The 243793-nt window shown below is 46.5% G+C and overlaps 1 protein-coding gene across 6 annotated transcripts; it reads left to right on the forward strand.

Annotated features, from left to right (window-relative positions):
• The first annotated feature begins 5604 nt into the window (after window positions 1-5604).
• On the forward strand, window positions 5605-225789 carry CAB39 (calcium binding protein 39). Of its 6 annotated transcripts, none has more exons than XM_085635001.1 (11): window positions 5633-5821; window positions 7937-8151; window positions 48556-48710; window positions 111126-111329; window positions 118306-118470; window positions 119377-119495; window positions 132711-132879; window positions 135191-135250; window positions 170138-170203; window positions 203482-203625; window positions 222800-225789. In XM_085635001.1, exons 3-11 carry the CDS (start codon window positions 48597-48599, stop codon window positions 222986-222988), a joined length of 1230 nt encoding a protein of 409 aa, XP_085491127.1. In that variant the 5' UTR covers window positions 5633-5821; window positions 7937-8151; window positions 48556-48596; the 3' UTR covers window positions 222989-225789. The 6 variants fall into 6 exon arrangements, with proteins under 6 accessions (XP_085491130.1, XP_085491127.1, XP_085491129.1 ...); XM_085635002.1 differs by lacking the exon at window positions 5633-5821 and adding an exon at window positions 5943-6211; XM_085635004.1 differs by lacking the exon at window positions 111126-111329 and having other exon boundaries at window positions 5605-5821.
• The last annotated feature ends 18004 nt before the right edge of the window (window positions 225790-243793 follow it).

The raw sequence follows: 243793 nt of genomic DNA on the forward strand, positions 1-243793 counted from the left end.
TTCTTTTAGATCAGAACCCGCTGGTTCACTGAAAGAGGACCTCGTGGAGGCCTTGAGATGCTGGGGTGAAACACTCAGTCAATTCATCGTTAGTGCGAGCGATTGCTCCTCTCATGCTTCATTTAAATAGCTACGCGCTTCCGCAAGGGTGGATCCCGGCCACAAGTGCCCGATGACAACCCAGTGCAAAGAAAAGTTCCAACCCTCATACAGAGGATTTCGCTCGGCTTTCCAGGGCATTGGCCAACGACCACGCGTACATTGTGCCGGTCGAGCCTACGGAGCCAACCCAAAGAGAGAATGTGGACTCCTCGTCCGACAAGGATTCATAGCAGGAGGAAGCTGCCAGACCGATGAAGAAATCCAGGAAGGAACACCACATTGAGCCCCCACCACAGCCTAAACTGCTCACATTTGAAACAGCGGACATAATCCACCCTAACTCTACAGTATGGCTCCCGCTGCAGGAGGTTGCGGATTATGTGCAATCGCACCTCTGACGCCCTTTTGATAAGGACGTCAGGGCACGACTTCGGTCGGAATGCCCGAGGGCAGACCTAGCGGCACGAGTTGCGGAGACCCCCGAAGTGGACCCCACGATGTTAACTTACTTGAAGAAATATTCGAAAGACCCCAAGGGCATAGATTGCGCCTGGCTATCATGCCAAGATAAGTTACTTGACCTATCAGGACCATTGACCAAGATTTTAGAGATGGGGTTTCATGCCAAAGAATCTGGGACTCCAGTTGACCCAGGTGATCTCATTGGATGGGCGCAACGAGCAGTATGCCAGCTGAGCAATGCCAACTGCACCATGTCCAGTGAGAGGAGACGATCCATCCTCCTCAAACTGGACTCCAAATTAGCAGAGTTGTCCTCCTCGGAGGCAGAACCCGTGGCCCAGGGTCTTCTCTTCGGCCAGCCATTCTTGAAGGAACTGACCAAGTTCGTGGCCACCTTCAGTGGACTGGATAAGGCGCAGGAGTCCCTAAAGTGTGCCTTCCGACCGGTTTTCATCAGGGCTGGACAAAATCGAGGGCGGTCGATCAGCCGAGGATATAATCAAGGCGTCCCACGTGGCCAACAGCATCAGAGAGGAGGGTACCATGACCCCAACTCCGGTAACGCCTTTTTCTATCCCTCCCGAAGGTCAAGGAATCGGTTTTGAAAAGCCAGGTTCGGTGGCAACCAGGGCAACCACCAGGACACAGAAAATACAGGTGAGTCTCATCTTGTGCTCAGAGGTGGTGCTGGGGGGACGGACTCACTCTTTCCTATCAGTCTGGCAAACGATCTCACAAGATGCTCGGATCTTGGAGACGGTTCAGGGGTACAAACTACAACTGTACGATACTCTCATCCAGAACTACCCCCCCATATATTTTTCCTGTCACAAACAGAGTTTTATTACGGAAAAGATCCAATCCCTCCTGAAGAAGGGAGCTATCATTGTCATGCAGGCCCACCCGCAAGGGTTCATCAGCAATATTTTCCTAGTGCAGAAAAAAGGGGGCGGGTCCACACTACTTCTGAATCTAAAAGAGTTCAACGGGTGGATTATTTACCGCCACTTCAAAATGGAAGGCATCCATTTATTACGAGACCTTCTGCAAGAGGGGGATTTGATGGTCCGCCCGGACCTGAAAGATGCGTATCTTTCCGTGCCAATCTATGCCCCTCATCGGCGATTTCTTCAGTTTCTCTGGCAGGGCGTTTACTACGAATTCAAAGTCCTTCCCTTCGGACTTTCGTCAGCACCATGGTGCTTCACGAAACTCCTTCGTCTGGTGGTGGAATCCTTGAGAGCTAAATCGTCGGTTAATCGTCTACCTGGACGACATCATTATCATGGCTCGCTGCCCCCAACTGGTGATCACACACCTAGAGTGGTCCATCAAGTTACTTCAGCGCCTGGGTTTTGTGGTAAATCCACAGAAATCCATTCTGTCACCCACACAATCTATCAAGTTTCTGGGCTTCCAAGTCGATTCTCGGAGCTGCCAGCTTCTCCTTCCAACACAAAAGATCAGGGCGATCGAGAAGGAATTGAGATTGATTGTGAACAAGCAGATTGCATCCTTGAGGCCAATAGCCCGAGTGGTGTGTCTGTTGACCTCTTCAATCCAAGCCATTTTCCCGGGACCCCTTCACTACCGTGCACTCCGATGCTTAAAGATTCAACATCTCCGCAAAGGCCTCGGATATGCCGAACGGATTGCTCTTTCCGAGTACGCGAGGTTGGAAATGTTGTGGTGGTTAGACCACATGGAGTCGTGGAATGGCAGAGCCATATTCGGATCCAAGCCCGAGGTAGTGATCAAATCGGACGCCAGCCGCTGGGGCTGGGGAGCCCGCTGTGGTCCGCTTTTGACGGAGGGTCAGTGGTCTCAGGTGGAGCTCTCCCTACACATCAACTGCCTGGAGTTGCTGGAAGGCTCATTCGCGATTCGCAGTCCCTCCCCTCAGAAGACGGACTGTTGCATCCTCTTACGGATGGACAATGTATCGGCGGTCCGATACGTGAACAAACTGGGGGGAACAAGGTCCCGAATTCTTGCAGAATTCGCCAAGAACTTTTAGCATTATTGTCTACACCACAGAATATCTGTGGTGGCGCAACAACGAAGTAGCAGATTGGCACTCTCGTTATTTGCGGGACTACAGCGATTGGAGGCTTCACCCCCGAGTTTTCCGTATTCTGAATCAATTAAAGGGCCCTTGCCAATCGGATTTGTTTGCATCAAGTCTGAACAAACAACTGCCGGAATTTTACAGTTGGCAGCCGGGTCCAGAGACAAAGGCCTCGGACGCATTCCTTTAGACGTGGCCTCCAGCCCTTTGCTATGCCTTCCCTCCTTTTGAAATGGCTCAAACCAAGCATTAGCGAGCAGAACTGATTCAAGTCACACCGTTGTGGAGAGCACAAGCTTGGTTCCCGATCATCCTGGAAATGGCGTGTGCTGCGCCAATTCTCCTTCCACAGAGGTGGAACCTCTTGCTGGACCGTCAGAAGGCCCGTCATCCCTTAGTAGAAGCAGGGCAACTCCCTCTGATAGCATGGTGAGTTTCAGGGATAGATGGGAGATCCCAGGGCTTTCGAGAGACGCTCATGACTTCATCAAACAGGCATGGTCAGCTAACACCCACAAGCGGTATTCATCAGCATGGAACAAATGGTGTAGCTGGTGTGGTCAACGGGACGTCGATCCCACTACAGCAAATGTCTCCATGGTCATGAATTACCTAGCCTCCCTGGCGTCCTCTGGCCTCGCGTATAGGACGGTCAATAACTTTCGGTCTGCTATCTCAGCGGGCATGTCCAGCTGGATGTTAAACCAGTGGGAGAACATCCCTTGGTTTGTAAACTGCTTAGGGGCATTAGGATGGTCAGGCCTCTGTGTCCAAAATACTCGTTCCTATGGGACGTCACGGTTGTGCTACGATTCCTAGAAAACTGGCCCGCTAACAAGTACCTGTCACGGAAACAGCGTTCCGCCAAGCTGGCTATGTTGTTATGCTTGGTCTCTTGCAAAAGAGTATCTGATATTCGGGCCTTGGATTTGGCAGGATGTCGTTTCTCCCTGAAGGGGTTTCTTTTATTATCTCCAGACGTACCAAGTGCAATACCAAATCAGTGTCTTATCCAACTTTTCCAGATAATCCGAAATTATGTGTGGTTAAGTGTGTTAAAGCGTACGAGGTAAGTACAGCTGAATTTCGTACAAATATGCATGGACAATTGTTTATTGCTTTACAAAACCTTTTCACCCGGTGACCCCAGCCACCTTATCTCGATGGATGCGCTGGCTCATGAACGAAGCAGGCATTGATGTCTCTAGATTTGGTGCTCATTCTGTTCGAAGGGCGATGGCGTCTATGTCCTTTTCTATGGGAGCAAGTCTAACCGATATAATGAATGCGGCTGATTGTTCGACAGAGTCCACCTTTAAGTCTTTCTATTATAAACCTATATTAGATGTGGCATCAGTAGTGGTGGCTAAGCTTTGAAGAAGCATAATCGGAGCCTTCGGCCCTGACATAGAATAAAACATTTGCGAACATTCGTGACAAGAATTTTCAATTCTATTAAGGACACGGAGGCGAGGATTATCTCACCCAGAGTTAAGTATTGTTATCCTGAATCATATGTGATGCATTTACAGTTATGTTGATAATATCGCATCTTCATTGTATTCTTTGATGATTTTTCCCCCGTTTGACAAATTTAATGTTTAAAATATTTTTCGGGGGTGACCGTTATTACGGATTGTTTCTCTTTGTTACAGATACAAACGGAAAGTAAGGAGTTTTTCCTTCTGCAATGGGTTTTTATGGAGTGTCCTCCCGAAGTTCTGCGATCATTTCCCAGTTTTTCGAGACGGCGGTGTTCCACCCCGAGACCGGAAGTTCCCTGTTGGACTTCAGATGTGGCTTATCGTGAAGAACTGTTTCATTACGGACGTTGTTCAGGATTGAGGTATTTTTTTGTCTCGGGGAAGCTGGACTTAATGGTTTACAGATCACACAAAGAAAGAGGAAGTGGTTACCTCAGTAAGACCTTATATAGGGATGCTCTCTATGGTTATGGAGAACCTGGTGATAATGGGATTTGTAGTTTTTACAAAGAAAAGTGTTTTATTGGCTGCTGTATAATAAATGCAAAGAAACGAGAAGCATAATTCCCGCCTCCGTGTCCTTAATAGAATTGAAAATTCTTGTCATGAATGCTCGCAGATTTTTAAATGTCCACGATGTTTTGTAACATAGCTCAGTCTTCTCTTTTCACAACTATTTGCTGAGAACATCAACATCCTGTACCACTTATTTAGTGGGCAGAGCTCCAATGTGAGTGCACCGACGAATTAGTCAGTGATCGGCTCCTGTTCAATTCAAACAGTTGCCAAAATCGCACTTGACTTCTTCAGTGCTCATTTCACTTACAATTTTTCAGACTCACATTTTACAGTTCTTTTTTTTACTTCTTTGTTCAGGGATTCCTTTAAGTCCTTACTCGCTTTTATGCATTTGAGTGACAGTATCTTCTGAGCGTGAGCTCCAACCACCAATAGGAATCGGACTTGGAAGATCTCAGCCAATCATCGGCATAGCATATGTGGAGCTTGAGAGCAACTGTCCAACATGGTGAAAGAGCTCAGCTTCCGCTGGTAACAGAATGACTAAAACAAAAAAGGGACAACACTTTAATGTGGCGGCCATCTTAGATTGGAGGTATTCCCGTTCACAAGAAAAAAGATCCCAGATTAAAATGCTAATATAATGTTTTTATTCCATGCGCTTTTTTAGAGCGCATGAAATAAGGGGCTGGGACTGTAACACATACTAACATTAAATTATCGTCAATACAGTAAAAGAAAAATGCAGAGATAAAGAAGCAAATTGGAAGTAGTCATTTCCTAGTTTACCCAACTTGAACTGCGCTTTGTGCAATTTGAGTTTTTTCTTCGTACACCACCGTGTTATATTTGCAAATAATAACGAGCATTTCATGCATTTACAAATACGTTTCTTTTGAAACTTTAATGCGAATACTTCTATTGTATGTTCCTTTCCAGTGATGTTTAGGAGCGTGGCTTGTTTCTGGCTTTTTTTTTATATTTCTGGTGCTTGTTTGAGCTTGTTTTCAACGGAGGCTCTGCTTGTTTTAGATTTGAGACCTGGCAACACTGACCGCAGGCCGCAGCTATCTGCGGCCAGGATAGGCTGTCCACCGGAGTGTGCCAGCGCCCAGGCCAGAGGCACCAGGACACATCAGTGACTCCAGCGGCTACCGTTAACGCTTTTAAGTAAACTTGCACCAAGGTAGGCTGAGCGTTACAGTCCCCTTCCGAATGATCCAGCAGCAACTAATGTGGCGCGAACTGGTAGTCGCAAGCCACCCGGGCTGTACCTTCGCAAGGGCGCGTCACCTCCTGCCCACCGACTTCGGCTACTCCCCGCCCGGTCCCAGGCTCTCTCCCTGCCCTAACCCCGTGCGGCCGCAGCAGCGACTGCTTGAACGCGTTACGGCACTGTCCACTCCCTCCTCTCCTAGGTTATCTTCTCAAAACCCCATATTGGATAGGATTTTTTGTGAGTGTCCCTGTGTGCGCGCGTGCGCGCAGGGTTCAGGCTGACCGCCTGGGATTCCTGTCTGTCCGGGCTCTCACTTCAGGCCTGCGCCTCCGCCCGGTCGGTCCCACTATGAGTTCGGTGAGTGTGACCAACTACTCTCTTCCAGGGAGAGAGAGGGAGACCAGGTCCTTTAGTGTCTCACAGTGCCCCCGTAGGGCTACGGTCCCTTTTCATTTTGGAGATGGTTACTGGGGAGACTTAGCTGTATGTACGTTAACCCTGTAAAGGCGTTCACAATCTAAGTTCGGGAAGTTTTGTCTTCTCGTGTAAAATGAGATGCGTTCGTCCATGGCACACTCTAATTTTGAGTTGTTTTGAATATTTTTATAATTATGGAACTTACTCTACTCCCACTCGACATTTACTTAGCGCAGTCGCCGAAGGATTTCGATCTCAAATGCTGTATATAAGACCGTACGCGTGGTACACTGGACTTGTGCACAGATAGACCAGTAACAAAAATAAACAGGTGAACAGTAGTGTTCATCAACGTAGGTGCTGTTTTATGTAAGTGGGTGGCGAAGACAATCTGGAAGTATACATATTTGCACTAAACGGTCTTAAGGAACGACTAAAGACCGAGATGTTGTTGATCACATTTGGGGGAGGGGAGTTAGATGATGCTTAAGAGCTGTTTTTAAGTCTTGGAGTAATGTGTATATCAGCATTACTGGTGAAATGATTTACTCTAAGATGAAATGACCTAGATTTAGCGCATATAGGTTTTGGTGCCATTAGAAGATGTTGATTTGTGGATCTCAGGTTGCGAGCAATTAAGTTGCAAAGGGGCATTGATAACAGGTAGTGAATAGCATTGGATACCAGTATCAGAAACGTAGTAGTCTTCCTTCTCTGAGAATGGTTCCCTATTTATAATTGAAATGGTTATTTCTATGTCTTAGAGGAATTGTGTCTTTAAGCCGTTCTCAAAATACTTCACTCTTTTGTTTTAGTAATTGGAGCAAGTGTATTATTGTATTGCTATCCACGCCATAGCGAACCACCCTTCTGATTTAGTGAGTTCATATCAATGTTAGTACCACTAGCACGCTCCGCTGCCTCAGCGGCCTCCGTTTGAGCAGCAAATAGGGGTGTCTTAAGTTGCCTGCAGATGAAGGGAACTGGTGATAGTGGGGATTTAGTGCTTGTAGTGAAATGTTTAAGGGCAAGGAGTGTTCCCCGTGCAACAGTTAAACCTATCTGGAAACCTTTGGGTTTGCCTTCTCCCAAACTAATGGTAAAACAGTACTGTTTGCATTTAATAGTGGCAGGCATTGCTTGAAACCATACCATTCTCATTCATTCACTTGGACTTTAAGATGACATTGCATCATATTAACGTAAACACATCATTTTAAGTCCATTTGTATATTCTCTTCTCATCACTTTCTCGGTCTCTGAAGCTCTGGTAGAACATGGATGCACTCCATTTGTTTTAGGATTTTCGTTGACTATAGTCAAACTGGTCTGCAAATATTGTATTTGATCGTGGTTTGTATTATTTTTAAGCAAACTATAGTGTACTGTTGCTGCCAGGGAAGGTCATTGCTGTTGTCACTGATAAAATATATATATATATATATATATGTATGTATATGTAACTCTTTGCTTTTCATATTCATGCCGTTCATGCACTTGTTTTAAATGAAAGGGCAAGTTGGGCCAGCATATCAAATGAATGGGACCCTAATGCCATTTAAAATTACATCAGTCTGTAAAATAATGCCTCCGATATGGACAGTGGACGGATCAACCCATATATTTTGGCCTAATCAGTATCAATGCTTTCTTATTTCCTGGCAGGTGTAGGCTGTGTGGTCCAGGCAGTAGAGCACTCGCACAACAGCACTGTTGACTTCCTGTCCGGCAACCTTACCTGAGAAATTAACGGCACCCTTGTTGGCCAGTAGTGGAAAATAAACAACAGCACTTTAACCAACAGACAGCAACTGCAAATTGGATCTTCTTTCTTTCCTGATAAAGGTCATACTTCATACCATCTGAAGCAGCTATTTCTGGTAGGTACGGCAGCAGGTTGACTGGGCAGTTTGGGTGGCAGGAGGCTTACTGAGATTTGTCCCTTGACCACCTGCTAGAATAATCTGACCCCCGGTGTATCTTAGGAGGAACACATTTTGTGTACTAGTCCCTTTAGACTGTCAAGGCTACAGGTGTCTGAACCTTTGTCAGGTTTCTGTGAAGCAGTTGGGTTCTAAAGAGACTCACGCAAAAGGTGATGGAGGCTGCTTGCAATAAGTCTAACACTGCAATAGCTCTGGGTAGCGCTCCAACCTATCATTCTTTTGCTCACCTTGCCACCTCAGTTTGTAACCAGCTATATATAAATCAGTCTTGACACTACTCCAGTGGGAGAAGTCCAGCCCAAACTGCCAAGCCAAGTCCACCCTGAACTAGAACACAAGGAACCAAAAACTGGTTTAGCCCTAGTTAGGGGCTCATCAACTGGGTACAGCTTAGTTCCAGTGACACAGAGTATGGGGCCCATGTTGAGCATACCCAAGCCACTTGGGGTGGTACATGAAACACACACAAGGAGATGGGAGGCTGCTTGCAATATATCTACCCACTGGCAAAAGCCGGTCCTGGGTTGCTTGTGTTCAAATTCAGGAGTTTTTGGCTTGGCAGTTCGGGCTGGACTGTTCCCATGAGGAACAGGGTCAAGACTGATTTAAATATGACTGTGTCCAAACTGAGGTGGCATGGTGAGCAAAAGAACAATGGGTTGGAGTGCTACCCTTAGCGATTGCCAGTGGTTAGACTTATTGCAAGTAGTCTCCCATCACCTTTTGTGTGTTTTGGGTTCTAAAGAGAGGAAGTATTGAAAGTTTTGGCCTGCTTTGCCTTTGTCAGCTGGAGTTAGGAAATGTCGGTCCCACTTTCACTCTGCGTTTTTTTTTTTTTTTTTTTTTTTTTACTATATACCAATGTAAGTTTGTAGTTTGAAACTTGTACATCAGAAATCTCCATTAACTCTCCAGTATAAGTCCCTTTAAGGCAACCTCAGTTTTTAATCCTTCTGATGAAGAGAACCACACGGTTAGGAATCTAAAAGGCGTGTTGTTACATTCACAGTAGTGGTTTGTTGCATGATATTTATGTGGTCCGTTGAAATACGTTTTTGCATTAGTTCCCTTTATCATAATGTGATTTTTGATTGAATCGAGTCATCCTTGTACCTGGATCTTTAATTAGATACTTGTTGATGTCAGTATTGGCTAAAGTAGAAACAGTTGAATGTTTGCGTATTTTGTATCTGTAGGATATTAATGAACTTTCAAAAATATGATGTGCTGTTGAATCAATCGGGTCCTGTGCTTCATAAGTGAAATCTGCCCATCATATTGACTTTTAAGTTTGATTTGCCCCCTTTTCAAAATCTATCCCTTAATCACTATGTGAACAGCACCCTTTAAATAGACTAGGAGTATTTATATTTTCCTTAATCACTGACTGGATTAGTTCTGCCTATGCGCCAATAAAGTAACCACATTAAAGCTTTACATACCACACAGCTAGAATCAAAACGCAATCTTAAGATAAGCCTCGTTGTGGTTTCTTGCATCCTTTGCTTATTCAATTTTTCTGATTGTCACACTATATTCTGCTTGAACTTTTGGTGAAAAGTCTACAGTGACAACTACAGCTGTAAAAACCTTTTGTAATATCTTTGCTCACTGCTGCACGATTTAGTTGTGATGTACCATTTTGGATCGTTGTTGCATAGTCTTGAGAGTGGATCCTGATGTTGGTGGTAGGTTGCCCCAACCCCTCCTTTCTTCTATAGGCTAACCGCTAACCAATGAGGGTGCACATAGATAAATAACAAATACTTCAAATTTCAGTGTCTCGTATGTTGATTGATCTTAGAAAATCTGATTTATGTACCTAGTATTATATGTATAGGTGCATGTTTGAAAGATTATTTCTAAAAATAAATTTGCACGTGTTTGAGTCCAAGTTAAGTAGTGTCTGATAGTAATATTACAAATTCTAACCTAAACTTTGCAAAAAAATATGAAGCTGATATCTGTTGCACAAGCTTCATAGACCGCTGGTCCCTAAGATGTTGCTGTCTTTTTTTTACTTGCATATTTTTAATTTAAATTGTTCTGAGTTGGTGCACAGTTGAAGACTTGGCTTTCTAGATGCTGCTCCATTTTGGCAGGTCCAACAGAGTCGCCCTGAATGTTAGTTATGAAGCCTTCTGCACTGTCAAATCAATTGAGTACAATATTAAAAACCAAATTCCAAGTTGCAATATGTGATAATTTGGAAGCCATTTTCAGAACGAAAACAATGTCAATCTGTGTTAAGAGAAGGTAGAGACACAGATGTCTGGTGGGGGATTTATTCTAGGGCATCTATAAACACTGCCCCCTCCGCTCTCCACCGCACCCCATCTTTAACTTGTTTTACAGATATCGGGCCTGTTAACTGGTGTACCCACTCCCCGAAGGTGACATTTATTTAGGGTTTTCTGTTAGTGTATGTATGCCGTTTACTGCAGCTGGTGATATATTTTAATCTTAAATTGGTAGGTGGCAATTTTTTCATATTTTAATTTGACCTGCTGACACAGCACTCGGAGGACACCAACGTAACTTTTCCCAGTGGGCTGTTTTCAAGATGTGCAAAATAAATTACAATGCCAACCAAACATATTTAGACCGGCAATAAAAAATGTTTACCAGTTTGTGACATTGTTTGCCTTGGTTACTTCAGAGGAGAACTTTCATTATTTTATTTTTTTTAGCCTTGAAAATTGAAAATACCTTATCAGAGAATTGGCTGAAGTGCTGGTCTCCTTTGTACTCCAATTTTAAACAATGTTTAGAGTATGATCAAGCTTAAAAAGGATATGTTGAATGTCGTCCGTCCTTTCTGAAAATAATTATAGGAACCACCATATCAAACATGTCTGTTGCTATAGATCTGATCTAATTTTAACAAAGGCAGTAGGCCAAACCTTTTGTTTATTTATTTTTAGCACGTTAACGATTACAGATCTTTAAGGATTGATCGATATTGTATGTTAATACCAGTAAACATGTATTTTGTCACCAGTAATCTTGGACATTACTGCAATATTGTGTAGCCCCCTCCCCCCCCCCCCATAAAAACCTTAGAGCTAGATTTTCACTGTGATAATCCTGGTTAGACCCTTTTAGGAGTTGTATATTTTTTGCCAACTGTCATCTTATACATATTTGTATGTTTATGCCAGCATGTATCATTGTTACTGTGTAGAAAAGCTTAGGTTCTATAGAGTGGGATTGGATTTTTTCAGCGGACAACCGAAATCAAGGCCATAGGTTAGTTGGAAAATGATAAATCAAATGCCACTGTTTTAAGTACGATTTTCATTATTTTTGGAAAAGCTATGACAAAGGCAGGGTCTTATTTATTGTGAGAATCAGATGTTAAAGTCAATAGGTCTTTAAGAGTGGATTATTATTAAACTGTTTAAATGCCTGTAGATAGGTATTTTATTACATGGAATCAAGCAGGTTACTGTAGTAGACAAAGACAATCAAGACAAAGGCAGTAACCCTGTCTTATAGTGAAAGCCTATTTTATTTGAGAAGTTTTATATAGCGCGAACAAGACCGTTTCTGGTAGTTCTGTACAGTGAATATTAATGGAGAAGGTGTTCGAAGTAATATGTTAAAACCTATGATTTGACCTCCCTTCTCCCTTTTTTGACAACATATGTTAGTCTATCATCCTTTTAAGGTGGGTTGTGTTTCCGTGGTAAAACCTGTACCCAAGTTTGTTACATGTATTCTGATAGCATGTGTTTTCTGTCTCTCTCTTCCCCACATGCTTCCCCCAAATGCCCTCCACTGTCCTCCATGTTTCTTTTTCATGTATTGTTTCCCCGCTTCCTAGGGTTCTCTGTTTTCTTGTGTTCTTCTTCCACTCACCACCACGCTCTATGTTCTTCTCTTTCCCTACCCTCTCTCTGTGTGATTTTTCCCTTGCCATAGTGTTGATCTCTCCCTCATGTAATTCTTTGCCACCTCCTTGTCTCCATTTGTCCCCTCATTTGCTCTTCCATTGCCCCCCCACCCCAAGATGGCTTTTTAAAATTTGTGCTTTTGCTCTAGAGTTTAAAAAATAAATACATTTTATTTACTGATCCATGTGGGGCCTGACACCTTGGATCAGTAAATAAAAACAATTGAAGCGAATGGCACCAGCTTCATTCCACATGCCTGCTTATTTGACATCAGGCATGCACAGTCTAGTAGAATAGTGTCACTGCTAGCAGTGATTGCGTTATCATGCTTTTTTTTTTTTTAATGAATTGTTTTAAAGCTGATACACTTCTCGAGGGGAAAAAGACAGGCGCTATAAACCATCACCAAGAGAAATTGGCAAAGCCAGTTAGTCCCGAAGGCCGATTTGTTGGCTTTGTCAGTGCTTGCTGTGAGTGTCATTTTCATTCTGTTTCTGCTCATGACCGTGTATTACATGGGGCAGTGTGTCATTCCACTTCAACCATTGGCTTTATTGCCCTTTGAGGGACATTATTTTGCCTTCTCACCTGTAAACTGTTGTACATTGATTCTTCATGTAATATGTCTGACACTGATCATTAGCCCTTCTTTAGTGTTCTTACCTCCTTAGCTTCCCAGAATACCTGTGAGTGTTCTAACTTGTACCAGAGTGTTCTACCCTTGTCAGTTGATGGTCTGGTCAGCTGGCGAGGTGTGCGCTCAGCTGTGCCTTGAATAAAACTACATGTAACTTAACTAGAAGTATCTTGCCTTTCTTACTTACAACATAAACATTTGCCTAAAATTTGGTGTGCTTTATTCAGTGCCTGGTCTTGTGCGCTGGTCACTTCAGTTTTACAATTTGTCTCATAGGATACATTTGTAAATAAGCAATATATATTGGCTGGAGAATAGCTTCCCTAATTCAGTACCTTCTTTATAGCATAGTAATTAACATATTTAACTTATAGTGTCCCTATCTTCCGACTGTGGTGGTTTTATCATCTTCAGGTTCAAGGAATCTCTTCATCATTTGAATGTCCCCACTTCTGTAGGCTCTTCTCTAGTTAATCATATGCAAGAACCGATGACGACCTTTTTTTTCACCCAGTGCCGATTCACATATATCTTCGGTCCATAGTTCAAAACTTGGCAGTTTTGGTGCATTCGGTGTTTCGAAGTCTGCCTTTTCACCAATATTAAGCCCAAGGGAACACATTTATATTGGTGTACTTTTCTTAGGAGTAGGGAGAACTCCAGAAGTACAGTGCGCTTTTGAATTTCCTTCAACCGTCTGTTAACCATTTAATTCTTGAAGGTAAATATAGGTGTCCAACTCCATACAACGTTTATTAAGCCTGCCATAAGGGCATTAGATCTCGGGCAGGTGTCTGGGTAGAATGAGTAAAACTTATTTATTATCAATGGACCGGAATACCTTCTGAGAACATTTTAATCTTAGCCTGCAGTTCTGTGTGTTGGATCACTCACAAACATTTTTCCAGGGGTCGCATTGTGCGGTCTGTGGTGTGTCAGAGGGCTGCTTTGATGCCAGTATGGTGGGAGCGGGGCTTGGTAAAGGGAGGGGGCTAAAGTGGGCGCTATCGCTAGCTTGGGAGATTAAAGCGTAAAATGGAAGTAAATAGATAGTATTGCATTGGGATGAAATAGATTTGCCAATGTGAAACCGGAAAACCTGGGATCAATCCTGGCTTCTCTACTTGACTAAATAGTGTGATCCTAGACTATTGTCTGATTTCATTTTGCCTCTTTTTTCTGCATTATGATATGAGAGCACTTTGAAATACACGAGTTCAGGAAATTCACCGTACACAACCTTCACTTGTGTTTGATTTAATAAATTATCATGGTTGTCCGTGCATAATAACCCAAACCACCCAGAAGATTCTGTTTGACAACTGACTTGCCTCTTGGTTCACTGTTGGCATTGTTGTTAGGGTGGGAAGAGGCATGAATGTGTCTACGTTCATGTTTTTTAAAGCTATCAGTTTTAAAAAATACTTAGGAATGGAGTGAAATACTCTGACCTACTAAGCTGAAACACATCTGCATATTAATGAAATTCTTTTCAAAATAAAAAAATAGAGACTTTATCATATTTTTACACTTTTGTTGCAAAATGTCTTAAAAAAACTGCTTTCCTAAAGTAATTTGGTGCAAGACACCTTATTTGCTTCTTCAGTTAGTGTAAATAAACGCTTACCTTTATTTAACATCTTACTGAATTTTATTGCTCAATCGAATAAACGACAGCACAGTGCAGTCTTTCTCCTGGAAGCCACATGTGAATGTCAGGAGGGCTACATGTGGCCCCGCATCGTACTTTGAGTATCGCTGTGTTAGATCTAGTGCTGTGCTTTTATGTTGGCCACTGTGTTATTTATGTACTTTGGCTACTGTGCTGTCAATAGTGTCTCTGTGTATTGGATGCATAGATGCCCTAGGGACACTAGTGCTGTGTTAAATTTGCCTCCTGTGTTCTCTTTGTCACTGCTGCAGTTCTGTCTTCTGTTTATTTCAGGGATGTCTGTCTTTTGTCTCTGATTTGGCATTTGTAATGTTTCTGTAGGTTCATTACAGAGCTTCTTGTTGGTGTGGTCTGTATACAGGTTGTTAGTTACAGCATAGACCTAGGTAGATGCAACTTAGCGTGTGTAGGGCCATCCTCACATAATACAATATGCAGTCTGTGTTTACAGGCTGAAGGGAGGGAGGATGGAGATTATTTCGGTGAGTGGAAGTTTTTGTGTACAGTTTTGAGATGCAGTGTTCTATGAAAAGGTGTAGGATATGGGTGGTTCAGATGGACACTTGGAATGCTACAGATTATGGGTGCATGTATTGGGAATCCAGTTTGCTGGGGTTTTCTTTTGTATATGACATCCAGTCCTGACTGGCAGTTCCTTGGGTGCAGTGCGTCATGAGCTGCTGGAGACAATTGGCTTTTCGGCCAGATAGAAAGGGGTACTGTTTGTGATGACATTTTAGATAATGGAGTTGGTCTTGAAGCTGGTGCGGTCCGGTAAGTGAGTCTGTCAAGGATATATAGAAGGCCTTTGGGTCAGCTCTGTTCTGCCATTATTCTGTCTGAGTGTCATTTACATTCTTCTTCCATTCACGACAGCGAACTGCATGAGGTAATGGTTCAGTCCACATCAGTCACTTGCTCTCCTATCTCATATCTCTTGCCCAGTGGATGACAGCATTTTCTGATGTGTTCATCCACCTGAAAAAGTGTGCGCTTCAGAGTCAGGACTTGTTGGCTAGTCTTTGTTTTTAATATTTTCCTCCTTTTTATTTTTATTTTAATGTTTCTTAAGGGAGTAGTACATCTCTCCAAGCAGTGCTAACAGTAGCTTGGTTGCCGCTTATTTCATCTACAGTATGTGGCCACATCCTCTAAATCAGAAGTCCATTACCCAATGTTGTTGTCCATAGTGTATCATGGTTTGCCCATTCCAAGAGATGACCAGCATGTTGGTTCTAACTGTGGCAGCCATGCTTGAACTGTTAACAATACCTCTGCAAGAGAAGCAGCCACTGCTTTTTGTTATCGGAAGCATATGACTGCTGTGTTTAGATGGGAGCCTCTTTTCTCTTTTTTTTATCCCACTTGTATTCTTTTAATTTATCTCACATATGTTGTTGAGTTTGTGTGTGTTTTATTGCAGTTGTGCCAGAGGGTTAGTGCAAGAATGAAACATTGGATTGGCATTGCCAATTCTTACTTTAACCTTTCAATAACTGAGCGGCCTTGCCTGCACAATAGTGATGTAAAATTTGTGTATGTATCAGTGGCTCCATGTAATGCCCATGCAAGTCAATAGTCTCCATACCTGGCACGCCACCCCAAAAGAAAGATTAAATCTTTGTCTTATGTCTGTTTTTAAGGAAAGTTGAACTAATCGAGTGAAGATTTTTAATAACTACTCTCTTTACGTGTTCGGTCTCCCACGTGCCAATACCGCCCATTTTATTTCGGACCCAGTCTGTGATTTTTTTTATTTGCAAAATGCATTTCTATAACCCTTATTTTAGGTCTCGCGCCTAGCGTTGCAGTGCGTAGCTCTTCTTACGCAGCGCGAGACCTCATGTAGGGGCTTCGGAAAGCTGACCACACGCTTGTGGTTTTGTTTTCGAAGCTGCTATTGGCTTTTGGTTGCGTTTAAAAAAAAAAAAAAAAAAAAAAATCACGCCATTGGTGAACGGCGTGTGCATGTCCCAGCTTCTTTAGGAATGTAACCGCTCACGTCCCATTGGTGTCTGTTACGCGCAGCAGCGGAATCTGGTTGTAATTATAAACATGTGTTTATAATTAGTGCGCGTTAGCTTTGCTGCCTTGCTCCCTCGCCCCTCTAAGGTGCGCGCGCACCACTGGTTTCGATTCTGTGCATTTTTGTTTTCTGTCCGCCGCTCCTCACCCCTCGTGGTTACACGGGGCGGCCTCCAGACACAGTCCCTTAAACTCCCCTCCGGGCATGGCTGCTCGTCGTTTTTTTTACTTTCTTAGTGAGCTCCTACGGTTACTATTCGCTTTAAACTATGTATTTAGCTGGTGTTTTCTGGAATTTATGAAAGCGGCAGCTTGGTGGTGTACGGAAACATATCACTGGATTACAGCGCGCTCCCACTGCCCTCCTCTTCATTTAATTAGGGTCATTTGTACCCGTCTGCCCACCGAGCGCGCTACTGTCTTGACCGAGTGTCTCTCCTCTGCATCAACGGACCCGAGCTGTTTTCCAAGGGTGGGCGCTACTCACAGGATGTTAACAGATGCGTTTCATCACTGTAGTACAGCAGTGATTGTTGCAGGGAATAGTTGCAAGGCTGCTGAATTGGGTAGGACGGTGGTTTATGTGAGGTCATGCTGACTGTGGTTAGTATTTTCAGCAGTCGCCATAACTTGTTTAGATGGACCGCTCAGAGTCCCTCGAAGCTCTGCCCACCACGCAGTATTTCATGCTCATGGGGAATCTGGCGTTCAGCCAAAGGAATGCCTTAATGGGCCTGGCGAGACACCTCCTTCACAGACTCATTTTTCATAATCTGCATTTGCATGACCATGCTAAAGGTTAGCCACCTAGCTCCCTGACTACCTTTAACTGTGAACATCCCTGTTGGAGAAAATGGCGTGACGCAAAGTGATGTCCTTCTGATTAAGAGCTAAACATGGCCTTGGGCTAGTGACTGGACTCCTATAGCGGTGGGGTCCCTCCGCGCTACACCTCTATTTGGAAGCGTAACGTTCCTTGTGGCAGCACTACGCCTAGTTTGGGGCAGTAAGCGCTATAAATTATAAGAAGTGACACCCCCCTCCTTGCAGCAATGCAACATGAGATGGTGGGGATCTGGAGGACGATAAGTGACCTACTATCAACATTTTCATGCGTTGTGTCTATTCGAGACATTTCCCCTTTGTAGAAATAACCAACCATTAATTTACAGGACTGTTTCCTGGTATCTCGGACTGCAACGTGGGGCTCTTGTGCCACCCTGTATTATATTAATCTCAATCTGTGATCACTTTTTACCCCCAGTACTACCCACCCCTCGTTTTCTACTGGTTTGATTTTTCTTGGGTATGTTTTTATTTTAATGCAGCCACAAACAGTTCACATTCACTGGAGAACAGTAGGTGCATGACGGTAAACTGCACACTTCGCTCCAAAATGGATATCTTGAAAGCTCCCAGACCTTACTATGTGTATATCGACGTTGCCATCAATTGGTTCACACTGATTTAGTTGCCCAATCCTGTAATTTGAATTTGCCCGTATCCCTCCTTTCATGCCCTAAAAAGAAGGTAGCCATTATGGTATGTTACAGACAGATGAGTGCAAGTGCTTTGAGATTTAGGGGCAGTTAGTTGAATCTGAGCCCAGTGCACCTCTCACCTTAGCAGCCTCTGTTTGTCGCAGCAGCAGTACGTGGATGAACACCTCCGGCTACGTGAACCAGAACAAACAAACACCCAGTGCATATTTAACTTGCTTGCCCATAAGCCCTGTGTGACTTAATCTCACAAGTCCATGTGTTGCAGTCGTGAGCTTGTTTACCACCCACTGCCATCCCGGTCAGCGTTTCTTGTCTCTTCCCCTTCTTGCACCTAAGAAAGGTGGGGATTTCTAGCAGTTGAAGCTCTAGCCGACTGTCAACACCTGACTAGATGTGGCTGCTGTTTGTTCTAGGCCACCAGTAAATTGTGGAAAGAATTATGATGGATTACTCTGTGCGATAAATAGCCCATCTCTTTCACCTAGTGTCAAAGCAATTTAGTTGTTTCGCAAACCTGCAATCAAGTGAAACAAGCAAATGCCTTTTATTTATGTTTTGGTTGTTTAATCACATATAAAAAACATTGTCATGTACAATGCCCATAGCTTAAAGTCTCACAAATGCGAGACCTATTGTGTTGCAAATGCTTGTTTAATACATGTTATACAATTTATTGGCCTGTATTGCCTAACCTCACGCTAGACACTACCATTTTAACTTATTTAAATATTTTTTATTTTTGCACCTATTTCTCATTAGTAAAGCGTTACTTGTATTAGATTTAGGGACATTCATAAAATATTTGTGGTGCTTTTAATGAGTAATGACAAGCCTTCCATGTTAGATTTAATGTACATTTTTCCAAACAATGAAAAGAGTTTTAGTAAAACACATTGTAAGCTGCATTGCTTATGAACTTTAAAGTGTAGGTAATTATTTGCCCTACAGTATTTAATTAGAGTCCCCATTGAAATACACTCTTTATTTATTAACATTCCTGGACATATTGATAATGTGTCGTTTAAAATGAGTGCACACCATTATAAACATACTTTTTCAATAAGAAAAAAAATCATGTGCCCTGAAGTGCATATTTGCGAGGATGCCCCAGCTGTAAAGTTTTCTTGTGAAACATTGTGAAGAGAATTATTATTTAGCAATGTCGTGATTAACTTTAGACAGCAACAGTGGAAATCCATTTTTCATGGCCCTCTGGCAACATTAAAACTGTCATTGTTTGTTTATCTTAAAGCTCTTATTTTATTTTCAGTCTTCTCTGTTAGGTTTTGATACAGCATTCCCTTTCTGAGTTTAAGATCAATGTTTTAAACATTGGCCTTCTCATTTAATTTAAAGCAGAATGCTTGGAGTCTGCTCACTTAGGGGCATATTAACAAGCCAGGCGATACAATTATCGCCGCTTTAGCGGCAGAAAACTGCCGCTAAAACGGCGATAATGGGCTTGATAATATGCTCTATGGAATTCCAATTGAAGCCCATGTTAGACGTCCTTCACATTTAACACGGGCTTCAATTGGAATTCCATAGAGCATATTATCAAACCCATTATCGCCGTTTTAGCATCAGTTTTCTGCTGCTAAAGCGGCGATATTTTATCGTCTGGCTTGTTAATATGCCCCTTACTGAGTTAGCATTGCCCCGCACCTTCTAATCAGTTGATTGTTAGCACATGTCGAACAGTTGCATACATAGAGGGATTTCTTATAATCTTGAGATCCACGTTATCTTAATATTATGTAGTTAATTAGTTATTCTATAGCCAAACATTTTATGGAGGAATGAAAACGCACCAAATGATGGCAGAGAGATTGGGTAGTAGAATGAGTTTAATCAAGAACTGGTATATTTAATTATATAAGTCCACTTGTGTATTTACTATTAGGCACAATGGTCCAATCAGTCATTGGTCTCTTCTTGGAGAAATTTCTTCAACTGGGTGATGGATGTATTCATGTCAGAGCCCATTTTGTTATTGCCATCTTTGTAGCTATCACCTGTCATTAACAATCCATTGATCTTTGCAGTCCCATTTATTTACCCTGTATCACTGCCATTAGAACCTTCATTTCTTTTAATAGTATTGTATAACCAGCTTAGTGTTTTGCTGTAGATGGAGCAAACTGGCAAATCTGTTTGCCCAGTCCAAGACTTTTAAGTTACAAACGCATTGCACTGATCCATTGCATTGTTATTTAAGTAAAATAATAGACTTTGGCTCCCAGAATGTACTGGTTTCTTAAATAAAGGCCAGAATGGTGGCCATGGTACAGGAATCAAGCTAGCTAAATATTTAGATAATTTTGCTAGTCCCACTTTTAAACAAATTTAAGTGTACACACACCACACAACACCTCCCCCACCTCCATCCACCAAATGGAAACCGCAAAACCCGCATTAGTTTCTGAAAAAGATCATATTTAGGGGCCAGCTTGCTTGTAGATATAAAAAATTGAAATAAGATCCATCAGTAAATATTTAACACGTTATCCACTATCTCTATTTGACTTTTGATAATCGAGTGACTGAAACAGTGGCTAATTTTCTGAATTTTGTTGGCGATGTATGACATTATGACTTTCAACTGGCATAGCAATATCACGTTATTCTGAATACCATTTAAAATTACATTTTAGTGACTGCTGATCGAAGGATGAAAGTTCATGATCAACAGTTTAGTTTATTTTGTCTACTGCACTACTCACTAATATTGCACATAAAGTGGTCAGCTATATAAACTACAGACTGCTTCAGTCACAAATTATAAACTTAGTGGAAAGAATCATCTTATTTGTAATATTCCAGTCGGAACAGCGAGCAGTATACACAAGGACGTTACTATGATGGATTATAAAGTAAAAACTGTTTTCTAAAGAAGCTTTAGATGCTCTGAAGCATAATGTTTCCAAATACCAGCCAGGGCTTCTTAAGAGGGTCTTTTTGGTTGTTTCTACTCTAGTAGGAGGTGGCTCAAGCTTTGAGTTATGTTGACTCGGATAGTTTGTACTTGCGTCTTCGGAGTGAGTGGTTATCAGGGACTGACATATGGTAAAATAAGGACCTCATAGATAAGCTCCTCCTGGTCATTTTCTTTTATTATGCGTAATTACGTTCAGTTAATGTGCTGTCTAAATGCGCTATCCTTACTGAACTGTCAAAGAATTTTGGTTGTTTTGATCGTATAGTTACAAAATAATATATATCTGCATTGTTATTTAATTTCATGATTTGGAGGACCAGACTTTAGTTTTTCGTTGCCGATTAAAAGTATCATTTTCACAAGAGAGTTTGTTAGTAAGTGCATGTTCAAATAAGGAGCTCTTTGAGTATTGGAGGAAAATGTGACATTTCTTCTTTCATAGTTTATTTCCTCAGTGTTCCTTTTGGTCTTAAACACATTGCAGCCTTTTCTGAATGATGCAAGAGAGTGAAGGGACAGTGTTTGCTGCCCCAGATTCTATTGTTGTGGGGCTGCTGAAGACATTTAATGTGCAAAAGTGAGCGTTAATTGTTGCGGTCTCAAATTTCAGTGCTGAACTATCTAGCCACTTTTCTCAGTCTAAAACCTAGATCTGACAGTTCGATATGTTTACTCATACATTGAGTTTTACGTGCATCATATACAGAATATGTTTACATTGTTTATACATTGTATAACCTTTATTCCTGTTAAATCTTTTTGAGGCTTTCATCCAGACAGCTAAGCCTCTATTAGAATCGCCCATCTTACACCACATACACAAAAGGGATTTTACTATTGATTACCAAACCTTGGTTCTCCCACAATTCTCCATTGTCATTTAACATTCTAGTTTTGTGTGTTTCCACTCTCCTTCACAAGGGTGTAGGCGACGAGAGACGTGGGACCGGCTACCTGGGAAAAGTGGCTAGTATCTTCCAGCGCAGCTTCTGAGGCACCCTCGAAGTTGTGCACCGGGGATTGAGAAGCCCCAACCCCAAGCACCATCTGCACCGAGGATCAGCCCCCCCACACTCCACGAGTCCTGTGTGGGGCCCTTCTGCATTTTCCTGCTTGCCGCGTCTGTCCGGTTGCTTGCCCGTTGGCTAGTGGCCTTTGTGACGACGCATCCAGAAATCTTCACTGCTGGTTTGGCTCCTCCAGACTGGCTCCCGCTTCCTTGCAAAAGAGAAGCACCCCAGACCTTCCTGGTCTGCACCAGAAGCAAGTCCTCCGTTCTTCGTGGGTTCCGCTTGCCAAGGCTTGGTGAGTCCTAGTTCGACTTCGACGCCGCCGACAGCAAGAGCCTTCGTGGGACAGCTCGCCTCCTGGTCCTGGTCGTCCTCAACGTTTCCTGGTCCCCGTGGCTGCAGCGACAAGCTTCACCTTCACCTGCAATCTTCACGACATCGCCTGGTTCCACGTGGTCACTGGCTAGTGACCTTGACTCTGTCCCTTCTGCTTGCAGGTCCCCTCGCTCGACCCTCGCTCGACCCTCGCTCGACCCTCGCTCGACCCTCGCTCGACCCTCGCTCGACCCTCGCTCGACCCTCGCTCGACCCTCGCTCGACCCTCGCTCGACCCTCGCTCGACCCTCGCTCGACCCTCGCTCGACCCTCGCTCGACCCTCGCTCGACCCCTCTTTCGCTCGCTCGACCCTCGCTCGACCCTCGCTCGACCCTCGCTCGACCCTCGCTCGACCCTCGCTCGACCCTCGCTCGACCCTCGCTCGACCCTCGCTCGACCCCTCTTTCGCTCGCTCGACCCCTCTTTCGCTCGCTCGACCCCTCTTTCGCTCGCTCGACCCCTCTTTCGCTCGCTCGACCCCTCTTTCGCTCGCTCGACCCCTCTTTCGCTCGCTCGACCCCTCTTTCGCTCGCTCGACCCCTCTTTCGCTCGCTCGACCCCTCTTTCGCTCGCTCGACCCCTCTTTCGCTCGCTCGACCCCTCTTTCGCTCGCTCGACCCCTCTTTCGCTCGCTCGACCCCTCTTTCGCTCGCTCGACCCCTCTTTCGCTCGCTCGACCCCTCTTTCGCTCGCTCGACCCCTCTTTCTCTCGCTCGCTTGACCCTCTTTCTCTCGCTCGCTTGACCCTCTTTCGCTCGCTCGCTTGACCCTCTTTCGCTCGACCCTCTTTCGCTCGACCCTTGTTGGACAGGCCACACGAAGGGCTTGCTCCCTCCCCGCACGATAGGGCCCAAGCTCCGGCCCGCCAGGCGTGACCCACGAAAAGCACCTGCACCCCGTCTCCCGACGGAACTTCTGCCCTCGGACCTCCATGCATCACGGGCCCCAACCCCACCGGCTTCCCCGGCCGGGTCAAGCCGCCATCTTGGGCCCTGCACCACGAGGCCGCGTGGCCTCCCCCCGACCCTAACCCTGGGCCTGGCCGGCCCCGACATCCCGGCACCACCATCCACCCAGGAGGTGAGCGGACCACTTGGCAGGTCAATGGGGGAACGAAGCGTCAAGAGCTCTTCCCCCGCCAGGTGCCGATCGCCTCCAGCTCCCCCAGGCGCTGGCTCCACCCCCTGCTGGGTGTCTGGACACCTTCATCCCGGACCCTCCGACCTCCAAGTGCGAGGACCCGGACATCAAAGGGCGCCTGCCCTATAACTGGAGCAGCTCCGGAGCAGGATGGGAGTTGTATCCTGGAGTCGAGAGACACCGAGAGAACTCAGCCTTGACGGACTACTGGCGCTGCCGTAGCCCTATCTTGCGAACTATCGTCCTGCCTGCTGGCGCTGCCGCGGCCTTCTGCAACATCCATCCTCGTCGGGACCTGCTGGCGCTGCCGCGGCCCGTACCTCGACCATCTTCACCGGGACCTGCTGGCGCTGCCGCGGACCGTACCTCGACCATCTTCACTGGGACCTGCTGGCGCTGCCGCGGACCGTGTATCGACCATCTCTACCGGGACCTGCTGGCGCTGCCGCGGCCCGTACCAGCTACACCACCAAGCTCGAGGATTGTGGGCTAACCATCATCTCATCCGAACTACCTGACTGGTAAACAGACTGTCCCGCTTCCCCTTCCCTATCCTAAGAGACCTAAATCGAGGGGACCCCTGAGTCCAGACCTCCTTGTACTATTTCATCGTACCTTAAGAAGTGCATATAAAGAACACTAAATCTTATCCTTGTGTGGTGTCTGTCTGTGGGGGGGAAGTCACTTGTCTGTACGATCGCTGTAGACGGCTCTCCCCCTGACCTCGGCCGACCCTCCCGGTCCGTCTAACAACCCTCTTTCGCTCGACCCTCTTTCGCTCGACCCTCTTTCGCTCGACCCTCTTTCGCTCGACCCTCTTTCGCTCGACCCTCTTGCTCGCTCGACCCTCTTGCTCGCTCGACCCTCTTGCTCGCTCGACCCTCTTTCGCTCGACCGCTTGACCCTCTTGCTCGCTCGACCCTCTTTCGCTCGACCGCTTGACCCTCTTGCTCGCTCGACCCTCTTTCGCTCGACCCTCTTTCGCTCGACCCTCTTTCGCTCGACCCTCTTTCGCTCGACCGCTTGACCCTCTTGCTCGCTCGACCCTCTTTCGCTCGACCGCTTGACCCTCTTGCTCGCTCGACCCTCTTTCGCTCGACCGCTTGACCCTCTTGCTCGCTCGACCCTCTTTCGCTCGACCGCTTGACCCTCTTGCTCGCTCGACCCTCTTTCGCTCGCTCGACCCTCTTTCGCTCGCTCGCTTGACCCTCTTTCGCTCGCTCGCTTGACCCTCTTTCGCTCGACCCTCTTTCGCTCGACCCTCTTTCGCTCGACCCTCTTTCGCTCGACCCTCTTTCGCTCGACCCTCTTTCGCTCGCCCCCTCTCGCTTGCCCCCTCTCGCTCGCCCCCTCTCGCTCGCCCCCTCTCGCTCGCCCCCTCTCGCTCGCCCCCTCTCGCTCGCCCCCTCTCGCTCGCCCCCTCTCGCTCGCCCCCTCTCGCTCGCCCCCTCTCGCTCGCCCCCTCTCGCTCGCCCCCTCTCGCTCGCCCCCCTCTCGCTCGCCCCCTCTCGCTCGCCCCCCTCTCGCTCGCCCCCTCTCGCTCGCCCCCCTCTCGCTCGCCCCCCTCTCGCTCGCCCCCCTCTCGCTCGCCCCCCTCTCGCTCGCCCCCCTCTCGCTCGCCCCCCTCTCGCTCGCCCCCCTCTCGCTCGCCCCCCTCTCGCTCGCCCCCCTCTCGCTCGCCCCCCTCTCGCTCGCCCCCCTCTCGCGCCTCTCTCTCGCGCCCCTCTTTCTCTCTTGCACCTCTCTCGCGCCCCTCTTTCTCTCTTGCGCCTCTCTCGCGCCCCTCTTTCTCTCTTGCGCCTCTCTCGCGCCCCTCTTTCTCTCTTGCGCCTCTCTCGCGCCCCTCTTTCTCTCTTGCGCCTCTCTCTCGCGCCCCTCTTTCTCTCTTGCGCCTCTCTCTCGCGCCCCTCTTTCTCTCTTGCGCCTCTCTCTCGCGCCCCTCTTTCTCTCTCGCGCCTCTCTCTCGCGCCCCTCTTTCTCTCTCGCGCCTCTCTCTCGCGCCCCTCTTTCTCTCTCGCGCCTCTCTCTCGCGCCCCTCTTTCTCTCTCGCGCCTCTCTCTCGCGCCCCTCTTTCTCTCTCGCGCCTCTCTCTCGCGCCCCTCTTTCTCTCTCGCGCCTCTCTCTCGCGCCCCTCTTTCTCTCTCGCGCCCCTCTCTCGCGCCCCTCTTTCTCTCTCGCGCCCCTCTTTCTCTCTCGCGCCCCTCTTTCTCTCTCGCGCCCCTCTTTCTCTCTCGCGCCCCTCTTTCTCTCTCGCGCCCCTCTTTCTCTCTCGCGCCCCTCTTTCTCTCTCGCGCCCCTCTTTCTCTCTCGCGCCCCTCTTTCTCTCTCGCGCCCCTCTTTCTCTCTCGCGCCCCTCTTTCTCTCTCGCGCCCCTCTTTCCGCCCCTCTTTCCGCCCCTCTTTCCGCCCCTCTTTCCGCCCCTCTTTCCGCCCCTCTTTCCGCCCCTCTTTCCGCCCCTCTCTCCGCCCCTCTCTCCGCCCCTCTCTCCGCCCCTCTCTCCGCCCCTCTCTCCGCCCCTCTCTTTCTCTCGCGCGCCCCTCTCTCTTTCTCTCGCGCGCCCCTCTCTCTTTCTCTCGCGCGCCCCTCTCTCTTTCTCTCGCGCGCCCCTCTCTCTTTCTCTCGCGCGCCCCTCTCTCTTTCTCTCGCGCGCCCCTCTCTCTTTCTCTCGCGCGCCCCTCTCTCTTTCTCTCGCGCGCCCCCCTCTCTTTCTCTCGCGCGCCCCTCTCTCTTTCTCTCGCGCGCCCCTCTCTTTCTCTCGCGCGCCCCTCTCTCTTTCTCTCGCGCGCCCCTCTCTCTTTCTCTCGCGCGCCCCTCTCTCTTTCTCTCTCGCGCCCCTCTCTCTTTCTCTCCCTGATTCACTGAGAGTGACCGCATTCTGCTCTTTCGCAAGGATCATATTGGCATGCAAAAGTTTTGTTCCGTGCCAGGTCCTACTGTGGGTGGCAATGTGTGGTTTTTTGAGACCAAAAATATTATTTGCTTATGCCAATGTTTTTAGGTCTGACATCAGCGCGCTTGCGCTTTCTACAAAACCTGCTGTTATTGATACTATGTCTCTATTCCCACCTGCTGCTTACCATAGGATCAGTGCAGTGCCTGTCTTCTATCCTACGTCCTAATTTGTTCCTTCAGCTGATACCTTCCTTCCGTTTAAGTTTGAGGAGCATCAGCCAATTACAGTTCCCATATGGCACCATTCTTCATGTGCTGTTTGCAATAGCGGTAATGTGCTTTGGGAACAGTGCTGATAAGCGTTGGGGAAATTTTACCCGTGATATTTTTGAACTTATGGTATTTTACATTGTTATATTGTGTGCGTTTTTAAACTTGCAAGCCTCACCTTAACTGCTGGCATTCCGCTGACTGCGGTGCCCTCCTGTTAGAGCGGACCCTCAATGAGGTCCGCGCTACAGCTTGCCGTCCGGCCCCCTTCCCCTCACCTCCTGTAAATCACTGGATGCTGCGACCGTGCAGCGGGCTTGCGCAGTGGGTGGGCCACTGCGCGCCAAAGTCAAGACCGTCTGCTCCTGGAGCGCGACCAGCGCCAGAACTCCTTCCCTTTTTACGAGGTACCTCTATTCGCAAAGCAAACTTATTAGCCTTGATCTCAGTGAGTGCCCTCATCCTAAACTAGAGCTGGACAAAATAAACTACAACCCTAGGCGATGTAACATATGTGGCCTGGTGGCCCTGAATCTATGTACAAAACATACAATTAGTGATCGGGAAGGAATTATGCCTTCTAACAATAAGGACAGCAATGCCCCCAGGATAGTAGGGGCTCCCAATCTTTTATTTCAACACAAGACACCTCTTCTAAGAACCCCAAATCTATTAGTTGCATCCTACTTAACACTAGGTCAATGATCAAACACAAGTACGATTTGAGTGTTTGATTCAAGTAGAAAACTCAGACCTGGTTTTTCTTACGGAAACTTGGGCAAACTAAACAAATGAGTCGACCTGGAATGTTGCAGCACCGGTAGGCTACTTTGTTGCTAACACTGATAGCGTAGGGGCAAAGTGGGGGGAATAGCATTAATTTACCGATCCCATTATACAATGAGAATCGTGCCAGAACCAACACTGGATGCCGAGGCAATGTCATTTAGTGTTAAAAAGGATAACCGTTAACTTTTCCCGGGGTTACTTATTTATAGACCTCCAGAGCCGAGATCCTCCTTTATCACTTCCCTACAGACCTATCTGGAATCGTACTTAGACACTGACTCCTTTACGGTGTTAGGCGATTTTAACTTTCACTTAGAAGCTAATAATAATTCTGACATATCATGCCTGACAGATAGTTTAGCAGTTTTGGGCTGAGCCTTGGAGCCAACACACCAAGCAGGCCACACACTGGATGGTATTTTTACCAACAATGAACTTATTGAAGTGAAGAGAGCACGACCATTACCCTGGTCAGACCACTCTGCAGTTCACTTCATTGTTAAGATATCGGACACCAACAGTTGTCGCAGGAATAGACCCCCCCCCCCTCCCTTGGTGAAATCACGCTTTTAGAAATAAATCCAACAAAATGAATTGATCACAGCACTGGTGAAGAAGCCCCCAATCTTGACAGATTCAGCCAGGCAGCAAATAAGCTGGCACCAGAAGTGACGAAGCACTCTAGCAGAAGGCAAGTTTAGTCTCCCTGGTATTCGGCCGAGCTCAAACAATTTAAAATCAAATGCAGACATAAGGAACGCACTTGGAGATCCGAATACAGTATGGTACATAGGAAAGACTACTGCTTAGCCTTACAGAAATATAAGATTGCTATAAAACAACATAAAACAGCTTATTTTACCTCCAAAATCCAGGAGGCCACAAATTCCATGAAGGGATGATTTAACCCCTTCAGTGCCCATGACGAGCTGGACTCGTCATGGGCTGCGGTGGCGCTGTGCCCATGACGAGTCCAGCTCGTCATGAACTCCGCCCGCTAATGGAAGGCGCGGCACTGGGCGGGGAAAGGGGCGGGCATGCAAGGGGTTAAAACTGTAACTGCTTTGTCGAGGTGTCCGCAAGATACTGTATTTGTACCAGACCAAAATTTTGTGGACAAATTGGCTGTTTTCTTCCAAAACAAAGTCCAGACCGTCTACAATGAACTCTTGAACATAGCAGAAGTGCGTGGGAGGAACCACCTGGAGGGACAGGAAGATAAGGTATCCTAATGTAGTCTAACTCAGTTCTCCGCATTAGGAGAAGAAAGTGGTAGACATACTGCTGCAAACCAAATCTGGGTCTCCACTTGATCCCTGCCCCCACACATCTTACATCTGGCACCGGAGGAGATCAGCGTATCCCTGACCCTGTTATTAAATCAAATCACGAGCTCGGGGGTCTCTCCATTGAGCTGTAAAAAGGCTTGTATCTGACCTATACTAAAAACTGGGCTTTTCCTTAGACTAAAAACTACCACCCGATTTCCTGCCTACCTTCACCCCTCCAAAATTTTGGAGACAGCTATGAACTCTGATCTGATGGCATATCTGGATCTAAATAACATGCTTGATTCCACTCAGCATGGTTTCAGATCTCGGCACTCTACGGAGTCAGCCCTGATCATGGCGACAGAAGAGATCCACAAGGTGATGGATGTGAGAAGTTGGCCTGATGTATGATGTCACTAGTTCTAGTGTACACCTTATATCAGTCCAAACAACCCTTATGGTGATTGGTTGTAAAGTCAACCTTATAGACCAGCTATCCTAGTGGTAGCATGGACAAGAGCAGTCTTAGGCTAAACTCTGAATGGCATGTGAAGCCAGCTGTGATACCATATATAATCCCTTGAATACCAAATGAAAGGACACCACAACAGATATATATATATATATATAAAATAAAGTGTATTTATTCTAGACAAACCCTCAGCACTCTTTATGAGATTAGAGGTAAGTACAACACAGTCTTATTTAAGCATACATTAAGTCACACAGGTAAGTAATACAGTTAGGCCCTAGGGGCCACGCAAACCATATACTAAAGAAGTGGTATAAGGACCACTGTCACGGAAATAGGATAGGCCTAGGCCTAGGGAATCGCTGGGGCTACACTACACTAGCAACAGGTAGGAAGTGGGAGGCCCACGGTATTCAGGTGCAGAGTGGAAACACTCATGCGTAAAAGTCGATCGAATTACTAGCAGTTAGAAATTAACAGTTTAAGGACACTTCTGAAGCAGCTAGAGAGTCGAGACTCGGAAACTAGACCCTAGGATAGTCACTACCCTTGTGAGCACCGAAGTACCCAAGTTACCTAGCCCACGGGCTGCGGGTGCATAGGTGTGGACTTGCGTCGGGTTTCGTCGTGGACTTCTATGGATGCCTGAAGGAAAGTTGCTGACAGGCAGTCAGTGAAGAGTGTCCGGTGGATCCCAAGGCTGGGATCAAGAAGAGAGGAGACCTGCAAGCAGAAGGGACAGAGTCAAGGTCACTAGCCAGTGACCACGTGGAACCAGGAAGGAACCAGGCGATGTCGTGAAGATTGCAGGTGAAGGTGAAGCTTGTCGCTGCAGCCACGGGGACCAGGAGACGTCGAGGACGACCAGGACCAGGAGGCGAGCTGTCCCACGAAGGCTCTTGCTGTCGGCGGTGTCGAAGTTGAACTAGGACTCACCAAGCCTTGGCAAGCGGAACCCACGAAGAACGGAGGACTTGCTTCTGGTGCAGACCAGGAAGGTCTGGGGTGCTTCTCTTTTGCAAGGAAGCGGGAGCCAGTCTGGAGGAGCCAAACCAGCAGTGAAGATTTCAGGATGCGTCGTCACAGAGGCCACTAGCCAACGGGCAAGCAACCGGACAGACGCGGCAAGCAGGAAAATGCAGAAGGGCCCCACACAGGACTCGTGGAGTGTGGGGGGGCTGATCCTCGGTGCAGATGGTGCTTGGGGTTGGGGCTTCTCAATCCCCGGTGCACAACTTCGAGGGTGCCTCAGAAGCTGCGCTGGAAGATACTAGCCACTTTTCCCAGGTAGCCGGTCCCACGTCTCTCGTCGCCTCCACGGATCTCAGCTCGGCTGTGGATGTGGATCAGGGTCGGAGAAGTCTGGAAGTCAAGGCTCTGGTCGGGCTCTGCAGTCGGTCCCTCGTAGAACTTCAGCAAAGCAAAGGGTAGTCTCTTGATGGTGCCTGTTTGCACAGGGTAGCCACTCCTTGGCCACAAGGGAGATTCTTCAGTCTTCTTCTTTCGTCGAATGTCGAAGGTTCAGAGTTTCTGTTCAAGTTGCAGGTTCGGGATAATCTAATCTCTTGGGGCCCAGCTACCACTCTTATACTAATCTGGGGGGCTGGGTTACCTGCTAGGTCACGCCTTATGGGTGGGACCTGGGAGGGGGGTGATTACACCCCCTTCCCTTTGTCCAGTTTCGCGCCGGGACTGGGGCTGGAGTGCCCCAGCACCGGTTTGAACTGGACTATGCATGGGACACCTTGTGTGCCCCAGGCATGTCTCATTCCTTTCAACCCTCCCTGCCCCAATACACTAAAGTCTGTCTGGGGAGGTGCTAGCACCTCCCCAAGCAGGAAACCTATTGTCCAAGCCTCCCTTGCCGGGATCACTCCCAGCAGCAGGAGGTCAGACTTGTGTCTGTGGCAGCAGCATCCATTTTGTGATGCTGAGGCTTTGGTTAGAGTTAAACAGCAAAGTAGGATTTTAATATGTCTCTCCCTCTAGAAGGGGGGAATAATATCCTCATCACCAGAAATGGTATGGGGGTATTATTCCAAAGTGTTAGACACCTTACACGACATGTTTTGATACAGCCAAACCATAGTTACCATAACCGTTTAAGATTATAAGGTACTTTAAGAGTATATGGTAGGCTATATCATAGAACAGCTATAAGGACATGGTTCCGAAAGCTGCAGACAGGCTCAGCTCATGCTAGAGCACCATCTCACATGTTACCAAGCACTCTGCCTCCAGGATAGTTAAGGCCTGCCATAGGAGTGGCTGATAGGTACACATGTGTCTATTTTAAGGGTAGATATAGGTATACTATATCTAAGCAAGGGGTGATTACATGACCTTGCCCCAGCTGAGTGATCAGCCAGTTGTGTCTGATTGGAAGGCCAGACCAGGGGTGGCATAATACATGCTGCAGACCCTGGGAGGCCTAGGGTACACCTATGCCCTGGGTACCTAGGGTACACTGTACAGGGTCCAATAAGGTGATCCTTACCAATTGGGAATGTACCTAGGGTACATGGAGTCCATTTTAAAGAGAGAGCAGACAGCCTGAGACCCTGAATGGCAGGATCTCAGGCCAACTAAGTCGAAAAACCAGCTAGACACTAGGCAAAAAGTTGGGGGTAACCATAGTCAGATATCCACCTTCCTACAATGGACAGGTGAGGGCCACCCTTATTTTGCTTGACCTTACCACAGCCTTCGACACCGTAAATCATGCGGTATTAGTACGAAGGATGTAGGCTGTCGGTATTCGTGGTAAAGCTTTAGCCTTACTAACATAATTCTTGTCATCCAGGGAACAATTAATTCACTGGGATGGATTTCAGTCAGAAACGTTCACTCTCCCAGGTGGAGTTCCCCAGGTTACGGCCTTGTCCCCGACTATGTTTAATATATACGTTGCCCCTTTAGCCAGATTAATAAAAAGCCATGGTCTTATGCTTGTGTCAAATGCAGATGACACCCAGCTAGTGGTGTCCGTAACACAAAGTGTGGACAGGACAGCTGAACGGTTTCGCAACTGCCTCACAGCACTGATGTCCTGAATTAACACCAACTTCTTAAAACTGAATACAGAAAAAAAAACAAGGTTGTAGAGTTCGGTCAGAAACCATCGGTTTGGAGCCAATTATGGTGGCCCTCTGAAGACAGAACATGCCCTGCTCTGGTGTCCAGCTAGGAACCTAGGCTTCCTGATCGTAAGAAAGTAAGTAATAGTTTATTAGCATAGTTAATTAAAACCATTGCAATTCATCCATAGACAAATAAAACACTAATGTGTACACAATACATTATTCATCACTTAAGTAAAATTACATTCACATAAAATTTATATTTATAATTCCTTTCAAAAATTCATAAGATTTAATATGTTGATAGGATTAAAATAATAAACATATTGTTCTGAATGTCCTCTTTAATTTAGGGCAAGGGGACAAGTTCCAGTATTCACTCTTCTTCCACCTTCCATAATTGATACTTTATAGGTAGGATTCTGCTTAATTTCAGAGCCTCTAAAAACATGACGATAGGTCAATCTTCTGCATCTTTGTTTCTACCTCCTTCAAGAACTTCACCAGGCTACAGTTCAACTGCGGGTCACTAGGTGTAAAGCAGGCAAGAACCGCCTGTCTTCTCGAGTGTATTCCATGCTGGTTGAAGTGGTATTTCAGTAACCGTTTCCTTTCCGCCAACAGCTTCTCGCAGGAGCACAGCAAATGTTCCATGTCTTCAGACACCTTGCCACATAGGCGACAGAGGGGACCCCCATTAACCCTCATCCACTGCGGAAAATGGCGTGTGCATGGTAACACGCCCAGTCTATATCTGAGAAACTTCAATTTTATATAGCGTGAGTACCCGAGGTCAAGATAACTCTGGTGGCCTTGTTTGGAGTAGGAGTTTAGGATGATCCTCCCATGTGACCTCTTTGCAACACACGCTTTATCATCAATCCACGAGAGGTGTTTTATTGTTGTTTTTACTATTCTTTTGATCGTAGTTTGATTGGTAGGGGTATTCCACAGCTCCTGTAACCCTAGATTCACTAGGCTGTTTTTCCAAGTATTTGGCGGCTGGCGATGCCGGATACCGTTCTAGTTCTGACCATAAGTAGCTGTTTAGGGTTCCTTTATTTGCCTTTCGGAACATGCCCTGCTCCGGTGTCCAAGGCAAGGAACCAAGGCTTCCTGATCGACAAAGATCTAACGCTTACCCCTCAGATAAACCAAGTGGCCTCAGCCTGTTTTGTTACGCTGAAAGTCCTATGTAAGATCTTTCCTTTCACCTCTTTCTCTCTGAGAAAAACGGTGGTTGGAGCTTTAGTCCTATTGAGAGTAGACTACTGTAATGCTCTTTACCTGGGAGCAGGCGTAAGTCAGTTCTCTAAACTCCAATCACTCCAAAATGCGGCAGCACGAGTATTGCTTGAATAACACAAACAACATCCTACATCTGCTAGCATAAAGCAACTTTACTGGCTTCCAGTAAGACGGCGGGTGGATTTCAAGGCTCTTTGCTTAGTGCACAAAGTCCTATATTGAGGAGGGGCGAAGGATTTACAATCTTTATTTCCTCGTTATGCGCCATCAGATCTCCTGATACTGGACTGGTACACCTCCCCAAGATACAAAGAGTAAGATGGGGTGGAAAACGCTACTCATTCCATGCAGCTAAGTTATGGAACTCCCTTCCCGTACAACTAAGACATCAGTCCAGCAGGACGGTCTTCAGGAAAGATATAAAAACATGGCTTTTTACCCAACTCGAAATCTGTTAGCTGTTCCGATTTGCACACACCTCAGCCCCAAGACGCCTCGACAATAGTGCGCAGATATTCAGTCAGTCAGTCATAACTTTTTTATAAATGTTACTTTCCGCCACGCACTGCTTGCTTACCCCTTCCGCATTGTGTTATAAGCCCCCCCCCCCCATCGACCGCATACTCCAGCAGCTAGTCTACAACAAACCCCTGTCCTTTCGCTGCTACAGCCGTACCGTTTAAGTTTTTTTTTTTTACTTTAAAGCTGAGCGCGAAGCACGCTCTCAAATAGAATTCGCCCAATTTTCACCTGGTATTATTCAACCCTCCTCTTTGATGTGTCTTTTAATAGACCTTTTTTTCCTTCAACTGAAATTCAATTGTAGCACCAAGGGGCCTTTTCTATGCCAATGGAAATTAAATAAGGGCTACAATTAAAATTCTAGTGACGTCCCTCTTCTATATATATATATCTATCAGTTTTGTCCTGTTCTATTTCTATGTCTACTTAATTTCCTCTCTTCTAGTCCTTCCTCTTTGTTGTTGATTTTGGATGCGTTTTAGGCTATGGCGGTGGAGGAGTTGTTGCAGCCAACACCACTGGAACCTGTGCCTTCTCCTGCGCCCCTTCCGTTACCAGATGTCGCGGAGGGAACAGCTACATAGGAAACTCCGCAACTTTGCAGACTCCTGCGAACGGGCGCGGTCAGGTGTAATGGCTGCGTTAAGATTGCGTCTGAAAGCCACCAGACGGCAGGTACTGCAGCATCTCTGACCTGAGGCATGCTAATAACAGCAGCACCATAATCTTGATGACTTCAGCAGTCTCTGCCCTACAAGAAACTCGCCTTTGGCTCACCTGATGCCTGCTTTCACTCCCTTTTTTGACCGTGGCGTCCTTTTATCTTTTCGGGTCCCTGATGCCCTCCTTCCTGTGATGTTCCTGGCAGTTGGAGAGGAGTAGGGAGGTGTTGGTGTATTTCCCTCGACAAGGGCACAGTGGTGTAACAGGAGTGGGTGTGCAGAGATCACGTGGGTAGCAACAGTGTTTGGTGTGTTAGAGTTGTCCATTTCTAATATTCTCTTCAAGCTCAGACATGCAGTCACTCACTTTGCTTAGTTTGCTTAAATATTCAGGGTGTACTGCAGAAAGTGTACAAGGGGACAACGCTGTGGCAGTGAGAACCAAATGGAGGAGACCATGTCACTCTTCAGGTGCTACTGCCTCTCTTCTAAGTCAGGGCAACTGTAAAGCTTTAAAATACCTATGGGTTGAGTTAGTGCTATTTAAAACTGCAAAAATAAAACGCCTTTTTCTGTCGCCCTCTTTCTCCCTTCACTTCCACAAGTTCTTGTGTAGTTATCCAACTTTTTTTTTTTTTGCAGTTCTATATAGTGCAAACTCAACCCCAAGTTATTTGAACACTTTGCACCTCCCCACTTCTTTCCTCTCTAATGTGCTTTCGCTTTCCACCACATCTTCTATCGTCCTATCTCCTTACTCCTCTACTACCGCTCTCACGTTTTCCACTGCTGCATTCCAAATAGTATAGCAGCAATATATATCCACCACTCCAGTATCACTATGGTTCGCTTTATTCAACATTAACGTGTTTTTGCCCTTCGTGTCTAATTATTGAGGTTTTCCTTAAAATTTCTCCCTGTGACAATTCCCCTGGAACTCCAGGAGGGGACAGAACAAATTCCACCTCTATGGGTGTTCACCCACCCCACACCTGCTCCCAGTTTCTTGGGCAACCCTGCTTTCGTATAAGATGAAATGAAAAGAGGATTTATTGAGCGCCATAGCTACCCTGAGGCGTCCTAGCGCTAATGGACAGGCGTGTGGATGAGAATTTAGACACTGGTCTGATTTATTAAAAAGCAGGGTTTTTAGCTGTCTGCGGAAGGAGAGCAGGTTGGGCTCTGATCGAAGATGGAGGGGGAGGGCATTCCAGAGCTTGGCCGAGTTATAGGATAATGAGCGCCCCCCCACATCTGACTCTTTTAATCCTGGGGACAGTGATAAGAAAGGAGGAAGTTGATCTGAGCTGTCTGTTCGGTAGGTAGGGGGTAATCAGTGATTGGTTAATGATGGCGCCCGTTTTCCAGAAGGCTCGGTGAGCGATGCACAGGCTCTTAAATTCAATTATTTCCCTCTCTCGAAGCCAATGTAGATTCTAAAGTCCGGATTTGATAGAGAGTCGACAAGGGATCTGGAGGAGGGTTCGTGCTGCGCAATTTTGGATGACCTGGAGCTTGCGTAGAGTGACCTGAGGGGCCCCCAGGTAAAGGGCATTCCCGAAGTCCAGGCGCGACAGAATGTGAGACCTTGGATCATAATCTGCCTTGCCTGTAAGGGTAATAAAGGAAGGATTTTCCGAATAAGCCTGAGCAGACCAAAGCACGTCGCTGAAAGTTTGGCCGCTTGGCAGTTAAAGTTAAGGGATTTATCCAGCCAGATGCCTAGGCTCTTAATTGTATCCTTGGTTGTGGAGGCGGGTCCAAGGCAGGTAGGCCACAGGGGATCGATGGTAGGATTAGGGGAGTTACCTAGGAGCATCAGCTCGTTCTTGTCTCCATTCAGCTTGAGACAAGACGCTGTCATCCATGAGGACACTGCTTCCAAACAGTCCCTCAGGTGGTTGGGCGCGGTGTGTAGTTGTTTGAGAGCCACCACTAGCTGAGTATCGTCCGCATAGGTGATGATTTTTATTTCAAAAGGACGGACAATCTCAGCTAGGGGGCTCGTATATATATTGAAGAGCGTAAGGCTCAAAGAAGAGCCCTGCGGCACTCCGCAGCCGAGAGGCTTACTAGGGGAGATGGTTTCTCCCTCAAAGACCCGAAAGGAACGGTCTGACAGAAAAGACTCAAACCAAGCCATAGCTTTCCTTGAGACTCCGAGGTTCGCGAGTCGTTGCAGTAAGATGTTATGGTTTACAGTGTCGAAGGCGGCACTTAGGTCGAGGAGGATGATGGCTGCAGAGCCTCCTTGATCCATGATCTTCCTTGCATCTTCTGTAACTGCAACGAGGGCGGTTTCGGTCCCATGCATGGGACGGGATCCCGTCTGGGAAGGGTCGAGCAGGTGGTTGGTCTCTAGGAATTCAGCCAGTACGTTGTTAACGTGTTTTTCAAGGATATTGCTTAGCCATGGTAGTAGGGAAATTGGTCGGTAATTCTCTGGGTTGTCTGGATCTAGGTTGGATTTTTTAAGAAGGGCTTTTACCATGGCCTGCTTCCAAGGGGGCTGGACAGTCCCGGTGGACAGCGAGGCATTAAGCAAGTTGAGGATGGTGGGTAGGGTGTGGTTAGTGACTGTCAGCAAATTGCGCTGGGGTGCCGCATCATTGGGAGAGCCGGATTTCACCTGACGCATGATGGTTTCTAGCAAGGTGGAATCAAGATGTGGAAGGTTTCAGAGTGTTACTGGAGTGTGAAGTCCCAGCTCATGCAACTTGGTGGGTGGAGTGGGGGGCTGAATGTGGGAAAAGGAGGTATAAATGTTTTGTATGTTTTTGGAATAAAAATTCTGCCAGATTATTACAACGGGTTTGCGCATTAAGGGGGTTTTGGGGTTTTTCTGGGAGCTTAAGGAGGGTTTTCGCGATTTGATATTTCCTTGGGCCTGGAGGCAGCTGTGTTGATTTTATTTTCGAAAAAGGTTGCTTGCGCGATTTGAATTTCGTTTTTTATATGTACTTAACGCGGCTCTATATGCTGTTTTTCTGGAGGGTGAGTAATCCAGTCGCCATTTCCTCAAGTTTTTTACAGAGGCGTTTCTTCTCCCGTAAGCCAGGGGAATACCAGGGAGCAGTTTGGGTGCTATGCTTGGATTCAGTGCGTATTATGGGGAGTACGGAGTCAAGTGAATTCAAAATCTATCTATTATAGTTTTCATTAGCTAGAGTGGGGTCAGAGGTACTGGGTGGTATGGAGGTCTCGAGGCTCGTTGCCCATTCAGCCTGGGGATGTTTTGACCAGTTGCGTTTCGTGTGGATAGCTGTAGTGGCGGAAGGGTGTGAGTTCAACCAGGAGAGGGGTATGAGGAAGTGGTCTGTCCATGGAAGGGGGGATGGAGTTCCTACTGAGAGCTCTATACAGTTACTGAAGATGGGATCAAGAAGATGCCCTTTGTTGTGGGTGGGATTTAGCACTAGTTGTTTAAACTGAAGTGCAGAGAGGCTGGTAGACAATTCTAGGGCAGTGTGGTCCACGGCATCATCAAAATGGATGTTGAGATCTCCTAGGAGAGTGAAGTTAGATGTGCTACAAGCTAGATTGGCTATAGTGGAAGGCAGGGAGTGGAGAAATTGACCCATGGTCCCAGGTGGGCGATATATAAGCATCCCTGAGAACGTGCTTGTGGGCGAAAAGTCTATGGAAAAGGAGAGGCTTTCACAGTCCAGTATAGGGTTAGGAGAGCTACGGCACCCAAAGCAGTCTTTGTAGATGACTGCTAGGCCACCACCTCTTCCTGTTATGCGGTCTTCACGTGAAATTTGGTATCCTTGAGGTAGGGCCTGAATAAGATCCGGTTCTGATTCAGAATGAAGCCAGGTCTCGGTTAGGAATAAGATGTCTGGTTTTAGCTCATCTAAGAGCATGGATATCTCAGTAGTGTGTTTAGCGAGTGACCTGCAGTTCAGGAGAAACATGTTCCGCTGTGAGGTTTTGATTGGAGGGTCAGGAAGAGGCTGAAATCCACAGTGTGGGCAGACTGTGCATTCAAATGCTGGGTTCCAGGTATAGAGGCATGGAGCAGATGCCTTTCCTCTTAATTTAAGTAAGGAGTTGGGGCTGTAGCTTCTAATATGAGTAGAAAAACGAGCACAGCTCATGGCCCCAGGCGGACGTGCGCAGACGGGCGTGTCTTTGGCGCGCCGCCGGCGCGCCCGCTGCGCGCAGCGTGTGGCATGAAGCTTTTATGCAGCTGACTAGCAGAGTGCCGAATGACGTAGCACCCTCCTCCCCTCTAGCCCGGAAGTTGTTACTGTAACCGCGCCTCCCTCCACATCAATCAGGAAGAATTCCCGTGGTGGACCGGGGAGAATGCGGGTGTCGGGTGTCCAAGGGTGCAGAAGTGCGTGTAAGTTTTCAAATATTTTTGAACATCCGTTTCTTTACAATTATTTAAAAGCAATTCAGCGATTTAAAAAAATAAATAAAAGAAAAGCACATTGGGTGTACAAAAGGGAAGGTACCGTGAAGGAGCAGAGTGAGTATTCTGCCACAGCGCTCGTCCCTCAGTTTCTCTCAGCAATCATGACCCAGCCCATGTCTTTCTCCCACTCTCCGAGGGTTGGTGTGATGTGTGCCCCCCAGTGTCGAGCTACATTTAGTTAAGCTATCATTACACCCAGCGTTACCCAAATTTGACCTTTTCGACTGAGATCCGTTGCCTCCTGTATGTTTAGGAGACACCGTTTTGGCTCGGGCAACAGGTTTGTCCCACTTACTTGTGTTATTGTGCACATGACCGTTTCCTAGTATGTTCTAATCTTTGGACATTCCCATAGAATATGATAGGACGTACCTATTCATCCACACAGTTTTGACATGCCGAGGTATCTTCTTTACCCATTTTGACCAATGTGTCTCAGGCAAGGTTGGATCTGTGGAGTATTTTAAGTTGGGTTGTGTTGGGTTAGTCGTACTTTTGAGGATATGGCCATGTCTTTAGGGGGATTTTCGGTATGTCGGGGAAATTGCCAGATGATACATGAAATCTGTGAGTAGTCTGTCCTTCACTGGGTAAGCCTCGGGGAAGGTACTCCCTGCCTGTATGACCGCCATCAGTGCATGTCTGACCTGGAGATATCTAAAAGTTTCTGTTGTGGTGAGACTGTACTCATGTTGCAGATCTGCAAATTAACCCCCCGGTCCATAGGTTGTCCACCTTCAGGATGCCTAATAGATCCCACTTATCGAATCCAGGGCATTTAGACAACCGGCCCAGTCTCTCCATTTCCCAAAGAGGAGTGGCTTGTGTTAGTTTATTATGTCATCCCAGCCTTTTATGAACTAGATTCCGGAGTTTAACTGTTTGCGCTGTTGTCCTTGTGAGTGTATTGCCTCTGGGTGTCTTGTATAGTGCCCGTAGGTAGCCCCCCGTGCCCAGGAGGAGCCCGTCCATTCGATAGGCCAGCTCATCTTGTGCCCGGTGTACCCATTAATTGACAACCACTAGCTGGGCAGCCCAGTAATATGCCTGTAGTTCCGAAGTGCAATTCCCCCCTCGTACCATCCCCTCACAAATTTCTGCATCGCTATTCGTGGAGGTTTTCTTTTGCAGAGCAGAATCCACACCTCCGAGTCGATAGTCTGGAAGTAGGATTGCAATATTGCGTATGGTGTGTTCTGTAGAGCGTAAATGAAGCGCCATCATTTTGAAAAGTGCTGCGCACCCTAGTGGGACAACAATAGGAACCACCAATGATGGACATTGCTCTGTATGCGCGTCCGAGGAGCCTCAAGGTTACAGACATAGAATCGTTCTGGATCTGGCATGACGAATATACCAAGATATCGTAAGCTTTTCTCCACCACAGCCGCTTCACACTACGCTGGCAAAACCAGGAGGGCCATGTGGATCCTAGATCATGTATTTGGGCAAATGTATCGAATAGCTGGAGTATTTCCTGAAATTGGTGAAGATGTTCATTATTCCGGGCATTGAGCGGCGTGGGGTTGCAACATATAATAATGTCATCCGCATATGATAGTCGGTCTTCCCATCCCTCTGTCCAACAGTGTCCCTGTATCAGCGAGTCCCCTCTGAACCACGCACCCATTGCCTCGAGACCCAGGGCAAAAAGCAGCAGCGACAGGGGAAAGGTGGGTGAGCATCGCCTGTTCACCACGGCTTGTGCCATGGGTCTTGTGTATAGGAGGCGAACCCAAGCCTGTAAATTGGGGCCAAACCCCATTCATTCTAGGACTGCAATGAGTATGGCCATTTGTTTGTTTCGAAGGCCATACGAGTATCTTAGGAGAGCTTCACCGCATCTTCCTGTATGGTATGTTTCCTACCTATCACCCCATGGAGTCAACGCAAATTAAGGGTAGTGCTCCTCCCTGGCATGGAGCCAGGTCGGTCAGGGTGCCCTAATTTAAAGCCCTTGTGAAGCAGCCTGGAGTCTAATAGCTTAGCTAGTATTTTGGTCTCTGCATTAAGTTGAGGATGGGACAGTCCGAGGCGCAGTCCTCCGCCAGTTTGACGGGTTTATGGATAACCATGAAAGAGGCCTGTCATTGATCTTCTGGGAGCACCCCTTGTCTTCCTACTCTCCAGGCACGTCTTAAGTAGATGGGGTGCCCCTCGAGGGCTGTGAGTTTACAAAGTTCTATCAGGAGGCCGTTTGGCCACATCGCCTTTCTCGACTTAATACTGCGGCTAGCCAAGATTAGTTCCTCGGCAGTAGGATCGCTGTCCATCAATGCCGAGTCTTTGGGGGAAAGTGTGTGGAGATGGATATCTTTTAGAAGGTCTTCTGAATCCGCAGCTTTGGCCGTGGGAGTGTATATGTGGGCATAATGTTATGTGAAAGCTTCTGCAACGTCTTGCGGATTGCTCAGGGTCTCGCCCTTCTCCGTGTGGAATGCGCGGACCCATCTGTCGGCCCGTTCTCGCCTGGCCAGCCAGGCTAGTATTTTCCCTGCTTGGTTTCCTATTTCATATATTCTATGCCGTGTCGCGGACTGCTTGGCTCTAGCTGCTTCCCATGCCTGATCACTATAGTTTTGTTTTTTGATGTCTAGCGCGTGTTTGGTCTTGTCTCTGGGATCGCTTGGTAGCCTAGCTTCCAGTTCTAATATATCTTTTTCAAGTATCTACATTGCCTACCTTTTGTCTTTTTTGTGGCCTACCATAAGGGAGAGTCCATGACCCCTTATTACGGTTATAAAGACCTCCCACAAGACCAGTGAGGACGTCACTGAATTTTCATTAAAATTGGGTTCCATGGTCTCCACTAATTCTGTCCGTATTTGGGGATCCTTCAGGCACCATGGGTGTAGAAATATGGTTCGACGTGCACCTTAAGTCTCCACCGTGTAGCAGGCCCACAGAGGGGAGTGGTCTGAGATTCCCCGTGCCAGGTGAGGCACATCTCCGAAACTAGAAAACTATCTGCAAGGGTAGAAATGAAGTCACTGCGTGAGGGACTGTTATGTGCCCCTGAATGGAATGCGTAGTGTTGTCTGTGGATTTCAGGTGTGCCAAACATGTACATTCCAGAGAGCCCTAAAAAGAAATCTGCCAGTTGCGAGTGACTTCGCGGCAGCTTTCTACGGGGGTGACGTTATTGAAGATCGCACAGTGTCATGTAGAAATCTCATCCTATTTGGAGCTCACCCTCCGGCATGTTCAGTAGGAATTTACTTAGGTCAGGCATGACTATGTTATGTAATGCTGGTGGCATGTAGACCGAGACAATGTTGCCAGGCGTCCCCTCCCAATTCCCCGCAATTGCAGTAAATCTACCCTGTTCCTCAGTCCAGGCCTGTTCTACTATAAAGGTAAATCGTTTCAACAGAAGAATTCCCACTCCCCTTTGTCCAGAGGTAAAGCCCAAGTGCATCACTAGTTTATAGCTTACCTGTCAAGGGCCCTGCAGGAGTTGCCCGCTAGAAGTGTTTCCTACAGGTGGACCACGTCTGGCAGACGTTGTTTAAAGTATTGCAGTACAAGCCCTCTCAAATTTAACTCCCAGGCTATTGACCTTCCATGAGAGCAGCTGCAGCCTGGGGTTAAGTGTCGTCTCTTGCGTGCCTCAGTACTAGAGAGAATTCTTCTCCCATACTTGGTATGTTTCGTGTTTGCGGGGTGGCCTTGGAGGCAATTACTGAATGATGGTATGTGACCGTGTATCTTATAGTATCAAAATACATGCATCCCCAAAACTGCAGAGTGATTGTTGTCCTTGCCCCACGGCAACTCAGGAGATGGTATCCCGGCTGCCCCGCCCTGTACAGCATAATAAACCTTGCACTGTACCAATTAAGTATAGATTTTCCCAGCTGCTTTCGCAGCCTCAGTAGGCCCCTCATGGGCACCACTGTAAGCGAAATCTGTCTGGATGTGTATTTCTGCCCCCCCCCTTTCCCCCCATAGTGCAGTGCCTGCACAGAGATGAGCGGACTGAGTTCAAGGAAGTGTTAGTATATCCGGCGTGCCGTCAGTTGGGTCTCCTTTTATTGAGGTCCGAGTCGCCATTGGTACTTTTCACGCCTTTGCTGGAGCCGCTCACCTGTTGCCAGCCATTCCCAAGTTTCCTCTGGACTAGGGAAGAACCACGCCTTTCCCTCTGCATCCACTTGTAGCTTCGCTAGGAAGAGCATTTCGTCTCTGTTTCCTAGGGCTCTTTTAACTTCCAGAAAGCTTTGCCTCTGCTTCTGAACTTGGATCGTGAAATCCGGGAAGAAGGTGATGGTACTATTTTCATAGTTCATTGGAGGCGCACTGCAGGCCCCCTGTAGTATTACATCATGGTCTCGAAAGTTGAAAATTCAAGCCAAGATTGTCCTTTGAGGCGCCCAAGGCCTGAGTCGTCCGCCCGGCACTCGGTGTGCTTGTTCGACTGAGAAATATTTTGATAGGCCCCGGTGTTAGAGGTGCTTCAAAACTAGGTCTTCAACTTGTATATCTGCTGATGGCCCTTCCAGTCGTTCAGGAACCCCAATAATTCTCTCACATTGTTGGGGTCTAGATCCCCCCCCCCCCCCCTCACATTCGAGTTTGGCTTCAAGCGTCTTGCTGGTGTCTTGGAGATCTTGAACTTAAAGCTCAAATGTTTTGGTGTCTGTACATAGATTTGTTGCTTTCGTCTCTTCCACTTCCGTGACTCTTGTGTTAATCTTTCCGAGATCTGATCTGACAAGTGATATCTCTATGGTCATGGATTCTATTCACATTTCAAGCGATGTGTGCACTCTTTTGAGGGCCATCATAATATCTTGGAGGCTTAATTTGCCTTTAGCAGGGGATGCACGATTGTCAGACTGTGTGGAGGCTCAAGGGCCTTCTGGCACATTTTGGTTTTTGTTCCAGGCAAATTTATCTAGGTTGGTTTGGTGGACATTTTGTGCCTCTTTCCTGCCTGTCATTGTTGGTTGAAGAGTGAGGCTGCTGAATTGTATACCAGTCACAAGTGCCGCACTAGGAGACTCACCGCCGCCTGCCTGTGGGAAGATAGTAGTCCATGCAGCCTCTTGTTTTTTTTCCCTGTGTGGCTATTGGTCACCTGAGTTCACCCCAGGAGGATTGTACACCATCCACTTCTGGCAACTCAGAATATGCACGGCGTTGCCTCAGCAGCCCCACCAGCATATTGCTGCCTCCTGTCCACTGCGTGGGATCCTGGACCCCCATTGGAAGCAACTGTCCTGTTACGATCTAACTGCCACACTTGCAATACTGCGGGCAGGCCTGCAGTATGGCGGTGGTTGGACCGCCACCGTGAGTATGGCGGTCCTATGGACCGCCGTACTCGTAATGCGTCCCTAAATCCAGCTATTGTCAGAAACCAGGTTTTTAAAATGATGAGCTGAATGATTCAACAGGTTGCATCTTTGTAGACTGTCATTTCAGGCACACCTACTAAATGTAGGCTAATGTTGGTGGGTAGCATGAGCTCAAAAATGCTTTGTGTTTGGAGGTGAACATTTTACTGTGCAGTGGAGATATGGCCTTTAGAGTGCACAAAATATCATAATATAACCTAAAAAGTCCTGGTTGGCTGCAAATAATGGGACTTTGCAGCCATACAAGAAATTGCTCTTGTTCTCCTTATACTTCCCTCTGAAGCACACAAACCTTGTCACCATTTCCTTAGTTTACATTATTCTTTCCTTGTCTTTTACATCTTGTGTTAAATGTATTCTCCTAGTTTACCCTTCCTTTTGACATTACGTAACGGTAGTCTGTGTGTCACTATATATAATGTATATATATTACACAATTTCCATCTCTTCTCCTTCCCCACCCTCTTCCATGAGTGTTTTAACCCCTCCTAAATTGACGGGCTCCGTCAGATATGTTTTTTTTTATTGAATGTCTTTCTGCTGTGCTCCAAAAGATAGCTAACTTGAGATTTCAAGAACAAAACTTCCTGCCGTTATTCCAGCTTTGTTATCCATTTTTCATGTTTTCCTTCTCCGTAGTCGTTGCAGCACAATGCTTGTTTTATGTTGTGGGTCCTCCAGAGTATTTTGGGTCACATGCCCTCTTTTCCTACTAGAAATATAATGACCCTGATCCCGGTTTACTGCTTTTACAGCCTACCAGCTAACTGATATTAAATTGCCTCCTTTATATTAAGGATTACTCCACTAAGGATATGTAGGTTCAAATGCAGGGTGCCAAATGATGATCCATTGGAGCATAGCAATAACATGCCTGTATTTGAAGGGGCCATTACATTTTCCAGTTTTTGAGGGTTTTAAGCTTATTTTTCTGGAAGAAAATCCTGCCTTTTACATGGAAAGCACAAGAAATATACAAAGAATAAACTCATTTAAAACGTGTTCAAAAGGACGAAGCTAGAAGGACATGGAGCTATCGCGACCCTCTGTCAAACCATTTAGCCAGCAAAACAGTCATTTTGGCACGTTCAGATCCTGCTGGCTCTGGCTTTGTTTCTAAAGGCCACTTGTTACAATGGCTTATCTGGTTCAAGTTTTAGATATATAATTTTGTTGATGTGTATTGAGAGCACATTCTGTGGTCATATTTTTCTACTGTGACTAGAAAAAAGAAGGGAAGGAGGATTATGCTGTACACTATGCAAATGTTTTGATTGTCGGTGACCTGAACATTGGCAATGACAATTGTCCCTTAGCCAAAGGCTTAGTGGAGGATCTTGGTCTGTTACAGCTCAATCAACTGGTACGGATGCCCACACATCTGCATGGTCACATTTTGGACCCTATTTTTATGAATTTGAACTTGGTACTGACTCCGATGGGCTGGTAGCATCATTATATGGTAGCTTTTGGTATCTCTGAACCTCCCCTGCCAGCAGCACAAACCCATAAATGGAGTGTGCACAAATGGTCCCTTATCACATCAAAATCCTTCACGGCAGCACTAAAACAGGAAACCCCAGTACTGAACACTTGTCTTCATATTGCTAATAGGCAAATAATGGGGTGTATTAATTGGGCCCTAGAGGCTTTAACTCTTAGGAAAGCTATCGCCAGCATGCGCTCCAACCATGGGCTGCGTGGTTTACAGAGTCATTGCTGGCAAAGAAGAAATCCATGTAAGCGCCTGGAACACATATGGCGTAAAGATTACGAAGACCACCATAAAACTACTTACTTTGCTGACCTGAGAGAATATCATAGGGATCGAAGGCAGGCACACATGAATGTCTACGCTAAAAAAAAACGAGCAGTCAAACATTTCCTCGATGTAACTCTTCAGATAATCAAATCCCTGACCCCTCTGGAACGTACGGCTGTGTCCATTCCACCCACCACTGCCCTCTGCAATCAGATCACACAATCATTTCTGGATAAGATAAACCCTATCTATACTACTTTTCCTGAGAGTGCTAGGAATTTTCAGTTTGCTAAATCTGCCCTGAAAACTACGGCTGTCCCGGGAAGTTTTTCAAATTTAAAAACCATCTCTGAGACTATTAGCCTGATACCTAAAGTGATTTCTGGATCTCCTCTAGACCCCGCGTCGCCGGCCATACTAGAGCGAGGCAGTGAAGCTATTGTCCCTGTACTCTTGCTCAAGCTATCCTATGTTTCTGGGCAGGTTCCTCAGGAGTGGAAGCATGCTACAGTGATTCCACTCTTGAAGAAACCAACTTTAGATCCTTCAGTACCTGAGAACTTAAGACCTATGCCTTTCTTTGCTAAAATTGCTGAAAAATTTGTCAACCAACAGCTAATTATTTTTGTGGAAGAAAAAGCACTTCATGAGTCTCTATCTGGGTTCAGGCCACTTTTAAGTACACAATCGGCCCTCTTATTTGAATCCGAATCTCTCCGCCATGCGGCGGATGAAGTCAAGATGGCTGCACTAGTCCTGATTGACCTTAGTGCTGCTTTTGATACGGTCTCCCAATGACTGCTACTAGAAAGGCCACAGAACTCAGGGGTGAGGGGCACTGTGCTGGGCCGACTAGGGTACTTTCTGCAGGGTCGCACCTTTCAGGTCATCCAACAACCGCATAACTCCAAAATTCAGTTGCTGCAGCAGGGAGTGCGTTAGGGTTCCGCCCTGAGTCCGACCCTGTTTAACTTGTACATGCGACCTCTGGCTGAACTTATTGAGGGTCATGGGGTTCAAACCGTATCCTACGCTGATGATTCCCAACTGATCATAACACTGGCTCAGGACAACAACCAAGCGGCTGACGATTTCTAACTGTCTGGTAGACCTGGCCAACTGGATGAAGGACAGTTGCCTGAGCCTTAATGCTAGCAAAACATAATCTTGGTGGCAGGGAAACAACCGTCCATCTGGTCTACTCTATGGTGGCTAAATCAGTTGGGCTCTCTGCCTATCCCTAACTCGAAGGTGAAAAACCTATAAGTTTGGTCTGATTCCACCCTATCTTTTGCAGCTCAAATCTCCACTCTTGTAGGTACTTGTTTTGGTACTTTGAAAATGATCCAGAAGTTTTTTGGCTTATTCCTGTCTCTGCAAAAAGAACAGTAGTGTGTGCTCTTGTGGTATCTTAGATAGATTACTGTAAGATTCTCTATCTTGGGGCGTCTAGGAGGAGCCTTCAAATGCTCGGGGGGGGGGGGGGGGTACAAAAGGCAGCAGCTTGTCTGCTGCTGAATATTCCCAGATGTGCCCCAACGGGGTCAGCTCTGGCTAAACTCTGCTGGCTTCCCATTGAGGAGAGGATTTCTTTCAAAGCAATGTGCTTTGTTCACAGGATCCTGCACGGAAAAAGGCCCAGGCTATCTCCTTCAATTGATTCAACTTTATTTACCTAGCCGGTGCCTGAGATCAGCTGAAACCTGAAATTTCGCAGAGCGTGTCTTGGTCACAGCACTTTTAGGTTCCTGACTGGTAAACAATGGAACCGACTGTTGCTCCATCTTGGATTAGAGGCTTCTGAAGTTCTCTTTCGGAAGCAATTAAAAACTTGGCTTTTTAGAAAGGGCCTCACCCATTAACATAGGAGCGATGTCAGTTATTAGTTCTGTCAATTAGAATTCAGCGCAGAGACACTCCAAATTGGAGTAACCAGGTGCTTTAAAAACTGCTAACATAACATAATTGGTTTTCAGTATTCATTGTATTCTGGTTTAAGCTCTTTATCAACCCTGTTCTTGTGGCCCTTTCATTTTCAGGAATTTCACTTACTGTTGATGCCTTGACTATGCTTTGCTTTGCTAAACTTGACATTTTTTGGGAAGGGGGAGTGGGCAAGGTACATGGTTTTTGATCTGTTTGCACCTTATGTGAGAGGTTGAAACACATTTTCTAATAATTTTATGGCTAAGTGAGGCACTCTACTCCTGAATAAGCAACTGCCCTCTTTGAGCAATGACTGTTTTGATTTAGAATTATACTTGGGTTGTGATGCTGATCAATAAATAATTGCATAATGTTATAAATTAAAGATAATTTAGAAACTGTGTCCTGTTAATACTGAACATGCACATATCAAGAATGCTTGTTTTTTATTTTCTTGTTATGTAGGCGAAGCGGGTGTTTAGAGTGTGGAACTCAAGCTTGCGGTCATGCCGTTCCCATTTGGAAAGTCCCATAAATCTCCTGCGGATATTGTGAAGAATCTGAAAGAAAGCATGGCAGTGCTAGAAAAGCAAGATATTTCTGATAAAAAGGCTGAAAAGGTACTTGTCATGAACATCTGCATGTATAACCAATGTTTTTATTTAAGCATGAATGAGTGGCCGCTACTTTTTACCTGTATGCTTTTAACGATAAATGACCTAGCTAGTTTTTCAAGTTGCAGCCACGCTGTCTGGTTTGCCTAAGACATCTTGGAGACTTTGAGAAAGTTGACCTAGGAATGCATTCCGCCCATTGATAACCATGGCTTTGTGGTTTGTAACTTACATTTTCTGGCTTTCTATTTGCTGACCTTATTAGCTTTAGGCTCTCTAAGTTGGTTTGTATTTCTCATTGCCTAAACTGTGTTTAAGAAAGCAATTTAGTGGCAGAATACAGTAAACAGGCCTTTAAGTCTTGATCTTATCCTATCACATTTGTTGTGAATTCAAAGACCGGTCAAATGTCAAGCTGAATCTTGCTGGGAGCTTGCTGTTTATTTTCCTTTCTCTGACTTACAACTGGAAGGATTTTTGTGACAATCATGCTGGCTCTAGAGAAGTACCTGAGGAAGGCTTTCTAGCACACAACAACATTTAAACATCTGTAAATGAACTGTGCTGACTATCAAGTCCATTCACAAGGTGATGACATTTCCACACATTGTTTATGCGATGTATCCATTTTCTCAGTAAAACTGTATGCAAGTTCAAATGTAATGGTCATTTCAATTGAAGATGTGTTGTCTGTGATGGCATTATCTTACCATACCATCCATGCTCCACGTTACCATCTTCCATGGCACTCTACTCTTCACCACCATTCCAAATTGCGTCACTGCACTCTTTTCTGCACAACTCCACTCTATGCCACTTCACCCTGTCACTCTACTCTGCAACAGTTCCCGCCACCAAACTCTATGCTACTCTACTCTGCATTGCTCCACTCTACGCCAGTGTACTCTACTCCAAACCACTGTAAGCCACTCCAATCTACTCTATACTAGGACACTCTTAAGTCACCTCATTATACTCTGAAACAATCCACTCTATGCCACTGCAGTGTATACCACTCTGTTCCACTCTACACCACTCCACACCACTCTATTCTATACCGCTACTCTCTATGCCACTGCACTCCACCAATACTCTCCACACCACTTTTCTCATAACCAATACACTACACCACTGCAGATTATGCCAATCTGCTCTGCAGCACTGCATTATATACTAAAATATACTCTACTGTATGCCATTGCACGCTATACCCACACCATTGCATCTTAATCTGCACCACTTAACGCCACTGCACTCTACACCAGTGCACTCTACTCTATACCACTGCAGTCTACGACACACTGTGCAGCACTACATTCTCTGCCACTGAACTCTCTACCACTGAACTCTCTACCACTCTACTCTATTCCGCTTTACTCCATGCCACTGCACTCTACTTTACACTACTCTATGCCACTACTGCACTCTATGCTAGTGCACTGCCCCGCTCTACTATGCACCATTGCACTCCTCTGCTCTGCCTCGCCCCCACCCGCTCTGCACCACTCCACTCTACAACAATCCACTCCACGCAATTGCACTCTATGCCACTTCACAATACTCCACTCTGCCACTATGTTCAGCCCTGCACCAAAATACTCCTCTGCGCCGCCACTCCGCTCGTCCCTGCGCCGCCACTCCGCTCGTCCCTGCGCCGCCACTCCGGTCTGCACTCTATGCCACTACAATCTACGCTACTCTGCGTTACTGAATTCTATGCCACTCTGCGTTCTCCAGTATTGGATCTATTATAGATTCACATGCTTCAATCGTCCCCGTGGTCATAGTCGGAGTCCCACGGTATCCTTCTAAAAGAAGTAGATAATACTATCGTAGGCTATAATAAATGAACAGTCACCGCAATAAATAATAATACATTAAAATTACTAAAATTAATAATAAATAATAAATAATTAATCCGTATTAGTAAATTAATCCGTATTTGTAAAGCGCAAACTGCTCACCCTTCGGGTCTCAAGGCGCTGGGGGCCGTCGTGGAAATTAAGTGAGCTATTGCTCAGAGTCACGCTGAGCTGAGCTACCGCCAGAGCCAGGGTTCGAACCGTGAACCCTGTGCTCCGAAGTCAGCTGCCCTGGCCGCTGCACCACACCTCTCCAATAGCCTATCTACTTTCTTTTATAAAAAATAACCAAACTTAATTGAAAGTAAATAGGTAATCAGGCGACGGCACACTGCAGAACACTCCCAAGAGAGGCTAAGTTCCTTAGATTTTCTACCACACGTCGTGTGACGGGGAGTCTTCCTGACCTCTGTTCATTTATTTTCCCCCCAAAATTACCAGATATCTTCTTGGGAATGTCAGATTCTTCACAGTAAGGTCCCTTCAGTTCATGTGGAACATGCGGTAAGAAGAGGCTGCATGCTGAAGATCCCCCATACAAACTGTATTTACTGTCTCTACTCCCAGCATAAAGTAAGGACTGCAAGATTTGTACAACTTTCTCAACCAGAACCCTTAAAGACCGAGAGGGTAGGTTGTGGATTGCAGAGGCTGAAAAATAAATCTGATGTCATCTCTGATGATGAGGCAAGCTCTGCCTCACATACCTCTCTGGAAAGATCTAAAAGGGGTGAGGGGTCTCAAGAATCTCCTGAGGGTTCTTGAAAAAAGGCTTCCAAAATTCCCGTCATGAAGCAGCAGGACCCTCACAAAAAGGAAAGCATTCATTTCCCACTGAGGAGAAAAGCCATCTGATCTCTAAGCACGAGAAATCCTCTTCAGAGACCTCTATGAAGATTACAGTCTATAAAAAACCTGTATCGTTGATGGCACCATCCTCTGGGTGTCTGTTGACGCAGAAATCGAATCTGGGCATGTTTCCCCTGTATCGTCGACTGTCTAGTCGGCGAGAAATCCATCCTAGACGAAGGTCTTTGCTGTGCCGTCGATGGTGGCTCCACCGACGACTAAGGTATCATCACCACCAACTACTTCCTAGCCGAGGATGTCTTCTCAGTCAAGGATGACTTCCACATCGACATCCTTTTCGTCGACTACAACGTCAACAGTTCCTGCATCGTCTGTGATGGTGACGATAATTTCATCATCAGTTCCTATTATGTCCTCCTTGTCGATGACACAGACCCCACTACTGTCGACGAAGCTGTATGCTATTTCTGGCCTCAAACGACCGTCAACGTTACAACTTACACTATTATATCCGTCGACGACGTTCACATGGACACCATCGAGGTAATTTCTTCACTCCACTCTACAACAATCTATACCACACGATTGCACTCTATGCTACTGCATTACCTCCAACATTTTTGAAGGAGTCTGATAAGGATGACATGTTTGGCCCTGCTCACAGTCCCTCTCAGCTTCACGTCAAATATCAGGACGATGATGAAAAGGACTACGAGGGTTATCAGCAGGACATTCACACTCTACATGCAAAAATACAATACTTGGAACCTGTTTGTGAACCCTTGGTCCACCTTCCTGTGGCATTATCCTTCATCGACAAGAGCAGCTCTACCTCCTCTTCCACCTCCACTGACATTTCCGCCACGCATTTCTGAGCCTTCGCCTAGAAAGTCACCTGTGACAGTGTTTTACCTTTCCAACAGCATGATACCCCTTGATGACGGGGAGATAGAGGAAAGTGAACCTCTAGGTAGAAGACCAACTGGCAATGGGTGGCAACATTTCGTAATCTCAACTCCTGCTTCCCCGTCTCCTCACACAGCGGATTCTCTGCCAGAGGAAAAGGCAGCTTCTCGCTTTTAGCTATCAATGACTGCCATCTAGTCTGACTGCTTTCTTTAGGATTTTAAAGTCTTATCTCGGAAGACTGTGAGAGCAATACCTATTATAGACCATATTCGGAAGGAAGGTGTGAAGGTTATGAAGACACCTTCTACACAGTTATTGCAGTTCGCCTAGAATAGATAAAAAAATATGAGGCTCCTAATGATGCGCCAGCTTGTCTGGTAGGAAACCCAAAACCAGTCTCAGTGATAACTCAAGCTCCACAACAGAGGTCAAGGAATTCTTCAGCGCCTTAGATCGTTTAACCGGTCAAAGAAAGAAGGCGCCTTGATAATATTTGCAAAAGGTTTACCACCCCCTCAGACACTACAGTGTGCTCGGCTAACGTGCTAGCGATTTTAGTAAGATACAACCACCAAATGTCCGATATCGCTCCATACATGGACCTCCTTCCAGAGGAATAGAGGCAAGAAAGATACTTCTTGATGGAGAAAGGTCTCCCTCAGAGATCATTTATGCATCCATGGATGTGGCTTCTCTGTCCTTTCGTCAGCTCGCTGGAGCAACTGTCCTTGGGCGGGAAGGTTGGTTGAGAGAACCAACATTTGGCCCTGAGGTGCAAAGCACAATCCTAGATTTGCCTGTTGGTGGCGATGCACTTTTCAGTAAGCATATTGATGATGCCTTGCAGACCATTAAGGCAGACGCTGAGGCGGCTAAGGCTTTGGGCACGCTCCAATATAGGAAGACCCCCTTTCATGGAGTCCGTGGTAGAGGAACATATTCTTTTCATGGAGGTTACCAAAAAGTACCAACATAAGGCCTATAACTTAATCAGCCCTTCCTACCCACATCAACAGACCTATCGTGCACCACCACAGGCTGCATACTCCAGGCAACCCAGACTTAAACAACTGGTGCAGTCTAACAAGGTCTCTGTGCTTGTTGCTCCCCCCCACCCCCCATCATTTCAACCAGAGGAACTCTCATCTCACGCTATTTCAGTCAATGGCAAAAAATAACAGTCAGATTGGACCTCCATATGATAAAATATGGCCATACCCTAGAGTTTGTCACAGTACCACCTCCTCACCCACCACAAATATCTCTACCAACCCATCTTGAGTTACTAAAGAAATAAGTATTCACCATTCTACACAAAGGAGCCATTGGATCTGTTCCATGCTTTCAAAAGGGAATGGCTTCTACTCTGGCTTTTTCCCTGTGAAGAAGAAATCGAGAGAATGGCGTCCCATTCTGGACCTCAGAAAGCTAAAAAAATATCTACAGGAAAAAATCCTTCCGCATTTTAACTCTCCAGGATATATTACAACTCCTGAACCATTTGGATTTTCTGTTCAACCTCGATTTACAGGAATGTGTATTTACATATTCCTATCCATCCCAAACATCAAAGGCTTCTCTGTTTCACCATGGCAGGCCCGCACGTTCAGTTCAAGGTCCTTCCCTTCAGCCTCTGCTCAGCTCCTCTGGTTTTTACCAAATGTCGCGCTCACATGGCATAATACCTACAATTAGGAGGCCTGCAGATTTTCCTGTGTCTCGACGATTTGCTAGTGATTTCTCCCTCTCTTTACCAGGCCTCGGAGGCCATTTCCTTCTGCCTACATCTGTTTCGCTCTGTAGGGCTTGTAGTCCGTTATCAAAAATCTGTTCTTACACCTTCTCAACGGACAACTTTTATCGGAGCGACGATGGATACTCTCCAAAACAAGGCATTCTTATCCACAGAAAGGCAAAACACCATCCACCACTTAAAATTTACTTGCATGGTTCACTATACTAATTCAACACTAATCCTCTATGGGTCCCGGAGTAGCGTGCTCCTTGCTGAAAAAGCGCTTTGACGCCTAGTCAGAGGTAGTAAGCGCTATACAAATTCAATTACAATACAATACTATTTCTTCTGTCCATCTCCTCAAGTCCTTTCTTGGCATGATGTTGTCTGCCATCCTCATGTTGCCTCACGCACATCTCAAGATGAGACCTTTCCAAGAGCAGTTGGGCAAGCAATGGCTTCAGGTGACCAGATCACTCGAGGACATTATTCAGATCACTCCGATCTTGGAAAAAGGCACTTCCTTGGTGGCAGTCCGCCAGCAAGCATTCTGTGGGCCTGACTTTTTTCTCTCCACTAACAGAGTTCATTCTGACCACTGATGCTTCATTGGAAGGCGGGGGGGGGGGGGCACCTTCAAGTAAGTGGCAAATTAAGTCTCTTTTTCTCCAAGATGCACATCAACTTCTGGAATTTAGGGCAATTTTCCTTGCTTTTCAGTCGTTTCTTCCGAAAATACGAGCATCCTATGTCCTCATTCGTACAGACAATACCACCTGCATTCACTATCTCACCAAATAGGGAGGAACGAGGTCTCCAATTCTATCTTTGGAGGCTCAAAAGATCAGGGACTGCATCACATCATCAAGGCGGAATATCTTCCAGGAGTGAGAAACAACCTAGCAGAGACCCCTTGAGCAGGATGGGACAAACCTATCACGAGTGGGAGCTCGATCAGTTAATTCTCAACTCCATCTTCTGGAAATGTCCAACGCCCAACTTAGACCTCTTTGCATCTCAAGAGAACTAAAAATGCAGGTTCTTCACCAGCAGGGAACCTCAGAGTGGGTCATTGGGCAATGCGTTTTCTTTACGCTTTTCCCCCATGCCCTCTCCTCTCCAGATTGCTAATGAAGATAAAAAGGGAACCGTGCTGGCTGATCCTCATTGCTCCACGTTGGCTCCACCAGCATTGGTTCACGGAGCTACTCCTACTCTGGGCTCTAAAAATCCGTTCGCAATTGCGAGCCAGATTTAATTAGGGCAAGCTATTTTTGGGTCCTACTCGTCTTTTCTGGCGAGTAGAAAAATAAACTGACTTTTGACCTCTTTCTCTGAATGCAGAGGACATGTGACAAGATAGCAAGATTTAAAGGCATCTTTATTGCTCACAAAGTAAATGAGCAATAAAAATGTCTTTAAATCTTGTTAACTTGTCACATTTGCTTGCTTTCACAGACAGAGGTTAATTGCATTTCAGTTAGGTCGAGGAGATTTTGTAGGTTACTAGACCTGCAGGTCTAGTAAAATTTAACTGATTCTTTGAGCCCTGCTACTCGCGTCCAAGCCTTATCACCTTCCAGTAATAACAACTTTATTGACCCTCAGCAAAGGACAAATCCTGCACCCACATCCAGCTTCTGTTCAGTTGCATACTTGGCACCTGATTTCAGTTAATTCCAAGATTTAGACATTCCCCATGACTGCAGGGATGTTGTTGTCCAGGGCTGGAGCTGAGTCCACCAATAAAACATACACGTTAAAACCACCCTCTTCTCTCCTCTCCGAAACAAGTCTTGCCTTATCTACTCTCATTTGCAAAATCAGGACTGGCGTATGCATCAGTGAGGGTCCCCTGCAGCCATCTCCCGATACAGACACACTTCCGATGCTTCTTCTCTTTGTTCCTCTTACATCATCAAACCGTTCATGAAAGTATTATTCGGGACTTTTCCTCCCATTCGGCCTCCTCTGCCCAAATGGCATCTCAATTTAGTGCTAGCTCAACTAATGAAACTACTGTTTGAACCAATTCCCAAAATTGAGCTTAAGTTTCTCACTTGGTGTTGGAAACAGCCCACTCCCACTCCGCAGGGTGGTGGTGGACTCCCCGAACACACTGTGGTAGCTTGGCTCGAGTGGTCAGGAAACAGGCACAGTGCTAAGCATACAATATACCCATACAATAACCATGCGTGCATCCGTTCCAAAAACGACTCTACACCGTAAAAATTATGAAAATATTCTTCTTTATCTTTTTCTCTTAGTTGCTGATTGGAAAAATAAATAAGACAATCACAATATACAAATTTAAATAGTGCAGGTCAAATAAATACTGGCTGTTTGATGAAATAAATAGGGGTGATCATAAATAACAGGGCATAAATACAAGTGCAATATATACAGACAATTAAATACTTTGAGGCAATAAATACTGTACCAATAAATATTGTACACCATCAAGTCCTGTGGACCTATAAATATAGTGCAGCAATAAATAGGTAAAAATTCAATAAATACAGTACCCCCAATAAATAATTAAAAGTATACAGCAACACTCATGTAATCAGATGACACTTCAATTCTTAAGGGCAGATTTGGCCCAGGCACAGCTTGTAGGGTTGTGGAAGGCTTGAGGGGGGCTACTCCCTGGCTGGGACAAGGCTGAGGCCTAAGCTGAGGTAGATCAAAGGGGGGAATACCAGTGCCCTGTCTTTCTCTCTCCACACAACCTCTCTAGGTTAGTCCCAGTTCACCCCTTGCACAGTCAGGTTGGTTTCAGCACCTCCCTAGCCCCTTAGAGCAGTCTCTCAGGTCTCCACAGGGCCTTAGGCGCCCTCTACTCCACTTACTGCCCTTTTTCTGATGTTCCGACGCCGCTGGAGTCGTGTCGACGCCGTGAGGCAGTTCCGGTTCGGTCTCGGCGGCCTCGGCACAATGTCAGTTCTTTGACGACGCCGGTAGGTGGTTCCGGTCCGATGTCGGTGGCCTCGGTTCGATCTCGACCTCCGGTTCGACGGCGTCGGGCAGTCTCTCCACGATGTCGACTTCGGGCGGCTCCGGTCCGATGGCGCTCTCGGCTCCGATGACGTCAGCCGGCCTGGCCTCGATGTCGACTTCCGGCGACTCCGGGGTGCGATCCTCACCCCCGACCTCCGGTGCTCCTCTACCTCGGTCTCCGACGACTCCGGAGGGCGGACTTCACTCCTCCGATGACGCCGCTCGCTCGACCTCGGTTCACTTCCTCCTCGACCTCTGGTATTCCTCACGACCTCCGTCGGCGCCCTCTCACGACCTCAGGCGGCTCCGGGTACGACGTCTGCTACTTCAGTCAGCGCCGCTTCTCCACCTCGGGCTCCAGGTCTTCAGGCTACTCGACGCCCGACTCCAGGGAAACCAGTTCTCAGGTCAGAATCTTGCTGTTTTCTTGGTTCTAAGGCCTGTTCCTGCTGTCCAGGTCCTTAGGATAAGTTTCTTCTGTCTTCTTCCCACACAGGGCTATAGGCTGGGATCCATCAGTAGGGACAAGTATCAAGGGTGGGTTTATGGACCCCACTCCAGGCACAAGTTTCCACCCCTGCTGCTTCACTCCTTCCTCCTTCACTGTTGTGCTCCTCTCTCTTCACCAGTCAGGTGCCAACTGCCAGCTCCAACTGCCAACACTCTGTCTTAACCTCCCAACATTCTAAACCGCCTCCAACTGTCACAGAGTTCTGGAATGTTCTGGAAGGTGCTGGTAGGTTCCAGTGGATGCTGGTGATATCACAGGTGGCCACCATTTTGTGCTCCAGGCCCTCAGACAGAAGTTTCAGGGGTAGCTAAAATGGCTCCCTGAATCTGCAGCAACACGAAAAAGTCTGGTGGTTCCCAAAAAGGAAAAATTCAAACAGGGTTTGAGGCAAAAGTGGGACAAAATAAATAATGATGAGGAGGGACCACCCAAAGGGCTGACAGGTCTAACACGCGTCCCCCCCAGCTGAAAGTGGGGAGAGCTACCCAACCCCTTGGGAGTTCTCATCACTAAGGCGGAAATACCTTGAGAGACCGTCTGCATTGGCGTGGTCCATTCCAGGCCGATGTTCCACCTGAAAGTCTATCCCCTGTAGGGAAATAGACCACCTCAACAACTTGGGATTCTCCCCCTTCATTTGCATCAGCCAACGAAGGGGTCTGTGGTCGGTCTGAACTAGGAAGTGCGAGCCAAACAGGTATGGCCGCAACTTCTTCAGAGCCCATACCACTGCAAAGGCTTCACGCTCTATTGCACTCCACTTCTGTTCCCTGGGAAGTAGTCTCCGGGATAGGAAGACCACGGGTTGATCCAGACCCTCTTCGTTGAGCTGCGATAACACTGCCCCAATGCCATGTTCTGATGCATCTGTCTGGACAATGAACTCCTTGGAAAAGTCTGGGGCCCGTAAGACCGGGGCCTCGCACATGGCTTTCTTCAATCTCTCAAAGGCTTGCTGACAAGCCTCCGTCCAGACTACCCGTCGAGGTTGTTTCTTGGACGTGAGCTCCGTGAGGGGGGCTACGATGGTACCGTACCCCTTCACGAAGCGGCTGTAGTATCCCGTGAGGCCCAAAAATGCTCGGACCTCAGTCTGTGTCTTGGGGGGTTCCCAGGCCATGATGGCCTCGATCTTCGCCTGGAGGGGTTGCACCGCTCCCCTACCCACCAAGTGTCCAAGGTACACTACCGACCCCTGCCCGATCTGGCACTTGCTGGCCTTGATCGTCAATCCAGCTTGTCTCAGGGCCTGGAGAACAGCTTGCAGGTGACGCAAGTGATCCTCCCAGCTGTTACTGAAGACGGCTATGTCATCCAGATAAGCAGCAGAGAAACTCTCCATTCCGGTGAGGATCTGGTTTACCAGGCGCTGAAACGTGGCAGGTGCGTTCTTGAGCCCAAAGGGCATCACACAGAACTGGTAGTGGCCATTGGGCGTGGAGAAGGCTGACCTTTCCCTTGCTCCATCAGTCAAAGAGATCTGCCAGTACCCTGAAGTAAGGTCAAAGGTACTTAAATATTGGGCAGCTCCCAGCCGGTCAATCAATTCATCCGCCCTAGGGATCGGATGAGCATCAGTTTTGGTCACTGAATTCAGTCCCCGATAGTCCACACAGAACCTCAGTTCTGGTTGGGCACCCGGTGGTGCAGCTTTTGGTACTAACACCACCGGACTGGACCAGGGGCTGCTAGAAGGTTCGATCACTCCTAGCTCCAGCATCTTAGTGACTTCACTGTGAATGCTGGCCTTCACCTTGTCTGACATCCGGTAGATCTTGGACTTCACAGGTGGGCTGTCTCCTGTGTCCACGTCATGGACGCACAGGTGAGTCCTACCCGGAACAAGGGAGAACAACGAAGAGTACTGCCCCAGGACCTGGCGACAGTCCTCCTGCTGTTCAGGAGTTAGAGATGGGGAGAGAATCACTCCCTCCACCGACCCATCCTTCTCTTGAGACGCAAACAGGTCAGGGAGAGGCTCGCTTTCCACGTCCTCTCCTCCGTCAGTCACCATCATCAAGATGACTTCGGGCCTCTCGTGGTGGGGTTTGAGGCGGTTGGCATGCAGCACCCGCAGGGGCTGACGAGGGGTCTTCAGGTCCACCAAGTAGGTAGCCTTACCCTTCTTCTCCAACACCTCAAAGGGTCCTGACCAGCGATCCTGGAGGGCACTAAGCTCTCCTGGTTCGATCACCCACACCTTCTGGCCAGGCTCCAACTCCACCGGGTGAGCGTTGTGGTCATACCACGCCTTCATCACTGCTTGGCTGGCTTCCAAGTTGTCAGAGGCTTGCTTCCACAACTTAGCCATTTGGCTCCGGAAGGCCAGCATGTAGCTCACCACATCCTGGGGAAGCTTTCTGGGAGTTCTTTCCCATCCGTCTCTCACCAGGTTAAGAGGTCCACGTACAGGGTGCCCATACAGAAGCTCGAAGGGGCTGAAGCCCACTCCCTTCTGTGGCACTTCCCTGTAGGAAAAAAGTAAACAGGGTAGGAGGACGTCCCATTTCCTCCGCAGGCTTTCAGGCAGACTTCTGATCATGCCCTTCAAGGTTTTGTTAAACCTTTCCACCAGACCATTTGTCTGGGGGTGGTAAGGAGTGGTGAACCGGTAGGTCACTCCACACTCCTTCCACATTGCCCGCATATATGCTGACATGAAGTTGGTCCCCCTGTCGGACACAACTTCCTTGGGAAAACCCACTCGGGTAAAGATTCCCATCAGGGCCCTAGCCACAACAGGTGCTGTTATGGTCCTCAGAGGTATTGCCTCTGGGTACCGTGTGGCATGATCCACCAGAACCAGGATAAACCTGTGACCAGCTGTAGTTGGTGGATCTAATGGACCCACAATGTCGATGCCCACCCTTTCAAAGGGGGTGCTAACGACAGGAAGTGGTTCCAGGGGAGCTTTCAGCTTCACCCCTGTTTTCCCACTGGCTTGGCAAGACACACATGTCCGGCAGTAGGTATCGGACGACACTTTCATCTGAGGCCAATAAAAGTGTGGGACAAGACGGGCGAAGGTCTTGTCTTGCCCCAGGTGTCCTGCCAATGGTATCTCGTGAGCCAACTCCAGAAGGAAGGCTCGATAACGTTGAGGAACTACCGAGGCTCGTGACGATCCATGTAGGGGTGCCTTGGGTTCACTGTAGAGGAGGCCATCCTCCCAGTAAACACTGTAGTTCCCTTCAACGTTCCCTGCTGCCTGGGCTTCGGCCTGTCGCCTCAGCCCCTCAAGGGTAGGGCACTCCCTCTGGCCCTGGCAGAATTCCTCCCTGAACGGGCCTCCCTCCACGTGCCACTCGGCCGGGATGGGTAGGTCCTCCAGGTTGGTAACGTCCCCCTCCGCAGACTCCTGGTCCACCACCTCCGGTGGCCTATCCGTCCTACGGGGTGGAGACGCCGAGGCAGGCTCCTCCTGTCCTCGGTTCTTCCCTTGACTGGCAGCTGGCTGGGCCTTTGTTCCAGACTCCAGCCGGAATGAACTCCCTCTTCGGGTAGTCGCGGACCTTGTGCTAACACAGGCCCAGTCAGGTGTACCCAGCATCTCGGTGTGAGTCCGGTATTCCACCTCCTTCCAAGCGTTGTGCTCCATGTCATTTCCCAGCAGACAATCGACTGGCACGGCAGGGCTTACGGCAACTCGAAGTGAGCCTGCAACCCCCCCCCATTCAAAGGGAACCTCGGCCACGGGATAGTGGCCTGTTCTGCCGTCAGCCATCGCGGCTGGGTGGAGTACATCGGGAATTACCTGCTCTGGAGACACCAGCTGGCTACGCACCATAGTCATACTGGCTCCTGTGTCTCTCAGAGCCTCCCCTCTTTGGCCGTTGATGGTGATCCACTGCCCATACTTTGCGGTATTTGCGGGCACCTGGATCTTGGGAACCATCTCCCGTTCTCCCAGGGACACTAAAGTGACACCCGCCCACTCCCTTCCCTTAGTTAAGGGCATCTCCTCCCCGAGCACTACACTAGCTACTCCGGGGGTCTTTCCTCCAGTGGGAGGGGGTGCTCGTTTCTGACACTTCGGGTCTCCTTTATAGTGTCCAACGCCACCGCACTCGTAGCAATGGACAACCCTTGGCTGCTGACTCTGGCCAGGATTAGGGTTTCTGGGTGGGTTAGCCTTAGAGGTGAATCCTGTTCCCTTCCCTTGGAAGTTATTTTGGGGGCCTTTGGAGAACTCCTTTTTCTTTTCCCCTCCCTCTTTCTTCTGGGGGGCGCCCTGTCCGGCCTTTTGAGTATCCCCTCCAGTCCCCCTTGTGGACACCCGGGTACTGGCCCAAATGTCCGCCTCCTCAGCAAGCTTCCGGGGGCTGGTCAGCTTGCTATCCACCAGGTGTTGCCGCAGTTCAGGGAAACATTTCTCGAGTAGGTGTTCCTTCAGTACTAGGTCAAACAGCTCCTCGTAGTTCCTTACTTCACTGCCCTGAATCCAACCTTCCAGTGCCTTCTTTGCATAGTCCAGGAAGTCCACCCAATTCTGTGTGCCCAGTTTGTGACTACCCCTGAACTTCTGTCTGTACTTTTCAGGTGTTAGTCCAAACTTTCTGAGGAGCGCCAGTTTCATGGCGGGGTAGTGGGTCTGCTCATCCTCTTCGAGGGCCAATAAAGCATCCCTACCAGCTGGAGGCATGTACTTATACAATCCCCCTCCCCAGTACTTCACTGGAACCCCATGGGCCCTCAACGAGACCTCATAGGCTGCTAGCCACTTGGCGATGTCATCACCCACCCCATAGCTAGCTACTATGTCCTTTGGCAGGTAAGGTTTGGGTTCCCTGGTGGACTCTTGGATTTGGCTGCCACCATTAGGAACAGTTGGTGCCCCAATTCTTAGGATCTGAAGCTCTATCTCTTTCAGTCTTATCTCATGAGCCATCCTCTCTTTCTCCGTCTCATGAGCCAACCTCTGTTCCTCCTTCTCCTTCTCCTTCTCCAGCTTTGCTAAATCCCATGTGAGCTGTCTTTTCTCTCTCCGATCTGCTAACTCCACGCTGGATAAGCCCCCGCTAGAGACAGTGCTGCCCTTCCTAGAAAGTGTCCTGGGCCCTGCTGACAGGTTCCCCACCTCAGGTTGGTACATCTCAGCCCCCTCGGGGTCAGGCTCTCCATCCCTGTCTTCCTCCTCAGCCTTGCTTTCTCGGCGTGCCTCCCCCCAAGCCCTTAAGCTGGTTTGGAGTGCACCCTTCTTTGCTCCTGGGGGACAGTACACCCCCTCCCGCTGGCAAAACTCCCTGAGTTGGGCCACAGTGTACGTTTCTAAATCTTCTAGTACAAACTCCATCTTGCCCACTCAGGTTAGAGGACAGGTTTTTGTGCAGTAACTATGCAGGGGGGTACCTTTAATAATACCTCCTCCCACCACCAGAGTAAATTTGGAAAAAACAAAAACCCACAATTAGGAAGGCCGCTCTTGAGAAAACTCCCGGTGTAGGCCTATGGACTACCCACAGTTATTGTTGAGTATGCGTAGGCACAGCTCTATCCCACCACTGAACACCAATTTATGTTGGAAACAGCCCACTCCCACTCCGCAGGGTGGTGGTGGACTCCCCGAACACACTGTGGTAGCTTGGCTCGAGTGGTCAGGAAACAGGCACAGTGCTAAGCATACAATATACCCATACAATAACCATGCGTGCATCCGTTCCAAAAACGACTCTACACCGTAAAAATTATGAAAATATTCTTCTTTATCTTTTTCTCTTAGTTGCTGATTGGAAAAATAAATAAGACAATCACAATATACAAATTTAAATAGTGCAGGTCAAATAAATACTGGCTGTTTGATGAAATAAATAGGGGTGATCATAAATAACAGGGCATAAATACAAGTGCAATATATACAGACAATTAAATACTTTGAGGCAATAAATACTGTACCAATAAATATTGTACACCATCAAGTCCTGTGGACCTATAAATATAGTGCAGCAATAAATAGGTAAAAATTCAATAAATACAGTACCCCCAATAAATAATTAAAAGTATACAGCAACACTCATGTAATCAGATGACACTTCAATTCTTAAGGGCAGATTTGGCCCAGGCACAGCTTGTAGGGTTGTGGAAGGCTTGAGGGGGGCTACTCCCTGGCTGGGACAAGGCTGAGGCCTAAGCTGAGGTAGATCAAAGGGGGGAATACCAGTGCCCTGGCTTTCTCTCTCCACACAACCTCTCTAGGTTAGTCCCAGTTCACCCCTTGCACAGTCAGGTTGGTTTCAGCACCTCCCTAGCCCCTTAGAGCAGTCTCTCAGGTCTCCACAGGGCCTTAGGCGCCCTCTACTCCACTTACTGCCCTTTTTCTGATGTTCCGACGCCGCTGGAGTCGTGTCGACGCCGTGAGGCAGTTCCGGTTCGGTCTCGGCGGCCTCGGCACAATGTCAGTTCTTTGACGACGCCGGTAGGCGGTTCCGGTCCGATGTCGGTGGCCTCGGTTCGATCTCGACCTCCGGTTCGACGGCGTCGGGCAGTCTCTCCACGATGTCGACTTCGGGCGGCTCCGGTCCGATGGCGCTCTCGGCTCCGATGACGTCAGCCGGCCTGGCCTCGATGTCGACTTCCGGCGACTCTGGGGTGCGATCCTCACCCCCGACCTCCGGTGCTCCTCCACACAGGTTCCGGGCGTCTCCGGAGTGCGATCCTCACTCCCGACCTCCGGTGCTCCTCTACCTCGGTCTCCGACGACTCCGGAGGGCGGACTTCACTCCTCCGATGACGCCGCTCGCTCGACCTCGGTTCACTTCCTCCTCGACCTCTGGTATTCCTCACGACCTCCGTCGGCGCCCTCTCACGACCTCAGGCGGCTCCGGGTACGACGTCTGCTACTTCAGTCAGCGCCGCTTCTCCACCTCGGGCTCCAGGTCTTCAGGCTACTCGACGCCCGACTCCAGGGAAACCAGTTCTCAGGTCAGAATCTTGCTGTTTTCTTGGTTCTAAGGCCTGTTCCTGCTGTCCAGGTCCTTAGGATAAGTTTCTTCTGTCTTCTTCCCACACAGGGCTATAGGCTGGGATCCATCAGTAGGGACAAGTATCAAGGGTGGGTTTATGGACCCCACTCCAGGCACAAGTTTCCACCCCTGCTGCTTCACTCCTTCCTCCTTCACTGTTGTGCTCCTCTCTCTTCACCAGTCAGGTGCCAACTGCCAGCTCCAACTGCCAACACTCTGTCTTAACCTCCCAACATTCTAAACCGCCTCCAACTGTCACAGAGTTCTGGAATGTTCTGGAAGGTGCTGGTAGGTTCCAGTGGATGCTGGTGATGTCGCAGGTGGCCACCATTTTGTGCTCCAGGCCCTCAGACAGAAGTTTCAGGGGTAGCTAAAATGGCTCCCTGAATCTGCAGCAACACGAAAAAGTCTGGTGGTTCCCAAAAAGGAAAAATTCAAACAGGGTTTGAGGCAAAAGTGGGACAAAATAAATAATGATGAGGAGGGACCACCCAAAGGGCTGACAGGTCTAACACTTGGAAAGTAGCTTTTCTTCTTGCGCTTACCTCCGCAAGGAGAGTAAGTGAAATCCAAGCTTTCACTATAAGAGAACCCTATCTATGGTTTACAGAGGACTAGGTTTTACTGAGAACAAATCCTAAATTAACCCTGAAGGTTCCAACTCAATTCCACATTAAAGAACATGTTGTCCTCCGCACATTTCTTTTGAATCCCTCCTCTCCAGCAGAAAAATATCTTTACTCTTTAGATGTTAAACGATCCCTTAAGTTTTATTTGCAAAGGACTAAGCAGACACGCAGAACGGATCAATTGCTGGTCTCATATGGGCCTCAAAAACTTGGTGCTGCTGTCACGAAGAGTACTATTGCAAGATGGATTGCTGCAGCTATTCAGCTCTGTCATACTAAGGCCTGTAAACCTCTCGCGATCAAGGCCAGGGTACATTCTACAGGGGCAGTATCCTCTGCTGCTGCTCTTTTTGCTGGCGTCCCAGTGGACAAGATTTGCTGTGCCGCTACATGGAAGAGTGCATATCATTTCACGCAGCATTGTTTGGATCTAGAAGTTTACAGCGAGGCAGCTGTAGCACAGACTGTCTCAGATCATCTGTTTCTATAAGGTAAGCCTCTACTCACGAAGGTATTTCTGTCTGTCTGTCTGGTTTCCATAGGAAAAGCGTTTTTTGATTTGCCAATATCTTTAGCACCGTTTAACAAATCTTCGCAAAATTTTCACAACTTATGGCCCGTTCCGGTCAGCTCCTGTCTTTGAAAGTTTCTGGGTGATTAAAAAAGGGGGGGCCCAAAACGCGCTTTTTTTCCATATTTCTATCCATAGGAACTTTTGTTGCGGCTACAGCTCGAACTGCTGAACAGAATTATACCAAATTTGGCAGAGCGGTAGCTCTTGGTCCAGAGTGCACTCTTTGCTTTAAATGGTATAAATCGTTCATTAGTTCCTGAGAAATTTAAAAATAAAAAATATCTATCTGGTGACCGCGGTGGATCCGCAAACTCTTCTAAGCACGAGCTTGACTCTGATTGGCTACCAACACTCCAAAACAGGAAGTGTTGGCAGCTGTCTTGTTAGTTACAAGAAGATAGGGAACAACATAAAAAAAGACTAGGGGGCAGGGTAAAAACTCTCTGACCACCCATGCCTGGTCCCAAAAAAGCATTAAAAAAATAAATAAATAATATGCGGGATCTGCGTATCCGGCCGGAAAAAACGAAGCGCGGAATCCCGCGCTTGGTTTTAATGAGCCCCTGGGTGGGCCAGGTCCAGGGGCATTGCGCATATATATGCAGGGAAGGTGTGTTCACCCACACCCCAGGGGACCGCCACCTGCCCAGGGCTTTATTAATAATGTGCGGGGGCACATGGACCCCCGCAGCCCCGGGGACCACCACCTCCCCGGGACTTTGCAATAAAATGTGGGGTGGGCTCCTGCCCTCCCACCACGCTGCACCATGGACAGCCACCTCCCCGGGGCATTAGTTTAATTATGTGGGGGTGCCTCACAGGCAAGCCCCGGGAACCGCCACCCCCCTGGGGATTCAATTTAAATTGTGTGCCACTGCCCCAGGGACCAACACCTCCCGGGGGCACACTTTATTTGAATGCGGGTCCCGTTGCGGGGCCCCGGGGACCACCACCTCCCCAGGGCTTTTTTCACGTTTGGAGGGGCGGCCACGCGGCTGGGAGAAAGTGCCATCTTTCTTGCATGGTATGCCCCCACTTTTTGCTGAATTGCTGAATGTACTTTGACTGAGTGTGCCCTGGACTCCTGCCAATCAGGTGCCCAGAGCCTATGTTCCTTCCCTAAAACACAAAACACAAATTGGCACACCCTGGCCGCATGTCAGCCCCTGATACCCAGGGCCTTGTGACCAGGGAAGGCCTCCAAGGGCTGCAGCACTCATTGTGCCAGCCTTAGAGACCCTGTACCCTTACACACACACACACACACACACACACACACACACACACACACTACCCTTGCAGGCTGAGTGTCTGGGTACAAGACAAAACAGAGTCTACATGGCACACATCCCTGTGTGCCATGCCCACCACCTACACTGCCATGGCATACATCAGCCACCCCTCTAGCTGGGTGCCCTATGCCAATAGTGTGGGCGCAGGAGCCCTGTGCCCCTACAGTACCCAGGTCCATTCCTGGGCACTGTAAGTGCAGTGCTGCCATTAAAGAGTATATGGTGCTGGGAGCTCGTCAAACACGAACTCCACAACACCATAATGGCAACACTGAAGACTGAGAAGTTTGGTATCAAACTTCTCAGCACATTAAACTCACACTGATGCCAGTGTGGGATTTAATGTACCAAGCACCCCAGAGGGCATCTTAGAGATGCCCCCTGAAACCTAACCTACAATCCACGTCTGTGCTGAGGCTGCCTAGGCTGCCACACAGCAGACATGTTCCTGGACCCCTGGGTAGGAGAGCCCCTGCTCTCCTGGGTCTGCAACAATGCACATCCTGGGTGAGGTGCTAAATCTCCTCCCCCAGGATGGGCAGGGGGAAGCTTCAACGGTATGCCGCCTCTGTGAGCTTCCCCAGGCCACTGCAACCCCCCACTCTGGCAGGAAGCTTGGCCGGAAACCCCAAATAAGGACAGGGGATGTGCCAGCCTGCCAACCCCACCCCTCAGGTGGGGGAGGTGAAGCACATCTCCGGGCTCTCGCCATCTGGAAGATGGGAAGCCCTGCCCAATCAGGACTAGGCTACTGCCCCCCTCCCAAAGGAGAGAGGCAGGATAGGAGGGTGCCCCTGCCCTTCACCTACCTGTAACGCCCCTAAATCTAGTATTTAGGGGCACCCTGAACCTTCCTTCCCCAGATTCCAAAATCCGAAGAGCTAGAAGAAAGAAGACTTGCCCTGCAGCTGCTAAGAAGAGGAAGACACCAACTGCTTTGGCCCCAGCCCTACCGGCCTGTCGACCCTCGAACCTGCTCCTGCTCCAACTTGGCGTCTCTTGTGGCCAGCAACCTCACAAACCCCGGAGGACCTGGCTACCTTTGGACTCTAAGCCCCCTGGGACTCCCATAAGTAGAGGCTCTACTCAAAACCTACTTTTAATCCCTGGCAGCAGCCCGGAACCCCGAACCCAGCATACTCTGCACGCGCCAAGCCTGGCCTGTGCTGGAGTGAACAAAGACCACGAGGGCGACCCCACGGCGACTGTGACCCAGAGTCCAGCACCCAAGCACCTCCCTCGACACTCCTGAAGAAGCCTGCAGCCTCAGAACCAGGTGCCCCCCAACTGCGATCAACAGAGGGTAAGATTTCCCGACACCAAAAGGAACCCGGCGCCCGCGGCTCCCTGTGCCCAATCCCGGGGTACCTGCCTATCCTCCAACTACCCAACTTACCTCTCGAAGTGGTGGTGGCACCTGAAGAATCTTCGTCCCCGAGCTTGCAGTCTTTTTCTAAACCGGAGATTTCCCATTGAAATCAATTGAGCGCCCGAAGGCTCAAAAGCACCCTGCACCCAGCCGCACGAGTGGCCCTGGCAGTGCAACCTCTACACCTATCTACTTCCCCACTTACCCTGAGTAAGTGACCAGGAGCCCAGCTCCCACAGCCGCGTGGCCTGCTAGTCAGCAGCCACCAACCAAGGCCCCCCTACCTCTCATCGGTTAACATTGGGCCTAACTCTCTCTGCACCCGGCTGCCCTTGTGCCGCTGAGGGTGAACCAACTGTACCTACCTGACCCTGGGAGACCCCTGAGTCTATACCCAGAACCTTAACTCTGCCAGTTGAGTACTTACCTTTAAACCGATAACTCAATTTTCTCCATAGGGTAACATTGACTGGCTTTTCCTGAAATTTCTTCTAAGTGTGGACTTTTCAAAACTTAAAATATTCACCAAAAATCAGCCGAGTAACACAAACGAAAATACTGACCTGCTCTTAGGTGAGCTCACAGTGCTGGATCTTGGTGCCCAGCACTGACTCTGAAAAATACTTACAACTGTACTTACCAGTAACCCAATGTTCGAGGCATATGAGCTGCAGATTACACACTTTTGCATAGAACGCCATCTGGTGTTGGGCCCGGATGTTTGCAGTTTGTTTTCCCTCTTGGAAAGTCTTTGGAAGTCACGAGGTCAGTGACTCCTCCTTTGGATCGTATTGCGCATGGGCTTCAGCTCCATCCTCAGATTGTTTTTTTCCGCCATCGGGCTCGGATGTGATCTTCGCGCTCCAGTTCCGAACAGCTTCCAGTTCGACGATCGATGCAAAATCCTCACCCAATCGCTGTATTGTTTCGATCACGGTCTCATCAATCAACGCGCCTTCTCATCGACACAAACCTTCGGTTCCAGTCGTCGACGGCGTCCTTCCGGCCTACCCAGGCTCCGGTCCCGGCTCATGGAAAGAACTCCATTTTAAAAGTGCCCTCTATGTGGGTCCAAATTTCCCCACACCGATCTTCATGAGGTATGCAACCTTTTCCTCTCCCCGGAACACGAGGCTCGAGACTGTCCGGCCTGTAAGTCTTTCCGATCCAAAAAGACTATTCGGGACCGAAGAGCCAGAAGGAACATGGCACACTCCTCGACGTCCATTCCAGTCGACATCTTCGGAGACGACATCGACGATCAAGAACATCATCATACCGAAGAGGATCTCGTCAGCGCTTCCGAGGCCGACGAGTCAGATGTGGAGGACATCACCCCGGCGCAGAGGGTCGGGAGTACCAATCTACCCCCTCCCACACCCGCACCGACACCCAAAAAGGCTTCGGTCACGCCTTCGCCTCCGGGTCTAGGCAAGACCAGAAACACTGCTTCACACACCCCACCTTCGGGCCCGGTGAAGAAGCCAAGTAAGCCTTCCGGCGGCTCGGGCTCGAGCCAGCCTGCCAGCGGTGCCGAGAAACACACTTCGGCACCGAAAAAGAAGACGGCCTCCACCTTGACACCGAGCTCCACACTGAAACCCTCGGGGTTGAAACACAGCCCTTCGGCACCGACGCCATCTTCGGTGCCGACCAAACCACACAAGGCCACCGGCACCGACACTTCCAAGCCAAAGCACATCTCGGCGCCGACCAAGTGACCGGAGGGTCCCAAGCCGGGTTCTAAACATCAAACCAATACGGAAAAACCTAAAAAAATCATCGGCCCGACGCCTTCGGCGCCGACGAACCAAATTACCTCACCAGAGTTATTTACACCGGATCCCTTGCAAAAAACTCTTACCAAGGATCCAAAAACTGGCCATTTGACGCTCTACTAAGAAGAGACATTTGGAGAAGCCTGCTCCGCCTCCACCTCCAAAGAGGAAGGACTCTGCTACCTCTCCATTCAGAATACCTTCCCCTCCTCCTCCTTCCCCACCTCCACCCCCACCTTATCGTTCTCCTACTCCGTCTCCAGACGATGATGATCATGGGGACCCATATCATGATACAGGGGATGTGCCACAAGACCCCAACCCTACAGGATCTCCAGATCCATGGGACGATTACCATATACCAGATATCCCCAACGTCCCACTAGACGATATTTACCCTTTTAAACCATCTCCACCTGAAGATTCACTAGGGTTTCACCATCTTCTGCAAAGCTGCTAGATGCTTCAGGCAAACACACAGCATCCCAGGCCGCCAACATATGGCGTATAGCAAACACTCAGGCACTGCTGGCCCGATATGACAGGGCTCATTATGACGAATTAGAGAGCATAATGCAACATCTCCCTGAAAAATATAAAAGTAAAGCCAACGAGTTGATTCAAGAGGGTAAAACAATCCCAAACACCTCTATACGTTGTGCCCTAGCCCCAGCAGACACAGCCTCCAGGGCCATTAACACCAGCGTCCTTCTCCTTCGTCATGCTTGGTTAAGGGTATCTAGGTTTAAACCAGAAGTACAAGCCTCTATCCTTAACCATCCCTTTGACCAGGAACATCTATTCGGGCCAAAGGTGGATGAGGCCTTAGAAAAGATGAAAAAGGACACGGATACAGCAAAATCCATGGGTGTCTTACAGTCTCACCCGCCCAGACGCTCCTTTCGCCGCTCATCCTTTCGGAGTGCATCCAGAGGCTACACCTCAGACACAGCGTCCACATCGTACAAGTCCCCTACTCAGACCACCTTTACAAAACGTTACCAAAGAGGCGGCTACAGGGGTAACAACAACAAGGGTAGAGGCAAAACGAACCACGCCCGTTCTGCCACACCTACTACCCAATGACGACCCCCGCTCCCCCCAGACCATTCCACTCCAGTCGGGCAGACTCACAAATTTCCTTCATGTCTGGGAGACCATCACCTCAGACAAATGGGTGACCCAAATAATTTGGTCAGGATACTGCCTTTAACATCTACCCCCCCAAACATTCCACCCAGGCAACGCCCAATGTCACAAGAACATTCCACATTGCTAAAGCAGGAGGTAGTCTCCCTCCTACAAAAACAGGCAATAGAACACGTTCCTGTCAATCAACAAAATTTGGGGGTTTACTCCCTATATTTTCTAATACCAAAAAGGGACGAGACTCTACGACCTATTCTAGATCTCCGGCCCCTAAACACATATCTACACTCAGACCATTTTCACACGGTAACGCTTCAGCAGGTACTTTCGCTCCTCTCCCAGAACGACTTTCTCACCACACTGGACTTGAAAGACACATACTTCCACATTCCAGTACACCATGCTCACAGAAAGTACCTCAGATTTGTAGTGGACGGACAACACTACCAATTCAAAGGGCTCCCGTTCGGAGTCACAACAGCACCACGGGTATTCACCAAGTGCCTAGCGGTGGTAGCGGCACACCTCAGAAGACAGCACATTCACGTCTTCCCATACTTGGACGATTGGTTGTATGAAGTGGCTTCTATCAGCCAATGTGTACACCACACCGCCACCACAATCCAACTACTTCACCAATAGGCTTCACGGTGAACCACCAAAAGTCCCAGCTAACACCATCCCACATAAAACAATACCTCGGTGCCACCATAGACACCTCAAAAGCGATGGCCTACCCCAATCCGGCCAGGATTGCAAGCATTCAGGCTTTGTGACAAAAATTTGTACTTCAACACTCCCTTCCAGCACGAGTGTTTATGCAACTGATAGGGATGATGGCCTCTTGCATTTTCATTGTGCCTCACGCAAGACTCCAGATGCGTCCACTCCAAGAGTGCTTAGCGCGCCAATGGAACCAGGCCCAGGGGCAACTGACAGATCTGGTGTTGGTAGATGGTTGCACCCATCGCTCTCTGCAGTGGTGGAACACCACAAACCTTTCCAAAGGTCGACCGTTCCTGGACCCGGTTCCCCAAATAATACTAACAAAGGATGCATCGCTCTCCGGCTGGGGAGCTCATCTATTACCCCTCACAGTGCAGGGCACATGGACGCCGCAACAAAAGTTACTCCTTATCAACCATCTGGAGTTACTAGCAATCTTTCTAGCCCTGAGATCCTTTCAACCACGGATTTCAGGCAAGGCAGTCCTCATTCGCACAGACAACATGACGGCCATGTATTATATTCAAAAACAAGGCGGCACACACTCTCCACAGCTCTCTCAATTAGCACAGAGCATATGGAGATGGGCAATTCCCCACAAAATCTTTCTCCTAGCTCAACATGTCCCAGGAGTCCAAAACACCGTGGCAGATCTGCTCAGCAGACAGACACAACAGATCCACGAGTGGGAACTTCACCCGCAGGTTCTTCATCTGTTCTTTCAAATGTGGGGGCATCCACAGATGGACCTCTTCGCTACCCACGAAAACACAAAATGCCCAAGCTTCGCTGCCAGATACCCACACCCATTGTCCAAAGGAAATGCGATCTAGATGAACTGGTCAGGCAAATTTGCGTACGCTTTTCCGCCTCTCCCACTCATTCCATTAGTGGTGCGAAAGCTACAACAGCACTCCCTCGCACTGATCCTAGTAGCTCCAACGTGGGCCAGACAACTGTGGTACACCACGCTGCTGGAACTCTCGGTAGTACCACACCAAAAGCTACACCTCTCACCATGCCTCCTAACCCAGAACCATGGAGAGATCAGGCACCCGGACCCAGCGCAGCTCAACCTTGCGATCTGGCTCCTGAAATCCTAGAATTCGGGTACCTAAACCTTCCCCCTGACTATATGAACGTCATCAGAGAAGCTAGATGCCCTACCACTAGAGCCTGCTACGCTGCCAAGTGGAAAAGATTTGTTGTTTATTGCCATAACAACACAATCAATCCTCTAGACGTGTCTATACAACACATCATATGCTACTTACTCCACCTACAAAGGTGTAATCTAGCCTATACCTCCATTCGGCTACACCTCACAGCAATTGCAGCTTACTTACAAAACAGACAGCACCTATCACTTTTCAGAGTACCTGCCATTAAAGCCTTCATGGAAGGCTTCAAAAGAATAATTCCCCCCAGAGTACCACCCTCACCTGTGTGGAACTTAAATATCGTTCTCACAAGGCTGATGGGGCCTCCCTTCGAACCTTTGCATAAATGCGAACTGCAATTCCTCACATGGAAAACAGCTTTCCTTGTAGCCATCACTTCCCTTAGAAGGGTCAGTGAGATACAAGCACTTACCATACAAGCACATATTCTTTAAATGCACCAGAACAAGGTTGTTCTCCGTACCAACCCAAAATTCCTACCTAAAGTCATTTCCCCTTTTCACCTAAACCAATCTGTAGAATTACCAGTATTTTTCTCGCAACCTCAGACCGTTGCAGAAAGGGCTCTGCACACACTAGATGTCAAACGAGCCTTACTTTACTATATCCAAAGAACACAACGTTTCAGAAAGACCAAACAACTGTTTGTCTCTTTCTCTCCACCACACAAGGGCAACCCCATCTCAAAATCAGGGATAGCTAGGTGGATTGTAAAATGCATCCAGATTTGCTACCACAAAGCAAAACAAACGCTTTCCGTTCCCCCCTAAAGCCCATTCTACACGGAAGATAAGGGCTTCCATGGCATTTCTAGGGAACATCCCACTAGATGATATCTGCAAAGCAGCTACATGGTCAACACCGCACACTTTCACTAAAAACTATTGTGTAGATGTGCAAACCAAGCAACAAGCTTGTGTGGGCCAGGCTGTACTAAAAACACTATTTCAAACCACTGCAACAGATACCGGTGGTCGCCGCTAAGGTTGGGAACTGCTATATAGTCTATGCAAAAGTGTGTAATCTGCAGCTCATATGCCTCGAACGGAATATGCTACTTACCAGTATGCATCTGTTCTTGGCATGTAGAGCTGCAGATCTACACACGCCCACCCGCCTCACCGGCTACCTGTATCTGTTCCAGTCTATCTTATTTAGATACAACACACATGGGTTTCTTTACTGTTGTTACTACGCTCCATATTTCCTTGCTGGCGAAAAACAATCCGAGGATGGAGCCAAAGCCCATGCACAATACGATCCAAAGGAGGAGTCACCGACCTCGTGACTTCCAAAGACTTTCCGAGAGGAAAAACAAACTGCAAACATCCGGGCCTAACACCAGATGGCGATCTATGCAAAAGTGTGTAGATCTGCAGCTCTACATACCAAGAACAGATGCATACTGGTAAGTAGCATATTCCTTTCTCCCATAGGAAATCATTGACTGTTTTTCTGCAATCTTTAAATATTCTTTAAAAATCGTATAATATCTGAAAACGTAATTACTTGCCTGTTTTGGATAAAGGTCCCAGTACTGAGTCTACAACTTGAATTTTCTGCCATAGGGAATCATTGACTGTTTCTATGAAATATTTTCGAAGTGTCAACTTTTAAAATAGCAAAATATTGTCTAAAAATCATAACAGTAATTAAGTCGACTTTTATCATTTGATTCCAAGTACTGACCCAGGACTGAATCTAGGCTCCAGTCCTGGAATTCCAAAAGTAATCTGTGGCAAATAACTTGAAACTTCCATGGGGACTGTGGACTCTGTACACCCTGTACCTATTTGGGAACAGTATATACAGAGCCACTTTCTCACAGCGGCTCCCTCCTAGAGCCCTAGATGGCCCTGGGGACCACCACTCTGGAAACGCGCCTCCTGCCACAGTACTGGTTGTGGGATGAAGTCCACTTTACTCATGAGGGACTTTGGCGGCCAAGTAGCTCTCCTGGTACCTCCTGTAAGTCCTACGCAGCGGAGTTCCTGAGTGCTGGTTGGAGGCCCAGACCCCTTTATCCACCACTCTGCAAACGCGACTACCAGTTAAAGAAGCATTTGTAAAGTAATAGGTCTCGCATTTGCAAGAGTTAGAGCTATTGGCGTTGTAAATGCAAAAGTTTTTTACTAACTTTTTTGGGTGTTGAGTGGATGTACCTTGTGTGTAGTGGAATTATGTGGTATGTGCAGTGAAATTATGTGGATAAAAGGTATGTGTTATTTATTGTATAGGAATTATGTAGAGTGGGATTATGTGTTATGGAGAGTAATTATGTGGTATGGTAGTCGTTGTTGTGGTATCCTTGGGTTTAGTATTCCTCGTTTCCATAGAAGCTAAACTATGAACTCAATCAGACAAAAAAAGAAGGAATCACTGAGGAGCACTTCTGGACCTAGTCAGAGGGATGAGCAGGGCCACTGGAATTATGCGACTTTTTGACTGCACCGACTTTCTGCACCTCGTTTGCCTCTTTCTGCACCCCTCTTCCCACATCCCTCTTTCTGCACCCCTCTTGCCTCACCTCTGTTGCCGCTTTCTGCACCTCTTTTCTTTCTCCATCCCTCTTCCCTCTTTCTGCATCTGTTTATTTCTGCACCTCTGTTGCTTCTTTCTGCACCCCTTGTGCCTCTTTCACACCCCTCTTCCCGCACCCCTCTTGCTTCACCTTTGTTCCTTCTTTCTGCACTTTTTGTTTCTTTCTGCACCTGTCACTTCTTTCTGCACCCCTTTTCCCTGTTTCTGCTCCCCTCTTCCCTCTTTCTGCTCCCCTCTTCCTGCTCCCCTCTTCCCTCTTTCTGCTCCCCTCTTCCCTCGTTCTGCTCTCCTCTTCCCTCACCCCACTTCACCTGCTCTCCTCTTCCCTCACTCCTCTTTCTGCACCCCTTTTGCCTCTTTCTGCACTTCTGTTTTGTTTCTGCACTTCTTTTGATTTTCTGCAGCTATCTTGCTTCTTCCTGCACCCCCTTGTCTCTTTCTCCACCCATCCACCCTCTTTCTGCACCCCTATTGCCTCGTTCTGTACCTCTGTTGCCTCGTTCTGTACCTCTGTTGCCTCGTTCTGTACCTCTGTTGCCTCGTTCTGTACCTCTGTTGCCTCGTTCTGTACCTCTGTTGCCTCGTTCTGTACCTCTGTTGCCTCGTTCTGTACCTCTGTTGCCTCGTTCTGTACCTCTGTTATTTCTTTCTACACTTCTTTTGTTTCATTCTGCACAGCTCTTGCTTTTTTCTGCACCCCACGTGCCTCTTTCTGCACCCCTCTTGCTGCACCTCTTTTGCTTCTTTCTGCACTCCTCTTACCTCTAGCACACCCTTCTTCCCTCTTTGTGCACCCCTCTTGCTGCACCTCTGTTCCTTCTTTCTGCACTTTTCCTTCTTTCTGCACCTCTCGCTTCTTTCTGCATCCCCTTAGCCTCTTTCTGCACCCCTTTCTACACCTCCGTTCCATTTTTCTGCACTTGTTTCTTGCTGCACATTTCTTGCTTCTTTCTGCACCCCTCGTGCCTCTTTCTGCACCTCTCACCTCTTTTTGCACCCCTCTTGCCTTTCTGCACATCTGCTGCTTCATTCTGCGCCACTCGTGCTTCATTCTGCGCCACTCGTGCTTCTTTCTGCATCCTTCTTGCCTCTTTCTGCACCCTTCTTGCTTCTTTCTGCACTCCTCTTGCTTCTTTCTGCACCTAGTTGCTACTTTCTGCACCCCTCTAGCCTCTTTCTCTACCCCTCTTCCCCCTTTTTGCATCTGTTGCTTCTGCCTGCACTTTGCTTGCCTCTTTCTCCATCCTTAGTCTTTCTGCGCCTCTTTTTACCTTTCTGCACCCCTCTTCCCCCTTCTGCACCCCTCTTCCCCCTTCTGCACCCCTCTTCCCCCTTCTGCACCCCTCTTCCCCCTTCTGCACCCCTCTTCCCCCTTCTGCACCCCTCTTCCCCCTTCTGCACCCCTCTTCCCCCTTCTGCACCCCTCTTCCCCCTTCTGCACCCCTCTTCCCCCTTCTGCACCCCTCTTCCCCCTTTCTGCACCCCTCTTCCCCCTTTCTGCACCCCTCTTCCCCCTTTCTGCACCCCTCTACCCCCTTTCTGCACCCCTCTACCCCCTTTCTGCACCCCTCTACCCCCTTTCTGCACCCCTCCTACCCCCTTTCTGCACCCCTCTTTCTGCACCCCTCCTACCCCCTTTCTGCACCCCTCCTACCCCCTTTCTGCACCCCTCTTCCTGCACCCCCTTTCCCTTTCTGTACCCCTTTCTTCACCCTTCTTTCTGTACCCCTCTTTCTGTACCCCTCTTTCTGTACCCCTCTTTCTGTACCCCTCTTTCTGTACCCCCTTTCTGCACCCCTCTTTCTGTACCCCCTTTCTGCACCCCTCTTCCTGCACCCCTCTTCCCCTTTCTGCATCCCCCTTTCTGCACCCCTCGTCCTGCACCCCTCGTCCCCTTTCTTCACCCTTCTTTCTGTACCCCTCTTCCCATTTCTGCACCCCTCTTCCCCTTTCTGCACCCCCCTGTCTGCATCCCCCTTTCTGCACCCCTCGTCCCTCTTTCTGCACCCCTTTTTTCACCCCTCTTTCTGTACCCCTCTTTCCGCACCCCTCTTCCCCTTTCTGCACCATTCTTCCGCATTCTGCACCCCTCTTCCCCTACCCCCCTTTCTGCACCCCCCTTTCTGCACCCCCTTCCCTCTTTCTACACTCCTCTTGCTTCTTTCTGCGCCTTTCTTAATCTTTCTGCACATGTCCTACCTATGTAGGCATATTTACAAATTAGCATTTAAAAAACCTTTGAAATTCACTGAAAAAAACCAGAGGTATCTGAAAGAAACACGTTAGTTAGATTCCTCACCTTAGAATATCCCCAGGCGTCAGACTGGATCCGGAAGATTTTTCGTCAGCAATACCCCTTGCGCGTCGCTAGGCCTCGTCTGCGGCTCCGCGTCCGTCGTCGGCGTCGTGCGCCTGAATGACGTCGTCGGAGTACTTAGACGCCGCCCTCGCGCGCTGACGTCTGTTCTTCTTTTTTCCGCGCCAGTAAGCGCAGATCCGGGAGAGCTACCCCTTTAGTCACTTTTTGACTAACTTTTTCGATCCTTTTTGATCTTGTCAATCGACTCCGGTGCCGGTAGGATGCCTGGTTTTAAAGCCTGTGCTGACTGTAGCCGCCTGATGTCGGTTACGGACCATCACCGCCGGTGCCTTTACTGCTTGGGCCTCGACCACGACGCGGAGTCGTGTTCCGACTGCAAGGCCCTGACCTCGAAGGCTAGACAGGAGCGGTCCCGTAAGCTTCTCGAGATTCGCCACTCGGCTCCGCGCGCCTCTCGATCCCGGTCCAGGAGGAGGTCCAAGGATCGGTCGCGGAGCCGCAGCCGACGTCACCATCGGTCGTCGGGATCCAAGTCTTCGGGTAAGTCGAAGCATTCCAAGAAGTGACACCGCTCTTCGGACTCCCCTCGGCGGTCGCGTGACTCGGCTGAGGGTCAGGGTGGTTCCACCCCCGCGGCTCCGGCGGAGCCGCAGGCGCCGCGCAAGTCCCCATACCCGCCGGTCCCTGGGACTGACGCGACGCCGGCGGAGGTCAGTGCCTTCCTCTCGGCCATGAGGAGCCTGGCCCCGCCGTCGACGCCCGCTGGCGCGCCTTCGGGCCCCGCGGACCCGACAGGGCTGCCTTGCCTGCCGGTGGCTCCGGCGCCGTCGACTGCTCCGGCCTCGACGCCGCAAGCGCCCGAGGGACCCGTTCCCGAGTCCCTGCCGACGCCGGTCGACCTAGTCCGCCTCCTCCGCCGGCGTCGACACCGGTACCACCGCCGACTCCGCTCGACGTCGAGCCCCAGTTCAGTCCCGCTCCGGACCCGGCGCCGCTACGGCGTCGATGGACGCAGCATTCGGCGCCGCTAGAGACACTATATGTCTACCGCCCGGCTCCGTACCTTCCTCCTGTATACCAGGAATCGGATGATGGGGACAACTGGGAGGGATCCGAGGATCCTATGGCCGCTCAGGCTCAAATGTCACAGGACTGGGCAGATGAACTGGGGGAGGCCAGTGGCCTGGATACCTCTCCGGACACTGGATTCGTCTCTCCTCCGACTGTGGCTTCGGAGGAGGGCGCTGCTTTCTCTGTGGTGCTGCGCAAGGCGGCCGCAGCCCTTGGGCTCGAGCTGCCTGCCGTGGCTGTGAGGACTAACGTCCTCACTGAGGTGCTTCAGTCTGCAGCAAGCTCCACTGAGCCTCTGCTGCAATTCAATGAGGCCCTCATTGACGTTCTGCAGGGCACCTGGTCCAAGCCCTCCACAGTCCCTCCTGTGGACAGGAACGTCGCCAGGCGCCACCGCCCTGCTCCGGGCGACCCCAGTTTTCTGTCCCAACACCCTACCCCCGAGAGCCTGGTTATCCAGGCCTCTACCTCCCAATCCTCTTTCCCGACCGCCCCGCCGGACCGGGATTCCAAGAGACTGGAACAGTTCGGCAAGAAGCTGTTCTCCTCCCTTAGTTTGGGCCTGCGGTCTTTGAACACCGCTTGTCTCTTGGACCGTTATTCCCACTCTCTGTGGGATGCGGTGGAGGATGCGCTGCCCCTGTGTCCGGAGGAGGTCCGGACACGACTTACCCAGGCTCTGGCCGATGGGAGGGATGCAGCGCGACATGCTATCCGATGTGGGCTTGACACCACGGACTCGCTGGGTAGGGCCATTTCTACCACAGTGGCGCTTAGACGTCACGCCTGGCTGCGGTCCACGTCCTTTTCGGGCGATGTCCAGAGCACTCTCATGGACATGCCCTTTGATGGCACTCGCCTTTTTGGCGAGAAAGCGGACAGTGCGCTGAATCGCTTTAAGGACTCCCGGGCTACGGCCAAGTCCTTGGGCCTCTCGGCCCCGCGGTCGCAAACTTCCGCCTTTCGCCCCTTTCGTGGCCAAGGAAGGGGTGCCTCCTCACGTGCGCCTAGCCACCAGCCGCAGAACCAACCTGCGCGCGGTCGTGGTTTCCGCCGAGGCGGTTCTGGAGGACGACTAGGTCAGCCCACATCCACCCCGGCAGCATCCGCCTCAAAGCCTTCCTAGTCCGAGCTTTCAGGCCCATTCCACGCCAGTGGGCGGCAGAGCTCGCCATCACCTGCTCCACTGGTGGTCCATCACATCGGACAGGTGGGTGCTGCAAATCGTCCGAAGGGGCTACTCCCTCCCCTTGGAGACTACCCCTCCAGCCATGCCACCGCAGCACCACCGTATCTCGGGGGATCATTTGAATCTTCTCCACGAGGAAGTTTCGGCCCTCTTGGCCAAGGGGGCCGTCGAGCGCGTTCCGAGCCCAGAAGTAGGTCGTGGTTGTTATTCCCACTACTTTCTGGTTCCCAAGAAGGGCAAAGGGGGCCTCCGCCCTATCTTGGACCTCCGGAACGTCAATACCTTCCTCCGGAAGGAAAGGTTCAAGATGTTAACTTTGGCTCAGGTTCTAGCTGCCCTAGACCCCGGAGACTGGATGGTAGCGTTGGACTTGCAGGACGCATATTTCCACATCCCCGTCCTGCCGGCCCACCGGCGTTACCTGCGGTTCACGGTGGGCCAAGAGCACTTTCAGTTTACCGTGCTCCCCTTCGGCCTCACCAGTGCCCCTCGGGTGTTCACGAAAGTGATGGCGGTGGTCGCAGCTCATCTGCGCAGATCAGGGGTTCCCTTCTTCCCCTATCTCGACGACTGGTTGTTGAAGGCGGGCTCGCCCCAGACAGTCGTCTCCCACCTCCAGACTACGGCGGATCTCCTGCATTTGCTGGGATTTTCCATCAACGTGCCGAAGTCACACTGGAGTCCCTCTCAGAAGCTCCTCTTCATCGGAGCAGTTCTCGATTCGGCGCAGTTCCAGGTCTATCCACCGGAACAGCGGGTCTGGGATATTCAGGCCCTGATTCCCATCTTTCGGCCTCTATCCTGGGTTTCGGTCAGGCTAGTGTTGCGGCTTCTGGGGCTGATGGCCTCCTGCATCCTACTAGTGCATCACGCCAGGCGGCGCATGCGGGCTCTGCAGTGGGACCTGAAGTTTCAGTGGGCCCAGCATCACGGCAACCTGTCCGACCATGTCTTGATCTCGGAGGGCACTGCACAGCAGTTGCAGTGGTTGCTCACGGACCGCGATTGGGTCATGGGCAGAAGCCTCTCCCTTCCCCAACCGGAGCATGTCGTAGTGACGGATGCGTCCCTCCTGGGATGGGGTGGCCATATGGGAGAGGCGGAGATCAGAGGCCTCTGGTCTCCGGCGGAGTCTCGCCTCCACATCAACCTGTTGGAGTTGAGAGCGATCCGGCTTGCACTGAAAGCCTTCCTTCCCTCTGTCAGGGGAAGTGTCGTGCAGGTGTTCACGGACAACACCACCGCCATGTGGTATTGCAACAAACAGGGCGGGTGGGGTCGTGGACCCTTTGTCAGGAGGCTCTGCGCCTCTGGACGTGGCTGGAACACCAGGGCGTCACCCTAGTGGTTCAACATCTGGCGGGCTCTCTGAACGCCAGAGCAGACGAACTCAGCCGCCGGTGCATGATGGATCACGAATGGCGTCTGAACTCCGAAGTGGCGCAAGGTCTCTTTCAGCAGTGGGGAGAGCCTTGGTTAGATCTATTCGCCACCGAAGAGAACGCGCAATGTCAGCGGTTCTGCGCGTTGGAATTTCCAAGGCGGCACTCGCTCGGCGACGCTTTTCGTCACGAGTGGAGTTGCGGTCTGTTGGACGCCTTTCTGCCTATACCACTTCTGCCCAGAGTGCTGAAGATCAGGCGCGACCGGGCCCAAGTCATCTTGGTGGCTCCGGACTGGGCACGAAGGTACTGGTATCCCGAGCTACTCAGTATGTTGACCGATCCTCCGATACGTCTGCCCCTTCGGGAGTTTCTTCTGTCGCAGCAGCAGGGGACGGTCCTCCACCCGAACCTGTCCAGCCTCCACCTCCATGCATGGAGATTGAGCGGCGGCAGTTGATGCCATTCGACTTGCCTCCTGAAGTCTGTGATATCATTCTGGCAGCCAGGCGTCCCTCCACAAAGACGGTATACGCCTGCCGGTGGAACAAATTTGTGGCATGGTGCACAGCAAAGGCTGTGGATCCCCTTTCCGCCCCTCTTTCTGAGGTTCTACTATTTCTTCTTTCTTTGGCCCGGCTGGGCTCTGCCCTGGGCACCCTGAAAGGTTATCTTGCTGCCATCTCTGCCTTCTTGCGGCTTCCTGATCAGCCTTCTCTTTTCAAGTCCCCTGTAGTTACACGCTTTCTAAAAGGCATTACTCACACGTTCCCTCCTGTCCCTTTTGTAATGCCTCAGTGGGACTTGAATCTTGTTCTCACATTTCTGATGTGTGCTCCCTTTGAGCCTCTTCATAATTGTCCTCTTCGTCTGCTGACGCTTAAGACTGCTTTTCTGGTAGCCATCACCTCGGCTAGACGGGTGAGTGAGCTCCAGGCTTTATCTTCAAAGCCTCCTTTTCTCTCTGTTCATCCGGACAAGGTTGTCCTTCGGCCTCGTCCCTCCTTTCTTCCGAAAGTGGTGACTCCATTTCATCTTGGGCAGTCTGTCACCTTGCCCACCTTCTTTCCGCCTCCGCATCCTTCCAAAGAGGAAGAGAGGCTTCACCGTCTGGACCCAAAACGTGCGCTCTCCTTTTATTTGGACCGCACGAAGCAGTTCCGGGTGGACGACCAACTTTTCGTTGGATACGTGGGTGCTAAGAAGGGGAAAGCTGTGCACAAACGGACCATCTCTCGGTGGGTCATTTTGTGCATCAAAATTTGTTACTCCTTGGCAAAAAAAGGACCCTACTGTTGGGCTGCGCGCCCATTCTACTCGGGCCACGGCGGCTACTACTGCTTTGGGACGGGGTGTCCCTTTCCAGGACATCTGTCAGGCGGCAACGTGGGCTTCGCTACACACGTTTGCCAGGCATTATTGTCTTGACAGCCAATTCCGGAGGGATGGCTTCTTTGGCCGTTCTGTCCTCCAGGACTTTCTGGTGTGATCTTGGTTCGCAGACCCACCACCGGGGATGGTATTGCTTGGGTATCTATTCTAAGGTGAGGAATCTAACTAACGTGTTTCTTTCAGATGAACAAGTTACTTACCTTCAGTAACGATGTATCTGTAAGAAACATTAGTTAGTTAGATTCCTCACCGACCCACCCATCCTCCCTGTTCTGCGAACTGACATCTAGGGTTAAGGTTATCCTTTTCAGGCCCCTAGATTTTATTTTTGGCACCAGTGTGGGTCTTTGCATGGCTCTGCGTTCCTGGCGCGGAAAGCTATGTACAAGAACTGACGTCAGCGCGCGAGGGCGGCTTCTAAGTACTCGGACGACGTCATTCCGACGACGGACGCGGAGCCGCAGACGACGCCTAGCGACGCGCAAGGGGTATTGCTGACGAAAAATCTTCCGGATCCAGTCTGACGCCTGGGGATATTCTAAGGTGAGGAATCTAACTAATGTTTCTTACAGATACATCGTTACCGAAGGTAAGTAACTTGTTCTTCAGGGACGTTCTAGTTAGTTGGACATTTCACTCGTACAAAACCAGAGAAATTCCGCCGTTATAGTTGGTTGAGCTAACTATAACTTGCGACCCCGCAATGCACTGCTGATGGTCACATATTACATCACTCATGATATAGTCAGTGACATCACTGACACAATCACTGATGACATCTCAAATGACATCATCCAGAGACTGGGTGATTTTTAAAAGTTTAAGAATGTTAATTTATAGATATGCAAAGGTGTATTTAAGAATGAGTAGGTGTATGAGTGTCTGAATGGATGATTTTTTACAAAAGAAAGTAAATAGCAATTGACGTGACTGTTCTTTGCATTATACCCTATGATATTATTGTCTACTGATTTTATAGGGATACCGTGGGACTCCCACTACGACGGCATGATTCAAGCATGTGAATCTTTGAAAGATACCAATACTAGAGAACTGTAGTTACAGGTAAGTAACACATTTTCTAACTGCACTCTGCTACTCGGTTACCGCACTCTGTGCCACTGCCCCTCTGCACCACTCTGATTCTCCACTCTTCTCCTCTGTATGATATTCTACTCCATATGATACTCTACTCCATTAAACTGTGCTCCACTGACACTCTACTTGACTCTATGCAACTCCACTCTACAACACTACTCCACCCTACGACGCTCTATATAAACTCCTATTGTGCCAATTTACTCTGCTCTATTCTAGGACACTGTACTCCACTCAGATAATCTACTCTACATCTCTCTACTCCACAATATTCTACGGCGCTCTACGCAATACCCTCTATGCTACTCCACTCTGACACTCTACTCAACTCTGACACTGTACTCCACGCCACTTAACTGTACGCCCTTCCACTCTACATCACTGTACGCTACTCCATGACACTCCACTTCACTCAACTCTACGCCACTCCATAACACTGCACTCCACTCCACTTTACAACACTCCACTGCACGCCACTCTCCTTTACCCCACTAACTCTTATGCATGCTGAACAGCAGCCATTCTGGCGTACAACATTGCTAAAACATATTGGCAAAGCGAACGCTCTTTATTAAGCGAGTCCTGTTGGATTTGTCAATGCTTTTCATAATATTAATTTTAGACTGAACTTCTGCAGACGTGTCGCACTTGCCTTTCAGCACACATGAGCACTGAAACCAAATTTCAAAAGCTTTATTTTGATAAACATCTTTACCATAAACCAATCAATCAGATCTGATTCGATTATTGGTTTTTGTTTTGCTTTTATACTACTGTAAAGCCTCTTCACACACACCGTAAGTGGGATAGGTGTTGATTGTTGCAGTGTCTGTCAGGGATGGAAAATTCAAACCTGTAGTCACATAAATGTACTTTGTTATTGGGTCTCTTTTTGTTGTATTTGGTCTGGGATTCTAAGGATCCAATTAAAGTGATGTTCTATGCGGTAGTCCAGAGAATGTCAACAATTTTAGCCATGTATCTGCAGATGGATTGCCTGTCTACTGTACAAAACATTGTGGCAGAAGTAATGTGGGAAGAATCTTTTTTCTGAAAAACATGTAAGTAGGATTTTCTTTCGGTTAGGTTTTGGGTCGGTGTCTTCTTTCTTTGTAAGTGGCAAATAATTGTACTTTGATGTATGCAATAGTGATTTTCCTAAGATGAGGGAGGCAGAATCATGACAGGAAGTTGGTGTGGGGCAATGTTGTTCGATATCTGAGTGCTAGCCAATGTTTCAGCAGCCTTTGGCAAGCTGAGATGGCCAGAAATAGATGTGCATTTCACTGGTGTCATGGTGGGTACAATTGTTTGACATCTCCATCCCAGTAAAGGACAGGATGTTTAGCACTTGTGTCAGAATGTTTTTAGGAACTCAGTGAAGAGGGTTATGAAGGTCTGCAAACCCAATCAAGCCAACTTGGTATTGTGTATGTTTACTTGCAGTGATGAAGTTTTCATTTCTTTCAAGAGCTTTGTAATACTGCCAAAGTAGGGCATCAGGCGTGATGTGGTAGCAGGCGTGATTATTAACATTCTTGCTGTTGATGGATGTTATCAATTTATGATATGGACATTGGACGGTGTCTGGAAAGAAACCGTGTTTGGGGATGAAAGATCAATTTTGTATATCTGAAAGAGCTCTTACATGGAAGTATCTGCCTCAGATGTGCTTACCTGAATGCAAAATCATAATACTAAAAACCAGTTTCTTTGGTGGATTTTGGTTGCATGTTAAAGGACAATATAGTGAAGGGTTCAATTCCCCCCTTGGTCAGAAGGAGGGAAAGTGTTCCGATTTAGCATGGCTGCTTAGAGGAAGTAGTTGGATGGACACTATGCACTTTCCTAGCAGGTGATATTGTGTGTACAGTTGGAAAAGTTGGTTATACAGGGGTTTGGAAGAACATTGTAAAGATTAAGTTGAAGATGATTCCGACATGGTGCATTAAAGTGTGTTCATTCCTCAGCCATATTCCTGGACACAAGTGTGCAATCTTGCACTTGTGTGAAGGAATTGGATTGGTCATTTGCATACATATTGGCTCTTCTTGCAGGATACGTAGGAGATTGCTGGGGAAATATATCAAGTTTTTTAAGGGGCTTAGGGCACTTTTATTGCTGTGCATTATAGGGAGAAGATTGTCCGGTAGTATACCCTGTGAGAAGCTTTTGTAACTTGAACCTCTTTGCATGAGATGTAATCCAAGTGTGCAATTTCTTGTGGATTTATTTTTTGGGGGGACTTAGTGCTGCTAAATGTTCGATGAATATTAGGTCAGTCAAGTTTCTGAGAGTTGATTTTTGTATGTAGTAGCTCATGGTTATGTAGTGGCTGTTTGTGGTTTAATCACATCTGATGTTGAACGGTGTCTGCCAAGGGTAGTGTCTTCTTAAGAGTTGAATGTCACTGAACCAGTAGTCTAGCTGCCTTACATGCAGGATGATAAAGAAACTAATACTTTAGCCTATTGTGGCATACTCGTATCTGCTCCGTGTTATTGAACTGCAAAATTGGATTCCACAACATAACATTAGGCTTAGTTATAGCTACAGCAGGTACATCTCCCACACTGTTTCATATGTCAATGCCTGGCTGAATTGGATACCAAGGGGAAAACTGTGTCCGAAAGCACGAGGAATTGAATCTGGTCACGTCTTACTTAGTTTTGGTGCGTTTGCTTTTTGATGGGGATCTCAGCCTCTCAAACCCTCCGCTCAACATAAAGGCCCATAGTATTGAAGCAGCCACAGGAGCTATGAAAGAAGCCATTCCCTGTGTTTTGCTCCTTCCATGCTTTGGCACCCAAGAACAGATCGTTCAGCAACGTCTGACTATCATGCACTTACTAGCACCAAGTTAATTATCAAATGCAGTGTGATTTGCACTACCAACGGGACGGGCTGTAGCAGGTGGCCTAGTTGAAGTTTGATTTATGTTTACAATTAGTTGACAGACTTGCTCTTCATGTGAGGTAATTAGAAAATTACAGACCTGATTCATCCTATGCATTATTCCTCCAGTCGAAACTTGTATTTACCACAAACACCCCCCTCCCTCAGAGCATGTCTGGATATTAGAACACAAACTTGTTAAAATATAGACAAGCCATGAAGACATTCTTCTATAGGATTTTGAACAGTGGAGCATGGAGTGAATCTGTTGGTAGGCTGTGCGGCAGGAAGGACTGTGGGTGCTTAAGGAAATCCGAGGCCGTGATTCTCAAAAGGGATATGAAGGATGACCTCCTGTATCCTCAAGAACTGAAAAGCCGAAGAAAGAACTCATCAGTGGAAATAACCAATGTAAAGTTAACTTCACTAGACTTTGAGGAGATTGCTGTAATTGAGTTGTTTGCGTCCATCTTCCACTTATGCACCCTGGTGTCGTAAGAGTCTTCTTATGGTAGTCTGAGGACCTCATAAGTGCCCTCTTAATTCAAATTGGTCGGTGACTAGTTACTGACCTCATCAGAATTATGGGATCTGTGGGAACGTTTTGGCCTAAGTTTTTACCTCCAGAAAACAGCGGGCATCTTTGTGAAAGTCCATGAAGAAATGAGGAATTACCCAGGAATTCGTAGAAAGAATTACTGATTTTCCCTTGGCAATTCCTAATTTCTTAGTGGACTCTCAGGGCTCAACTTGTAATGAGACAGATTTTCCTCACCCTTGTGGTAGAGTTATCCACTGTGTCAAACTCTGGCGAAAATCGACCTAATTTACTCGGTCATTCCTAATGAGGGCATAGTGCCCTCGACCTCACTGAAACTACTTCACAAGTTCTTGGAAAAGTAGGATCCTGGCCTCTGGTTTGAGACAGAAACAAAGGGAGTGAGGCCACTGCGCCGTCTGAGAATTTGCAACAATTGATTTTCCCTCTGCTTGGATGTCCAGTGAAGACTCCCTAGACTCTGTGTATTTTACAGTCTTTAGTACAAACGTTTTCGTTGTAACTAAGGTACCGGGGCGTGGCTTGGACAGCAGAGCTGATGGCTGCCTGATCCCGTCTCTCTGCTCGACATGGAGATATCGATGCATTCTTCTACTTTCACCCAGGGCTAAACGGCAAACCACTACCAGTTTCTGGGACCTCATGGTGTCTGGCACATAACAAACACACCAACCGACATCGGGACGCCACAATCCTGTCATAATTCCTGTAATATCGCCGATAAGAAGCACGAATCTGGGCCAAAATGGCGGTCATCTAGACGCACCTGGTTGCTGTGCCTGCGGTCTAGCGGTACATCGGATCCCCTACCTGAGCGGCCTCTCTACAAGAGGAAAAGCAGCCACCGACTCTGGTCAAGATACAGTTTATCAGCAGCCTAATTATGCCTTAGATTCCACTGCGGCGATCATTCGTGAAACTTGGCCTGACCCTAAGATGGCGACAACGTTCGAAGCAATCGCGCACCATCTGTACCTATTCCACCGCATTAAGTGATCTAGACCCACTGCGGAGTTGCTTTTAAACATTCACACCATCCCGCTTTGGTTCCTCGACCCTAGAAAGCATTAAAGTGCAAGTTGCCTCATATCGGACCGCAAATGAGACCGTATCCTATCAGCACCTTTATCGGGCACACAAAATGGCGACCATTATATGAAAAAGCAAAAATTGTTGGCTTAAGTGACACCAAACTGACACACTGCATAAGTTTGTTATTTGGCACAATCTGCAACCCTGAAATTATACCAGGTATCTCGGTGCCTCATCTATTACCTAATTAACAAATGCCTTACAGCTACACCTGTGTACCGAAGTCTGCCATGCTTGCCTGACCCTAAAATGGAGTATCTCGCATTACAGATATAACACTATTGGTGTTATGAGAAGACAGTCCTGCAGCAAAGGTACCTAAGAAACAGAGCTGGCTCCTTAAAACAGCGCATGGCTGTGTCAGTAGTGTCTGTATCCTCTAATTTTGCTGGGAGCACCTAGAGACACCGAATAACTGCCAACAACAGCTAGCAACCGTAACTGCATTTAACAACTGCTGGCACCATCTAACAGCAACTGGTGGAATATAGATCTAAATCCAGCTACTTTAACTAACATCAATAAGGAGCATCAACATCACTCAATCCAATAAGTAGCTACTTCATTCAAGCATCATCCAAACCCTATCTGTCACCTAGCAGCACTAACCGTGATTAACGCTTAGTAACGTCTTATAGGCACAAAAGTTGCCTTCCGCAAATACACGCAGTACCAACAAGGAGAAGCTGCTTCAACAAATTCTTAACTGCCACTCTGGTAAAAAGAAGTCCAAAGTACATTTTAAAAAAAGGTGAGCGTTCTAGTACAGTTCCAACGCAAAGGTCTTACTCTACTAAAGCACTACTAAAACTCTGTACCCTAGCTGCCCGCTATACATCCATCACCATCATGGCACAAAAAGATTCCACGGCTCACTATAAATGATCCAAAGCTGAACCGTCTCAGACTCTCCTATCAAACCAAAAGCTGATATGAGTAGCGCGATGGAAATGATCCTCAAAAAACAGGCTAACATCCACGACCTGGCGAAATCAACAAAACATGAACGCTATGCAGCTAGAGCTGACCGCCATTAGTGCTGACATAAACACAACTCTAAAATCGTCGCCGCGGAACAGAGCATAAGCGGTGTAGAAGACTCTTCGAATCGCTCTAGCAAAGACATAAAGTACCTTCTTGCCATCACCAGCAGTATGAAAAGACAAGCAGCCAAACTTGAAGACCGGAATAGGAGAGGCAACATTAGAATTTTTGGAATACCTGAAGGGTCAGAGGACTCTGCAGAGTCCTGCATCTCCTCCTTAGAGAACGTGCATTACGGGCGTAAAATTTTACAAGAATCTGGAACTGGACCGAGCGCACAGAATACCGACCTATAACTCTGCGACAAGGAAAACCACACACCTGATCATTTGCAAACCTCTGAGATATCAGCACACAGCGGCCATTCTCAACTTTGCTCGCAAAAATCGCCAGATCACTTGGAACGGCCAAAGAATGACTTTCACACAGGACTTCTCAAACTCTACCATTGGCACAAGGAAGGTTTTCCTCTTGCTAAGGGACAAGCTACGGGACAAAAACATCTAATTCTCATTTGCGGGCTTATCAAAATTTAAAATCGTAGAGAATGGTTAACTCCACATCTTCACGGATCCAAATGATTTATCGAACTTCCTGGACAGCCCGGTCTCAAAGAACATGGATCATTCTAACTTCTTCTCTAACGAAAGGGAACCATGATATCCTTTTAACTGTTTGCCATCCTGCTCATGTCTACTATTTACTGCTGTCTAAAGATGCTTATGTGTTACTACCAACTTACTGTCAAATTTTTACCTAGGTGCAGTTCAATGGGTAAACACTCACCGACTTAATTGTCCAAATGTTAGGTGGTTTTGTTAATATCCTTGACTGAGTGGGTCAATTATAATGTTTCTTATATAGCGAGATATGCACTAGGCACCACTGTACCTTCTAAAATGCCAAAAGCACGTATGTCACTAGCTTACTTATAAGTAATGGTTAGTGCGGTCAGTTCACTCTACTGGCTGATACAATATTTGCTTTGACGGTTCTTTATCATAGTTCTAAGAATTTACAAAAGGCTGGTTACCTTAGTTACATACATTTTAGTCACCATGGTCCTAATAGAGACCCATACTGTAATGTCTTAGCCCTAATTTTGACGAATTGTTCATACCAGTGATTTGTTTAGTTCCTCTTACATTTATTCTATGTTTACAATTTAGAAGGTTAACTACTGTGTAATCTGTTCTCTCTCCACGTTGACGTATTGACGCTCCTGCCGTCGCACCTCCGACATTCGATGACCTCCGGGTTAGGGAGAAGGAGGGTGGGGGATGAGGGGGGTGTTTTGGGGCTCTATGGTATTTACTTTTGCTATCTTCATTTTTATTATCATGGTTATGTTTGGCCGGTTCTTCGCACTTTCTCTTACAATCACTTCCTGATAAGCAAGCTATTCAACCATCCGTTCTCTACCTGTAAACATGTAAACCTACCTGCTTAACATTCCCTATTAATAATTTCCATGTGTTTATCACTAATCCGGAAACTCGACTCCAGTCAAGCATTAGTTTTAACGTAAACTCATGTCAAATCACTACTACATACACATACAATGACGCATACCATTACAGACCACCTCAATATCGTTTCCTTAAATGTGAAGGGTCTTAACCACCCGATAAAGTTCCAGGAAAGCTATGGACTATCTAGCAAAGACTAAAGGGGACATCATACTGTTACAGGAGACAAAGCTATGTAGCAAATATTCAGAATTCATCAAACATAACTGTTTATCACATGTATCATGCTCACCAGCGGAACACAAAAAGAAAGGTGTAATCATTCTAATAGCAAAAAAATCCGATATAACCCTTGAAACATACACACAAGATGAGGAGGGCAGACTCCTGATTACACACCTACACAGAGGCGATGACTCCATACATGTCGTAAACATATATGGTCCAAATACAGACGAGCCCAATTTTTAGGTCTCGCCTGCGATGCAGCGCATGCGCTGCTTCGCCTTGGCGAGACCTATTGTAGTTGCTTTTGTGTCCGGCTTCTATGGAAGCGGGGTTGGTGTCCGCCCTGTTGGCATTAGGCCCCGCCCACCCGGACTGGAGATTTCGCGAGCCTTGCTCTGGTTTTTTCTGTACAGCATTCTCGGCGCTTGCGCTTTTCAGGGTGCAGAAGCGGAACCGGGCCATTCTCCGCCAAATGCAGATTAGGAAGAGCAAAAGAGTGCGTTTTGTGCTTATCCAAAACCAGCAGTAATGTATGCCCCAAATAGGAATAAATAAAATCAGAAATATTGCTTTTCTCCTTGAATATTTTCATCTGGACTTGGACGCAAGCGCAGAAAATCACAGTGAGCGTACGTCAACAGTTGGCTGACAAAGCTGCACATGGCCCATGTGGCCACTGAAAACTTAGAGCCAAAGAACAAATTATGCTTAATCTCCATGGTCTCTTTGATTGGGCATTAGATTAAAATATTGGGCACCCTGCCTGCCCCAGCACATAATGCACCAATTGTAATCCTCATTATGCGCAGTTCAGTCCTCGTGGTTTGCTGGATTGTGTTGTGTTCCCAGAATCCCCTTTTTCTGTTTGTCCCATTTTGATGGTAAACTATGCGTAAATCTTCTACAGACACGTTTTATACGGTGTCAGGTTGATTTTAAACCAGCTTTATTGCACACGGTGTGCTCTTGAAAGACATTGTTTTGGTGTTGAACTGAAGACAAGAGGAGATGTCTGCCATGCGACTAAGTGTGTAAATAGTGATTTAATGTGTCCTTCGGCACTTCACCAAATTGTGTGATCCTAGGCACTATCCTCCATTTACATTGACTGTCAAATATCCATTCAGGATACGTGCAATTCAAAGTCACACAAATGTAGTATACAATGTTGATTCATATATAATAACAATATTGCCCACTTCATACGGCACCCTGCGCAAACCAACTCTTGGTTCACTCATCACAATGTTGGAATGGGAAAGGGCTGGTATGCTTGAATGTTTTTCAGGTTCATGCTTGGAAACTATTATATTTGAAGCATATCGATCACTGTGTGGTGTTCTAATTTAAGTTGAAATTCTTATAAACTTTAAGGAAATAAACTTTTTGAACTTTAGGATTATAGTCATACTTTACATGACGTTTGCCATGATTTACATGATAAATAGTTTAACAGATCGTGCTGAGGCTGTAGGGGTCATACACCAGACCCCTGCCATGATTTTGACTATTGTGTGCAGAGAATGGGTGGGGCGCAATTTGCCCTCACTCACTCCCCCACATTAATTTTAGAACTTAATAATACAAAAATAGCCAAGAGGGGCTATTGCAGGAATATGACCTCACATCCTCTGATATCCCGTCCTGTGAAATCACTCATTGCCTAACCAATTTGGCTTTACTTCACTCTGGCTCTCCCTGTGATTTTGCTGGCATGACCACCTCTCCTTGCCTGTCTTACAGAGCTGCATCCAATCTGTAATTTTTGCAAGGATACCCACAGACGGTCCTTGTTGATTTGTAGTTTACCCAGTGCCTTGCCCCACGTCTACAATACTCACCTAGTGCACCATTTGCATGCTTACAGGTTAACCATAGTGCTTAATTTGAGCCGGTGGTTTCTGGGGCTCTGCACCGGCAGTTAATTGCCAACAACAGTACTTATTACAGTCTGCCACGTGGTGGCGTTGGTTGTCTAATTTAGAGACGAGTACAACAACAGTTGTTTAATAATTCAATATACATTAAATAGGGTGACCAGAAGCCCGGATTTCTCAGGGGGCACTCTCGGTTTTCAGAGGACTGTCCTGGTGTCCCGACATGATTTTTACAATTTTAAATACATGTCCCAGTTTTTTGGACTAAAATCAAGTCTTCTACGCGGCAGAATTTATAGGTATATTCTCCTTTCAAGCGCCTCTGAAGTATGAAATAATTTACTTGCTTCTACCAGGCATCACAGGAGTAGGTCACTGCTTGCTCCCAGCAAAGACAGAGTGGGGAGTAGGGATAAGCGGGGGCGCAAGGTGGAGGTCCTATGATTGCTAAGGGTATGTAAACATTGCCTTGTAAGTTTGTGTTTGTGTGCATACACACATTTACGAACACAAGGTTTACAGGTCGTTTGTGTGTATATATGTGTGTGTATGTATATGTATGTGTATATATATATATATATATATATATATATATGTGTGTGTGTGTGTGTATATATACATATATATTCACTGAAAAAAACATTGGTTTCAGGGGTGTTATAGTTAGCTGGACATTACCCTCGTACAAAACCCTAGAAATTCCCCTGTTATAGTTAGTTCAGCGAACTATAACTCGTGCCCCCGCAATGCACTGCTGATGACGTCACATATTACATCACTCATGACATGGTCTGTGACATCACTGATGACATCTCAAATTACATCACTGATGACGTCATCCATGTGAAAAATTAGTGCATCTTCTCACACCCTAATATAACCTTTGATACACCGACTCAAAATTTCAGACGGACGTTTTGACAACCATAGATACTCCAATACCAATAACTACTCACCGACTCATTGACTTTTAAGTCTACATACATCTCCACTCACTCACCTGTACAGTCACTCATACTAACAGTCACTCTGCATTTATACACCTATATAGACACTCACACACCGCCAATCATCCATTGAGGTACTGACACATCTAGTCAGTCATGCAAATAATTAATCACAGTAAAATTTACTCACCTATATAGTTAAAAACACTCAAGTTCACTTACTCATAAAAATACTAACACATTCTGTGTCTTCCTGCAGAAAAACAAACAGCACATGACACAGATATCCTTGCACTATGGCCCATACAGCCACTCCCAAAATCACACACACTCACATATAGATAGTTATATACTCTTACACACATATACACTGCGTTTCACATATGTAGTTACTGACACATGTACAACTGAGATATACATTCAATCACTAACACACCCATACATACACTCACCCAACCATACAGTCCATCACAGATGCACTCTTAAAAACATGCACCCACTGAATCACCCACTCATACATCTAGTCAGAGTCACACACACCCTACCCTACACAAACACTCAGGCACCCGTACAGATACTCAGACAACCAATCAATAACCCATATAGACACTCATATAGCTATTCACAAAACCATGCAGCCACTTATACACCAACACACAGACACATACAGACATTCACACAGTTTAGTCACTAGTCTGCAGTAAGATACATTTAATGACTCACTTATAGACTCAGTTACGCACCTAGAAAATCATCCATTCACACACTTGTACACCCACTTATTTTTCAACAGGCCTTTCCCTATATATATTAAACATATTAAAACTGTTCAGAAACACATACTCGATGTATGATGTCATCAGTGATGTCATCAGTGATGTCACTGACCATGTCATGAGTGATGTAATATGTGACGTCATCAGCAGTGCATTGCGGGGGTGCGAGTTATAGTTAGCTGAACTAACTATAACAGGGGAATTTCTAGGGTTTTGTACGAGGGAAATGTCCAGCTAACTAACACCCCTGAAACCTATGGTGTTTTCAGTGAATTTCAAAGGTTTTTTAAATGCCAATTCCTATCTATAACTTATCTCTGAAGATATCATGAAACGCATTCTTTTTTAAAAGTAGGGTGCACATTAGTTTTGTGGAAAAGCATCTTTGTGATTGGTTAAGAAAAAGCAGTTTCAACGTGGAGTACATATCATAGGATAAAATTTGCTCAGCTCAACCACACCTACTACTTGCATTTGGAAGGCACTGCTCGAACTTAAAACAATCGTCAACTTTTAACCTGCATGTGTCGTTAATTGTTCAAGAAAATGTTACAAAAAAATATTGTAAAGTTTTAAATAAATTGATGAACTTTTAACCTGCACGTATTGTAGAATGTTCTAGAAAGTGTGTTGATAGAATAAGTTGCACTTCTGACTTCTATGTGTTGTTGAATATTTAAAAAAACGGTTCATATGGAAAATTAAAAAGAAACCAATAGAGAAGTTTTGAAACCTAAAAGAATCAAGGAACTATTCTAATGTATTCTTTACATGTATTTATGTGTGCAGCAACAAAATTTTAGACACAACAGCACTAGGAAGAGGAAGGAGCAGGGAGTAGGGGGAGGGGGGGGGAGATGGGCAGAATGGCACACATGCACAATTAAGTACAACACACATATAGACTAACAATGGCCAAAATGAAACACACCAACAAGGAGCACAAGTCACACAACCTGCCAACATCACACCACTGAACGAGCATAGAAGTGAAAACCACGCTGCATTCATACAGGATGTCTACAAAGGCCAGTCGTTGGTGTTGTGGGATGTCTGCGACCGTGGTCATCATGGATGAGATGCCCAGCATGTGGCACTTGGTCAAGTTCACTGTGTGTTATGTTGCCAAACGGCTGCTCCTCCCTCCCACGAGCCCCCACACTTTTGTACGGTGAGCTGTTGTATCTCGTGCACTCGTACGGCACGCCATTGTAATGCCAATTTGCGCATGTCCTGCTACAATCTAACAACAACATCAGTGCCGTTTGGAGGTGGTGCATGCCACTTTACAACATCGACTGCTGCGGCTCTTGTAACAGGCCAAGACACCCCGATCCCCTTGCCAGATAGGCACACCCCTGCACTGACCTGTGAACAGACCAGCACACGCCAGTTGTGCATGCAGGAGGATGCGTACATAGCTACACATCCAGGCTCACTGCCAATGCTGAGGTGACAGCACACTGTGATGTTGCAGGGCTCGTGCCTATCATGCTAAGACAATGACCACAGGGACACATTTACTAAGATGTGGGTTTGGGGGGCATTGGCGGTCCTGGAGTTGTTGAGATGAGTCTTCTGGCCCTCATGGGTATCCCTGTATCATGCTCATTGACTCTATGGCACCTGTGGGTGTTCTGGTGTGGCTCTTGGCTGTGTTCCCTTTCATGGTGCAGGTAGTTGTCCTGCTTAACACCAGTAGAAAGCAGGTGTAAAATCCCTGGTGCTAACGTGTCTTATCGCCGGAATTTGTTTAGCATTGCAATTGGTGTGAAAGTTGTGATGTGATTTTTTTCGTGTGCACAACCATATACGAACTGAGCAGTGTATCTCGTCAAGATCAAGCACCTGACGCACTATTCCCAATCAATCTAAATACAATGAGATTTCTTAATAGATTTTGTGTGTACACTGTAAGTGCAGCCAATACCTCAGTGCAATACAATACTGGATTTTAGTATTTAGAATAAATCGCAAAGGTGCACCTCATGTCTTTTTGCACGGGAACGGCTACTCTCCATTTCATTATCATCACTTTAACGGAAGTAAAGTTGAGATAAATCTAACACACTATTCAGAAGTTGGTGCAAACTGCAGATATCACCAGTATTCCAGCGATAAGTGCCCCAAAATTTAACACCATGGTGGACTCCATCAAATAACAGTAATAAGAACAAGAAAGAGTCACACAGCAGTTAAGAGAACAACCAAAAACATTTGTTTTTTTTTTACAAACTTTCTTTTTTATAATGAATATATAAACGATAAACTATTTTCAAACTTTATTTTTTATTAACATAAATATAAACTAATAAACAAAATGTAACAATAATACAAAACAACAAGGCGGAACACTCCTGTGGGAACCACGGATGTCGACGACAGACCTGGAAAATCAAAAAGATTGTTAAAAAAAAAACATGGTATTCTCAACAAAATACCACAAGAAACAAATCACAGATGTATAAAATGTATACAGCTAACAACATTTTATAAGTTTAACTTACAAAAACTGTAAATGTTGCCGCTTTCAAATATTTACCGAATCTGAGGAATTTTTATTGCAGAAGGCACCACGCCCACACCGTTTTTCTTCAGTGGTGAAGAAATGTTTAACTTTTTCCAAGGGGCAAACAAAGACCAATGCCACCTTCTTCATTCACAAGATTTGCCAAAGAGTTCTGTTACGAGGGGATCCTAACAAAGAACACTCGTGCGGCACAGCAAGTATGATGAAACACCTAAGGACCCTTCATCCAAACAATCTTGCACGAGAAGAGTGCAAACAGATGAGAAACACTCCTGTTCTGTATCTGTAAAAAAGAAACACAAATGTATATTAATAACTTTCAAATGTATACTTTTCCATTACTGTACAAACACATTTAATATAAAAACTGACTAAGAAACTATAGCCCTGAACCACAAGTGTGATGATCGTTAAAACACTACATGCATAGTGCATACTACTTTGAAGCAGTTCATGCCCTAAAGCCTACCTCACTAAAAGACTACATGCTAACTAACTAAATGATTACAGTACTATAAGGAGACACACTGGGTGAGTGACAGGGTGTTTGCTAGAAGAGTAGGAATACTAACTAGGGAATTGAAGGTGTGAAACACAACTGGGTATGTGATTAGAGGACTGCATCCATACTGCATAGGCATTTAAAGCAGTCCATTTGCTAAGGCCTGGCTCACTGCATAACTACTTGGGTACTGACTGAATGATTAGAGTACAGCAAGGAGAGTGCCTAGGTGAATTTAAAAGTGCTAGGCTTTTCGCACAGGGAAATGGATTAGTACTTGGTACTGAATGGGTCACTAGAGGAGTGCAAAGGCAGTCAAGTGCTGGACTGTATGGATACGGACTAGGAAATTGAAAGTGTGAAAGACAAGTGTCTAGGTGGTTAGAAGACTGCATGCATAGTGCATAGGGGTTTGAAGCAGTCCATGTGCTAAGGCCTGGCTTAGTGTATGAATACTTAGGCACTGACTGAATCATTAGAGTACTGCAAAGATAGTATCTTGGTGAATTTATAAGTGTTTGGGTTTTAGCACAGTGAATGGATTAGTACATGGTGCTGAATGGGTCACTCGAGGACTGCAAAGAGTCACAGGGTATTTCCTGGAAGTGTGTGGATACTGACTAGGGAATTGAAGGCGAGAAAGACAATTGTGTAGGTGGTTAGAGGACTGCATGCATAGTGGATGAGGGTTTGAAGCAGTCCATATACTAAGGCCTGGGTCACTGGATGAGCATTTGGGTACTGACTGAATGATTAGAGTACTGCAAGGAGAGTGCCTGGGTGAATTTATTAGGGTTTGGCGCAGTGAATGGATTAGTACATGATGCTGAATGGGTCACTAGGGGAGTGCAAATGGAGTGACAGGGTGTTTGCTGGAAGTAAACGGATACTGACTGGGAAATTGAAGGTGTGAGAGACAAGTGTATAGCATGTTAGAACACTACATGCATACTGCATAGACATTTGAAGCAGTCTATTTGGTACTTAGAAACTGACAAAATAATCAGACTACTTCTAGGACAGTGCTTAGGTAAAACTTTTAAATTTTCAGGTCTGCCACAGTGAACAGAATAGTACATGGTACTACACCTTAGTGTCAAACCCTGACTCATTTTATCAATGCATAAGCAAAGACTTCTAATGCTACTAAAACTTGACGACATGAGAGGTTTTAAATTAGTTATCTGTCAGCAAATACACGATGTTACCAAATGCCTCTCTCACAGTGGTTCTCAAATGCACACAGACTCAGTGTGATTCTAGACAAGCACCACTATCCCTAGGAGTTTACCAAAACTCATTCACTACAGTGGAAGTGGTAAGCGAACTGCACACAATCTTCATATTTCAGGATTGCACTTTCATGTCAAAGCCTGACTCATATAATCAAAGCATAAGCAAAGACTGGCTTCTAATGCTACTAAAACTTCACAACATGACCGGTTTTAAAACAGGTATATGTCAGCAAATACACGATGTTACCAAATGCTTCTCTCACAATCCTTACCCAAATGCACACAGACTCAGTGTGATTTTAGACAAGCAACACTATCCTAGGAGTTTTCCAAAACTCAGTCACTACTCTGGAAGAGTTAATGGTACTGCACACAATCTACATATTTAAGTACACCACATCAGTGTCAAAGCAGGACTCATTTAATCAACGCATAAGCAAAGACTGGATTCTAATCCTACTGAAACTTCACAACATGACACGTTTTAAAACCGTCATCTGTCAGCAAATACATGATGTTACCAAATGCTTCTCTCACAGTGATCCCAAATACACACTAACTCACAGCGTGATTCTAGACGAGCACCACTATCCCTATGAGTTTACCAATTTTATTCACTACACTGGAAGTGATAAGGGAACTGCACACAATCTACATATTTCACGACTGCACTTTAGTGTCAATGCCTGACTCATTTAATCAACACATAAGCAAACACTGGATTCTAATGGTACTAAAACTTGACAACATGACTGGTTTCAAAACCGTTTTCTCTCAGCAAATACACAATGTTACCAAACACTTCTCTCTCAGTGGTTCCCAAATGCACACAGACTCAGTGTGATTCTAGACAAGCACCACTATCCCTAGGAGTTTACCAAAACTCATTTCTTCATCTACAAGGAGTACGACATTTTACTGCAGAAACATAACTCATTTCACAAATTCATAAACAATGACTGGTTTCTAATTCTACCAAAATATAAAAACTGCATAGTTATCTGTCTACAAACACATGAAAAAAACAAATCCTTATCACAAAATGGTTTCCACATGCACACACAATGTCAATAAGATTGTAGAGAAAAAAAGTACTCCCTACACTTTAGCAGGAAAAATACATTAGTCTGATTAAAATCAAAATAGTCTACATACATCCCCTCACAATTAAATAACTCATCTTTCAAGTTGTTTTGTATATCAAGAAGTATATCAGTCACTCACCACATTTTCTTTTACAGAATCTCTGCACTGTGCACCTCTCAGCAAAAGCAACGAATGAAAGTTTCTCTTTCATTTTCCACACATATACATGTAAACATCAAATCACAATCCTTCGCACATAAACTCAAAAGCAAACCCACATTTCTATTGGTTAAACATTTCAACCCTTTCCAACTGAAATACATTTCAACCCTTCCCCCAATCTGCCTTCTGCCTGTTACAATAGAAGCAGCTCATGGAACACTGCACTGAGCTCACAGGTCACAAGTTCAGCACACAATGTTCCTACACAAGGCAGGAAGTGTGCTTGACTTTTCAACATATCAGCTTATCATATATAATGTTCCTTACAATCTGTTTTCGTTAACCAATAACAATCATACATTTAAAAAACAAAAATATACACCCTACCTTTCAGTGTAGAAAGTTGTTATACAACCAATGATTTCTTGTGGTTTTTTAAAAAACGTTGGCGTGGATCCGCGCACCCACCGCGAGAGAATCGTGCATCCAACGCGATAGGATGCGCGCACCGTGCACGCATTTCGCCGCTTTTTTTTTTTTTAAAAAAAAAGCGGGGCCCACAGGGAGTCCTTCTGGGACCCCCTAAGCAGATCTAGAGGGTCAGAGTATTTCCACTCTGCCCCCTTTATATCTTTTACACACTTATTCCTTCCATCTTCAGCCTCGCTTCTACCGAGGCAGAAAATGGCCGCCAACAGTTCCAGGTTTCGAATGTAGAGAGACGCTCCACAGCCAATTAGCATTCAGCGCGCGATCGGTTTGGGGAGGGTGCGCTTACGGTGCGGGTACGGTCCGCGGATCCTCCGCGGCCATAGATATCACTAACTTTTTTACCCTAATTTTCTCAGGAACTACTGAACAGATTCACACCATATATGCAAAAGGCACGAGTCCGAACTGAGGACTACCTCTTGCCAAATTTGGTGTCATTCCGTTCAGCGGTTCGGACTGTAGCTGCGACAACAGATCCTATGGAAAATTGCATGGGGAAACGCGTTTTGGGACCCCCCTTTTTTCTCGCCCCCGCTTCACGGATCACCGCAAAACTTTCAGAGTAGGAGCCAAAAGTTTAGAGAATTTCGCAAAGATTCGTCAATCGGCGCCAAAGGTATTCCCAATAGAATGTTGCAGATTTCCTATGGAAAATAGGTCCTAACTATAACTATCTACTGGCGACCGCCAGTAGATAATATATATATGCACAAACAAGCATTAAAAATGCAATAGGTCTCACCTTTCATTAAGTTAAAGCCATTTGCTTTGCTATACAATACCATTAGCAAAGCAAATGGCTTTAACTTAATCAAAGGCGAGACCTATTGCATTTTCAATGCTTGTTGGGAATATGTATCCCAAAAAATAGAATGCCTACCCCAAGACAACCTAATTGTAGTAGGCTGCGACTTTAATCTCCCACTAGACCCTATAATAGACCGACAGTCCACTTGAAAATACCACCCTACAAAATCTCAAGGTGTAGTACAGAAAATGTGTTCTAAATATAACCTCAAGGACTCTTGGTGCCTTCTACACTTTGACTCCAGGGATTGCACACTTATTTCAGCCCCACCTAACTTGTATACAAGAATTGACTATATACTTATATCGGGCTCATTTACACACCCAATTAACCAGACTAATATTTTGCCTAAACGTGTCTGATCACTCGTGCATTATCACCATGTTAGCTGGCAGCCACTCGTCGCCACTTAAAACACGGTGTTTCAATTACGATATTTTAACAAATCCCAATGACCAAAACAAAATCGAAAATGCTGTACTGATTATCTAAAAAATAATTATCTCCTGGAGGCAAATGTGAACACTCTTTGGGATGCATTGAAAGCGACCCTGAGGGGGGGTTCTCCTCGAAATCAAAACAAAAATCAACAAACGTTATAACTCAGAACTAATCAAGCTAGAACAGAAGAGTAAACATTGCATTCCAACTATCTAAACAATAATATTCTCAACCAACTAACACAAAAGAAGTGTGAAATACAACCAAATTTTAAGTGAACGTGCAGGGGATGTGGATAAACAAATTTAAGGGTCTCAAACCCTGCGAAGCTAACAAAGCGGGTAAGATGCTTGCTTCTTACCTCAAACACAAACAAAACCAACATAGAATCACATCAATAAAAAATGCAAACAACCAAGCGCATACTAAGCCAAAGGAAATATTAAACTGTATTAAACATCTTTATGAAGCCCTATATCGTAACAATCAGGATTTTAATTTTCAAAACCTGGGAAGGTTGAATCTCCCAAAACTAACAAACTGATATACTTATGACTTGGCAAACCAATAAGTGGTTCAGAAGTGTCTAAAATCGTTAAATCCCTGAAGGATAACAAGGCACCGGGGTCAGGCGGCTTCACAGCCAAATTTTACAAAACATTCACAGATCTACTACAACCAACCATGTTAAACGTATTCAATAATATAGTTAGCTCAGGCGGTACAACAAATTTGATGGCAGAATTCAACATTATAGTTATCCCAAAAGAAGGGAAAGATCCCTTACTTCATAAAAAATTATAGACTGATATCCCTCATTAACGTAGACTGCAAAATGTATGTGAAAATATTGGCCACTAGACTTAACGAATTCCTCCCACAACTAATAAGCAACTCCCTAGTAGGCTTTATTAAACACGGTATGTCAAACGACAACACCCGTCTTCCATGCCATGTCCTCAAACGCGTTCTTTAACCCCACTCCATCTATAGCTATAACTCTAGATGCAGAGAAAGCTTTTAACAGACTATCTTGGTCATTTTTTAACCAATGCATGCAATTGTTCGACCTCGGTGATTCCTTCATAAAAATCGTCATGGCACTTTCCACGAAATTCGTTGTGCGGATTGAGATTAGTGGTTTCCTCTCAGAGTCTCTCACCCTTCAACAAGGCAAGGTTGTCCACTCTCTCCTTCCCTTTTTCTGGTAGTGCTAGAGCCCCTTTTACAGGACATAAAACAAAACACCGAAATCGCTGCAATAGGTTTTAATAACATTTAGGTTAAGCTAGCTGCATAAGCTAACAACATTCTGATAGTCACAGAAAATGCTGGATCCTCAATTAAAGGCCTGATGCACACAATAGAAAATTACTCTGAACACTCCGGCTATAAGTTGAACAGAGACAAATCTGAAGTTCAGTCTTTAAATATTCACTATACAAAAGAGATTGTTCGAGGCATATGAGCTGCAGATCACACACTGCGCACTGTGCATAGATCGCCATCTGGTGTTGGGGCAGGATGTTTGCACTTTGTTGTTGTATTGGAATAAGTCTTTGGAAGTCACGAGATAGGTGGTGACTCCTCTGAACAATAGTGCGCATGGGCATCGACTCAATCTTCAGATTGTTTTTTTCCACCATCGGGCTCGGATGTGTTCATCGCGCTCCAGTTCGATGTCGTTACCGTTCTACCTTTCGACGCGCAATCCTGCACCCATTATTCGGTATTGTTTCGAACGCGTTTTCCATTTGATGCGCATCTCTACAAACTTGAATTCTTCAATTCCGGTCGTGGACGCAGGCCTTCGGGCATATCTGCGCCATTAGGCCTTTTGGCTCATGGGAAGGACTCCTTTCAAAAAGTGTCCTCAATGTGGATCCAAGTTTCCACACGCTGATCTTCACGAGGTGTGTAACCTCTGCCTTTCGCCCGAGCAAGAGGCTGAAGACTGTCCAGCTTGTGCCTCTTTCGGCTCCAAGAAAACAATACTGGATCGTCTGGCTCGAAGAAGGGTGGCTCAATCATCAACATCGATACCTGACGATATCTTCCAAGAAGGCATCAATGTACCAGAACAGGAGCAGATTGAAGAGGGCAACATTAGCACCTCCGAAGCAGACGATTCAGACGTCGAAGACAACCCCATGTTGTACTTACGACCCACAGGGCAGTGAGTCATAAGTACTGACGTCGACCCCTCCCACCCCCCACCCCCACCCATTCATAAAAAGGCTTCAGTAACACCTTCACCTTCAGGCCTAGGTGCACACCGGGACAAAACTTTCCATGCCCCGCCTTCGGGCTCGGCATAGAAGTCCACACATAAGCCTTCAGGCCACTCTGGATCGAGCCAGCCTGCCGTAGGTACAGGAACCCCATCCCCTACACCAAAAATAAGACCCTGCCTCTACCTCCAAACAATGACTTCCCTCCACTCCCCCCAGACCATTATACTCCGGTCGGGGGAAGATTGCTACAGTTCCTACCTGTCAGGAACGCTATTACCGCGGACAGGTGGGTGAGACAAATCATCCAATCCGGTTATTGCCTAGAGCTCACGTCAACTCCCCCAAACATACCACCCAAACAGCATCCAATGTCAACAGAGCATTTAACGCTTCTAAAGCAAGAGGTGCTTTCCCTACTACAAAAACATGCATCATCAAAACACAGGGATTTACTCCCTGTATTTTCTCATTCCAAAGAAGGACGGAACTCTGAGGCCCATCTTGGACCTCAGACCATTAAACCTCGATATACAATCAGACCATTTTCATACGATCACTCTTCAACAGGTCCTTCCTCTACTCAAACAAGGCGATTTCCTTGCCACCTTAGATCTCAAGGACGCCTACTTCCACATTCCCATTTACCCTGCTCACAGGAAATATCGTCGATTTGTAGTGGACTGTCCGCATTACCAGTTCAAGGTTCTCTCATTCAGAGTCACCACAGCACCCAGAGTCTTCACAAAATGTCTGGCAGTGGTAGCAGCCCACTTAAGAGAACAAATTCACGTCTTCCCATATTTGGATGACTGGCTCATAAAAGCCAAGTTGCATACCCAGTGTGTAAATCACACACACCACAATCCAACTACTTCTCGGCTTGGGGTTTATAATAAACCTCACAAAGTCTCCCCTCCAACCGTCCCACATCCAACAATACCTAGGTGCCACAATAAACACCTCAAAAGGCCTTGCATATCCCAATCCAGCCAGTATAGCAAGCATGCAAGCCCTTATAACAAAATTCCAGACGCAACACTCACTTCCAGCTTGAGTGTTTAAGCAACTAATCGGGATGATGGCCTCTTGTATATTCATAGTACCTCATGCAAGACTCCAGATGCGCCCCTTACAGGAATGCTTAGCACGTCAGAGGAACCAAGCTCAAGGTCAGCTAACAGATCTGGTGTTGGTGGACGGCCGCACTCATCGCTCTCTGCAGTGGTGGAACCCCCAAAACCTTTCCAAAGGGCGACCATTCCTAGAGCCGGTTCCACAGATTGTGCTAACAGCAGACTCATCGCTCACCGGCTGGGGAGCTCATCTACTACATCACACCATACAGGGCACATGGACACCTCAGCAAAAGATACTCATCAATCATTTGGAGTTACTAGCAATCTTTCTGGCATTAAAATCATTCCAGAAACACATCAGGCAAAGCTGTCTTAGTCCGGACGGACAATATGACAGCAATGTATTATTTACAAAAACAGGAGGGGACGCACTCTCTGCAGCTCTCTCAACTAGCACAGAGCATATGGAGGTGGGCTATTCTTAAAAACATTACTTTTAGCCCAACATCTTCCAGGAATTCAGAATCAGATGGCAGATCTGTTAAGTCGTCAACCACAACAGATTCACGAGTGGGAACTTCATCCACAAGTTCTTCAACCATTTTTCCAAATGTGGGGGCATCCAGAGATAGATCTCTTTGCCTCACATTACAACACAAAATGCCCAAGCTTTGCCGCTAGATATCCACACCCATTGTCCAAAGGCAATGCGATATGGATGAATTGGTCAGGCAGATTTGCGTATGCTTTTCCGCCTCTCCCACTCCAACATGGGCCAGACAACCATGGTACACAACATTGCTGGAACTCTCAGTAGTCCCGCACCAAAAACGACACCTCTCCCCACAACTCTTAACACAGAACCATGGAGAGATCAGACATCCAAATCCAGCACAGCTCAACCTATCGATCCGGCTCCTGAAGTCCTAGAATTTAGTTACCTCAATCTTCCACCTGATTGTATGAACGTTATCAGAGAGGCTAGGCGCCCCACTACTAGTATACTGTACCAACAATACCATCAATCCTCTAGATGCATCCATTCAACATATCATATCTTACCTGGTGCATCTTCAGAGATGTAATCTAGCATACACATCAATTGGATTACATCTTGCTGCCATAGCAGCTTACCTACAAAATAGACAACATTTGTCATTGTTCAAGGTATGTTATGAGTATATGGGTGTACCTTTACCCTTTAGTGGCGATAGGCATTTTCCCCACTTGAAATGTAGGTATAAAAATGTGTAACCCTGACCCATTATTTTGGTGTTGCCACATCCAGCACCTCATTGCCTTGGACGAAGAAGACCCACTGTTGGCACAACTTACCTATGCTGATAGACTGCACGTTTAGCGGCTCCTATGGACACGTAGTCAGCAATCTGAAATATAGGAAAACATTAGGGAAAGCCAGGAAGAAAATATATTGCAGCGCCCAATTACTTTTCCAAGCCATGCAGAGGCCTTTTCTCTCCACATGTGTTCAGACTTATTAGTGAACTACCAAAATTCTCTCTTGGTTTATCACAGTTTATAGTGCCTGCCATTTTGGATTCCACCCCTGCAAATGCCTTTCCTTCCCTATCAGATGTTTTCAATATCAGACAAATCATTGGTATGTTTATGGGTTAAGAACAATCTTCGTGGTAGTTCCAAGGTATTCTGAAAGAACATGCATCCAACCTGAACAGTGCCTGCCACACAACCTCGGATCACTGGTACCAATTTCTGCACAGTCTAAGCTTGTCCCTGTCCATCTCTTCTGCCAACTTGGAGGATGTGCACTCCAGTCCCCAAATCTCATCCTCTTGCAATACAGGGTGTTGTCACAACTGAGCCTTCAAGAGTTTGTTTGAAGGCACAATTTGGGCCTGACGGTTTGGGAACTTCAGACTGTCTTTGGGGATCTAAGCAGTGTCTCTGATAGGTCCAAGTGACAGTATTTATTCCTCTATGAAGGCACAGATAGGAACCTTGTACAACCAAGTGTTGCTTAATACAAAAATGCACTTGAAAAGTGTCAATTTCATTTGTTTCCTTGTGTTTTTATGGGATATCATGTTACAGGTAATGACTGGTTTGTCAAGGCTTGCCTGGACAATGCTGCAACACATATTGGGCTATGTTCTAATGTGTCGCAGTGAAGAACAGGAATGGGGAAACCCTCCCCTGCCAAGTGATCACAAGGAAATTCAGATCACCATGAACCAATGACAACCTACAATGAAATCACCATATTGTGCAGTCTTTTGCACACAATGTCCATAGGCTTTGAGGAACCCCCCCCACCCACCAAAATCCCAGAGCCCTCCGTAAAGTCGAGGGCAGTACTGTATGCACCATTGTTCTAATAGGTGGGGTGTGGCCCAGCAAGTTGGAGGCTATATCAGGTGGAGCGATCATTACCATTAGTCACTCACCGTCAACCCCATTTGCTCTTGGGAGTTCTGTCCATGCAAGTGGGGACAATTTTTAACCACCTTCTACCATCACTCAACTTAATCAGTTGATTTCTGAGAAGCTTTCCTTTGACCATCATGGCCTTTTGAGAAGCTTGATTTCTCTGGGCTTCCAAAAAGTGCTCTACCACAGTAATGTTTTGAAGCAAAAACATGCGAGTCTCTTTACTTGGCCTTTGCGTCCGAATAACTTTACCCTTCTCTCCATCTCGTTGTATGGTGCCTTTCTAGCTTAATAACTTAATTCTGCCAGGCATATCAACAACCTGAAAGCAATGAGGACCTTGAACCTTGCACTGTTTCATTCGTTCAAGGTTGCAGTGGGTGCACTTAGTCTCTCTGTATCCTGAAAGCGTTGATTGAATTTCACCTAAAATAAACATTTCTTCCAGTGCTGTTTTTTTGCAACTTGACCCTTCCTTGACTAATAGAGCACTACACAGGCTTCCTCATCTGAAAATTCTCACAACCTCGATGGTAAATCCTAGTAAATTGTGTTGGACAGGCAGATTTGTAACAGTTGTACCGATCTAACAATGGAGCATGTTCTCAATGTTTGACCAAGCTAGTCTAGATTTCTTATTTAAAATGTATGTAGATGTAAATTCTACTATAAGTAGATAGTATGAAACTGGCCCTATATCAGTATACAGTGTGAGGTTTGGTGGCAGTGATTTTGTCTTTGATTTCTACCCCTTTTAATTTTTCATACCATTTCTGGTGCTTTATTCTGATCTTTCTAACATATATGTCATGACAGTTAGCGAAGCCAGGCTTAATACCTAGGAGCATTGTTTGATTACTGTCTAGCTAGCCATCTCCTCCTAGCCAAGATTTTGAAAAATCTCCTGGCCTCCAAATCAGTTGTCAGTGCTGTAATTCTTGTCTGAGGATCCTGTTTGGCTTCTGTCCTTACTAGCCAGAGATAATGTGCCATTGACTGCTGCCGTCAGATACTCTTCATCAGCCTATACTATATGTTCGACGTTCCCCAGTGTCACCTAGGTGTTAAAACTGTAAGGCTAAGTCTAGTCCTATGAATATATTTTAGACCTATTCTGTGAAAAGATACGCTGCAGGAGAATTTAAAAACGGCAAGTGTTTTTTTTTTTATAGATCACTTGAAGTGATGTGCTTTGGCCATTAATCTAAGACAGAAAAAATGCTCATTCATCTCTTTGGACTAGTTAGAACAATCCCGTAACAAGTCTGTGATTATATCCATCAATTTTTACAGAATTACCTGCAGGGCCACTCCATTTCGGGAAGAATGCTGAAGGCAGTCTGACTGGATCTTTGTCCCTGGTTTTCCTCAAGCTCTAGTGATATGCCTTAAAGGATGTAGCCTCTTTGACAATATACTTAAATTATCAGTGTTGTGTAAACTTCCTTATGTTGCATCCGACTTCTCTAAGTATATATCTCTTCTCTTGATAAGGGAAAACAACGTAAGGGCTGTTTTAAACTGCATCTAAATTGTCCATAGTTACAGATTTCAGACAAAACGTTTTTCGGGAAAGGTCTTGTATTGTTCACCAGAGATATGTTCTTTAGCTTCGACCATATGCCCCATCCATCCTTTGTTTATCATGGAATGCTTAGTTTCTGAAAAACGCGTTCTATCCTTTGAAGATATCTGCATTTAGCACGGATCTATAAAGAAGCAATACAAATTGTCAATACAAGAGTGTGTTCGGAGTTTGTTTTTGAAATGTGTTGCATCACTGTGCCCCTCTTTTCTTTTGATTGTCCTAAATACGTTTTGATGTTGATTTTGTGTAATAACTTTGTATAAACAAGATAATCAGTGGGTGGGTTGCACTGTGGCTGGCAAGACTGACCCAGTCCTCCCAATTGCATGCTGATACATGTAGGCAAAAACAAGTCTGATGAATTAGAAAGTATGAAGCACTGAACTGCGCTTGACTTGGCAACCAACTGCTATTTGCAATGATTAAAGACTGTGTGTGATTACCTGTACCAATGTGCATTGGGGAGAACTGGGACAGTCTTGCCACCCAGTGGCGACCCCACTCCTTTGACATTTTTTAACTCTTCAAGTCAGTACATGTCCATTTCAGAATCAAATCTCAAACAAATTGTCCTGTAGAGTACCCGCATGAGTTGTTCCATTATTCCATAAGACTTACTTAGTTCTATAAGACTTCTTAGTTCTATAGTGTTTGTTCTGTTAAACTGCTGTCTGTTACAGTGAAGCCTGACTTTGCCTTGTTTTTTCACAACCTCTGTCAAGTGTGCTTAGAGATTGTCCCATTTGTGGAGAATTATAGAATTGAAGCAATGAAACATTACCAGTATCATTGGTACTTTTAATTTCTTAAGAGCTCTCTTGATACTGATTTGTCAAAGATGCAGCGTTGGCCTCCGTATACTAATCCGAAATTACTTCCAAAGTATGTCTCTCATCCAGACATCCTACTATTTGCTTTGTTGGAGGAGCTAAGTGCATCAACAGATTCCTTCTTGAGAGGAAAGGCCTTTCCTGATAATGTTGCATGTGGCACCATCCGCTACCAAACACAAGAGGGTTGTCCCTTGATTTGAATGTGGTATACTCTCTAAAGCTTTAAGGGGTGCACTTTATGGATTCAAAGGCTGAGGATACTCCACATCTCGCAACAAATCTCCCTATGTATCCTTCTAAGGATCAGCCACAGTATGAATATGCAATGAGATGCAGCAGATGCAAAGAGCTAGAGCCAGGGCCAAGGCCACATGAATGAGCTGTTTGCACACTGCTCTTAGTCCTTTCTGAGCAATAGTTGGTAATATGATAGCAATGGAAGTAAAACTATCCGATCTGGTGGTAAGTAAAGTTGTTTCGTTTCTTCAGTTATTTTACATTCATTGTGTAGTATCTCATTCAGTATTCTATAACTTTCTAGACCTCTATGGTTTTAATAAACAGTGACAATACATAGCCTGCTCTTTGACAAATTATTTTTTAAGTATTTTGTTTTAAATAACTTCATGTTCTTGCTTTAATCTTTGCTGTTTTCTTACAGTCCAGAGGAATTTTATCTTACACCCAAAGCTATCCTGTCTTACAAAACAGTCCCCTGGTTCCAAGACATAATTATACTCATACCACTTACTCTGATGATATGCAGATCGGCAATAAAAACAAGGACTCTAAGAAAATGCCATGGTCTAAGAGACACTCTTTTGTTGCTGGCAAGGAGAAGATGGACCGCACAGCTGTTTTAACAGTTAATATTTGTCTCATCCAGCTTTTATTCTAGGGATACCTGGTGGTGGAAAACACCTTTCTGATGGAGTTACTAACCCCAAATAAGTTTCCTCAACTAACACCACATGTAGGTTTTTTCCCAGCAATTATTTTGAATTCTTCATACCCTTATTTAGAGCTTCCTGAGATATGACACAATATATTAGTAAATGTTTTAAAGCAGTCACAGTTGACCCCTTTCTCTTCGTCTTCAAACTCTCTCATGGTGGTTGAACACATGAATTAATGTTTATGGGTTTGTACCTTTCTAAATGTATCTAATCGAATTGCTTTTCTGCAATCAAAATCACATTTTATGTATGAGAATTTGTATGTTTCCCACAAAAGCATCCATGGCCATTGCTTGATAATGTTGATGATTCTGATTTCTTTGAAAATTGACCTTGACATTATATGGATAATTCTCCTTTTTTAATTGGTGGCGCTGAGAAAGGGATGGTTTACAATACAACATTTTTCCTACTCTTTTTAAAGAACTGTTTGTTCTCCTAGGTTTTCTAAATACAGTACGTGTTATTGAGCCGCGTTGAGCTTTTGCTTATCATACGTGTTGTGTTTTTAGTGAGCTAGTCTAGTTTAGTCACTTACAGATTGGCGTGCATCACAAGAGGCCTAGGAGGAAAAGATAAATGAAGAAGTATTAACGTTAGGAGAATGAACAATAGGGAAAGAAGTTAAGTAATGTGTGGAAATAGAGAAGGCATGGCGGTATAGTAGGAGCCTCCGCCATTCAAGTAGGTGTACTATTATAACAGAACATGCAAAGCCATGGAGATGTCATTTGACTGAAATACAGTATGCACCAGTGCTCCCATTGAACCTACCAGCCTTTTGTTATTGCCTCATGCACAGTATTCAAATTTTGGCTATCTTGAAACTTGCAACCAACTACTGCAATGTACGTTTTTTCAATTTAGAAATTCCCGTCAAGTAGTGTATCATGGACTTATGGATGAACTTCCAAAGCTGGTTTCTTTGCACCCAAGTTCCTGACCATAGTATGTGGCGCAAAAATGCCCTTACATTGTCCCTGAAATGCTTAGGCCCTCCACCACTCCCTGTATGTAGCCTTTACTGTTTCCACTGCTGTCCGCACCTAATACTATCAACCTTAATCAGTTCTCCTGAGTCAGTCATTGCCTAATTTGCTTGCCCACTTTTCATCTTTGTATTCAAGTACCAGTCTTTTCCAGTTTGTCATTTACTGTTCTCCTTTCGAATATAGTTTGTCAGTTTGTGCTGCATAGAACATAAATATACAAACTCTGTATATTCCCCTAATTTTGTAGAAGCACAGGGCTGTTCATTATTTCAGTACCTCCCATCTCTGATTTCAACGCGAGGGATTCTGAGAGGGAAGGAGGGGCTGGGGCGACAACTTTTTTTCATATCCTTATTTAGTTCCTGGGACGTTAATGCACTACACACACCACAACTCCTGCCACTTGCTATGATCAGTTCACAAGTTTTGCAGTGGCAGAGGAAAAATTGCATCTACGAAGCGGACACATGGCAGTCTGTGTGAGTTGTGGTCTGATTTGCATGCCATAACTGGCGAATTTTTAGGCTTTTGTGTTCGCTGAACTATAATTAACTGTCTTGTTTTAAGGGAATATAAATGCATCTCGGCCCTAAAGGGTATTGGCATCTTCTGTTTTTGGGTGTTTGTGTGTACCTCTATTTTAACTGCCTAATGTTGTTTTCCATTTTAGTAATCTTGTGTTGCTCTTTGAATTTCTAGAACTTAACAGACTTTGATTTACTGTGCTATACTTTATCCAGGACCCCCAAAAGTAAGGCTTTGCTAGCAGTACAGAAGAAAATCACAGTACCCACTTTGGATAGTTCCATATAACCACTGACTACTGTAGGGGACTGTATGTGTGTGGAGACTCTTGACTTGCATCATTGCATCTTTTGAAAATAACTTTGTGGGTGGCACCAAGTGCAACGGTTGCGAAGTAAAACAATTCTAGTAGGCTTCACAACACAGGACAAACATTACTGCTTTTGCAAAGTGTAATGGTATTGCTTGGCAGTGACCCTCTTTCTGAAGAACCCGTCTCCCAGGTAAATCCTGACATTTGAGCTCCAGTTCTGTATTACCCCGATTTGCTGCTTTCTCCAGTAGTTCAAACCTTCTGCGAACATGAGAGGCTGCATGTGCAGTCAGGTTTTCTGCTGAAAGATATCTAGCTCTTACAATGCAGCAGAAAATTGTCACTTCTGTTAGCAAGCCAATGCTCAATGTGCACCTCTGTTAAAGTTGTACAAACAAATTGCGCTCGACTATGCTGCTGAATTTAATTACTTGTATGTCCTTGCCAGGACCCATAAAAAGACCTTCTATTCTTCTGTGGGAATGGTGACAGGACACTAGAGTGTAACAGAGATATGTTCTTGCTTCGCCCGATTAAGGGACCCATCACCCGTACTAACAAATTCTAGCTCCCCAGACAGTGCAGGATCCGGATTAAGGATGTTAACCTCTGAGCATCACCATTTACTCCTTAGATCTCTGCTCCGATCACTCATCACCAAGTGAAGGCAGTCGAGCTGTATCTTTATAACCCGTTACAACAAACAATTGATGGACGGAATGCTGACAATGCAGACATTCTCCCCCAGTCAAGAGATCTGGGTTAAATCCATCGTTCTTTTGCCCACTACACCACCCCAGTTTAGACATGGCCATATGCAAATCAGTCTTGACCCTGTGCCTCACGGGAACAGTCTAGCCCGAACTGCCAAGCCATGTCTTCCCTGGACCGGAATCAAGCATCCTAGGACCGGTTTCTGGCTATCAGCCGTCATCAGCCAGGATAGCTTGACTCCAGTGGCGTAGTGAGCACGGGTCCCACGTCTGGGAATACCCATCCCACTTAGGGCGAAAAGCGTTACAACAAACAATTGATGGACGGAATGCTGACAATGCAGACATTCTCCCCCAGTCAAGAGATCTGGGTTAAATCCATCGTTCTTTTGCCCACTACACCACCCCAGTTTAGACATGGCCATATGCAAATCAGTCTTGACCCTGTGCCTCACGGGAACAGTCCAGCCCGAACTGCCAAGCCATGTCTTCCCTGGACCGGAATCAAGCATCCTAGGACCGGTTTCTGGCTATCAGCCGTCATCAGCCAGGATAGCTTGACTCCAGTGGCGTAGTGAGCACGGGTCCCACGTCTGGGAATACCCATCCCACTTAGGGCGAAAAGCGTTACAACAAACAATTGATGGACGGAATGCTGACAATGCAGACATTCCCCCAGTCAAGAGATCTGGGTTAAATCCATCGTTCTTTTGCCCACTACACCACCCCAGTTTAGACATGGCCATATGCAAATCAGTCTTGACCCTGTGCCTCACGGGAACAGTCTAGCCCGAACTGCCAAGCCATGTCTTCCCTGGACCGGAATCAAGCATCCTAGGACCGGTTTCTGGCTATCAGCCGTCATCAGCCAGGATAGCTTGACTCCAGTGGCGTAGTGAGCACGGGTCCCACGTCTGGGAATACCCATCCCACTTAGGGCGAAAAGCGTTACAACAAACAATTGATGGACGGAATGCTGACAATGCAGACATTCTCCCCCAGTCAAGAGATCTGGGTTAAATCCATCGTTCTTTTGCCCACTACACCACCCCAGTTTAGACATGGCCATATGCAAATCAGTCTTGACCCTGTGCCTCACGGGAACAGTCCAGCCCGAACTGCCAAGCCATGTCTTCCCTGGACCGGAATCAAGCATCCTAGGACCGGTTTCTGGCTATCAGCCGTCATCAGCCAGGATAGCTTGACTCCAGTGGCGTAGTGAGCACGGGTCCCACGTCTGGGAATACCCATCCCACTTAGGGCGAAAAGCGTTACAACAAACAATTGATGGACGGAATGCTGACAATGCAGACATTCTCCCCCAGTCTAAACTGGGGTGGCATAGTGGGCAAAAGAACGATGGATTTAACCCAGATCTCTTGACTGGGGGAGAATGTCTGCATTGTCAGCATTCCGTCCATCATTTGTTTGTTGTAACGCTTTTCGCCCTAAGTGGGATGGGTATTCCCAGACGTGGGACCCGTGCTCACTACGCCACTGGAGTCAAGCTATCCTGGCTGATGACGGCTGATAGCCAGAAACCGGTCCTAGGATGCTTGATTCCGGTCCAGGGAAGACATGGCTTGGCAGTTCGGGCTGGACTGTTCCCATGAGGCACAGGGTCAAGACTGATTTGCATATGGCCATGTCTAAACTGGGGTGGCATAGTGGGCAAAAGAACGATGGATTTAACCCAGATCTCTTGACTGGGGGAGAATGTCTGCATTGTCAGCATTCCGTCCATCATTTGTTTGTTGTAACGCTTTTCGCCCTAAGTGGGATGGGTATTCCCAGACGTGGGACCCGTGCTCACTACGCCACTGGAGTCAAGCTATCCTGGCTGATGACGGCTGATAGCCAGAAACCGGTCCTAGGATGCTTGATTCCGGTCCAGGGAAGACATGGCTTGGCAGTTCGGGCTGGACTGTTCCCATGAGGCACAGGGTCAAGACTGATTTGCATATGGCCATGTCTAAACTGGGGTGGCATAGTGGGCAAAAGAACGATGGATTTAACCCAGATCTCTTGACTGGGGGAGAATGTCTGCATTGTCAGCATTCCGTCCATCATTTGTTTGTTGTAACGCTTTTCGCCCTAAGTGGGATGGGTATTCCCAGACGTGGGACCCGTGCTCACTACGCCACTGGAGTCAAGCTATCCTGGCTGATGACGGCTGATAGCCAGAAACCGGTCCTAGGATGCTTGATTCCGGTCCAGGGAAGACATGGCTTGGCAGTTCGGGCTGGACTGTTCCCATGAGGCACAGGGTCAAGACTGATTTGCATATGGCCATGTCTAAACTGGGGTGGCATAGTGGGCAAAAGAACGATGGATTTAACCCAGATCTCTTGACTGGGGGAGAATGTCTGCATTGTCAGCATTCCGTCCATCATTTGTTTGTTGTATCTTTATAACCCTTCTCTGTACTATCATCTGTGGGGGCGAGGAAGAAGGAATGGAAGACCTATCCTGGGACACTGCTCCCTTGTCCATCGCTTTACCTTATCCATGCAAAATAGGCCACTTGGCTCTTGCTGGAGATCACTTGTTGAGATTGGAGCTCCTGGGGTGTTTAGATGGAATCTATTCGCTTATGATATTTTAATTTTTTTTCCTGCTGTGCATTTCTGTACTGTACAGCCATTGCGATCTCCTCAGTTCAAGTGTGTTTATTGGTTTGTTTGTAGAGCTTCCTCCTGCTTCTTACTTTCAATACCAACATATACTAACTTTCCTCCTCTGTCCAACTGATGACTGTGCAGTTAGAACAATGTGTACTTACCTAGCTCTATGCGATGCGCTAAATGCAAGATCTTAATTCAAGACACAAAGCATACATGTGTTCAACCACTATGTTTAAGTTTTGTGATAGAGGCATGTGCAGCTCCAGTCCTTATGGTATACATTATAAATTTAAGGCAAGCAACAAAATTGAATTATTTTCACTCTCAATCTGTAACTTTGAGTTGCCCTTTTTTGGGACATATTACACACATTTAAGTTTTAAACCCATAAGGATGACAGTTGTGCATCATTTTCTTTTTAATAACCCAATCAACATGACAATTTTAGTGACAGTTTGAAACTGGATACTAAAGTTTTGATTCATCTTTTTATTCTGTTTGAGGTTCTTGGTGAGATGATAAATAAGCTTTTGCCTATTGGAATAAATGGTTGGAAGCAACATTTTATCACCGTTTTTAAAATGTGACATCTCTTTATGCAGTTTTCTGAGCCGACAGAATAAATCCATGAGAAACAAATATGTAACTTGTCGGCACTGTCAAATTAATTTAAACAGTCATGCCATCTTTTATAAGGTGAAGGATTGCGTTAAGGAGAAATGTGTCTCCCATAAGCTTAAACAAATATTCTTTGTTTCAAAATGTATTCTTTCTGTAAATGTTCCTTATTAAGTTGACCATTAATCAAGGGAGATAAGCACTCAAAGCAATTTCTTTAACTGTGTTTTCGGGCTGACTTTAGTGACTTATTCTTTACCTTTGCAATTGAGGGTGGCCGATCTGTTATGCTAAGAAAAAACTCAAGGATATGTTGTAATTTAAATTGATAAATCTGTCTCTGTAAATATTCTGGACAGGCTTATTGTGTCAAGCATAGCTTTATGTGCATTGTCAACACCATGCGATTGGTATCTTTTATGCATACACCACGTTGAGGATAACATTATTTTATTATCTTAGGTTAAGGTGAAAAAATGGGACTGAATGTAAATGCAAAAATCCAGGTTGCTTTTCCATCTTTGAAGAGCATTTGATATTTCAGTTATAGACGTTAGTCAAACCTGCTCATTTTCCTTATGAAGTGGAGGTTGATAAAACGCTGTAAAAAGAAATCTGATTAATGCTGCTTTATACAAATCTGCAATAGTTAGTGTGGCAATATTCTCATTTGTAGATCATCTTTCATATTGCTAATTTAAACCTCTTAAGTGGTAGGGAAGCCTATTTGTGGCATGCTATTGTCTGAAAATGCCATTATGTGCTGGGTGTCAGGATTCTGTCTAGCACTCTAATGCAGAGACCAGAACCCTGCCATTTTAGTCTTAATATGGCTTGTTTGCAGCCCAGATATGTTTATCCGCAGTACAAAACATTCATAGCGCCTTAAAAAATGGAACGTGCCCTGCTCTTGGAGTCCAGCACAGACCATTGAAACAGCGGCATAACCTCTTGTTCATTTGATTATGGCCACCACCATTGCAAATGTAAGATGGAACTGGAGGGGAGACAGTGCTCTGGTGAAGCGATTAACAGTGGGCATGGAATTACTCGAATGGCTTTAGTGCATTCTGAATATTGGATTTATTCCTCTTCCTCAGGCTACTGAAGAGGTATCCAAGAATTTGGTGGCCATGAAAGAGATCCTATATGGCACAAATGAGAAGGAACCACAGACGGAAGCCGTGGCACAGCTCGCTCAAGAACTATACAACAGTGGACTTCTGAGCACGTTAGTGGCAGATTTGCAACTAATAGATTTTGAGGTAAGAAACCCAAACATACGATCTTGTCTGTGTGAATGTTAGTTTCTCCGTTGGTGAAGGCTGCACAAAAGATTTTTTATTTTGAATGGTTTGAAGCAGCTCACTCTTTAGAATATGTCGTAGTTTTGTTTGAGAGATCAAGAAGCAAGTGTAGTGGCATGTTAGTGCATTCACAATGTTCACACTTGGATTTTAAACTGTATATTGATGTAAAAGGTTTCTGAGCAGTGGTGTTATAACTTTCCTCACTTCAGCCAACTGCTTCATATGAAAATCCGTATTTTCATCCATTGAAAGATAGGTTGTGTCTGTCATCAGTGAGCTACAAGCCAAGACCACAAAACTTTCCAAGCTAGCGACCTTGTTTGAGTAACATGAGCACCACTTTAACCTAAGAGTACCAGATTCCATTGGTTGTAGGCTAAATCCATGGTACACCAACCATAGCCCAGCATTTTAGGCAAAGTTTTTCTTATTTAGAAAGTGTAAACGGTTAAAAAATTGTGAAGTTTTCTGAACTCTCAAATAGCAGTCCGAAGACATGACTTTCTTTGCATAACTTAGCTACTCTGAAATCACGCAGAGAAAAGTGCATATCAACTAGCTAAAGATATCACCAACTCAAATTTAGCTATGTGAAATGCATTGGTTGGGACTGTGAATAGTGGTGCATATAGCTCAAAAATAATGATAGGGTAGGTTTATAAATGTGTACAGCTTCCATAATTGGAGTTCTTGCTTATATAGCATCCAAACTCCTTAACATAATAATTTTAAGGAAAACACCATTTAGATTATTGTGGCATTTATTATTTGATCATGTTTGGAAAATAGAAGAACTGCTTATTTGTATTTTCATTTTTTGATGTGCATTAAGTTATTTACCAAGCATTTTTTTTCTACCAGGGCAAAAAGGATGTAGCTCAGATCTTCAACAACATTTTAAGACGCCAGATTGGTACAAGAACTCCGACTGTGGAATATATCTGTACCCAGCAAAATATACTGTTCATGTTGTTGAAAGGGTATGTATTAATTTGAGTAATTGGCATTTCTTTCCTTATGTTTCACACTATTATGCCAGAAGACCTTTTGGTCTGTCTGCAGCAAAAGCATAATTCGGACAAGCGTGTTCAAAGAATAGGGTTTAATGGATTTGGAGAAAAACAAATGTAGAGCTCATTCAAGCACACTGACTTAGGGGGCTTATGATGGGCAAAAGGACAGCAGTGTTCTAGAGCAGACAATGATACCAAAAAGAAATCATAAGTCTTTTTACCGAGGAAGATTGTTGTTTAGAGGAGCTCACACACTCCTTCGTAATTCCAGCACACACATGTTCATGATACGACCTAGAGCTCAGGTGCCAGCGAAATATGAAACATTGGTTTCCCTTGTCTAGTTTGGGAAGTGTCTTTCTGTTGGGATCTAATGAACTACTAGGATGTCCTTTTTCTTTTTCCGATATACTTGAGCTTTGATACCTTTTCACAGAATAGATATGTCAAGTGAAGTAAGTCAGAGTTCACTGTATCTCAACTTGTGCCCATTATGCAAGCATCTATTGTTTTGTAGCGTGAATCTTTTCTGGATTCTCATGCTGTACATTATTCTGCCATCTAATGGTTGGGTCCGGAATTGTATTTCTTCTCTCTTTTTTTTGTTGTTGGTGGGCATCGACATACCACCATTTAGTGTCGTCCTGTCATGTTGATGTACTTCTTCTGGAAGCTCGCACCTTTGGTCGCCATCTTCAGATTCCTTTTTTCCACCGTTGGATCTGGATCATTACGGAAGGAGCTCCAGAGATTTGGAGAGAAGAATCAACGAAAATAGGTGGACCTTATACAAAACAGCGATAAAACACGTTTTGACGTACCGGACTACTATCCGACAAACCGCCGTAAAGGAAAAAAGTATGGAACTTCAACGACACGGATAACGTGCATGCAGGGGGCTCCCTGTGTACGCTAACGTACAAGACACCTTTCAGATTCTGTAAGAATTGTCATCATAAATATGTTCAAAAAGATCAGCATCCGGTCAGCAAACTTTGCCTGCCACTGGATCACCGAAGTGAAGATTGCAACGCGTGCTCGGCCTTCACCCCAAAGACCTTGAGAGAGAAAGAGAAGGGCCAACTACAACATGCAGGGCCAAGAGCCAGCACAGTCGCTTTGAGATCTGGGCCTGTCCAGTAAAGAGGAGGACAATGTCGCTGAAGGCCCTGAAGTCGACTAGTACACAGATGTCTCAGTTGTAGAGGTCCAGAAGTAGACTTCGAAGAAGGTGAGCCGTCGACCTCAAAGACAATAGGAAACACGAAAAAATGTTTCAACTACCTCAAAAGGAGCCTCGGTGTCAAACAGTCGACCACAGCCGCATCCAAAGAGAAAAAAATCTGTCGTATCCTTCGACAAGGACTCTGTGACGGCGAAAAATCAAAGACGTCGAAAGACGGTCCAGAAGAAGACGCCTCTGACGAAACGAGAGAGGTCGAAACAGCTTTCGACAAGTGTCGACGTCGTCGAGCACGAAGAGAAAGGCTGAAGGCCTCCACACCGAAACACACACACGTCCGAGATTGCAAAAAAGAGGCTAGAGGCTGAAATGGCGACCATTTTACAACACAAAAAAGAATTCGATGACATTTTAAAGCAATTGAAGATACCGCCGAAACCATCGACTGGAGTGGAGAAACCGGTCGAGGAACTGCAGACGCCGACAACCCCCGAACAGCTCAATGAAGAAGAAGAGGAATTGTTCGAAAATGAAGGAGACGATGAGGCACTAACTTATGTGGGTTCAGCGATCTTGGAGGCTCAAGACCTACAATGGCAGGATCTCAATGGCGAATCAACAGAAGAAGCGGTAGACACATCCTTCGAGGCTTTCACCACCAAATGACATTGGGATGTCATAAAAAGGGCAGCATATATATGGAGTGCAACGGGAAAAATAAAAGCCACAATCATGTTTTCTATTAGAGACTTTACTGCCTACACAATCAAGGAGCCAGTTTCTACCCATGCCACCAACTGTATTGGATCAAGGGAAGAAGGCATTTAAAGAGCAAAGAAGTTACACCAAGAGGTGAAAAAAAATACAACCATTCCTCAAAGGACCCATTGTACATCAAGGGGTCGGTGCCAGCTGGCTCAATCATTATGTCAGCAGCCAGGAAAAGGAGCAGTTACCAACAAATGTTGGGCCACCGCCAGACAAGGAAAGCAAGAGAATGGACCTTACGGGGAGAAAGGTCTAAAGGAGTGCAGCAATTCAGTGGCGCATTGCAAATTCAAATGCAATGATAAACAGGCACGCATATCTGCATTGGGAAGAGGTAGGAGAACTATTAAAGCACCTGCCTGAACAGTTCCAAAGAAGGGCAAACCACTTGGTGGAAGAGGGAAAGATCATGGCAAACACATGTTTAAAATCAGCCCTAGACACGTGCAGACACATCTAGCAGACAGATGATGATTGGCATTATCGAAAGAAAACATGCATGGCTTAGAATATCCGGTTTCAAGCCAGAGGTGAAGAAAAACATACTAAACTCACACAGTCTCTGCAAACAGTATTTACAAAAAGTGATAGAGACACTGGTTCAACTTGGTTTTTCAATACACTGGGACAATTCGTCACCAGAGACCGAACAGCAGCGAGAAAAGAACATTGACACTTCTGCAACAGACACAGCTGTACCACAAGGGGCAAACTCTGACAGTGAGGACAGTGGGGAAAATTCTAGGAATGATGGCGTCCTGCATTCATTTAGTCTCCAACATTCTCTTGCACAAGAGGCTGTCCAGGAATAGCTTCAAGAACAATGGTCACAAGCAACAGGGAGTTGGGAGGATCTAGTGGTTGTCACGCAAACAGTTCATCAAGAGCTGGCATGGTGGACCAAAACAAATATAGCACAGGGAAGACTTTTCACACAACCAACTCCAACAGTGACCATAACAGATACTTTCCAAATAGGATGGGGAGCACATATGAACAGCCTCAAGGTGAGCGTATTGTGGACACAGGAGGAGCTAAAAACAGTGTTCCTAGCTTTAAAAGCCTTTCAGATTCAGCTTTACGGAAAGAAAGTGTTAATACAAACAGACAACACAACCACCATGTTTTACATAAACAAGCAAGGAGGAACACAGTCTTTAGCACTCTCAATACTAGCTCAACAACTATGGAAATGGGCAATCCCAGGGAGCATAGACATAATTGCAGTACACTTGCCAGGGAAGGGCAATGTAGAGGCAGACGGTCTGAGCAGGCAGACGTCAGCATTCCACGAATTGGAACTCCATCAATTAGAACTACATAAAATACTTGGGAAATGGGGAACTCGGCAAATCGACCTTTTTGCAACTCCCCACAATGCAAAATGCCAACACTTCGCATCCAGGCAACCTTGCAAGCAGTCCCTAGGAAATGCTGGTCAGGGAAAACAAGCAGAACAGGCAAAACAGAGGGCCGAAAAACTAAAAGGAAAGGCAAACAGGTCAGAAAAACTAGCAGAAATAGCAGACCAGAAAAGTTCAAACAGAGCAAGAAACGAGCAGAGGAGGCACATACAGAGCAGCAGGTACAGGCAGCAGAGGATAGTGGACTGTGGGCAAGCTGGACAGCAGAACTGTTGCAGGGGAGCTGACATGAGAACCTACTTAATTTACACAGAACTTAAACCTCCGCTTGAAACACATATATAAACATAGCATGTACCCCATTTGAAGCTCCACTTCTGTAAAGGACAAATAATCCTGACCTCTTGGGTTTGTCAAAGGCAATCTGTGTTTTTTCATTGCAATTCCCCATTGAAAAACAATCTGAAATGCTTTGTGGAGGTGAATGCATCATTGATCCATTGGAGCGCAATGTGTATTGACACTGACAAGTGGGTTCTTTCTTGTCGTTACCTGGTGAGAGCAGAGTCCATGGTTTCCCTTTCCAGCGACTACGACTATACAAATGTGCAGAATCACATGAAGATCCACCTGTTTGGCCATTTCCCATCCATCTTAGTAGTATCCAATGGTCTTCCTTCCTCATGCCACGATGTTTGGCAGCTTACCAAAAGGCCCCCCAGTGCCTATCCCGTCGAGTTTGATGACACATTCTTGCTGCTGCGAAATATGAGGGCATATTCACAAAACAAAGAAGCACTTATTTCATATAGTTAAGAGGAAGTGCCCTTGTTTGGTGAAGATTTACATCTTTGTACTCATAGTCTTCTCTATAGGAAGATTCATGTTATCACAAATATTTGGATAAAGATGCACGAGGACCAATCACAAGGTCACTGGTGACATTTCTCGTGCTCCATTACGCAGCTGTTGTGTAGAGTACGTACTGGACATTTACCCAAGGAAGTAGCATTTAGTAATTAACTAGTAGAAAGTACTCCGCTTGGGTAGACATTTTGTGCAAAACTGTGGACTCTTGAATAAAGGGGCAAGCGTGGTTCCGTTGTGGCCCATACACTGACACAGCTACTGGTACAACCTTACAAACACTTAGACACACACTCACAGACCCACTCAGACACTCCGATTATGACTGATGAGAATTCCCTGGAAGAGAAATAGGATTACAGGTAAGCATTTTTCCTTCTTTGGAGTGCTATCCGAGCTGCATCAGATATAGTCAAGAAGAGCACCCTGGCCATACGACCAGTAGTGTTTCCAAGGCGTCTGTTCTATTTAGCCTGGCACTTGCTAAAGCCATTTGGATCCTTGCCTTCCTTCTTGACATGTGTTGTGACCTCAAACTCTCGTCAGTGAATGAAGGATATACTACTGCTACAGAAGTCTCACAATGCCTAAATGTTTTAGGGTCTTTTAGTAAGAGACACCCTGACTCAAGGGAGAGCACAACTGCTAACAAGACAATCTTGTTCACTTCACATTTCTGGCAATTGTCTATTTAAGCCCCAACCCTGTTAACCCCTCATTCTTTATTAATGCCATCTTCCCTAACATTATCACAGTCGCCACTAAACGCATCTTTCCAGAAACTTTCAAGCCCGGCAATATTCTCTCTCCAGAAAACTCCACACTAGACCCTGAGTCCCTCACCAGCTATCAAAGTACCTCATCAGTTATCGGGCCATCACTCACCTACCAATCATAGACCGGTCCGAAGAAACGCAACCTACCCCAGCTCCATAATACATCTAAAAAATCTGTCTTCAAATCCTTCTGCTGCATGGAAACAGCTACTGTACAAATGATGGACAATGTCCTCTTCTTTTCAGATATAAAGGACCCCATACCACCTCACATTTATGACTTCTCGTCTTCCTAAAACCGCATCCGCCAGCTACACCCTGTAAGTTTAATAGGTATTTACTATTAACGTTCCCCTCCTTCCTTTTACACTGGCATAAACTTGTTCACATGGCTCCTACAGATCCCAAAAGCATCACACAGATTGTGGAGTCCTCTCAGGGTTCGATCTTGTCTCAAGGCATCTTCAGCCACTACATAGAACCACATGAAATTATGCTTACCAGCAACGACATAAAATCCATCAATATGCCAAAGACAAACCCCTCTTCATAGAAAGCCCCTTCTTCTTTTTAATTCACATGTCTTTTTGCAAATCTCTTTTCCAGACATGGATGTCCAGCTCTACCTGAAATTTAACCCCACCTAAACCAAATCCCTCTTCTTTGTCAACAGTATACAACAACGTGTTCAACCCTACTTAACATTAACATTGATAAATTCAAATCTGAGATTTTGACCTTTGCGAAGTCACTCAAATTCACCCTCGAAACCAATCTCACCCAAGGAACACATTGCTGGGACAACAAGAAGGCTCTTGCTATGAAAGAAAGTAAAATTGTTTCTTCACATTAGTGACTGAAGAATTTGTTTTTGGCATTGTTTTGCTACATCTAGATGAAAGCACTGCTCTGCCCCACAGCATCATATTCTCCATACTGCAACTCGAAGAGCATCCCACAAACTGCATAACGACTTCTTGGAGGTCTAAAGTACGACCACATCACTCGCACCCTCATAGGACTCTTGCTCCTTTTGCCTGCCCGCACCAGTTCCAAGCACGCTGTATTGTCTGCAAAGGTTTCCTGACAAACACAGCTACATATATGACTGACCAGCTCACCATCTTTTGTGGTTCTTGGCACCAATGTGGCCAGTTCACCATCGTACTTGAGACCTAGTGTAAGAAATAAAAAATAGTCAAGAAGCTTTCCACATCTATGCACCTAGGACCTACAATGACATCCTGTTATCCATCAACTCTCCCTGGCCCACTTCAACGCAGGCTTAGAGGGACGGGTGCAGTGGTGTCTTCAGGCACCTGGTTTCTGCAGTCACAAAATCCTCTCAGGAGTCTTTGGTTGCATGCAGGATGCAGGGAAGCCAGTCCGCAACTTGAGAGCTTTTAGTTCATGGGTGAAGTGCTTGCGGGTGTCCGAGGCTTGTGGGACTCAGCAGCTGCGGAACAAGTCGTCTTTTAGCGCAATTTTTGAGATCAGCAGGCTGGCCAGCAGTATTGGCTCCAAGTCAGTTGTATGTTCTTGCAGTTGTGACTTTTCACGTCCATTTTCATCTTTCAGGTCGGCAGGATCTCATTCTCTGTTGCCAGGGGCTCCCCTAAATGCTGAATTCAGTGGCGTTAGGGGAAAGTACGATAGTAACCAATGGGCTACTAACCCTTAGGGTCACTCTGCCCCTATATGATCACTTCCTGTGGGAAGGGGGCAACACCTGTCACAGAATTTCTAAGTTTGCGATCATAAAAATGGCTACTTCTGTAAAGTCATGTCCACCTCAGATTAGGCCACCTTAGGAGTTGTACTAGCCTGGGGGTTGGCACGCCTACCTGACTAGTTAAGTTCCCCGCCTGTCTAGGTGCCAAAGGGCTCTGGTCAAAGGGGGTCAGCTTTATTCCCTGTGAGGGGAGCCAGAATTGCATTTCAAAGGCGATGGCTTCTTTGAAGCTCCCCTGCCATATACTGCTAACAGCAGTCCAGCCTGTGGGAGGAGGTGTAAACACCCTTTTCCAAGCAGGCTTTGTTTCTGACATCCTGAGAGCAAAGGCTCTTCCCCTTGGGGGTCAGACACTCGTCCCTGGTGGCAGGCTGGCGGAATCCTGTCAGCCAGCACACCAGGGGCAAGTACATTTTCAGGGGGCAGCTCTAAGGTGCCTTCTGGGTGCATGTGTTAATACATCCAACACTGAAATCCGTGTGGGTTTATTAATATGAGATGTTTGATACCAAACATCTATATCTTCAGTGAAGCCATCATATAGGTTGGGGAACTAGTTTTCAGCCGTGTCCAGCACATGTCTAAAAAGGTCTTCCCTGGCCATTTGCACTTGGAATAATGGAACTGACTAGCACAGTGACACTTCTGCTCATGCAGGTATTCCCTCGCTTGTAATAATAGGCACCCTGCCTTAGAGCTGTCAGGCCTGCTGTAGGGGTGACTTACAATTATTACATGCACTGTTAGGGTACATGGCACACAGGGATTTGTTGTGTTGTCGTGTTTTCACTTTTGTCTGCACCAAAACACACTACCATCTATGTCAGACTTGCATGTGCTTGGTGATAGGTCCCTTGGGGTGGTACAATTAGATTCATGCTGCAGCTCTTGGGGACCCTTCTTAGTACATCAGGTTCTAGGTACCAGGGGTACCATTTATTAGGGACTTTTAGAGGGTGGTAAAGGTATTGCTAATTGGGAGAAACAATTGTACCGTTTTTAGGAAAGAGTTCTGGCACTGGGAACCTGGTCAGCAGGAACCCAGTGCACTTTGTCAAAAATCACACCAAATACCAGGCAAAAGGTGTGGGTGACCATGTCACAAATGGGCACTTTCCTACATCAGTGACATAACTAATTGCAAGATTGATGTTCAAAACCTCTTTACATTAGCTGTATTACAAATCTGATCTTGTCCCCTCTGATGAGCACATAATTCACTACTTGTATTCACTACCTGCAAAAAAAAATATTACCCCACAATCATTAATTCATTTAGTTGTTTGAAAGGGGGGGGCGGCGGCAGGATCAAGCTTAGATTCCAGTCATTTATTCTGAAATGCCCTCATCAAAGCTCCACACAACACTGTGTCAAAAATCTCCCCTTTATGGTCCTCCTTGTTTGCCATGTTTTTTGGATTAGAACTCCTAGCAAAACCAACAAAACCCTATTTTCAGTTTTTTTAAATTTCTTTTTTTAAGCTCTGCCTTCAGAGTGCACCTCAGTTGCAGAGCATTCTCCCCTTGTGCGACTAAAGCAATTTTCTCTACTGTTTATCTTTTAGTTTAACTATTGCATGCTGTGTACATCATTTAACTTTGTTTTGATTAGCATTTGACTCCTCAGAAAACCAATTTATGGATAGTTGTTTACGGAAACTGAACTTAATAGATTCACACATGCCATTTTTTTCTTCCTGTACTTTTAGTGCCTGTTGTAGTAAACCTGTGACCTTTCCAAAATTGTACCAAGATGGTACCGTTGAATACATTTTTAATAAATTCCCTATGGGATGGTTGATTTTTCTGATCTTGTTATTCGCAGGCCGCAAACCTTTTTTTTATTGTAGTTTTTAAGTCCTACCTGTGAATTGTTTAATATTTGACTGTTTTTATAGGTAGGTAACTTTTTTTTTCTTCTCTGACTGTACAAGCATACATAATAGCTTCTGATGAATGGATATGCAGTTGCATACCTGAGCTGAAGTGAGAAAACATTATCTGCACAATTTGCTTTTGTATTTATTTTATCTCAGTAAATGCCAAAGCGCCTCTTGCAGTTAGTTCAGCGAAGCCAAAGGAAATAAGATGAGCCCCAAACAGATTAGACAAGGTATGTTAATCTAATGAGTCATATGCTTGAGTAATAATTAGGTAGGTTTGGTACTTTCTGAAAGCCTGTTGTCCCGAATAGTCTGGGCCCAGTTCTCACCAACAGGCCGACAAAATATCTCCAGGCAATTTTGTTGTTTTGCCTGAAGGGCATGGAATTTCGTTGTTCTCTAAGGGAGAAGCAAAGATTTGAATACTATATGGTTTTCACTAAAGAGACCTTGTTAAAAGGTGGAGTGATTGTGAGACCTCACCATATAATAATGTCACAATCTTTATCACGTACAGTTAGGTTTCCTAAAGAAAACCCTAAGCTCAGTCCTGGGTGTGAGAAAGTGCCCTTTTTCTTGCATGGTATGACCCCACATTTTGCTGAATTGGTGATGTGCTTTGACTGTGTGCGCCCTGGGCTCCTGCCAATCAGATGCCCAGGGCTTGTGATCCTTCCCTAAAACTGCATTGAAGCCTAAACCCAATTGGCATCTCTGGCCACAGGTCAGCCCCTGGTAAATGGTACCACAGGTACCCAGGGCACTGTGGCCAGAGAAGGCCCCTAAGGGCTGCAGCACTTCTTGTGCCACCCTTGGTGCAGAACAAAGCGAAGAGTCAACATGGCACACATCCCTGTGTGCCATGCCCACAAGCCACCCTCTAGCTGGGTGCCCGATGCCGGTGGTGAGGGTACAGGTGCATGAGCCCTGTACCCCTACAGTGCCCCAATCCATTGCTGGGCACTGTAAGTGCAGTGCTGCCATTCAAGAGTATATGGTGCTGGGAGCTTGTCATTACGAACTCCACAGCACCATAATGGCTACACTGAAGACTGGGAAGTTTAGTATCAAATTTCTCAGCACATTAAACCCACACTGATGCCATTGTGGGGTTTAATGTAAAATGCACAACAGAGGGTATCTTAAAGATGCTCCCTGAAACTCAACCAACCTCCAGTGACCTGACTGAGTGGCTGCCTAGGCTGCCACCAACAGACATGTTTCTGGACCCCTGGGTCGAGAGCTTGCTGCTCCCGGGGGCCTGAAACAATGCACATCCTGGGACGAGGTGCCTAGCCTCCTCCCCCAGGATGGGCAGGGTACACGAAGGAGAAGCTTCAAAGGCATGCCGCCTTTTTGAGCCTCTCCAGACCATTTGCTGCTTTCAGCAACTGGTCCCCACTGGTTCTACCCCCCGCTTTGGGCAGGAGAACCGGCAGGGAAAACAAGTGAGGAAGAGAGGTGTGCCCACCTCTGCCAATGCCACCCCTAAGGTGGGGGAGGCGAGGTGAAGCACAACCGCGAGTCCCCACCATCTTGAGGATGGGGGGACCCAGCCAACCAGGGACAGGCCCCTGCCCCCCTCCCACTGGAGAGTGGCAGAATTAGGGGGTGTACCCACCGCAGGGAAGGGACCCATTGGTCCCTGCCCTTTACCTACCTGTAAAGCCCATAATTTAGTATTTAGGGTCACCCTGAACCTTCCTTCCTCGGATCCAGCAACAACAAGAAAAGAGAAGGACGAGAAGCCATGCAGAGCTAACAAGAGGACGACGCCCACTGACTTGGCCCCTGCTCTACAGGCCTGTCTGCCCTCGAACTTGCTCCTGCAAAACCCCGGCATGTCCAGCGGCCAGCAACCTCAAAAACCCCGGAGGACCTGCCTGCCTTTCTTTCCAAGCTGATTCTCCCGTGAACACCGGGCGTGTTTGAACTGCAGCTTCTGGTGCCAGTCAGGAACCGCGAATCCAGCCCACTCTGCACCTGCCAAACCCGCCCCAGCTAGAGTGGAAAAATACCACGAGGAGGTCCCCCCGGCAATCCTGGCCAGAGATCCTGCGACCCCTGACCCGCCTCCAGACGACGCCTACAGTCTCAACCCAGAGGACGCCCACTACCGGGACCAGAGCGGATAAGAAAATCTGACGTCCCAAGGCACCCCTGCACCCGACGCCCCACGGCCTTGTGTGCCCAACCCGGGGGTGCCTAACCAACCCTCAACATCCCAACTTACCCCTCGAAGTGGTGGTCACTCCTGGAAGATCCTCGTGCCCGAGCCTGCGGTGTTTCTTTGTCCCGGAGACTCTCCATTGAAATCAACAGGGCACCCGACCTCAAAACAGCACTCTGCACCCGGCCGCCCTAGTGCCGCTGAGGGTGCCCCTTTGGTGCTAACTTGGTCCCCAACTTGCCCTGAGCTTAACCCTAGGTGCTTTGCTCCCACAACCCAGTGGTCTGCTTGCCAGCAGCCACCAACCGGAGTCCCCCTATCCTCCATAGGATAACATTGGAACTCCAAATTCTGCAACCGACCGCCCTGATGCCGCTGAGGGTACCACAGTGCATCACTGACCCTGGGAGACCCCTGAGTCTTACCCCAGAACCCTAACTCTAAAGACCGATTACCTACCTGGAAACTGATAACCTCTTTTTCCTCCTAGAATAACATTGACACTTTTTCTCCCAAAAAGTTTTTACGTGTCGACTTTTGAAAACTGAGACTATTCCTTAAAAATCACCCGATTAACCAAAACGCATTTTCTCAACTGTTTTCAGGAAATGTCCCAGTGCTGAGTCTAGGTATCCAGCACGGAGTAAGAAAAGTATCGTTAAAGTAACTTCCCTGCTAAGTGAATTTCCTCCCATAGTATAACATTGGTAATTCTATGTGAAAAAGTTTCTAAGTGTCAACTTTTGAAATACCATAATATTCTTTGAAAACCGTACCTCTAACTAAAACGTATATACTCAACAGGAAATGCCCCGGTGCTGAATCTAGGAGTCAAGCACTTTGTTAGTAAAAGTAATCCGATAAGTAATCTAATTGCATTGCAACCCCTGTAAACTCGAATTTGTACAAAGTCCTACTATCTTTTGAAAGTATTCAACAACAGCATCTTGTAGAAGAAAAGTATTTACATGCTTACCTGTGCCAGGCTTGCTTGGTTCTAGAAACAAAACCGTATATATTTTTTTTTATATACAAAACAATTGGCCTAGAGTTCAGTTCTTGAGTGTGTGAATTCATTTGCTGACTGAGTGTGTACATCAAATGCTTAACACTGTCTTCTGATACTGCCTTATTGCTCGACCAAGCTACTACTTTAAGAGAGTAAGGTTCTATCTAACTCTAACCTCTGCCAAACCTCTGGAGACCCTTGTACACACTGTACCTCACGTTGGTGCAGTATATATAGAGCCAGTTTCTTACACTGGGTAGCTGTGGCACAGAGCAGTCTGACTTAACCCCTTCCATGCCCATGACGGAACGGTTCCGTCATGAGCATCGGTTGCGCTGTGCTCATGACGGAACCGTTCCGTCATGGGCCCGCCCGCGCTCGAACCCTTCAGCACCGCGGGGGAATTCCCGCAGCGCTGAAGGGGTTAAAGGAACTAGTGTGAAGCGCCAAAGTAACAGGTACACAAAAACGACACAACACAAATACAACACAAATGTATAAAAATAGTGTACATTTTCATCTCGGTTTGGATACCAAAGCAACAAATCTATTGAGGGAATCCCCAGATATGATTTTTCAAAGGTAAGTACATTCTTTTTAAAAGATGCAACAAATTGCTACAATCATTTGAGTAGTTCCTAACCACGTGGCTAGTCGGGATTCTCCTTTCAGCTTGGCCAGGGCACAACGGAGAGGGAATGAGTCAAAAAGACCACTTAGTTCCAGGGAGACAGTTGCCCATCATTTTTCAGCAGACTTAGGGTCTTCAGTATCTTTTCTTCCTTTAACACGGTACCGCCAAGAAGTGGTGGTGATGGTGAGGATGCTAGGAGTATTCTTGGGGCTGCCCCGATATCCACAAGTGTCTGGTTGTCTCTGGCCTCTGGTCTCAGTCTCTGACTTTGCTTGCAAATGGCAAAACCATCTATTGAACAGTACATGTCACACTTAAGTTTGGATATGTCGTTCTGAATAAAAGCATGCGATATTCAAATGCATCATTGGGTCTAAACATTCTCCCAAACTTGGTTGCATTAATACAAAAATGTTGATGTTTGAACCTAGTTAGATTTTCATTTTGTTTAGAATTGCTGACTTATTGATTGTTGTTTACTTATTAATTTCATCCCACCTTAAGCAATTTATGTAGTGCTCAAGAGACCGATAGTTAAATTTCACCTGAAAAAAGAATAGGCATTTATTAAAATACATGCAGTCAGTTGTGGCCTGTTGAAAATGAAGTATTGGTATCAATAGGAATGCTTTTTTAACATGTTTAACGTACGTCTTTTGTTGTGAAGAAAAGTCACAAATTTTATAGATCAGCTGCACGTTTTTTTCTTTGATTAATAGGAGCTGAGGATATTATATTAACTATTAATTATACCTAGTTATGTACTATTTTGTAACCATTTTCTTTACTTTTATAGCTATGAATCTCCAGAAATCGCTCTGAATTGTGGTATAATGTTAAGAGAATGCATACGACATGAACCATTGGCTAAAATTATATTGTGGTCTGAACAGTTCTACGATTTCTTTAGATATGTGGAAATGTCAACATTTGATATTGCTTCCGATGCATTTGCTACCTTCAAGGTAATTTATTATCATTAACATTTTGTCATGTATGGTGTAAGCAGAGAGTGGAATTGAGCTCACATTAATCATGCTAGTTCACCTAAAAGTGCAATTTTTTTAGGCAAACCTGGGTTAGATGACTAAGAGAAATTGCAGAAAGTTCTAAATCCGAGCTTTGCTCTGTAAGCATGTAGACAATATTTGAGTCATTGTATCGTAAAAGCACAATAGTCCCCTTTGCAGTTGAACCCAGCATCAGTGGAGGAATTTTATTTTGTTACAAGCTTCTTTTGTCACCAAAAGACTTTTTTTTCGACTGTTGATGCCATAAAAGACACCATTGTGGTTAAGGCTGTGTGACTCATTCCAAAGGCTGGCTTTGTAATTCCAGCCTTCTGGCTCGCTTAGGTTTCTTTAAATTGACACCACAGTACCATCAAGTGCAAACAGTACATCCAGTGGCAATTTATTTTTGTCTTTCTACTCTGAATTGGAAGTTGCATCTAGTGGTATTTGAGTGATTGTTTTTCCCTAGTCCCTAAATAACCACTGTCCAATAACTTTCAAGTGCTATCCGTAGCATTATTCTCAATTAAACCACCCATGTAGAATGTATTGTGAAGCTCCTAAATTGTAAGCACAATTGCAAATTCTTAACAAAACCATTAAAAAGTTTTCAAACTTATTCTCATTCCTTGTTAATTGGGTCTTTAAGACAAGTCATTTTTTTCTATGCTAAATTGAGCATAATTGTGCCTCTCAGTGACAAAACGCAATGGTCCTGGTTAAAATTTGAATTGAGTAGGGGCAACGAGAAAAACAAAAATATTTGTTGAAATCAAAAAAGGTTTCTTAATTCGCAAAAAAAACAGCTGACATCTGTGCCTCCATACAAAAGATGCATTAGCCCACTATGTTGAAATTATCTTTGTGCTTTGCTGGTTAAATGCGCACAAACAAGGTTTTACTTAATTGTGACTATTTTATTTATATTAACCCATCCATTCAGTAGATTATGTTGACAGCGCTTGGGTTTTTGACGGTGCTAAACCTATAATTTCAGGAAATAACTTCCCAAATCGGTAATATTGTTTTGAAAATGAATGGTCTGTCATGGAAGTGTGAAGGTTCTAATCTTGAGACAAGGGTTGTAAATACTTTATTGGTACTGTGAATGAGAATACAATACTTTCTCAGGAACAACGTAAAAGTAGGGCTGTTGTATAATAACAGAAATCCTATTGATATAAGAGCAGTTTAGAGGCAATTCACAGAAAAGCCTGACCAATCTGGTGTGTGTGATGGTCTGCTGTCAGTTAGAGAGCTATGAACATCATGGTGAAATTGATTACCAGAGGGTTTTCATTTCAGTTCACCAAGTTCAGTAAGACCAAACTCAAGATGTGTATCTACAAAATACAGCAATTAGCAAAATTGTTACAAGTTAGATACATTTCCTTACTATCCTATAACAACGTCATGGATGCTATACTCTGATTCAGAGTTTAGCATCCCTAACTTTTGTGGTCGAGAGGTTATAACCAAGGTCAATGGAATGAAGTGCAATGAAGGACCAAACCAAGCTGTAGAGTTCACCAAATTGTTTTTTTTTTAAAAAAAAGGCAATTAACGGAGCATAATGCAGGACGTTTGGTAGCAGGATTATTTGGATATTTTATCATTTTAAAACACATTCATTCTGTCTTGTCAAACTTTTTTCTGCATTAACACAAGTTTTACACCTGAATGCTGCATTCTTCACTGAAATGTTATGTGCTTTTTTTGTAGTATTTTAGTAACTTCTCTTCTGTTTAAACAAGAAACATATGTTGAAATCCAAACATTCTGCTCCAAATGGTGTATATTGACAAATTAAATCAACCCTTAATCATGCTGTAAATGCTGCGGCCTCAGAATTGCATAATTCCTGTGGTCCTGGCTGTAAGGTATCCATAACAAATTAAGCGGAGCTGCAGCTTTCATTAAAGTGTGTTCTGGATGTCTTCCATCTCAGCAGAAATTAGAAGTTTTAGAGACAAATGCATATTTAAATCTGTATTCTTTCTCAAGCATGTTTAGAGAAGAAGCTGCGCATAGTAGAGAACAAAAGTTAACAGTTAGTGATTGAAATTAAATGAAAGGTAGCCAACTTACTTGCTCGCCCACATTGCACTGTATGTTTGTGTGCTGAAAGGTAAACTCGACTCATAATAATTTGGTTGGAAAGAGTCGTATACGTTAATGCCAGTTAATTAATTTGGTTATACATATATCTTTCAAATGAAATGTCTGTGCATCGCGGGCCTTTAATTAAAACTCGATTTTTCAGGATCTGCTTACGAGGCACAAATTGCTAAGTGCAGAGTTTTTGGAGCAGCATTATGATCGGGTGAGTAAAAGGCTTCCTCTTTCATTTAAGTTATGCAATTTATACCTTGTCTACCCTGGAGAAACTGTAGAGTGGTACAAGCCTCTCCAATATTGATTACATTTGGCAGCTAAGCATTGTGTGCCGGTTTTACGGCATCATGACTAATTTTGATGTATTTGAATAAAGTTGTAACAGTGCTTCATTTTAATACTTTTGGTTGATTAACGAGTAGTCTGAGATGCATACTGTAGCCTTTTCTCTAAGTTTATAATTAGGCTGTCCGGTTTTAGGTTCAAACCTATAATAACTGATAAAAACCCCACCAGAAGGGAAATAGCCCTCACCAGTGTAAACATATAAACACTGAAAAAAAAAACTGCACAGCCATACTAAATGCCATTTAAAGAAAGAAAATGAGAGTGAAAGACTCATTTTTATTTCTTTTTGAAGGGGCCAATACAATGTAACTTTGTTATGTAAGGTAGCAGTAAGAAAGACTGGGCTAACTTTCCGCTTGAGTTTTGTTGTTTAGGGATGTCACTAAAATATTGTTTCTTCTTCCTTTAAGTTTTGTAGTTTTTGGTCTAAAGATACAGTGGTTAGAAGCTTTAGGTGGTGTTTATTTATTTTATAAACTGTGGAGAATCAGGAAATATCAAATCATAATTGATATTTTGGCTATGTTTCAGTCTTTCACTGATAGGAAAAAAGTAGATTTCATAAGAATCTTTCCCAATATGTACCATCACATTTACCCACAGAGAATGGGTAAAAACCCTTGATACATCAGCCCCCTTTTTCTAGTGAGTCAGTGTTGATAGTAGGTGAATTGCCAAACACGCCAGGCTTTAAACATTCATTGCAAGGTATAGTAACCAGTATATGTGAAAAGAGAGCAGTCATAAAGCATCTGGGATACTGGTGAGAACATGACACCAGATTTTTGGAAAACGTGGGATGCTGTGTCATTTGGAATGCTGCTGCAAAACGTTCTTACCAAGTTCAACAAAGATTGGAGTGATATTGTTTGTATTTCCAGTGATTCAGCTACGTATATGAAAGTCGTGTGATGACCTGTCAAAATCGATACCTGAGCTGACGTGCTTCCCTGTAAGAGATCCTTGCCACTTGTTAGATGGTGTGCTGAAAGCATATTTACAAACTTCAGAGTTAATGAAGAATGCTATTGACGTTTTATTCCATTCTGGTGCATTTTGTTATGCGCTGAAACTAAAACACAAATATTTCTCATTTTGTGCTTGTGTGGCATCAAAGAAAGAGTCCTCAACTGTGTCACTTAGCTGTTGGTTCTCAGTCCTAACAGCCACGAATGCTAGATTATCCGTGTGGCAACCGTTTATAGAACTTTTGCTGAGTGATGATGCCAAAGGCAAGAAATGTAATGATCTTTGGTCACATATTGATAGTAATTTGAAAAAAAAAGTGCACTCTAGTGCATTCTTAGATTTTTACAGGAAAGCATAACTGCTGTAGTGGACATAATAAAAAACGAGGGTCTGAAAACACCCTTGTCTACCAAGTGTTCAGCATAATTGGTGTAGATGTCAAACATCTCCTCGAGAGTAGGCTGGGCGACACTTTAATGACTTTGACACTGCAACATGTTCCATGTTAGAGTGCTTGCCACTTGGTAAGCAAAGAAATGTTGAGATGCAATTCAGGAACTTTTATTTTACAATGTATGAGAAAAAGCCCTTCACCAACCATGTAGGACCAGACTGGGAACCAAAACTGGCCCTGGCAAACTGCTCAGCCGGCACCCTCCTGGGGTGATGGGGGTGTGCAGCCGAGCAGTTTGCGAGGGCCAGTTTGGGCTGATTTTGTTACAGGGGGCCGATATTGCTGACCACGGTAACAAAAACTGCCCTCCAGGGGCCCAAAACCGGCACCCACCCTAGCGACCCACCGAAAGCGATCTCCGGAGTTATCCTACGGCCTGTGCCTGGCTGTGAGAAGACCCCGTGACCCCACCCCGCCCTCCTAAAGAGGCTGCCTTTAAACACGTGGCAGGAAAGTTAACAACTGCCAGCCCATATGGGGTTAGTGAATAGGGGACTCTGTCACAGGTATTGGAAAACACACAAAATCGACGATATTTCCTCATCTTTTTATTTTTAAATTATTTTGCTCAACCATTGATGCTTCTCTGTATCCCACAAAATGTACAAAACTTCAAATATTACTTGCAATAAAAATATAATTTACATATCTTCTCCCCCTAAGCAATACATGTCATTTAATTTCATTGTCATTAAACGTCAGCACGCTATTTATCAGCAAAACTTTATATGTATGTTCCATAATTATTTTGTATTTATGTGTATTTTTATGCCCCTTCTACACCCAGTGGCATTACTGCCGCACACACTCTCAATTAAGCTAATATTTTTGTCCTCTGCTCTTTAAGCACACTCCTCGTCGCCCACCTCCCCATTATCCAGTATTAGGGTATCTTTCATAGACTCACATGCCTGAATCATTCCCCGTCGTCGGGATGGGAGTCCCCGGTATATAACAAAGCAATGTCTTAGTAGACATATAGAGTAATAGGCCCCAAAAAGGCCTTATCGTAGTAACCTATCCACGTCCTTATGTAAAAAAGGACCAAAGTTTGGCAAGTAGCCAATCAGCTAGCACCACCCTCTAGAACCTCCTTGGAAGGAGCTCTAGTCCCTCAGATTTTCTACCGCACGTCGTGCTAAGGGAGTCTCCACTGAGCTCTGCTCATTTCTTCTGGATTTCCAGTGTTTCTTGCTCAAACTTACTTGGTTATGTCATGGCTGATACCCCGAAGAAGGGACTGTTCAGGTCCTGTGCATCTTGTGGGGAAAAAGAGGCTTCACGTGGACGACCAGCATAAAGACTGTCTTTATTGTCTTTATCCTAACCACAGAAGTACAGGGAGTTCCTCCTAACTTTGGCTCATGACATCCCCCTAGCTGGACATATGAGGCAAACCAAACCTTGGGAAAGGCTAGTGAGTCACTTTTACTGGCCCCAGATGCACCAAAAGGTGAAGGAGTTTGTAAGCTCCTGTGTCCCCTGTCAGGCCAGTGGCAAGACAGATGGCCACCCAAAGGTCCCCCTGATACCACTGCCTGTGGTGGGGGTTCCCTTTGAAAGGGTAGGTGTGGACATTGTGGGTCCACTTGAACCTCTCACAGCCTCAGGGAACAAGTTCATTATAGTAGTAGTGGATCATGCTACTAGGTACCCTGAAGCAATTCCACTTGGGACTACTACAGCTCCTGCAGTAGCCAAGGCCCTCCTGGGTGTCTTCACCAGGGTAGGGTTTCCTAAGGAGGTGGTTTCAGACAGAGGTTCCAACTTCATGTCTGCGTACCTGAAACACATGTGGAAGGAGTGTGGAGTGCAGTACAAGTTTACTACACCATACCATCCACAAACCAATGGCCTTGTTGAAAGGTTCAACAAGACATTGAAAGGCATGATCATGGGACTCCCTGAAAAACTCAAGAGGAGATAGGATGTCCAGTTGCCATGCCTGCTTTTCGCTTACAGAGAAGTGCCACAGAAAGGAGTAGGGTTCTCCCCGGTGAAAGAGGGTTGGGAGAGGCCTCTCCAAGAACCCAAGCAAGACATTGTGGACTATGTGCTTGGCCTAAGGTCCAGAATGGCTGAGTACATGGAAAAGTATCCAAGAATCTTGAGGCCAGCCAGGAGCTTCAGAAGCACTGGTATGACCATAAAGCTGCACTGGTTGAATTTCAACCTGGGCAACAGGTGTGGGTTTTGGAGCCAGTGGCACCAAGAGCACTCCAAGATAGATGGAGTGGCCTTACCCTATCCTAGAGAAAAGAGTGAACAAGCAGGACACCCAAAAGGGTTATCCATGTGAACCGCCTTAAGCTCTACAATGACAGGGTGACATCACCATGCTGATGGTGACTGATGAAGAACAGGAAGCAGAGAGTGAACCTCTCCCTTATCTCCTCTCCTAGAGCTCAAAAGATGGGACAGTGGATGGTGTAGTCTTTTCAGACACCCTCTGCCCAACAGCAGGCTGACTGCAAGCAAGTCTTGCAACAGTATGCTAGCCTCCTTTCCCTGACCCCTGGTCTGACAAACTGGTGTACCCATGATGTGGACACTGGTGACAGTGCACCTGTCAAAAACAAGATCTGACCCTACAAAGCAATTAAAACTGATTTTTCCGATAACCAAACTTTCCTCCGTAGTATATCATTGCCTGGTTTTTGCCAGAAAGTTTTCTAAGTGTCGATTTTTGAAACATACAAATATTCCTTAAAAATCGCCTGTGTAACAAATACGATTTCTTTCAACTGTTTACAGGAGATGCACCAGGGCTGAACCCAGGATCCAGCCCTGAGTAAGAATATTCCTATGCAAAGTAATTGATATTGCGTTTAGTGTTATAATTGTATTTAACTTGTGTTGCCTATTGCAACAACTGTAACTATTCTGTTTAAAAGTCTATTGCTTATTGAAAGTATGCAACTAGAGCATTTCATTCTGAGAAAGTATTTTGATACCTACTTGTGGTTCTAAAATAAAACTATATATTGTTATATACAAAACAATTGGCCTAGAGTTCAGTTCTTGTGAGTGTGTGAGACCATTTGCTGACTGAGTGTGTACAACAAATGCTCTACCCTGTCCTCTGATACTGCCTTACTGCAAAAGGAGTTTGAAAAAACTCTTTGTAGTCAACATTTAGGAGGCTTATAGGCCTATAGGAATTCACGTTCTCACTATCTTTATCCTTCTTTAAAATGCTGACCACTACTGTTGTGTTAAAAACAATTTATAAAGCGCATGTTCACCAATGGTTTCTTGGCGCTAAGCGGAGTCGGTCAATTGCTGGAGCAGTAAAAGAAGAGTTCAGTTGTAGGCCTGGACAAACAAGGCAGGTTTTAAGAGACGTCCTAAACTGAGTATAGGAAGAAGACCGGCGCAATTCGAGGAGAAGAGAATTCCAGAATTGTGGCTCCAGAGTCGAGAATCTAAGAACCCCTGTTTTTTGCGTTTAAACGGACAAGGGGTCAGCAGATTCATGTTGACAGAGCGCAAGGCTCGAGAGGGGACATAGCGCTGTACTCTAGACGCAATGAAGGCCGGGCCACAATCCGAGAGGGCTTTGTAGATAGTGCAGCCTAATTTAAAAAGACTCGCGCTGCGGGATAGGTGAGTGGAAGAAAGCGAGAGAATTGGCTTCGGAATTGGTAGAAATCTAAGTTAGTCATCACGCCGGACTGCTCCCCATTGAAGAATTGTGTACACGGACAGGTGGCTTCATTGCCACCAGACCCAGGTACTCATAATTAAGTGAGACGAAGCTCCTTTAGTCATTGGAGAAATGCCTTAGCAATTGCTTGTTTCTCTCCATAGAATTGAAAACAGACGGGCTGGACTCACGCTCTCTCTAGTACAATTGGTTCGCTGAGCGGTTCCATCGACTCGAGATTGCTGCTGCTTTCCTTGTCCTGAAGAGGCCAAAAGGAATTGATTGGCTGAAACGCGACCGCGTCAACATTTTGGTTTCACAGAGGGCTCCTAAAAAAATTGGAATGTGTTGGGACTTATGAGTTTCACATTGCTTTTGAACTTATGGAGATAATGTTTTTCCTATGCAATGTATATGCTCTCATGGATGTCCACACTATTGAAAGGTGGATCCTTAATTGAATACTTATTTTGTGGATAGTAGCATACTTGCGTTTAATGTACATAGGTTGTGTTTTGTAAATATGTTTGTTATACATGCTCAGCAAAAAAATGAAGAAAGAGATGTGAATTTATATACACGCGAAAGGATAATTAAAAGTATCCTTTTGCAAATAATTTCGGCCTATTTGTTCCTCCATACTGTTTTTTCTACATTTTAATTTAAAAAGACAGCGTTGGGTCAAGGGAAGCCAATGTAAGGTTTTCAACAAAGGTTTCACATGGTGATATTTAGGTTGGCCATTCACAAGCCTAGCAGCTTGGTTCTGCACCAGTTGAAGCCGACGTAGTTGGTAAACTGGTATGCCGGTATACAAGGAATTTGCTTAGTCAATATACGACATAACCAGGGCAAGTATAACTGGAATCTGGGCCTCAATGGTTAAATATCTGCTTATTTTGCTAATTCTCCGGAGGTGGAAGTAACAAGCAGATACCTCCGCATTAATCTGTGCCTTCATCGTGAGGTCATTGCTAATCATGATTCCCAGGCTTTTGACTGAGTTGACAGGAGATGGAGGGCATCCCAGAGAATGTGGCCAAAAATTGGAGTTCCAGGGATTTCCTGAGCCGCCCGTGAGAATCAGCTTGGTTTTATCTGGATTTAATTTATGGTGCTTAGCATTCATCCAGTTGCTAATGAATATCATAGTAGACTGGAAGCTTTCCGTAGATGAAGGGGAAGAGACAATGTTAAACACTAATTGGAGATCGTCGGTGTGGTTAAATATAACCACCTCTCTCTTTTGAAGGGCCAAAATTAAAGGAAGAATATACAAGTTAAAAAGGAGAGAGAGCGATGAGCCCTGTGGGACCCCACACGTCAGTATCCCTTTCTCAGCCAAGAAGCTAGCGAGACGTACTACTTGAAAGCGGTCGCGGAGAAATGAAGATATCCATTTCAGAGGAGGACCCCAGGTCCCGCCGCAATCGACCCGGTCGACCAACAGATGGTGATCGACCGTTTCGAAAGCAGTCAAGAGGTATAGGAGCACCAGAGCTTGCATGGAGCTTTGGTCAGCCCCCTTCGTAATTCATCGTGGACTGCTAAAATAACAGACTCGGTGGAATGTTCTGATCTAAAAGCAGTTTGGTGAGGGTCCAGATAGTGTGACTTCTCAACAAAAGTGCTGAGACAGTTGGCCACATGGGCTTCCAGGATTTTTCCCAAAAAGGGCAGCAGTGAGAGAGGACGAAAATTGCTGGGAATGGAAGGGTCAGTACCGTTTTTTTTTTTTTTAAATAGGTACCACTTCTGCGCTCTTAAAAAGGTTGGGGACAATGCCCATAGTGAGGGAATTGTTAAGAAGGGATATAGGGGGCTCAGGGCAATTGTGGAAGACTTCCCGGAGGATAGAAGGAGGACAGCTGTCAGTGGAGGATCCCAAACTAACCTTCTTAAGAAAGGAGAAAAAAAACCTCTTGGGTGATGAGAGGGAATTGATCGACGGTGAGGATTGGTATATGAGCCACAGGGGTCTAACTACTGATGTGCGAAAAGATAAAGGGGGGTCACCCCCTTGTAGTAGATGGTTTGCAAGATTTAAAAATTCAATAGTTGGAGTTGAGGCAAATTATAAAAAAAAAAAAAAATCTGCGGGAAAGCCATCTTACCCCGTTGCTTTATAGTTGGATAAAGAGCTTATGACTAAGTAGAGTTCTTCCTTTGTAAAATCAACTAGCAATTCCTCTCAAATTCCTATTTAAGATGGGAATAGGCAAATTATGCAGAAAACCGCGGATAGATTCCAAGGGTGCATGGTAGTCTGATTGATAAATTCCCTTATAGTGCTTAAGGAAGACCTCTCCTTTGTCTAATGTACTAGTTGTACTAGTTGAACGTGTTTTAGTTGGTTCATTCCAGATACTTTCAGTCCTGTTGCGAACATGTTTCTCTTTTGCCTGCCAGGCTAAAAGCTTCCCTGTATACTCGCTATCTTCATAGACTGTCTGAAGGTAAGCTCTACTTGCCATATCGCCTAACCCATAGTAGAATTCTTTCATTTGTGTTTTTGCTTCTACTAATTCCTGTTTACTTTTTGGATCCCTATTTCTAATGTATTCCTGATTTGCGTGGGCAAGTCTTGTTTCAATATTAAACCTTTCCTCTTTTTTAGCCCTTTGTTGCGGGATGTCCTTCGAGGTAATTATGCCTCTTCGTGTGGCCTTAAAAGCGTCCCAGATTATATTGATTGGGGTGCAATCTATATATAAAAGGCACTAATCTCGTTATCTATTTCTGTGCACCGCAGGTCATTTGATAAATTAAATTTATTAAAATGCCATCTTCTCGATGCACTTTTGTCCATACTCCCTACAACGATTTAGATTTTTGATTAAGGCGTGATCTGAAAAGACATTTAAAACATGTTCATATTTACTAGCTACCAGATTGTGTGGTCAGAAAAAAATCTATTCTCGATGCTGAATCGTATTTTGCTGAGTAGTACGAGTACCCACGTTTAGCTGGGTTATTAAGGCGCCAATAGTCTACAATGTCTAAATCGAGTTTACGACAGGGCGATAGAGACTTGGGGTTTATTTTGTTTTCGTTCTAACTTTGTCGTGTCGACTAGGGGATCCTGTTAAAAAATTAAAATCACCTCCCCATATGATCTGACCCGGGGTGCCCGATAGAGCTTGCTTTAATTGTAGAATGAGGAGTTGATCATCTATCACTGGTACATAGATTGTGGCCAATATAAGATCTACACGGTACAAAAGGGGGTGGTGATGGACGGAGCATCAGAACCAATCAAACACTCACACCCAGTCAACAGATCTGGGTTTGATCCATCACCGTTCTTTAGCCCACTCTGCCACCCCAGTTCAGACATGGCCATATGCAAATCAGTCTGACCCTGTGCCTCATGGGAACAGTCCTGCCCGAACTGCCAAGCCATGCCTTCCCTGGACCGGAAACAAGCTTCCTAGGACCGGTTTCTGGCATTTCAGCCGTCTTCAGCCAGGCTTGCTTGAATCCAGTGGCAAAATATGAAAGCCTAAATAAATAAAACTGGAATATATGTATAGCCAACTCAAGAAGTGTCTTTCACAATTATATGCTGTCCACTTAGCCAATTGGGCATCTGGGCTCAAGCAGCCTGAACTGCCAAGCCAGGTCTTCCCTGGACCGGAAACAAGCATCCTGGGACCGGTGGATTTAGGCCCAGATCTCTGTACTGGGGTGAATGTATGACATTGTTCTGTATTCTGTCCATCAACTGTTTTTGCATTTGTCACCCCGAGTGGGAAGGGTATGCCCAGACGTGGGTCCCGTGCTCTCCATACCACTGGAATCAAGCTATCCTGGCTGAAGAGGGGTGAAACCCCGAAACCTGTCCTAGGATGCTTGTTTCCAGTCCAGGGAGGATCTGGCTTGGCAGTTCGGGCTGGACTGTACCCATGAGGCACAGGGTCAAGACTGATTTTCATATGGCTGGGTTCAAACTGGAACGGCATGGTGAGCAAAAAAACGATGGATTTAGGCCCAGGTCTCTGTACTGGGGTGAATGTATGACATTGTTCTGCATTCTGTCCATCAATTGTTGTTTTTGCATTTGCCAATATAAGATCTGCCTGACTTAGTTTTCCATGGACAAATGTCCATCTTCCAGCCGTATCGGAGTGTGATGCGTTAACATGAAATTGCACATGCTTGCCTAAAAGAATACTCACTCCTCTCTGCGCAATGCCCGAAACAGATCAGCAATACAAATCTGCCCAGTTCTTAGGAATATTGCTAGCATCTGATAAACTTCAGAAATGCGTCTCTTGAAAAAAGATAACATCGGAATAGAGCCCTCTAAGCCAGCTCTCTACAGCGTAGGCTTTCCGTCTATTGCTAAACCATTAGCATTAAAAGACAAAATTGTTAGTTTATTCCTATTCAACATTCAACAATGACTAGGATACTTTAAGTGACTTGTGCCGGTGTGAAGCTGGCCAGAGACTTAATATGATCTTAATTATATCATATTGAGCTCTGGCCCTATTAGGGATATAGCATAAAACACATAGAAGTCCTTCATATAAAATCTCTTCCTAGAAGTTAGCAAACTAAAGTGCGAATTGTGCATTAGTTCTGAATTGCAGCGGAGACATAACACTTCAATAACATAGATGTCTAAGATACATTCTCCATTTACCATATCTGGCAACATAGCATCCCAAATAACTACTTCCAAGAAGATGGCCATCTAGTGTGCAAATTTATCGTTAAGCAGCAGGTCATAATAAACAAGTGCAAAGAAATGTGTATATATACACATAATTAAAAACATAAAGTGCCTAGTGCTCATTCTCCACCTAAAGTGCATAGTGTGTTTTTACCCGTATATTGACAGTTTCTGTGCCAAGTCTACTTATATTCTGAAACATTGAAACTTTGCCTAAGAACTCTTTTTTATGAATGCTTCACTCCCACTACCCCCCCCCCCCCCAAACCACCCCCTTGAAGGAAGTAAAACCCTGCTATTCCCCCTGTTCCCTCCTTCTCCCTCTTTTTGCTGGATGCCATCTTGTTGCATCCTTTTGCGTCTCCTGATTCATCTCGTACCCGCCCTAAAGTGTCCCCATCTCAGAGATCTCCTAACACATCATGGTATTGCCCGTTGCCAACTTATGGCTACAGTGTTCCTTTCTCTTACGCAGCACTCAGATCTATCAGAAAGGTTTGAGCCTCTGATGTATCAGAAAAAATAAAATAAAATCCTTTAGCCAGGACTTTTAGTGTAGATTGTTGCACAATAGATGCTTGTGCTCCTTTAGCCTTAAAGGAGTCAATCATTTTGATAAATTCCTTCCGTCTATATGCTAAAGCTGCGGACAAGTCAGAAAAAAATTCAAAAATTTTGGATATCCGAGGTGGAAAATGATCTCTTGGCTATTGCTGTATTTAAGATTTGTTCCTTAATTCTGTAGTCTGAGAAGTTGATTAAAATCGTACGTGGATATTTGGCATTCAGATTTTTCTGTGCAGGAACTCTGTGCTCTGGTGACTGTGAGATCTCCTTGCAGCTCTGGTATTACCTTTCATAGAAGTGACTCAGACCATTTTATCATATCTGTGTTTTCCATGCCTTCCGGAATTCCGACCAAACTGAGATTAGATCGTCTATTATAGTTTTCAAGATCTTGAAGTTTTAGCTCCATCTGATGTTTATTTTTATTTAGCGCATGGAGATCCTTATGCATAGCTGCGATATTGTCCTCTAGGTCTGAGACAAGGTTCTCCACTTCTATAATCCTTTTAGGGATGTTAAACAGGTTTGCCTCAAGCTTAGACAGTCTTTCATTTAACTGTGAGATTTCAAGCGTTTGGGAGACTTTGAAGTCTCTTAATTCTTGTAGAATGATTGTGATCATGTTTTTATTGAAGAATTTCCTTTAGATCCCTCGCCTGCTATTGGCAGGAATATATCTAGTTCTGATTCAGAAGAAGACTCAGACACTGGCACTTCTGTCCTAGATTGAGTGTCGCTTATTGCCCTTTGGGTCGGCTGTGGAAATGATTGGTCTTCTTGAGTAGAAGGGGAATTAGCAAGGGTAGTTTCTTGAGGAACTATCTCAGGTTGCGAATGCGGATAAGGCTGTAGATGGACTGCCTGAATAGGCAGAGCAGGCTGAACTATGTGGCTTTGTAGAGTTTGCTGATCTGGGTGGTCTAATTGAGATTCAAGTCTTGGACTCTCATTACTAGAGTGTAGCGTGTTTTTTGACTTGCCCTGTGCGGATAGGTGCTTGCTGAAAAGAGGATATTGCTTGGGGCTGAGTGGGTTGTCGTCTCCCCTGTTAGATCCTTCTCCAGCTCCGCAGTCTCCGCCTATAGCTAGTGCACTTAGGTCTGCTGAATGATCAAATGGATTTTCATCCTCATCTGAGGGTTCGTAGACAATATTCAGCTCAGACTGTTTATCTTTTTCGGCCAATGCCTTTGCCTTTAGCTACATTCTCTGCTGAGCATTCCTTTGCCCTCTCCGCATTCCTCCGGTGGCAGGTGAAGGTGTTAGCGCGGTTTGACCCGATGGCTCTAGGGTTTCTTTTCCCATGCTGGCTTTATTCTGTTTACCTCGCATTTTCCAGTTTTTTTTCCCTTCAATACTTTAATACACAGGGTAGGGGTAAGTGTGGTAGTAGACCAGATACAAGCTCCACTCTTTCCCACGTTCTCGCCTGTTTTGCCATCTGGTTTCTCCCCCCCGCCCTTGCCGCTACCATGGTGTCGCTGCCGGTGGTTTATTTAAAGACTCCACTACAATATTGAAAGCAAGAGCATGCTGAGATGAAGTGTGCAGGAAATAGTAATTGTGTACAGCAGGCTTTTCCTCAATCTGCACGTAAGGCAAGTAGTGGACAGTGTAGCAGTGAAACAGTCTTTCCTCCTTTCCCCCTTTTTTTCTTACAACGCAGGAGACTGGGTGCAGTCTTTGTAAAGCAGTGGGGAGGAGCTTTTCAGCGCACCATACTTATACAAACGGCGGACAGCAGGCACATGACAAACTTTCTTTTGATCAGTGTGTGGCACAGGGACACAGGAGTCACAAGCGTCTTAAGACGTTTTTAGTGATGTGCCGTTTATCGTTTCTGGTATATTGGCGTCCGGGCATTAGGGCTACTGGGTTTGGGGCTGACGGGTAGGGCAAAAAAGAGCAATATTTAAAGAGTGAGGCGTACTGTCCTTACATTTAATTGATGCAGCCGCCGTGCCTCACTCCTCTTTACTCCTCTCACTCCTGTTGGAGTACCAACACCAAAACACACCGAAACTCACTGCCGAAAACTCCCCGGGTCCCTTGTCACCCTGTCCCTCTGGATCCACAGCTCCCGCTCGCTCGTCACTCGCTTGCTTTTGTTTGCTCGATAGACCTTCCAGGCACATTAGTCCATACCGGTGCCCATCCGGCTTCTTTTTGCTCCGGCCTCGCTCCGGCCTCGCTCGCTTTACTTATGCATAGACCACTGTTTTAGGAACTGGAGTCATCAAAGCGTAAAAATGCAACAGCCGTTCTTCTCCAGAGCATCTCATGGGCGGGGCATCAGTGAGTCAGGTGACGCTGACTGCAACGTGTGTGGGTCACGTCCGTCTCATCCTCTGCAGAAATAATTCTAATTCAGTTGTTGGAAGTATTGGTTTATGTGTGGATGCTGTTTTGTTGGATGCAGTTGAAAAGGAAAATGGGGAGTTAATTTTTCAAATGGACATGCAAATGATCTGAGTCCCTTTTAGGAATATCGATGTAGGAGGTATTATGAATATGAATGCTTATTTGGAATCTTCCTTTATTCCAATACCTCTTGCTTTGTCTATTCAGTACTTTGGGGTAGAATGCTGCTAGATAGAAAGTTATATTTCAGAGGAGGCGAGCAGTTGCTTTTGAGCCTGCTACTGGCTGTTAACATATCTGGATGTGCAATAAAGTTCGGCAATTCCTACCTGCTGGTTTCTAGTTACATCCTTTTACTTAGTTGGCTGTCAGATTTGGACTATATACTTCAAACTTCACAGTGAAAAGATTTCAATAGAAAAAAAAAATACATGAGCAAAGGGCAAAGTTGTGTTCTGATTTCTTGGCGACCATGCCTCACTGAAAACCAGAGCGAGGTTTTATGAGAATGACTCGCTTGAGGAGGGAGGCAGGACATCATGGAAATTCTCCTTGTAAACGGATCTCATTTTAGTTACATGGTCTGACATTTCATCGGGACTACTATATATGCAGACCCCAAGACAACAAGTAAGATAATTGCTCAGCGTATAACACGTTTACGTGTAAAATAATCTTTGCGCACAGATGGAATGGACGGGTACCTCATGCCTTAATTGCAAGACGGAACTCTACTCAGTTTAACAAGGAACACTTGAGGAGGAATCAAAAAACATGTGCATGGGGAATAAGATGGATGTAGTAATAATCCACATTTGTAAAGCACGAACAATCGCCCATAAGGGTCTCTAGGCGCAGTGGGCTGTTGGGAAGATTAAGCAAGCTATTCCCAGAGTCACATGGTGCTGGGCTAATCTGCCGCCGGTGCCGGGGATCAAAGCGTGATCCCCAGATTCCGGAATCAGTCGCCCTGACGGCGGCGCCACACCTCTTCCCATTACGGATGTCGATGTGGAAGAGGGGAGCCATACCTTTTAGTCGCTCCTGCAAGAATCGGTGCTCTTCAGTATATCCCCTATTTAAACACACCGACAAGTACACACCAGACCTCCCTAGGATGTTGCAGCATGAAAATTAGCAAATTTTGTAGCACTAAAAAAATTTTTGCTGCACACAATTGAGTTTTGTGGAGATGACCTACATACATAAGTCCAGATGCTCTTCGAATTCATTGCATCCATGGAAGTCCTCCAACTACATGATGGAGCGTCGGTACTCCAGAGGCCCTGTGAGTTGAGCTGGCCTGATCCTGGCTCTGCTCCACGTTTCCCTGATTTCCTGGAGCGACCAGCCTCCCAACGAAAAGAATTTTGAGACCATGTGCCTAATCAATGGGCCGGGTGACCCATGGATGCGAGAGTGGCCCCTACTGGGACCAAGCCATCAGGTTTGCCTTTGAGGCCATTCGGGCCCCAGTGATTCTCTGCTAGATCCGAAGAAGAGACACTGTTGAAACTGAGGCCTTCCTCGGTGGCCGCTCCGGTGCAGATGCTCCTATGCAGCACAACCCCCATCGATATTCCTGACTCGGACACCGTGCCTGTTTGGGCGTCGTCCAGTGCTGACCAAGGACAATCTTCCTTGGCAGAGGCAGTGTGTTATTTGATGGATAGGCTTGGTGAGAGCGATGTTTGGGAGCTGTCTCCGGACCTTTATGAAGATGTACCAGTTGAGTAACAGGACAACTAATGAGGAACCAGGTGAGGCCGGTGAGTTGAACACTTCACGTTACACTGGCTTGGTTTCCCCTCCTACTGTGGCTAAAGATGAGGGGACCTCAATTGCTATGGAGGTGCGCATGGGGCGGAGGTCCTGGAACCTTAACCTTCATTAGGAAGCTGGCTCTTTATGTAGTGGACCAAACTGAGGTACACTGTGTAAAGAGTCAAGACAACCCTTATTGATTTACAGGGGCAAAAATGAAAACCCTAAATGCTCTTTTGTGGTAGTGTGGGTGAACAGTTTAGGCTTATCAGAGGGTAGTGATAAGCATTTGTTGTACTCACAGAGGCAATAAATGAGACCGCACTCAAAAATAATCCAAGACCAATTTAGAAAACGAAGTCTTATTCTTAAATACATTTTGATACCAAGAACTTCGTTAGTAGCTAAGAACTTTTTAAAATATCGTATTTCACAGGGGGCAGCAGCATGGTAAACCAGGCTCTGCTTCTACCGTGCCTTTGGACTGCAGGGGATTAGCTCCTATACTACACAACACTTTGAGAAGGTCTGGTAGTCTACTGGGGTTCTTGGTAGTTGCTCAGCTGCAGGACAAATCACTGGGTCACGATTGTCGAGACTGGTGCAGGCAGGGTTTGGTGCCAGAAGTCCACAGCAGTCTTCAGTTCTAGTTGTCTTGTGACTATTCTTTGTCCTTTTCTTCTGTATGCGGCAAATATAAGTTCCTGGCAGCAGAAGTGCCTCCGAAATACTCGATTAGGGGTGTTAAGGGAAGAGACTGGTAGTAGCCAATGGGCTACTTACCTTTAGGGTGTCTACACCCTCTGTATGACCACTTCCTTTGGGGGAGGGGGCATAAGCATGACCCAGTGAACCTAATTTCACCCAAAAACAAGATGGTGGAATTTTAAGTTCTGTATTTACTGCAGGTAGCCCACCTTAGGGATGGAGCTAGCCTGATATGGGAAATTCCTCCGAGACTAGCTAAATAAACGTGGCCAGCGGTGGGTTTGTGCAAGTGCTGCATATGGTCCTGGTGGAGGCTCATGCCTTTCTCTCTCAGGCTGTTGCAGATGGGAGAGATGCGGCTGAGTTCACCACTTGACACAACCGACTCACTGAGCAGAGGGATTTCATAGTTAGTGGCCTTAAGGCGCCCCGCCTGGTTTAGAACATATGGCATTTCAGGGGAGGCCCAAGCTTCTCTTATGGGCATGCCCTTTGATGGCTATTGCCTTTTTGGGGGTGTGGCAGATTCAGCGCTGGAGAGCTTCAAGTACAGCAGGGCTATCTTGTCTATGGCCCCTCACCAACCCCAAACCGCTTTCATGCCCAGGGAAGTGGTTTTCTGCTGCGCCCATACTGTCCCAGCCACCGCGGCCAAAATGCTTCCCAGCCTTTTCGTGGCCAAGGGCGCGTGGGTCCAATAGACCATGTGAGACAGGCAGCCAGCAGTCTGGCTAGTCCCACCCCCGCCACACACCCTCCCTTCTGCAGTCACTGCCTGTAAGCTTCTCTAGTCTGCCCTCAGACCATCATGGGCATCCTGTGGGAGGCAAGACACGCAATTGCCTCGTCTACTGGCTGTCAGTAACTTCAGACCATTGGATACTACGGATTGTCCAAAGGGGCTAGTCCTCTCGACTTCACCACACTCCGAGGGCCAGCCTTGCTTTCATAGCATCTCTCTCCCGAGACTTTGGCCGTGCAGGCCTTGAAAGCCAAGGCAAACCGAGGTGTTTGCTCTGCTACCCCAACAGATAGGGAATCTAAGAGGCTGGATACCTTTAGGAATCAGATCTTCTTTAACACCAGTTTGGCATTGCGGTAGGTGAAGAGTGCATGTGTGTTTTGGGCTGATACAATCACACCTTGTAGGATTCGGTTGCACAGCTGCTGCCCATGCCTGCCAAAGAGGGGTGAGTGATTCTGATTTAGGCATTGGTCGGTGACTGGGATGCAGCAAAGTTCACCGTTCAGTGTGGACTGGACACCACTGACTCACTAGGCAGTGCCATGGCCTCTAAGGTTTGAATCTGCATGAGTTTCTGAATACAGATTGATATAGAGAAACAAACGACTTGGCTACAGTAATATCATCAAACGATTAAGGACACAACCACGCCCCCTTTTCCCAAAATGTACCTACTAAGGAGGATTACAACCTAATTGAGACATCACCAGGTCCTAATGAAAACCCCATAATGACTGCGGGGTTGAAAACGTGTGGACCTTGGCATTTGGGACAAGACATCCTCCGAGTGCTCGGGGAGAAAGCCCATTATTAACCCCCCCCCCTCCTTTTGACAACACTAATAATTACAGGTCCCAGAGCTGTGCACACAGGCAGGAGATATTACACATTTAGTGTCTGCATAGCGTGTTTATTCTCTGCCCAAGTGTGATTGTTACCTTTGAGTTAAGGACTGGTGTCCTACGTTGAACAATTACTTGTGTATAATTTATGCATTGTGTACCACTTGTTGATGTTTTATGTACACCTGTGAAATGTTTGTCAGCAAATTGTTTAATGTTTGTCAGCCAATTGTTTGAATTTGTTATCCTTTATGGTGACATGACACAAATGTATCAAATTTTTCTAAAAAGGAAAATAAAAAAAAGTTATAAGAAAAGTGGAATAAATCGCACGAGCTAGTGGATTCATGACATCGGCTCGTTAATTGAACAATTTCTCAGAGAATTATAGCAACTAGATATTTCATTTTATACAAAATATTAGAGGTCCCATCTAGTTTGCTTATGGACCCAAGCCTTCCATAGGTTTTCACTTCATGGCCTCTAAGGTGGCACTCCACGCCATGCCTGGTTGAGGTTTACTTGGTTTTCAGGGGATGTCCAAACGTCTCTGATAGACATTCCATTTGACTGCTCCTGCAGAAAGGCTGACACAGAGCTGGTTGAAAAGCCTTCCCCCCTTCCCCGCTTCCCCCCACCCTCCACACACACACACACACACACACACTCCTCAAAACAGCCCAACCATCCCACTGGTGCAGGACCAGTCACCACCCGCTCCAATGGCAAAGGATAATCTCCGACAATTGGATGCTCCAAGTCATGCAGTAGGCTTATATCCTTCTGTTTCTGGAACCATGCCTACCTTGCCACCGTCTACTGAATGGCAGACGAAGGACCGTCTTTTTGCTCCGTCAATGAATGCAGGCCAAATCGAGAGAGTGCCAGCAACAGAATTATGGGGTGGTTCTTGTTCCCGCTACTCTGGGGTACTGAAAAAGGACAGGCCTCCACCCTATTCTAGATCTTCGCCCTCTCCGCGACTTTCTATGGAAAGAGCAAATCAAGATGCTCACATTGGCTCAGGTTCTGTGTGCTGTAGACTCGAGAAACTGGATGGTAATGTTGGACCTTCAGGGTGACTATTTCCTTATTCCCGTCCTGCAGGCCCACTGTCCTTACCTTCGATTCACAGTGGACCAGGAGCATGTCCAGTTCGCTGAGCTCCCCTTTGGCCTCACCAGCGCCCCTCAGGTGTGCACAAATGTGATGGTGTAGGTTGCGGCTCAGCTGTGGAGGTAAGGGCTTCCAATATTCCCCTCCTCCCAACTATGGGGAACGTTCTGCATTCTCTGGGTTTCACTATCAACATGCTAAAGTCAGATCTGACTCCTTTTGAGATGCTCCCTTTCATCTGCGCCATTTTGGACCCAGTGCAGTTTTGTGCCTATTCTCCGGAATGAAGAGTCCAGGATATTCTGGGTATGATACCGATGTTTCAGCCTCGGACCTGGATTTCGGTGACACTGAATTTGAGGCTCCTGGGATTCATGGTCTTGTGCAACCTGCTTGTGAAGCATGCTAAATTGAATATGAGGCTCTGCAGTAGGATCGGAAGTCTCAGTGGGCACAGCATCAGGAGAATCTTTTCGATTTGGTCCTGATTTAGGAGAATACCAAATATCTGCATTGCTGGTTGTTCAACTGCAGTAAAGTCAACAGCGTACCTCTCTCCCTTTCCCACCCAGAATTGACTGGGTGACACATGTATCACTACTGGGATGGTGTGGCCACCTGTGGGAGGTGGGGATCAGAGGACTCTGGGCTCCAGCAGAGAAGATGCTTCACATAAACCTTCTGTATCTCCGATTGATTCACTTGCCATTAAAGGCCTTCTTTCCTACCATAAAAGGAAGGCTGATTAAGGTGTTCACAGACACTACTGCCATGTGCTACTGCAAAGAGCAGGATGGGGTGGGGTTGTGAACCCTGTGCCAGAAGGCTATGTGCCTCTGGACTTGGCTGAAATGGCAGGATATCTTCCTAGTGGTGTAGCACCTAGTGAGATCTCTAAACACTATGGCAGACTAACTCAGCCGTCTATGTGTTGCTGTTCATGAATGGGGGTCTGAATCTGAAGGTGGTGCAGGGTCTCTTCTGTGTGTGGGGAGGACCATACTTTGACCTGTTTGCCACCACGAGAACACACACTGCCAGCGCTTCTGTGCATTGGAATTTCCAAAGTGGCTTTTGTATGGAGACCCATTCCGATTAGACTGGAACCCGGGACTCGTTTATGCCTTTCCACTGGTACCACACCTGCCATGGGTTCTCAAGATCAGGCCAACTGGGTTCAAGTCATCCAGGTTGCTCCAGATTGGGCAAGTAAGGTTTAACTCCTTAGCATGAGCATCTGTCCCCTGACTAGACTCCCTTTTGGCAAGATTTCCTATTGCAGCAATGGACCATAATTTTGCACCAGAACCTGCGCACACTCCACCTTCATGCGTGGAGATTAAGCCACAACATTTGAATACTTTTGATCTTCCTCCTAAGATCTGTAATGTCATTCTGGCAGCCAGGCATCCCTCTGCCGTTGTGACAAATTTATGGCCTGGTGTTCCTCCTGTAATATTGATCCACTTTCTGCCTCCTTGGCACGGGTGCTGTTCGTGCTGTTGATACCCTGGCAAGGCCTTGCTCTAGGCACTGTTAGTTTATCTTTCCACCATCTCCGCCACTGCGACTACTAGATCAGCCCTCATTGTTCAAGTCACCTGTTGTGACACGTTTGCATAAGGGCTTGAAACATTTGTTCCCTCTTATGCCTTTTCCCCATTCAAGCCCAATGCTGCTGACCATTAAGACAGTACTCTTGATGGCCATTTCATCAGCAAAGATGGTCAGTGAGCTAAATACTCTGAGTTACACCTCCACACACAAGCTTCTACCCAGACTAACTGGTTCTTTGAACTCATGCCTCCTTTCTACGAAAGTTGTGACTCCTTTCCATGTTGGCCACAGCATTACGCTATCCACCATTTTTCGCCCCTCCTCGTCCTTGTTTGCAGACCCTCCTTCAGGGGGATATTGCTTGGGCATCTATTCAAGATGAGGAATCTCTTTTAGAAGTCTCTTTTAGAAGAACAAGTTACTTACTTTCACTAACACTTTTTCTCATAGAGGATCCTGTGAGAAGTTGGCCTGATATATGCTGTCCACTGGTTATAGAGGGCACTCTGTATCAGTCCAAACAACCCCTTATTGGTTGTGGGTTAAAGTCATCCTTTATTGAAAGCTATCTTAGTGGTGGCTATGGAGAGCAGCCTTCAGGCTAAGTCTTGAAGGAATGTAAAGCAGCTTGTTTTACCAGTCTATAATATCTTGAGTCTCTAAATGAAAGCTATCCACACCAGGTATATATATAAAACATATGTATTTATTACTAAACACACCCTCCTAGTCTCTTTATGAGAATAGAGGTCAAAACACATCAGTTATACTTCAATAATCACAGTAAAATAGCACAAATAAACGTCAGGCCCTAGGGGCGAGCCAAACCATATACTAAAATAGTGGTATAAGAACCACAACTGAACTAGACACAAGGCCTAGAGCCTGTAGAATCGCTGGGACACCAAGGAACCACCCAAGGTAGTGACACGGGACCCACGGGGGCCGTGTGCAGTTTGTGAACACAGCCGCGAGCTCCCGTTAGCTTCTATGAGAAGTCGTGGTTAGATTTTTAAAGATTAGGGACACTTAGAAATGAGTCAGAACCAAACCCTTTTGGACTTAGGAAGTTCTAGGGCTAGTACCCACAGGAGCACCGGAGTACTCTTGTTACCTCACCCAGGGAAGCAGGGTGCATAGGTGTCTTTTGGTGTCGGTTCGCGTCGTCCATTTCAATGGGAGCTGGCGAAGAAGTGCTGCTGCTATGAAGATGCGAAGTGTCCGAAGAAATCAAAGCCTGGATCGAAGATGAGAAGAACCTGAAAGCAGAGGGAACAGTCTGGGTCACTAGCCAGTGACCAGGAAGGCGATGAGCACGATGCCCACCGATGTCTGGTGATTTCAGGTGAAAGAGGTGAAGCTTGGCTCTTCAGTCACGAGGACCAGGAGGTGTCAAGGACGACCAGGAGCTGGATTCGAGCTGTCCCACAAAGGATGTCGAGTGCTGCAGCGTCGGTGCCCGGATTTGACCCAACAAGCCTTGGCAATAGCAACCCACGCAGAAACGAGAAAGATGCTTCGGTGCAGACTAGCAAGGTCTGAGGGACTCCCCACTTGGTAGGGAGTCTGGGCATGTCTGGAGCAACCAGGGAAGCCCAAAGAAAATACAAAGTTACCCCCTCAGGGACCCACCAGTCAACAGACCAGGGATCGTGAAGGGACCTAGAGACGAAACACAAAATGGCGGCCCACGGGTCACTCTGAATGACCAGGCTGACAATCTTCAGTGGATTGAGTGCCCTTGGGGAGTGGGGGGGGGGGACGGGGGCTACAATTAAGCCCAAGCACGACTTCAGGAGACGTTGAGAAGTCAATGCACTTGCAAAAGTGCATGGTGGCCAGGAGTTCCGGTTCCACGCTACTCACGAGGGCTGCGGGTCTCAGCTTTGCCGGGGACTCGGGTCGGCCTCTGAGATGACTGGAAATCCTCATCCTGGGCTGCAAATATATCGGAGTCCAGCGGGAGCTTTGATAATGCAGACCGGCAAATTGCTTTGTTGGTGCCTGCCAAGCAGGGGGGGTCACTCCTTGACCCCACAGGAGATTTCTTCAGTCCTCTGGTCTTGAGGGGAGCGTCGAAGGTCCAGGATTCGGCTTCAGAGTTTCGTCCAGGGTAATCTAAAGTCCTAAGGACTGGGGTCCCGTACTTATACTAAGGTAGGGGGTTGGACATACTCTGGGGACCCACCTATGGGAGGGTTTGGAAAGCGCGGTGGTTACACCCATTTCCTTTGTCCAGTTTTGTGCCAGAGCAGGGGCTGGAAGCCCCTGAACCGGTTTGAACTAGACTATGCACAGGGACACCAAATGTGCCCCCAGTGCAGGACTTCAAAGCACTCAGGGAGTGCTCCCACCCAGCCCCAATACACATAAGTCTGTCTGTGACAAGAAACCTATTGTCCAGGCCTCCCCTGCCGGAGTTTCGGTCATCAGCAGGAGGCCAGACCCGTGTCTGTGGCTGCAGCATCCATGCAGCATCCATTTTGTGATGCCAGGGCTCTATTAAGTTTCTACCGGGTATACCAGTGCTGTCATGTCTCTCCCTCTTGAAGGGTGGGATCATACTCCCAGACCAGTTGTTGGTGTGGGGGTATGATTCCAAGGTGTTTGACACCAAACACGACATGTTTCGTGCAGCCAGTCCAAAGTTAGCATTTACCGTTTGGTTATAATGCACGTAAGAGTATTTGGTCAGGCTGCACTACTGACAACCCCGAAGAAGAGATTCCGAAGGCTGCAGAGGGGCTCAGCTCATGCTTGGGCACCCCCTCACATATAACCAAGCATCCTGCCTTCAGGATTGATAAGGCCTGCCATAGGGGTGACTGATAGGTTTGTATGTGCAGTATATGGTGAGATGTAGTGAACCTATATCTCAGTAAGGGGTGCATGCACCACCTTACTCAGGCTGCAGTAGCAGACCTGTGGTGTCATTTTGGGTGGCTTTCCAGGGGTGACATAATACATGCTTCAACCCCTGGTAGGCCTCTGGGGTACCTATGCCCTGGGTATATAGTATACCATATACTAGGGACTTATAAGGGCACCTCAGATCCAATCTGTAATGTACCTAAAGTACATGGAATCATTTTAGAGAGGAAGCAGCTAGGCTGGGGCCCTGAATAGCAGGGTCCCAGCCAAACTAAAGTAAAAAAACAGTGAAACACCAGCAAAAAGTGGGGGTAAACATGTGAAGCAGATCCTACTCTCCTACAGATCCATCTAATCACAGATCCCTCCTCGCTCTGCAATATCAGCTCTTCACGCTAGAGCCTGTTAAATGTCTACATACTGGTCACACATTGATCAGTCGTGGTTCCACTTTTTTTTGCAGATATACTCGCAAATTAAACTGATGTCAGCTTGCCGGTGTGGCACCTTTATAGGCACTACCCATATCAACTTCTGGTGTGGAGCCACGTGACAGCACTTTAAGGCCCTCGGAGGTACTGTTCATCATTTTTCGGAACCAGTCTGATGCCTTGGGAATGTTCTAGAGGAATCTACAGTTAGTCTGTATCAGAAAAAGTGTTATTGAAGGTAAGTAACTTGTTCATCAGGACCAAGTGAAAGGGGAGGAGCAGAACAATGCTTGTAGTAGATACTGTGTGAGCTTGACAGCTGAGGAACCTTTTGTTTATACAGTTAGGAGCATGTCGCATCAGAAGGGGAGATCCTATCATGCATTCATTATGAACGCATCCTTGAGCCCTATTCTCCCCATGTAATCGGATAAGGATTTCTCTGAGAAACTGTCCCACACTAGAAAAGAAATTGATTTCTTGCCATGCTAAAACCAAATCTTGGAATGTTCAAAGACTAATTCAGAATCAGACTTGTCACACTTGGGGATAGAGGAAATGTTTTAACCCTACACCACAAATGAGGCTGTTCATCAGGGGCCAGGCTTCCCAAGTTTTATAAGTTGTATCTGCCACAAGGAAATGACTTCTGTGCCGGGCACCAGACACTGCCCACCCAGTAGCAAGTGAAGTTAAAAAAAAAATAGATTCAGCTGGCAGTAGGGTTTGTAGTAGTTCCTCGGTCGATGTGTTGCAGATTCCCTAGCACTCCTATGCCAATATGACTGTATCACATGGAGGGAATTAAACCACTTAGTGAACAACTTTGTCAGCCTTTATGTAAACAAGCTAAAAATATTATGCAGTAGGTGGGGAAAAAAATCCAAACTTTTGCATAAGAATCATGTTTGCGCCTGATACAACCCTTACCAAGTTTATATCCGCATATTAAGGTAGTATGCATTGATATTTCTTAATAAGTTCCAAGTTTGGCAGAATGCTAGAAGAAAAAAAAACACACTGCCTTGCCATGGGAGCCATTCAAAACCAGCACCCTTTTTACCCTGGGACAATCAATCAGGGGTTGGTGAAGCGCGCTACTCACCTGTGAGGGTCTCAAGGCGCTGAGGGGAGGGTAGGGCAGCTCCAGGTCAGTCGAAGAGCCAGGACTTGAGATCTCATCTGAATGAGTGCAGGATACGAGAGCGCCGTATTCCTAATGGGAGAGAGTTCCAAGCTGTGGCAGCGGTGTAGGAGAAAGCTCTTCCTCCTGATCTGGCTCAGCGGATGCCGGGGACCTCTGCCAGGGCGAGGTCCGCTGAACAGAGGTTCCTTGTGGGTGCGTGGAAACTCATTCTGTCCTTGAGGTAGCTGGGTCCGATGTTGTTGAGCGCTTTGTAGGCGTGTGTGAGTAGTTTGTAGGTGACCCCCTTCTCGACAGGGAGTCAGTGGAGTTCTCGCAGGCGAGGGGGGCCATGTAGATGTTGAACAGGGTGGGGCTCAGGGAGGAGCCTTGGGGGACTCCGCAGATGATGTCCGTGGGTTCGGAGAGAAAAGGAGGGAGCCTAACTCTGAGTCCTGTTGGAGAGGAAAGAGCGGATCCAGTTGAGGGCGGTTTCCTGGATCCCTGCGTTGTGGAGTCTGGTGGTCAGTATGCCATGCAATACGGTGTCAAAAGCTGCAGAGAAGTCCAGGAGAATGAGGGCCGCGGTGTGGCCCTGGTCGAGCAGCATGTGTATGTCGTCGGTGGCGGCGATTAGGTCTGTCTCGGTGCTGTGGTTGCTCCGGAAGCCGGATTGGGAAGTGTCTAGGATGCAGTTGTCTTCGACGAAAGTGGTCAGTTGGGTGTTGACGAGTCTCTCTGCTACTTTGGCCATGAAGGGAAGGAGGGAGATGGGCTGGTAGTTCTTTAGGTCAGTCGGGTTGGCCGATGGTTTTTTGAGGAGGGGCTTGACTTCTGCGCGTTTCCAATCCGGGGGGTAGGTGGCCGTGGACAGGGAGGAGTTGATGGTGCGGGATAGCTCTGGAGCGATGGCCGAGGAGGCTCTGTCGAAGATATGGGGGGATGCAGGGGTCCGTGGGGGCTCCTGAGTGAGTTTTCTTCATGGTGGTGGTGATGTGATCGATGCAGGCGGGGGGCCAAGTGGTGATGGTAGGCATAGTGGAGATGGTGGTGGTGAGAGTGGACGTATTCGTTGGTTCGTTGAAGTTGACGTAGAGGGTCATGATCTTATGGTGGAAGAAAGTGCTTAGCTTGTTGCAGAGATCTTGGGAGGGGGTGATGTCTGAGGCTACGCAGGTGGGTTTGTTGAGATGAGTGATGATCTTGAAGAGTTCGCTGCTGTTCATTGCGTTGGCGTTGAGCTGGTGGTAATTCCTCATGGCGCTTCTATAGTCTGCGTGGACTGCCGGGGTCTTCTGGTTCCTCCACGATTTCTCGAGGCGTCTACAGGTGCGTCTGGACTCGGAGTTCCGTCGTGAACCAGGCTTCTTTCGGAGGGCGTATGATGGTAGCTTGTCTCAGGGGAGCTAGTTTATCTGCGCAGCTGGTGATCCACCTGTGGAGTTCCGCTGTGGCCGCTTCAGTGTCGGTGAAGGAGGCGGGGGGGTCCAGAAGGAGGGTGGAGTTGAGGAGTTCCGCGGAGATCTTGCTCCAGCTTCATCGAGGAGGGCGCGGAGCTATTCTGGGTGCGGTGCCGGACGTGAAAGTGAAATGGATACAGTGATGATCGGTCCAGGCGTGCCCGGATGTTAGATCCTGCGGCGAAAATGGGGTCAAGAGTTTTTTTTTTTTTTTGTTTTTTTTTTGTCCTCATCTCACCATATAGCACCTGCAATACAGAGCAGTAAGCCAACTATGGACCTGAGCTCCCCCTGGCGTCTGCATTTTGCATTAGCTATAGACCTACCCAGGTCAGCTTCTTTTTTTGAAGCTAGGTGTAATCATAGGACCTGGGGGTACTAGATCAATCTCAAATCTCTACCCCAACTTAAGAGTGGTGACCAAATGCTAATTTCCAGACCATCCAATTGTCCGATATCTAATCGGGCTGCACTAAAGGAAGCCCGCAACCATTTTTCGTACAGTGGGGGTGATGGATCTTTCCACAGCCTGCATATCTCCCTTCTAGCTATAAGGATTAAATACATAATCAGACCTTTCTGTTTTGTAGACATCCAGTTCATCGAGTTCTTATCAATTCCAAAAATTACTAACGGGAGACTCAAGTTGATCTTAGCTTTGAGAATGGCATGGAGTGCATATTCTACTTGCTGCCAGAAAGGCCTTAATTTCACACACTCAAAAAAAATATGTAAATCATCAGCCGGGGAGAATTCACATCTTGGGCATTTTGCAGATACTAGGGGAGCAAACTTGGCTATTTTCTTGGGGGTGTAATATAACCTGTTTATAACATAAAAATTGTTCTTTTTTAACGAAGCAGGTTTGATAGATTTATATAATATAGCCAGTGAAAGTTCATATAGCTCTTCTGCAACATTGTCCAGGGCTGACTGGTTCCAAACCATCTGTTGTGGGGGAGACTCAATTGTAGCGTTTTCCAAAAGACTTTTGTACCAAAGGCCTACCTCTTTTTTTGATGAGATTTGTATTTTGCAAAAGAGACTCAATTTCCCAATTTCCACCTATATGCTCTCTCTGCGGCAAACCAGGAAACCAGTTGGAGATATTTAAACTTTGAAAAAGAGCAACCAATTCGGGACTTTAACACCTCCCAAGGATGGACACCTTCTGAAGAAATGAAGTCAGCCCAGGTCATAAGACCTGCATCCTTTATAGGTTTCGCAAGGCTGTCTTTCAGGCAGGCGGGGATACCGGGGGAATCCCAGATTGGAGCAAACTCGGAATAATAACAGATTCCCCACATTTTCCTGATTTTATACCACCCATTTAGGGCTGTTTTTAATATCTTCAAGCGTACCTTTTTGAAAAACCTCGGGGCTCCAAACTTGTATAGAAAACCCCTTCCTCCACCTTCGAAAGTAGCCATTTCTTTCAGGATCATCCCCCAGTTTGAATCCCCCAGAGAGATAAGTAGCGCCCGAATATTTTTAAATTGGAATGAATGGGAGTACAAAGACAGATCAGGAAGAGCGAGGCCTCCCTTCAGAAGTTTTCGCCTTAGCTTCTTCCAGGAGAGCCTTGTGGTTTTATTGGACCAGATGAAGCTGCCAATCTTGCCTTGAATTTTACTAATATCTTTGTTAGAGAAACTAAGAGGGATGGTACTAAATAGATAAGTAAATTTTGGCAAGATTACCATTTTTATCAGGTTAACCCTTCCGTATATGGTTAGGGGTAAGTTCTTCCATCTTAAGAATGATGATCAATCTCATTTGACACTTTTTTCAGATTAATCCTCGGGATATCATCTAAATTACTCACTATAGTTACCCCAAGATATCTAAATTCCTTACTGATACGGCCAGCCCAGTTCTCGATGTTCCAGCACATCACCTCCGTTTTAGATGAGTTGTAAAGATAACCTGAAAAGACTCCAAACTCATCCATAATTAACTCTACTCTAGGGAGTGCCTCACTTGGGTTATTAGTATATATGAGTAGGTCATCTGCATATAGAAAATGGGGCCAAGAGTGTGACCCGCCGTGTGAGTGGGGGATTTTACCAGTTGCTTGAGTCCCAGGTTGGAGACGTTCTCCAGTAGAGCGTTTGAGTCGGGGTCCTGGTGGTTGTCGAGGTGGAAGTTTAGATCTCCGAGTAGGATGTAGTCCGTGGAGGTGATGGCGTGGGATGCGGCAAGTTCAGTGATGGCGGTAGTGGGTTTGGTGCGAGGTCCCAGTGGTCTGTAGATGAGCGAGCCTCGGAGCGTGGTCCTGGGGTTGGTGTGAATCTGGAAATGGAGGTGTTCTATGTTGGGAAGAGTGGTGTTGGTGTTGGGAGTGGAGAGTTTGAGGGAAGTTTTGTGCGCGATGGCGATGCCTCCTTGTAGTGATCAAGTCCACTCGGTTGTGATGATTTAGGTAGGTTTATTGGAGATGGTACAAGATCACAGGGAGACCATAAGTAGGCCAGATAAGGAACCCCACCAGGAGCAGCCATCTCTCATTACTCAACTGTCATTACTCACTGCAGAATCCCAACATTCTGACAGCATCATAACATGAACATTCCACTGGTGGTAGATTGGCATTGCATCAGCATAAGCAGGATATAACATATCTCCCTTTCTTATACGGGAAAACATAAAGCTAGAAACATAAGAGAAAAACCTGAGAAAGTGAAAGCAAAGTGATTATACAAAAACAAGGAGAACAACAATCATAAGAAAAGCAGTGTGAGAACAACCATAGAGAAAAGCAACCAGAGAGAAAATAAGAAACAGAGAAGAATCAAGCATAGAAACCATCCTCCCTTCTTACACAACAGCGAAGAAGAAAAAAAAACAACAACGTAAGAGAAAAGGATAAAAGAAAACACAAAAGACTGCCCCAAAACATACCCACTGGCCAGAACAGGAATGAAATGGAGGCTGAAATTGTAAAACGAAAAAAACACAGGGCAACAGATAGCGACACACGCAGAGGAAGATAACACGAAAGAAAATCCAGAATCCACAAGAGACACGAGAAGAAGACCTCAGAAGGAAACAGAAAAGAAGAAAGAAACAAGAAAAATGAGGAAAAAAATATAAGGTAATTCCCCATCTAAACACCACCATCTTAAAGCAATGACAAAATTGTAATGCAAAGATAACCGTGCAAAAACAGCAATAAAATATAATATCAACAGAACCTAATTAGCAATGAAAATATGAAAAGCATTGAAATAAGGTATAAACCTAAGCTAAATATGTGAACTTAACTGCATGGGTGAGAACCCACGACTGATCTCTTGGGAAAGAGATGACTTGTGCACCAAACTGGGAAGGCTCCCCATACACATGTAAGTGTAAGAACAAACTTTGTGTGGAAAAGCCACACCGTGCACTGAAGTAATGTAGCACATATGAGTAGGTACTCATGACATATTCCAACCAATGAAAGGAATATTTGGGTAAGAACCCCTGATAATGCAAAAGGACTGAAACCTTTGCATGAAATCCCTGTAAAAGGGTCGAACAGACAGTGTTTGGGTCGGAACCCACACTTGTGCAATAGGACTGAAACCTTGCATGAGAATTGACAGTGCTTGGGTAGGAACCCATGTACTTAATGCAAACGGGCTTGCAAACACCCTTGCATAGCTCCCAGGAGTGAGAATCGAGTTGTGCACAAAAAAAAAATACACCCTATGTAGAGTAAAAAGACAAGCGAACTAAACACATGAGAATTATGCGTACAAAGAGCAAATGGGACTGTCAAGAATTCCTGTCATGCGAGGGGAGGAAAACAGTAACCAGCGAAAACGGACTACATCTCCCAGGATGCTTAGCGGTTGAGAGGTTATGTAAACAGGAGAGCTGTTACATAACTCAAGGAAAACACGCCCTTATGTAAACAGGAGAGCTGTTACATAACTCAAGGAAACACGCCCTTATGTAAACAGGAGAGCTGTTACATAACTCAAGGAAACACGCCCTTATGTAAACAGGAGAGCTGTTACATAACTCAAGGAAACACGCCCTTATGTAAACAGGAGAGCTGTTACATAACTCAAGGAAAACACGCCCTATAAAGGGAGGAACCGGGAGGTACAACGCTGTCGGATATTGTGTTTACACCGACGTACCTGCTTAGTGAAGAGCAGTGTTCCGGAGTGGTGCTCCAGTAAGGCAAGAACGGAGGTAGGTCGAGTCGTTTCTCCCTGGGCCGTGTCTTGCCCCATCGTCACCTGTGAAGGACCCGGAAGCTCTACCGGATAACCATTGAGCTTCGCTTTTTGACTCGGCTGAGTCAAAGCGCAGAGGCGCTTTTGCTGGTTGGAGTCGTAACTCCCAGCCCGACCAGAGATACAGGGACTGCCAGCTGTAACGCACACCAGGAGGTGTTTGCTGCGTTACAGACTCGGAAGTCCACAGGATCGATCGAGCGGCTGCTCTCGGTTCAGTCTTCTTTGCTTGTGATTGGGGTATCGGTGACGCATCACCAGGAGGTGACTCCGCGTCCCGGTGCAGTCTGAGGAAGAGGTTGAGCGGCTGCTCCCTTCAGGTAGAGACCCCGGCTGGGTGTTTCCCTGACTCCTCGATTCTCCCCAACACTCTTCGTGCCCCTCACAGCCTACCGATTGGCATTGTCGGCCATTTCATTTCTGCCCTCTGTTGGCATACGCCGGGATCGGCGTATATGCAGAGGACGGTTAGGACCATCCGTGCTGTGGGCTGGTAACGTACTTAGCCTGGAGGATTCCAGTGACTATAACCTTTGTTTATTCCTTGTACTATTTTTGCCTTCATTAAAATAACTAAACCTTCACAAGTGGTTGCGTTCTCATTATCGTGTCTGTTAAACGATCCTGAGACGTTCAGGGCGTTACAGGGACTTAAACCCATTGCTGGCAAATGGGACTAAAACCCATTGCGATCCCAAAGTTGAGAGACAAATGGCATGCACACAGTGAACAATGGACTAAATATGACGTGTACCCTGACGGTATGTACCTACGGGATGAATACCTAGAGTCCATGAACAATATTGACATAAGCAATCATGCGAAACAATAGCATTTGAAACAAAACGTAAAACAATAGAGGTGTGACACACGCCGGTGAGCGATCTCTCACCCGAGCACAATGCCTTTAGAACAAACCTTCAAACTCGAACGCGCTAACAGCATAAGTACAGATGGTTAAAGGTGGAGTTAATAACAATTGGCATACAGATACTGAATGGTGACACGTTGACCAAAAAGCTTCCAGCTTGCAATGTTTGAAATTATCACAAGATGGCAGCATAGCGGTGAATAAAGCTCGTTAAATTTCAAAATATCAGTAGATGGCTCAACAGAACTGGAGAAAAGAAATATCGCCTCCAACGCCACTTGTTAAAAAAAAAAAACGAGTCAATGCATTATTTCAAACTCACAGGTGCTCCGATAAGACAGCTGATCCTATGCACCCAACGTTATGCTGTATAAAAAAAAAAAAAAAATCCGTTGCTGTTGGCGCTGCAACTTCGTCACAAGAAAAGGCTTGTCTCCACAACTTGTGGCACAGAAAAACGATCCGACCTAACCCAAAAGAAACTTTATTGAACACACAGCATGTGGTTGGCAAAAGATTTGAAGAGTAATGAGCGTGGCTGGCACACGGCTTGTAAACCAAGGCAAAGAAGAACCTCAAGATGGCGGAACGTAGTTTACGTTCAGCCGAGTGGCTCACATCACGTTTGGGCAGCAGAGCGTCTATCAGCAGCTAAAGAAGATGTCACGAAGGAACCTTAAACGATGACAGAGGTAAGTTGCCCGCGCTGGAGCCAACTTGAAGAAAATTTGAATGGGTGGCTCGCGCTAGAGAGACTGTATTTCCAACTGTACCATTTATTGAAAACCACCATAGAATTCCATAAATGGAAGCATAAACATCCCACGCAGGTAATATGGTGCCGGTCATTGTCACAACAGAACTGCCATTTTTCTCCCCATGGGTGTTTAAAATGTATTCCAAAAAAAACATGCACACAAACCTTACATTCACTTCACTTGAGGCTAAAAGTGGAATAAAGTCAATGTGCGCAGATCAACTTCACCCAAGCTTAAGAAACGCTCTGTTGTGCCTAAGAGTGTTCTCGCCCTGGAAAGTGCGGGACAGAAACGGTAATCCAAGAGACAGCGAAAAACAGCAGAGTCCTTGGTAGTGACATAAAGGAAACACGCAGGATGACCAAATAAAAGAAAAATGCCAGTCTGATGGCACAGCATGCAGCACTCTTCTTCCCCAGAGCATAGGACAGAGACGTTGAAAGGCTTGGAGAGCGTCAGGGTTACCTTCAGTGAAAACACAACACAGGACACAGGCGCTGAAGAAAGGCAGGCTTACCCTCACCACATTGAAGGCACAGCACATGATGCTGACACAGTACACGATGCAAGAGTTGACAGTCACATACGTTGGCAGGCTTGAAAAGTGCCAGGTTTACCCTCACTGAAGGCACAGCACCTCCCCAGACTTAAGAAGGCTTACCCTCACATGAAGGCACAGCAAAAGACGAGTAGCAATAACTCTGGAGTTTAGAAACCCAAGACTGAATGGGAAGCTGCAGAAGTAGAACTCCCAGACGCTTTTCCTCACAGAAACAACTGGCAGACAGGTAGTGGGCGACCGATGGGAGGTCACTGGTGGGGTCAGGATGCCAGTTGAGATAACTCGAGTTGAGTTGCTGGAGGATGATGTATTTTTGAAGTTGCTTGAAATTGAAGTTGCTTGAGGTGACAGAAGTAGGTTCTTTAAGTTTAAAATCGTCGCCAAAATACTGTAGTGATCAAGTCCACTCGGTTGTGATGATTTAGGTAGGTTTATTGAAGATGGTACAAGATCACAGGGAGACCATAAGTAGGCCAGATAAGGAACCCCACCAGGAGCAGCCAGCAGGCAGCTCAGCCCAGTCAACTGTCATTACTCACTGCAGAATCCCAACATTCTGACAGCATCATAACATGAACATTCCACTGGTGGTAGATTGGCATTGCATCAGCATGAGCAGGATATAACACTCCTCCTGGGCGGTTCGGGCAGTCCAATCTCTTGAATTTGTAGCCTTCAGGTATAGCCGTGGCGATGTCCGGTCCGGAGCTTGCGTTTGTCCATGTCTCGGTGAAAAAGGAGACATCGGGAGTGAGAGTGTCCAGTAGGTCCCAAATCTCAGTGGCGTGTCGGTGGAGGGACCGGACGTTCAGGAGGATGCAGTGGATGGTGTTGGTGGCTGAGGCGGCTTAAGGGGTAATGCGTGTGGCTGTGTCCGCGTTTGTCATGGAGAAAATGCTATGGCAGTGCGCGCATGAGAAAGCTCCTTGAGTGTTATGAGGGGCAGCTTGTACGCAGAGCTGGCGGTAGCTGGGTTTGAGAGCGTGGAGAGTGGTGCTGGTGTAGCGTTAGGGGCCTGGAGGGCCAGGGGTCGTGGCGCTGGGTGCGGTCCAGGCGCGGACGGGCACAGACGGGTTTGCCTTTGGCGCGCCCGCTGCACGTGTCCGCTGCTCGACCGTGCAGCGGTCGCCGTTATCAAGGGGAGGTGGGCAGGATCAAGGAAGAGCGGGCGGGAGTCTGGAGGGGGCGGGGCTAATGGCGAGAGGTGGCAAGGCGCTACGGTGCTGAAATTACTGAGTGCACAACCTGTAAGTGAAAAGGAGAAAGAAGCACGAGCACACACAGTAAAGAACACAACACACAAAAACCACAAGCGCTGATGCCAGGAGCGTGCGAGTACGATGAACATGAAAACCTGAGGCAGAGTCTGGAGCGAGGCTCGAACTCTGCTGCTGGGGTCAGAAGAGGCTTTGCTTGGCTGGCGGAGCTGCTGGGGAACGAGCTGCCTGGACAGAGGTCTGATCAGCACATCTTAACAGACCCTTAAATCTTTTTTTGCCACAGGTCGTCTATCCTTTTCTAGTCAGCCTTAAATTACCTTTTTCCCCCACAACCACAGTTGGCAGAAAGGGCATGGCAACTGCTTGTGCTCCTGCACAGCTACACCTGGCCACCCAATTTCAAAAGTTGCCATTGCCTTGCGGATTTTAAAAAGCATTACAACTTGTATGCCAAAACAAAAAGCACAATACACTGTGTCTAGGACCTGTTCTGCAAGGAAGAAAGGAGCCGCTGAAGTGGTACCTTGGCAATTTCCCTTTAGCAGATATCTGTAACGCTGCTCCTTGATCATCTAGCCACACATTCATCAATCATTACTTTGTGTTCATTCATGCCCAACAAGAAGCACAATCAGACAAACGGTACTTAAAACATATGGTGCAAACAAAATCATTTACTTAATCGGTTTGCAACTTGTAGTGCTGCAGACCTACAAGCGCCCTACCCTCCTTCCCAGTTGTGAGGGCACAGTAACATGTATGTATCCTTCATTCATGCTCTTTTGCTGCTTCACATGCATAAAAATAGTTAGTATCTCCACGTTTACTCTTACCCTTAGAGGAAAACTGAAGTGGAGTCTGTGTCCTGATATATAAGAGGTTATAGAGAGTGACATCAAAACTAGCACTCGTCCTCGGAAGAAAAACCATTGGTAGCTTTCTGGCCCCAGTGCAAGTTGGCAGGAGTATGGATAGCATCTACATCCCAACAAGCAAACCAATTGTTACTCATAGGTGAGGTTTTCCTTGTAAGGGATAGGAACTGTGGACAGGGACTGCACTAAAATACACTATACACATTCCTCAACTGGACATAATGGCATACATCCATAGATCCATGGTCATTAAACAAGTGAGAGATAAATCCCCTCTAAGTGAGACATCACTACAATTTTTGACCAATCTGCAATACTTTAAAATCGATACCTAAATATAACGTCTCTTTAACCTTTGATTTTGCAGGTAAATATATGTAAAATATAAACACTTAGAATTTTCAAATCTTGTGTGTGCACGCACACACCCTCCTTCTTTCCCTCCCCCTCCAGCCCTACGTTGGTGCTAACCTCTTTAGTTGTAAGGGGCTGGCACAGTGTAGATTAACTCCATTGCTTTTTTCATATTAATATGTGCTGTGTTCAAGCTGCATGGAGAGAGGGCAAGGTGGGCCCCTGGTATAAGGGGAAACATGATGTTTGGACTCAGACCAGACTCCCATTGTCATGTCTCACCAGATTAAGGCAGAAATTGTTCAGATAGTGATACGGGAAGTAGCCAAGGCCACTGTTTCACCTGTTCACAGTGAGCTGTTTTGTTTAGTTCTGTACCCAACATTGTTTTTGCAGCTATGTTATTACAATATGGTACTGGGGAACGTTTTTAAGGGTACATAATTCATATTTGACAATGTAGTAAAAAGTTTGAAAGCAGACTGGTAAATGGAGCACTACTTCCAATTGAACTGTAGAAAATATAGGCTAATTAGAGGTCAATTTTGACAATAGTAATACTTTGTTTTTCCTTCTGTTTGTATAGTTCTTTAGTGAATACGAGAAATTGCTGCATTCAGAAAACTATGTTACAAAAAGGCAGTCACTCAAGGTAAGATTTTTTTTGTTGTGTTGGTTTATGTACTCAAACCACTACCCTTTTTCTGACAGTTAAATACGTGGATTTGGTCATCCGTGGATTATGTGCGTGCCTGTGTTTAAGCTATGCTTGTGCAACTCCCTTAAATCATTCACCTCTGACTATGTATGTATGGAACTTATTACATAGGGGAAACCTAGCTACAAAGCTGTACATGAATGAGGTGTTAAAGCTGAGATTAAGACTTGGGTCACTGCATCTTTTAACTAAAAGGTCCTCTCTAACATCCAATAAGTGATCTTTTATTAGTATAATGCTTTATTATACTTGCCAGCACTTTAGTTGTTTCATTTTTTTAAGAGCTTGCATGTTTATTAGTATAATGTGAACTACTATCCAGAGAAGACTTTACAACCAGTCTCAAAATCTTTCAAGTAGTTTTAAGATAAAATCATTTGTGAAGCTTCTAAAACCCGCTCTTTATCTCTTCTTCCAAGTTCTTTCTGGGACTACCTTAAGTGTCCCAGAACTTTCATCGAAATAAGACTGTCTGTAAAAGCAAATATTTCTCCTTTAGGGCATTTGGGGATAAGATTCGATTGACAGTCTGATAGTTGTGTCACTGCTTTGAGCTCTATGAGGTCTGAACAGATCCGGACATGAACCCTACATGGCCAGATGTGTTGGGGAAATATATTACTGAAGTAAACCTTTTTCTTAACTGCCATAGTAGTCTGCCCACGTCTTTAAGCTCCGCATGGGTATTAGTCTGTATTATTATCCTTCCCAGTTTTTCACCATTAATCATTTCTGGATTCACATGCTGTGCAATATTCCGACATCTACTGGTTGGATGCAGAATAGTCTCTTCTGGATTGGGTGTGAAATAGTCTCTTCTGTATTTTTATTTCTAGGCACTGTCAATGTCGTTTAACATTTTGTGTTCCTGTCCATCTCCCAATGATGTCAGACCTGTGCCATGGACGCCCTGAGTGAGGTCTCCATCTTCAGATTCTTTTTTCTCCTTTGGGTCTGGAAGCATGATTGGAAGCTTCACAGAGGAAGGAGAATTCAAGAGTTTTCAGAGAAATGTGCAGTTTTTGAGGGTTTGCAGCACACTCCTTGTAGGTTTTGCCCCAAATGCCATCTTAAGTTCTCTCAGAAGGATACCCATAAGGTGTGCAGCCTTTGTTTGCTGAGGGATCATAATGCTGAGGGATGTACTGGATGTACCAAACTTGAACCAAAAATGTTGAAGAACAAGGAATAAACAGAGGTTGGCACATTATGAAATGTCGCTGAGGGATCTGGGGTTGTCTAACGATGAAAAGACACACGGAAACAGAGTTGGTGCAAGGGGAAGGCTCTGATGTTGAGGCGGTCGAGAATGAAAGTTTGCAGAGAAAGCCAGCGAAGGACTCTGATGAGAAAACCTGGGGTAAAACTACAGGCACGTACTGAGGTCTAGTTAAAACCGCGAGAGGAGGAGCACATTTAGCTGGAGCTACATTCAACATATCAGCCACCAGGGGAAGAAGTCCTCTTCTACTAAAAACATAGGGGTATCCCAGAGCAAAGGCCAATACATCAGTGTTGAATCAGCGGAATGGTGACAGGCTTATACTCACTGTCCAGAAGATTATGTTGAGTCATATACTCAGAGCCATCACCATCCATAATTTAGGACTGTATAAAACCATCATCAAAAAAACAGCAGACACACATGGGGCACAGCTGGAAGAGGAGCAAGCAGAATAATGCTTCTTGCTGGAGATGTGGTTGGTGAACCAATTTCTGCCGATTCTACCCAGTGAGCTAGATCAATTATGCAAGGCTTTCAAATAACAGGCATCAGCCAAGGTGAACAGCCAAGAGTTGGAAAACATTTTTTAATTGTGCCAACATTGTTCTTGGGTGCCTTTTTTATATAATGGGAATTGCTGTGGCAGACTCCATCATAGTGCTTGAGGCACGTAAATGAGCCAATGCCCACGTAACAGTGCCCCTCCACGTTGAAAAGGAAAGTAAGAGGGTGAATATGTTGAGAAGAAAAATAAAAAGCTCCACTACATTTCCGTAGCCACAAAAAAATGTGAAGACATTGAAAACTTTATTTTTGGACTTGGCCTTTTTTTGCACGGTCATCCCAGAACATTTTGCTTTCCTCCTGTGTTTTTTCTGAACTGTTGGTGGTGGTTTTAGGACTCTGGGCCCGTTATCAATGCTGTTCAGTGCTGAAGTGCTTGGTAAGATTGATCTACATCTGTTGGGCAGATTTAATTTACTTATCAGTCCCTTGTACAGTGGTATCTCGTATACCTAGGGCCAGTAACTTAAATGCTACTGGTGGGCTTGCAGGGCTGCTTGTGCCACCCACCAAAGTAGCATTTCAAACCTGTCTCAGGCCTCTGCCACTGCAGTGCCTGCGCGTGAAGTTTACTGCCGCTGTGACGTGGCACATAAAGTGGTTGCCATTTCTGTGACTCCCCTTTCACTACATATCAGTCACCGCTAAGGTAGGCCCTAGCTAACTTTATGGGCAGGGTGCTGTGTAGGTAAAAAGGTAGGACATGTGCCTTAGCTGTGTGGCATGTCCTGGTAGTGACAAACAGCCTATTTGCTTTCTCACTGCTGTGAGGCTACGCTCTCATAGGGATGCATTGGGGATTCCCTGATATATGCTTGAGTGGTAATTCCTGACATGAGAGGGGTAGTGTGATCAAGTTTATGTTTGGAATAGTGGTGAGAAATGCTGCATACTGGTGTTCGCGGATATATTATCACTAGATAAGAAATGCCACTTTTAAGAGTAGGCATTTCTGTGTGCTATGTGTCTTTGTGACTGCCTGTTGTGTATTGACTGTTGGTCCTTGGAGTGACAGGGGCTGGGGAGGTGCAGTGGCTCCGGAGAGTCTGGATGAGTGATAGGCTTAATAGGCCTGATCTGCATTTGAAGTGGTGGGAGAAGTAGCACTTGCGCCTGAATAGGTCTGTGCCTGCCTTCCACAATGAATGACCCACCCCCCTGTGGTTTGTCAGGGGCCAAGGTTTACACCTACAATGGGGAGTATTCTGAACTGTAAGGCTAATTTTAAGTGCCCCCAGAACTGGCTTGGACTGGGTCCAGGGCCCTGTACTAGGGCAGAACAAAGACTTGGTGGACTATAAATATTGGAGCTGTGACCCCATGTTTTTGTACTTGTTTGAAACTAGTAGAAGAGGACTGCTGGGCGCTAGGAAGAATCGCTACTTGGACTGACCTGCTGCCAGCTGGCTGACCCTGTGTGCTGGGCTGCCTGTGCCGAGCTCTATCCTGTGTGTCTTTCGGGACTTAGTGCCAGGTGGGTGCTTTATTGGTACATTGAGTGTGGTGAGTGCTTCCCTGCAGTAACCGGGGAGGAGCACCTTTGGCTCTGCTCCCTGACCAATGCGGGTGGAGAGTGCTGTTGTCGTGTCCTCGAAAAAGTAGCCCAGCGCTCTCCTTTGTGGCCAAGAAGCAGAAAGGTAGAGCAGGGGTCAACGGAGGGCTCTCCCTCCCGTGTTTTTGCCTTAGTGCTGATAGCTGCAGCCGGGGCTCTGCTGCGTGGCCCTCGGCTGCCACACCACGCTAAAGTCGACAGACTTCACTTGGTATGCTATCGGCCCTCTCGAGGCCGGAAGTCAGGCAAGAGACGCCTGGTCATGGGCGGGGCTCCCGGGAGAAAGAGGAGAATCCTGTGTGCTACCTGAGCCTTTCTGTGGGCAGGGCTGGTGGCACGATCGAGGCAGAGGCTCTCGGCCTCCATGTGCACCCTGGGAGGAAGGAACTGGGTCGGCGGAGGCACCAGGACCCCACTTTCCCAGGGCCCAAGCGACCCGACCACGGGTGAGGCACTGTGGTTGCACTTCACTGGAGTACGAAGGTGAGGCTGCCCACTTGAGCTTTTCTCTCAGCCGCCCGCGCGGCCCTGGAGGGCTCCGTAAAGGCTGCCTCGCTAGTCTTTGCAGGCCGCTGCCTTATTACCTGCTAACCTGCACAGTGAAAGGAGGGGAGCTCAAGGAAGGCCCTCCATGATATTTTCCCAGGAGTGTGCCCTTACCTGGAAATGGGCCCGGGAGCATGGTCGCACATAGCGCAGGCTATTAAAGCGATCCCCTAACAAAGAAAAGGGGTCACCTCAAAAGAGCTTCCAGGATTACTGTACTGTTGGTCGTAGGTGCACAGAGATCTGTGCCCTAAGTCTTTACGCGGAATCACCTCACTACACCTGCTATGAGAATGGGTGTGCCATCCCCTATGGCCCTGGAGGGATTGAGAGTTCCCCAAGCGTACATTGAGATTCAGATGGTGCAATGGCTTACTTTGACAGGATGATAAGTATTCCTTCCGGGCCTGCATAATATGTGCAAGGAGCGTGCTTTTGTAATATGTTCAACATTCCGGACTTGGGATCATACATCTGATGTGGTTGGTTATTCCTAATATGTGCACTATGACAAGTGTTTACTGTGGTGCACTATGGTGGAGGTTTATGCCTAATGTGGTGTGCTAAGTGCACTCTTACCAGTAGTTACTGGTTGTCCTCACTAACTGTGATGTTTACCACAGTGGTCCGATTGGTGTGATGATTTAGGTAATCCCTCTAAAGTCATGACAAGTGCCTGGTGGCACAGTGTATATATGTGATGGTGTGCTGATGTGTTTTATAGATAATACAAAGGCTATTTTTATGTAACCTTGTGTGGAGTTTCTTCTGTGGTGTGCCTAGTGTGTCGCTGCTGTGTGAGTGTGTTGTGCAAACGCTTTACACATTGCCTCTGGGATAAGCCTGACTGCTCGTGCCAAGCTACCAAGGGGGTTAGCAGAGGTTATCTTCAGCGTGCAACTCCCTTGCCCTGACTAGAGTGGTGTTTTCTGCCTGGCTTAGGCACATGCCCTATCCAACCAGAAATCCCATTTCTAACAGCTATTCACCACCTCCCACAGCAGTATCTGTAGAGTACACAGAATTCTTATCCATGAAGGCAAAATAATCACCAAAACATCTAAAATCAGTTTCAGACACAGCAAGCCAGCATCTGTGCTCATTAGCAACCCTTAAAAGACCAAGCGTGTCAAGCTCCTGCCATAAGCATAAGCAGCATTGATCAACATGCCATTCAATGGAGAAAGCCTTACTGTATCCTCAATGGATGATTCTTAGTAAAGTTGAAAAAAGTCAATGAGACAGCAAATGAGATGGCACTACAATCTAGAGGGGCATTCAGAAGCTACTTTTACCAGAAAATGTGTCTATAGAAGAGGGGGCTTACAACCAATCACCCCAAAGTCGCTTTCATACTGCAAGCTCTTGGACAAGACACACTGGTGCGGTTGCAATGCTGGAAGGGAGGGGGGCAGACTACAGCCCTTTTGAGGAAGGGCAAGAGAAACTGCGGCCAACCCGCGATGGACCGGAAGCTTAAACAAGTGACTTATCCCAAAATGTGCTGCACACAACACATCTAGGAAGTAGAATCACGGAGACATGTGGAGACCCATAACCTTCACCAAATGAACACTAAACATTTTAAAACATGAAGATTGCATAGACCTAATACAGCAGCCGCCACAAATCAGGCCAGAGACAAACATCTTGCATCAAGGATGAGGAATGGTGATTACAACACTATGTCAAAGACCAGGTAAACAAATAGGCAACAGAGCAGGTACATGGATGGAAAAAAAAAGGATTGTACTTTATTTACTTTCTGGTGCCCAAAGCGGCCGAGACATTCAGCCCAATTCTAGACCTGCGGAACTTGAACAAGTGCATAAAGCCTAAAAAAAAATTCAAGATGACAATACTTCAAGAGGTTGTTCCTCTATTACAAAAGGTGGACTTTATGGCTACCATAGACCTCAAAGACGGCTTCTTGCACATTCCCATGAATGCAAGGCACAAGAAGTTCTTGAGGTTCATTGTGAAAGGGATAAAATACCAGTTCAGGATAAAAACAAGAGTTTTACAAAGTGTTTAGCGGTAGTTGCAGTACACTTGAAGAGACTGGACATACACGTATACCCATACCTATACCATTAGTTTGTAAGGTGGAAACAGTCACACAGTGTTGAGAAAGCTTTAACATAATTATCAACATGATGCATGACCCGGGTTTCTCTCTAAACATGGTAAATTCATCCCCAACTCTAGAAAGGGGAAAAAAATGACTGGGGTCGAGATTAAATCCACAGCCTTCCCTGTGCAAAAGAGTCTTGGCTATAACAGAGGGGGCAATCTCTGACAGTGAGGAAACTACTGGGCATGATGGTTTCTTGCATTACAGTAATCCCCTATGGCAGGCATCATATGAGGCCTCCCGAGAAGTGGCTGCAAAGTCAGTGGTCACAGGCAGCCAAGAGTTGGGATGATGTAGTGGCTGTCACAGAGTATATGGACTGGAAAATACAGTGGTGGAGCATAGGAATATCCACGTAAACAGACCTTTCAACTCCCATGCGATAACCATCACAACAAATGTGCCCCTTATGGGTTAGCATGAACATATGGGGAAGTTGAACATCAGGGGCTTATGCAGCCCAGTAGATGCAATACAGCACCATAAATGTGTTGAAACTGAAGACGGTCTCTTTTAGACATGAAGGCCTTCCAAACATGTATTGAAGGAAAAACCATTCTGATACAAGTAGGCAATCTAATCACAATGTTTTACGTCAACAAACTATGAAACCTGGCCACAACCATTGTCCCGACAGGTACAAGCAGTATGGAAATGGCCATACAGAGAAGGATTACCATAATAGCTATTCACATACCAGTGATGCAAAATACCCAGACAGATAGGCCGAGCAGACAGGCTGAGGCCTCTCTCAAGAATTGGAACTAAAGTAATGGATAGTAGAAGAAATCTTCAGGCTATGGGGCACACCACAAGCCGGGCTCTTCAAAACCAGAGACAATAGAAAATGTAAAAACTTAGCAATCAGGTTCCCACTCCACCGCTCTCTAGGGAATGTAATGTGAGTGAAATCGCTTTTCCACCAATCCCGCCGGTACCTCTTGTACTTGAGAAATGCCGTCAAACATAGGTGACACTAATCCTGATTGCTCCCCAATGGACTAAGCAGTCATGGTTTTCAGACCTAGTAGAAACGGCACTGGACAGAGCGATATCAAAAAAACAAATTGCCAGCTCCACAGAAATTACTTGGGTATAACTCCAACTAACCTGCTGGGGGATAAATATGCATATGTGAATACCTACATGATAATATAGGGAATTTGCCAGTTAACGGGTATACTACCATTACTTGGACTGTAGCCGGACTGGCAAATAAAAAGGAGTCGCTGGGCTGGGCAGATTTTATTAATAAACATGATTTGTTTACAAGAAACCTGGAGTATAGATCATGTACATTTTGAAGGGTTTACCTCCTTTGATCTGCCTGCATCACCCTCCTCTGCAGGCAGAGCTAAAGGTGGGCTGCTAATTCTTTTGTCAAATAAATTGCCTTTGGTAGTCAGAAGGGTGATCAAAATAGGAAATCACTCGCTGATATTGTGGATGAATTATAAAGACGGGTGGGATGTTTTGCTGATTAATTTTTACAATAATATCTTTGATTCAACTCGCCATAATGTAGTACTTGAATTAGAGAAGGGGATAGATAACTTGGTTAAAGCAGTGAATGCTAACTTTGCAATTGTATGGGTCGGGGATTTTAATTCACCAATATGCCCACTATCTATGACTAAAGTCTGTTGGTTTAAGAGCGATGAAGGGAATGATTGTATACACTTCCCGTACAATATTTATGGAGATACCCTAAATACAGTATTGGCTAAATATGATCTTGATTTAATGCAATGTGCACAAGATAGGAATGGTAGGGAGATACCAACCTTTATCGGAAGAAATGCTAATACTACAGTTGATCATGTTTTAGTATCCGCAAGTATTGTACACCTATGCTCTACCCCGAGGATTGCCCAACTGTTACTCAGTGATCATAATTGTATTATTATACCAATGTTTATTTGGGGCTACAAATTTGTAATGCAAAACATGGTTACTGGTAATATTTAAAAAAAAAGTTGATGGACAGAATGCAGAACAATGTCATACATTCACCCCAGTACAGAGATCTGGGCCTAAATCCATCGTTTTTTTGCTCACCATGCCATTCCAGTTTGAACCCAGCCATATGCAAATCAGTCTTGACCCTGTGCCTCATGGGTACAGTCCAGCCCGAACTGCCAAGCCAGGTCCTCCCTGGACTGGAAACAAGCATCCTAGGACCGGTTTCGGGGTTTCACCCCCTCTTCAGCCAGGATAGCTTGATTTCAGTGGCATGGAGAGCACGGGACCCACATCTGGGCATACCCTTCCCACTCGGGGTGACAAATGCAAAAACAGTTGATGGACAGAATGCAGAACAATGTCATACATTCACCCCAGTACAGAGATCTGGGCCTAAATCCACCGGTCCCAGGATGCTTGTTTCCGGTCCAGGGAAGACCTGGCTTGGCAGCTCAGGCTGGACTGTTCCCATGAAGCACAGGGTCAGACTGATTTGCATATGGCCATGTCTGAACTGGGGTGGCGGAGTGAGCTAAAGAATGATGATGGATTAAACCCAGATCAGTTGACTGGGGGTGAGTGCTTGCTATGTTCAACACTCCATCCATCATCCCCTTTGGTTTTGCTTTGTTTGCCCTAAGTTGGCAGTGTATGCCCAGACGTGGGTCCCTAGCTCACTTTGCCACTGGTTTCAAGCTAGCTTGGCTAATGACGGCTGATTAGCCAGAAACCGGTGCCAGGATGCTTGTTTCCGGTCCAGGGAAGACATGGCTTGGCAGTTCAGGCTGGACTGTTCCATGAGTCACAGGCTCAGACTGATTTGCATATGGCCTTGTCTGAACTGGGGTGGCGGAGTGAGCTAAAGAATGATGGATTAAACCCAGATCAGTTGACTGGGGTTGAGTGCTTGCAATGTTCAACACTCCGTCCATCATCCCCTTTGGTTTTACTGGTAATATTATCCCGTTCAATCCAAACGGTACAAGAATTAAGTGGAAGGGTATTAATCCAGCTAAAGTTTTAAATAACATTGTTATAGAATGTGGTACAGAGATTTCTGTTTGCCTTGAAGTGGAGGTTAAACCTACAACAATATTAATCAATTTCTGTAAAATTAACAATACTATCTACAAGATAATGACTGCACCACCTACAGAAAAACCTACACAAAGTAGGGGTTGGTTTAACCATACATGTAGCCCGTCTCTGAACCAGCTAAAACAGGCACTTTGTAGGAGACCAAGGGATAAGGTATTAGTTCAAAATTTAAGATCAGACCACAAATTAGCCCTTAAGCTGAGGAAGAGGGAACTCCAAGAGGATGCGTGGGATAAACTATCATTGGCTGCGGGTACATCTAATAATAAGCTTTTTGGGGAACCTGTTAACTCGCCATTTCCCAAAAATGAATCTTTATCAGAATTACTGTCCCATGTTAGCTGTGAGGAATGGGTGCTATACTTCTCCAGCATTTTTAACCCACATGATCACAATGTTTTTAAAAATTCTAGTCCAGTAGACTGTAAACGGCGTATCATCCCCCAAAATCTCACGCTTGATGAGGTTGAATTAGGAATTAGGTGTTGCAAAGGAGGAAAAGCCCTGGGCCCCGATGGTGTCCCCATAGATGTTTCTAAAACGGTGCCAGATCTATGGGGATTTTGCTTCAATAAAGTTTTTTTTTTATGTTTGAAAAGCTTTATTCAAGAAGAAATAAATACATAGACATCAGCTGTAACATAAGAGATAAGTGAATGGAAATTAAATGGCATTGAACAAGCTAATATCATATAAAAACAGACAAAAGCATTTTGTACAATTTTAAGGGAAAATGGGAAGGGAGGAAGGGGAAACAAGAAAATAAGAGGGAAAAAGGGAAAAAGGCAATAACATATTATATAGTAAAAGACGATAAATCTTTGCAGTAAAGAGTGGAAGCTGTAGGCAAAACAACAATCAAAATGTTACTTAGCAAATCCAATAGAATCATAAACAAATCTGATATTATTAAAATAGGAGAAGGAGTAATTCCCTCAAGGTGGTTTGAAGTTTTCCGAAGTGATGGCGGAAACCTTCCTCGGGACCATCCGATCTAAGTATGTGGTAAGAGGTAGCCAAAAGAGATCCCTATTATGTGTAGGATTATAGGAGGAAGCGAAAGCAGTATCTAGCCTGTGAAAATGACACAGAGAATTCCACCAGTGACGGATGGAAAGGTTTGCAAGGGTTTTCCAGTTGGAGGAAATGTGCTGAAAGGCTAGAGCAAGCATGAGGTCGAAAAGACCTCGAGAGCATAGAGGAAGACTTAAAGAATCAGATAAACTGCCTAAAAAAAGGGTAGAAATTGAGTATGGAGAAGGGAGTGTGAAAATACGAGAGATATAAAGCCAAACAGAGTTCCAGAATTGAGAGACAGAAGGACATAAGAATAAGAGATGAAAGAGATTAGCATTAGGGGCAGAACAAGTCCAACAATTCGAATCAGAAGAGGAAGAAAAACGGGCTAGAGGGAGTGGAGAGAGTTATAGTCTATGGTATAAGTAGAATAAAGACTGGGGAAGCCGAACGGGACATTTTCAAGGATCTAGACCAAAGCTTATCCCACAAGGCAACGGACCAAGTACAACCCAAGTCACCCTCCCAGGCAAGCTCCAGTTTAGATTTAAGGCGCTCTGGATAAGGAGATGAAAAGAATTTATAAATGAGAGAGGCCTTGGGAAGGGTTGAAAGAATTTTAAGAAGAGGCGCTTGGGAGAGCGAAGAAGGGGAGGGGGGAAGAGAGTAAAAAATATCAAGGATAAGCGTCATCAAGGTAACAAACTTTTGCAGAAAGGAACGAGGACAGTGAAAGGACATCTGAAACTGGGGAAAAGTACACGGAGATGTTCCATCAAAAAACTGGTTCACCCATATGATGCCCAGTGATCTCCAAGATTTCCAGAAGATGGGTCTATTATTTATAAGGATGAGGGAGTTATGCCAAACAGTGGAATTCAAGAAAGACTCCCGAGTAATAGGCGTAGGATTGAAAAGAGGTCTTAAAAGAGAAGAAGTATGCTTAAATAAGGGAAGTGCCAAGTGCGGCACCTTGGCAGAGAAGCGTATGACCTCTCCGAAAGAAAAGGGTAACAACAATATATGTTCGATGTGAAGCCAAAGAGGAGCAAAAGCAGAAAGATCAGAAGCAAGCCATCTAGATGCCTGGCGAAAGGAAAAAGATTTATGGTAAAGACGAAAGTCTGTGAAGTTGACACCACCATTGGCCTTCGATTTACGGAGCAATGCCAAAGAGATTCTAGATCGCTTCTTGTTCCAAAGGAAACTAGACAAACAAGAATCAATACGTTTAAAATAAATTGCGGGGATATGAACGGGTAGCATAGAAAGAACGTAGATTAAAATGGGGGCTATCATCATTTTGATGGAATCTAATCTCCCCCACCAAGAAAGGAAAAGGGGATTCCAAGAGGAGAATAATCGTTCAATGCGGGACAAAACCGCTGACATATTAAGAGCAATTGAAGAAGAAATAGAATTAGAGAACCATACTCCTAAATATTTAATTTTGGAGCCATTCCAAGCAAAGCCAGTAGGGGAAAAGGCGTGAGGAGTGCAAAATTTCGTAAGGGGAAGAATTTCAGTTTTATCCGAATTGATTTTATAACCCGAGACCTGAGAGAAAGACTCGAATTCAGACAGTAGAGGGGGAATGGACGTTTCTGGAGTAGAAATGAAGAGAAGAATATCATCTGCGTATGCAGAGAGTTTCAATTGATTGTCACCATAGGGAAAACCGGTGATGGCATCATTGTTACGGATAGAAGACAGAAAAGGCTCAAGGGCAAGAACAAAAAGCAAGGGAGATAAAGGGCAACCTTGACGAACCCCTTGCTGAAGAGGGAAATATGAAGAAACTTGACCATTGACCAGAACCGAAGCTTTAGGGGCAGAGTACAACAAGGAAATAAGAGAGATGAAGCGAGGACCGAAACCATGCCAGCGCAGTGAGGCAAATAAGAAAGACCAGTCAACTCTATCAAAGGCTTTCTCTGCGTCAACAGAAATAGCCGCTAAGGGAATAGAGAGAGATGGGACTTTATTTAGAACATTAAGGAAGAGAAGAGAATTATCAGAGGTCAACCGACCTTTCACAAAGCCACACTGCTCCTTACCGATGAGATGGGGCATTAAGGGATCTAAGCGTAAAGCCAATACTTTAGCAAACAGCTTATAGTCAACGTTCACTAAAGAAATCGGGCGGTAGTTCTTACAGAATTTGGGGTCGCGACCGTCTTTAGGAATAAGACAGATGGTGGCTTCTTGAAACGTACCTTCCGCTCTACCCGATAAATAAAACGATTGAAAAAGAGACAGGAGTTTGGGAAGTAAAAGGTCAGAAAAATGTAAATAAAATTCAACTGAAAAGCCGTCAGGACCTGGAGTTTTACCCTTGGTAAGAATAGTCAACGCCGCAGAGAGCTCATGTAAAGAAAGGTCAACTTCCAGGTCCGGGAAATTAAGGTGAGACGTCGAGGGCTTAGGAAGTTTGTCTAGGTAAGCTTGGACAAGAGAGGGAGAGGGAGAAGACTCGGGTGTATAAAGAGTACGATAAAATAATTGAAATTGTTCAAGAATATCCTGAGCTTTATGCAATAAAGTATTATCAGAAGAGTAAATGGAATCAATGGATGAACGTTCTTTGCGCGATTTAAGATAATTGGCTAAAAGCTTCCCTGTTTTGTTACGCCCACCATAAAATCGGGCACTACTACCAAGAAGCATTGACGAGGCATTATCGGTAGTTGATTTGTTAAATTCTAGTTTGGCACGAATAAGCTCCGGAGGAACGGAATTATTATGGGAAGAGTAGAACTGGTGCTCCAAAGACTGAATATGGGCTAATATATCCCTCTGTTTCTGGAGAAAACGTTTCTTTTTCTTGGAAACAAAATCGATAACATCCGCGAGCGGTAGCCTTAAAGGAGTCCCAGAGAAGATGAGGGGAAATGTTAGAAACATCATTTAATAGAAAGAAATCAGTAGCAAAAGAGCGGAAGGAAGAGGAGAAAAAGGGATCAGTAAGGAGAGAATTGTTAAAGCGCCAACGAGAGGACCTGGGAGGAGGGGAAAAAAGGTCAAGATCCGTTACAATAGGAGCATGGTCAGAGATAAGTATAGGTTCGATAGAAGACGACATCAAGTTTTGCGACAAGGAAAGAGAAAGAAAAATATAATCAAGACGAGAGAAAGAGGAGTGAGGAGGAGAGAAAAAGGAGTAATCAAGTGTGTCAGGGTGCGAAAGCCTCCAAGAATCAGTGAGACATGCTTGAGAAATAGTGTCGAGAAATTGTTTGTGAGGTATGAAACGAACACTTGACTTACGATCAAGAAAGGGGTCCACAATCTGGTTACAATCGCCACCTAGAATGAAGAGGTCATCTTTATATTGAATACATTTGCTAGTAACTGAAGACCAGAAAAGTAAATCCGGTTGTGTAGGGCCATAAACATTGAACACAGTTAAAGGGATAGATTTTTTTTTTTTTTTTTTTTTTTTTTTTTATTTTTTGTTTGAAACCGTTTATTGCAATCTCAAAAATATACAAGTATGGGCCTACAACCTGCCGGCCGCTAGAGTGACAGGAGCATATGACATACATACAAAAAGGCTCTTGGCGTTGCAGAGAGATAAATCAGGAGGTATCAACGACGTGGGCCACATGACTCCGTGCCCACAATACGGTTTCATTTTATAAGAACACAACAACACAAAAAACCACACCCGCAAGGCAACTCGCAATCCGAAGTGACAGCACGTGCTCCTTAAGTGGGGGACCCCAACCATCTACAAGAATCTAAAGAGGGGAATGGGAACAGATCAGGGACTGGGGAACCCTGTGCCCGGGGCTGGGGGAGGGGGTCAACTAGGGGGACGGAGCTGGTGAGGCAGCCGGCAGTAGTGGTGGCTCACAAATACCCCCGCGGTAGGCGTTCCAGGGGCCCCAAACTTTCACCCACGCCCCAGGCTTACCTCTCGCCACATACACCACCTTTTCTCGGAACATGCACCAATCCATGTGTTCTTTCCAGGCCGACACCGCCGGGGGCCTCTGGGATCCCCACAGCTGCGCGATGTCACGCTTAGCTATCATATATCCCAGAGTCACCCATCGTGTCTGCGGAACCGAGTAGTCAGTTGGTTCCCACACATTCAGCAAGCATCTCCTCGCTTCAGGCAACAGCGCGACACGCGTAACCACTCGCAGGACCTCGTGCACACCACGCCAGAATCGCTCCACCTTCGGGCATTCCCACAGAATATGCAAAAAAGTCGCCATAGCACCACACCCACGCTTACACAGCCCATCCTCGGCATAGCCCATACGCAGAAGCCTTGGCCCCGTCATATAAACCCGGTGGAGGATCTTTAGCTGGACAAAGCGAAGGCGAGCCGGTATGGCCACCTCCTTCGGAGAGGCCACCGCGGAAATCCAGTCCTCGTCGTCCAACTCCAGCCCATCGGCAACCCAGGCCTCGCGGAGGCCAGTCAGCAAGCCCGAGCGATCATTAATCAGTTTTTTGTATATGAGGGAGATCGTGCTGTCCGGAACATGGCCATCCAGCACTCTATCCTCCAGGGGGGAAGACTCCGGAATGGAGGCGACGTCTGGGAAGACGGAGCCCAGTGCGTGACGGACCTGCAAGTACCGAAAGTATTCACTGCCCTGCAGCTGAAACTCCGTCTGCAGCGTCTCGAATGTTTTAAATCCCCCCCTCGTCCAGAGATCCCCCACTGTACTGATGCCGATCGTGTCCCACTTCTCGAAGCCCTTCGAGGTCCACAGGGAGCCCAACCTCTCAGACGCATATAGCGGTGACGCCCGGGTCAAACGGTCCTTCCACCCCATAGCTGCGTTAGCCGCGTGCCATACTCGCACCATGACACGCGTAGGTCCCGTCAGGCGGGGGCCGGGCGCGCCAGAGTAGAGCGCTCGATTGTAGTCGCCACCAGGCAGGAGCATCTTGTCCATTTCAAATGCCGGGTTTAAGGCGGGCCCGTAGAGGCCATGATTAATTGCAGCTAGCTGGGAGGCCCAGTAATACCGTTTAATATCCGGGAGGGCAACCCCCCCGTCGTACCATGGGAGCGTCAACTTCGCCAAGGCAATACGCGGCCTCCCGTCCCAAAACAGGCGACGCTGTAGACTCTCCACCTCACGGAAGTAGCGCGCCGGGACCAAGTCCATAGTGTTCTGGAGAGCGTACAGGAAGCGTGGCAACGACATCATCTTAAACAATGCCGCCCGGCCGAGCGGCGAAAGCGGCAGGCGCCGCCAACGCGCAACGTCCTCCTTCAAGCGCTGGAGGGGGGGGAAGCAAATTCCGCTCGTAGCGGGCCTCCGGGTCCAGAGTAATATAGATACCCAGGTACCGAAACCCCTGAGAGGCAATCTGGATCGGACAGTCCCGCGGGAGGACGGGAGCCTCCCCGGAAAGCACATACACACATGATTTAGCCCAGTTGATGACAAGGCCTGAGTTGCGGCCGAATGAGCGCAAAACATCAACCAGGACAATCAGTGATTTACGCGGGGAGGCGAGGTACAAAAGGATATCGTCAGCGTATAGGGACACGCGGTCCTCATACTCGGGGGTCCAACGGAGACAACGGATGGAAGGGTGCCACCGCAGCCACTCCGCCAGGGGTTCCAAGGCCAGTGCAAACAGGAGAGGCGACAAGGGGCAACCCTGTCGCGTGCCCCGTCCCAGCGCGAATGGGGCCGAGACTCGTCCATTCACCACCACCTGCGCCAATGGGCCCGAATACAACAATTTGACCCAGCTGATGAATCCCGGCCCAAATCCAAACTTCGCCAGCATCGCCCAAATGTATGGCCACTCGAGTGTATCAAACGCCATGGTGGCGTCTAAGGACGCCAAGATGGCCGGCTCCCGCACAAACGGAACACGCGCGAGCACCCCGTGCAGGCGCCGTAGATTAAGGGCCGTGTTACGATGGGGTATAAAGCCGGACTGGTCTTGGTGGACCAGATCGCCCACCACGCCGACCAGCCGGTTGGCGAGCACCTTGGCGAGGATTTTGGGCTCCGCATTCAAGAGCGAGATAGGCCTATAGGATGTGACCCGTTCTCGGGGTCTCCCCTCCTTGTGGATCACCACGATTGTAGCCAGACGCTGGTCCGGCGGGAGGGAGCCCCGCGAGTGGGCCGCCAGGAACATCGCGCGGATGTGGGGTGCCAGTACATCCGGTCGCAGCTTATACAGCTCGATAGGGATGCCGTTTGGGCCCATGGCCTTGCCAGATGCGACCGAGCGTATGGCAAGGGCAATTTCGTCCGAGGTGGGAGCAGCCTCCAACGACTCCCTGTCCTCCACCGAAAGGGAGGGCAGCGCGATGTCCCGAAGCAGGGCACGGGAATCCTCCTCCGAGCAGGGAGAAACCGGGGAATACACCTCGCGGAAATAATCCGCGAAACAAGAGACAATGTCTTCTGGCTCGGTGACACGTACACCATCCATTCTCTCGATCAGCGGGACCACACGATTCGCTCTCTCCTTTTTATCCAACCACGCAATCAATTTACCAGCCTTATCACCCACATCATACAGTCGCCCCTTTTGCTCTCTACTGAGGCCCCTGGCCGCCTCCGTGACGAGGGCCCTATAGGCCGCCTGCTTAAGGTGTAGAACATGTAGTGCGGCATCCGTCACCCCACTCCCCAGGTCACCCTCTAATTCAGTAATTTCGGCTTCCACCCGGGTCACCTCCTCCTGCTCGCGCCTCCGGGCATGGGAGATAAAGGAGAGGGCCTCCCCTCTAAGAACTGTCTTAAAGGCTTCCCACAGGGAGATAGCCGAAGGGACAGACCCCACATTCTCCTCAAAATACCGCTGCAAGGATTTAATCAAGTCAGCACGAATAGTTGGGTCGCGCAGGTACCATGCATTGATTGGAGCTACCCTGCCCTCCCCCCTCGGGAAGACATCAAAATGCAACAGGAGTGGGGAGTGATCTGAAATACCCCGCGCCAGATGACGCACCTCTCCCACTCTCCCAGCATAGGCCGCAGGGACAAGGACATGATCAAGCCGCGAGAGGCTACCATGGGCACCCGAATGGAAGGTGTACTGCAGCTGCGCGGGATGTTTTAGTCGCCAGCAGTCTACCAATCCCAATGTATCTAAGAGGCCGGGCAGCCACGCCTGTGCCCGGGGGAGGTCCCTAGGGGGGTAACGATCCATAGTCCCAGAAGCCACCGCATTGAAGTCCCCCCCCCCAACCACCAGAAGCCCCCCCCGGGAGGTCAAGGAGGAGGCGCCCCAGGTCCGCAAAAGTGGTAGATTGTAACCCCGGTGGGACGTACACTGATACAAAAACGACTACTTTGCCCTCCATTCTCCCCACCAAGACAGTGTAGCGTCCCCTCTCATCATGGCGCACCTCATCTATTTCCAGCGGGAGCGAGTTCTTAACCATGATGCCCACCCCCCGCGAGCCCGACGTGAAGCCCGAGTGGGCCACCAAGCGATAGCCCCGCCGATTCATGGCATAAAAGGAATTACCAATAAGGTGTGTCTCCTGCAGAAAGACCACATCTGGCGAAATTCGTTTCAGATACTGCAGGACCACACCTCGCTTAATCCTATCCCCCAGTCCGTTAACGTTCCACGAGTCAAATCCCTACCCCCCATCACATACAGAAGCCATCATTTGTCCCCCCAAGAGCACCTCAAAAACACCAATACAGTAAAGGGTTTGCCTTGCGGTAAAAACGAACAACACCAACACCCCACCCCAACCCACCCATCCCAACAGAACTCCCCCCTCCCTGCACCCCTGCATGAGCCCAGACAGCCCCCCCAAAGTGCAGTGTGCCTGTCGCCCCATAGATGAAAAAACTAACTAGTCCCCCAAAGGAGGAGGGAAAGCCCCCAAGAGACCCCGTACGACCTCCACAGGAGGGGAACATACACGAGCAGTCAATGGTGACAATAATGTTGTCCAGAGCAAGGCCTACTATTTGTCCCTCAGTCCTGATCCGGCGAGCCCTCCCCGCCAATCGCACCCCCCCCCCCCCACCCCCCCGGCCCCGATCCCCGGGCAAAGTGTCCAACCAGTCCCCGGCCGCCTCGGGACGATCAAAAAAGTGCGTGCGGCCATCCACCTCTACCCTCAGCTTAGCTGGAAAAAGCATTGCGTACTTAAGGTTCAGGTCCCGTAGGCGACGTTTGACTCCGAGAAAACTCAGTCTCTGCTTTTGGACCGCCGGAGTAAAATCAGGGTAGAAATTTACGTCCATGTTGTCGAGTCTGACTGGTCCTTGTAGCCTAGAGGTCTGCAGGATAGCGTCTCTGTCCCGAAAGTTGAAAATCCGGGCAATGAGAGGCCTCGGCGGGGCTCCGGCCTTAGGTCTTCCTCCAGGGACCCTGTGGGCACGTTCCACCGCAAAGAGTTTACTCAGCCCCCGGGGCTGGAGATGGGTGAGAATCAGGTCCTCCACAAACAGATCTGCCGCCTCCTCCTCTCGTCCCTCCGGCACCCCGATAACGCGGACATTGTTCCTCCGGGCCCGACCCTCGGAATCCTCCAGTCGACGATCCATCAGGGCGCTCGCCTGGCCAAGCCGGCGCACCTCCTTTTGGAGGGCCGCCACGTCCGTTGTGAGGCCCGAGGTAGTGTGGGCCAAAGAATCGACCCGGTCATTCGTTTTGGACAAATCGGCCCTCACCAGGCCCACATCCACGAGGACCGAGTCTATCTTCTGCGCCAGAGTGTCAAAGCACTGGTCCACCGAGGCCTTCATCTCGGCGATGGCGCCCATGACGTCTCGGAGGGTCAGATCCGCGGGCAGAGCAGGAGCATCAGTCGGGCCCGCAGGGGACGTACGCGGCGCCTCTGGAGATCCCTTCTGGAGGGTGTAGCGGTCCATGTTGTTGGACTGATGGGCCGTGCCACGGCGGGTCGATTTCACCTTTGCCCGGTCGCCATCTTGCTTTGTGGACATGGCTGCAGTCCCCAAACCGTGCCAATCTCCTCGAAAGGGCCGACAAACCAGTTCACGGGCTCCGGGGGGGGGGGGCGACCACAGTTCCGCAGGACGAATCACAGCCGGCGGGTCGGCTGGGCACCCGGACAAGGCCACACCACCGCACACCGCCCCGCAACCCTACCTCGCCTGTCAGCAAGGAGGGCGCGAAAGTGAAAGTGCGGGGTACGCGAGTCGCCCAGCCTTGCCCGCCGCTGTTGTTCACTTTGTCTCCGGATCGCCCCACAACTCCAATCCGGGGGGCCGGCGTGGAGAAGGCCGCAAACCACAATCGGTGCTCCCGCCGGTGTCCGAGGTCCGATTCGGAAACGGAAAACGGGTGTCACCTCAGCTCGGGCTCACGAAATCAGTCCCCTCATCTAGGACAGGATATAGTCAGGATTAATGCAGGAGGTCGCGGAGGTCCTCGGGAGCTTCGCACCTACGCGGCCATCTTGGTTGCGCGCTAGGCTCCTCCCCCAAAAAGGGATAGAATTAATTGACAATTTAGCTAGTATCCATCTACCATCAGAATCCGACTCTTGTACTAAAACTTTACATACTAGCTTTTTATGACACAAAATAACCACACCATTCTTCTTATTGGTAGAAGGAGAAAATAGAACCGTACCCACCCATCCACGCTTTAATTTGAGAGACTCGGCCTCCGAAAGATGCGTCTCTTGTAAGAAAACTATGTCAGGGTTGTAAGAAGCAAGGTGGGAAAGGATTCTCTGACGTTTGATAGGGTTAATAAAACCTTTTACATTCCAGGAAATTACTCTGAACTTAAACACTGAACAACATTATCAGGAACAATACCTACAGCAATGGATAAAAAACAAAACATTTGTAAAAAGTAGAAGTAGAAAAGAATAGAGACAAGAAAAGAAAGCTGAATCAAGGTAAGGGAAACGAAGAATAAAGAATGCAAGAATAAAGAAAGGAAGAGAGGGAAAAGGTAAAGAGAGAAAAATACAAGAAGAGACAGTACAAATCCAAAAAGGACGACTGAAAATAACATACCTGAAGGGAACATGGAGAGAATATCGGGGCAATGGAAGACGCAACAAGACAAGAATGGCCTCCCGAAACCAGGAGGACAGTCCGGACCGCACCAGGCTGGAATGAGGAACACGACTCACATGAGGGAAGAGGGGAATACTTTAGTCGATCTGGGTAAGGAAAACAAACGCGAGAGTAAAAAACGCTGATAAGAAAAAGGGACACATAGATAAATGCATAAATAATGGAATGCAAACAGCCAAGAATTGTGGGCAATAATAAGAATGGGAAAGACAAAGACTGCTTCAAAGAGAGTGACCAGCAAAGTTAATAAGAGGCAGTGAGAAACATCATATCAAAACTCTTAAGAATAACACAAAATTAGGAAAACCAACAGCATAATAGACCAAGGCAATGCAGAAACATTATCAGGAACGACCTGGAAGAAAAAAGGAGAGGGAGCATTCAACCACAGGTAGAAGTGGAAGTATCCATGCCAGCGTTGGACTGTATGTGAATAAAGTTTTTAAGTTCCGCAGGATCTTGAAAAGTCCAAGTCTTATTCTGATGAGTAACTTTGAAGGTGCAAGGATGGAATAAACCGAATCTGGCACCAAGAGAGCGTAGAGGGGTACGAAGGTTCAAAAACTCTTTTCTTCTTGCTGCAGTAGCATTGGAAACATCCTGAGCAAGGAAGACCCTCTGGCCCAACCAGGAAACTTGGCGCTTGGCACTAGCCGCAGAGAGGACAAGGAGTAGGTCTGTGAACTTCAGAAAAAGAATGATGACTCCTCGAGGCTTAGTTGCAGTTGATAAACGAGGACCAAGTCTGTGAGCCCTTTGGATACTAAGAGAGGTGGTAGGAGGCATATCCAGAAGTTTCGGGAGGAAAGAGGAGAAGAACGAGACTGGGTCATCACTCTCCTAAGACTCCGGCAGACCATAAATGCGCAGGTTATTCCTCCTATTTCTGTTTTCTAAATCCTCAGTATGTTGCTGAAGAGCAAGAACAGATTTCTCCAGCGAGGTGATACGCTGAGAGTGAGATTGGATCTCCGAGACCTGTTGTTCCACCACCGACACTCTGTTCTCCATAGTTGACCATCTCTCTTCAAAAAGCTGCATCTTGTTATTGGTTTCCTCAACAAACGGACGTAAAGCCCGTATTTCCTCGAGAATTAACTCCATGGAGATAGGGAGTGATGGTTGATCCGGAGGAGGAGAGTCCTGTTTTAAGCGCTTGGTTGACGTTGCAGAAGAAGAGGACTTACTGGAGGCTGGCTGTGACAAGGGAGGACGACTGGACGACGCTGCCGCCATTGGATCCGTAGGACTGGAAGAAGGATCAACTGATGAGGAGGAGGAAGGAGGAGCCGTGGAAGAGCCCTTTGAGGGTACAAAAACAAACTTCGGGTTGCGTAGCTTGCCCATAGGTACCCTCCAAACAAATCCTCACAAATATCGCACCTCAGAGGAGTGCGCAGCGTCGTCACAAGGAATTTAATAGGCACTTAACGGGGTCACACCGATCCACCCAATGCCCTCACAGCCACCTCCACCTGCCACGAAGAAGAACCAAGGCCTCCGAAGGAATTGAAGCAGGAAAACAAAGTGACGCCAAACAGCATCTGACAGTAATCCTCAATCTGCACATAAACTGAGGAAAGGATAAAAACTGTGCACCAATGTCAATAAAGACTCCTTTGAAAGTTGGCTATAGAGGGTTAAAAAAAAAAAAGAAAGTGAGGAATTATGCATTGGTCTAGCGTGATCGTATTCTGAAATTCCATGCTCATGAGGGGAAATAAAGCTGCATGCAAATCATCGCGCCGAAAACAAAATGGCGGCCGCTATGAGGCGCGTACAAAACGGGATAAAAGCGAAGCTTTTGAAAGTCACCGAGCGCTCATTTCATGCTCACCAGGCGCTCCTCATGTTCCGACTCCAGGAACCGGCAGAGAGCGTGGGGAAACATCGCAGAAACCAACGTGAGGCAGGAGAGATCATCCCGGTGCGGCGGAGCTCCGGACTCAGGCGGCCATCTTGAGCGGCGTCCAAGCCACGCCCCTTGTTTATGCTTTTCTGATCATAGTAGTGCTTTTAATCTGGTGGATCATGCCATTCTCTGGCCAGTTTTACTTAAACTTGGTTCCCCAGAGTCCATTACTTATTTTCTTGCAAGGTTATATGTGAAATTATCAACTAGAGTCCAGTATGGCCAACGGGGTGAATGTACACTAAAGTTTAAGGTCAAACGTGGCATCCGCCAAGGCTGCGTCTTAGCGGCATTGCTTTATACCTTGTTTATAAACGGAGTTGATGCAGTTTTAAGTTGGTGCAGGCGGATGCACCCCAAGGCAGATGCACCCCAAGCCGCAGACCAGGCTGTACAGTTTCTGCTATATGCAAAAAAATGCTGTGCTTTTATCTAGAACTCCTGTCGGCCTACAGCGATTTAATAGATAGGTTTGCAGATTTTATTACTGGAAAGAAGTTGTTAATAAGGCCAAAACATATACTATGGTATGTGGTATAAAATCCAGGAATTTGAAACTTTTATTTATAGATGGTGCAAGAGTGGAAACTGTTGACAATTTCTGTTATCTGGGTTAACTTTTTATGGCAACAGTAATTGGTCATCCGATCAAAAAGTGTGCATGGGGTCTTTCGGTTTGCATCCAAACTGGGAGAACGACGCATCAAGGACATGACAGACATCTATAAAGCTAGATGTGCCACCCATTCTCTATTTTTCATTTTAACAGCCGCAGTCTCTCTAATGTGTAGAAGAAAGTGGATTCCTCACCTTCTGAGAACTATCTGAGGACCTCCTGTTCATGCTTAGGGGCCCATGTAAAGTGTTGCCCTCTTTGAATTTTGATTAATTTCTTCTTTTTTGTGTTGGCTCTGGATACTCGTAAGGTGAAATCTTGTTCTTTATTGAGGGCAGGTTTTGGTCTTTTTGTGGACCATTAATTTAAAATTTTAACCACCATAAGAGAAGGCTGACCTCTCTCATGAACCTGTGGGTTCGCCCCAGTAGGAGCGCTCTCCAATGCCATGTTGTTTAATATCCATCGAGGAGGATCTCTGCTCCACTGCTGTCTCAGTAGGTTCATTAAAATAATCACGTTTTCACTGGGAAAACGTACTCGCTCTGCCTGAAATATCAGGTATGTATTAACGTCTCACATTTAGTGGTGAAAAATAGAATGTTTTGTCACACATTATAGCTGGGAACCTGGTTAAATTTGAATTTTTGGTTTTCCTGTCCATGTTTTCTACACCCTGGGACACATTTTGTATGGACTTTATCTCAGTTCCATTTTCCATTTGTTGGTGTATGTATGCTGTGCCCCCAACCCCCTTTCTATTGAATGTTGTTCTTTGTTTCTTTATTATATTGTTTCATGTTCTTAGACGTTCTCCAGCCCTTGGGTCAGCACCCGCCTCTATTTGACCTGTATGGCTGCTGCCATCTCTCCTTCCCATCATTCTGCGCCCTGTAGAAAGTGACCTACATCTGAGATTCACCAAAACATGCATCACCGCAAACACCAACCTGGATTCAAAACCACGATCTATATTTGAAGATATGTTGAATCTATAATTACATGAATGTCCTACAAATAAGTATGCCTATAATGCTTTGTGTAGGCTCTGCTCCCACTTTAAAGAATCTTGGCTCCACCTCCCGTGCTGTTGCCCCAAACTGAAAGACGAGCATCAGCACCTACTTGTAGGAAGCTGGGTTTTTTGTTGCAGTAACACACACACTTTTTGCCAGATTTCTGATGCACTTTGACTTGATGTGCCCTGGGCCCCTTCCTATCAGGTTCCCAGGGCCTGTGTTCTTTCCCAAAACTGTACCTTTGTACCCCCATTTGGAATCTCTCTGGCCACATGTAAGTTGCTTGTAAAAGGTACCATGGGTACCAAGGGCACTGTGACCAGGGAAGGCCTCCAAGGGCTACAGCACACATTGAGTCACCCTTGGAGGTCCAGTACTTTAACACACACACTCTGTCATTGCTGGCTGTGTGTTTTGGTGCAGACAAAAGGGAAGAGTTGACATGGCACACATTCCTGTGTGTTATGCCTGTACCCCACTGCCTGTGGTATAGGTAAGACACCCCTCTAGCTGGGTGCACTATACCACTGACGAGGGTACTGTTGCATAAGCACTGTACCCCTACAGTGTCTAAGTCCATTCTCAGACATTGTTACTGCAGTAAAGCCATAGAGAGTATATGGTCTGGGAGTTTGTCATTACGAACTCCACAGCACCATAATGGCTTTACTAAATTCTGGAAAGTTTGGTAGCAAACTTCTCAGCATAATAAACCCACACCTATGTTGGTGTGGGATTTACTGTACAGTTCACTCAGAGGGCATCTTGGAGATCAACCCTGAATAACGACCAGCCTCTGGTGGGTCCTCTGACTGGTAAACCCCAGCATCAGAGAGATGGGTGCTTGGAATTATCCTGGAGCTTACAAGCAATCCCCCAAACAGTCCACCTCGATCCCACAGGTTATCTACAGAATACATACACTTGCTAAAGCAAGAGGTTTAGTCTCTTTTACTAAAGGGGGCAATAGCGCCAGTTCCAATACCGTACCAAGGCTCAGGGGTTTACTCTCTTTACTTTTTCATCCCCAAAAAGGACGGTTCCCTAAGACCTATTTTCGATCTGAGAGAGCTAAACCAATACATACTGTCCGAGCATTTTCACAAGGTAGCACTTCAGCAAGTACCCACACTTCTACAAACAGCAGACTTTGTCTACTCTAGATTTAAAGGACATATGTTTTCATGTTCCAATTCATCCAGCTTATCGCAAATACCTCAGATTTGTCATAGCAGGCAACACTACCAGTTCAAAGTGCTTCCCTTTGGAGTGACAACAGCCCCCAGGGTTTTTACCTAATTCTTCGCTGTAGTTGCTGCTCATCTCACAAGACAACAAATTCACGTCTTCCCCTAGACAACGGGCTCATCAAAGGCAGCACTCACCAAAGCTGTCTGCAGCACACACAGATTACAATAGATCTACTTCATCGACTAGGCTTTACCATCAATGCACAAAAGTCTCACCTTCATCCCTCACAGATGCAGTCTTACCTGGGAGCCACTCTAGACAGTCAAAGCTCTAGCCTCACCCATTGTAGCCAGGATACATAATATTTAAGCTACCATTCAACCGTTTCAGCCCAACCAATCAGTACCAGCCAGAATATTCATGCAACTACTCAAAATGGTGGCATCTTGCATAGCAATTGTACCCCAGGCAACGCTTCACATGCGCCCCATACAAGAATGCTTGACACATCAGTGGAATCAGTCACAGGGTCAATTAACCGATCTAGTGTTGGTAGACAGCTGTACACATCGCTCTCTGCAGTGTTGGAAATCTCAAAACTTATCAGCAGGCTGGCCTTTCAAAGACCCTGTTCCACAGATCGTACTCACAGCGGACGCATCTCTAACAGGTTGGGGAGCTCATCTCTAAGATGACACAATACAGGGGTTGTGGAGCAACAAGCACAAGACTGTTCACATCACCTATCTGGAGCTATTAGCTATCTTCCTAGAGCTAAAATCTTTTCAAATTCATCTCGTAGCCAAGACTGTCCTTGTCGGACAGACAACAGAACAGCAATGTATTATGTGCAGAAGCAAGGGGGACACACACACTCTCAAATTGTCAACACTCGCTCAAACCATTTGGAATTGGGCAATCCAACACATTTATTTCCTGACAGAACATCTCCCAGGTGTAAACCAACAAATTGCCAATCTCAGCAGAAGGAGGCAACACATTCACGAGTGGGAACTTCACCCACAGGTTCTTCTTCCATACTTCCAACAATAGGGATTTCTGCAAATGGACCTATTCGCCACAGCCAACAACGCAGAATGCCCGAACTTCGGCTCCAGGTACCCTCACCCGCAATCCAAGGGCAATGCTTGTTCAGGGATATTTGCCTACGCTTTTCTGCCTCTCCCGCTCATTCCATGGGTTGTTTGGAAGCTCAGGCAGACATCCCTCACACTAAATCTAGTAGCTCCCATGTAGGCTTGTTAACCATGGTACACCACCCTGTTGGAGCGGTCACTAGTTCTACATCAAAAGTTACATCTGAACTCCAATCTTCTCACACAGAACCATGGAGAAATCAGATAACCAAATCCCACAGAACTGAATTTAGCGATCTGGCTCCTGAACATAGAGTTTGGGTACTTAAATTTACCACCAGACTGTATGAATATTATAAAGGAAGCAAGAAAGCCTACCACCAGAGCTTGCTATGCTGCTAAATGGAAAAGATTTGCGATATATTGCAACAACAAAATCAATCCTTTAGACGCTTCTATACAAAACATTATCTGTTTTTTTGTTGCATTTACAACAAACGGGACTGGCATACACGTCTATTCGTTTACACGTCGCAGCTGTAGCTGCGTACTTAGCGAATAGGCAACATCTCTCACTATTCAGAGTTCCAGTAATTAAAGCTTTTATGGAAGGTTTAAAAAGGGTAATACCGCTAAGAATTCCTATTGCTCCAGTCTGGCATCTCAACATTGTCCTCAAAAGGTTCATGGGCTCACCTTTTGAACCTTTACACAAATTCCCTTTACAGTTCCTCTCGTGGAAAGTTGCTTTTCCCATTGTTATCACATCACAGGCATTAACGCTAGAAGAGCCTTTCTTTCAACTATATAAAGACAGAACAGTTTTCCGGACCAATCCCAAATTCCTTCCTAAAGTGGTTGCCTTTCATATAAATCGGTTGAGCTACCAGTTTTCTTTCCTCAACCTGATTCTGTAGCACGATTGATGTTAAAAGAGCGTTATTATATTACATAGAACAAAGGACTTTCCCAAAACGAAACAACTTTTAGTAGTATTTGCTCCACCTCATAAAGGCAATCCTATCTCTACATCTGGTATTGCAAGAAGGATTATTAAATGCACTCAAACATGCTGTACTAAAGCCAAAATTACTATAACTATACCCCCTAGAGTGCATTCCACTCGCAAAATAGGGGCTTCTGTCGCCGTTAAAGGTAACATTCCTCCAGCTGACATATGTAAAGCAGCTACATGGTCTACACCACACACACTTACCAAACACTATTGTGTAGGTGTATTAGCACGACAACAAGCTAATGTAGGCCAAGCAGTACTTAAAACACTGTTCCAAACAACTGCAACGTCTATAGGTTAGCCACCGATTTGGGAGTATACTGCTTTATAGTCTATACAGAGCATGTGTATCTATAGCACACATGCCTCATACAGATAATGTTACTTAGTAAGCATCTGTTCTTGGCATGAAGAGCTGTAGATTCACATGCACCCATCCTCCTCCCCGGGCACCTTTAGTTGTTGCAGTTCATTACACATTTATACGCATGGACATCTCTATACTACTCTTATTTACTGAATTCTCACCCTCCTGCAGGAAAACAATCTAACAATGGAGTCGATGCCCTTGCGCACTATCACCGAAAGGAGGAGTCACCTTACCTTCTGACTAGGAAAGACTTCTTCAAAGAAAGACAACTTGCAAACATCCGGACCCAACACTAGATTGCAGGAGTATGCGAAGCATGTGAATCTACAGCTCTACATGCCAAGAACAGATGCTTACTGGGTAAGTAACGTTATCCCTTTGGACCCCATGGGTGGCAGCCTTGGCTCCTTGAGCCCAGAAACTAAGCCTTTCCTGGGCGGAGGTGTACACACCTCCCCCAGGTCAGGCAAAGCCATCTGTGGCAGGGGAGCTTCAAAGGCCTTTCTGCCTTTGTAACACGACCCCCAGCCTCTCCTGCTATTAAGAGCAGGCCCCATTCTTGTCCCCCCTCCTTTTTGGAGGTAAGACAGGCGGGAAAAATTAGAACAGCCCATAAGGTGTGCCCATCTCGGCCAACCGCACCTATCAGGTAGGGGTGGCGAGGTGAAGCCCACTCCTCAGTGTTTGCCATCTTGCAGATGGCAGACACGCTCCAATCAAAGTTAGGGATTGTTCCTACTACCCACGTGGGGTGAGCACACTAACCTCATTGGCTACTGACCTAGAGACCCCTAAATCGCCCTGTAAATACTGTATTTTCTGGGCAGCCCTGTACAAAGACAGATTCCCGCAACCTACGAAGGAGTACGAAAGAAGAAGTCCAGCAGAGGAGACTGCAGAGAAGAACTGACTTGGCCTCAGCCTTACCTGCCCGTCTGCAGCTTCCGGGGACTCTGCGCTAAAAGTCGCCTTGTCCTGCAGCCAGAGGCCTCCAGTACCCCTGGGAGGACTGACTGCCTTCTACAAAGACCGGATCGCCTGTGAACAGCAGCTCTGGTCAAAAGAAACTCTCAAGACGGATTGAGCACTGCTTAGAACAAAGAAACCCAACACCTGGACTCGCCACTGCACCCGATGGCTACGGCCTGAGTCAGAATGGCCCACTGGTCCCAGCAAGGTCCCCAAGCGCTCCAGAGTCCGAGTCCACTGTGGGTTGACCCCTCCAGGATTCCTAACGTTGCCTGCAGCCTCTGCACTGAGACCCCCCCCCACCCCAACCGCGAGTGGACCGGTAAGGTGAAATTTGACCACAAAAGACACCCCTTCATCCAGCCACCCTGCGCTCTGGAGAAGAGGACCTGAGGTGCACCTATGTCCCCAAGCCCTCCAACTTCCATGCCCAGATGTTGGTTCCTCCCGTACGTGTTCCTGGACCGAGCCTACAGCCAAAATCCAAAACTGCAACTCCCATTGAAAACTGGGCACCCAATGCCAAACGAGCACCCGGCCATGCCTGCGCCGCTTTGGGTGCACCTTGTGTGCTAAACCAGAACCTCTTTTGCCCTGACCCTAAGTCCAGGAACTTTGCTCCAACAACCTTGTGGCCTGCTCATGAGCAGCCACCACTCAAAGGCCCCCTATCCCTATTGGATAACATTGGGCCTCAACACACTGCACCCGGACGCCCTAGTGCTGCTGAGGGTGCTTTGAGAGTGAATCCTCGACCCTGAGGGAACGCTGGTTCTAACCCCAGAATACCAACTCCAAAATCTGGGAAAAATCTTTTAAGTGTGGAGTTGGTTTTATGAAAAACTTAAACTGCAAAAGTACAAACACTGATTTATTTACCTTTTCTCCAGGAAATGTCCCAGTGTGATATCTAGGCATATCACACTGAGTAGTAAATAACTTCTAAATAAGGCTCCCTGTTTTCCGTTTTTACAGATATATACCGACAGAAAACCATTTATTTTCTTGTCTGTATTTATTTTTGATTGTGGATAAAAACTGAAATTGGATGCTTTTCGAGTGATTCTAAATACACTTTGCCATGGCTGCCAGGCCAATAACTGTGAATTGATAGGTAAGGGGGTTAAAAAAATGAATTTTAGTAAAGAGGTTTATACAGCAGTAGATATGCACAAGGCTGATAATGAAATGCACATATTTTCATATAAGTGCATTGCTTTATCTTCAGGTGCTCATATCACTGAAACCCAACAGGCATCCAAGCCTGACTGCATATTTACTGGTTAAATAAATGCAGAACAATAGCAGTTTCCTTTCTTTTTTTTCTTCACAAAACCCATAATAAATATGGATAAATACAGATAAAGATGACCAAAAATAAATATGGATAAATACAGACAGAAATGTCCAAACAATAAATGACATAAAACCGGGAGCCCTACTTTTAAAGTAATTTGCAAAGTAATCAAAAGCAATCTAAAAGTAATTTCAACTGTCTTTAAAGTATTACAAATCTGTAACAAAGTTATTTTCATTCAGCGTGCTTGTATTGTTAAACCCGCCTTCAAAAGTACCATTTACACTTACCTGTGCCAGGCTTGCTTGGTTCTAAAAAATAAATATAGCTATATACTATTTTTATATCAACAAATTGCTCTGAGTTCAGTCTTTGAGTCTGTGACATCATTTCTTGCCTGAGTGTTCAATAAATGCTTAGCACTACCCTCTGATACAGCCGTACTGCTCCCCCCCCACTACCACAAATAGAGAGTAAGGTATTATCTACTTTTATCTCTGCCTACCTTCGGGGTTCCACTGGACTCTGTGCACACTATACCTTACTTTGGTATAGTATATACAGAGCCAGCTTCCTACACTACTTCGCCCTATACTCCACGCAAAGTGAGTCAGAACTTGCAGGGGCTTCGGTCTTGTGCTTCACTGAATCCACTTCAAGGAATCTAGCCAGACTAGGGAAATTCACACACTTAATCAGGACTGCTCTCACAGAGGCTCTACAAACTGAAGCTATTCCCCTGATAGGCTAACAATTATACACACCTACCAGCAAGGTGCACCTTACTCCATGAAGATGGTAGCATGGTGGGTCTCCGTTAGGTTTTAAGGGGGAGCCCCTCCAGGGCGACCATCTTTTTTAATACATAGTTTAACTTACTAAACCTGACTTTTATGCTTAAACACCCATTTGTCCCATTACACAAGTAACTGCAATTAACTTAAGGAACTAGCACGTGAGCCAGGGGACTATCGCTGATCCAAGGACTAAGACTTTGGAGAGGTGGGGATGGGGGTAGGTGGAAACTGTTTTAAACATTCTGTTACTGTAATGACTTTAATTAATTGAACAATCAAAATAATGATAATGAAAGTATGCCTATAGCAAGATAGATTTTTATCATGTTTATTTGGACAAGTTGACAGTTCTAAGTCAATTGCGGACACCTTGATGTTAATCTCAAACTATAATTTGATTGGTTATGTTGAATGCTATAGAGTGCATGTATTATGGCAGACGTGAGTATGGATGTGATTCTTTTTAAACTTTATTGGAGTTTTGGGGTTCCTGTCACTATTGTTCAGTGTATGAATTGTCTGTAGGTCTACATCTCCCTTTGATGCACTGAAATGAAAGATGCTAAGACATTCACGATTTGGAATATATTTTGGTACAACAAATCTTTGCTAAACTCTTTAGAATGATTTTTTGAGAATGTCTGACTCACGAACCTATGTTTATCAAATAAGTAAACTGAGTTATTCCCTAGTTGATTAGTTGGAGTTCCACCCAAGTAATTTGTGTGTAGCTGGCAATTTAGTTTTTTTTTTTATATTATTCCTTCCCCTGGTTTTGCTATCTCTGTATTTTGTAACAGGGATCCTCTTCTGTCGAGTAGACAGGACAGAGTGATAACATAACCAGCCCACTGGGACCTCCTGACAACAGTGAGGGGGCCAGGCGTTCCACCCGTAACTGAACACCTGAGCCTAGCAGTGTGGCTCTAAAACAAATAGTTTTGGTATCTAGGATTACCTCAGAGGACTATGAAAACTCTAAAAGAATCCAAAAGAGCAACCACAAGGAAATGTTACAGAAAAATGGAACAAGTTCATTAAGTGGTGAAATACAAGAAGTACAAAACGAGTGGCGCAGGAAGCGACCATCTTGAGGTGCCTTATCTACCTTGTAGATGAGTAACTTTCTTATACCTAGCTTAAGGTACACTTCTGAACCACAATGTAATAATCAAAAGGGGTCACAGGAAGCTTCTTCAGCACACCAGTGAGCAAATAGCCCCAACCAGCACCGCACCATCACCTTTGTGGAACTTAAAACTGTTACTCGCACAACTAATAAAACCACCATGTGTACCCATGCAGGAAACTGGAATTAAATCCCTGGTCTTCTGTACTTAACGCTAACATCTGATTTTCTCATAGCCATCACATCCTCAAAACGGGTATTCAAGCTCCAACACCACAAGAATCTTATTTGCAAAAGCATAAGGATATAATGGTGAGGAGACCAAATCCAAAATGTCTGCCAAAATTATCTCTCACCTCCATGTAAACCAAGGTGTATTCAGCTACTGCCTTTTGTTTCCATAAGGCAGAAGCACATGCAGAAATACCACTACTCGTGCTGGCTATTAGGAGGGCAGTGATATACTACTTAAAGGAAACAAAGTCATCTAGAAAAGGAACCCTTTATTTGTCTCCTTTGCAGCAGCTACCAAAGGTTCGCCAGTAGAAAGGGAACTATCTCCAGATCAATATTCTAAACAATACGGACATGCTATAAAAAAGCAGTAGTACTACAAGAGAAACCAAGAGCACACTTAACATTGAAAAAGGATCAACACTGGCCTTCATCGCCAATTATTCTTTCAAGAACATTTTTATGGCTGCCATAGTCATCTGTACACATATTTGCAAAACACTACTTGTAGATATTCAAGCCAATAAAGAAGCAAAAGTGGAGCAGCAAGTTCTTAAACATTTATTTGTAAACGCAAACTCCTTTCAACCCTTCCAAAAAACAGGGAACACCGCTACGTAATCTATGCAAAGCATGTGCATCCAAAAAAGATTCACAGTGCAAAATTAAATGCTTACTTAGCGGTAGGTGGAGTTTTGCAGCTTGAAGAATTTTCTGGGTTCCCGTGATCCTCTTTTATCCACCAAGAAATTGTGTATTAGCTATCTTAAATAGAGGCGAAAAGATCTATTTCCTGGGAAGCCAAACAAAACAAAATAAGTAGCCATGGAGTAAAAAAGAATCTGAAGATGGGAGTCGCATGCAGTGGCTTCCACAGTGTACATCTTATATCATTAAAAGATGGACATGGTCAGCAAATTGTGAACAACAATAACTCCCACACAATAAAGAGACTACTCCAGACCCATCCACTAGATGGCAGAATAACACACAGAATGTGAAGCCAGAAAAGTATTCAAGCTGCAAAGCTGTACCTATAGGTAAGTTACCATTTCGTTCCCACGCTGTCCCACTCATCTCTTAAAACGTAACTCCTAAAAATGTTATAGTTGAAAGAATAAACCACACTTAGTTTAACAGTAATGAGTATTTTGGGTATCTTGTTGTGTAGTGTTCCATAAAATTGGCCTAGTGTTCTCTCTGGAGACCTGTCCCTGAAGATAATTTAGCCTTGATCCAGAGTTTAGGGGGACACAGTTTCAAGTATATTATTCTTTACTAATATCAGGTATACAATGTTTTCGCAGTTTGTAGAGATTGACAATAAATCATAGTTTTATTTCAGGAAAGGCTTTTTAGTGGTTTTGAAGCATTGTATGTTTGATTTTTTTGTTCATTCAAAGAATATAGTTAATTCAATAACTTCTATCCTATTTTGTCTTTTAGCTACTTGGTGAACTACTGCTAGATCGACACAACTTCACAATTATGACAAAATACATTAGTAAACCTGAAAATCTAAAACTTATGATGAATCTTCTGCGGGACAAGAGTCGGAATATTCAGTTTGAGGCCTTTCATGTCTTTAAGGTACTGGAAGCCTACTTCTTTTTCACCAGTATACATCGATTTGTTTGACTTGATGGAACAACAACCTTTTTAAACTTGTTTTTTTAATTGTTATTTTAATTATTGAGATGCAGACCATAATAGCTTGATAATATAGCATAATAAATTCTTAAACTGTCAATTGTAACACAGTTGAATACTGCCTGCTTACAACCTTCTTATGAAGGGCTTGCCACTGACGGTGTTACTCATTGTGTATGTTTTTGCAGTTTTATCTGCCAAGGCTCTATGCTTATTTTAAATCTCGGTTATTATCGGTAAAACCTTTTTCGAACAGTCTTGCTTCCTTAAATCTCCTAAACCTATTTGTACGTAGACTAATCTGTAAAGCCATCTGTCACTTTTTCAAGGCACACCCATTGAAATATCATTTGTAATGCATTGTGGGGTTATTTTGAATCTCTGTCTAGATAAAAACAAAACTTTGTGTTACAAATTATGCCATCTCGCATCTTAATTTCCACCAGAGTTGTAATACAGTCTCCAGTTCCCGGAGTCGGTCACATGCAGGTGTTTTGTGACAGCTTGGTTTTGTGCTCATCTTCCCAATATTTAGGTTCATCCTTGTGTTGTGCACAGTTAAGCTCCTCAACAGGCAGGTAGTCTTTCTTCTTTTCTCAGGTTTGGAAAGGAAGAATACTCTGCAGGCTTTGCCTCTTCTAGGTCCGGTTTGAGGGGAGGATAGCAGTTGAGCTTATACTTTATCCTCTGTGTATAGTTTTCTTTCACTGGTCTACAGACCACCTCATTTTGCGTTAATGACTGTGAACAAAGCATCTTTGAGGGGTTTGGTACTTACACACCTCTGGTGTTTTAGCGCTTATCAGAGGGTGTGCAATACTCAAAGGTTTTGGGCTCCTTCCATCTGAATAATTATTTTCTTACTGGTGTACTGAGTGAGGCCTTTTGTAGTTTACTCATGTGCAAAGCCTGTTAGCCTCCTTCTTGAGGCTCATTCTGCTCCTGCTTCCAGTGTAGATGCGAAAGCAAAAGACACACAATTGATGGACGGAATGCAGAACAAATCAAAACATTCATCCCCAGTCAAGAGATCTAGGTTAAATCCATCATTCTTTTGCTTACCATGCCACCCCAGTTTAGACCTGGCCATATGCAAATCTGTCCTGACCCTGTGCCTCATGGGAACAGTCCAGCCCGAACTGCCAAGCCAGGTCCATCCAAGGACCGGTTTCGGGGTTTCACCCCTCTTCAGCCAGGATAGCTTGATTCCAGTGGCACAGTGAGCCCAGGACCCACGTCTGGGCATACCTGGCGCACTTAGGGTGAGCAGGCAAAAGGCTCACAATTGATGGACGGAATGCAGAAGAAATCAAAACATTCACCCCCAGTCAAGAGATCTGGGATAAATCCATCATTCTTTAGCTCACCATGCCACTCCAGTTTAGACCTGGCCATATGCAAATCAGTCAGTGTAGATGCAACATTTTCAGGAAATGTGGAGATGTATGACTTTCACCCAGGTAGTGGAAATACACCCTTGAACAATGGGAATGGGCTGTCGTTCCCCCACACCCACCCCCGCTCACCAGTTAAAAAGGTTGGCGATGACTCAGAAGTGACCCCCAATACTCATAAACCCATTCATAGATGGCACATTCCCAAACATACTAGAAGGTATCTTCCTTATGTCCCAGCCATGAAGGAAACATATAAACTGACCTTTTTCAGGGGAGAGCAGTCAGCCTACAAGGGTAAGACTAGGCTCTCACTTCCTCCATTGCCAGCCACAGCATAGCTTGTGGTAGAGTAGGACAGAAGCTACTCTCAGAATGTGGGTACCCTACACACACACTCACACACTCACACATGCAATGGTAGAAAATCATAGGATTGTCCATAGAGCATTTCAACTTGACCAAAGCCATGCAGAAAGCTTTCCTCAGAGCACATTTGATGACCAAACCAGATTTTTGGTGGTGGCGACAGGTTTGTAATTAGGGCATGGGTCTTTTCTCTGTATCCCAGTTGAGAGATTGTATACCACCTTTCCCATGTATAAGATGAATTCATTTATGCTCAATAGTGGCTGTGTCTGTAATATTGTGGAGGGTGTGTGTGTTTGTATACAAATAGGTAAGTGAGCGCTGGGGTTCATGAGACTCCACGTGTTTGTGTAGGATGCACAACATGGAGATCTCTATTATTCGAGGAATGGTGCTGTCCATCTCATACACCCCACGCACATGCCTGATCCCATAGCTAAAGGCTGAGTTATTGTTTGGGGTAGTACGGTCTCCATCCAATTCCCTATATTTACAGTAGGTTTCCTCTAGCACTGGAGATCCCAGACAGAGGTGAATACACATCACACTTGAGCCAGCTCTAAACCCATATTATAGAGAGAGGGTCTGACAATGGAGAAAAAGGCTAGAAACTGTAGGAAGTTGTAGTATATCTGCTGGGTTGCCATTCTCCCTTAAGGCTGAGCTGAAGTCTTGAAAGCTGGCAAAAGTGCACTGCTGCTTGACATGGGGACCTGGTCTGCACCTACCGAAATTTACAACTTCATCCCCCGGAAGACTGCACAAGAACTCACTGACTGCAAGAACAGTCATGAAACGGAATGTGCCTATAAGCCAGTTGCCCAGGAGGAAGGACCATCAACTCAGTCATTTGCCTTCAAAACTGAGAAAGGTGAGCCTGGATCATACCGGACCGCACCCCTTGCCCATGTTCCACTTGCACCTACAGTTCTCAATCCCAGATGAACAAGGAGACTGCATTACTTCAGATTCCCTGTGTAATTTCTGGTTGCTGAATGTGTTTTTGAATTTGAAACCCTTGCATTGTGGCATATATTGTTGGTTAAAGTTGGTGACCCATTTACTTCCATTCTGATGAGTAGCCAGTGATGACTGGTACCACCGTCACTTAGTGCGAGTTCATGCTTTATCTGCGGGTGACCTATCACAGGAAATGTCTACTATTACCCGTTGTTAGAACTGGGGGTCTCTAGTTGGCAGAGGTAGGTACCTTTGACCAAATAGGGAGGGACCCTTGCTTCTAAGTCAGGGAAAGGGGATTACACTGCTGAATAACCCCTGCTCACCCCCTTGGTAGCTTGGCACGAGCACACAGGCTTATATCAGAGGCAGTGTGTAAAGCATTTGTGAACACATACAGTAATACAGTGACAACACTACAGATGGACACCACACAGGTTGTATTCTAAAAATAAGTATTCTTTATATAGCCTTAGCACAAGACCATAAACAACAAAAATCCACAATACTGTAATCAATAATAATACTTCAAGATGGTAGAAATAGTTCCAAAATAGGTTATTCACTTAAAAGCAGTCTTTAGCAGCCGATAACCCCAACTGAAGTTATCACTACTTCCAGGTCAAAGACATCCCAAAGTACGGCGCCGACCACGAGGTGCGCGGGCCCAGAGTCAAAACAGACCCACAAAGAAAAGTACCTTGGAAAGCGAGAACAAAGACCGCTCACGGCGTCGGAGGTGCGGCGTAGTTGGCGCGTTGTGGCGTCAGTTCCTTGCTTCGGGGGAGATAATGCGTCGGGACCTAGATGCTTGCGCAGGCAGGGGATGCGTCTGTTCCTGACCTGAGAGGTGACATCACGATGGCGCCAAAACCACGGTTCCGTACGTTGTCGCGATGTCTATGGTTTTTTGACCACCCATGTCGACGATCGGCTCTGCGATGTCTGCTTCAGAGTCAATGCGGCACAGCAGCAGGTGTCGGGCTGGCGTCGCAAGTCGGAGCAGCGCTCACGGCTATGGCAGGCTTACGATGTCGTTCGCTGGCAAAGGAGCCATAGAGCTTGCCCCGGCCCTGAACTAGGAGCTGGTTCGTCAGAGGGTGGTTATTAGTTTTGCAGCGTGAATCCTTCTGGATTCACTATGCTGTGCATTATTCCGCGGTCTGGTGGCTGGGTCCGGAATCGTAGTCTTTCTTTGGTCTTCTTTTTTTTTTTTTTTTTTTTTTTTTTTTTTTGCCCAGGTGGGCGTCGACGTACCATTTGGTGTACTTCTCGTGACGTCGTCATGCTTCCTGCGGAAGTCCCACCTTGGGGCACCATCTTCAGATTATTTTTTCCGCCGTTGGGTCTGGATCGTCAACGTGAAGCTCCAGAGTTTTTGGAGAATAAAAGAAGAAAGAGCACGAGTTTCATCGTAGAAGTTGAGGAAGACTACAGAAGGAATATCAACGAGCCGGGACGACGAGGAAGGAGGAGAACCTCGAGATCTTCGACGTCCAACGGAGAATGCGCACTCAGGGACACTGAGCGCAGGAATGGACATGACACCCTTTAAATTCTGCCGTAACTGCCACCATAAATAAGCGCAGAAGGACCAACACACCGGTCTGCAACCTTTGCCTGCCAGTCGACCACGAGAGCAAAGACTGCAACGCCTGTTCCGCCTTCACACCGAAGACACTCCAGATGAGAGAGAGACAGAGGAGAGCCAACTACAACATGGAGGGCAAGGGACAGGCCCCAACGCTGTACGAACTGGGCCTCTCCACCGACAATGAAGACAACGTCGCTGAGGGATCAGATGACTTCACGGTCGCAGAGACCGATAAGAAAACGTCTGGTAAGGTAGGAGAGACTTCGAACACTAAACCCTCGACAGGGCCCCGTAAAACAGAGTCAGACTCTCGAAAAACAGAGTCAAAGTCCTCGAAAGGAACACCGGCGCCGAAAATTTCGACGGCCGCGAGTGGATCAAAGGACGAAAGGCACAGCGGATCCTTCGAGAAGGACTCCCAGGTGCCGAAGACCGGCGAAAAGCAAAGGTCGTCGAAGCAAGGCCAAGAACTTGGGCGATCGACTTCGAAAGATAAGGTCGCGTCGACGACAGCTCCGTCAAAGACCAGCGCTCGACGCCGAACATGCCTCCGAACTGGAAAAGAAGAGGAGGCTCGAGGCAGAAATGGAGAGCATCCTACAAAGGAAAAAGGAGTTCGACGAAAAGATGAAAAAATTCACAATTCCAATGAAACCACTGTCGATCATCGCTGAAATCGAGGAACAGGAAGAGTTCGAGGCTGAAGAAATGGCGAAGACTCCCGGAGATGAGGAAGAGGACCTTTATGATGAGGGAGAGGAATACGAGGAACAACATTCGGACTGTGGCTCGGCGCCGTAGATGACGCAGGACCTGGAGTGGCAGGACCTCGACGCCGAAAATCCAGAAGAGCCTGTGGAGAATTATCCTTCGAGGCCTACGCCGCCAGATGACATTGGGGCTTACAATATGGTCGTCAAAAGCGCAGCAGCAGCTTTTGGCGTTAAGCTGGAAGAAGAAAAGCCAAAGGCTGACTTTTTACTTGAGACACTGCTCCCCATCCAAACGAGGAGCCAGTTCCTCCCTATGCTACAGAGTGTAATGAACCAGGGGAAGGAGGCGTTAAAGGACCCAGCTACATGTAGGTCCATCACACCCAGGACGGAGAAATAATATAAATACTCCTCCCAGGACCCTTCATACATCAAAGGATTCGTCACAGCGGATTCCATCATTGCATCTACTGCCAGGAAAAGGGCTAATTTCCCGGCTACCTCTGGACCACCACCAGACAAGGAAAGCAGGAGGATGGACCTGACTGGGAGAAAAATTTAGAGAAACGCGGCGATGCACTGGCGCATGGCAAACTCCAATGCACTACTGAACAGGCACCAATACCAACATTGGGACGAAATGGGGGAACTGATCCAGCACCTCCCCGAACAATACCAACAAAGAGCTTCGCATCTAGTCGAGGAGGGAAAAAATATAGCGAATTTTGCCTTAAAACAGCCTTGGATGGAGCAGAAACATCAAGCAGGTTGATGGCAATAGGAATAACAGAAAGCAGGCAAGCCTGGCTCAGGATCTCAGGCGGTAAACGGCGTTTACTTAGCATGCGTTACTTCGCATGCCATTACTACGCGGACGTTAGTACGCACGCGTTGTTACTTAGAAAACCTTTACTACGCAAATCGGAACAGCGACTTGTGTTAGGGGGGGGAAGGTGTTGGATTTAAAATCCAACACCTTCCCTAGTGTCCGCATAGACTGGAGTTGGAATAGTAAATTATACTATTCCAACATTCATCACCCCCTACTGCAATTCGTTGTTCCGAATTGCGTAGGACAGGAATGCGAACTAAAAACGCGGTCGTACTAACGACCGCGTAGTAATGGCATGCGTACTAAACGCATGCGAAGTAACGTCGTATATTCTCTCAGGCTTCAAGCAAGAAGTCCAGAACAACATTCTGAACACCCCTTTCAAAGGAGAAACGTTGTTCAGAGCGCCAGTGGATGAGAAACTCACACAGCTCAAAAAGGAGAACGAAACTGCAAGATCCATGGGGCACTGCAATTCAGAGGGATGCGTAGAGGTACCCCGACAAGGAGACCTTACGGAAGGGGAGGAAACCAGCCAGGAACGTCACACCAGACATTCCAGCAGGGCCATCAAGGCGACAATCACGGACAGCAGGGGCAGCAGAAACAAAACTGGCAGTACCAGCCTCTGGGCCAGTCCTTTCGCAGTAGGGGGAACGGACGAGGGCAAAGACTAAGAGGGGGAGAACAGCCCGCCTCGAAGTGACTTCGCCCAGAGAGGAGTGCTCACCCATAAGATCCCTCCGAGGGTAGAGCACAGAAGATCCAAAACGAGTGGGTTACACAGACCAAACGCCAAGGAGCATGGAACACCGCTAGGCGGCAGGCTGAGACATTTCTTTCAGGAATGGCAAAACATAACAGACAAGTGGATACTCAACATCATACAGTTTGGGTACTGCATAGAGCTGGAAAGGAAGCCACCAAACAAAAAAACCAAAGAGAAGGGAACACTCAGGACAAGAGCTAGTGCAACTCGTAGAGGAAGCACAAGAGCTACTCCAAAAGGAGGCCATAGAACCAGTACCATTCAAAGAAAGGAACAGGGGAGTGTACTCAAACTACTTCCTGGTACCAAAGGTGGACGAAACACTAAGACCCATCCTGGATCTACGGTTCCTAAACAAGTACATAAGGACGCAGAAATTCAAAATGACGTCCCTACAAGAGGTACTCCTGCAAATGAGAGATGGGGACTTCATGTCCACCGTGGATCTCAAAGATGCCTTCTGTAGTAGGGGATCTCTGTGTATAGTCATAATCTAGTGAATAGTCCCGCCCATGTGCGTGGACCCCGGAGCAATAAAAAATAATCTCTAAAGGTGACAAATCATGCAGACCTGCATACACCTTTAAGAGAGAATTTAATTTAAAGACAGATAATGCAGCCTATACCCACAGGCTACACTGTCCAGTACTTCAACTAGAATTCCACCAACATCCACAAACAGCACTGCCTGTCCAGCTTTTCTCCACATAGGAAAAAACCCTGCCTCTACCAGCAAAAGCTCTGGAATGATGGAGAGGAAGGAGTGGACAGACAAGCCGCATAGGCTGCCATTATGTGGCTTAAAACAGGATACTGTGCCTTTAAGAAAACTTTCCAGGTTTCCAGAACTTTCCCCAGTATCCCAGAATGCCCAGCAGGTCCCATTTACTTTCAGTTCTTTTTTCCGGCTCCTGCTAGCAGGACCCTGGAGCATTGAGCTCTCCCCTTTTCAAGGGTTTATTGTAGTTTTTTTTGTCAATTTTTGTCACTTTTTCAAGTGCTTAGTGGCTGGTACTGTCAACATGCCTGGCTTGTTCGACAAGTGCCCGGAATGTGGTAGAAAGAAGGCTAAAACTGATCCACACGAGGTGTGTATAGGTTGCCTTCCCCAGTCCCACGTGCCTGAAGGCTGTGATATCTGCCACTCGTTCTCTGCCAGGACCCTGAGGGACAGAATGAAAATCAGGCTTCAAATCCTGGAGGAGAGAAGGCTGAAGGCACCAGGTGGGTCTGGAGGGGCTGATTTGGCCCATACTGAGGCCTCTGGGGGGCTCCCCAGGGGCAGGAAGACCAGTAAGCGTTCCCACTCCCCGTCGACGGCGGCGTCGAGGAGGATGACCACCATCTGTTCGCCGTCTCCCCAGGGCTCTGGGGAGAAGCGGCGTCGGCGGTCGACGTCGAGGGACCTGAATAGTCCGCCGTCGACTACATCGGCGTCTTCGGCGACGACGCCGTCTATGGCGCCTTCCAGCAGTCTGCGTCGAGATCGGACCCGGCGTCGGCGCTCGCCGTCGGGGGGAGATCGCCGTTCGCCGTCGGTGAAGAGGAGACGGTCGACGTCGCCGTCGAAGAGAAGATCGACGTCGAGACGCTCGAGGTCAAGAAGATCGCCGTCGAAGCGCAGATCGCCGTCGAGACGGAGGTTGCCGTCGAGACGGAGGTTGCCGTCGAGACGGAGGTTGCCGTCGAGACGGAGGTTGCCGTCGAGACGGAGGTTGCCGTCGAGGAAGAGAGAGTCATCGGGATCGGTGTACTCTGTGGTGTATACGCCTCCTCGGATGCCTACGCCACCGCCTCCACCTCCGATTCCGCCTCCACCACCTCCGCCAACACCACCGCCGCCACCACCACCACCACCTCCACCGCCGCATCCGTGGCCACTGCCTCCGCCGCCCCCACCTCGGTCGTTGCCACGCACTCCAGTGGGACCGCCGGCGGTTCCCCCGCGGTCGGTTTCACTTCCGAGGTACCCGACTCCGCCGCAGGGGACTCCGAAGCCACGACGCCCGCGGTCGCCGGGACCGGCTAGACCGGCGGGCAGACCGCAGCCGAAGAGGTCGCGCTCCCGCTCTCTCAGGAGGAGAAGATCAAGGAGCCATGGACGGTCATCGTCGGACTCAGGACGACGCCGTAGGAGGCACAGGTCCAGGTCGCACACGCGATCCTCGACCAGAGATTTTTCCCCGACGCTGTCGGACTCGCCGGGGACTAGGGTGTCTCCGGTGGACGATTTGGTCTCTTTCCAAGAGGTGCTGTTGAGAGGGGCAGCGAAGTTGGGTATCACGGTGACGGTTCCAACACCCACGACGTCCGTGATATTCGAGACACTTCATAAGAAACATCTGTCTCGCCCTCTACTGCCCCTGGTACCAGGACTGGTGGAACCCGCGTTGGAGCTGTTCCTCACTCCCGCGGTGACGAAGGCCGCCCCCTCCAGGCTCATGAAAAAGTATAGGGCCCCGGAGTCTGACCCTACCTTTTTGAGGGTGGACCCGAAGCCGGATTCGATCATCGTGACGGCGGCGAGGAAACAACATGCGACCGCCCCTTCATCGACGGTTCCGCCTGACAAAGAGAGCCGCTGGCTGGATTCTGCGGGCAGGAAGGTGTGTGGTACCGCCGCCACCACCATGAAGGCGGCGAGTGCAGGGGCTTTGTTGGGCCGTTACGACCGGGCCCTGTGGGAGTCCCTGCAGCAGTATGCGGACCTGCTGCCCCGGGACAGGAAGGAGGACTTCTTGGAAACAGTGCGTGAAGGCATGCTGGTTTCTAATCAGGTGATCGGCGCGGCGGCGGATGTCTCCTTGTTGGCCGCCCACGCCTACTGCCATGGCGTCCACCAGAGGCGGCATTCGTGGCTGCGCCTGACGTCCCTCAAACCAGAGGCGCAGCACAGAGTGGCCAACCTGCCCTTCTCGAGGGAAACCCTGTTCGGAAAACATGCGGATGATGAGATGGCCCGCATGAAGGCGGAGGCGGAAACCCTGACGGCCGTCGGGTTGGAGAAGGCCGAGAAGAAGAAACGCCCGTTCCAGAGGCGGTTCGGGTCTTCGGGCAGAGGGCGTGGGCAGAGTTCGGGACAGCAGCAGCACCAACAGCAGCAGTTCCGGAAGCCCTTCCAGAAACGCCAGAGGGGTAGAGGAGGCCAGCAGGCGACTACCACTACCAAGGGCCCGGCCGGGTCTCGGCCCTGAGCGGCTACTTCCCCCTCAACCGTTACCCACTCCAGTGGGGGGGGAAGCATTCAACTTTTTCCGGCAGAGTGGAGAAAAATTACTCAGGACAAGTGGGTGCTGAATATTGTTTGCAATGGATACAGTCTTCGGTTTATCAGCCCGCCTCCAGCGATTCCGCCGGTCAGCTCTCGGTTCCAGCTGAGAGAGCTCCAGGCGGAGGCAGACATCTTGTTGAGAAAGAAGGCGGTAGAAGAGGTACCTCTGTCTCAAAGGGGAAGAGGTCTGTACTCTCGGTCCTTCCTCGTTCGCAAGAAGGACAAGAATGAGTTCAGGCCCATTCTGGATTTGCGACAGGCAAACAAATGGATTTGCAGAGAGAAGTTTTGCATGCTATCGTTGCACCAGATTTACCCTCAGCTGCAACGGGGAGACTGGCTTTGTGCCATAGATCTACAGGATGCGTACTTCCATGTGCCCATAGCAAGGAAGCACAGGAAGTTCCTGCGATTCCAAGTCGGCGCCAATCACTATCAATACACAGTACTGTCATTCGGGCTAAAGTCTGCGCCCAGGACCTTCTCGAAGTGCATGGCGGTGGTGGCGGCACATCTGCGAAGGAACAAGGTGTTTGTCTACCCGTATCTGGACGATTGGCTGATCAAGGCTTCATCCTTCTCGGAAGCGCAAGATCACTTCCGATGGACGTGCGCTCTCTTGCACAAGCTGGGGTTACACGTCAACATGTCCAAATCGGTCCCGACCCCGGTCCAGTGCATACAGTACCTGGGAGCCTCCTTCGATACGAGGTCAGCAAGCGTGTCTCCTTCGGAGGAGAGACGGTTATCACTCCTTCGGAAGGCTCAGGACCTCAGGACTGCGCCATCGACGACAGTGAGGGAGGTGTCTTCTCTACTGGGATCGATGGCCTCCTGTATCTTCCTCACGCCTCACGCTCGGCTACACATGAGACCACTGCAGGAGTGCTTGGAGGATCAGTGGGATCAGAGGACAGGCTCTTGGGACGACAAGATACGACTGTTGCTACATGCTCTTCAGTCTCTGAAGTGGTGGTGTTCGGCGGAAAACCTCCTCAAGGGGGTTCCCTTCCACAAGGACATTCCCACGACGAGTGTCGTGACGGATGCGTCTCTCCAGGGCTGGGGAGCGCATTCCGGGGACTTGCAGATTCAAGGAAAGTGGTCTGCTTTGGAATCGACATACCACATCAATTTCCTGGAACTCAGATCTGTCTTCCTGGCACTGAAGGCCTTCCTTCCGTCCTTCCAGACCAACTCGCTGCTGATACAGACGGACAATACAACCACGATGCATTACCTCAACAAGCAGGGGGGGGTCGAGATCGCGCACTCTGTCGCAGGAGGCGCAGGCGATCTGGCGCTGGCTGCTGGCCCGAGGACTGACGATTACGGCCACGCATCTGCCAGGGGTGCAGAATGCTCAGGCGGACGCCTTGAGCAGGCGGATTCAGGTAAACCACGAATGGGTCATAAACGACGAAGTACTAGGAGAAGTCTTCGCAAGGTGGGGGACTCCAGATGTAGATCTGTTCGCCACCGCCGAAAACAGCAAATGCCGAGACTTCGCATCCAGGTACTACCAGCGGGGGACGCTGGGGAATGCGCTATGGATCGATTGGTCGAACAGCTTTCTGTACGCTTTTCCACCCATTCCCCTGATTCCGGCAGTGCTCATCAAGCTGTCCCAGTCCAGGGTGCGGATGATCCTGATCGCCCCGGAGTGGCCCAGGCAGTGGTGGTTCACGGACCTACTTCACCGGTCTCTCCTTCCTCACATGCGGTTGCCGTGCAGGCCGGACCTTCTCACGGAGTTCGGGGGGCGGATGGTGCACCCCAACCTCTCGTCTTTGAGTTTGGCGGCATGGCTCCTGAAATAGTGCAATATGGCCATCTGAATCTACCAGACGATTGTATGGACATACTGAAGGAGTCTAAACGACCTTCCACTAGGACATCCTATGCTTACAAGTGGAAGAGGTTCTGTATCTGGTGTAAGTCCAAGAACTTTGATCCGACGACATGTAAGGAAGATGTCATCCTTCCGTACCTTTTACATCTGGCGCAGTCTGGCCTTTCCATTCCATTAAGGTTCATCTGGCTGCTTTGACTGCTTACAGGAAATGCCCTTCACAGACTTCCTTCTTTCAGATCCCTGTGGTCAAGGATTATTTGGAAGGCTTGAAGAAAGTGTTTCCTCCCGTTAGACTTCCCTCGCCTTCCTGGGACTTGAATGTGGTGCTGTCCAGACTGATGAAGGAGCCTTTTGAACCCATTCACAAGGCTTCGTTGCAGCACCTATCCTGGAAGGCGGCGTTCCTAGTGGCCATTACATCGGCCCGCAGGGTGAGTGAACTTCAGGCATTATGTTGTCAAGAACCTTATACTGTATTTCATGCTGCTAAGGTTGTGATGCGTACTCACCCTAAATTTCTTCCTAAGGTTATCTCTGACTTTCATGTCAACCAGACTATAACTTTACCTTTGTTTGTTAATTATGGCTCAGTCAGGACTGGTCTTGCGACCTCTAAGCAGTCCATTTCTCGGTGGATTGTGTCCTGCATACAATTGTGTTATCAAAAGGCTAATAAGACCTTAGGGGGTAAACCTAAGGCTCATTCCACCAGGGGCAAAGCTGCCACGACGGCTTTGCTGCGTAATGTTCCGATTGCGGAAATCTGCAAGGCGGCCACTTGGAAGTCGGTCCATACCTTTGCTGCGCATTACTGTCTGGACACGGATGCCAGGGCAGATGCTCAGGTTGGGCAGGCTTCGCTGCGAAATTTGTTCGCACAGTAGTGGTAGTGTCTTGTGTGTTCTCCACCGCTTTTGTTGTGTGGGGATGGGTTTGCCATTCTATTCACTAGATTATGACTATACACAGAGATCCCCTACTACAGAAGGAGTAGTTTCTTTTCTGTAACTCCAGTTCTGTAGTAGGGGTATCTCTGTTATAGTCATAAGCGCCCGCCCTCCTCCCCGGTGGAGAGATACTTATTCATATGTAGAATGCTACAGGTCTGGCGTGCTACGCCTTCAAAAAGAACTGAAAGTAAATGGGACCTGCTGGGCATTCTGGGATACTGGGGAAAGTTCTGGAAACCTGGAAAGTTTTCTTAAAGGCACAGTATCCTGTTTAAAGCCACATAATGGCAGCCTATGGGGCTTGTCTGTGCACTCCTTCCTCTCTATCATTCCAGAGGCTTTTGCTGGTAGAGGCAGGGTTTTTTCCTATGTGGAGAAAAGCTGGACAGGCAGTGCTGTTTGTGGATGTTGGTGGAATTCTAGTTGAAGTACTGGACAGTGTAGCCTGTGGGTATAGGCTGCATTATCTGTCTTTAAATTAAATTCTCTCTTAAAGGTGTATGCAGGTCTGCATGATTTGTCACCTTTAGAGATTATTTTTTATTGCTCCGGGGTCCACGCACATGGGCGGGACTATTCACTAGATTAGGACTATAACAGAGATACCCCTACTACAGAACTGGAGTTACAGAAAATAAACTACTCCTTCCTGCACATTCCAATGAACAGGCAGCACAAACATCTGTTAAGGTTCTCCATCAACGAAGAACACTACCAATTCACAACCTTGGCATTCGGACTAAAGTCCGCACCAAGGGTTTTCACAAAATGCCTGGTGGCAGTGGCAGCGTACCTGCGGCGGGTAGGGATTCATGTGTACCCTTATCTCGATGACTGGCTAATAAAGGCAAGTTCACGCGAAAGATGCGAGGAACAAGCACAACTGGTCACAAGCATACTAACGAAGCTGGGATTCTCAATACACTAGGTAAATCCTCTATGGAACCAGAACAGGTGAAGATCTTCCTGGGGGCTCAGATCAACACCATACAGGGAGCGGTGGTGCCCAGCGACAAGAGAACACTGGCCCTGCTGAAGGAGACGCGCCTCTTCCAGAAGGGACGAGCTCCGACAGTGAGAACAGCGAGCAAGATCATGGGGATGAAGGCGTCATGCATTCACCTAGTTCCCAATGTACGCCTACACATGAGACCGTTCCAGGAATGGCTGCAACAGCAATGGTCACAAGCAAGCGGAAGTTGGGAGGATCTAGTGGTTGTAACGCACGCAGTGCAAGAAGAGATAGCATGGTGGAACAAGGAGAACATAACTATAGGGAAGCCCTTGACACCACCAAGCCCAACAGTGACCATCACCACAGACTCATCCCAGATAGGATGGGGAGCACATATGAACAAGCTCAGAGTGAGGGGTCTGTGGACTCCAGCAGATGCGGTCAGACACATCAACTACCTGGAATTTGAAGACCGTATCCTAGCCCTGAAGGCCTTCCAGAAAAAACTGTACAACAAGAAGGTGTTGATACAAACAGACAATACAACAACGATGTTCTACATCAACAAGCAGGGAGGAATTCAATCAATTCCCCTATCCAACCTGGCTCAGGAGATTTGGAGATGGGCCATCCCACTCAAAATAGACCTGCTGGCCATACACCTACCAGGGAAGGACAATGTGTAGGCAGACTGCCTCAGCAGGCAGACTTCAGCATCCCACGAGTGGGAGCTCAATGGACAGGAATCGCAAAGGCTATTCAGAAGGTGGGGTACACCGAAAATAGACCTGTTTGCAACACACCAGAATGCAAAATGCCAAAACTTCGCATCCAGGCAGCCAGAAAAACAATCCCAGGGGAATGCCCTATGGAGAAGTTGGTCAAAAACATTTGCCTACGCTTTTCCACCAATACCACTGATACACAGGGTACTCAACAAGTGCAGGACCAGCAACATGACACTGATCCTAGTGGCACCACAGTGGCCAAGACAGACATGGTACTCACAAATAGTGGAGATGGCACAGGGACCACCACACAAGTTCACCAAAAGAAAAGACTTACTCTCCATGCAGAACGGAGAGGTACTACACCCAGTGAGCCTCGGCCTAGCGGCATGGCTTCTGAAGACTTAGAGTTCGCACACCTTAAGCTACCTCTAAGCACTATGTGAGTGCTCCGGGAGGCAAGGAGACTGACGACACGAAAATGCTATGGGAAAAAATGGAAGAGGTTCACACAATGGTGCAGCAAAAAGAAACTGCAAAACAAGTTGACGAAGGAATCAACAGTGCTGAGATACCTCACGCACCTACTGAAGGCTAAACTATGCTCATCCTCGCTAAGGGTACACCTAGCAGCGATTGTAGCCTACACACTGGGTGAAACGGGTGAAAGTTTCTTTACGTCACGAGTAGTAAAGAGATTCCTGGAAGGGGCGAAGAGGATAGCGCCACCAAAGAGGATGCCGCTGCCGGCATGGAACCTCAACATAGTCCTAACGGAACTTATGAAGGTGCCCTTTGAGCCCATCCACAAGGCCTCGCTTCAAATGCTAACAATGAAGACTGCCTTTCTGGTGGCAATAACCTCGCTGCGCAGGGTCAGCGAGCTGCAAGCGCTAACGCTGCAAGAGCCTTGCATCCAAATGCACAAGGACAGAGTCGTAATGAGAACAGACCCACACTTCATGCCGAAGGTGGTGTCGGCATTCCATATGAACCAGTCAATACAAATACCAAGCTTCTTTCAGAACCCAGCCACAAGCGCAGAAAGGGCACTGCACACTCTAGACGCTAGAAGGGCAGTGATGCACTACATCGAGAGAACCAAGGAGCACAGGAAAACAAAGCAGTTTTTTGTGTCCTTCCCAACCAGCTTCCTGGGTAGACCAGTAACAAAAAGCACCATCGCGCGATGGATCGCAGTAACGATACAATTCTGCCACAAACGGGCAGGGCACAGGCCCACTCCACGAGGAAGAAAGGAGCAACAATCGCCTTTCTGGCGAACACACCCATTCAAGACATATGCCTGGCGGCACCATGGGCTTCAGTCCACACGTTCACTAAGCACTACTGCGTGGATATACAAATGAACAAAGAAGCACAAGTAGGACAGAAGGTGCTTTAACATATATTCAACGCTTATCTTCCACCCAGCCGCCACAAAGATGACAAACCGCTACAAAATCTATGCACAGCATAGTGAATCCAGAAAGATTCACGCTGCAAAACGAATAGTTTACCTGTCGGTGTAGTTTTGCAGCTTGAAGATCTTCCTGGATTCACTAGCGAACCCACCCACCTCCGCCAGAAAGATGAGGCTGGATAAGAAGGGGGGAAAGACAGAGAATGGAGAACAAAAAGAGACTTAAAGAAATGTGACAAAGGATAGGATTAAGAAGAAATACTAAAAATTGCCTAGGGTTAAAAAAAAAAGAGAAAAAAAGAATCCGAAGATGGCGCCCCGAGGTGGGACTTCCGCAGGAAGCATGACGACATCACAAGAATTACACCAAATGGTGGGACGTCGAAGCCCACCTGGGCTACAAAAAAAAGACAAAAGAAAGACTACGATTCCGGACCCAACCACCAGACCGCGGAATAATGCACAGCATAGTGAATCCAGAAAGATCTTCAAGCTGCAAAACTACACCGACAGGTTAACTATTAGTTTTCCCCTTCCTCGGTGACTGGTTGATGAAAGAGTTCTCCTCGTAGAGTCCAGAACATTCAGGCTAAGAGCCCAACGTTTCGGCCGCGTCCTGGCTCCTGGGCAGAGGGGCTCTGCTAGTCAGCTATGCCAGGTGACGTATGCGGGCTCTGCAGTGGGTCCTGAAACTCAGTGGGCCCAGTACCACGGGAACCAGTTGATTTTTATACAGATTTCGTAGGAGACTGCAAAGTACTTGATGTAGCAGCTCAAATGCAGTTGAGCCACAGTAGACCCTCTCCTTACACGACCTAGATTTGACAATAGTGACAGAATAGTGACAGCTAGGATGGGTATGTCATCTTGGCGAGGTAGAGATCAGAGGACTCTGGTCTTCAGTGATCTGGTCGACACCAGCTTTTTGGAATTGCTGGCCATCTGCTGCTGCTGAAAGCCTTCCTACTGTTGTCCATCAAAGATTGGTGGCTCAGATATTCACGAACAACACCATGTGATACCGTAACAAGCAGGTGGGAATCTGGGTCTCTGGAGCTGGCTGGAGTGGCAGGGTATCTCCATGGTTGTGAACTGCCAGGTTGGATCTTTGACCACTAAAGCACATGTAACCCGGCTCGTAGTTACATCCCAAGGTGGTTGAGGCAACTTCCAGGAGTGGGGGAGAACCCGGATCTTTGACCACTAGGGCACATTAACTTGGCTGGTAGTTACATCCCAAGGTGGTTGAGGCAACATTCAGGACTGGGGAGAACGCGGGCTAGATCTTTTTGGCACATTTGAGAATGCATAATGTTAAAACTTTTGTGTGCTTGAGTTTATAAGAAGGTTTTTTCTAAGACTCATTCTGAGTAGAGCTGAGCATGGGACTCCTGTATGCCTTTACCTTGCTTCCTGTCCTACCCAGAGTTCTGAAGATCAGGAGCAACAGTGAACAAGACATCCTAGTAGCTAAGGTTTGAGAAACAAGTGTGTGGTACCTGAACTCCTTGACATTAGCGTCTGTCCTCCAATCAGGCCAACCCTTCAGGAGGACCTCCTGCCTCAGTAGCAGGGAAGGGTCCTGAACCTTCACAATCTGCAACTCGATGCTTGGAGATTAAGAGGCGGCAGTTATCTTCATTTGATCTTATCCACAATTTTGGGGGTAAGATCAAATGAAGATGTCATCCTTGCTGCCAGGTGCCCTTTTTGATAAATCTGTCTACGTCGGGCACTGGGTACAAGTTTGTAACATGGTGTTGCATCCGCAATACTGATCCATGAGAAGAACACGTTTCTTACTTTCAGTAATGCTCCTTCTTGTGGATAATCTAACAGCAAATTCTTCAACACTCTCCCACCTACCTTTTCTGTGGAATGGTCTCCATCTAAAAATGTCCCAGTTGACGAATCTGTACACTGATCCTTCTAACCTGCCAATGGGCTCAGTATCTATGGTGCGCTGACAAACTTTTACAACAAACTGACATCCGAACACATAGTCTGCTCTTATGAGGGGCTCAGTTTGTCACTTCTGCAGTGTAACGAGGCTAGCGCAGAGCCACACAGTATCAAATACTGGCACACAGGAGCACTGTGTTTTGAGTTTCTGCCTCCGGTCTAGCATCTGGAGATATTCAGAAGGTGTGGAATCTTGTGTTGGATGCAGTATCCTCCAGAAAGGGAGTTACCGAAGGTAAGTAACTTGTCCTTCAAAAATATTCCCCTTCCCTTTAGGGTGTTTTCCCACAAAGACATTGTCTGCTCATAATCAATATGGGATTAGACCACCCTGGCCTAAATAAGTTGTTGCAGTAGATTCTTATGTGTAACACTTGGATTTCCTGGGTATCTGATACCTTTAAAATTATGAACTGTGCAAAGGCAGGAAGGGTCAACCGGAAGTGAGCAGTGCCCCTGCCCCTTTCTGTATAGCAAAAGTGTTAAACTTCCTACTGTCTGATGTGGTCATTACCATCGTAGTTGGGCATGAAAGTATGAAAACTAATTTAATTTAACCTATTTAATTGCCTCTGTCCAATCTGTTACGAACTGCCACCCAAAACCATTTTCCGATTAAGGGTTGGTCTATCTTAGTGTCCGGATATGTTCAGTTATGTGGAGCTGTCTCTTTTCAGACTGCTTAGCCGATGCATATACTTATCTACACAATGCTTCAAATATTACTTGATACAGAAGTCTATTCTCTCATATTGAACAAACTGATGCGTTTCACTTCCCATGTAAACCAGACGTCCTGTCTTGGTGTCATGCTTGTCTTTCATAAAAGGCTGCGTTTAAAAATGTTACTTTACACAAAGCATTCAGTCTCTGAAGTTCTTCAAGAAAAGGAGGCACATCGGAACATATTTGGACGTTCCTAAATATAGTATACTATATTTACCACAGTTTATGATAATTCTACAGCTGTTGTTACTCTGGGCGACCCAGTCAGCGACCCATCTCTGCCTGTTGAGCGAATGCTCTTGTAGAAGGAATTAGCAACTGAAGTGAAAGTTAGTGGGCGTGTTGCCGTGAATGCTATGCTATCCATTGCGCTGGATAGGAATGGCATTTGCCCAGACTCACATTTACTTCAGCACATGGATTAGTCTGGGGGAAGAGCACTGCAGTCTAATGATTACAGGAGTCAGTAAACCAGGTTATTTGTAATTACCGTTCTAATCTTCATGGGTATTGTGATCCCTAGTTAACTGCTGCGAATTTTCATGCCTGTGCTAGCCAGTCAAATAATGTCCTCTGCTTTATTAATTTCTCCGAACCATTTTATTGGTTGCAGGTGTTCGTAGCCAATCCCAACAAGACCCAGCCTATTCTAGACATCCTTCTCAAGAACCAGACCAAACTCATCGAGTTTCTTAGCAAGTTCCAGAATGACAGGACTGAAGATGAACAATTTAACGATGAGAAGACCTACCTAGTGAAACAGATAAGGGATTTGAAGAAGCCAGCTCAGCAAGAAGCCTAGATCTCCATTGAAACCTTAAAATCGTCAAAGTAAAATCCGCATCAGCATCGATTTATGAGGAACATTACCGCTAATCTGCTGTTCAGAGAACGGTTTTTTGTTTTTCTTATTTTTTTATTTGGTCCAAGTTCATAAAAAATAGCTGCTGCTTTCTTGCACATTATAGCACAATGTGGACTTTATTTCTTAATATTTGCGTCATTTGCGAATGCTAAGACACTGCTTGTTTTAGAAGTCCTGAAAGCAATGAGATCTTAGGTTCATCAGACAACCTGTATATACTAATTTGATTCAGGACAACAATTGTGTTTGTAGTTTTATGCAGAAGGGTGCATGCTTGCAAATCTGATGGCCTATCACTATGTCTGTCTTGTTTGAGATGAGCACAATGCGACCTGTGCATAGTTGGCACCATAGCATAAGATTGTATGCCTTGAGATAAAAACACAAGATCTGATTGTTCAGTGCTTTACCTGTAATCAAACGGGACAAATGTAACTACGATTTGAGCTTTTTGGCTAAAACAGCTGTCTTGACATAAATCGATAGTGCGAATTTAAATCCCCGAGACGGATTAAAAACGTTGTAAATACAGTACCTATGCCTTTCGACTGCTTTCTAGATCATTTTTCTTTCTTTGTTCCACTAGGATATGATTTGATTTGAGAATGGACAGTGTAAAACCTGGGATTCTGTCCTAAGGTTCTGTTAATTTTACTTTGAAGTTATTTCAAACAGTAGATCGAGCAGTGGTACGCTGCATTTAATTTCAGATACTCTTGCTGGTGTCTTTTGTACATAACTCCTAGACTGCTCATTTCTTTTTAAATATGTTTCATTTGTACAGCAAAGGAATGTTATTGTATTAGTCTGTAACTATTACCTGATATTAAAGGGGTTGGGGTATTTTTTGAAAAAATGAATGCTCCAATGTAACTGAATACATATGATCTCATGGTAGTGCTGATATAATATTTCTAATGTACTGCAGCATTTAAATGACCATTAAGCAAATTATTTGTATTCACTTATAAACAAGCGGAGCAATCGGTGTAGCATAGGATGATGACTTAAGACTAGAACCTGGTAAATTGCATTCTTAAAGGGTTTTTTTTGGCCTTATTTGCTCAAGTATTAAAATTGTTTCACCAAATCTGCAAATGATTAATGTAATTACTAACTTCAACTTCCCAATCATTGTCCTCTTACTCTTCTGAGACGATCACTAGCGAATTCCAGTGCAATAGTTGTCAAGCTTGCATTTATTTTCCTTTTGTGACAGGTTGTCTTATAGCTCAGCCATATCTTCTTTTAGCGAATGTCCTGTTTAATATATTACTTTTCGTTATCTAGCTATGCCCTAATGCTTCAAGTGTTCAGTGTTAATTGAATGTTTGAAGGGATTCGGATTCATTTTTCGCCAATATTGGTTCTGTAAGTGAACAACCTTATTCATGATTATTCAAATCTGAATTCTTTTTCTTTTGGTGCTATGTAATCGTAGAGTAGTAGTATTGGCAAATACCCAATAGACTTGTATTTTAGGAACAATTCAGATTCTGCATTTCTGGAACGGGTTTCTATAAAATGTTGGACATGCAGATTTATTTTCTACCCTAATTTTGAGCAGCCCTTCTAAACAGATTATTTATTAGGTATTTTATGCATGCTATAAATGACAGTGTTCAGGTACAGTAAAAAACTTATTTCATGAGCTCAATCTTGAGGAGATGTCACCAGTTCGTATTGCAACAACAAAATGGAATTGTATTGTGTGCCCACATCATACTTAAATAACCAGTCTATGGGGAAAAAACACAATTGGGTTCTGTGAACCCAATATTCCAGAAAAGCTCTAATGGAAATTTAAATAATTGACTGACAAACAATGTAGCTATTGTGTAGAAGTGTTTGTATTTCAGCTTTCACTTTACTGCCAGCTTAGTACTTCAGTATGCATCAGAGGCAGTGGCTACATTCATAGGTTTTTTAGAGTAATGCCTGGTTTCATGTGATGCGTGTGCTTTGAAGTTTGTGCATAAAAATGATGGTTGGTTTACAAATGAAGGTTTCAAAACTCGTCCCTGCAGATAAATCTATTTTCGGGTAAGCCCTTGACGAGCCTTTCTCTGCAGGAGATTCAGTAGCTAAAAGTTGTCTTGCCCTTAAGCTTACGTCTCAGTTTCACTATGTGATGAAAAATGATACTTTTTTAAACATCCATAAATACATTGCATTTCCACATTAAAAAAGTAAAGGTGCATAATAAAATGTCTTTGCTGCATTTTTTTAAGACAAATTTACGATTTCACAGTAAAGTACGATATAAATATAAAGTGAATTGGGCTACATGAGACAGTTATTCTCTGAAAATGTTTAAAAGTTTCAAAATTGGAAAGTGAATTGGATACTTAAACTGCGCAAACATACAAAAGGTGGAAATGGTAGGAATTAGGTACTGATGTCGAACTCACTCAAATGATCACCAGTTTTTATTGTCTAAATGTATGAATTGACCTGCAAAACATATATAAAGTTATTTAACATGTTCAAATATTTGTACATATTTATATATAGCTATTGTACTGGAAATGGTTTCTTCTCGCCTGCCTAGAGGATTGAAAAATGTTACTAAAAGACCTGCAAAAAAGTAATTCAATAGGAGTCTTTTGAAGTGAAGATGTATACAATTGTGTCGATTCTTCAGTAAAATACATCTCTCCTAAGAAAGTGAATTTCATATCAGAAAAATCAGGTTGGCCCCATAATTTAAAGACTGAAATAAAATTTTGAAGAAACAACTTTTTGTGTATCATTGTTTGGCTTTGCTGGTCATAAACCTCTTATGGGTCTACAGTGTTTTCTTTTCTTGATGTCTTGCCAGTTATCAAGATAATATTTTTCAAATTGTTGATCAACTGTTCTTTCTTAATTGACATTACGATTATATAATTGTATGGCAGTAAAATATAGCCTAATTTGTTTTCTCACGGCTACGAGTAATGTTAAAAAGCATAATGTACATGCTGTGATGTATTTAGCTATGCACTTCCTAGTTTGGCACATTTTAATTGAACACTGATTTGTAAAAAAATAAATAGATTCCCCTAAAATTATAAACTACAGGGGTTTTTGCCTTTATGCCTTTCACCAAGGCATTCTTTCATGTCATACCTTTTCTTGCATAAATAATTGAAGCAGGTTCGTAAATAAGTCTCAGCAATGTTTTGTTGACTGACATAAAAAAAATGGCAAAGAATAGAAGAGGACCATATAATCAAGCTTTACCTATGTATATACTAATTTTCAGGATTATTCCTAAGCCCATACAAAAGTAGTTGGCAACTGATTGGTGCTAGAAAAATATATTTCCTACTACTGTTATTGGAAACAACATCCTAACACCGATCTTTATTCCTCAACAATGCTGGATGAGCTTCAACACATTGTTTGGGCAAGTGCCCTAGTTTGAGAGAACTGTTTATTTGCTGTTTTCCATGATGTTAGAGGTTCCGGTGTCACATATGTTGACATTGAGGAAATAGGGTTGAAAAGCACATTCATAAGCTGGCATTTTTCAGAACATTAGGTTTTCACATCCACTCTACCCTGCATGGGGCCAGCAGTTTTGTTGTACGTTGTGGGGTAAACTGTTTGCCAGGCAAGGTGAATGGAGCATACATGTCTTATCTTTCAGATTTTAGAATCTATATATACTACAATCTGATCGACATCTAGCAGCAGATTCCTTACCTTAGATTTTCCCCAGTGTCAGGCTGGATTTGGAAGACTTGATCAAGCAATACCCTTGCGTGTCAGTAGATGGCATTGGTCAGCTCCGGTGACTTTGTACGTGCCAGAAGTGAAATCTGCAATACCTATATAGGCACCACCTGGGCACGCAGACGTCAGTTTTTATGTTTCCATGCCAGATCCTTGACGAGAGCTACCGTCCTGTCACTTTTTGGTTGGCTTTTTACATTGTTTTGTCGAGTATTTTTGGTGTGTAGGTTTTTTCCTCAATGTCTAAGAAGTCTTCTGGATTCAAACCGTGTGACGAAGTCGAACCCCAACTGTTGGATCATGGCTCCGAAGGCTTTGAGGGAGCCATCCCTAAAGCTGCTTGCATCCTGACATTCGACTACACTCCATTCGCCCTGGAGGTCTCGGGCCCCGGTCGAGAATAAGGTCCGGGCACTGCTCCGGGAGTCCTAAGTCCGAGTCCTCCCAATCGAAGTCATCGGGTTGGTCAGGTAAGAGGCATGAGAAATGCAAGAAGTCGACGCGCGCTTCAACTTCTCCCCATCTGTCAGCCAACGTGACTGAGGAGTCTCAATGCTCTAGGCCTCTTTTTGTTGAACCTGTGCCTGGGTCAGCTTCTCGCTTCCCTGTTTTTCCAGGAGCCGGAGCAACCCTGCCCTGCTTAAAGAATTCTCTGACGCCATGTGCTTCACATTTGGGCGACCTTACCCTCCTGGTGTGCCTTTGGACCCCGCAGGCTCAGGGGGGCACCCTTGGATCCTAGGTCAGTTCCTTAGCCTTACTTTGAGGGGCTAGGAATGGAGGAAGATTAGGAGGGGACGCTGGAACTTTTACAAGACCAGCCTGAGCACGAAATGGACTGGTATGAGGAACTGGGTGAGACTTGTTTCCCCCCCCCCCCCCACCAACCACCATCATGGCTATGTAGGAGGGTGCTTCATATGTTGTGGTGGTGAGAAGGGCAGCCGGGTGTCAACACCCTGGAACTACTCCTGCTTTTCTAGTGAGGCCTTGACTAATGTCCCTCTGGGAACCTGGTCCAAGCCCAGCACAGGGACTCCTGTGAATAGGATAGTCACCTGCCGCTATCACCCTGCACCGGGTGACACAATATTTCTCTCCAACCACCCTACCTATGAGAGCTTGGTGGTCCAGGCCTTTACCTCACAAGGCATGTGCCCTACCACTCCCTCGGACAGGGAATCCAAGAGGCCGGAGGGTTGGGTAAACAAGATTTATTTTTCCACCAGCCTTGCATTGCGGTCAGTGAACACTGCATGCCTATTGGGCCGTTACATCCATTCCTTATGGGAAACAGATCGTAAATGCTGCCACAGGTCCCGGAGGTGGCCTGGGCCATTCGCTCTAGAGCGGTATCAGACGGGAGAGGTGCGTAAAAGTTCAGCATTCGTTATGGGTTTCTCACCAGTGACCTGCTAGGCAGAGGTATGTCATAGACGATGGCTGTTCGGCACGCCTGGGTGAGAACTTTTGGCTTTTTTGAGGATGTCCAGGCTTCCCATTAGACCTGGCATCTTCTTGTGTGTTTCGCCTGTCTTTTTGCTTTCTTATCTCCAGATTTTAAGGGTATGCTGTGCTTCGTTTTTGCTGGCTTAGTATCTCTGCGCACTTTCACTGCTTTTCATTGGTAAAGTGCAAGTGCTCTTACTGTACATTTTGTTATGATTTGTTTTCTATGATTGAGATATTTGATTTACTGGTAAGTCCCTAGTACAGTGCACTGTGTGGGCCCAGGGCCTGAAAAAATCAAATGATTCTAGTGGGCTTGCAGCACTGGTTGTGCCACCCACACAAGTAGCCTTCCAAAGGTTTCTCAGACCTGCCCCTGAAGTGTCTGTGTGCAGTAATTAGGTCTTGCAGACCTGTGTTGCATGTGCTGCTCGCTCTGCGAGCCTTCTTGTAATCTGGACATTTCTGAAGTGGAGTTGAAGCCCCGCCCATGAATCTAGTTGAAAATGAGGCTTGTTTGATACCGCCCTGTCTTCTTTTGGCCCCACCCATCCGGACTCTATCGTCTACTTGCAGTGTTACACTGTCTCCTTTAGCCGGTGAGCACTTTTTTTTTTTTTACATTTACACAATGGCGACGGCTTGTTAATTTACCCAGCAGCAGCCTCAGCTTCAATAATGGTGAGATCGCCTATGTTTTATTAATTGCGATCGCCGAAGTGGGCGCATGCTTTTTCTTTCTGTTTATTTACTTCTCTGTAGTAATGGTGGCACCCGTGCTTTAGCATCTTAAGCCAAACTCTGGTGCCAAGATTGCCTCAAAAGTAAAGAAATAGACAATTCTTTACTTTTGAAGCAATCTCAGCACTCGCGCTTTAGCTTAAAATGTTTAAAGCTAAAGAGCGAGTGCCAAGATCGATTTGCAATGCGCTGCGCTGTCGAGACAAACCTTGAATTTCTCCTGCACTAAAAATGGAAGTAAAAGCGTGATGCGCCCAGAGTGTTAGGTGAAAAAGGGTCACCAGAAGTGCCATTGACGATGTCAAACTGCTACATGAAGTACAGTCTGTACACTTTTGCTCCGTTCTACCCAGGAAAAACCATCCCAGTAAACGATTCTGTGAGGCAAATTCCAGTCCCAGCAACTTAACACAATAACAATGCAAATGTGACTCTTGTCAGCAAACAGCAGGCTTCCCTTTTCTCAAACGCGTTCAATCAGACTTGTTACTGCCATGTCGACCTAGCAAGTGCACCCACTTGCCAGGCCCTAACCTTCCCCTTTCTTACATGTAAGGCACCTTTTGGGTAGGCCTAAGGTACCCCCATGGGCAGAGTGCAGTGTATGTAAAAGGGAGGACATGTACGGGTGTGTTTCACATGTCCTGATTGTGAAATACTGTGTATTTCGTTTTTCACTATTGAAAGGCTGTCTGTCCTATAGGCTATAATTGGAGCTGAGCTGTAGCATTTTACATGTGTAACTTTCATTTGAGACAATATAGAGAAATGGATTTTAGGCACTCTGAACTCAGAATTTAATAACACATTTTTTAGTAAAGGTGTTTTTTAAATTGTTTCAAAATGCTACTCAGGTCACAGTGCAGGCAGCGGCATCAAGGTCGGCATGAGCCGTCGGTAATACGAGGGTAGCGCGGCAAAGCGAGGCGGTGCAAAGTGTGGCGCACTTGGGTCACTGTGCGAGCAGCGGCTCGGTGGCGGTGAGACCAGGCATGTGGTACGGGTGCCCGGCTCCTGCCGGTTATCCTAACTTAAATCTCACAGAGTTCGATCTGCAACACGTATGATTTCAAGGGCCCGACGACACCTGCACCGACCTCCGAAGCAGACTCCTTCCAACGCCTCTTCTTCAGATCTCATCGCAAGGTCCACGACTCCCTGCATTTCCAAGTTACTGTGTGCCGGTCTTCTCGACACCATACCTCGTCTGCTAGGCCTTGGTTAGCCTGAACTGTTAGATTTGTTTGCTCACGACGCCATGATCGCCCCGGAGGGAGCTATAATCTTCAAGGAACTGTGTTTTAAGGTTATTCTTGCAATATTTGTATTTTGATCACTGTATGTTGGATTTGGATCTTTTTGGTCTTGTTTTACACAGATAAATATTGGCTATTTTTCTAAAGCTGGTGTTGTCCTTTTTTAGTGATTTCACTGTATTACTGTGTGTTGTGTTCAAATGCTTCACATATTGCCTCTGAAATAAGCTTGACTGCTCATGCCAAGCTACCAAAGGGATGAGCAGTAGGAAGGGTCCCTACTTGGACAAGGTGCCAACTAGAGAAACCCCCCCCCCCCCCATTACTAACATTGGTTGCCAGTGGTAAGGATAGGACTTTCATTTGCGCTTGAACTACAGTGATTGGTGTATACCATATCGCAGACCACTACGTACCACATACTGTTTTTCTTTTTTGGTCTATTTTTGTGTTCCCATCTTTTTCTTTTTCTTTTTTATTAAACTTCCTGCTGCATCATGCCTGAGTGAAGAGCATCATCAGCTGTGTCCCTGGAAGTGGTTTTTGTGGAGGATAGGTTGGAATCCTATTCTGTGAAGGAACTGAAAGCAGTTTGCAAAAACCTCATAGTCCAAGTCAGGCCGCAGTGGGCTGTCCCCCCAATAGCTGGAGGACAGGAGAAAAGCTAGAAAGCATCAAATAGAGCTGGAGAGGCTATAGAGGAAATGAGGATTCTTTTAAACCATGAGCTTTGAGTAAAAAGTGGATCATTGGAGTAAGTCCAGTTCAGATGGTGGCAGCAATACATCACTGCACTCAAATAGAGTAGTACACATTCCCAAGAACTTAGGAATGGAGTACAAGAAGGAAGATAACATACAGAGGTTGTTTCACTGCTATGAGGTATCTATCCACATGGATGGGGTCCCTGAAAAGAATTGGTGAGGGGGGGGGGGGGGATTGTGGCCTTATTTCTCAGAAGAGGGGAGGGACACATTGTTGGCTTTGGGGTACAACCACACCTACACTGGCCTGAAGGAGGCCCTTCTCACTGGGTTTGGTCTCCTGAAAAGTACAGGGATCAGTTTAAAACCAGTACGAGTGCATAGATTCTTATTGCAGGTCAATGGATGGTTATGTGAAGGGCAGCAATGTGACAGTTTTTCTTGGGCTGTACTATTTGATTGTGTGGGAGCACATGTCTAGTCTATGTTTTGATGAGGTAAGCTGACTGACCCCAGGAAGCTTGCTATGGAGGTGGACCTCTGGGTTAGTATCTGGGTCCCCAAGAAGACTCCGCCAAAGGTGGGCAGGGTCCCCAGCAGAAGAGTGGGGGGGGACAAGAGTAAAACCAAGGAGTTCTCTAAAGCGCCCCAAACTAGTACCCAGACTAAAGATTTCCAGCTCCCAGGAGATTAGAAACCATGAGTCTCTTCAGGAAAGCCTGCAAGGATGGGACCCCATAAGTGCAATGCATGTGACCAGGTGGGTGACATCAAGGGGGATCCCAAATGCCAGAAGTAGGCACAACCACCCACCGTTGGGTAGTCCAAGGTGTTGGCTAGTGTGCTTGGGGAGGAGGGGCGTCCCAGAGGAGGGTGGGAATCCCTTCAGAAATTACTCTTGTCTCACTAGGGTACAGTGAGGTGGTCCAGGGAAGCCAGGTGCGTGTGACCATCAATGGAGAAAAGGGTAGAGGCTCTTAGAGATACTGGAGCCAGTGTGAGCTCAGTCCTGTCACCTGAGGATCAAGTACTCCCTGGTGCATTCCACCAAGTAGTTGCTGTAGACAACTCAGAGCGCCAACGTAAGGTGGTGGTTCCCTTTGAGGTGGGAAAGGGTCTCCGGTAACTTGAGGGTGGTTGTGAGCCCCACCATGCCTGTACGTTGTCTGCTAGATAACGACCTGGAGCAGTCCTTGTGGAAGGATGTGGCGCTCACGTCCCACTTGAAGATGCTTGGGTTGCCAGAGTAGGTGTGCGTGACCACTGTCCATGACAGCCAGCAAGGGTGATCAGAAGGACACGGAGCCTGAAACAGTGGCCCAGGTGCCTGCCAAGAGAAAGTGCGGGGGGCGCGGGAAACCTGCTGCTAAGTTTCCCACAGTCCGGGAGGAGGCTGACCTCAAAGGGGATTCCCTGGAAGACTGAACTGTGGCACTTATCTGAGCTGACCTATTGGCAGCAAGAGGGGGGGGGGGCCGCATGGGAACAGTACTACATAGAGAATGCCCTTCTCTGGAGGGTTTGCGGCAGCACGCTGCAAACCAGGCAGCTGGTGATCAGTATGGATATACTGGGAGAATGGTCACCTATACAGCAAGCCTAAGGTTGCTGAGCATGGGTCAGCCTTTGTGCTGGTGGTACCCCAGCGCTTAAGGACCTGCCTACTGGGTCTGGCTCACGACGTAAATTGGCAGGACATTTGGGGCAGTACAAAACCTTTGACAGGATTGTCACTCACATTGTTGTAAAGTGCCCCTTTTTGCATGGTTATCACCTAACGTTTTGACATATAACTGATGCCAACTTTAACCGTTTGTGCCCAGACGCCCTGCCAATCAGGTTCTCAGGGCCTGTATTCTTTCCCAAAATTGTACCTTTGTCTCTATAATTGACACACCTCTGGACCACATGCAAGTCACTTGTAGAAGGTATCCCTGGTTCCAAGGGCCTTGTGACCAGAGAGGGCCTCTGAGGGCATGTATTCTGCCATTCTGATGGACCCTCACACTGCCATTGCAGGCTGCATGTTTTGGTGAAGACTAAACTTAAGAGTAAACATGGTACCCATCCCTGGGTGCCATGCCCACCAGCACTGCCTCTGGCATGGGTAAGTCATCCCTCTAGCAGGCCTTTATGCCCTAAAGGCAGGGTGCACCATATCACCTTTCAGGGCATGTGTGCCATTCACAGGCATTGTAAGTGAAGCCATTTTGAGTATAGGGGCTGGGAGTTTGTCATTATGAACTCCACAGCCCTATAATGGCTCTACTGAAAGTTGGCAAGTTTGGTACCAAACTTCTCAGCACATTAAACCCACGCTGATGCCAATGTGGACTTTAATGTAATATGCACTCAGAGGGCAACTTAGAGATGCCCCCTGAAAAACGACCATCCCTGGTGTAGTTCTTGGCTGGCTCCCAGCCATCTGCCCACCACCAGACATTTTTCTGGACCCCTGGGTAGAGAGCCTCTGGGTCCTGGGCAGAGTTGTCATGCCTCCTCCCCCAGAATGGGCAGAGGCGAAGAAGGGGAAGCTTCAAAGGCCTGCCGCCTTTGTTAACTACCCCCAGCCTGTTGCTGCTATCAGCAACTGGTCCCACTGGTTCTGACCCCCGACCCCCCCCCCCCCCCCCCCCAAACACACTTTGGTCAGGAGAATAGGTGGGAAAACGTAGCCAGGAAAGGAGGTGTGCCCACCTTTGCCAAGTCCACCCCACAGGTGGAGGAGGCAAAGTGAAGCACACATCTCGGTTCCCTCCATCTTGAAGATTAAGGGACTTAACCAATCAGGAAGAGACCTATGCCCTCCCCCACTGGATGGTGGCGTAATAGCGTAATAGGGGGGTGTAGACACCCCAGGGAAGGGACCCATTGGTCCTGAACAGCACACCCCTGTAACGCCCTTAAAACCAGTACGTGGGGGGGGCACCTCTCAACCTTGCCTCTTTAGATGTGACAACCTAAGAAGGAGGACCCACGTGCCTTGCAGCAGTGGAGAAAACTACTGACTTGGCCCCAGCCGTACTGACCGGTCTCCTACTCCAGCGACCCTGCTTCCAGGAACCAGTGTGGCCTGCGGCCTGCAGCCAGCAACTTCAAGAACCCCGGAGTTGCTGTGCTGTCTTCGACAAAGACTCCTGTCTCCCATGGACACCAGATTTGTCCAGCAAAGAAACCTACCCCAGTCTCCGGATCCGGGCAGTTCCGCGACTCTGCACCGGAAGCCCGAGTTCGAGTGAACCACTTACCCTGAGACATCCCCCTGGCAATCCTGATCTCGTCTGCATCGGTGACTGACCTCTCCAAGACTCCTCAAAACCTGCAACCACTGTTTGAGAGGTCCCCCCTGACCTCGACCGGTTCCAGCTATAGAAACCCAACTCCCCTGCATCTTCCACCCCTGACTTTGGGAGGAATACAGCTGACGGTGCCAAGGTGTCCCCCCAGCTTTCCATCTTATCTGTCCAGCCATTGGTGGCCCTTGTCCTGCCTCCTGGTCCAAGCCTGCAGCATTTCTTCCCAGCAGATGTCCTTCATTGGTTTGCATTGGGAATCCTACTCTGCACCCTGCCGCCCAAATGCCGCTGGAGGTGCGCTTTTGGTGCCTACTTGTGGCCTCCTTTGTGCCTATTTTTGACCCCTGGGCCCTGACCGGGAAACCGCAGGTACCTACCTGTGAGCGGTGTTCTTTCGAGTAGCCCCTGTCTCTATAGCAGTACATTGGGCCCAAACCTCTCCTTTGACTTCTGCTCCTGGCCCCCCATGCCGCTGAGGGCGCACTCTTTACCTATGTGACTCCTGACCTGTGTAAGTGCTACTAGCTCAAGACTTAACTGCGATACAGAGTACTTACCTGTATGCCTCTAACCTTGTTTTACTCAATAGGAATACATTGAACTGTATCATAACATTGCATTGCATATCTTTATCATTGCAAGGTCGAACACTATACCTCTTTTTGGTATGGTATATATAGAGCCAACTTCTGGCTCCAAATGTGAAGGCAGTCTGATGCACATTGTAGGTATTGCCAAACTTGTCAGGCATGTGGTAAGAGTGGGATGAAGTGTAAGGCTCCTCCAACTTTTTACGGTTGTAGGCACCCCTTTCGATATGGCGTGGATGGATATTGTGAGGCCTCTGGACCCCAAGACAGCCATGGGCAACAGATATATCCTGGTCTTGGTGGGCCATGCCACCTGGTACCCGTAGGCTATCCCTCTCAGGACGACGACTGCCCCTGTGGTAGTCTGGTGTTAATGGGGATCTTTTCTCACGTGGAGTTTCCCATGACTGGTGTACCAATTTCATATCCAGGTATATGACATCCCTGTGGAAGGTGTGTGGTGTACCCTACCGGTTCTCCAGTCCTTACCACCCTCAAGGTAATGGTTTGGTGGAGAGATTCAACCAAACCCCGAAGGGCATGATCAAGGGTCTGACCGAACCCATGAGGCATATGTGGGATGTCATCTTACCAAGCCTTATTATTGCTTACATGGAGGTACCGCAGAAGTCATAAGGATTCAGTTCCTTTGAGTTACTGTATCGGCACCTTGTGACAGGATCTCTCAATCTGGTGAAAGAAGGCTGGGAGACAGCTCCCAGGAAAAGACCCCAGGATGTATTTAGCTACATGCTGGCCTTTAGAAACCAGACTGCACGCTTTAGGAGGCTTGCTCAGGCGAAGCCAGCCAGGAAGAGATGAAATGCTGGTATGACCAGAATGCCACTCTGGTAGTTTCAGCCTGGCCAGAAAGTGGGTCATGGCCCCGGTAGAGCCTTGCACTCTTCAAGACTAGTGGACTGGAGCACAAGAGTGATGTCACCTACCTGGTGAACTTGCAGACTCCTCAAACCTCATTTTTGAGATCTAAAGTAAGCATGCTCTCTGAGACGGATGATGGGTTGGAAGAGTAGAGTGAACCTTTTCCAGACCTCCTGTCTGCCAAGGAGTACACTTGGTTCAATGGAAGGTGTGAACCTCTCCCCTACCCTGACCCCAGAGCAGCAGATTAACTGCAGCCAGCATTTGGGGCAGTTTACCACACTGTTCTCCCTGACCCCGGGCATCACCCACCGGTGTACCCATGATGTGGAAACTGAAGATAGTCCTCCTGTGGAGCACATTTACAGGCTGACTGACTGGGTCAAAGCCAGCATCTAAGAAGAGGTTTATAAGATGTCAGCTTAGGCATAACAAGCCCTCTAACAGTCCTTGGGCCAGCCCAGTGGTCTTGGTCCCAAAGGCTGCTGCACCCGTGTGCCACTCCTAATCTTCGGTTCTGCGTAGATCACAGGAGGCTCAATGCAGTCACCAGGACGCTCACCCCATCCCCTGGGCTGATAAGTTCATAGATCAGTTTGAAGCTGCCAAGTTCCTCAGTACATTTAATTTATCGTTTGGGTACTGTCAGATTGCCTTGACTAAGGGGGGCAAGGAAAAGTCTGCATTCTCAACACAAGAGAGGCACTATGAGTTCCGGGTAAAGTTGAAGAATGCCCCTGCCACCTTTCAAAGGTTGGTCAACCAGGTTTTGGACTGGAGGATTTCAGCACTGCTTACCTGGATGACATCGCAGTGTTCAGTTTCTGCTTGGAAGATCACTTGCAGCACCTCTGGTAAATGTTGAAGGCTCTGCAGAAGGCAGGCCTCACGATCAAGGCCAGTAAGTGCCAGATCAGGCAGGGGTCTGTGGTGTACTTAGGGCACCAGGGAGGAAGTGGCCAAGTGGCACCCCTACAACCGAAGATTGACACCATTCTGGCTTGGGAGCCCCCCAGGACCCAGACAGAGGTGAGTACCTTTTTAGGTCTCACGATTACTACAGGAGATTTGTCAAGGGCTAAACCATTGTTATCCCCTTGACTGAGCTGACTTTCAGGAACCAGCCAAGGAAAGTGATCTGGACTGATGCCTATCAGACTGCTTTTGATACCCTAAAGGCAGCTATGTGCTCAAGGCACCCGACTTCTCCAAAGAATGCTTCACAGCATGGTGTGGAAGCAGTGCTCCTACAGCTGAATGAGGAGGGCTTAGACCAGCAGGTAGTCTTCCTTAGCAGGAGACTACTCCCCAGGGAACAGATGTGGAGTGCAATAGAGCGAGAAGCTTTTGCTGTGGCCTGGGGGTTGAAGATGCTAAGACCCTACCTGTTTGGGACTCGCGTCCGAGTTCAGACAGACCCAGGCCCCCCAGATGGTTAATGCAGATGAGGGTTGAGAACCCAAAACTTAAGGTGGTCCATATCCCTACAGGGAATGGACTTTACGGTAAAGCACCTCCCTGACACAGAACACGGCAATGCAGATGATCTGTCCAGGCACATTGCCTTAGTGAAGAGAACTCCCAGGTGGGTGGGTAGTTCTCCCTACTTAAATCTGGAGGGGACCTGTGTTAGACCTAGCATCTTTTGGCTTGTTTCCCCAGTCTTTTTGCTTTCGGATCTCCTATTTTTGATGGTATGCAATGCTTTCTTTTTGCTGGCTTAGTATCTCTGAGCACTTTTTCACTGCTAATCAATGCTAAAGTGTAAGTGTTCATACTGTAAATTTTGTTATGATTTGTTTTCTATGATTGGGATATTTGATTTAGTTGTAAGTCCCTAGTAAAGTGCACTGTGTGCCCAGGGCCTGTAAAATCAAATGCTTCTAGTGGGCTTACAGCACTGGTTGTGCCACTAACACAAGTAGTCTTTCAGTGGTGTCTCAGACCTGCCCCTGAAGTGTCTGTGTGCAGTTTTTACTGCCCTGGCGGCCTAGCAAGTGCGCCCACTTGCCAAGCCCTAACCTCCCCTTTTCTTACATGTAAGGTACACCTCAGGTAGGCCTAAGGTACCCCCATGGGCAGAGTGCAGTGTATGTGAAAGGTAGGACATCTACTTGTGTGTTTAACATGTCCTGATAGTGAAATACTGTGTATTTAGTCTTTCACTGTGGAAAGGCTGTCTGTCCCATAGGCTATCATTTGAGCTGCACTGTAACATTTTACATGTGTAACTTTCAATTGGGACATGGTAGAGAAATTCAGTTTGGGCTCTCTGAACTCAAAATGTAATAGCACATCTTTAAGTAAAGGCGGTTTTTAAATTTTGTTTGATAATGTACTTTTAGAAAGTGTGCATTTTCTTGCTTAACCATCCTGTGTGCCTCTACCTGTGTGTATTCAGCGTCTGGTTTTGGAGCACAGGAACTAGGATGTTCGATGTTCATTCACCCTAGACAGTCACAAGGGGGAGTTGAGGTGTGCCCTAACGAACCTGCCAAGAAGTAGAGCTGGAGGAGCTTTGAGGAGGAAATACCACTGTGCTGTGTTGGCCTGGAGTGGCTGCTTCTGTCTTGGGCAGTGCAAGAACTGGACTGAACTTTCTGCAGCTTATCTTGTATGTTTCTCCAAGGGCTTGAGGTAGAGCTTGCCCTCTGTTCAAGACTTCTCAGGAACGATAGGACTTCATCATCCTCTGTGTACCCGCTACTAGAACGGAGTGGAAAAAGCAACTTGATGCCGTCAAAGACATCACTGCCAGCTCTGTGATCTGTTGGCACCAAAGACAGCACTGCGTCACTTCACACTGCAACCGTGGTCTCACCGACTATGCATACCGCTGCTGCCACCAAGCCGCTGCTTAAACTGCAACCTGAGGGCACCACCTCGCTTCACATGGCCGTCCCCAATGACACTGCTCTACACTGACCTCGATGATGCTGCCTGCACCATGGCCTGAGGGCACCACTCCTAAGTTACTCGATGCACCATACTACACCGCAGCCTTGGCCTACAAACGCCAGCACCATTGATTTCAGGTAGTCTGCCAATGACAGCGCTTCAGCAACTACGCCCCTGATGCTTGCACCGTCACCTGCCAGCCATGCAATGAGCAGCGCCACACTTCGGACAGCAGCCCTGGTCTCACCGATGCTGATGGGTGCTGTCAATGAGCCGCTGCCTGCACCGTGACCTGAGGACACCGCACGCCACACTGCAGCCCCTACGCCTGCTGATCCTGGCGGTCCAGACTTCAACCTCACAGAGTTCAATCTGCAACAGGTGCGACTTCAATGGCCCGATGACACCTGCACTGACCTCCAAAGCAGACGCCGCCTCTTTGGATCTCATCGCAAGGTCCAAGGTGCCCTGCATTTCCAAGGTACGGTTTGCGTGATTAGCTTGAACTGTTGGATTTGTTTCTTCACTATGCAGTGATAGCCCCGAATGGAGCTGTCTACTTCATTTTAGGGTTATTCTTGGAATATTTGTATTTTGATCACTGTATGTTGGATGTTTATTATTTTGGTATTGTTTTACACAGATACATATTGGCTATTTTTCTAAAACTGGTGTGGTGTGTCCTTTTGTAGTGTTTTCACTGTATTACTGTGTAATGTGTTCAAATGCTTTTCACATTGCCTCTGCGATAAGCCTGACTGCTCGTGCCAAGCTACCCAGGGGTAGAGCAGGGTTTTTTTTTTTTTAGAAGTGTAATCCTCTTATCCTGACTAAAAGGAATGGTCCCTACTGGACAAGGTGCATACCTCTGCCAACTAGAAACCCCCATTTCTAACATTTCCCTTATGGACATGCCCTTTGATGGCACACGTCTTTTTGGAGACCTGACAGGCATGGTCCTGGACCACTTTAAGGACTTGCAGGCTCTGGCCAAGTCTTTGGGCCTTTTGGTGACTCCCTGTCTTCTGTTTGCCCCTTTCATGGCCACAGAAGGAGGTTTCAGCTGCGCTAGCCAGGCCTTGCAAGTTCAGAAACCTCTGCATGTCTGGGTGTGGCTCCTTTTGACCCCCATGGGTCAGATGGCCAGAGGCCTAGTCAGTCTACTTCTCCCCTGCTCTGCTGCCTCTAAACCTTCCTAGTCCTGCCCTTCACAGCCATGGATGGGAAGTCAGTGGCAGGATCAGGCGTCACCTTCTCCACTGGCAAAACCTCACATCTGACAAGTGGTTTTTCACCTCTCTCTATGCCTCTGACTTACGACTACCTGACAGAGAACAACCTGAACTTGCTTCAGGAGGAAGTAAGCACACTCTTGGCCAATGTAGCCTGACAGATGGTTCCAGCTCCTGAAGTAGACTGTGGCTGCTATCCATGCTACTTTCTGGTCCCAAAAAAGAACAAGGTCATTCGTCCTATTCTAGATCTGTGAGCCTTCAACTACTTTCTCAAACAAAAAAGTTCAAAATGCTCACTCTGGCTCAGGTCTGGTCTGCCATAGACCCCGGAGACTGGATGAAAGCATTGGATTTGCAGGACTCCTGTTGTCACGTTCCCGTCCTGCCTGCTCACCGGCACTACCAGTGGGTAATGGTAGGCTATGAGCACTTTGAGTTCAGTCCTCCCTTTTGGCCTTACCAGCGCCCCTTGGGTGTTCATTAAGGTGATGGCGGTGGTCACAGCCCATTTGTGCAGATCAGGAGTGTTAGTCTTTCCCTATCTCGATGACTGACTATTGAAGGTGAGCTCGCCCCAGAATGTCCTATTCCACCTCCAGACTGCAGTGAATCTCCTGCTTTCGCTTGGGTTCACTGTTAACTTGCCAAAGTCCCACCTGACTCCCTTCATGATGTGCCCTTTCATCAAAGCTGTTCTGAACACAGTGCAGTTTCAGGCCTATCCTCCCGAGCATAGAGTCCAGGATATTCAGACTAGGATGCTGATTCTTCTAGCCCCTATCCTGGATTTCAGTGAGACTGACTCAGAGGCTGCTGTACCTTATGGCTTCCTGCATCCTGCTAGTGACACATGCCAGATGGCATATGTGGGCTCTGGTGTGGGAACTGAAGTTCTCCAGTATTTGATCTTTCATACATTCACATGCCTGAATCTTCCCCGACGTCTTCTAACGGTACTTAAATAAGCAGTACTATTAGAAAGCATTGTGAAAAACAGTAAATTTATAAACCCATCCACATCTTTAGAATAGACCCAAACTTCAACCAATCGGAGACAATCCTCAAACCACATCTCCCCTGCAGAGCCACCATACCTCAGATTTCTAACCGCATGTCGTGTGTGAGTGAGTCTACCTGAGCTCTGCTCAGTTCTTTCAGTTGGTGAACATTTGACCCTGGTCTGCTCCTCTCTGGAATAATTCTTTTGATTTCAGCTTAACCCCTTCTGTGCCCATGACGTGCTGGACTCGTCATGGAGCACAGTCGCGCTGTGCCCATGACGAGTCCAGCACGTCATGAGCACGTAGAAAGACGGGAGAGGTATCGTTGGAAAGGGAAGTATCTCCCCTTTCCAATGGTACCCCTCCCCAGTGGATCCCTGCTTGGGGATCACCACAGGAGGGCGATCCCCAAGCAGGGATCCACCCACTAGACACCAGGGGGGGGGGGGAAGCGGCCCCTTGGGTAAGGGCCTTTGCTCCCCACGAATAATTTTGGTATTATTTAGTCTTTCTGCCATAACAATAAAATAAAAATAGGGGGTGGGGGCTGCCCAAAACGAGCAGGCCCATGCCCCCACCCCCCAATAATCAGTCTTTCTGCCCCCCCCGGGGGGGCAGATGGGGCATTGGCCCCTAATCTGCCCCTTCGGGGGGGCAGAAAGCCCACTATACACCAGGGATTTCTTCTCAGTTTTTTTAGGGCGGGGGCTGCCCGAAACGGGCACGCCAATGCCCCCACCCACCCACCACCATTACAGCCTTTCTGCCCCCCCTGGGGGGCAGATGGTGCATTGGCCCCCAATCTGCCCCCCTGGGGGGGGCAAAAAGACCACTAGACACCAGGGATTGTAAAAAAAAAAAAAATATAGGGTTGGGGGCTGCCCAAAACGGGCAGGCCCGTGCACCCACCCCACCCCCCAATTATTACAGTCTTTCTGGCAGATGGGGCATTGGCCCCTAATCTGCGCCTCCGGGGGGGCAGAAAGCCCACTAAACACCCGTGGCGGGTACTTGGGCCTCCCACACGAGTGAGGCACCGTTTTTATCGGGAGACCCAGGGAAACGCTGGGTGGTAGGAAATTTGTGTCAGCCCGCTGATGCCACAACTTTCCCACACACAAATGTGTGAAAAAGGTGAATTTTTTAGCTATCTTTGAGGTTTGCAGGGCATTCTGGGTAAGGAAACGGGGGATCCACGCAAGCCATACCTCCCTGGAATCCCCCTGGTGTCTAGTTTTCAGAAATGTGTGCGTTTGGTAGGTTCCCCTAGGTGGCCGCCGAGCACCGGGCCAAAAACCCAGGTGACCCCCCTTGCAAAACCAGGTCGTTTTGATGTAGGCAATTTTCATGTCGCCTCAATACGTTTTGGGCCCTTGCCTGTCGCGGGTACTTGACCCTCCCACACGAGTGAGGCACCGTTTTTATCGGGAGACCCGGGGGAACGCTGGGTGGTAGGAAATTTGTGTCAGCCCGGTGATGCCACAACTTTCCCACACAAAACTGTGTGAAAAAGGGGATTTTTTTCAGCTAAATTTGAGGTTTGCAGGGTATTCTGGGTAAGGAAACGTTGAGGGATCCACGCAAGCCATACCTCCCTGGAATCCCCCGGGTGTCTAGTTTTCAGAAATGTGTGGGTTTGGTAGGTTTCCCTTGGTGCCGGCAGAGCTAGGGTTAAAAAACTACAGCTAGGCACTTTGCCAAAAAAGGTTCATTTTTCACTGCGAAATTGAGGTGTGTCCACGATGCGTTTTGCGCCGTTTCCTGTTGTGGGCACTAGGCCGATCCACACAAGTGAGGTACCATTTTTCTCGGAAGACTTTGGGGAACGCGGGGTGGGTGGAAATTTGTGGATCCACGCAGATTCCAGAACTTTCCACCAGAGAAATGTGGAGAAAATGTGTTTTTTTTGGCAATTTTTTAGGTTTTCTGGGTAACAGAACCGGTGGGAGGCAGTCAAGTCACCCCATCCTGGATTGCCCTGGGTGTCTAGTTTTCAAAAATGTATAGGTTTGCTAGGTTTCCCTAGGTGCCGGCAGAGCTATGGTTCAAAAACTACAGCTAGGCACTTTGCTATAAAAGGGTAATTTTGCATTGTGAAAATGTGGTGTGTTCATGTTAGGTTTTGAGCCGTTTCATGTCGTGGGCACTATGCCTACCCCTACAAGTGAGGTACCATTTTTATCGGGAGACTTGGCGTAATTCAGATTTGTAAAGGAACTGTTATTACCTATTGACTTTCGATGCATTTCTGCCTTCCAAATGAAAGACATTGTGTAAAAAAGAAGTCATTCTAAAAAATGTCTGATAATTCTCATGCTAGTATGAGTATTCCCAAATTCGGAAATGTGCAAATATCTACTGTTTCTAAACTATATATTTTGTTCCCATTTCAGGAATACATAGGTTCTTTCATACCGATTTTTCCATGTTCACATTTTAACAGAATAATTACTATATACCCGGTACATAATAAAAAAAACATTTCAAGTTGCTGCTCAGTTTTTGGCTCTGGGTTTGTTGGGTTCTTGGTGAACCTACAAGTCCTATATATCCCCACAACCAGTAATGTCCAGCGGATGTAACGGTACATTGCTTTCAAAGAGCTGTCATAATTAGAAGAAGTTACAGGTGAAAATGTTGACACAAAAGGCGCTTTTTTTTCAACAAATTTTCAATTTATCCTATATTTAATTGTTAGTTTCTATAAAGAAACCTTGATGGATCTACACAAATGACCCCTTGCTGAATTCAGAATTTTGTCTACTTCTCTAAAATGTATAGCTTTCCAGGATCCGTTATTGCTTTTGTACCCATTTCTACCATTAACTGAAAGGAGGTCGAAAGCACAAAAAATAGCAAAAATAGGCTATGTCCCAGACAAATGCCAAAACTGTGTAATAAATGTTGTGTTTCTGACAAAAGACTGGTATCCCCTAAAAGCTGGGAAATGGTGATTTCAGCCCCATAAAC

This window comes from Triturus cristatus, chromosome 11, assembly GCF_964204655.1.
Source record: "Triturus cristatus chromosome 11, aTriCri1.1, whole genome shotgun sequence".
Classification (NCBI taxonomy): domain Eukaryota; kingdom Metazoa; phylum Chordata; class Amphibia; order Caudata; family Salamandridae; genus Triturus; species Triturus cristatus.

What these genes read in the sequence shown, in the direction of transcription:
- CAB39 (XM_085635001.1), top strand. Translation starts at nt 48,597, where the DNA reads ATGCCGTTCCCATTTGGAAAGTCCCATAAATCTCCTGCGGATATTGTG. An exon ending in TGCAACTAATAGATTTTGAG is followed by an intron (nt 118,471 to 119,376) that starts GTAAGAAACCCA and finishes TTTTTCTACCAG; the next exon opens with GGCAAAAAGGATGTAGCTCA. An exon ending in TGGAGCAGCATTATGATCGG is followed by an intron (nt 135,251 to 170,137) that starts GTGAGTAAAAGG and finishes CTGTTTGTATAG; the next exon opens with TTCTTTAGTGAATACGAGAA.